Source organism: Homo sapiens, chromosome 5, assembly GCF_000001405.40.
Source record: "Homo sapiens chromosome 5, GRCh38.p14 Primary Assembly".
NCBI lineage: Eukaryota > Metazoa > Chordata > Mammalia > Primates > Hominidae > Homo > Homo sapiens.
The window spans coordinates 41,304,310-41,592,667 of record NC_000005.10 but is presented as its reverse complement, the minus strand read 5'-3'; the positions used below and the strand labels follow the sequence as shown (position 1 = coordinate 41,592,667).

Here is a 288,358-nt window from a genome sequence, read left to right as displayed (position 1 = left end):
ATTGGCCATTGCATCTGATCTCATGGCTTCAAATACCATCTATATACTGGCAACTGCCACATGTATATCTCTATCCCTGGCCTCTCCCAGGAACTCTAGAGTCTCATATTCAACTGTTCACTTGATTTTCATATGGATGCATAATACATGTTTCAAACATAATAATAAAACTCCCTTTTTTTGATTGCCTTCATCCCCTACCTCCAAACCTGCTTCTTATGCATTCTTCCCCATATAAATTAGTGACAACTAATCCTTCATCTGCTCAGATCAAAACTACTGAAGTCATGCTTGATTCCACTGCTTCTCTCTGATCACTGCAGAAGGGACATGAGGCATGGCAGATTTGTGGGAAGAAGAAGGAGGATAGGCATAGATAAAGGAGGAGCCAGTCTTATTTTAGAATATGTATAGGAAGCCTTAGAAAGTACATGTTAGGAAGAGACATTTGACAGTGAAGACTCATCACTAGATGTGCCTTTCAAGGAGAGTCCTGCAGTTCTGGACACTTGCTGCTCATGTCAGGTCTGTGGCTGAAGGAGAGAAGGGCATGATAAAAATTACATTCTAAAATGGGTAGCCTCCTCTAGGAATTGTTGGTTCAAGATGTTTGAGAGTCTGACTCTACGAATACCCTGGAATATTGGCAACTATGAGGCACACAGCGATGCCTGTTTTTGGTGACACTGAGAACAAAGCTGCTAATGATGGCTTCACCCACACTTTGCAATGCAAAACCCAACACCTGTGACTGTTCAGTCTTCTGTTATTGTGAAAGTAATTATACTATTCATGGAACACAATAATCTGCAATATTTCTCAGAGGAATAAAAAAATTTTACCTCTCTTGGTTTAATTTCCAGAGCAAAATTCAACATCTTTACTGCTTTACAGGAAAAACCAGACTAAAATAAAAAACACACTGACAACTAAGATGAGCAGAAGATGGCTATGGGTCTCATTAAATATATTTAGTTTTAATTTTCCTTCTCATTTGTCTTTTGTATAGATACAGTGTGTTTTAACAACTGGTATTTAATCTACTATAATTGTTCATTGTTCCATGCATAAAAAATTCTTTCATTTCCTATATACTGACAGTGCCCTTGCATGAATATGCTACAATTGATGGAGCAAAATTGGGTGTTCATTTGCCTTGATATTTACTATTAGGGCCCACTGAAATACAGGATGTGCCAAAGTTTACTTGAGTCTAATATAAATGTGACTATGGCTAAATATCAAGCAAACGAAGACAGGTGCAAAAATTCTTTGTTACTTATTATATCAAAAGCACTTAATACTTTACATATATTGTCTCATTAATCCTCAAAAATAACCTCAAGTATAAATTACTTGTTTCTATTTTGTAAATGAGGGCAATGAGTTTTGTGGAAGTTTCAATAATTTGTTTGAGGACACACAACTAATAAATGGTAGAGCCTAAAGTTTAAACCCATCTTTTCACTTTTCTTCAAAGCCCTTAGTTACTACACTGTGATGCTTCTCCTCCCACAAAAAGGAAAGAATAAAACAAAAAAAGTGTCATAAAGAATCATAAAGAAGGCTGAGTTGCCTTCCTTTTTAGGAGGCCTGGAGAACATCCAGGGTGAGGGTAGACAGATAGAGGAAGTCTGAGAAGACAAAGAGTTGAGACATCTGCGACTTTTACTTGAATGTTTGCAGGCTTGTGGCCACGGCCTTAATGAAAGTGAAAAAGAGAATATGCAAAGATGGAGGCATTTAAATGAAAACACATTCCCAGAATATTGCTCGGGACAAAGATGTTTTGCTATGGTCTTCATGGACAAGGTTGTTGTTCACTACCACTCCAGCAGACTCATCAGCAAGGTTAGTGGAAGAAAAAAGGCAACGATGTTTCAACAGGTCAACTTATAACAAGGACTAGAACCCAAGTGGATTTACAGCTAGGAAGAAGTGGGTTGGGTTGACTGACCACATAATAACCTAGGTATACTGAGTGGGATACATGTTTGTCCCAGTTTAATTAAGGATCTGATTGAAATAATTGGCTTTTAGATATTTTAAGTTTGCTTGGACTGAAATGAAAATTCCCAAAGTTTTGCCATTAATTAACATGGCAAAGTACTTTGAGATCATAGCTTCTCTCTGGCTTTTAAGATCAAAATTCTTCTTGCCTTATTATTGCCAAAAGAGTCCATTAGGTAAGGGAAAATAGCAAAAGTAATAGGAGGTCATTGCCATATTAATTGTGATTTTTCTGATAATTTGTTTAAAAAGAAATATAAGTAACTGGCAAAATAAAAAAAGAGTTTGTGTCTGTCTGCCTGGTGTAAATAATACATTATATTGTTTCTGTGGGTTGTGAATAAACAGTTCAGTACCTTTTCAGTATTAATGCTTAAGGAATTACATAAGAGTCCATAATGCCAAGTTGTAAAAGCTTAGACCAAAAAAAGCTATGTTTAAGTTTTATAATGATTAGGAATCATTCATTCAAAACCAAGACAAAGGCAGGCCTTGTCATCCTCACTGTCATTCTTGTGGAAGTGAAAATTGTTTCCTAAATTAAACAAAGTAGTTTATTTGCAGACACATGTTGAAACCACACATATACATAAGAAACAAATGTTTTAATGATGTTTCTTTCTTTTTGGAAGTTGGAAATTGTATTAGTTTAATATGGCTCATGTAACATATTATCAGAAAGTTGGTGTCTTCCAACCATGGAAATTTATTCTCTCACAGTTTTGAAATCAAGTTGTTGGCAGGGCCATGCTTTCTCCCAAGGCTCCAAGGGAGGATTCTTCCTTGCCCTTCTCCTACCTTCTGGTGGCTGCTGATAATTCTTGGTGTTCCTTGGCTTTTAGATGAAATCAGTCTCTGCCTTGACTGTCATATGGCCATCTCTTTATATGCCTCTGTCTTGTGTCTCAATTTCCATCCTGTCATGAGAATACTCGTCATTATATTAGGGCCCACCCTAATACAGTATGACCTCACCTTAACATGATTCATCTGCAGAGACCCTATTTCCAAAAAATGTCATATTCATAGGTACCAAAGATTATCACTTGATCATATGTTTTGGTGGACACAATTCAACCAGTACAGAAATTCAGTAGAAATATTATACTATTAGTTATTTACATAATTCTGTGGTCTAGATCCCAAAAGTATGACTCTGCTTTTTGTGTATTTCCATTCTCATCAGCTTTCTCTCTCAGGTACCCTGAAGCAAGTGTCCCCTCATCCTCTAGTTTTTACAAAGTAAAAAACAAAGAATCAGAGAAATCTTGGACCAAGAGCAGCATATTAGCATTTGGGGCCTAGAGTCTAGTCAAAAAAACAGAAATCTTAGCAGTTATTTTAACTGAGAGAATTTAAGGAATTGGGAGCTGAAAAGGCAAAAAAGAAGCATGGAGGTGACCCAGATCTAGTAAATGCTGGAGGAACAAAGGGAAGTGGTTGGAATAGGTACTTGGGAAAGGGGCTTAACAGAGTTGGGACTCAGACCCCTATTGGAGGTAACATGGGGCCATCAGTGCTGGTGTCTTTAAAGGGTACAATGAAGCTAGTTCTATGAGTGTGGAAAAATTGGAAGCCAGATCCACTGCCACTGCTCAGGTGAACTGCTTTGCTGTGGTGAACCTGGTGGGAGCAGTGTCCACTTAGCAAGGAACACATGTCTTTTCCTTCTGCCTACCCTCAGCATCCCTTTTTGTACCTTCTTTAGGGAGAGCTGAACTGGGAGACATCCAGCAAAGGGGAGACAATGGTTGGAAGAGTCCCAGACCCAGCATCGCAATGCAAATGTGGAAAGGTGGGTTTGAAGCTGAAAGATATATCTCAATAATCAGCAGATGCAAATTTACAGGGCCAGATTTTCAGATTGGAAAGATTAACTCACACTGAAAGCTGGTAGAAAGAGGGGAAATGGGGAAACTAATGAGAACTGGAGAGAAACACGCAGAGGAAGTGGGAAAGGCAAGAAAGACTGACTTTTCAGGAAGTATATTAGAATGGATAAAGTTTATTGATCACCAACATCAAATATTTTTAAACCCTAAACTGAGAGTTTTATGTTTATTTTCTATTTTTTATTTATTTTTATTTTTTAGAGACAGAGCCTTACTCTGTTGCCCACGCTGGAGTGCAGTGGAGTGATCATAGCGCACTGTAACCTCCAACTTCAGGAATTGAGAGTTTTGAACTTAAACACTTTAGACGGAGATGAGAACATGAAGGGAAAATCTCATCTTCTATTCAAGAAGGAAATAAACAGATCCAGGTGGAATTTCTTCCATGGCCTGGGAAGCTGCTGTGTATAAATTCCAGAAGCAGGGGACCACTACTATTAACTGTTATATGCTGATGTACTATGCACTGAGGGGAATACAAAACAAATAGCACATGTACAATCAATTGATGTGAAAATCAATGCATTAGGACTTCAGAGAACAAACAGACTGCACCCCATATTGCAGTGTTTCTCAACCTTTTTTTTTCTATCATTACCCCCCTAAGGAGCTTTCAGACTTTTTCCCCCTATTTATTCCCTCCTCCCATAAAACGTTGATACATTGCACATCTCTTTATACACTGGTCCTTTGGAGAGCCATGAAGCATTGCAATGTCTAAGTTTCCTCCCTCCCATGCCCTCCAAAAACAAATTTTTGCCCAAGTTAAAAATTCACACTAGCTTTCCTGCCATGTCCTGCGGCCAAGCGTTGGGGGAGCTGGGAAGCTGGTGTAGGGGTGTTACCCAGCAGCCCCTGTGGCGTCATGCGGGTCGGCTCCACGCATCACTGCTCTGGTCGCTGGTTGGCTGAGGTGAGATGATACTGGTTGCCCGCGGTGTGTGTGAGTGGAAGTCGACGTATACCCCTGCGTTGAAGATGGAGGGGCCTTTGTCCGTGTTCGGGGACCAAGACCGCAGCACTGGGGAGGTGGTCCGCTCCCAGAACGTTATGGCTTAAGCTTCAATTGCCAATACTGTGAAAAGTTCTCTTGGTCCAGTTGGCTTGGATAAAATGTTGGTGGATGATGTTGGTGATGTAACCATTACTAATGATGGTGCAGCCATTCTGAGGTTACCGGAGGTAGAACAATCCTGCAGCTGAAGTTCTTTGTGAGCTGGCTGACCTGCAAGACAAAGAAGTTGGAGATGGAACTACCTCAATGCGAAGCCCTGCGTTATATCCGTTAAAACTTAATTATCTACACAGATGAACTGGGAAGAGATTGCCTGATTAATTCCACTGAGACATGGATGTCTTCCAAAATCATTGGAATAAATGGTGATTTATTTGCTAATATAGTAGCAGATACTGTACTTGTTACTACATACACAGATATTAAGAGGCCAGCCTCGCTATCCAGCCAATTCTGTTAATATTCTGAAAGCCCATGCGAGAAGTCAGATAGAGAGTATGCTGATCAGTGGGTATGCACTCAGCTGTGTGGTGGGATCCCAGGGCATGCCCAAAATAATTGTTAATGCGGAAATTGCTTGACTTAACTCTAGCCTGTAAAAAAACAAAAATGAAGCTTTGCCATATTGTCTGGCTCTGTGTCCCCACCCAAATCTCATCTTGAATTGTAATCCAAATTGTAATTCCCATATGTTGGGGGAGGGACTCTATGCTGTTCTCATGATACTGAGTTCTGACAAGATCTGATGGTTTTATAAGGAGCTGTTCCCTTCTCCCTCTGCACTTCTCCTTTCTGCTGCCATGTGAAGGACATGTTTCCTTCCTCTTCGGCCAGGATTGTAAGTTCCTGAGACCTCCCAAGCCCTGTAAAACTGTGAGTCAATTAAACCTCTTTCCTTTACTAATTACCCAGTCTAGGCAGTTCTTTATAACAGTGTGAGAATGGACTAATATACTTGATGTACAGGTGGTCATTACAGACCCTGAAAAACTGGACCAAATTAGACAGAAAGAATCAGATATTATCAAGGAGAGAATTCCGAAGATCCTGGCAACTGATGCCAATATTATTCTAATAGCTGGTGGAATTGATGATATGTGTCAAAGTATTTTGTAGAGGTTGGGGCTATGGCAATTAGAAGAGCTTTAAAAAGGGACCTTAAATGCATTGCTGAAACTTCTGGAGGGACTGTTCTGTCAACCCTGGCCAATTTGAAGGGTGAAGAAACTTTTGAAACTGCAGTGTCGGGACAGGTGGAAGAAGTGGTACAGGAGAGAATTTGTGATGATGAGCTGATCTTAATCAAAACCAGTAAGGCTTGTGCATCTGCATCAATTATCTTACATGGGGCAAATGATTTCGTATGTGATGAGATGGAGCACTCTACATGATGCTCTTTGCATAGTGAAGAAAGTTTTGGAGTCAAAATCCATGATGCTAGTTGGGGATGCTGTAGAAGCAGCCTTTTCCATATACCCCGAAAACTGTGAAACCAGCATGGAGTCTCAGGAACAGCTTGCTATTGCAGAGTCTGCAAGACCTCTTCCTGTTATTCACTGACAGTTAATGCTGCCCAGAACTCCACAGATCTGGTTGCATAGTTTAAGGGCTTTTCATAATGAGGCTCAAGTTAACCCAGAAAGTAAAAATCTAAAATGAATTGGTCTTGATTTGAGAAATGGTAAACCTAGACACAACAAACAAGCAGGGGTGTTTGAACCAACCACAGTTAAAGTTAAGAGTTTGAAATTTGCAACAGAAGCTGCAGTTACCATTCTTCAAATTGATGATCTTATTAAATTATACCCAGAAAGTAAAGATGTTAAACATGGAGGGTATGAAGATGCTGCTCATAACTGGGGCCCTTGATGTTCTGAAGCCCTTGATAACTGATCTGATGTCTCTTTGATTTATAACAATGTTAGATGCAATTGTCTCGTACCTTGAATTGAGTATTATACATTAAAGTATAGCAAGCTGTCAAAGAAAATTTACACTATAGTGGTGCCTCACCCAGATTTTCTTCACTGGTTGTTCCCATGTCCCCTAGCTGCTCTGAGAACTATTCTAGGAGAATTCTGTAGAGGATTGCCTTAGGTAAAAGGAAACTATCTCAATTGAAGTGTTTATACCATAGGCTCCCACCAAAGCCAGTGGCCCATAACTCACTGATACTAGGGCATGAAAGATTGACCACCCCCCCTCAAGGAAGAAACAGTACTGTGATAAAATTCATATTCAACAGCTCCCTGTGGGATAAAGTAGAAGCTAATATCTAGGCAGGACCCATATTTGTTTACCTTTCCTCTCTTGTTCTGTCTTGCTTCCTTCCTTAACTCCTCTTCTGTAGAGAGCATACCCTCATTAAATTAGTTTTACAAGAATCTCAATCTTAGATGCTACACTTGAAAACCTGAGTTAAGACACACCCCTAGTAACTGGAGTCACTAGGAGGTTTCATGAAGAAACTTCATCACAGAGCTAAGTGAAAAGGAAGGAGTGAATGAATTATGTAGGCATCACAATGAGCAAAGATGTGGAAGGTTTTAGAGATGGTGAAAAGATTGGCTTGGCTAAAGCAGAACATTATTAGGGTAGCCTGAGGCTATTTCAGAGCTTGGCTATCCTATCTGTTGCAGGGAGGTTAGTAATCGAAGAGTTTTCTGAAGAAAGCAAAGCAGTTCAATTTGTTAACATCAGGGAATGACTTACTGCATTCCTGCCTGCTCACTTGACCATGGGAAGGTCAGGCAGACACACACATGGATAGTCCAAGGGTGATGAAGGGTATTGTAACAAAATTCAAATTGTGTGCTTCACCCAGGACACAAGAGTATAGAGAAAGAAGTGGCTGGTGTAATTAGTGATCATCCAGATCCTGAGTGATAAAGGAAGGTAAAGTAGAGATTTAACATAGAATTTGGAATTTGATGCCATTTATAATAATAATCTATATTACTGCATTAAAGCTGCTGCATTGTAGTGGAATTAGGTGAAAAGGGGATAGCTGTATAAGACAATCTTTTCAAGAATTCATCTTCAGAGAACTGACATTTCCAGAAGAGCTAGCCCAGAGTTTGTCAGATGCTCTTCTTTTGGACAAATGAGCTTCCTGATGAGTTTCATTCTGCTTTTTGAGACAGAAAAATCAAACTAGCTCACAGATTTAATAAAAGGCCAATGAGGGATCTTCACTGAGAATCTCTATGGATCCATTCATTTTGTGACTATACCTGAATATTTGTGAAATACTTGTTATGAACTATTATGAGCTAGACATTCTGCTGGGTGCTGGGCAGATAATGACACAGACTTGGCCTTCAGGAAGCCTACAGCCTGATGGACAGCTACGCACAATGATTTTTGATCTTTGAAAGGAAAGTGACAGAAGTTTGAGATCACTGCCCAGGTTCATGGTGCAGTTGGGAGAAGGGGGGAGTCAGGGTTCTAAAAGATCCTTGAGATAGTAATGTCTGCAGGTCATGTCAGAGATTTGGGTTATTAGCTAAAAGCAATAGAAAGACTGACCAGGGGAAAGTTATTGACAAGAGGAGGTCTGAGGTTTGTGAAGACCATTCTAGCAACAGAATGGAGAAATGTTTGGACAATGCTAATCTAATAGAATTTCTTCCTTCTTTCCTTTCAAAGGATCTCTTCATGTTTATATTTAAATCCTGGTCTCTTAGATTAATATTCAAAGACTCTTTGTGAACTGTCTCTGCCTCTCCTACCACTTTAGTCAGTCAGTGCACCTTCTATTACAGTTTACACATCTGGTTTCCAATCAGAATTATGTGCAGACATGTTACAGTGTTCAGATTCCCAAGTCCCATTCCCAGAGATTTTGTTCCATTACTTGCAGGTTTAACTTAAAAATTAACATTTTTAAACAGTACCCTAGGCTCAGTACCCTAGAGCAGTGCTGTCCAAACAGAACTTTCTGCGATGATGGAATTGCTCTATATCTTCACTGTCCAGTAAGGTGTCCATTAGCCACAGGTAACTATTGAGCAATTAAATATGGCTAGTGCAACTGAGAACCTTAATTTTTATTGTACTTTATTTAATGAATTTAAACTTAAATATCAACATGTGGCTGGTGAGTATCAAATTAGACAGTTGAAGTTTAGACTCCAGTCTCAGACGCTTCCTATGTGATAGCTGTACTCAACATGCAGTTTCCTGCCTTGGGATCTAGGCACATTATCCCCACTCCAGGAGCCAGCTCTCCCCTAATCACCACCCTCCTCCCTACATGATCCACTTCCATGGAACGTACAGGTTTCTCTTCCAAGAACCTCTCCTTGAGACCCTCAGGACCAGATTAGACACGCCTCCTCAGATATCATAAACTTATGCCTGTTGGTATCTCCAGCACCTTGAAGACTGCCTGAATACAGCACTCTCTGCACACGCTTTTATAAATAAATGAAAAAATAAAGAGGCAGACTCACTTAACTGGATCAGGCATGAGTAGATGTTGGTAATTAGCAGATAATGGTTTTTTGTACTGCAAATTTGCTATATAAAATTCCACAAAGCTGAGCTCCAGAGAATTAAACTGTTAATGATCTTTAGCTGCTAATAAGGTCAATGTCATGTCTCCAATTCCTTTGTGGATAAGTTAATTTTGTAATGTTTGAAGGAAACATGGTTTTGGGGTTAAACAAATTTCAGAGCCTGGATTAAAATACCTGCCCTGTCACTTATTAGCCATATCAGAGAAGATGTTAAGTTACATGAAATTTCCTTTTTTTTTTTTTTTTTTTTTTGAGACAGAGTCTCGCTTTGTTGTCCAGGCTGGAGTGCAGCATCACAGTCTTGGCTCACTGCAAACTTCGCAAGCCTCCAGGGTTCGAGAGATTCTCCCACCTCAGCCTCCTGAGTAGCTGAGATTACAGGGGCCCACCACCATGCCCGACTAATGTTTGTGTTTTCAGTAGAGATGGGGTTTCACCAGGTTGGCCAGGGTGGTCTCAAACTCCTGACCTCAGGTGATCCACCTGCCTCAGCCTCTCAAAGTGCTGGGATTACATGCATGAGCCATCGTGCCTGGCCAGGTTACATGAAACTACTTTTTTTTTTTTTTTTTTTTTTAGACAGAGTTTTGCTCTGTCACCCAGGCTGGAGTACAGTGGCATGATCTCGGCTCAATGCAACCTCCACCTCCCAGTTTCAAGCAATTCTCATGCCTCAGCCTCCCGAATAGCTGGGATTACAGGCGTGAGCCACCACATCCAGCTAATTTTTGTATTTTTAGTAGAGACAAGGTTTAACCATGCTGGCCAGGCTGGTCTCAAACTCCTGACCTCAGGTGATCTGCCAGCCTCGGCCTCCCAAAGTGCTGGGATTACAGGCATGAGCTACCGCGCCCGGCCCATGAAACTTTTTATACTTAGCTTCTTCATCTACAAAGTGGGTTAATCATAGTACCTATCTCCTAGTGTTGCTAATGAATTAATAGTTGCAAAGGGCTAAAGGGCTTGGATGATACTTGGCACACATTAAGGAACTAAGCATTTGTTAAATAAATTAAAAGCAAACTTACCTTTTAAAATATTTAATATCCCTAGGTAGGGATCATGTATCTTGATCAGAAGGGGAATTAGGAAAAAAAAGGTTGATGATAGACATCGTCAATATTCGGACCATCACTTCGAGGACCCCGTCAGTATGAAGGGGTGGGGTAGCATAATGAACATCATGACAGGCTCACGGTTAAAATAACTGTTCTAAAAGTCATACAGAAGCTGGAGAATATGAGAAATTGTTGAGAAGAACTTTTGGAAAGGAAAAACTGAAACAGCTGAGGTTTAAATGAAATCTGGTGTGATCTGAATGTAAAGGGCAATTTTCCTGAAAAATTCTTCATTTCAGATCTCTTATGATCTTTTCAATCTAGGCCTGAAGTGGATTTTGGAACATAATTTAAGCCTCTACCTCTCCTTTCCCAATGGACTGTTTTTCAGCATTTGTCGGTTTCTTGTCTATTTAAATTGTGACCCTTTTAAATAACACCCTGCTTTCTTTTCTGGGGAATTTTCTCTTTGCCCTCAAAGGCGTTTTTTTGTGGGGAGGAAGTCAGGGTGCCCTGCTTATCTTTAGGGAACAGACCTGGATCCAACATGCTCTTCAAACACTTTATCCTAGGACTTTGAATTTTGAAGGGAATGATACATGGACTGAATATATAACAGTTCAGCTGTTCATTACCTCTATATTTGAGCTCCATGGATAAGAAATTTCTGCAGTTTAAAACTCCAGGGTTTGCCCTGGTTCCTGACTTGGATCTCTGGACTCTGGCTTATTCTGAATTTAGCTAGTAAATATACCTCCAACCAATTCCATTTTCTGCATACATTAGCCAAAGTTAGTTTTTGGTGTAAAGTATCCAAACTGACATGACTTTATATTTACTTAAATCGTTATTTAATGAAATACAAAGAGAAATTTGAAATTTCCCCTCCAAACACTATGTTTTTTAATACTTTTTTGTTGATTACTAAGGTAGAAGAGAAAATTTCAAGGTTGCAATATTGGCACTTCTTGAGGTGAAGAGGAAAAGCTAGATGTTTAGGGGTATCAGGTAAGAAATAAGGATCTAATAAGGGAAATCGTGTCCAAAAGTCTGTCCCTAGATTAGGGATTAAGAAACTTTTCTGAAAGAGCCAGAGAGTTAATATTTCAGGCTTTTAGGATACGATGGTCTGAATATTTATGTTTGCCCAAATCCTTATGTTGAATTCTAAGCCCCTAGGTGATGGTATTAAGTAGAGCCTTTGGGAGGTGACTAGATTATGAAAGCTCTGCCCTCATGAATGGGATTAGTGCCCTTATTAAACAGGGTTCAGGGAGCTTGTTTGCCTCTTGCACCATGTGAGGACACAGCTAGAAGGCACCTTCTATGAAGAAGAGGCCCTCACAGACACTGAATCTGCTAGTATCTTGATGTTGGCCTTCACAGACTCCAGAACTGTGAGAAATAATGTTTATTGTTCATAAGTCTCACACAGTTTATAGTACTTTTGTTACAGCAGCCTGATTTGACTAAGACAGAGGGCCACACAGTATTTATCATGAGCCCTCAGCTCTGCTATTAGTACAAAAGCAGCTATAAACCACGTAAGCAAATAAACATGACTCTGTTTCAATAAAACTTTATAAATAGAGACAGCAGACAGAATTTGGTCCATAGGGCATAGTTTGCTGACAGCTGTCTTAGAGCTGTGCCTGGTATCTATTAGGCATTCAATAAACATTCATTCACCAGATGAATAAAGAAGGAATCAGTATATAGGTTTGGCACATTTTCTGTCTGATGGCTTCTATTTTCTCTGAGTATTGGCAGTGTGAGGTCAGCTATCAATAGTGAAATAGAGTTGGGGCTTTGAGATAATTGATGAAGTTCTAAAATAACTGCTGGTTTGGGATAATGTCTAATACCAGCATCAAATTTCTATACTTTGTTAGTAAGTTTACTGCAAGGAAAATAAAAGGAAATTAACATCCATTAAGAGCCTAATACAGTGTTTCTCAAAGCGTGTATGTTCTTTAAAACACTTGAATTAGTAGTACCTGAGGTGTTGAGGTTAATAGATGTGGATTCTCAGACCCCTCTCCAGATATTTTGAATCAGCACTTCTGAATGTAGTGATTTTTTTTTTAAATCAAGCTCTTAAACTGATTCTCTTACAAATTAGTGCTTGAGAACCACTGGCTTAGCTGGTATCAGGAACTTAAAATATATTATGTAATCTGCACAACAACTTTAAGAAATAAATATTAATCCCATTTTACAGATGGAGATACTAAAGCTTAAAGAAGCAAGGAGAATTGCCCAAAGTGATACAGATAGTAAACGAAAGTCTGAGATTTCGCACCCACATTTGTCTACATTAAAACTCACACTTCCCCACTATGCTATTCAGCCTCAAGCAGCACCAGCAGAAACAAAAATATGAATTAAATTCTAGTACATTACTCAATTGGTACCATTCATGAAGATGTCTAAAATACTAATGACGTTAAATCTGAAAATGAAAGATCTGAAGATGGACAATTTTGGATTGAGATTTAAGGAATGCTGTATAAGTTAAGGAGAAGCAGTCATATGCTACTGCTGAAGTCACCAGGACTGGGGAAGAATTTGGAATCAGGAGGAGCTTCTCTGAAATGTATATTTTTCTTTTCAGTGATCTTCCACAAAGGAGATATATTAAAGATACTTTTCAGAAGCCCTTGTTGGAATCAACATGATGCATGCTCTTTTGAATTTTTAAGTAGACAAATTTAAATTCACTCCTACTATGAATGAGATCCAAGTTGACTTCTATAGTCATATTGTATCTTGTTGGAATGTAACGTATATAGTCCTACCATATAGGCTGTTCAATTATTTAACAAAATTGTGTGTATGATAGAGACTATGTTTTGGTCAAAACAAGGTAACTTCCAATTATTTCTAACTGTGTACTACCAGCACTTTGAACTGGAACCTTAGTGCTAGTTCCTTGATACAGGTCATCCCTTGACCAGTGGGCCAGCTAGAAGTAGGATAAGCATAGTTATGATTATTCCTCCATCCAATGGAAAGCTCTAAGATAGTGGCTGGTGAGATCCTTGTCTTGTTTCCTGAGGGTAAAAGAAACTACTGTGTACTTATTCTTGGAAATGAGATTCCTCATGTCCTCCCACTGAATTGCCAACTTATGCGTATCTCAAGTTGTACAAGTTTGCTGCACAGATAATTTTATTCTAATCTTTAAAAGACTACTGTTTTTTGTTAAATGCTTGAAAATACAAGCTAACTATGAGAATTCAAATGCTGGCACATGCTCTGGAGTTCCAGCAGAATAGTGCTCTGTATTAACTCTGCAAGAAAAAGTGCCTATTCTGAACTTATTAAAAAGTATGTTCCTATCAAAAGTGTGAACTATATTGTCAACATTTCAGAAAGTTTAATAATATTTCTGACTATATGCAAATTTGTGTTTATGGGATACTCTTTTGAAGGTAACCTTCCTGTATGATGTGACTCAACTCTTCTAAAATGATTGACATATGGTAAATTGAACTTTAAATTCTCTTGTGTTATTGGATCAAAAGCACAATCAGCACTTTATAAACCCTACATGAATATTTTTCACCACAAATTTGAAAAATTAATAGCTTGGGTTTTACTTGACACCTCCTGCTCCCCATAAAACTGCTGGCAGTGGCTGTGTGCTTATTTAATACCAGTCTAGGCAAAGCTTAGATGGAAAAATTACATCTATTACAAAAAAATTGTCCATTATAATATGCTCGCAAATTATCATCTATACCAAGGCTCATCTACACCAAGGCTCAGCTCCTTTTAGAATGGAAAATTGAAAAGGGACTAGACAGCCAAAATTATAGTGTTTACAAAGGACAACTTTATGAGCCAGAAAGAAACTGCCCTAAATTCCTGCCAATGGCAGAAAAGAATGCCTTCCTCCACAACCCAGCCAAAAGGTTCCATCTGCCAGGTGATATTGCAGTACCAAGGAACAGATAATTCTATAGTCTGCCCTGATTCCCTCACTCGACAGGGAGTCTAATGTATAGAATGTAACAGGAGGAAAAGCTGAGCGCTTGAGTCCTGAATAAAACCTGCCTGTCCAACAACACTGTAGGGTCAATACCCTGCTAACAAATATCCTCTGAAAGAAGTAAGAAATCTCAAAGTTAACTTTCTTAAGGGAACACATAAAAGAGCTACCCAAGTTATAGGCAAGAAAGAAACCCTTGGCTGAAAACAAATCTTGAGACTCCTCTTGAACTTTTATCCTCAACAATACAGGTCCTGTCTGTCTTATGAACATCTGTATATAAGAACAGGATCATTCCATATATAAGAACAGGTGGCCCGTGCTAGGTAGGGGCCATGGGAAGAAGGGTGTTTTTGCACCCAGTTAGAAACAAAATGAGCCAGATGGTAACACGGACCTGAAAACAACAGACCTCAGTTAAGTAGGAAAAGGAATTAAGATAATTTTTAGCAGTGGGAAGTCAAGCTACGTAAAAAAGTAACAGAGTTAGCATGACTGGGTACCATGCTGTGGGAACTAGGGTTTAGGTCAGGACTCCAGATTCCAGGATAATTGTGGGAAGAGGAATAAATTTATCAGTCCCTGGGAGCCAAGATAGAGATTAAATGCAGAGGAATAACAAAATAATCTTTGTAAGAACAGAAAGAGTATCTTCTTTATTTTTGAGTCCCACCTTCCAGATCAGTGCCTGGCACATAGGGAGTGCAGTTAAACTACTAACCTTTTCATTTACTTTTTCTTGAATATTGGTTCTTTTTATCTCTGTGATGTTATCCTTTTCTGGTTTTACTTTACCTCTTTCGGCCATACCTTTTCAGCCTCTTTGAAAGGAGAGGGGGCCTTTTAGGATGTGGCTAGGCACTTGCCTGAATTAGGCACTAATCTGAATGAGACTACTACCCTTATAAAAGAGTCTCCAAAGGGCTCCCTTGCCCCTTCCACCATGTGAAGACATGGCAAGAAGGTGCCATCTATGAACCAGGTAGTGGACCCTCACTAGACTTCGAATATGGCGGCACCATGATCTTGGATTTCCCAGCTTCTAAAACTTTGAGAAATACATTTCAGTTGTTTATAAGCAACAGAGTTTGTGGTATTTCGTTATAGCAACAACAATGGACCAAGACAACCCTATGGCTATTTACAGAGATTTGTTGTGAAAGAAACATCAAAAATAAGCATTTGAGGACTGGACAAATGGGGTTGAGCTATTTTTTGCTGGTACTATAATAGAACAGTTATTTCCTGCAGGTAATTCTGTTTTGTCTGAATTGTGTTTGTTTACTTATATTGTATCCCAAGGGTAATAGCTGAGCTTAATTTGAGCTGTTAGCAGACTCACAAAGGAGGGCTCTGACCTGAACTAGAATAGAAATGAAGTTAAACATATTTTTTTTTTTGGCAAAAGTAGCTAAAGAAATGAGAAGTTATTTTAAAATAACTGTATGAAATGATGACAGGAAGGGAAACAGGTTAAAATATTCTCTTCTTAAAAGAAGGAAATAAAGAATTTTGAATGGATGGCCTAATTATATCATTTAAGAATATCTTTTTAACCAATAAAATAAAATGAACATATATTAATATAAGTCAATTAGGATTGAGACATTGCAAAAACTGGTTTTAAAAAACAAAGATATTGTAGTCTGCAACAGATTAGAATATTTCTATCTACTTTACTAGAAAATTTGCATATTGCATTGCTAAATTGATTTTCTAGAATATTCTTAACATTCTATTGACTAAAGCTTAAATATCTTCACTGGTAAAATGCCTGATTTTAGAAATCACCTATTAAATCTTAGAATTGTGATATGTTTACACATATTAAGACAAATACGTAGATCTTGCTTTGCTAACAGATTATTTTAAAACTAAAGTAACTTTTCTATTTCCTGTCTTCATTTTGATTCTAAATTCGGTAAGCAAATTTTATATTTGAGATGCGATAATTTTCTTTTCATGGAAGTATTTGTATCTTTACAGAAGATAAGGCACTGTAGTTAGATGTTTCTCATAAAAGCTGGCCTGGTGTTTGTTGAGCACTCCTATACTTATGACAAATTGAATTTCCAGAGAATGCACTCATTCATATTAGACCATGTGTTTGGGCTTAATGTTCAGAAAACATGAACATTACACTGAGACAGCAAGGGTTGTATAGATTTTACCAATTTTCCAATTTTTACTTGGAAAGCTTAGTTCAAATTGGCTAAAATGGGAAAACTGTCACATAAGGAAAAGTGGCGTTAACAATACCAGGAGCAATTTTAAAATGGACACAACAGTTCATTCCTAAGCCACATCTAGAAATCAGCTTATTAGAATGCAGATTGGACTAGAGAAAAATCATTGAAAACAGCAATACTCAGCAGATGAGAAACTCACAAATCACTCAGCCTGAAGGAGGCACAGGCTGAAAGGTAATTTGAAGTATTTGTTAGTAGGCTGGGTAGTGTGCACATCTCAAAAACAGCCTCATGAAAACAGGTGATGAGAGGCAGCAGGAAGGCAAAGAGTTTGAGCTGTGTGTGAGGAGGCTGCCTCTCTTCCAGGCTGTGAAGGGACAACAACCAGTGAGGTGTAACTGCTGTGATGCAAAGCCACTTCATGAGCCAGGCAAACAGAAACACCAGAAGCAGTCCCCAGGGGGCCAGGGTAGCATTTGCCCTGCTTTTGCCTGCATTCTTTATTTGGTTTGACAATGTAAAGGAGCATGATGGGTTGAATTGTGTCCCCCAACCCCTACATTCATGCCCAAACAGAACCTCCAAATGTGACCTTGTTTAGAACTAGGATCTTTGCAGCTGTAAGTAGTTAAGGATTTTGAGATAAAATTATCTTGGATTTAGGGTGGGTCCTAAATCCAATGACTGGCATTTTTGTGAGAAGAGGAGAGAACACACAGATACAGGGAAGAAAAAGTCCAAGTAAAGACAGAAGCAGAGGTTGATGTTATGCTGCACACACACCAAGGAATGCCAAGAGTCACTGGAAGCTGGAAGAAAGAAGGAAGGATTCTTCCTTAGAGCCTTCAGAGCAAACATCGCCCTGCTGATACCTCAATTTCAGATTCCTGATACTGGCCTCCAGAACTGGGAGAGGATATATTTCTGTGTTTTAGCCCACCGAATTTGTAGTACTTTGATATGACAGCTCTGGTAAACTGATCAAAAGAGCCAACAACCCTGTAAAACTGCCTGAGACAACCACAAGTCTGCATTAACCCACTGCATCTGACTACATAGAGGTGGGCTTGTTCAGATTGAAAACATCTCATTTGTTAGTAGAGAGAGACTAACAGCAGATAACACTGCATGGGTGGAGTGAACCTAGCCAAGTGAATATCTCATTATATGCACCCACATTTTAAAAAATTGCATGTATGTGGGGAGTGGTATATGGGAAAATATTAACATGAAAATTGTATATTAATTCTCTAGCTGATAACTGTCTCCCAGGAAATCTGGCATACAGGTAAATTGTGTCAAAGATTAATAAAATGTAAGCATATGTCTGGCTTCCTGAGTGTTGAGCGGGAAGATAAATCTGGCACTGAAGTGGGAGTATCACTGCAGCAAACCTGGTGCAGCAGGAGCAGTTCACAGCAGCTAAAGCCTCCCAAGTGAGTGCAGCTGATAGGTATTTAATAAATGTAAGTTCCCATCCTGATTCCTTTCCCATGTTGCTAAAATAAATCAATTCTACAGAATTATGTTGTATGTATGAAATACTTCTGAAGCATGGTTATATCTAAACAAATCAAGCCCGATCAGAAATTCTAATCTTTGTCTTTTTCTCTCAATTAAGAAGATCCAAATAGATATTTCATGGCAACTCTTTAAAAATCTCCTGTTTCTATTTCTCCCCACCCCTAAACTGAGAGTGTCTCATTCTTTGACTCCCCAAAAACATCGTAATCCATGCTATTCAGTCCCTATCTTAGTTCTAAGACAAACTCTTTTGTCTCTGTCATCTGTGACCCCATGACATGCTCTTGACACTTCAAGCCCCCTAGATGTAGTCAGGCCCCCAGGGAGTAGGGTGCTCCCTTTTGCACTGTTTTCTCAAGAGAGTACACATGAAGAGATTTTATCCTTTTTCTCCTTGATGAAGAAGGAAAGAAGCAGAAAATAATCAGGCAAAAGGTGTCAGGAAAGGACTGCAAACCTTCCCACATTAAATGCTTTTATTCAATTATATACAATCTGATAAAACTACATTTGACTTTCTTGAATAGCACATTTGTCTTCTCATCTCATCTCATCTCATTTAGAAGACTACTGATTCTTCATTTGCAACCTATTACCCAAAATTGCTTGGCGGAATATAGTAGGTGATATATGATGTAGTTGGGGAAACAAGACTAAGATGGAAAATCTTGCCTACAGGAGTTATCACTAAGAAACGTAAAGAGAAATGTTCCTACATTTCTCTTTGCCCTAACATATCATTGTTCTTGCTACAACTATTCGACTCCTGCTGATTTTTTAAGGCCACCTTTTATATTGTACCTCTACTGTGAACTCTTTTCTATCTTCCCCAGGGATAATCTCTTTGTTATTATGATACCATATGACTTATTACACAGTTTTCTTTTCTATTTTTTCTTTCCTCCCCTCCCTCCCTCCCTTCCTTCCTTCTTTCCTTCCTTCCTTCCTTCCATTTTCAGAGTCTCGCTCTGTTGTCCAGGCTAGAGTGCAGTGTTGCCATCTTGGCTGACTGCAACCTCTGCGTCCCAGGTTCAAATGATTCTTGTGCCTCAGCCTCCCAAGTAGCTGGAATTACAGATACATGTCACCACACCCAGCTAATTTTTGCATGTTTAGTAGAGACGGGGTTTCCCAATGTGGGCCAGGCTGGTCTTGAATTCCTGGCCTCAAGTGATCTGCCTGCCTTAGCTTCCCAAAGTGCTGGGATTATAGGCGTGAGCCATCAGGTCTGGCCATTACACAATTATTTCTGTGTTAATGATTTATAAATTGCTGATGTATCTATCTGTTGGCCCTTTTGGGCAAGGAATTTTATCCTGAGAGTCAAGCGTACTCCTAGGAAGTATTCTCTAAATAGGAAATATTTTTGAATATTTCTACATTTCAACTAAACTGAGGTTATCTATAGTTTTCCATGTACTTTCAACTAAGTATAATGAAGGCAATTGGGCCTCTCTAATTCCAGAAAAGATAATATCTTAACTCACTGGTTATAGGCTTTGTCTTTAGTGAGTTTTTACATGTGGTTTTTGATTAACTAGTATGATCGACGCAGTACATTTTGTGTGGCTGCTTAATTTCATAGTCCAAATGACCAGAACATCATCATGTTAGTAGGGATATTCTATTATCTGCCAGATGTAAATGAGTGGCTTCCCCTGAGGAGACAAGAAGAGCTTGGAGGGAGTAAAGAGATGGTGGAGATCACGCATTCAACAAGACCATGACAAATAACCTAAAATGTGGTTTCTGGAGAGGACTGTCAGCATCTGACTCCTTTACACTCAGGCCTCCACCTGCTTCCTCTGAAGGACTGCCCTCCACTAGGCTTAGCCCAATCATCTACGGACTAGAGCTTATCTTGGTTGGCTCTCTAAAGGTCTCTTTTACTCCAGAGGTTTATTTTGTGTAAGGTCCATGAATAAAATTGGCTAGGATATTTTGCCCTAGAAGGCTGTGAGGCACAGAAAGGTGAGACTGAAGAGGAGTGGTAAGAATTGAGAAACTCCTCTTTGTAAACATGACGGAGTGAAAAGATAAGCAAACTTCGAGACTGCAAAACCATCCACGGGACACAAAAGTAACTCTGAGAAGTGTGTAGAAAAGAGTCCTGCTTATTGCTGTCCCAAATATTGGTTTGCTGTTAAAATACACAAGGATGGACATGACTTAATATCTTCTTGGAAAACTTGTAAGTTTGCTTCAAACTGTATCTTTAACAAACACTTCCTAAGTTGATTGTCACTTGTATTAATTTGAGTGAAGGCTACCCATTGGTATGCAAAATTGAATGGTGCAGAGCATTGGCCTCAAAGGGACACATTCTGACTGTTGCCAGAGCAGTTGAGCTACAGGTGTGTTCCTTCACCTAAAATGATAACAATAAGTTGCTAAAATTTTGGTGTTCTCCAGGTGGCAGAATAAAAGTGCAGCTTCTATGTTATAGACATAATGATAACAGCAATTATTGTTTCTGTTAACAGCAGGAATCCCAGAAAGCTAAAAGAATTTTAAAAGTGAAATTTAGTGGATGCTGAAGTTGCTGGAAGAAATATTATGCATATTATCATTTGACTTCCCTTTAGTCTTCCTCTGGGAAAAGCAGAAGGGCAGAAATTTTAAGTCAAACATTTTTATCAACAACATTTATACAGAAAGTGCATCAAATGACTTCCCCCACCTTTCCCATGAATTAGGGTGAAACTGTTTGGGGCATTTTATCCCTTCAAAGAACCAGGCCCACTATTGTCTACTAAGAACCTTTGGAATTCACAGCTTTGCAGAAGAGATTAGCTTAAAAGAAAACATTAATATCTGGCTTTACAGAGACTTTCAGCTTTGCTTTAAGTCATGAGGTTTTGTTCCCCCCCACAAAACAATAAATAAACACAAAGGACAGAAAAGCAGATACTGAGAAGGTCAAATGCATCACTAAAGACAGAATATGTAAATATTCTTAGCCTAATGTGCATATTTCCTTTAGGATCCCCTGTTAGCTTGTGGAATAGCTGGTAGAGTTGACATTGAACAGGAGTTCTGGAGGTGATTAGTATCATGAGCATGGGATACAATGAGGCATATTGTGGAGCAAGCTATTCTAGTCCAGAAGAATTTCCTGATGGAATTATATGAAAAATCAGACCTGAATGATGAATTAATGTTGCAAGGAAGAGAATGAAATGTGTAAAGTACCTAGGCATAGAAACTGAAAGAATAGTTCTTTGGGCAGGATGTATAGAGTTAGAAATGTGAGAAAACTATTTTAGAGGTGCAAGTGGAACTTGAAGGGACTTTGAAGACATTTCCAGTGTTTTGGACTTTGTTGTATATATGGTAATAGAAAATGAGGGTTTTTCTTAGAGAAGCAATGATAACATTACACTTCTGCTGGAATGGAAAGATCATTCCAACTTAATAACTGATGCAAATGATAATATTAAGTGATGCTGTGATGATTTCATGTGTCGACCTGGATAGGCTAAGGTGTCTCATGGTTTGGTCAAACACCATCTAGATGTTGCTATGAAGATCTTTTATTTGTTGTTTTGTGTTTTTTTTTCAGGTGTATTAACATTTGAAATAGTAGAGTTTGAGTAAGGCAGATTATCCTTCATAATATGGGTAAGCATCATCCAATCAGTTGAATGTCTTAAGAGCAAAGACTGAGGTTTTCCAAAGAAGGAATTATCTTCAAGACTGCACCAGAGAAAACTCACCTTAGTTTAGAAAGATATAGATAGATACAATAAATCTATAATTTACTTTAAAATAGTACAAATAGGGGCAGGCAAGATGGTCAAATAGGAACAGCTCCAGTCTACAGCTCCCAGCGTGAGTGACGCAGAAGACGGGTGATTTCTGCATTTCCATCGGAGGTACCAGGTTCATCTCACTAGGGAGTGCCAGACAGTGGGTGCAGGACAGTGGGTGCAGTGCACCATGCGCGAGCCGAAGCAGGGTGAGGCATTGCCTCACTCAGGAAGCTCAAGGGGTCAGAGAGTTCCCTTTCCTAGTCAAAGAAAGGGCTGACAGATGGCACCTGGAAAATTGGGTCACTCCCACCCTAATACTGTGCTTTTCCAACGGACTTAAAAAACAGTGCACCAGGAGATTATATCCCACACCTGGCTCGGAGGGTCCTATGCCCATGGAGTCCCACTGATTGCTAGCACAGCAGTCTGAGATCAAACTGCAAGGTGGCAGCGAGGCTGGGGGAGGGGTGCCCACCATTGCCCAGGCTTGCTTAGGTAAACAAAGCAGCCAGGAAGCTCAAACTGGGTGGAGCCCACCACAGCTCAAGGAGGCCTGCCTGCTTCTGTAGGCTCCACCTCTGGGGGCAGGGCACAGACAAACAAAAAGACAGCAGTAACCTCAGCAGACTTAAATGTCCCTGTCTGACAGCTTTGAAGAGAGCAGTGGTTCTCCCAGCATGCAGCTGGAGATCTGAGAACACGCACACTGCCTCCTCAAGTGGGTCCCTGACCCCTGACCCCCAAGCAGCCTAACTGGGAGGCACCCCCCAGTAGGGGCAGACTGACATCTCACATGGCCAGGTACTCCTCTGAGACAAAACTTCCAGAGGAACGATCAGACAGCAGCATTCACGGTTCATGAAAATCTGCTGCTCTGCAGCCACCGCTGCTGATACCCAGGCAAACAGGATCTGGAGTGCACCTCTAGCAAACTCCAACAGACCTGCAGCTGAGGGTCCTGTCTGTTAGAAGGAAAGCTAACAAACAGAAAGGACATCCACACCAAAAACCCGTCTGTACATCACCATCATCAAAGACCAAAAGTAGATAAAACCACAAAGATTGGGAAAAAACGAGCAGAAAAACTGGAAACTCTAAAAAGCAGAGCTCCTCTCCTCCTCCAAAGGAATGCAGTTCCTCACCAGCAACAGAACAAAGCTGGACGGAGACTGACTTTGACAAGTTCAGAGAAGAAGTCTTCAGACAATCAAACTACTCTGAGCTACAGGAGGAAATTCAAACCAAAGGCAAAGAAGTTAAAAACTTTGAAAAAAATTTAGGTGAATGTATAACTAGAATAATCAATACAGAAAGTGCTTAAAGGAGCTGATGGAGCTGAAAGCCAAGGCTCGAGAACTACGTGAAGAATGCAGAAGCCTCAGGAGCCGGTGCGATCAACTGGAAGAAAGGGTATCAGTGATGGAAGATGAAATGAATGAAATGAAGTGAGAAGGGAAGTTTAGAGAAAAAAGAATAAAAATAAACAAACAAAGCCTCCAAGAAATATGGGACTATGTGAAAAGACCAAATCTACGTCTGATTGGTGTACCTGAGTGACGGGGAGAATGGAACCAAGTTTGAAAACACTCTGCAGGATATTATCCAGGAGAACTTCCCCAATCTAGCAAGGCAGGCCAACATTCAGATTCAGGAAATACAGAGAACGCCACAAAGATACTCCTCGAGAAGAGCAACTGCAAGACACATAATTGGCAGATTCACCAAAGTTGAAATGAAGGAAAAAATGTTAAGGGCAGCCAGAGAGAAAGGTAGAGTTACCCACAAAGGGAAGCCCATCAGACTAACAGCAGATCTCTCGGCAGAAACTCTACAAGCCAGAAGAGAGTGGGGGCAAATATTCAACATTCTTAAAGAAAATAATTTTCAACCCAGAATTTCATATCCAGGCAAACTAAGCTTCATAAGTGAAGGATAAATAAAATCCTTTGCATACAAGCAAATGCTGAGAGATTTTGTCACCACCAAGCCTGCCTTACAAGATCTCCTGAAGGAAGCATTAAACATGGAAAGGAACAACTGATACCAGCCACTGCAAAAACATGCCAAATTGCAAAGACCATAGATGGTAGGAAGAAACTGCATGAACTATCAAGCAAAATAACCAGCTAACATCATAATGACAGGATCAAATTCACACATAACAATATTAACCTTAAATGTAAATAGGATAAATGCTCCAATTAAAAGACACAGACTGGCAAATGGATAGAGTCAAGACCCATCAGTGTGCTGTATTCAGGAAACCCATCTCACGTGCAGAGACACACATAGGCTCAAAATAAAGGGATGGAGGAAGATCTACCAAGCAAATGGAAAACAAAAAAAGGCAGGGGTTGCAATCCTAGTCTCTGATAAAACAGACTTTAAACCAACAAACATCAAAAGAGACAAAGAAGGCCATTACATAATGCTAAAGGGATGAATTCAACAAGAAGAGCTAACTATCCAAAATATATATGCACCCAATACAGGAGCACCCAGATTCATAAAGCAAGTCCTTACAGACCTAAAAAGAGACTGAGACTTCTACACAATAATAATGGGTGACTTTAACACCCCACTGTCAACATTAGACAGATCAACGAGACAGAAAGTTAACAGTTAACAAGGATATCCAGGAATTGAACTGAGCTCTGCACCAAGTGGACCTAATAGACATCTACAGAACTTTCCACCCCAAATCAACGGAATATGCATTCCTCTCAGCACCACATCACACTTATTCCAAAACTGACCGCATAGTCGGAAGTAAAGCACTCCTTAGCAAATGTAAAAGATCAGAAATTATAACAAACTGTCTCTCAGACCACAGTGTAATCAAACTAGAACTCAGGATTAAGAAACTCACTCAAAACCTCTCAACTACATGGAAACTGAACAACCTGCTCCTGAATGACTACTGGTTACATAAGGAAATGAAGGCAGAAATAAAGATGTTCTTTGAAAGCAATAAGAACAAAGACACAACATACCAGAATCTCTGGGACACATTTAAAGTAGTGTGTAGAGGGAAACTTATAGCACTAAATGCCCACAAGAGAAAGCAGGAAAGATCCAAAATTGACACCCTAACATCACAATTAAAAGAACTAGAAAAGCAAGAGCAAACACATTCAAAAGCTAGCAGAAGACAAGAAATAACTAAAATCAGAGCAGAACTGAAGGAAATAAAGACACAAAAACCCTTAAAAAATTAACGAATCCAGGAGCTGGTTTTTTGAAAGGATCAACAAAATTGATAGACTGCTAGCCAGACTAATAAAGAAGAAAAGAGAGAAAAATCAAATAGACCCAATAAAAAATGATAAAGGGGATATCACCACTGATCCCACAGAAATACAAACTACCATCAGAGAATACTAAAAACACCTCTATGCAAATAAACTAGAAAATCTAGAAGAAATGGATAAATTCCTCGACACATACACTCTCCCAAGACTAAACCAGGAAGAAGTTGAATCTCTGAATAGACCAATAGCAGGATCTGAAATTGTGGAAATAATGAATAGCTTACCAACCAAAAAGAGTCCAGGACCAGATGGGCTCACAGCCGAATTCTACCAGAGGTACAAGGAGGAACTGGTACCATTCCTTCTGAAACTCTTCCAATCAATAGAAAAAGAGGGAATCCTCCCTAACTCATTTTATGAGACCAGCATCATCCTGATACCAAAGCCTGGCAGAGACATAACAAAAAAAGAGAATTTTAGACCAATATCCTTGATGAACATTGATGCAAAAATCCTCAATAAAATACTGGCAAACCGAATCCAGCAGCACATCAAAAAGCTTATCCACCATGACCAAGTGGGCTTCATCCCTGGGATGCAAGGCTGGTTCAATATACACAAATCAATAAATGTAATCCAGCATATAAACAGAACCAAAGACAAAAACCACATGATTATCTCAATAGATGCAGAAAAGACCGTGACAAAAGTCAACAACCCTTCATGCTAAAAACTCTGAATAAATTAGGTATTGATGGGACATATCTCAAAATAATAAGAGCTATCTATGACAAACCCACAGTCAATATCATACTGAATGGGCAAAAACTGGAAGCATTCCCTTTGAAAACTGGCACAAGACAGGGATGCCCTCACTCACCACTCCTATTCAACATAGTGTTGGAAGTTCTGGCCAGGGCATTTAGGCAGGAGAAGGAAATCAAGGGTATTCAATTAGGAAAAGAGGAAGTCAAATTGTCCCAGTTTGCAGATGACATGATTGTATGTCTAGAAAACCCCATTGTCTCAGCCCAAAATCTCCTTAAGCTGATAAGCAACTTCAGCAAAGTCTCAGGATACAAAATCAATGTACAAAAATCACAAGCATTCTTATACACCAATAACAGACAAACAGAGAGCCAAATCATGAGTGAACTCCCATTCACAATTGCTTCAAAGAGAATAAAATACCTAGGAATCCAACTTACAAGGGAAGTGAAGGACCTCTTCAAGGAGAACTACAAACCACTGCTCAATGAAATAAAAGAGGATACAAAGAAATGGAAGAATATTCCATGCTCATGGGTAGGAAGAATCAAGATCATGAAAATGGCCATACTGGCCAAGGTAATTTATAGATTTAATGCTATCCCCATCAAGCTACCAATGACTTTCTTCACAGAATTCGAAAAAACTACTTTAAAGTTCATATGGAACCAAAAAAGAGCCCTGATTGCCAGGTCAATCCTAAGCCAAAAGAACAAAGCTGGAGGCATCACACTACCTGACTTCAAACTATACTAAAAGGCTACAGTAACCAAAACAGCATGGTACTGGTACCAAAACATAGATATAGCTCAATGGAACAGAACAGAGCCCTCAGAAATAACGCTGCATATCTACAACTATCTGATCTTTGACAAATCTGAGAAAAACAAGCAATGGGGAAAGGATTCCCTATTTAATAAATGGTGCTGGGAAAACTGGCTAGCCATATGTAGAAAGCTGAAACTGGATCCCTTCCTTACAACTTATACAAAAATTAATTCAAGATGGATTAAAGACTTACATGTTAGACCTAAAACCATAAAAACCCTAGAAGAAAACCTAGGCATTACCATTCAGAACACAGGCATGGGCAAGGACTTCATGTCTAAAACACCAAAAGCAATGGCAACAAAAGACAAAATTGACAAATGGGATCTAGTTAAACTAAAGAGCTTCTGCACAGCAAAAGAAACTACCATCAGAGTGAACAGGCAACCTACAAAATGGGAGAAAATTTTTGCAACCTACTCATCTGACAAAGGGCTAGTATCCAGAATCTACAATGAACTCAAACAAATTTACAAGAAAAAAACAAACAACCCCATCAAAAAGTGGGCAAAGGACATGAACAGACACTTCTCAAAAGAAGACATTTATGCAGCCAAAAAACACATGAAAAAATGCTCACCATCACTGGCCATCAGAGAAATGCAAATCAAAAGCACAGTGAGATGCCATCTCACACCAGTTAGAATGGCAATTATGAAAAAGTCAGGAAACAACAGGTGCTGGAGAGGATGTGGAGAAATAGGAACACTTTTACACTGTTGGTGGGACTGTAAACTAGTTCAACCATTGCAGAAGTCAGTGTGGCAATTCCTCAGGGATCTAGAACTAGAAATACCATTTGACCCAGCCATCCCATTACTGTGTATATACCCAAAGGACTATAAATCATGCTGCTATAAAGACACATGCACACATATGTTTATTGCGGCACTATTCACAATAGTAAAGACTTGGAACCAACCCAAATGTCCAACAATGATAGACTGGATTAAGAAAATGTGGCACATATACACCATGGAATACTATGCAGCCATAAAAAATGATGAGTTCATGTCCTTTGTTGGGACATGGATGAAGCTGGAAACCATCATTCTCCATAAACTATCTCAAGGACAAAAAACCAAACACCTCATGTTCTCACTCATAGGTGGGAATTGAACAATGAGAACACATGGACACAGGAAGGGGAACATCACACTCTGGGGACTGTTGTGGGGTGGGGGGAGGGGTGAGGGATAGCCTTAGGAGATATACCTAATGCTAAATGATGAGTTAATGGGTGGAGCACACCAGCATGGCACATGTATACATATGTAACTAACCTGCACATTGTGCACATGTACCCTAAAACTTAAAGTATAATAATAATAAAATAAAAAAAAGAAAAAAAATAAGTAAAATAAAATTAAATAGTACACATAAAAATGTGAATATATACAAACGATGTATAAAAGGAGTAAAATGAAGCAAATATAATAAAATATTAACAACTGTGGAATAGAAGTGAAATGAGGCTGGGCAAGGTGGCTCACGCCTGTAATCCCAGCACTTTGGGAGGCTGATCATGAGTTGAAGAGGTCGAGATCATCCTGGCCAATATGGTAAAATCCCTTCTCTACTAAAAATACAAAAAAAAAAAATAGCTGTGCATGGTGGTGCACACCTGTAGTCCTAGCTACTCAGAGGCTGAGGCAGGAAAATCGCTTGAACCCGGGAGGCAGAGGTTGCAGTGAGCTGAGACTGTGCCACTGCACTCCAGCCTGGTGACAGAGTGAGACTCTGTCTCAAAAAAACAAACAAACAAAAAGAAGTGGAATGAATATGCATGTTCATCATTCATGGTTAAAGCTCTTTAAATATTTTCATAATGAAAAGTTGTTCATAGCAAGGAGAAATACTAAAGAGAGGAATTAAAAAAGGGTGGATGTCAGGCAGTCAGTTAGGTGGTTTTGGCAGTAGTTTAGCTAAGGCCTGGAGTATTCATGAAGGGAGTGTTGGAAGAGAGAGTCTGGTAAATTTAATCACTATTTAGGTAACAAAATGGGTTAACAGAATAGATTAAAGATGATTGTTTGGAATTGTGCCTGGAACATAGTAGATACTCAATTGTCTCAATGAATAGATGATTGACTTGGAGTTAACATGGGATTAAAGAAGAGAGAGAAGTAAGAATGCCTTCCATAAATTTTGATTGAACAACTGAGGGCATAATAAGACCATTAATTAAAATTTTTTAAAAAATGGGAAAAAAACAAGAAGCACTTTTTTTAATTATACTTTAAGTTTGGGTTTTAGGGTACATGTGCACAACGTGCGGGTTTGTTACATATATATACATGTACCATGTTGGTGTGCTGCACCCATTAACTTGTCATTTAACATTAGGTATATCTCCTAATGCTATCCCTCCCCCCTCCCCCCACCCCACAACATGCCCTAGTGTGTGATGTTCCCCTTCCTATGTTCATGTGTTCTCATTGTTCAATTCCCACCTATGAGTGAGAACATGCGGTGTTTGGTTTTTTGTCCTTGCAATAGTTTGCTGAGAATGATGGTTTCCAGCTTCATCCATGTTCCAACAGAGGACATGAACTCATCATTTTTTATGGCTGCATAGTATTCCATGGTGTATATGTGCCACATTTTCTTAATCCAGTCTATCATTGTTGGACATTTGTGTTGGTTCCAAGTCTTTGCTATTGGGAATAGTGCTGCAATAAACATACGTGTGCATGTGTCTTTACAGCAGCATGATTTCAGCTCAAGGAAAACAGTCCAGGACAAAGCCCAGAGGCACTCTAACACTTACTGTATGGGTAAAGTGGGGCAGCTAGCCAAGAAAACTGGGGACCAGTGACCAGTGAAGTTGCAGACAAAACAAGACAGAGTAGTGATAAGGAAATCAAGGGAGGAGTATTTTAAGAAGGAAGTAGGGGTCAACAGTGTCAAATGCTCTGGAGAGATCAAGCAAGATGGAACTGAAGAATGAATATAAAGCCCTGTAAGGCTTTGGCTGTTGGCCTGAGAGAACAATTTTGGAAGAGTAATAAGGGCAGACATGAAATAGGACTGGGCTGCAAAGCTGAGTGAGCAGTAAGAAATGAGAGAACGAGTGCAGCTAACTCCTTTGAGAATTTGGACTGTGAGAGGAAACAGACTAAGAATTGAAGGGAGGCATGGATAGAGGGAGAAATTCATTTTTAAAGGTGGGAGACATTTGAACATAAATAAATGCAAATTAGAAATAATAAGTTGTGAGGCAAAAATGCAGTTACAGAAGAGAGGGAATAATTGACAGTGCAAGTTCTCTAAGAAGACTGGAGATGTTGGGATCTAGGGCAGATGTGTGGAAGGCAGGCTTGGATAGGAGAGATGGCCCTTCTAGTGCTGCAGAGGAATGGAAGACAGCATGGATGCAGATACTTGCTTGTTGCATGAATTTTAGAGTATGCAAATGAGTGGGTATTTTGTCTGATGGCTTTTATCTTCTCTGAAAAGTAGGAGGCAAGGACATTTGCTGGCAATGTGAGAGGGGTGAAGGTTTATGGAGGACATACGAAGACTGAGACAAGAATTGAAGAAGGGAGATTGAGCTGATCAGAGGAAGAGCAAGATTTCTGGGCAGTGTTAAAGGTCTAGTGAGATGAGAGACCCCAAACCTTGAGTGAGATCACTATTTTATTCTTAAATGGCTTTATTCCAGTCGTCTGGATGAGGTTTAGGGACATCAGATGGTTGGACTCATTCAAGTTTGAAGTTTTCCCTGCAGTATATAAGGCATGGGAGTTTAGAACACTGGAAATATTGGCTAGTATGTTGGTCCTGAAATCTAACCCTAAAAGAAGAGGACTTGAAGATAACAGAAGGCTAATGGATAGTGAGAAAATAGGGGTAACTGGTGAACTGAGAAGTTGAATAATAAGTTGTAAATAGAGGGGCTGTGGCCAAAGACAGTGACCAGGCAAACATTTTCTTAACCATGTTGGGCTTCAAGTTTTTATTTGTAAAATGAGGGCATGGACTGAAAAACATTCCAATATTCTTTCTGGCTCTAACAATTTATATTTGTAAGTGTTTGGAGAAAGGCAGAGGACTTAGAGGATGGATCCTACTAGGCAGCAAGGGTGTAAAAAGGCCACAGGATACCATCAAGTTATAGGGTCAGAAATAACAGTCTTGGAGTGACTATTCCTGGGCTATCACCTTAGGAGGATGAAATGAATGAATCGACACCTGTGACAATCACTCTAAACCCTGAAGTGCTCCTTGGCACTATTCTCATCTGAGAAAGGACAGGAGGAAACCGAAATCAAATTTCATTTTGCTGTTTTACCTATGGCTGGCCTTGCAACTATTAGAGCTTTAGAGTCACAGTAAAGATTTGTTTTTAACTGGCAGCTGAACTTAAAATTCCTTTTAGGATTGCTTTTATATGCAATTTTAGTAAAAGGGCTTGACAGTCCTACACATCTTTTGGACTTCTATGATGACTGTGCCTGATATTAGAAGGTCTGAGAGAGTACACACTTAGAATAGGGACATAGTGAAAAGATGGACTAGGAACAAGGCGTGAAGGTGACTGGTGCAGTGGAAAGGAGAAAGTGGTGAAATTGCAAATGGTAGGTACTGATAATGGTTGTGACTCTTGTAGGGGCCCAAGAGTCCATTTTTATTAATGCTAATGTAGATTATAACAGTAATAATGACCACTTATTAAGGACATACTGTGTGCCAGGCACCATGCAAATTGTTCATTCTTCCATGTAATTCTCAAAACAATCCTATGTGATAATATCCTTATTCTTGTGTTTTTTCTAAAAAACTGTCATAAAATATACATAACATAATATATGCAATTTTATTCATTTTAAGTGGCATTCTTATGTACATTAACACTGTAGGATGATCTTCTATTTCCATATTTTTTCTTTATCTTCCCAAATGAAATTCTATGCCTATTAAACAATTACTACCTATTCTTCCTCCTCCCTATTATTCCTGTTTTAAAGATAAGGCAGCTAAGTCTTAGAGAATATAAAAACATTGTCTAAGGGCACAGAGCTGGTACGTGCCCTCAAGTTTGGGGTCTAGCCATGGCCTGGAAGTGCTTAATCTGCAGTGCATATGAATTTCTAGGCAGAATTTCCCATCAATGCCTTAAGCTCCTGGATTTGTTGAAGAAAGATTGGGCTGAGAGTGTAAGTAGATCTGAGATCAGAATACAAGAGTTTCTTTTAGAACAGTTAACACATTACTCTTATAGACCTGCCTAATGAGTTCACTATTTCACAGTCTTTCTTACTCACAATCAGTGCTTTGGGCCTTTATAATTATCTTTTACTTGCCAAGAATAGCCTTCGGATGACTACCAGGAAACTTTCTTGAATTTCCTTTCAGAATAGAAGAGCTAGCCATGGAATAGTCTAGTAAAGTATGTCACTTAACCCAGATCTATAAATTCCCCTAAAAATTAGTAATTTATTAAACAATAGTAGCCTGCCCATCATTTTTTTAATTGAACAGAAAATAAGAGTAACAAACAAGCTGGGAAACTGTAATGCTTTTCCTCATGATTTTATTTTGCTTTTCCTTTTTATGCCTCTTGATTTCCTTACTTTTAACTTCTTTCTGTAAAGTCAAGCTCACCTACAGACTGTACATACATCAGTTGGAAGCACATTTTAATGTGTTGCTTAGATACAGATGTTTGGAAATATAGGAGCACAATTTATACCTGATTCTGTTGCTAAGGAAACTGGGGAAACTTTGGGATTTTCCTTTGAGACTCATGACTACAAACTGGAAAAAAGCATTATTATGAGTTTTAGAATAACTATATGTAAGCTGTTATTTAATTTTATTTCTACACTGGCAAGTTAATTTTTATAAGCTTCTGTAGTCTTTTTCTGCCTGTGGTATAAATATTTCTATGTAAGCCTTTTATAGTAAGTTTGATCATGTTACATGGCATGTGGAGGTGGTCAGCATATTGAAATATAAACACGAGTCACTCTTGTGAAACATTTCATAAAACAGGCTATAAATAAAATTATTGGTGCTTTAAGGGATAACATTTGAAGGATTTTGGTTCTACAAACCTTTCTTTCACATCAGAGAATAGGATTTGCAGGAGAAATTCTTTGCTAATGTCAGTTCTACTGTAAAATTATCTCCAGGAAAAACAAACAAGAAGTTAATTTGCAGCATCTATTTCTTTTCTCCAGCTGCAAGAAAACATTATGACCATCTGAGAGGTTCCTTCAACCAAAACCCAGGCAGGTTGCCTTAATATTATTGAGGCTGACAGTGTGAGTCTGCCCAGTCTAGCTGACAGACCTTTTAACATGTATATATCTGTGTGTACTGGAACATAGCTATTCATGTAAATGAGAATGATCTCCTCTAGACAGTGTCTTTAAAAAAGCTCAGAGTTCTTTTCATAGCTTGTCGTCATCTAAAAATTGCCACAGCCTGACTGTAGGAAGTACTTTTTCTCTGTACACAGAGCCCAAACAGTGCTAAAAAGGGAAATGGAACATATGGTAATAAACTCTCTGAAGCTTTAAAGTCGGGTTGTAATAAACAACCAGGGTGAGAGAGGCACCGGTAACCATGAACTCTCCCTCTAGGGTCTCATTAGCAAGGCCAACTGTGCTGCAGTGGAGGAAAACAGTATCACATACTTGATGGAGATTGTAGCCATTCAAGGCAAACCCTAGATTTGTCTTTTACTGGAAGGAGCATGAATTGGATGGAAAGGAAACTTCAAAAAGGAGTTAGAAGAAAACCACTGCCTGAGTGGCCCCTTTACCAAAAGTGTCTTTGTTCATTTGGAAATAGTATTCACGAGCTTTTGAAAGTTTACTGTGGTCAAATGTTGCATGTGGAGCATGGACCATGATGGATCTGAAGACTTATTCTTTGGTTACTCCACATTCTGACCATATGGTGGTGGGAAGTCATTCTTTGCTTCAGCTTTCCCATAGGTGGAATAGGGATGAGAGTGTTGGACTCCGGGAGTGAGTGTACCTGGCCAGGGTATTATCTGGGATCTTCCAATGATCTCCCTAAGATCCTCCTTTACACAAGGGCACTGATTTGCAGACATATTTTCTACGAGGACGAGAAGACAAAAAGGTAATGCTATGGACACTGTCATGACAGTATTTCTGTATTTCATTTTAAATTTCAAAAGTCTTATGTACAAGTTGTTCTGAGGGGCTCATATATCTCCATATACTGAGTACAATCTACACCTCCTTTCCCTAACTTGATCTTTCTCCTCCTTCTACTCTTTATCATTTTCTAACTTATTGAAGACAAATTTTCAAAATTTTTGGTACTATCTACTAAAAATACCACATCAAAATAAGACATGAAAAAAGATTCAAGGTTGTATTAGTTTGGTGCAAAAGTAATTGCGGTTTTTGCTATTACTTTCAATGGCAAAACTTGGTTTTGCCAACTATTTTAGCCAAAGTAGCCTCCAGTTACCCATTCACTATCAAATATACATATCTATTTGTATCCAGGGTTTTGTTTGTTTTTTAACCTTTCAGTTCATAACTTCATCTTACCTCTTTATCAACTTAAGTGCCACTTCATTTTGCAACTTTCTTTTGATAATAATAATAATTATTAATCAGCAGTTATTTATTCTCTACCTCTTACACTCTATATACAGCATCATAATTAATTATCAAAACAAGGCTTTGGTTTATTTCTGGGCTTTCTATCCTGTTCCATTAGTTGAAATGTCTGTTTTTATGCCAGTACCATACTGTTTTGATTAGAATTGAAATCAGACAGTGTGAAATTAAAGAGTATAAACCGTCCAGCTTTATTCTTTCTGCTTAACATTACTTTGGTTATTGAGGTCTGTCTTTGTGGTTACATATATATTTAAGGATTTTTTTCTATTTCTGTGAAAAATGACATTACAATTTAGATTGGGATTGTATTGAATATGTAGATCACTTTGGTAGTTTCAACATTTTCTTCTAATCAATGAACATGGGATATATTTTCATTTATTTGTGTTTTCTTCAATTTTTTTCATGAATGTTTATAGTTTTCAGTATATAGGTCTTTCATCTCCTTGGTTAAATTTATACCTAAGTATTTTTGTTATTGATGCTATGGTAAATGAGATTTCCTATTTGGATACTTTATTATTAATATATAGAAATGCTACTAATTTTTGTTATGTTGATTGATTTTGTATCCTGTACATTTACTGAATTTGTTTATTAGTTCTAAAGGTCCTCTGGTTTATCAGTTCTAACAGTCCTCTGGTAGAGTCGTCAGGGTTTTCTTATATGTAAGATCATTAAAGGTCAAGTGATTTTTGAAAAAGGTGCCAAGAACACACAATGGGGAATGGATGGTCTCTTCAATAAGTGGTGTTGAAAAACTGGACATCCACATGCAGAATAATAAAATTGGATTCTTATCTCATGCCATATACAGAAATACAATTCAAAATTAATTAAAGACTTACATATAACACCTGAAACTGTAAAGCTACCAGAAGAAAGCGTAAGAGGACAGCTCCACAATGTTAGTCTGGACAAGGACATTTTCAATATGACTCCAAAAGCACAGGCAACAGAACAACAGTAGAAAAATGGCATGGCATCAAACTAAAAGCCTTCTGCACAGCAAAGGAAATGATTAACAAAATAAAGAGATAATCCACAGAATGGGAGAAAATATTTGCAAACCATACATCTGATAAATGGTTAATATTCAAAACAGATAATTCAAACAACTCAATAGTAAGAAAACAAATAACCCAATTAAAAAATGGGTAAAGAAACTGAACAGACATTTCTCAAAGGAAAGCATACAAATGGTATAGCAGGTACATGAAAAAAATGCTCAGCACCACCAATTATCAAAGCAATGCAGCAATAAGATCTGAACTCACACCTGTTAGTATGGCCTTTATCAAAAAGACAAAAGAAAAGTGTTGAGAAGAATGAAGAGAAAAGGGAACTATGGTACATTGTTAGTGGGAATGTAAATGAGTACAGCCATTATGGAAAACAGTACGCAGGTTTCTCCAAAAATTAAAAATCAAGTTGCCATATGATCCAGTAATCCTACTTGTGAATACATATCCATGGCAACTGAAATTAATATATTAAAAGGATATCTGCTCTTCCATGTCCATTGCAGCATCTATCAGTGATAAATGAATAAAGAAAATGTGGTACATATACACAATGTACTAAGCCTTTAAAAAGAAGAAATTCCTGTCATTTTGTAGACAACATTAATGACCTGGAAGACATTAGGCTAAGTGAAACAAACCAGGCACAGAAAGACAAATGCTGAATGATCTCACTCATGTGAAATATTAAAAAGTTGAATTCACAGAAGTAGAAAATAGAATAATGGTTACCAGAGGCTGGGAGGAGGGGCAATAGGGAGGGAGGGGATAGGGAGTGGCTGATCAAAGGATACAAAGTCTCAGATGGACAGGAAAAATAAGCTTTGGGAACTATTGCATGGCAGGATGACTATCGTGTAATAATGTATATTTTGAAACAATGAAAAGGCCAGGCACGGTGGCTCACGCCTGTAATCCCAGCACTTTGGGAGGCCGAGGCTGGCGGATCAGGAGGGCAGGAGATTGAGACCATCCTGGCTAACACAGTGAAAGCCCGTCTCTACTAAAAATACAAAAAATTAGCCGGGCGTGGTGGTGGGCCCCTGCAGTCCCAGCTACTCGGGAGGCTGAGGCAGGAGAATGGCGTGAACCCGGGAGGCGGAGCTTGCAGTGAGCCGAGATTGCACCACTGCTCCACTGCACTCCAGCCTGGGCGACAGAGCAAGACTCTGTCTCAAAAAAACAAACTAACAAACACAATGAAAAAAATAAATTTCAAATGTCTCACCATAAAAAATGATAGGTAAGCAAAGTGATAGATATGTTAACTGGCTTCATTGAATCATTACACAGTGTATACATATAGCAAAATATCAAATAGTATCCCATTAAATATATTCAATTTTAATGTTTCAATTAGAAATAATGTTAATTTAAGAAATCCAAGTCTTTGGTGTATTACTATCCTCATTTTATAAATAAAAAACTGAGGATCCCAGAAGCTTAGTTATTTGCTCTGAGACACAGAGTTAGTGAGTGACAGCTTGGATTCTAAATAGCTGCCTGACTGAAATTTGTGGCCATTCCATTATATCAGGTTACCTTTCTTTCAGAGCCTCTATAAAGATTTTAAGATCTTAAGAAGATTTGATAGCAATTTGCCTGGAGGCAGAAGACCACTGAAGCTTCTCGTACAGGTATAAGCTGATGCTCCAGTGTTATGGAGATATTAGCAATTATAATATTGGCAGCCAAATATTGAGTAGGGCACAAAAAAGTGGTTCAGAAATCAAGAGACTTCGATTCTACCCTTATCTCTGTGTAAGACCGTGAGCGAGTCATTAACCAGTTTGCTCTCCTATTTCTCTATAAAATGATCAGTGAACTTTTTACAGACTGACTCCATGACCAATTTAAAAGAGAAGGAAAAACCTTCTATTAAGCTGTGAAGTGGAAAAATTAACTAAGATCTGTATAATATTTTGCATTTTTTCAAAGTCACTTAAAGCTTCATAACTTCTCTTAACAACCCAGAAATGTATTCTAGAGGAGATGTTTATCCATACTGAATGACTTTCTTGTCTCCTTGGTATGAGAATGGAGATTGAATGGAGAGAAAAGGAGCAGAAGCCAGTGGTTGAAAATGCTTCAGGACTCCAACCTTGGTTCTAGATCATCATCCCGGGAAAGAAACAATGACAGTATGGAGGGAACCCTGCTAATCCACTGAAGTTTTTTTTTCTGGGGTCAGTGCTTGAATTTCAGCTTCACCTCACAGTCCTACACACATATACTTTTAGCCCTATTTCCTGGAAGAATGAGGAATGTGATCATCAGTGCTATGCATTCCCTGCAGAACAGTTAATCTTGCTGAAGAGTATGTGTTGGTAAACACATCTCCTTTTGTTGAGAAAGCTGCTGCTCCTTGAGCCCAGGCAAAGTTGGATAGAACACCCTACACTCAGTCCCAAACTAAGAACATGTCCCTCATCAGGTTTTTTCCAGGTGTTTCATGGGCCCTTCTCTGCCAGACACCATGGCAGTCTTCTGCCTTGGAATGGATGAAGGTGGGCTTTATACCATCACTCACTGTGAAACCAGACTTCCTCCCTCCTCTATGAGTACGTGGGCTTATCTGCTTCTGTCTTCTGGCTAGTTATCTTATCTATAGCTTCTTATTCTAATAAGGTATACATATAGCAATGGAAGAATGGCCTTCATTGCAGTAGGCCATCCTTGCATTGCTATAAAGGGATAACTGAGACTGGGTAATTTATAAACAAAGGAGGTTTAATTGGCTCATGCTTCTGCAGGCCATACAAGCATGGCACTGGCATCTGCTCAGCTTCTAAGGAGGCCTCTGGGAGCTTTTACTCATATCATAAGGTGAACCGGGAGCAGGCTTATCACAGGGCCAGAACAGAAGCAAAAGAGAGAGAGAATGGTAGGTGTCACACACTTTTGAATGACCAGATCTTGCATGAACTCACTCATCACCAAGGGGATGGTGCTAAGCCATTCATGAGAGTTCTTCCCCCCGATCCAAACAACTCCCAACAGGCCCCACCTCTAATTCTGGGGATTACAATTCAACGTCAGATTTGGTGGGGACATATATTCAGGATATATCATTCATGTTAGGTTTGTTAATTTGGTTTCTCACCCTTTGGGGTTCCTTTTAATATATAGTTCTACAAACTGCCAAACTATACAATAAATACCTTTTTATTAAATAAATGAATAGAAGCCAAATTTGCATCATGAGAAAATACTATAATTATTCATCCTTTCTACTGGAATATTTTCTCTTTTTAAATAAATTTTTATTTTTATAATTTTTTAACGGTACCAGACATTTAATAGCCACTCCCCCTGCATCCCCACATATTCTCTGTACTCTAAAAAAATCAACCATTTAAATTTTCTGCTGATTTTATTTTCCTTCCAACTTCTTTTTTAACTTTAATTTCAGGTCTAGGGGTACATGTGCAGGTTTATTATATACTAAACTTGTGTCACAGGTGTTCGTTGCACAGATTATTTTGTCACCTAGTACCTAATAGTTATTTTTTCTGATCCTTTCCCTCCTCCCACCCTCCACTTTCAGGTAGGCCCATCTGTGGTTCCCCTTTTTGTGTCCATGTGGTTCAAGGGTACATGTGCAGGTTTGTTATATAGTAAACTTGTGTCACAGGCATTCGTTGCACAGATTATTTTGTCACCTACTACCTAATAGTTATTTTTTCTGATCCTTTCCCTCCTCCCACCCTTCATCTTCAGGTAGGCCCATCTGTTATTCCCCTCTTTGTGTCCATGTGTTCTTATCATTTAGCTCCTACTTATAAGTGAGAACATGTGATATCTGGTTTTCTATTCCTGAATTAGTTTGCTAAGGATAATGGCCTCCAACTCCTTCCATGTCCTCACAAAGGGCATGATCTCATTCTTTTTTGTAACTGCATAGTATTCTATGGTACATATGTACCAGTTTCATTTTCCAGTCTGCCATTGATAGGCGTTTAGGTTGATTCCATTTGTTTGCTATTGTGAATAGTGTTTCAATGAACATACGTGTGCATATGTCTTTATGGTAGAATGATTTATATTCTTTTGGGTATATGCCCAGTAAAGGGATTACTGGCTCAAATGATACCTCTGTTTTTAGCTTTTTGAAGAATCATCACGTTGCTTTCCACAATGGTTGAACTAGCCACAAGCAGTGTATAAGCATTCCTTTTCCTTCACAACCTCGCCAGGATTTGTTTTATATATAGATATATAATATATACATATATTTACTTTATATATATATATATTTACTTTTTAATAATAGCGATTCTGAGTAGTGTGAGATGGTATCTCATTGTGATTTTGATTTGCATGTCTCTAATGATTAGTGGTATTGAGCTTTTCTTGTATGTATGTCTTCTTTTGAAAAGTGTCTATTCATGTCCTATGCCCACTTTTTAAAGAGACTGTTTTTATCTGTAAATTTAAGTTCCTTATAGATGCTAGATACTAAACCTTTGTCAGATATATAGTTTGCAAATATTTCCTCCCATTCTGTATGTTGTATGTTTCCTCTGTTGATAGTTTATTTTGCAATGCAGATGCTTTTTAGTTTAATTAGATCCCATTTATCAATTTTTGCTTTTGGTGTCCTCGGCATGAAATCTTTGCCTGTTCCTATGTCCAGAATGGTATTGCCTAGGTTGTCTTCCAGGGTTTTTATAGTTTTGGCTTTTATATTTAAGTCTCTAATCCATCTTGGGTTGACTTTTGTATATGATGTAAGAAAGGGGTCCAGTTTCAATCTTCTGCATATGGCTAGCCAATTATCCCAGCAACATTTATTGAATAGGAAGTCCTTTTCCCCTTGCTTGTTTCTGTCAGCTTTGTCGAAGATCAGATGGTTGTTGGTGTGCAGCCTTATTTGTGAGCTCTTTATTGTGTTGCATTGGCCTATGTTTCTATTTTTGTACAAGTATCATGCTGTTTTGGTTACTGTAGCCCTGTAGTATTGTTTGAAGTTGGGTAGCATGATGCCTCTAGCTTTGTTCTTTTTGCTTAGGATTGCATTGGCTGTTCAAGCTCTTTTTTGGTTCCATATGAATTTTACAATAGTTTATTTTAGTTCTGTGAAGAATGTCATTGGTAGTGTGATATAAATAGCATTGAATCTGTAAATTGCTTTGGGCAGTATGGTCATTTTAATGATATTGATTCTTCCTATCCAAGAACATGAAATGATTTTCTGTTTGTGTTATCTCTGATTTCTTTGAGCAGTGTTTTGTAATTCTGATTGTAAACATATTTCTCTTCCTGGGATAGCTCTATTCCTAGCTGTTTTATTCTTTTTGTGGCAACAGTGAATGGAATTGTATTCCTGATTTGGGTCTTGGCTTGGCTGTTGTTGGTGTATACAAATGCTAGTGATTTTTGCACATTGATTTTGTACACTGAGACTTCGCTGAAGTTGTTGATCAGCTGAAGAAGCTTTTGGGCCAAGACTCTGGGGTTTTCTACATATAGACTCATGTCATCATCCGGGCATGGCGGGTCATGCCTGTAATCTCAACATTTTGGGAGCCTGAGGCAGGTGGATCACCTGAGGTCAGGAGTTCAAGACCAGCCTGTCCAACATGGCAAAACCCCGTGTCTACTAAAAATACAAAAACTAGCAAGGTGTAGTGGCATGTGCCTGTAGTGCCAGTTACTCAGGGGGCTGAGGCAGGAGAATCACCTGAACCGGGAGGCAGAGGTTGCAGTGAGCCGAGATTGCATCACTGCACTCCAGTCTGGGCAATAGAGTGAGACTCCATCTGAAAAAAATTATATCATTGGCAAACAGTGATACTTTGACTTCTCTCTTCCTATTTGAATGCCCTTTGTTTCTTACTCTCACCACTATCCATGTTGCTGCAACTAGATGATGGGCATTTAGGTCAATTCCATGGCTTTGCTATTGTACATAGTGCTGTGATGAATGTATATGTGCATATGTTTTCATAGTAGAATAATTTATATTCCTTTGGATATATACTGATTAATGGGATTGTTGGGCTGAATGGTACTTCCGTTTTAAGTTCTTTAAGAAATCTCCAAACTGTTTTCCACAGTAGCTGACTAGTTTATATTCCCACCAGCAGTGTTTGAGCATTCTCTTTTTTTCTACAACCTCACCATCATCTGTTTGTTTGTTTTTTTGACTTTTTAATAATAGCCATTCTGACTGCATGAGATGGTATCTCATTGTGGTCTTGGTTTGCATTTCTCTAATGAATAGTGATGTTGAACTTTTTTTTTATATGCTTGTTGGCCACATGTATGTCTCCTCTTGAAAAGTGTCTGTCCATGTCCTTTGCCCATTTTTTAATAGGGTTGTTTGGTTTTTGCTCATTGATTTAAGTTTCTTATAAATTCTTGATATTAGACCTTTGTCAGATGCATAGCTTTCAAATTTTTTCTCCCATTTTTCAGGTTGTTTGTTTCCTCTTTTGATAGTTTATTTTGCTGTGCAGAAGGTCTTTAGTTTAACTAAGTACCATTTGTCAATTTTTATTTTTGTTACAATTGCCTTCAGCTTCTTTGTAATGAAATCTTTGCTAGTTCTTATGTACAGAACGGCATTACCTAGGTTGTCTTCCAGGGTTTTTATAGTTTTGGGCTTTATGTTTAAGTCTTCAATCCAACTTGAGTTGATTTTGTATATGGTGTAAGGAAGGAGTCCAGTTTTAATCTTCTGCATACATCCAGCCAGTTATCCCAGTAACATTTATTGAATATAGAGTCCCTTCCCCATTGCTTGTTTTTGTCAGATTTGTCAAAAATCAGATGGTTGTAGGTGTGCGACCTTATTTCAGGGTCCTCTATTTTGTTCCATTGATCTATGTGTTTGTTTGTGTAGCAGTACCATGCTGTTTTGGTTACTGTAGCTCTGTAGTATAGTTTGAAGTCAGGTCACATGATGCCTCCAGTTTTGTTCTTTTTGCTTAGGATTGCTTTAGCGATTCTGGCTCTTTTTTGGTTCCATATGAATTTTAAAATAGTTTTTTCTAGTTCTGTCAATAATGTCATTAGCAGTTTCATAGGAATAGCATTAAGTCTGTAAATTGCTTTGGGTAGTATGGCCATTTTATCAATACTGATTTTCCCTTATCCGTGTCCATGGAATTTTTTTTTTTAATTTTAATTTTAATTTTAATTTTTTATTATACTTTAAGTTTTAGGGTACGTGTGTACAACGTGCAGGTTAGTTACATATGTATACATGTGCCATGTTGCTGTGCTGCACCCATTAACTCGTCGTTTAACGTTAGGTACATCTCCTAATGCTATCCCTCCCCCCTCCCCCCACCCCACAACAGGCCCCGGTGTGTGATGTTCCCCTTCCTGTGACCATGTGTTCTCATTGTTCAGTTCCCACCTATGAGTGAGAACATGTGGTGTTTGGTTTTTTGTCCTTGCGACAGTTTGCTGAGAATGATGGTTTCCAGCTTCATCCATGTCCCTACAAAGGACATGAACTCATCGTTTTTTATGGCTGCATAGTATTCTGTGGTGTGTATGTGCCACATTTTCTTAATCTATGGAATGTTTTTAGAAACAAATTGCCTAGACTTTTGTTCAGGTTTCTGTTCACACAACAACATAGGGTAGTTTGGCAGTGCACCTGCCAAGATGAGATATGGAGTATGCATGTTTGTTCTCACTCATACAGACTCTTACAGTTAACTCTATACTGAACATCTCAATTTGTGTATACAAATAAAACATCTGAAACTTAGTATGTCCACTGATTTCTTGGTTTTCTCTCTAGTATCAGCTATTTCCATATTCTATATGTCTAGGTTATTGGCAACTGTCTTCTTTCATTTACTGTACCCAAAATCTTGTTTCATTGTTGACTCATCTGTTTTTTTTTCACACCCCACAACAAAAATCTGTCAACACGTTTCATCATCTGTACCTTCAAAAAATATCCAGAGGTGAGGTGCAGTGGATCTTGCCTATAATTCCAGAATTTTAGGAGGCCAAGCTGGGCAGATCGCTTGAAGCCAGGAGTTTGAGACTAGCCTGGGCAACAAAGTGAAACCCCTAGCTCTACAAAAAGTTAAATAAATAATTTAGCCAGGTGTGTTGGTCTTTGCCTGTAGTCCTAGCTACTCAGGAGGCTGAGATAGCAGGATCTCAGCCTGGGAGGTTGAGGTTGCAGTGAGCCATGATCTTGCCACTGTACTCCAGCCTGGGCAACAGAGCATGACCTTGTCTTTAAAAACTAAAAAAGAAAAATCGGACATGGACCACTAATCATTATATCAACTGTCAAACCACCATTATCTTTCATCAGGATTATTTCAATAGTCTTTTAAGCAGAATCCCTGCTTCCACCCTTCTCTCCTATATTCTAATTTCAATAGTTGCCAGAGAGGTCTTGTTAAGATGTAAGTGAGGTCATGTCATCCTCCGGTCAAAACCCTCCAAGGGCTTCCCATCTCACTTGGAATAAAAACTGAAGTCTCTACAATCTGGCTCTCTTGTTACTTCTCAGAACTTGTCTCCTAATATTTCACCCTTTTTTGCACTCTGGTTCAGCTATACCAGCTCATTTGCTGTTCTTTGAACACGTATGGTATATTCTATGAACCTTTGCGTCTACTCTTGTCCAACCATCCACTGGCTCCTTCATCTTCGGGTCTTCGTGCAAATGTATTATTTTCAGTCAGTCTTCTTTCAGCTACTCTATTTATACTACTTCTGACCTCCACCTCCTACCTACACACATATCCTCTTGAGTTTTCCTGCTTAATTTTTCTCATAGTGTGTGGTATAGGTAGAGTTGTGTCTCTCGAAAGGATATGTTAAAGTCTTAACCTGAGGTACTTGTGAAGGTGATCTTATTTGGAAATACAGGCTTTGTAGATTTAATCAAGTTAAGATTATGTTATTAGGGTGAGCCCTAATCCAATATGACTATGTCTTTGCAACAAGAGGGAAATACCAAGTGAAGATGGAGATACACAGAGAGAATATATGTGATGACAGAAGAAGAGATTGGAAAGATGCAGCTGCAAGCAAAAGACAGCCAGGAGTGAGGGTCACTGCCAGAAGCTATGAAGAAGCAAGAAAGAATTCTACTCAGAGCTCCAGAGAGAGCATAGATCTGCTGACAGCTTGATTTCAGACTTCTAATTTTTTATTGTTTTAAGCTACCCAGTTTGTGGTACTTTGTTATGGAGCCCTAGGAAACTAACACAGCATGTATCACTCCGAAACACTACACATTTTACTAATTTATTTTTGTTTGTTTATTGATTGTCTATCTCCCCAGTGTTGTAATGTAAGCTTCAAAAGGAGCACAAGAGTCCCGGCCCTTTGTGTCACACTGCCACGAACTCTACTGCGTTCTACTAATTGACTTCTGCCTAAAGATTGATTGGTCCTAATGCTTCATGGGTGAACCTGCAAATGAATGTCCTGATGATAAGAACTGAACTCAAGGCAAGAAGTGAAAAATTCCAACTATTTCCCTAGAAGAATGGAAGAGTAATTTTGGATTAGATAGAACCTTGGCAATTATAGACTTTGGTGCTACCACATAGTAAGTTGTCTATTTGGACTCCATCTAATGATGACCATGAGCCCAGACCAACTGGTGAAAGTACCAAGTAATTGTCTGTGAATTAGATAAAGAAAATACTAATGGATCAGTTAGATACAAAAGGAATACATATACCATTCATCTTTTGTACTTTCTCAAACCGTCAGTTTTAATAGCTTTTGATTTTTTCACAGTACTCAGTGTCTCAATAACACTATGCCTCAGAGGGAAATGTATTAATTCTGTAACACAATATTCTATGCACTATTGAATTCTGAAGCAAAACATGTTAGAAAAGCAATGTGAATTGTACAGAATAGTCTCTAGATTGCATAGCAGCACTTGGAATGATACTAAAATGAAATGTCCAACACTTAGGAGATATCCTTTATATTGTTCCTGGTCTGTAAATATAAATGGAAAATGTTAGGGGAAGAAAAAGTAGGAAAATGAGAACTCTTGGGGCAATACAGTCTATTGTGGTTGGAGGAATAGATATTGGTGTTAAACAGAACTGGACTTGAACTTTCGTTTCAAGACTTAGTAGCTGTGGATGGTCACTATCAGTTATATTTCCCAGGAACAATATCTACCTCAAAGTGTTACTGTGGGCTGTAGAGAAAACATACATGGAAAATAGCTCAGTGCTCAGCAAATGGTATCCATCATTGTTATGTCACACAATGAAATTTCTACCTATAAGTGAGACTTATTTTAATGTATTGTGAAAGAACAATATAATGAAAAAAAGACTCAGCTCACTGCTGTAGAGCTGCTCAGAACCTCCTTTCAGGAAATGATCTGAGTGTGTTTGTTGACAGTAACTGCTATTGTGGGAAAGAAATCATTCACAATCTTTCTTTTTCTTTTTTTTTTTTAATTTTTTTGAGATGGAGTCTCACTCTGTCACCCAGGCTGTAGTGCAGTGGTGCAATCTCGGCTCACTGCAACCTCTGCCTCCTGGGTTCACGCCATTCTCCTGCCTCAGCCTCTCGAGTAGCTGGGACTACAGGCATCCGCTACCACGCCCGGATAATTTTTTTTTTTTTTGATTTTTAGTAGAGACGGGGTTTCGCTGTGTTAGCCAGGATGGTCTCGATCTCCTGACCTCGTGATACACCTGCCTCAGCCTCCCAAAGTACTGGGATTACAGGCGTGAGCCACCATGCCCAGCCCATTCAGTCTTTCTGATTAACTACTGTATCACTTCTGATCATCATCCTTTTCATCTTACTTGACTATAAATATATAATTTAATGAGCCTTTCACTGAAATAGTTTCTTTGATAATGATATTTTCAAAGTGTTTTCCAGTCATTAATTAATTAGGCAGATCTGCCCATTTTTCTAGACTGTACCATTGAGAAACTTAGCTTGGGGGAAGAGGAAACTGTCCCTGATTTTCTAGCAAAGAAAGAGAGGCAGCCTCACAAATTTTAAAGCATCTTGAAGAGGAGGGAAAAGGTTATTCCAGGAGTTAAAAATTTTTACTGTTGCCTTGTTAATTTTATTTATTTGCAAGTTCTCTTGAAAAACTTTCACCAACTGCCTGAATGACCACAGTCTATGATATGACAATTAGTCCCTCTTGAAACTGTGGTTTCCCTATTTTAATTATTTTGCTTTTTAGACCTGATATCATACATTCTGATTCCCCTGCATTACCTTCATCTCTCTGATTTTATGCCATGGCAAAAGGTTACCTAGCTGAGCATTCAATTTTCCCTTTAACTAAGTAGGAATGGCTACTGGATAACTATACATTTAAAACTATCTGGCTAAGGGAAAATATCAACTTGTAAATGAACCAGGAACCTGATTGGATCTGAACTTTAGCTGGCAATGTGAACAGGGAGCTTGACTGTCAACAAATGAGGCATGTTTTAATTAAGATTTTTTGTTACATCTCAACAGCACACGACAAAAGTGTGGGTCTGGAGGTTGTACTTTAGGTGCTTAATAAGTCTTTCCTGCCATAGGTCTCTTACAAAATCTGACTTTTGCTGTTCCAGAAGACGATGAGAAACAAAATGTGCTGCCTTACTTTCCTTGCACAGTGGCTTAGAAACCAGATTATTTGATATTGCAGAAAAATTGTCACTCTTCAGAATATTTATTTTTGGAAGAAGAATGTGAAATCATTGCCATACCCTATGCAGGGAATCCACATCCCAAGAATGTGGCATGCTTCTCACTTTGTTTAAATCTCTACTCAAATGTTCCTTCCTTTGTGGCTTATGTCATAAATAACCTTGCCATTGCAAGATCATTTTTTTTATGTTTATTGTCTGTTTCCCCTACTGGAATGTGAATTTTATGAGAGCAAGGACTTGAGCTGGTTACTGCTCTATCCTTGGTCAATAGCTGTTGAATGAAAGTTGAATGGCTTTGAAGGAGATGGTAGAAAGGCAGAGTTAAAGGCAATGTAAAATAAGAAAATGTTTCCCATGAGCTAGTCTGAAGGTTATTAGGCCAGTTTCAAAAATTTTATGAAAACCTGACTCATCTTATAAGAGTCTAATTTATTTTAGTCAGGTGATGAGAAGGAGGAATAATCACTATCTACTCCTAAAAACCTATTGAACTTAGCCAATAGTTTAACTTCTCTGCCAGAATGACCTATCTTCTGTTCTTTGCATCATTTTTGCTCACCCCAGCCAGAAAAGAAAAGAGTCGAGATAGGTAAACATCACAGAAATGGGGAAGGATGCACACTGGGTATGTTGGGGCTGGCAGGGGCTGGGGATAAATGGCAGGTGTTGAAGCTTTCTATCTCCTCTTACTGTGGCTAACAACAGTAGCCTGATACATCAGCAAGTGAATTGCTCTCCTGTACTCCATGACTTCTACCCTCTATTCTCACTCCTATTCCTCCTCTACTTTTCTTCTTTAACAATATCTTCTTTTCTATCCTGCCTTCATGAATGGGACTGCAGATGACTCTGGGGAAAGTCAAAGTGTAAGGTTTGGAGCAAAGGGACAGATAAACTAACACATTATGTTCTTTTAGTTATGGGCTCAGCAGGTTCTGTGGTTGAGGGGTTAAGTATAAATTATTCTTTTTTTCCAGTTAATGTTAACAATAGACGTTTTAAGTGCATTTTTAGAGTGTATTTATACTCTTCTTTATGTGTCTGATTTCAATAAATTTATTGCTTACTGGTAGCTTTAGTGAAAAATATCAGATTATGATGATTATAATTTTGGTGATGATACTAATAGCTACCATTTTTGAACATGAATGTTCTAGGCACAGTACTAAGTGCAATATATGCATTATTTATTTTATATTCTCAATAGTAGAAGTACATGTTAGTATTGGCTGAATTTTACAGCTAAGGAAACTAAAATTTAAATTAAAGAATTTGCTTAAAATCATTAAGTAATAAAAAGCAGAGTTAGTGGTTCAAAATATGAAAACCTACCAAAGTAATACACCACATTAACAAAATAAAGAATTAAAGTAAATAATTATCTCGATGCAGAAAAGCATTTGAAAACATTCAACACCCTTCCATGATATTAAAAAAACCACTCAACAAACTAGGAATAGAAAAAAAAAACTTGTTTCTATAAAAAGAAACATAATAAAAGCCAAGTGTGAAAACCCCATCGCCAACATCATGGTCAATGGTGAAAGGCCGAAAACTTATCCTCTAAGATCAGGAACAGGGCAAGAACTTCCACTTTTATTATTTCTATTCAACATGGTACTGGATGTCTTGGCAAGAATGACTAGACAAGAAAAAGAAATAAAATGCATCCAACTGGAGGGAAAGGAAATTATCTGTGTTCACAGATGACACGATCTTATATGTAGAAGACCCTAAAGCATCCATGCATGCATGCATGCATGCAAAAAAAAAAAACTGTCAGAAGCAATTTAAAAGTTCAGTAAAGTTCCAAAATACAAAGTTAAGACACACAAGTCAGTTACACATCTGTACACTAACAATGAACAACTCAAAAAGGAAATTAAAAAACCAATTCCATTTATAATAACATCAAAAAATACTTTGAAGCAAAATTAACTCAGGAGACAAAAGTACAGCAAAACAATAAAATATTGTTGAAATAAAGTTAAATAACACACAAATAAATGAAAAGATATTTCATGTTTTTGTTTCAGAAAATTTATTATTGTTAAGATGTCTATACAACCCAAAGTGATCTATGGATTCAGTGCAACCCCTCTCAAAGTCCCAATGATGTTTTTTGTAGAAACAGAAAAAAAAATCCATTCTAACATTTGTATGGCTACGCAACAGAGACCACAGGGGAACTCCGTGTTTCTCCCAAGTCCTGGAGCTAATGGGCAGAGAGGTTGGGAGATAAAGATGTTTTCTTTTTTTCCCTCTTTTTAAATTTTAGATTCAGGGGATGCAGAATTCTTACAAGGGTATTTTGAGTAATGCTAAGCTTTGAGTTTCTAACGGTCGCATCATCCAGGTAGTGAGCATAATATCTGATAAGTAGTTTTTCCACCCTTGCCCCCGTCTTTCCCTCCTCTCTTGGAATCCCCAGTGTCTGTTGTTCTCATCTTTGTGTCTGTGTGTACTCAACGTTCAGCTCCCACTTATAAGTGCCACTTATAAGTGAGAACATGTGGTATTTGGTTTTCTGTTTCTACATTAATTCATTTAGAATAATGGCCTCCAGCTGTATTCATGTTGTTGCAAATGACATGATGTTTTTGTTTCTTATGGCTGCATAATATTCCATAGTGTATATGTATCACTTTCTTTATTCAATCCACCATTGACGGGTACCTGAGTTGATTCCATGTCTTTGTTATTGTGCATAGTGCTGCAATAAATGAATGCAGGTGTCTTTTTGGTAGAATAATTTATTTTCCTTTGGGTATATATGCAGTAATGAGATTGCTTGGTCAAATAGTAATTTTATCTTTACTTCTTCGAAAAATCTTCAAACTGCTTTGCACAGGGGCTGAGCTAATATGTATTTCCACCAACGGTGTATAACTGTTCCCTTTTCTCTGCAACCTCACCAATATTTGTTATTTTTTTACTTCCTAATAATAGCCATCCTGGCTGATATAAGACAGTATCTTATTGTGGTTTTGATTTGCATCTCTCTGATGATTAGCGATAAGCATTTTTTCCTATGATTTTGGTCACTTGTATGTCTTCTTTTGAGACATGTCTGTTCACAGAGGACACCCATTTTCAATCTGGGTTCATACAAAGTCAGTCATTGTTTGGTGACTTTGTTGTAGCAGCAGCTGCCACAGGCATATGTCTCCAGCTGGAGATTGGAGCACTTGACTTGGAGTGAGAAAGGGCTCCTACAGCCAGAATTGAGCAATAAGTGTGGAGTGTGCCATAGACATAGGCATTGGAATTGGGCTGTTTCCTGTCACTGAACTGGAGCAAGAGGAGAGTTGCTGAAGCTGTAATTTCTCCTGGGCAGTGTGATTTGCAACCAGGAGCAGCCTTATGGCATAGAACTGATCTGCATATGTCATTGCTGGGTGCCTCAGCTTGCTCCTTCAGTCAGTTAGGGTAGTGTTCCAAGGAGTGTTCCAGTTGCAAGGAGCAGGAGCAAGGCAGACCCCACTCTGGCTAGCCTGGATTGGGAGCAAGGGCCACACTTCCCTTCTCTTACAAGAACCAGATGCAATGGTGCCCCCTCCACTCACCACCTGGGCATATTTCCAGGCATTAGGTGCACTCACTGCCAGGAATAGGGGCCTGAACTGCCCTTCACTTCCGCTACAAAGACCCTGTTGCAATGGTGGTAACTCTGCTCTGCAGTGGCTACTCTGCTGTTCTCTGGGCAACGTACTTCCAGACATTTGGTGCAACTGCTTGTGTGGATGAGCAACTTGAGTCACCCCTCCCTTTCTGTGCAGAGATCTTGGTGCAGCAGTGCCCTGTCTGCTCCATGCCCAGGAATATTTCCAGGCATTTGGTGCATTCGTTTACCTAGATTAGGAGCCTAAGCTTCCTGTCCCCTCAGATGCAGAGATCTTGGTGTTGCCACTTGATGCCTAGTAGTATCTCCAGGCATTTGGAGCACCCACTCTTCTAGGTTAGGAATTGATGCTAGTCCTCCCTTCCAGCAGAGAACGTGCAACAGCAGAAGTTTCTCCACTTCATACCCCAGCACATCTCTGGGTGCTCGGCAACTGCCCCCAGTCTCCAACTTGGATCTCGTGCTTATGCTTGTCACTGGGGAAATGTAGGCATGGCTGCCCAGTGCACCCCTGTCCAGCTTGGTCCTCCCAGACTCCCTGTAGGTCTGAGCAGGTAGCTCAGATATTCCACAGGACATCTTACTGCCTGAGGAAACAGAGAGCTTCTCACAGTAAACAAAGATCAAGCATATACCCATCTGTATCAGATGCATCTGGCTTTTATCCATAAGCACTGTATACTGGCCTGGAGGTTGAACTGTGTAACCCAATAGAAAATCCACTGACATAAGTGCGTAGCACTAGGGAATGAGATAAACTTCCTGAGACCTCTGTCATGCTGGGCCCACAGGAGGCAGTGAGCCCACTCACATGCCCAGTATATCACTGCTACAACCAGCGTTTGGGAATGCCACCATACAAAGGCTATCTATAACCAAGGAATTTATAGAGTCTTGGCCACTGAAAACATCCAGAACCAAAGCCTAGGGACCATACATCATACACATTATAGTCACATCCCAAGTGGGAAAATCCCATCCAAATGAAAGTAATTTTTTTTTTTTTTTTACAAAAGGAGAGATGGCTTATCCAGATGAAAAAGAACCAGACAAACAATTCTAGAAGTATGAAAAAAAGTTACAACACCCCAAAAGGATCATACTAACTCTCCAGCAGTGGATTCTAACAAAATTGAAATCTTAAAAATATCAAATAAAGAATTAAAAATATTGATTTTAATGACGCTCAATGAGATCCAAGAGAAAGTTGAAAACAAATGTAAAGAAATCAGAAAAAAAATACACAATATAAAATAAGAGAGAGATTATTTTAAAAATTTAAACAGAACTTCCAGAAATGAAAAATTTAATAAAGGAATTATAAAATACAGTTGGAAGCTTCAACAATACACTTGACCAAGCAGAATAAATAATTTCAGAGCAGGAAGAAAGGTCTTTCAAATTAACCCAGTCAGATAAAAAAAAAATTTAATGAACAAAGCCTTTGAGAAATATGGGATTATGTAGTATCTAAACCTACGAGTTATACGTATTCCAGGGGGAGAAGAAGAAAAAGTAAAAAGTATGGAAAACTATTTGAGAGAGTAATTCAGGAAAACTTCCCTGGTCTTTCTAGAGATCTAGACATCCAGATACAAGAAGCTCAAAGAACTCCTAGGAGATACGTTGCAAATAGACACTGGAGACTCCAAAACACCCACTCCAATTTCTGTGGCTAGCAGAGCTGAAGTTTCACAAGTTAAATCTGCTGTTGCTCTCTCAAGTCTAAGAGTTTGAACAAGCTAGTTCCCTTTTCCTTTTCTATCTCATATTGACTCAGAACTTTGTAACTGCTGACAGATATACAGGAGGATGGGAAGAGGTTAGGAATGAAACACTACTTATTGTGTACAAGTACGATATTTGGATGATGGGCACGCTAAAAGCCCAGACTTCCAGACTTCACCACTATGCAAATATCTGTGGAACACAACTGCATTTGTACACATAAATCCATAAGTATAACAAATAAATAAACACGTGCAGCTGCACGTCAAAATTAATGTACTCTGTGCTTTACTGGAAGTATGTTTTGCTTCAATTAAAAAGTAAGAAAAACTAAATATTTGAATTTAGTGAAAGTAGTTTCAGTTAAAAGAATAATCAAACAGTATAAAATCATACAGATAAATCAACAAGTGGATGAACACAAATTCCAAATTTTCACTTCTCACGCAGGCATGCACAGACCACCAAATTGCAACATTGTGCTGAAACAGCAGGCAGCATGTACTGAAATCTGTGCAGAATTTAGATTCACTAGAGGTCAGCAAATCTCCTAGACAGCAAGCTTCAGTGGCAACAACCCTTCAGCTCTTGTCAAAGGCTCAGCTGATACCAGATAGGCATTAATATTTCAAAAAGAGAAGAGCGCCAGTAGCCTTAGGCAGCCCAGCTTAACTCTCTATAGTCCAGCAGCCTCTAGCAACCAGAAATGAGCTTTGGGAATTAATTTTTCCCTTTCCCCACCACTAGACCTCCAGAGAATGCTTCTGGCATGGACTAATACATGACATTTACCTTTTGTCCATTACCCACAAAAAAGCAGTTCTATTCTGTGTAGACCTTCTTTTTGATGGTGAGTTTTCAGGGCATGGTCAGTAGACCACCACTAGGTAATCTATTTAAGGACATTATACAACTATTTGCAATGCATTCTGATGAAAAATGTTGTTTAAAAATGGAAAAAGTATTTTGAACTGGATGTTTGGATTTTTTAACACATCATCAAGCTTTACTATAGAAAATGAATGAAATTACCAGCCAAGGAGCCCGGTCTAAACCACTGCTTTCTGTTGCTCTAGTCTTGCTCAGTGTAGATGCTGGCCCAGATTCTGAGCTGAACAAAGAACACAATCATAAACTTACAGTCTTTGATGTCATAAACTTTAATAACTAAAATAATAGCTCTGTTTGATGGTGGTCATCTCAAACTCTTATCACAAGTTGAAAAGGGAGACACATTAGTATTTCTGGTCACATATTGGCCTGTCAAAACCTCAGATTGCTTTCAAAAGCACGTCAATAAGTGATTTTTAGGAATGAGGCACTGTAAAGAATGATAGAGCATTCTAATTGTAGCTCTTAGCTCAGCAAACATTCATACTTACTAATGTATATTATATACGTATTGGACTTCTCAATGTCAACATGCTTCTGCATACATTGTCTCATTTGATTCTCAAAAATTTCCATAAAATAGGTACCATATTGGTTGGAGGTCCACTCAAGGTCACCCAGTAAGTGAAGGAGTTGGGACTAGAACCCAGATGTTTTAGTCACTATACTCCAATTTCTGTGGCTAGCGGGGCTGAAGTTTCATGAGTTAAATCTGCTGTTGCTCTCTCAAGTCTAAGAGTTTGAACAAGCTAGTGCCCTTTTCCTTTTCTATCTCATATCAGCTCAGAACTTTGTAACCGCTGACAGTTATACAGAAGGTGTTTATCACTCTATCCTATGAAGTAAGTTTTATAAGGAACATGGACTACATGGAGATCTTGTTATATTTTCCTAAATTATTAGACATTAGTGATCAAAATAGGGAGCTGGTTAAAAAAAAAAGTAAGCATAAACAAAGCTCCACATTTTGCTTTAGGATTAGAGAGTGTCAGAAAAACATTTATGAAATCATAGCTCCTGTCTCTAACACCTGGAAAGTGAGACCAATTTTTTTATAAGGTGTAAAATATAGAACCTAACTCTAAGAAGAAAATGAAATAGAAAAATTAAGTTCTTTGTAAGTTCATTCAGCATCTGAAGTGATTAATAATGGATATAATTCATGAACTATCACTATTTTTTGCCCTGTCTATGTTATTTGTTTCTGTTGTTTTATTAAGACATATAACACATACAGTTATATAACTACCAACAAAATTAATAAGTAGAACAGTCCCATTACTACTCCAAATTCTATACCACCCATGTTTTATGACTTTATACAATTATCTAAAATGTATTTACAAACCACAACATCCACACACATAGAAGTTAAGTTTGTATATGCCAAATATGTGTATATTTGGGCATTATTTATACTAAATTTACAGATTGGAAAATTGAGGTCAAGGGAGGTTGCAGTGGCTATGTCCCTCCCTCCCCCATGAATTCATATGTTGAACGTAATCTCCGATGTGATGGTATTAGGAGGTGGAGTGACTAAGTCATGAGTTGTCATGAATATGATGAGGGCCTTTATAAAAGAGGCCACAGATGGCCGGGTGTGGTGGTTCATGCCTGTAATTCCAGCACTTTAGGAGGCTGAGATGGGTGGATCATGAGGTCAGGAGATCAAGACAATCCTGGCTAACACAGTGAAAACCTGACTGTACTAACAATACAAAAAATTAGCCAAGCATGGTGGCGGGCACCTGTAGTACCAGCTACTTGGGAGGCTGAGGCAGGAGAATGGCATGAAACTGGGAGGCGGAGCTTGCAGTGAGCTGCAATCATGCCACTGCACTCCAGCCTGGGTGACAGAGCAAGACTCTGTCTCAAAAAAAAAAAAAAAAAAAAAAAGAGACCACAGAGAAGTCCTCTTTCTCTTCTGCTATGTTGTGAAGACACAGTGACAAGGCACCATCTATGAACCAGAAAGTAGGTCCTCACCACAATCTACCACACCATGATTTTGGACTTCCCAGCCTCCAGAACCATGAGAAATAAATATCTGTTTTCTCTAAATCACTCAGGCTATGGTATTTTGTTATAGCAGCCAACACGGACTGATACAGATGTAAATAATTTGTCTGAGTGGTAGAGCCATGGTTGAAAGCATGTCTAACTACTGAACTCTTATCACTACCCTGCTTATCCAGGGTATGCACGATTAAGATCTGGATATACAAATCTAAGGGCTATACTATTTTATGTAGATGGAGCTAAGAAATACCCTCAGTCAGGAAATTTATAGCACTAAATGCCCACAAGAGAAAGCAGGAAAGATCAAAAATTGACACCCTAACATCACAATTAAAAGAACTAGAGAAGCAAGAGCAAACACATTCAAAAGCTAGCAGAAGGCAAGAAATAACTAACTAAGATCAGAGCAGAACTGAAGGAAATAGAGACACAAAAACCCTTCAAAAAATCAATGAATCCAGGAGCTGGTTTTTTGAAAAGATCAACAAAATTGATAGGCCGCTGGCAAGACTAATAAAGAAGAAAAGAGAGAATAATCAAATAGACCCAATAAAAAATGACAAAGGGGATATCACCACTGATCCCACAGAAATACAAATTACCATCAGAGAATACTATAAACGCCTCTACACAAATAAACTAGAAAATCTAGAAGAAATGGATAAATTCCTCGACACATGCACTCTCCCAAGACTAAACCAGGAAGAAGTTGAATCTCTGAATAGACCAATAACAGGCTCTGAAATTGAGGCAATAATGAATAGCTTACCAACCAAAAAAAGTCCAGGACCAGATGGATTCACAGCCGAATTCTACCAGAGGTACAAAGAGGAGCTGGTACCATTCCTTCTGAAACTATTCCAATCAATAGAAAAAGAGGGAATACTCCCTAACTCATTTTATGAGGCCAGCATCATCCTGATACCAAAGCCTGGCAGAGACATAACAAAAAAAGAGAATTTTAGACCAATATCCTTGATGAACATTGATGCAAAAATCCTCAATAAAATACTGGCAAACCGAATCCAACAACACATCAAAAAGCTTATCCACCATGATCAAGTGGGCTTCATCCCTGGGATGCGAGGCTAGTTCAACATACGCAAATTAATAAACGTAATCCAGCATATAAACAGAACCAAAGACAAAAACCACATGATTATCTCAATAGATGCAGAAAAGGCCTTTGGCAAAATTCAACAACCCTTCATGCTAAAAACTCTCATTAAATTAGGTATTGATGGGACATATCTCAAAATAATAAGAGCTATCTATGACAAACCCACAGCCAATATCATACTGAATGGGCAAAAACTGGAAGCATTCCCTTTGAAAACTGGCACAAGACAGGGATGCCCTCTCTCACCACTCCTATTCAACATAGTGTTGTAAGCTCTGGCAAGGGCAATCAGGCAGTGGAAGGAAATAAACGGCATTCAATTAGGAAAAGAGTAAGTCAAATTGTCCCTGTTTGCAGATGACATGATTGTATATCTAGAAAGCCCCATCGTCTCAGCCCAAAATCTCCTTAAGCTGATAAGCAACTTCAGCAAAGTCTTAGGATACAAAATCAATGTACGAAAATCAGAAACATTCTTATACACCAATAACAGACAAACAGAGAGCCAAATCATGAGTGAACTCCCATTCACAATTGCTTCAAAGAGAATAAAATACCTAGGAATCCAACTTACAAGGGATGTGAAGGACCTCTTCAAGGAGAACTACAAACCACTGCTCAATGAAATAAAAGAGGATACACACAAATGGAAGAACATTCCATGCTCATGTGTAGGAAGAATCAATATCGTGAAAATGGCCTTACTGCTCAAGGTAATTTGTTGATTCAGTGCTATCCCCATCAAGCTATCAATCACTTTCTTCACAGAATTGGAAAAAACTACTTTAAAGTTCATATGGAACCTAAAAAGAGCCAGCATTGCCAAGTCAATCCTAAGCCAAAAGAACAAAGCTGGAGGCATCATGCTACCTGACTTCAAACTGTACTAAAAGGCTACAGTCACCAAAACAGCATGGTACTGGTACCAAAACAGAGATATAGACCAATGGCACAGAACAGAGCCCTCAGAAATAATGCCGCATATCTACAACCATCTGATATTTGACAAACCTGACAAAAACAAGCAATGGGGAAAGGATTCCCTATTTAATAAATGGTGCTGGGAAAACTGGCTAGCCATATGTAGAAAGCTGAAAGTGGATCCCTTCCTTGCACCTTATACAAAAATTAATTCAAGATGGATTAAAGACTTACATGTTAGACCCAAAACCATAAAAACCCTAGAAGAAAACCTAGGCAATACCATCCAGGCCATAGGCACGGGCAAGGACTTCATGATGAAAACACCAAAAGCAATGGCAACAAAAGCCAAAATTGACAAATGGGATCTAATTAAACTAAAGAGCTTCTGCACAGCAAAAGAAATCACCATCAGAGTGAACAGGCAACCTACAGAATGGGACAAAATTTTCGTAACCTACTCATCTGACAAAGGGCTAATATCCAGAATCTACAATGAACTCAAACAAATTTACAATAAAAAAACAACCACATCAAAAAGTGGGCAAAGGATATGAACAGACACTTCTCAAAAGAAGACATTTATGCAGCCAACAGACACATGAAAAAATGCTCACCATCACTGGCCATCACAGAAATGCAAATCAAAACCGCAATGAGATACCATCTCACACCAGTTAGAATAGTGATCATTAAAAAGTCAGGAAACAACAGGTGCTGGAGAGGATGTGGAGAAATAGGAACAGTTTTACACTGTTGGTGGGACTGTAAACTAGTTCAACCATTGTGGAAGTTGGTGTGGCGATTCCTCAGGGATCCAGAACTAGAAATACCACTTGACCGGGCCATCCCATTACTGGGTATATACCCAAAGGATTATAAATCATGCTGCTATAAAGACACATGCACACGTATGTTTATTGTGGCACTATTCACAATAGCAAAGACTTGGAACCAACACAAATGTCCAACAATGATAGACTGGATTAAGAAAATGTGGCACATATATACCATGGAATACTATGCAGCCATAAAAAATGATGAGTTCATGTCCTTTGTAGGGACAAGGATGAAGCTGGAAACCATCATTCTCAGCAAACTATCACAAGGACAAAAAACCAAACACCACATGTTCTCACTCATAGGTGGGAATTGAACAAAGAGAACACATGGACACATGAAGGGGAACATCACACACTGTGGACTGTTGTGGGGTGGGGGGAGGGGGTAGTATAGCATTAGGAGATATAACTAATGCTAAATGATGAGTTAATGGGTGCAGCCCACCAACATGGCACATGTATACATATGTAACAAACCTGCACATTGTGCACATGTACCCTAAAACTTAAATTATAATAATAATAATAAAAAGAAAATTAGAAAGACATAGAAAAGCATCAAAGTCAATAAAAACCACCTGGACTCCATAAAAAAAAAAAAAGTAGTACCCTCAGTCAGAAAAGTATAACCTGCTGGAGATAGACTACAACTCCCTGGTTATACAATAAAGGTTTTGGTCATCTTTTTTCTTTCACCACACAAATGCTTCTTCATCAATAATTTTTTACTTTTCCCAGTGTGAGTTTTCTCCTGTGTGAATACTGCTCTGATCTTACAGCAGACATTTGAATTGAATTTATAGAACTGTGCTGTACTTGTAGAAATGATTAATTCAACAGTTCTATGATTCTAGCTGCAATTTGACCATACAAGACGATTAGTTTTATCAATGGGCAAGCTATCCTGAATTGAAACCCCACAGAGGAAGAGGGGATGATTAATAAGACAAGTAAAAATTTGCTTCTCTTAGCATCATCCAACTGTGTATATAGCAAGCATCATTATATTTTAACATGCTGGGAACACTCATCTTGAATGAATGTTAGTCAATAAAATTTCCCTTTTAAAGGATTGCTACTGTGGGACCTGCTTTTGTTTCCCAAAACTGTAAAGACATGCTGAGAATTCAAAGAAAAGTATACTGTACAATAGTTAATAAAATGCTATAAAGTACTAAAGAAGTGCAGTCCCTTGTTTATTAAAAAATGCAGTACACTTTCCTGAAAATTTTACTTAATATCATGTGGGTATTTTTCTTCCTGGAAAATACTTAAATATTTTCATTAGATCCATCATTGACATGATAATAATAATTAAATAAAAATTATAGTTACCCATTGGATATTAAGAGAACAAGAAGATAGGGAAATTTATAATAAAAATAAAACTCAAAAGAATTCAAACTCATCTCATTTGCAATTATAGGACACATTTAAGTCACTAGGTTATTCAGCCTTGGGAGACCAGATGAGCTAATTTATAGGTATTTAATTAAACCTATATGGTGAAGTCTCCATTATAAAACTAGTTAAAAATACAAAAGGAGACCTAAATGAGTGTGGTAAAGCCCATTTTCTCTTAGACCACAAATGGTCCATATCAGATTTCAAAAATTGACATAATATTCAGGTAAAATGTTACTGAGAAATTTCAGTGGTGGGGTACATGAATGGAGAGGGAGAAAATAAAAAATGAAGCAAGAGTCCTTCCTTTTGTTTTATTTGTAGAGGGTTGACGGGGTGTGTTTGTGGTGTGGGAGCATCTCACTCTATGTCTTGCTTTCATTTTTTGGCTTTGCCTGAAAGTAGCATAAGACCCACAACAGGAAATGCCATATTCTTTAAAAGATGCAGACCACTGACAAATCAGTCAGCTCCTCAATTATATTTATCAATGCATGTTTTTTAACTTCTCTCACTTCCCTCACTTTCTACACAAGCACTTTTTTTCTCCAAATGTAAAGGCCATTACATGCCTTTTTCCCCCCTTTCCCTTTAAGAACTGACTCAATTCTGGAGTTCTCCCAAGAATCAGCCTGCATAGGCTACAGAACTCAGGAGATTATGAAAATGTTTGTGCTCTCTCAGTATCAAAGAACAATATTGTTGAGTTTAGAGGGGAGAACTTTTCTGGTAAATAATCTATTTAACTCAAACTTCTTAGAGAAAATAATAGGAATGTAAACGAAGATACTATTTATTTCACGATATTTACTGAGCATTTATGGGCAGAACACAATGTCTGTACAATTGGCTCTTGGCTTCATTCTCCCTGTCTTTACAGAGCAATGTGGAGAGTGCTCATTTTCTAAATTGTCTTGAGTTAAAGCTCTGGTGGCTAACAAAAGTATTAGGGAAACTGCCAGTAGAGTAAACATATTTTTAAAAGAATAATAAAAAGTTTATTTGCTATCAGAAGTATGAAATCCAACCCTATACCTATCTACTACAATACTCAAATCAGAGGTGAAGTGCAAGGAGACACCTCCAGGATTTAATAACCAGTTCTTTAAAAGTAAACTTCTTAGACTGGCATTTAATCAAGTCTCAATAAACATTCCTAGCCTCATATCCTTCTTCCTATGAAAATGAATAATGCTTCTCTGAGAAGAAGACTATGAAAATCAGAGATGCGGTATGCCTTTAGAGAAGAAAATCAGCTCTATTTAATAAGCAACTACTTCAAATTTTGTTTATCCAGGTGCAGTACAGTATATTCCAAAATATATATATTGACTGGGAAAAGTTAACCCCATTGGTTAGATTTATTAGGCCAATGTCAGTTGTCCAAAACCAGATCATGTTTTTTCATAATTCATTCTTTCTAGCATGAAGTCTCAACACTTACTTTTCTGACACTTGAAGTTCAAAAATAAGATGCCATAAGGAATTAAAAAGTCCATATCTAACAGGCACCTTAAGAATGATAGGTATTCAATACATTATCTCATAATAATATTTACTTGGAACATGCAGTAGGTCTAAGCTGCAATATTAAGACTAGCCAAAAGGCACTATTATCTAACACAAGTCATTCTCTACCATAAATTTTATTTAAGCTTATTGTTTTAGTTTATATAAAATGAATAAATTATATACCTCCAAACATATCTAGATAATTAGGAACATTTTTACTTATTATAAAAGTTTTCTAGACAGTATCACTAGTAATTCTCAAAAAACTGAAAAGCTTTGATTGATAAAAAGTGCCAGCCATCATATTTCATAAATGTAGAAAAAAATTATTGTGACTCTTGTTAAAATGATACATAAGATTATTTAAAACTATTGGAATAAAATACTGCACTGGGCTCAACTTTGAATACAGCTACACCAATGAGGATTTATAATCAAGGGATCAGTAGAATAAAAAATCACTAAGAGGTGACATCAAGGGTAGGGGGACTCTTGATAAATAGACTTAGCAGTAATCTAATCCTGACAAGAAGACACCCAATGTCTTCTTTGTCTTTACAATTGAGCTATAACTTTCATACTGTGATATATACAGCTCTTCAAAGTGCAGTTTGATAAGTTTTCACAAATGTATGTTACATTTTAATGATGATATAACTATCACCCAAATCAAGATACAGAACTAAAAACTTATCTCAGAAAAGTTTCTCAACTTTTTACAGTTAATCTTTCTCCAAGGTAATCATTTTTCTGAGTTTTGTGTCTTAAACTTATCTCAGTCCATCTAACTGAAACTTTGTGCCCTTTGACCAACACCCCCTCAGTTCTCCCCAAATCTCAATCTCCTGGTGACCATCATTCTGTTCTTTTCTTCTATGAGTTTGACATTTTTAGATCCCACATATAAGTGACATAATGTGGTATTTTTCTTTCTATGCCTGGCTTGTTTCACTTAACACAATGTCCTCCAGGTTTATTAATGTTGTTTCAAATGACAATATTTTCTTTGTTTTTAAAACTGGATATTATTTCATTGTGTATATGCTATATTTTCTTTATCTGTTCATCCACTGGTGGAGACTTATGTTAACACCATATCTTGGCTATTGTGAATAATGCTGAAATGAACATGGGAGTGCAGTTATCCCTTCAACATACTGATTTCATGTTCTTTGGATATACATCCAGTAGTGGAATTGCTGGATCATGTGGTAATTCTATTTTTAATTTTTTGAGGAAGCTTCATACTGTTTCCATAAAGGCTATACTAATTTACACTCCCACCAACAATGTGCAAGAGTTTCCTTTTGTCCATATCCTTGCCAACAGTTATCTTTTGTCTTTTTGAAAATAGCTCTTCTAATAGGTGTGAGGTGATAGCTTAGTGTTTCAATTTGCATTTATCTGATGATTAATGATGTAGAGCATTCTTTCATATACTTGTTGGCCATTTATGTATCTCTCCTTTTGAGAAATGTCTATTCAGGTCCTTTGCTCATTTTTAAAATCAGGTTATTTGTTTTCTTGCTATTGAGTTGTTTGACTTTCTAAACATATTTTGGATATTAATTGCCTGTCAGATGCATGGCTTACAACTATTTTCTCCCACTCTGTAGTTTGCCTCTTCACATTGTTGTTTCCTTTGCTGTACAGAAGTTTTTTAGTTTGATGCAATCCCATTCTCATGTTTTTGCTTTATTTGTTTGTGCTTTTTGGATCATATAGAAAACAAAATTACTGGTCAGATTGATCTCAAAAAGCTTCTTCTCCTATGCTTTTGTGAACCTAAAATATCTGAGAAAGTCTCAGTCAATTTAGAAAGTTTATTTTGCCAAGGTTAAGGATGTGCCTGTGACACAGCTTAAAGATGCCCTGATGACATGTGCCCAAGGTGGTTTGTATGCAGCTTGGTTTTATACATTTTAGGCAGACATAATACATCAATCAATACAGGTAAGATGTATTGTGTTGATGCAAAAGTAATTGTGGTTTTTGCAATTAAAATTAATTTTACTTGTTCTGTGTAAAATAATGTGACATACCACATTATGTCTCTTATATGTGGGATCTCAACAGACTTAGCAGTAACCTAAGTAATCAAAAGTAATGATAAAATTGCAATTACTTTTGCACCAACCTAATACATTAGTTCAATCTGGAAGAGTGAAACAACTTTGGGGGCACTTCTACGTAATAGGTAGATTTAAACATATTCTGACTGGCAATTGGTTGAGTTATTACCAGTAGAAAGGAATGTCTGGGTTAAGATAAGGGGATGTGAAGACCAAGGTTTTATTATGCAGGTGAAGCTTCCAGGTAGCAGGCTTTAGAGAAAATATATTGTAAATGTTTCTTATCAGACTTAAGGTCTCTGTTGATGCTAATGCTGGAGGGGCATAATAAGGCATGTCTGACCTCAGCTTCCATCATGGCCTGAACCAGTCTTTCAGGTTAAATTTTAGAGTGCACTGGTTGAGGAGGGAGTCCATTCAGATGGTTGCAGGGGGCCCTTTGAATTTTATTTTTGGTTTACACTTTCTTCTAGTAGTTTTAAAGTTTCAGGACTTACATTTAAGTCTTTAATTCATTTTGAGTTAATTTTTTGTGAGATATGAGATAAAAGTCCAATTTTATTCTTCTACAGGTAGATATCCAGTTTTCACATCAGTATTCATTGAAGAGACTTTCCCCATTGTGTGTTCTTGGCATATTTATCAAAGATTAATTACCCATAACATGGATTTATTTCTGGCCTTACATTATGTTCCATTTGTCTATATGTCTGTTTTTAAGCCAGTATCATGCTGTTTTGATTACTATGGCTTTGTAGTATATTTTGAAATCAGATAGTGTAATGCATTTAGCTTTGTTTTCTTGTTCTTTTGTTTTATTTTGCTCAAGACTGCTTTAACTATTCACTTTTATGATGTTTATTGTCAGATTTTACTTGGCTTGTTTCTTTACTTCATTAGTTAATTGCTGCTACATACAAACCTCAAAACTCAATAACTTAAAACAACTCCTTATTTAATTCACAAATAAATGGATCAGCAATTTGGTCTGAATTCGTTTGTGTGGTTCTTGTTTCTTTTGGGCTCACTCAAGTATTTGTGATTAACTGCTAAGTCTGCAGCTCCAGGATGGCCTTGGTTATGACATTTTATCTCTACTTTATATGGTTTCTCATCCTTCTATTATTGGAAAGAGGTCCTGATCCAGACCTCAAGAGAGGGTCTTGGATCTCATGCAAGAAATAATTCAGGATGAGTCTACAGAGTAAAGTGAAAGCAAGTTTATTAAGAAAGTAAAGAAGCAAAACAATGGCTACTCCATAGGCAGAGCAGTGGCATGGTCTGCTCGACTGAGTATACTTATAGTTACTTCTTGATTATATGCTAAACAAGATGTATTAGTCTGTTTTCATGCTGCTGATAAAGACATACCCGAGACTGGGTAATTTATAAAGAAAAAGAGATTTAAGGGACTCACAGTTCCCTATGGCTGGGGAGGCCTCACAATCACTGCAAAAGGCGAAAGGCATGTCTTGAATGGCAGCAGACAAGAGATAATGGGAACAAAGCAAAAGGAGTTTCCATTTATAAAACCATCAGATCTTATGAGACGTATTCACTACCATAAGAACAGTATGGTGTAAACTGCCCTCATGATTCAATTATCTCCCACCTGGTCCCTCCCACAACACATGGGAATTATGGGAGGTTCAATTCAAGATGAGATTTGGGTGGGGACACAGTCAAACCATATCACAAGGGGTGAATAATTCATGAGTTTTCTCAGAAAGGAGTGGGCAGTTCCCAGAACTGAGGGTTCCTCCCTTTTTAGGCCAAATAAAGTAACTTCCTGACATTGCTATGGCATTTGTAAACTGTCATGACACTCGTGGGAGTGTCTTTTAGCATGTGAATGCATTATAGTTAGCATATAATGAGCAGTGAGGACGACCAGAGATCACTTTCATCACCATCTTGGTTTTGGTAGGTTTTGGCTGGCTTCTTTACCGCAAACTGTTTTATCAGCAAGGTCTTTGTGGCCTGTATCTTGAGCCAACCTCTATCTCATCCTGTGACTAAGAATGCCTAACTTCCTGGGAATGCAGCCAAGCAGGTCTCAGTCTTATTTTACCCAGCCCCTATTTAAGATGGAATCACTCTGGTTTGAGTGCCTCTGACACGTCAGCAGACTATTTTGGGACTGCTCACATGGTGCCTGGATATGGTTCAGAGACAGAGTTGGGTATGTGAAGAATCTTGTCTGAGAACTGGGGCACGATTACTCCCACTGCATTCTATTGACAAAAGTCACATTCCAGTCCAGATTGAAGAAGTGGACAATTGGCCACCTCTTGATGGATGGTTAAAAAAAAATTGCAAAACGTGTGGATGTGAAAAAGAGTTATATGGTCATTTTTACTATTATCTTTATATAAAGGGGATAATATGGCATGTGCTCTTTTGTGTCTTCTGGCGTTTTTTTCTGCTAACATAAAATTTTTGAGGGTTATCCATATTGTTAAGTCAGAGTGATTTAAAACAACAGAAATGTATTATCTCATGGTTCTAGGGACTGGAAGTCTGAAATCAAGGTGTTGGCAAGGCCATGCTCTCTCCATCGGCTCTAGGAGAGAATACTTCCTGTCCTCTTCTAGCTTTGGTGTGAAGACTAAACTCTGACCTTTTTTTCTTAATCTTATCTTGCTCAAATTCCTTCTTAAGGGGTTTGGTGAGCACGCCCTACAAACCCTAAAGTCTCATCAGAGGAGTTTTATTTAACCCTGTATAACATGTCCTACTTTCGAACCTGACTTTGGCATAACATCACACAACAAATAAGCAACCCCAAATATATTTTATTGTCTTATCTTGAAATTGGCCTGCAAAGTCGTCTCTTGTGGGAAAAACCTACATTCTGTAGAGAATCCCCTTTTCTCTTTTTTTTTTTCACTTTCCAGATCCAGGAGATAATCAGCTAAGAGCCAGGTGCCCTTTTATGTCTGATAAGAAACATTTTATAACCTATTTTCCCTGAAGTCTACTATGTTAAGGCTTCCTCTGCACAATAAAACTTTGACCTCCACAATCCCTTATCCTAACCCAAACATTTCTTTTCTATTGATCTCAGGCCTTTATATAAACTCAACCAATTGTCAAACAAAAAATGTTGAAATTTACCTTAGCCTGAAAGCCACCTCCTCAAGTTGTCTTGCCTTTTTGAACCAAACCAAAGTACATCTTAAATGTATTTGGTTGATGTTTCATGTCTCCCCAAAATGTATAAAACCCGGCTCTTCCCTAACCACTTTGGGCACACGCTCTTAGGATCTCCTGATGGCTGTGTCACAGGCCATAGTCATTCATATTTAGCTTAGAGTAAATCTCTTCAAATATTTTACAGAGTTTGACTCTTCGTTGACAGGTGTTTGCCAGCAACCTTTGGCATTCTTTGGCTTGCAGGTGTATCATCACTCCAGTCATATGACTTTTCTCCCTGCGTGTCTTCACATCATCTTCACTCTGTGTGTTTCTTTGGACATATTTCCCTTTTAGGACAGCAGTCATATTGGATTAAAGTCTATCCTAATGACCTCGTTTCTACTTGATGACCTCTGTAGTGATCCTATTTCCACATAAAGTGACATTCTGAGTTACCCAGGGTTAGGATTTTAACATATCTTTTTGGAAGGCTATAATTTGACCCATAATGGAGCTACTATAAGTAAAGTTGTTACAAACATACTTGTATAATTCTCTTTGTGGTAATATACTGAATTATTTTGAGATATATACCCTGGAGTGAGTAATAGGTAAAGTGTATGTTTAACTTTATTGGAAGCTACCAAAGAGTTTTAAAGAGGTTGTATCATTTTACACATATATCAGAAATTCATGAGAGTTCCAATGATTCCACTTTCTTGCTAAGAATTGATACTGTTGGGGGCCGGGCCCAGTAGCTCACACCTATAATCCCAGCATTTTGGGAGCCCGAGGTGGCAGATCATGAGGTCAGGAGTTCAAGACCAGCCTGGCCAACATGGTGAAACCCTGTCTCTACTAAAAATACAAAAAATTATCCAGGCGTAGTGGTGGGTGCCTGTAATCCCAGCTCCTGGGGAAGCTGAGGCAGGAGAATCACTTGAAACCAGAAGGTGGAGGTTGCAGTGAGCTGAGATCGCACCACTCCACTCCAGCCTGGGCAACAAGAGCGGAACTCCACCTCAAAACAAACAACAAAAAAAGAATTGATATTGTCGTCTTTTGAATTATTGTCATTCTAGTAGGTATATACTGATATCTCATTTGGCTTTAATTTTCATTTCTATGATGACTAAGAATGATAAATACATTTTCATGTGTTTGTTGGCCATTCGTATATTTTCTTTTGTGATATGTCTGCTCATATCAGACATGGCAGAAGCCCATGCCTAAGAATGGCCTTTTTGGGGGCAAAGATGTTCTTTACTTCTCTACCTTCAAAATGTTATAATTCAGTGCTATGCTTCTATAAAAACTTACCACAAAAATAGTGGCTTAAAATAACAAAAGGAGGAGGTCGGAATTTCAAAACGGGTCTTATGAGACTAAAACCAAGGTATTGGCAGAACTGCATTTCCTCTGAAGGCCCTAGAAGGAAATCTATTTCTCTGCCTTTTCCAGCTTCTAGAGGCTTCCTGCATGTGCATGCCTTGGCTCATGCCCTTTCCTCCATCCCCAAAGCCAGTGGAATGGCACATTTACATCTCCCTCTCATTTTCCCTCCTTCCTTCTTTCCCTCTCTCCCTCCTGCTTCTTTTCGCTTCTGACCTCACATCTCTTTCTCTGACTCTGACTTTCCTGCCTTCCTCTTATAAGGACATTTATAATTCTATCGAGCCCATTCAAATAGTTTAGAATAGTCTCTCCATTTCAAGAGCCTTAACTTATTTAAATCTGCAAAGTCTCTTTTGCCATGTAAGGTAACATTTTCACAGGTTTCAAAGATTCAGATGTGGATACTGTTGGAGGTATCATTATTTTGTCTACCACACCTGCCAGTTACTAGGCTGTTCTTCCTTGGTGACAAATCCACTCTTCCATATCTCTGATCTGAGATAATGGAACTCTGCAAATTATACTTCTGTTTTGCCAGCTGGTTCTTTGTCAGGTTCTGCCAATAGGGGGCACTAAGAGATACTGGAAGGCAGGAAGTGGAAGGAGGGACTTCAATCTTTTTTGTTTAGGTTGATGGTTTTATTGGCATTGCCCTAGCAATTCTTTCTCACTGGCAGCAGCAGAGGGGAAAGATCCCAGCTATTTTTCTAAATTTCCAGAATGGTCACACTTCTAGAATGAGTCTCATCTCCCTAAGAGGTGCCCAAATAAGCTGGGCAATGTCAGTCTTTCAGAGATACTGCTCTTCAGAACCACTGCTCCAAGCATCTGGGTTCTGATAACCTCAAATTGTTGTCTTTGCTTCCTCAGCTCTAGAGATGACAGCAGGTTCTTGCAATGATTACTGTAGTGTTCATTTTTAGGTTTTCTTTTCAGTTCTCCAACATCTATTTAACAGTTTCCTTTTATTGGAATCTCTTGGTTGAAAATATCTAGTGTACTTTTGTTCTCCTGTTACATTTACACTACGATTAGTTATTCAACTCTCCCAATACGTGGAGACAAAACTAAAGAATCATAGCCCAAGAAGAAATAGGTGGTAGTAGCTGTGAGCAAGGAGAAATTTTATCAAGTCTAATTCTTTTTCAGGAAGCATCATGGCATAGAAAGACATGTCTATCTTCCCCAAAAAATCATTTCACAGGGCTACAGGGTCAAATTTTCTTTTTAATGTGGAGCAGCCAAATTCTAAAAGTCACTCATACTGGCTTTGATTATTTTAAAACTGAAAAATTATTTAGAGGAATGCAATACAGGATTATCACAAAGTTTAATCCAGCTAAAGTTAAAACTGTGCTGAAAACTTATTTAGATTGACTAAATTTAATTTAATATTTGTGGATTTTTTGAATATCAGTAATTTCATAGTCCATCTCAGTAAAGATCTTAATACAATTTCACACACACACACACACACACACACACACACACACACACACACACTGTATAGGGGGATGCAAAAGGGAAGAGATTTATAAATCAAATAGCTTTATAGCCTTCAAATAAGCTACAAAAGAAACTGTCCATTTGAATTTCTAGATGCATGCTATAGTGGAACAACACTCAAAATGTATGAACATTTATTACAGATTTGAACATCCTTTGGACTACACTCTTGCCAGTGACAAATGCATTCAACATAAAATAATAATGTTTCAATCATAGAAATGTGCTCTTAATCATATTTAATCCTGCTTTTTATACTCTAACCTTAATTAGTAACCCAGAACCCTTTCTAACCTACACACCCAGTCTTTGAGGAAGTTATTCATCAGATAGGAATAATGTTTGTCTAGGAGTGCACTTATCTTAATGGACTTAATATGATCATTTAAAAAATATTCAGATCCTCCTTCTCCTCTCCTCCTCTCCCCAACTTTCTACCCAACTTCAATTTGACCTATATAACTCTTTCAGGTCTTTGGGACCCTGGGAAGAGGTGATGTAGAGTAAATCTATCAAAAGCCATGGCAATCAAGCACATACACATTAAAACATAACACCTTGGAGGATGGGTGGGAGGAATTGGGGACAGAGCAATTCACACTGAAGGTTACCATATATCTGAAGTTTGGTTAAAATAAACAATGGCATTGTGAAGGGAAAAATGATTCACAAAAGGAAAAGGAAAAACTGAAGTATAGGAGTGTGGGGGCAGGGGAGAAGGGGGGTTATAGAAGGTAAATAACATTATTGTATTCCAATCTGAAGTTTGGTGTCAGTGATAAGTAACCCAAAGAAGTTCTGTTGTGTAGAAGCAGCTGGAGACCCACCACACTCTCTCCCTCCTGCTGCTTCCTGTGTTATTGTCAATTCATCTGCTGTAGCCTCCTTCTCAAACACAGAGCCTGGGAGTCAGTACAGAGCTCTTCTACACCCATAGAAGAGGTTAGTTTACTAATAACTTAATAAGGGCTTACGATGAGATATTTATGCTACTGTTTAATATTTTGACCAATCATAGAAATAGTCTTGGTCTGGATTATTGTGCAATATAAAAGACTTAGGATGTATGCTAGTTAGAAAAGAAAGAAAAAGAGAGAAGGGGGAAAATATTAATTTAGATTCGAAAAAAATAAAGATGAACTAGAGGTACACAAATCTTGTCCTTGAATTTTAAATCATTGAAGAATAATATCAAACATAGATATCTAGATTGGATTGAAGATCAGACAAGGAGCTAAAAATTAACAGCAAAACCCACCTGAAAACGAATTTCAGGTTTATCAATCATACTCATGATTCAAAACCATGGATGAACATCTAACTGGCAACCAGGGTGCTATGCCTGGACTCTTCCACACCCTTACCCCTTAATATCACAAGATAGTGAGCACAGGAGAAATGAAATTATTAGAAAAATATACTAAGAGATTGAAAAAAGACCTATGGTTGTAGAGGGAAAGTTTTGGCATATTTAGTACATTAGCAAAAGAAACATGTAGACCATGGCTACAGTTAACCAAATGAGAAATACATTTTGAGAGAATATCATTGAGACCTTTACATTTCTCAGACTCAATTGCAAGTTCGAGCCTGGAGATGGGGCCATGAGCACTGATAGGTTAATGCATCTTAATCCCCATGTGAGGATATAACAGAATCATATACATAATGCACTGCTCTGGTGCCTACAGCATATATTCAGGACACAGTAATTGTTACCTAATATTATTAGTTGGCCTGGCTTCCATCCTGTAGTTATTTTTTCAAATGGCAGCAAGTATGTGTCACTGAGTATGTCTGATTAATTTCTATTTTAGTTATTATGTCAGATGAAGATATATTTTAATACTATTTTTAAAATATTTAAGTTTATTTTTAATATGTTATTTTTCACCCTCTTTTGGGCTGCCATATGTCCCTGACAAAACAAAAATTACTACCTCAGATTGATTTCTATTAAAATAATATTTACTGCCAAAATATCTAAATGAAGAAGAAGAGAACCTCAGGCTTTACTTATGTAAGCAAAATATCTAAATAATTGAATGAATTACCCCCATTTTAATCTTGGTGTTTTCTTAGAAGTTAGCTGTAGGGAGTATCCATGCAACAGAAGGTTAAGGGAAGAGGGACAAACTAATTAGTGTTATCAAATAAGAGTCTTTAGAGTGAGATTTGGTATCTTGATTTAAATTAGTCAGTGAAATTTTCTGCAATAGTTATATTAGCTAAATAATTTACAAATTTCTATTTTACTTTTTGTTGTAAAGAACGGTCAAAAATGTTCATGATTAATTTCATAGTCATTCCATTTCACCCTTTATCACAATTTCCCTCTAATTATTCTTTCCTCTCCTTGACTTCCTTCTCCAGTCCATTGCTTCCAGCACAGATTATACAGGCTAATCTATATGCTAACATTAAAATAGTTAATACTTACCAGTGACAGACACTTGAAATGATTGGTTCTTGTTCTGAAACCATTGCATTACACTACTCATTAGTTGACCTGCTAATATTTGCTTTAAATGAAATCTGTCCACATAATTTAAAAACTGTTTATATTTTAATTTCTCCCATGATTATTAACTTAACATATGTCCTACTATCAAATCACTTCATTAAACATATTACATACTGAAATGCACTTCCTTCAAATTGACTTATGATTATTTCCAACAGCTATTTAATATATTTTATTTCACAATGGTTTTTGACTAGGCGCAGGTCTCCCAATCCCCTTTGTAGCCATTGTAATGAACTGCAGTCAACTCAGGCCCACTCTTTTTCTAATGCCGAATTTACCTAACCCTATGTCTCTTAGCCAAAAGCAACATCTCAGATTTTTCAATGCTTGTTAAAGAAGGCAAGAATAAGATGAAAAGCAATAATAGTAAATCTATTCTTTTTCAATATCAGTAATCAAAGTTAATGAGGTATAATAAGTAGTATCTTTGTTGAAAATTATATCCACAATTGTCATGTGTGAAGAATTTAAGTTTTATAATTACACAAAGTATATGATAATGCTGTGTTGTAATTTTTTTGCTATAATTTTTTTTTTTTTTGAGGCAGAGTCTCACTCTGTCACCCCGGCTGGAGTACAGTGGCGCAATCACGGCTCACTGCAGCCACTGCCTCCCGGGTTCAAGCGATTTTTCTGCCTCAGCCTCCCAAGTAGCAGGAATTACAAGTGCGTGCGACCACACCTGGCTAACTTTTGGGTTTTTCGTAGAGATGGAGTTTCACTATCTCAGGCTGGTCTTGAACTCCTGACTTCAGATGATCCACCCACCTCGGCCTCCCAAAGGGCTGGGATCACGGGCATGAGCCACCGCACCCGGACTATAAATTGTTTTAAAGAGAAAATCACTTCCCATTCTTAACCATAAGAACGGGATATTCTTCCTCTGTTGCTTAACAGCCTGCAGGTGGCCACATTACCTAACCATAAATTTGAGTATTGTATTTTCAAATTCCCATGCAAAATCAAGATTAGTCTTATGACCCTTTGTGTCTGCAAACCAGCATTATTCACTTTGAGAAGTATGCCATTTTTCAGTGCCCTATGTGGGCTTTCTACTAAACTCATTAATTTGGAGGATGAATGCTTACTAATTTTATGAAGGTATCTCTATAACTTCCTCATCCCACCATGATGTATATGCAGGGATTTCTTCTTGAGTTATATTTTTTCATCTGTCCTATTCTCTTCTACTATGCTTTATAAATTCGAATCATTCAGCCAGGGAAATAAGGCATTGTGCTATTTGCAGTTCTCCTTTTGGACCTTTCTGTCAGCTGTTGTATGATTTAAAATAAATTTTGGCCTTCACCTTATCTGGGCCCACAATTGTCTTTTCTGAAGCCGAGGAAGCTGCTCCTAAGCCATTTTGTATTCATAATTTGTTCTTATTTAATGTAGTATGAATTTTATAACACTTTCTGCAGTGTGTGTAAAGGCAAGTTTATTAACAAGCTCTTTATATAACCTTTCAAAGATACTTTGATTCCAAATATAGCATTTTAGCACTCAGTTGAAATGTTGTTATTATATAATTATTAGATAATGTATTCCTATTTCTTAGAAATATGCCATTTCTCTATAACAGTAAAAATGTCTTTATATATTTATAAGGAAATCTACAAACTTTTTAAATATTTTGTCAAATGCTATTTTCAAGCTAAATACAGTAATTAAGTAAAATTATATTATTGCCCATATGTAAAATATATATAGTATAGTGAACAAGATGAGGACTAGATCCATTTGTTTATTAGAGATGGATGTATTTTATTTTGCTTTTTTTTAAAAAAAAGGGACCAACATTGTGATAAAAATACACAAACTTCAATCATTTTAATATAAAAGGCTTTACATTATTTGGAATAAAGGCAATGATTACACTACACTGTAATTGCAGTGATGACATACATGGATACAGGGAAACTAATTATCTTTTTAACGATGTATGTCCATAGTGATTACACAACCGGAGTTTGTGGTTACTTTGAATTTAGGATGATCTATGTTCATGAAGCTTTAATTTCACTTTTCATAATTTCCCTACGATGCATTTATCTATGCATTTATCTAGATACGATTAAGTTAATAAAAAGAGAGGACTGGCTGGGCACAGTGGCTCACGCCTGTAATCCCAGCACTTTGGGAGGCCGAGGTGGGTGCATCACCTGAGGTCAGGAGTTTGGGACTAGCCTGGCCGACATGGTGAAACCCCGTCTTCCAGGAGGCAGAGGTTGCAATGGGCAGCAGATTTTTTTTTGTCTCCTGGGCGACAAAAAAAGAAAAAAAAAAAAAGGAGAGAACTTAAAGCTTAAAGCTTCACATTTATATTGTATCCAGGTGACTAATCTGTTAAGTCAGAAAAATTTAATCAGTTAATTCAGCCAATCATTGGTGATTTTTAAATCTGAATGGACTGTTTGTAAATACAATAGTTATTAATTTAATATATTGAAATATGGATGAAATGTTGTTATCATATATGGACTTTACTTCAAAATAATCCAGCTTGGAAGGGAAGTATGTGAAATAATTAAAATTGCCCATAAGCTGATAATTACTGAGACCAGTGAGGGAGATGTGGAGGTTTATTAACTATATTTTCTACTTTTTTGTTTGAACTTTTTCATCACAAAATGTTTTCAAAGACAGGGCCAAAAGGAAGATTTGGTTGTGAACCACAAAAAAGTTTGGTATTTATCACCATACTGATGTAGTTAAAGGCTTACAATACAAGCCAGGACAAACACATGCCAAGAGCAAATTATGAATCTGTTTGTATTCAGCACTAAAGTTGTGGACAGCTACTCAGTTTCTGTAGCTTATGACTTGTAAAATCCCTCAAATTTCTGTGTTTCCAAAAAATAAAAATAAAAAAAAGCAGGACCTGGGCATTTTATATTTTTTCTTATGTTTTTGAAAATATAAATAACTTTTTAAATACAACTTTTTTTTTCATGGGATGAAGAAAAAATTAAATGCATTCTGCTTTATTTTCCCCCATGCTGCTCTTATCCTTAAAATCTCTTTGATAGGAGTGATATGCCCAAATATTACAGTGTTGATTAATAAAATCAAGGTGCTATAAATTATGTGGAATTAACCTCTTCAATTTAATGGGATATGGTAACATTTCCTTAATGCTTGGTTACATTTGAGCCATTGAGCTCAAGTATGAAAAGAAATAGCTCCAATTTTTAAATTCTTTATAAGATGAAAACAAAAAGAAAAAATCATACTTATGGATTAGCAGTTACATAAAGCTGTAAAGAAGGGTTCAGTACTGAATGGAGGTGACTGTTCTTTAGAGTAAACCTTTATTAGGCAAAGCTGTAGTCTTAAATGTTGCTAAACTGACAGCCAGAAAAAATCAATAATTATAAAAAAATCAGTCTCTAATTATTCTTTTTCCAAGTGCTGAGATTGCTCTGAGTTCTCTGAACAGCAAGACATCTGTCCTGCCTCTCACACCATGTCCATATTTCTGACACACTCTTCCAGAGGCTGAACTGCAGTTCTAGGACTAGAGCTAGATGGAGAGCTCATTATCTAACTTTTCTTCTCAGAATCTCTTTCCCCAAGGTGCTAGAGTGTCCCACAGCATTACCTGTGTCTGTCAGACAGCCCTAGATATAGATGATTGCCTTTGGGGTTTGCAAGAAGAGGCTGGAAAGAAATGCAAATTGAATGAGTTACCCTGCAACAGGGATTGTCTTTGCTTCTGTGTAGCTGAGAGACTATTTGAGAATGACAGAAATATACAAAAAGTCTTGCAGGGCATACCTGTGGAAGAACAACAATCAGCTTGCACACACAGGAATATAATTTACTTTGTTGCATCAATTTGCTTTTGCTGTAAAATGTAAGTTAAAATGTCATTGATGGGAAGTACATGTCAAAGTTGCCAGTAGTGTCTATCATTGACAAAGGTCCACTAGACTAGGACTCTTGGAACCCCAGGTAAATTAGACCGGACTGTGTCCTTCTATTTATTTATGAGAAAGTGCAAAATAGTCCCTGGCATCTAGGAGCTCTCCTGGTACTATCAGCTAGGCCTTGGTGTCCACCTGTTGAACAAAAACATGCTCTGGATCATTAGCATCATACAGGTCCACTCTGTGACCTTGGTAAATCAAGAAAAGAAAAGAATATGAAGTCTTTGTAATCATGCCTGAAAATAAAATATTAATACTGTCTTACACCACAAAAATGACCCACTATTCTATTCTAATGAATGACTCCTATTTCTTTACCATTACAGATTTAGCCTTAGTCCAGTGTTTCTTCATTCTAGATAAGGTTTATCATGATACCTAATTATAGAATTACCTTCTCCTTACTTTTTGACACCATCCAAATCAGAATGAAGCTCCACTTTCTTAAACTCTCTTCCAAATCACCTAAGGCAAGCTCAAATATTTTAAGTTCTTTCTAACATCCTCTTTCTAAGGTGTCCCAGGTTCCCATGATGCACATTCTCACTCAGCGCAACAAGTGATAAGTTCAATTTGTTCAACTTGAGATGCGCTCTTGGTAGTCATCAGGTGGAGAATAAACTATTATTAAAACTAAGTGGTTACAATGGCTACTTTATAACTGATAAAAGAAATAGGGTAAATTTGCCCAACAGAGTCACTGGTCATTTTTTTTATTTTAGTGAAGTACACATAATATACAATTGACCATCTTAACCATTTTGGGTACAGTCCAGTGGCATTAAGAACATTCACATTGTTGTGCAACCACCACTATCTATCTCCAGAAACTTTTCAGGATCCCAAACTGAAACTCTGTACCTGTTAAACAAAAAGTCTTTGTTTCTCCCTGCCCCAGACCCTAATAACTGCTATTCTACTTTCTGCCTTTATGAACTTGATTATTTTGGGTATCTCATATAAGTGGAATTATAAGATATTTGTCCTTTTGTGTCTGGCTTATTTCACATAGCATAATGTCTTCAAGTTTTATCCATGTTGTGGCAGGTGTTAGAATTTCATTTCTTTTTAAGGCTGAATGATATCCCATTGTATGTATATACCACATTTTGTTTATCCATTCATCTGTCAATGAACATTTGTATTGTTTCCACCTTTTGGGAATTGTGAATAATGCTTCTAGAAGTATTGGTGTACAATGGTCCTAAGCTTTTGGCAGTGATGGGTAGAATAGTTCCAGGATTTTTTTTACTCTGCACATGAATTTAAAACAGTTTCCCTCTCCCTTCCCAGGCTACTCCCACCTCCACCAATCCCCAAGCTCTGAGAAATCAAACATTTTGTAGTAATGACCCCTGGAGATCTAGATGAGTTTATCATGTTATTTTCAGATTTCTTCCCTATTGTATTAGGGAAGATAGCAATAGAGTGGGAAAGATTAAGGGAAAGAGTGTAGAGAGACAAAACAATTCTAAACCAATTTTTATTTTAAAATGTATTTTCAAAACTAAGGTGTAAGTCTTTGGTGCTTTGCTACTTACCCAAGTGCTAAAAATAGGGATGCAAAATTTGGGTTTTGCCATTGAGATAAGAGATACAGCCAAGTCATTTATGTATTGAGCCATAAAGCTATCATTTGCCACTTTCTGCCTGGAGCATCAACTCAAAGAGTTCAGGGACTTGCTGCTCTATTTTTTCTCTCTGAGACAGACCACATTATAGACACTCAATAAATATTTATGAAATAAGTGAGTAAAATGAATGATTAGAATGAGCCCTTATTATGTCTTGGGCTCTGTGAAAGACATTAGAGAGTGTCAAATGACACCATCCCTGCCTACATAATGCTTTAAGACTAGCTAGGGAATGAGAGACACAATACTATAAACAAACCGCAATGAGTGTACAGAGATAAGAAAGATTACTTCTACTTATGGATAGTAAGGGAAATTGAAAAGAGGAGTTGGTTAGAATGGAAAGAATTTTGATAGATGAAAGCATGAAGTACATTTATTTCATGTGCATGAGCAAAGTCATGGTGGGAGCAAGAAGCATAAAAGTATAATTTTTAATCTTCCAGTCTGTTCAATAAACTTTAAATTCCTTACTTTATTAAGCTTCATAGCATCTTCCATTTCCCCACCTCCAGGAGAAAATAATCATTCTTTATCCTTCAGAAAAAGATACCAAGAAACGCACAGTAATTGACTGGGGAGACCTGGATTTGAATCACCGCATTCCATAGCTGGTGATTCCAGCCAATAGATTACATTCAGTGAGTGTAAATTAGCTTGTTTAGGGTTGACATATAAAAGGTAGACTAGGGGAGGACAAGAGGGATAAGACAGACAACTCTGCAGGGCTAAACTGGTGGTGGAAAGAGAGGGTCATCACTTTTTTTCTACTCTGAATTTAAGTACAAAAGTATTTTTGTCCTTAAAACACAGAAAAATTCTTTGGGTGGAATACCTACATAAAAGTTGTAGAGAATGGTAAAAAAAAATTTATTATTAATAGTTAATTTCACAAAGGTTCTTTATTGCCCTTTTGGACATGTTTTAAGTCTGACTCTGTAAGTGTTTGTTTTAGAACACTGTGTTTAAAAAAATAATTTGGCAGAATTGTTTTAGAAAAAGTTCCTCTTTTAAAATATTATTTGACAAAAATGTGTTCTAAAGTTTTCTGATCTATAAAAACCCTTGCTTTTCAGAACATAATTCAAAATCAATTCAGTGACAAAAATAAAATATATATCTCCAATGATTAAGAAAGATTATGAACTAATGGAAGAAAATACATAGCAAAGAGTTATGTATTTTTATGGGTGGAAGAGGATATGAAGTGAGAAAATGCTCCAGATGAGTATCCTTGTTCATCAGCTTTGTGTGTTATATGAATTTGATGGACAGCAGAGCATTACACAAACAACTTTTGGTGGTAGCACGAAGCCACTGCAATTGGTCATTTTTCTCTTTTCATTTATGCCTAAAAGCATTTGATTTTCAGAGGCAGGCTACTATTAATGCCGTAACTAAAAACCATTGGTATTTTCTCATCTGTTTTGTGGGGAAAAAAATGTTGGTCTATATCTTGAGCTGTCTGCATGAATTAAAAATTGAAAGTAGGCTGGGCGCGGTGGCTCACGCCTATAATCCCAGCACTTTGGGAGGCCAAGGCCGGCAGATCACGAGGTCAGGAGATCGAGACCATTCTGGCTAACATGGTGAAACCCCGTCTCTACTAAAAATACAAAAAAATTAGCCGGGCGTGTTGGCGGGCACCTGTAGTCCCAGCTACTCAGGAGGCTGAGGCAGGAGAATGACGTGAACCTAGGAGGCGGAGCTTGCAGTGAGTCAAGATCGCACCACTGCTCTCCAGCCTGGAAAAAAAAAAAAGAAAGTAAATATTACATGCCTCCTTTTGCTATTTTGAGCAGCTATATAAATAAGAAAGAATCATAAAAAAATAAAATTATAGAATAATAGAGTCAAAGGGGGCCATAGAGTTTGGCAGTAACTTCTAGTTAATTTGCAAGTGGGTGTGATGGTTTATTTTATATGTCAACTTGGCTAGGCTGTGATGCCCAATTGCTTGGTCAAACACTAGTGTAGATGTTGCTGTGAAGATGTTTGTCAATGTGATTAACATTTATAATCATTTAACTTTGAGTAAAGTGCATTACCTGTTATAATGTGGGTAGGCCTTATTAAATCAGTTGAAGGCCTTAAGAACAAAGACTAAAGCTATCTGAAGCAGCAGCAATTCTGCCTCAAAACTGCAGCATAGAAGTCCTTCCTGAGTTCCTGGCCTGCTGGCCTGCTCTGCAGATTTTGAACTCAAGACTGCAAGAACAATTCTTATCTCATGTTCCAGGCTTCCAGTTTGCCCTACATATATTGAACTTGCCAGCTCTCACAATCATATGAGACAATTTCTCTAAAATAAATCTCTTTCTCTCTATATATATACTACTGGTTCTGTTTCTCTGGAGAACCTTGATTAATCCAGTGACAAAATTAAAGCCCAGAGAAATTACATGATTGTCCCAATGTGTTTTAGTAAGTGGTAGCAGGGTTGGTGATAGAAAGATGGAGAAACTGGGTCATATAATTGCCCAAAATATTGATTATAAGGCTGGGAAAGAAATTCACAACTATCAACTTTCAGGCCTATCTTTTTTCATGGGTTGCATGTAGAAAATGATAATAACTTATATTAAACCAAGACATTTAAAATCCTGAAATGCAAATCAGATGAAACAGAGAAGGGACTGTTAGTTTGTTTTGCCAAAAGATAGTATGATTCTTTATAGAGGGGAACTTTCCTCACCAGTTAAGGTGGTTTCATTTTGTAAAAAATGCTTTGTAAATTTTTAGGGCCACATAAGCTCAATATACTTTAACAGGGCATGTTTCTAAAATGTGTCTTATTAAAAATGTACCCCAGATTCAATAATTATTTCATGCTTTTGAAAAAAATACTTCATAAGTATAGAAAAGACAAAGAGTGGTAAATACACATATCCTGTTATCTTAAACATGTATGCACTCTCTTCTGGAAGCTTCACCACAAATCTCTGAGTTCTTATTACCACTTTATAATGGAGAAAACTGGGGCTAGCAGAGACTAGAGGACTTGCCCAAACTACTCAGAGACAGAGCAGCTGACCACTAGATTTGAATTTTCCTCATTGCCTTGCAATCATGCCCTGAGACCACCAGCATTAGGTGGTGTTTGTAGGTTTCTTACAGAAGGGTGGTGTTTGTAGATCTCTTGACCAAGAGTCCTATAGTAAGCTAAACTATCATCCTAATTAAAAGGATATGTGGGTTCTATTGTACTAGCATGTATATTAAGATTTATTTGGGGAAAATTTTCAGTATATCTCTTCCTCATCACTAAAGATAACTGTACCATGTCCTCTTGAAGGTATGAATTTATTTTACAAGGGGCATGGAAAATTTGATAACCAAAATAAGGCGTTGCCTCTCCTCTATCTTTCCCATAGTGCTCCCCATTTGGGGGTGAATATTCTTAGGACTTAGCATCATTGTAGAAAATAAGGTAGGCTCTAGGTTTTTTCTTATTTTTTAATGCTATTTGGGATTAAATGGATTTACTAACCTTGAATAATTATTCTCATGTTTCATGGCTCTCTTTGTCTCCTATGTTGATTGTCATTTCCGCAATCTAATAGCATTTCCCATAGAAAAATAAAAATTTACACAACCCTGGCATGAAAGAACAGAGGTCTGTTTATTGCATTTCCATTTCCTGGGTTGCAAAAGCCCAGCACACTTTCAGTTCATCTCTTATAATTCCTATTCAGGCCACTGCTGCTCTCATTACATTTGTAAAACTTCATCTCTCTCCTTTTACTCATCTGAGAGCAGGTGGACCCAGACAGTTCTTTGGAGGCCCAGTGAGTGATTTCTCTTGAGAGAGGCACATCTTTCCAGTCTGCAAAGGAATGAAAATGCAGACAGTCACATAGATCACTTTGAATGGTGCCAAATACATTCCACCAAATGCTACTGGCAATAATTAGAGCATGTCACTGGGAGATGTGGCGATTTTCTTCCAGCATAAGGCTCCAGTCTTACCCTGAGTGCCATGAAACTGACAGGACAGAGGCAGTGTTCTCCATGGAAATAATGTAGACTTCTCATGATCTGAGAAAAGAAGGGGGAGTAGCATTTCTTGACTTTGAAATGTCTGGAGCAAGGTACCCAGGATTAAGTAGGAACCACCTAGAATTTACCATGCCCTTCACTGACTCATACTTACCAGCTATTTCACAAAGTAGGCAAAAGAGTGAATAAAGATAATCATTTTTTAATAAACAGGGTTGTGGTCTCTGGCTGAGGAAAGGTATAACCTGTTGTAGATTACAAAAAGGAAAGCTCTTTGATAAGGACGGAAAGCCCTGAAACCCAGCATGAGAAGTCTGTTCCTCAGGAGGCAATAACATCCCAAAGTCTGCTAGGATTTTAGGTTCAAGTGCAAGACTGTCTTTCATACAAACAGGACGAGAAAGTCACAGCAAAGGATCGAGCAAGCCATGGGCAAAGCAGTTGGAAAAAAATGAATAGAAAAGAAAAATAAGAAACCAGGGAAAGCTGCAGAATGGCGAGGAAAGGCAGAGACGCCTAGGAAGGATAAGACGGGAGGAGGGGGTTGGGGAGGGAGGGGAGAGCGGAGAGAGCTGAGCACGGACGTCAGGAACAAAAGCTCCAGCGGAGTCTGGCGGAGGCACTAAGGGAGCACGGGGTGTTTTGAATAATTATTAAAATTAGCATGTGTCTGCGCCATCCTGTGGGTGTGGCGCAGAGAGGAGTGTAAACTCTAGCGGGGCTAGAGCAAACATTGGATTAGCGGCAGCAGCCTGCCAGCCTGCCCGAGGAGTGCTGGGACCAGCGCGCTGCACGCCGACTGGCACGATGGCCTCGTCTCAGGGGAAAAACGAGCTGAAATTAGCCGACTGGATGGCAACTCTGCCGGAGAGCATGCACAGCATCCCCCTCACCAATTTAGCCATTCCAGGTAGGCGCGCAGGGGCTGCGGGCTAGGCGCTCGGCGCCCGCTCCACCTGCCCCGCCCTGCTTTATCTGCCACTAAGTGGTAACTTGCCACGATGCCCGCGGGAGGGAAACTCGTCTTCCAGGGTGGGTCTCAGGCCAGGCGAGCGCGTGCCGGGTAGCCTTGGGCTTCCTGGCGTTTTCCAAACCCCTAAGGACCGAGGCGCTAGAGTCAAGGTGACTGCTTTTCTCCTGGGCTTTTGAAGCAGGTTGTATGCGGAGGACTGGGGCAGAGGAGAAGCTGGGCTCCAGGATGGTGCCTCGTGACCCCCTCCTATGGTTTCTCCTGCAGATTTGGGGAAGTGGGAGAAATCTCTGGGTCTGCGGGGTGACCGTGTGTGAAGAACGCGAGCTAGTGTCAGGGGCTCGCCTTCGGTGCAAGGACCTGAGTCTATCCCTGGCATGGAATTGGGCGGATTTGATAGATTCTCGGCTACAGTCATTAATATTCGTCCCCAATCTCCTTTAAAAAGACAAAGCGCTTCCCGAAGAGTGATGAAAGTTCAGGGACCAGAGGCGGCGTGATAGCTGCCCTTGAAAAGGAGCCCAAGGGGGCGACGGGCAGAGGGCACCATTTCGTATCGGTTTGGACCCCGGGGGACCTGGCCGAGTGGCCGCTGTCTCGAGTCTGGTCCAAGTGCGTGTTGGCAACACACTTCGCCCAGGTCAAAAAAGCAAACCCTTGCGGACCGTATGTTTACTGCTCGGGACAGAAGCTGGGCAGGGGAACCTGCGTGACCTGAGCGGAGGGGTGGGATTAATAGGCAAATAGTACGGAAAAGGTGACTGAGAATGTGTCCAGACAGTCTAGAAGGAAAGAAGCGTGGACAAAGCGAGGAAGAGACCTGAGGGATCAAGAAGCTTCAGCTTGATGTGTGCGACTTGGACCAGAGACTGGGCAGGTTTCTAGGGTGGCAGCTCCTAACAACCCCCTAGATCAGGTATCCAGGAGTGAGGGTCGTTTCAGGACAGTTTACAACAATGACAGCTGGGACACGGCCATACTTTATTGTCAATTTGGCTATGCAGTTGGGCTGGGGGAGCACACACTTGATCTTTTCAGAGCTGGGCTGGAGGGCAAATTACTCATGAACAGTTCACTTCTGGCCCTGAGCTGAGCTGGGCTATTAAACTCAACGTTATGGTCTACCTCCTCTTGATCTGCCCCATCCAGCGCCCCCTCTCAGCTGTTGGAGGAAAACATAATAAAGAAAAAAACAACAAAAACAAAAACAAAAGAAGGGTTATTTTGAAAATCACTAGATGCTCCAACCAAGAGTGCTGCCATTGATCAGTCCCTCAAATCAATGGTTGTTAGTCAAGTGGATGTTTGGCAGCAATGGCAGGCACAGGCTACTACAAGTGCTATCCACAGAAGGGGCTGTCTCCTTTCGTCCTTCTTCAACAGATAGCTTGCTACCGGCCAGGAATCTCCAAGGAAAAGAACCAACCCCAGCTTCTCCATGCAGCACTTATTCTGCTACCTAGGCAAGCCTGGAGATTGCTCTTTTCAAGGAGACAGTAGAAAGCACAACTTTGGCATAACTCCATTCTCACTTCCACAGGCATTCCCATTCCTTTTCTTCCTTCATTTTTATTTGGATTTTAGACAGCTTCTTTCACATGGTTTCCCCTGAATGTTTTTATATGCATAGAAGGTAAGAAGGGCAATCACTGTGATGCAAACCTTCTGGCAGGTGACTCTCTAGAGCTACAGGATTAAAAGCCTATGTTTGTTTATCTAGTTCTGAGATGGTATGATATCTTTTTGAGTCTACCTTACATTTCTGTAATATTTCACTTTTCAAAGCCCTGTTATGTACACCAGCTCACAAAATCCTTCTAAAACCCCATGAAGCAGGGAGTGCTGGCACTATTACCTCCATGTCACAGATGAAAAAACTGAAGCTAAGTGAAGACAAATGACTTACTATTTATCCCTATCAGTTCAGGGATCTGACCCCTTACTTGGACCTTTGGGAAGATACCCTATGAATTTTGGAGGGAAAGGCTTTGTGATTTGTATCTGGATGATTCAGCAGCAACTGTGACTAACCAGGGTTAAGAAAAAAGGAACTAAGCATTAGTGGGAACACAGTAATTTTCCTTTCCTGCCCTGGGACAAAATAAAAACCTGAGGTGAGAGATTTTGGTATCTGGGTGATCTTAGAGTACAGACATAAAGATGATGACATTGGGCTTCCATGGGAATTTATATTGTTTTCCCAGCTCCTGTTGGTATTATACTCAAATGGATCTCCTGTAAAGCTTCCCCTTCTCACTCCAATACTTGTGAGAAAAAATAGACCAACATTTTTCATCAAATCTATACTCCTGAATACTCGCATGTTTCTGTAAATTTGTTTGGAAGATCCACATATATAAAAAACCAGGTTTAAAAACAGGTTTGGCACCTTTTTGCATTACTCAGCACTAAGAATTTTTGGAGGAAAAAAAGATATTCAAACTTTGATAGTCAGAGAAGACTAATTGGAGACTATTAAACACTAATGGAATAATTGCCTTAAAATCATGCTAATAGCTTCCTGGCTGCTACATGTTTACTTGGCCAGTTGCTACAGCTCAAATTAAGTAATTATCTCCATCATTTAAAACCACTCCTGGTGCACCACACAAGTGTTTCTGTTGAGGGAAACTGCTGCTCAGTCATCCTCAAAGCTTCAGGTTGTCTTAGGTAAAGCGGCTGGAAAATAAAGAGCTGCCTAATTATAAGGCTACCCAACTGGGGCAGCTGACCCAGATTGCCCAGAGTTACAGCAAAAAACAATGTGCAACTGTGTGATATTCCCCACCAGAGCACAGTTCCGGTGTCTTTAAATATTTCTCAAATCTCTGCAGTTTGAATGGTTTCAGAGTAATCTCGCAATAGCTGTTTGGCATTTAAATGGCTTCATGATATGATATTGACTGGGCTGAGGAATTAAGTTAGTAATTGGTATTAGTATTTCACTTTCAATTTATTTTTTAAAGAAATGACACAGCCAGAACACATTGACAGTTACTCCAATTTCAGCCTTGTTTATTATTTCCTTCTCTCTCTGATGGCCCTAAACTTAAGTTTTAATTCGTGCATATTTGTTGAATACTGGCATTTTGGATTATGAATGATACTGCCCTTCACTATAAGCAGGTGAGAGAGGATAAACAGAGATGAAAGCAGGAAGACAAAGTATAAAATTTAGGTAAAAGTGAGACTGATGAAAATTCAGTTTCTCTGAAACAGAGTTCTAACTCTGTAATCATGGTGGCTCCAGAACTATTGTAAAGAGATGCATCATGGGAACACATAAGGTGCTGGTAATCTGCATGTGTGACAGAGAGTCATTCTGTCCAAAATCTAAAAGATTGGGAAGGGTTTAGCCCATGGGAGGGGTCTGCTTTGCATTCTCTAATATGTAAAAATCTTTTTCATATAGTGTAGCAAACTGACCATGAAATAATAAAATATTGGCCACAATGTTGTGGGACTGGAAACTCAGAAAGAATCCATGTTTTCTTCAACAGGGAATTGTTGACTGTACTTTTTAGATAAGGAACACAGAAACGCTTTATAAATCAATGATTGTGCCTGTGAATTTTGTTCATTTCCTTTAGAAAATGCAAACACCAATGAAAAACAACAGGTTCACTAAGGGAAGCTAAGTGTTTAAACAGCTCTGAGTCTCTGTTCTTGTGTCTGACCTACTAGTTTTTAATTTCTTCCCCTAACAGTCATCCCTTTTTGTTGCTGCCTGTGTTCCTGGAGCCAACCATCTTCCTCCTCTTTGTAATTTCCTATTTCTATTTTACTTGGAAGGAGTCAATGTCTAGGATGTATCTGGGACTGGGTCTAATTGTGCAAATTTCTAAAGAACAAAACAAGAGCAGTTCTCACCTCCTACCCCATTTATTAGTGGATAGTGATACAGAAGTGAATCTTTCAAGACAGTAAAAAAGCAACAACATTGTTTAGGATGAATATCTCTCTTGTTCTGCCTCTCTAATTCTCAGTTTTGTTTTTGGTTTTGCGAACAAGGAAAAATTGAACAGTATCTGAAACATAATTTGTTCTACTAGGACTTTTCTTGATGAATCAAATCCTCGACTATTGTTATTCAATGTAAAGTGTTATATATGCTATTTTACCATTCACAAAGTGTCTTCCTATGCACACATATGCTTTTCCCACATTCTAACAATAATCTTCTAAGGCCTTGGGACTCAGAGTTGGTTCAGGGACCAACATCATCAGCATACATGTGGGCTTGGTAGAAATGCTGCATCTCAGACTCTGCACATCACACATCAGATCTATTTAATTACAATCTACATTTTAACACAATCCCTAGATGATTTATATACACATTTAAAGTTTGAGAAAACTGCTTTAGTGTATCTCTAAAGAGGGCTTTTATGTAAATGTCAGAGGCAAATTTAAATATACATTTTTTACTAGGCCCTTTCTATTGCACCATGCAGTCTATACATGTTTCCAATTTTATAATCAGGCTTAAAGCCAGAACACCATATTTGACTCAAAGCTAATTGCCCAAGTTAGGGACATTTCTGATAACTGACATTACAGGTCATCATGTACCTTGAGCAATAAATGTGACTTAATTGCTACTTAACTGTTCACATTAGGTCACTGTGATAAATGTAAAACCTTTCCCCTCATTTCCTTAAAGTCCTGCTGCTTCTTATTGGCCATCGATAGCACTTAAAATCAGCTCATCTGGTAATGCTAGTGATCTCTAATGCCAGTTTAGGAAACATCTCTATATTGGTTCTTTGTCCATTTAAGTCACTCTTTGTGGTGCACAGGACCAGCTCCTTCTGTTATAAGTTGCAGGTTGATTCATTTTATTTATAAGCTAGAACTTTGCAATATTGTTATCGAGCAAAAGTGGCATCATGAAATAATGCAAAATGTAGCATCAGAAAGCCATCAAAAGCATCAACATCAAAGGTAAACAGTAAATTGGTTTTCAATAGAAAATGACCTATCTTGTTTGTATTTGCAAGTCACATCTCATTTATTTGAAGCATAGCTTACATGGAGTACAAGCATATATAACAGTTTATAATCCACTAGATTGAATGTCAGTTGTTTGATACTATAATTGTTCTAAAATAGTTAAACTTCACACACACACACACATGCACACACACTCACACACAGCTCTCCAATTGCTTAAATGGATACCACAATGTTCATACGTTAAGGCCCATAAGCTTTACTCGTGTAAAAATTTATTATACCCTGACTTAGAGTTTATTTACTCATATTTAATTCCAACTCCACCCAATGAGAACAGAAAGAGCAAATTATAAAGAAGATGAAAACTGTTGAGTGCCATAAATCAGTAATGAAAATAGGGAATATTTATGAGGGAAGACTAACAAATGGAGATACACTGACACAAAACATAGTGTTCTCTACACTTTACCAGTCCAAAAGTAAAATCAGAGTCATAGCAACTGTCAGTTCTTCAACTCCTCCCAAATACCTCCTTAACGAACTTCCAAATAGTTCTAAAAATCTGGATGGATTCTTAAGTATGATCTATAAGCCAGTCATTTGGGCTGGATTGATAAACTAGTCCTCTGGGCTACAACATGGTATCTGCCATTTTCCTTCTTTCCTGTTTTGGGAAAGCTTTGGAGAGTTGTCACCTTTGCTCCTTTGACATATAGAGAAACTGTGCTTCCATAGTTTTATCCCCAAAATATCACTAGTATTACTAATAGCTCCTCCAGAGCTTATTCTGTGTCTGCAGAGGCCCAACATTGAGCATGTTAATGTCTAACAAGAGTCAAAGGCTCCCAGAGCTTGGTCACCCATTGTGGAAGCTGCTGATGCCAACATCTCCTATTGCTGACTCTGCCATCACTGCTGAAGCCCTGAGTGCTGGCACTGCCAAAACCAGGCATCTTTTTGCCTGGTTTATATTGATTATTTTGTTGTTGCTCCATTGCTCGGGGACTAAGGTATGATTTTATGTGGCTGGGCAGAGGAAAATATGTGGGACAAATTTTATCCTATACTCTGCATTATGCTCAATGTTAGCTCACTCTCTGCATCTGCACCTATGTGTTTGTATTGACTTCCTCTTAAAAAAACTTCTTTTTCAGGAATCTTCTTGATTTTTCCTATAAGTAAACTTCCAGTGGGTGCAATGTAATCATTCCTTTAGACAAATCTAGAGTGGAAACACAGCTAGGGTCTATATTTTTCCCACTGAGCAGGCTGGGATAATGTAAACAGAGCCAATTAATCCCATATCCCTAAAGTAATCCCTAAGGGCTCCATTGTATGAAAGCACATTAGTAGCTAATTGATGTGCTCTGACCCATCAAGAAAAGGTTAAATCAGTCACACACACACACACACACACACAAGTGCACACACACACACACACATTTTAATTCCTGTTGCTTAAAGGGGAAAGCTGTGTTTTCTGGAAAATTTAACTATTACCACCAGTGAGGATGCCTCTTGCCCAAAAATATTAGTTTTTGGAAACCAGAGAACATGCCACCATGATGAGCACTCAAGGAAGTCCTAGACGTAGTCATTGAAATTAATGTCCTCAAGAAGTTTATAGACTCCTCTCATGTCTTCTGGTTTGTATAGGGTTCAAATCAATCTTAGGAGAGTGGGGACCAAAAAATTGTCTATATCATATATTCCAGAAGGAAGGGAAAAGTGAGTGAAAAATTTAATCATGGTTCAGGTGGAATTTTGCTGCCAGAAGCTTTTTACAGCACCATATGTTTTTATTATGCTCTATTAAGACAGGAAGATAGGTCAGTAACAGAGGGGTAGGAGGAGATGGTTAAATATTCTTGCTAAGCAGCCAGGATTAGTCACCTCCGGAGGTCAGGTACTGAAACAGATGGCCCATGGATCTGTTAGATGCACTCTTGTTATGTTCCTATATTTCATTACAGATCCTGGAAGTGGACAGCTCTTACAACACTCTATCTTAAATGCGAGCTAATGTTATGTTTTACATAGAATTATTTCTGTGAGTTAATTTTTATGAAGCAGTCACATTTATCCATAATTATCATTATAAATGAAAATTTGGTTCCTTCATTCACTTGAAAAATTTTTATTTCATGAGGCAAAGTGGATTATGATAAATGGTCATATTAATTTCCTGCTATGCTTTCCTGGAACTCCCCTATGGCTTGTTAGCTAGTGGAGAGAAAGTGGACTGCACTTGCAGTCCTAGTGGGCAGATAGGACTTATCTTCAATGCATGTCTCAGGCTATACACCCATGCTGCCATTTAGAGGAGGAAGAAGAGTAGGAGGAAGATAACCATAGCTGCCTTAGAGGGAAGTTAGCCCTAAACACACACCTATGTGACCCGTCCTGGCCCTTTCTCAAGAAAAGAAAGGTTGTCAGGGGATGTAAAGCTCCTGCCATGAATGCTGCTAGAGAAGAAGGCTGCAGAATGTGAAGTTTTGTTTAGTCTTCATCACCCTTTCATGTCCTCATTTCTCTGCTGATAAAGCCAAATTTCTTGGTCCAGCATGAGATTCACACCTTTGGAGATGATCTTAATGTTCTCGTCTCACTTTTTCTGTCCTACGTACCTGGAAAACCCCAATTCAGTTAAACTCAACTTTCTAACTATTCAGATCCCAGAAAACTTCAATGGATGAACATTGTTGGAGAGAAATTACGCGGTTTGGGTGACTGGACTCACTGGAAATTTCTGACCATAAATTTTAAATGGGTGTTCAATACAGGCAGAGAGACTTACTACACTTCCTTAGTAAATTCATTTCTTGTTCTCTAAGATGAGAATTTTTTACCTCTTCTTGATTCTCAAATCAACACCTTCTTCCTACTTCATCTGTACTGATTACATCACATCTTATTTTATATTAAAGAAAGGGCTCCATTGTATTAAAGCACATTAACAGTTAATTGATGTGCTCTGACCCATCAAGAAAAGGTTAAATCACACACACCGCACACATACACATACACACAGACACATAATTTTATCCTATTAATTACTCTTTCCCACCTCACCTAAACTGATTACTTCACCTCTGATTTTATATTTAAAAACTTGATGCAAACAGACAAGATCTTCCTCAGTTTCCCACCATTGAACCCACAATGCATCTATTTCTTATACTTTGGATTTCCTTTAAATAAGAGGAAGATCTAGACCTGCTCATACATAAGCTAAGTTTTTCCACTTGTGTTCTGGATCCCATCCACTCAAATCTGTTCAAAGCTTACTTTTGAATTTATCCACTCTCTCTTTCCTGTGTCATCAGTTTTCTCCACCTCTATGGGATCATTCCAGTCAGCACACAAATATATGTAATAATGCTCCTTGCAAAAAAAAATTTGTTACCACACCTGCCTCTCAATCAGTAAACTATTTCTCTTATTCTTGTAAAAATATCTTCCCTACCTTCAGGTTGTTATATCTCTTTCTCTTCCTAGTCCATACTAATCTCATTTCCCCATCACTTCCCTAAAATTGTTCTTATCAAGGTAGCCAATGATCTGTATTTTGCCAAAGGTAATGGTTAATTCTCTATCATCTTATTTGACATTTCAGCAACATTGATGTGGTTCGCCACACCTCTCTTCGTGAAACATGTTCTTCCTTTGGCTTCTTAGCACACCTTATTTTTTTTATTGTGGTAAAAACTATGACATCCATAACGTGAAATTTACTATCTTAAAATTTTAAGTATATAATACAGTGTTGCTACCTGTAAGTACAATATTGCACAGCAGACCTCTAGAACTTTTTCATCTTGCATGACTAAAACTTGATACCTGTTGAATAGAAACTTCCCTTTTCCCCCTCTTTCCCAGCCTCTGGCAACCAGCATTCCACTCTCTGCTTCAGTGAGTTTGACTATTAGATACCTCATCTAAGTGGAATCATGCAGTATTTGTCCTTTTGTGACTGGTTTATTTCAGTTCGCATAATGTCTTCAAGGTTTACCCATGTGGTAGCATATGACAGGATTTTCTTCTTTTTATGACTGAATAATAGTACATTTGTATGTATATACCATATTTATTAATCCATTCATCCATTGATATACATTTTGATTGTGAACGATACTGAAGCTTATTGCAATGAGAATAGAGATCTCGATTCAAGATCTCAATTTCATTTCTTTTGGATAAATACCCCAAAGTGGGACTGTTGGATCATGTGGTAGTTCTATCTTTAAAATTTCGACGTAATTCCATTCTGTTCTCCATAGAGGCTGCACAATTTTACACTTCCACCAACAGTGTACAAGAATTGCAATTTCTATACATCCTTGCTAACACATTATTTTATATATTTTTGATAGTAACCATCCTAACAGGTATTAGGTGATATCTTACCGTGGTTTTGATTTTCATTTCCCTGGTGATTAGTGATTTTGAGCACTCTTTCATACCTCTTAGCTATTTCATGTCTTCTTTAGAGAAATGTCTATACTTGTTCTTTGTATAGTTTTAATAAGGTTATTTAGTTTTTGCTATCGAGTTGTAGGAATTCCTTATATATTTTTGGAAATTAACCCCTTATCATATATATGATTTGCAAGTATTTTCTCCTATTTCATTCTGTTGATTATTTCTTTTCCTGCAGAGAGGCTTTTTAGTTAGATGTAGTTCCACTTGTTTATTTTTGCTTTTGGTGCCTGTGGCTTTGATTTCATATCCAAAAACTCATTGCCAAACCCAACTTCATAAAGCTTTCCCCCTACATTTTCTTCCAGGAGTTTTACAGTTTCAGGTCTTAGGTTTAAGTTGCGTGTTTGTGTGTGTGTGTGTGCATATAATATATATGTTTAGGGGATAAATGTGCATAGATTGCATAATAGTCAAGTCAGGCTTTTAGGGTATCTGTCACTCAAATAATATACATTGTACCCATTAATTTCTCATTATCTCTCCCTTTTTATCCCCTCACCCTTCTGAGTATCCATTGTCTATTATTCCACTCGCTACATTCGTATGTACATGTATTTTAGCATCCACTTATGAGTGAGCACATGCAATATTTGTCTTTCTGTGTCTGGCTTGTTTCACTTACGATAATGTGACCTCTACTTCCATTCATGTTGCTGCAAAAGAAGCGACCTTATTATTTTTTGTGGCTGAATATTATAGTATTCTATTGTGTATACATGCCACATTTTCTTTATCCAATCATCTATTGTTGGGCACTAAGTTTGATTCCATATCTTTGCTATTATGAATAGTGCGGAGATAAACATATGAGTGCAGGTGTTTTTTTGATGTATTGAATTCTTTTCATTTGGGTAGATGACCAGTATGGGATTGCTGGATCAAATGGAAGTTCTATTTTTAGTTCTTTGAGAAATAGCCATACTATTTCCCATAGAGGCTGTACTAATTTACATACATATGTCATAAGATAAGGACTCAAAATCATTATTTCTCATGTGGATATCTAGTTTCCCAACATCTTTATCAAAGAGACTATCCTTTCCCCATTGTGTATTCTTAGTATTTTGTCAAAGATAAGTTAATGGTATATGTGAGGTTTTATTTCTGGTCTCTATTCTGTTTTATTGGTCTATATGTTGGTCTTTATGCCAGAACTATACTGTTTTGATTACTGTGCTTTGTAGTATGTTTTCATATCAGAAGGTGTGAGGCCTCCAGCTTTGTTTTTCTTTCTCAAAATTATGAGGGTTTTTGGAGTCCTATGTGGTTCCGTATAAATTTAGGATTATTTTTTCTCTTTCTGTGAAAGGCCAGCAGGTTTTGATAAAGATTGCATTGAATCTATAGATTCCTTTGGGGAGTGGTAACATTTGAGCAATATTAAGTCTTCCAGTCCATGAACGTATGATGACTTTTCATTTGTTTGCGTGTTCTTTAATTTCTTTCTGCAACGTTTTGCAATTTTCAGTGAAATCTTTTGTCTCCTTTGTTAAGTTTATTCCAAAGTATTTTGTTCCTTTTGATAATATTGTAAGTGGGATTGTTTTCTTAATTTTCTTTTCAGACTGCTCATTTTTAGTGTATAAAAACACAACTGATTTTTAATGTTGATTTTGTATTCTGCAATGTACTAGATTTGCTTAATTCTAACAAATTTATTTATTTATTGGAATCTAGTTTTTTACATATAAAATGTTATCTACAGAGATAATTTTGCTACTTCCTTTTCTATTTAGATACATTTTCTTTCTTTTTTGTTTTTTCTAACCTAACTGCTCTCACTAGGGTGTATAGTATTATGTTAAATACAAGCAGTAAGAATGGCCATCCTTGCCTTCTTCCTGGTCTTAGAGGGAAAGCCTTAAACTTTCACTATTGAGTATGACTATGGGCTTGTCATATGTGGCTTTTATTGTGTCAAGGTATATTTCTCTTATATCTAATTTGTTGAGCGTTTTTTATCATGAAAAGATGTTGAATTTTATCAAATGCTTCTCCTGCATCTATTGATATGATCATGTTATTTTTATCCTTCATTCTGTTTACATGGTATATCACATTAATTGATTTTTATATGTTGAATCATCTTTACCTCCAATGGATAAATCCCACTTAATCGTGGTGTATGATTCTTCTAATGTGCTGTTGAACTCGGTTTGCTAGTATTTTATTGAGGATTTATTCATTTATGTTTATTAGGGATATTGGTCTATAGTGTTCTCTCCTTGTAGTGTCTTTGTCTGCCTTTGGTATCAGTGTAATGCTGATCTCACAGAATGAATTTGGAAGTGTACACTTCTCTTCAGTTTTTTTGGAAGAGTGTGAGAAGAATTGGCATTAATTCTAATAGAATTCACCTTTAAACCATCTGGTTCTGGGCTTTTCTTTGTTGAGAGATTTTAGCAACTGAATCAATCTCCTTACTATTATAGGGTTGTTCACATTTTCTATTTCCTCATGATTCAGTCTCAACAGGTTGTATGTTTCTAAGAATTTATTCATTTCCTCTGGTTTATCCCATTTTTTTGGTATATAATTGTTTATAGTAGCATCTTATAATCCTTTATGTGGAATTAGTTGTAATGTCTTCTCTTTCAATTTTGATTTTGTTTATTTGAGTGTTCTCTCTTTCTTTCTTTAGCTAAATGTCACTTATGTTTATCTTTTCAAAAAATTCCTAGGGTTGTTGATTTTTTCTATTGCTGTTTCTATTCTCTATTTTATTTATTTCTGCTCTAATCTTTATGATTTCCTTAATTCTACTAAATTTTGTCTTAGATTGCCATTCTTTTTCTAATTCCTTGAGGTATAGAATTAGGTTAAGGTTTTTATCTTTTTTAATATAGGCATTTATTACTGTAAATCTCTCGGTACTGCTTTTGCTGCATTTCATACGTTTTGGAATGTTGTGTTTTCATCTCATCTTTTTTGTCTCAAGATAATTTTTTAAAATTCCCTTTTGATTTCTTGTTTGACCAATTGGTTGTTAAAGGATGCATTGTTTAATTTCCACACATTTGTGAGTTTTCCAGCTTTCCTTCTGATATTGATTTCTAGTTGTGGTTGAAGAAGATACTTGAAGAAGATACTTGAAGGATACTTGGTATAATTTCAATACTCTTAAATTTGTTAAGATTTGTTTTGGGGCCTATCGTGTGATCAACCTTGGAGAACATTCCATGTGTGCTTGAGAAGAATGTGTATTCTGCTGTTGTTAAATGAAATGTTCTGTATATGTTTGTTAGGTTCATTTTGTCTAAACTGTAGTTGAAGTCCAATTCCTTCATGATTTTCTGTCTGGATGATTAATCCAGTATTAAATGTGGGATATTAAATTTTTTCCTATTACTGTATGTTGCCTATCTCTTCCTTCAGTTCTGTCACTGCTTTATATATTTGGGTGTTCTGATATTGGGTGTGCATATATTTATAATTGCTTTATCTTCCTGGTTGACTTGACTCATCCAATTATATCATCATATAATGCCCTTCTTTGTCTCTTGCAGCAATATTTGACTTAAAATCTATTTTGTCTGATATAAATATGGCCATTCCATTCTCTTTTGGTTACCATTTGCCTGGAATATATTTTTCTATTCACTTTCAGCCTATGTATGTTCTCAAGTCTAAAGCAAGTCTTGTAGACAGCACATATGTCTTATGAATTGTTATTCTTGCTATTTAATTACATTTTTAAAAAATTGTATAGTAAAAGACTTACTATTGCTGTCTTGTTAGTTATGTTTTTCTTATTGTCTTTTGACTTTTTCATACCTTTTTTTCACCATTGTTATCTTTATTTGGGTTTATTGATTTATTTTTGTAGTAATACTCTGATTTTTTTTTCTTCTTTTCTTGTATCTTCTGTAGATTTTTTCTTCGTGGCTACCATTAGTTTTACATGAAATATCTTACAACACATTATTTAAATTAAAAAATAACTTAAATCACATACAAAAACCCCTACTTCTCCCTCCACATACTTTATGTTACCAATGTCATAAGTTATATTTTTCATATTTTCTATCCTTTAATATATTTTTCTAGCTATAAGTTATTTTTAACATTCTTGTCTTTTAACTCTTATACCTGAATTGAAAATGATTTACATATCATTATAGTATTATAGTATTCTGTATTTATCTCTATATTTATCTTTACCATTAAGTTACATAGTTACCTACGCTTTTACATTATTATTTAACATATTTTCATTTCAACTTAATGGAATCCCTTTAGCATTTCTTGTAAGGTAGGTCTAATGGTGATAAACTTTCTAGGCTTTTTTTTTTTTTTTTGGTCTGGGAAAAGCTTTACCTTTCCTTTATGTTTAAAAGACAGTTTTGTCAGATATTGTGCTCTCGGTTGGTTGTTATTATTCTACTTCCTTCTGTCTCACAATTTTTCTGCTGAGAAATCTACTTATAGTCTGGAATTTTCCTTGTATGTGACTAGTCACTTTTCTCCTGTTATTTTAAAAATTCCTTCTTTGTCTTTGATTTTGGCAATTTTATTATAATTTGTCTTGGTATTGACTTATTTGAGTTCCTCAGATTTGGGCTTCTTGAATCTGAAAGCCTATTTCTTTCCTCATATTTGGGAAGTTTTGGCCATTATTCCTTTAAATAAGCTTTCTTTCCCCTTTGTTTCTCATTTCTCCTCTTTAAAATTTCATAATGTGTATATTGGTCTGCTTAATTATTTTCCATAAATCCTTAAGGATTTCTTCTGTTTTATTCTTTTTTCTTTTTGTTCCTCTGACTGGATAATTTCGAATGATCTATCCTCAAGTTAGCAATATTTTTCTGCTTGATCAAGTCTGCTCTTGAATATCTCCAGTGGATTTTTTCAGTTCAGTTATTGCATTCTTCAGCTCCAAAATTTCTGTTATTTTAAAATATTTTCTGTTTGATGAAGTTTTTATTTTTTGTATATATTGTTGTCCTGAACTAATGACAACTTTATGATGGTTATTTTTAATTATTTGTCAGGTAATTCACATATCTCTGTTTCTTTGAGGTTGGTTTCTAGAAACTTATTTTATTCCTTTGACTTGATTATTTTCTCATTTATTCATATTTCTTGTACCTTTGTGTTGGTATTTATGCACTTGAAAAAAATCCACCTCTCATAATCTTTATAAACTGGATTTGTAAAGGGAAAGGCATTCATCAATCAGCCCAACTAGGGATTCTGGAAGACTCTCAAACCTTCTCTGTGATGTGTCTTCTCTAGGCCTGTGCATATAGATTTCTAATTAGAAAGATTTATTAGATTTTTTCAGGAGCTTTTAATGAATGATGCCTGACTGATGCCTGACTGCTGTACTGTGAGTCCTCTGAAGAAGCAGCACACCACCTGCTATTTTATATTCTCAGAGCTTCCCAGGCATCTAGAATATGCCAGGTCCTATCAGTCCCCAAAGCCAGGATATTCAGAAACTAACCCCTTGGGTATCCCATCAAAAAGCAAGAAATTGGATGCATACTTTACTTTTCCCTTTCCTTCCTGAGGGAGAGGCTGCTGAACTGTGTCGGCTTCTGTCAGCTTACCTCAGGCCCTCTGGAGGGGCAGCAAGTTGCCCAAAAATTTTGTTTTCAGTGACCACCAGACATTTAGAATACTCTGGGTCTCATTAGCTCTCTTCTACAGGTGAGACAAAAGCCAGTCCCTTAGGCAGGCTTCTCCAAAAGTCAGAATGTTGGACGTGCAGTCTAGTCTCCTCTTTCTCTCCCTACGGAGAATCTGGGAGCTCAAAGTTTCTTCCCAATTGCATGACTCTGCTGGAAGGAGGGACTCTGGTGAGAGGATGCCAAAAATCTGCCTTCTGGCTTTGATGTGGCACATTTCTTGCTCATCTGGAGTGCAGGATTTATCATAGAGGAAATTAATCCATGTATTGTTGAATCAGTGTCTCCATGACAGAAAGGAGAGTCTGGAGCATCCTATTCTGCCATCTTGCTGACATTACTCCTAACCACACTTACCTTGTTTTTCTTCCTTCACTTCCTTCACTACATGCTTCCGTAAGGTTATCTTTGTGAGCTGTAGCCTCTTTTATTGCCATCTAAGGAAATCTTAGATTACCTTGGGCTCAGACCTTGACTCCTTTTTTCTATTGTTACATTTTTACCTTAGGTGAAAATATGTAATCCAATCACTTGAAATAACATCAGTATGCTAATGACTGCCAAGTTTAAATCATTAGCCCAGACCTCTTTGCTGGACTCTATCCTCATATATCCCACTACCTTCCCATCATATGCATTTGAATTTCCTATAGAAATCTTAAACTTAACATGACCCAAATAGTGCTATTAATATCATCATCCATTGCCAAATGTGCTCCTCCTCAAGCTTTCCCCATCTAAGTATTTTGGATCATTACCTATTAGTTTCCCAAGCCCAAAATCTAGGAGTGATTCTTCATTTTTATTTTTTACTTAAATCCTAAAACCACTCAAGGAATAAATTCTGTGGAATATTTCTCTAAAATGTATCTACAATCCTTCCACTTTTCTCTGCTGCCACTATTACAGTCCTAATGTGGCCACTGCCATCTCCCATATGAATATTTCTACTGTTCTTCAAACCAGTTTTCCTGCCCTCATTTTTGACCCTCAATACAGAGTATCTTTCAGAAGTGTAAGTTAGGTACATAATTTGCTTATATAAAACCCTCCACACCTGCAGTCCCAGCTACTTAGGAGGCTGAGGCAGAATGATTGCTTGAGCCCAGTTCAAGGCTCCAGTGAGCTCTGATCACACCACTGCACTTCAGCCTGGGCATTAGAGCAAGACCCTGTCTTAACAATAAATAAGTAAAAAATAAAACCCGGGAGGGAGCCAAGATGGCTGAATAGGAACAGCTCTGGTCTACAGCTCCCAGCGTGAGCAACGCAGAACACGGGTGATTTCTGCATTTCCATCTGAGGTACGAGGTTCATCTCACTAGGGAGTGCCAGACAGTGGGCGCAGGACAGTGGGTGCAGCGCACTGTGCGCGAGCCGAAGCAGGGCGAGGCATTGTCTGACTCAGGAAGTGCAAGGGGTCAGGGAGTTCCCTTTCCTAGTCAAAGAAAGGGGTGACAGACGGCACCTGGAAAATCGGGTCACTCCCACCCCAATACTGCGCTTTTCCGACGGGCTTAAAAAACGGCGCACCAGGAGATTATACCCGGCACCTGGCTCGGAGGGTCCTAAATGCCCACGGAGTCTCGCTGATTGCTAGCACAGCAGTCTGAGATCAAACTGCAAGGCGGCAGCTAGGCTGGGGGAGGGGTGCCCACCATTGCCCAGGCTTGCTTAGATAAACAAAGCAGCCAGAAAGCTCGAACTGGGTGGAGCCCACCACAGCTCAAGGAGGCCTGCCTGCCTCTGCAGGCTCCACCTCTGGGGGCAAGGCACAGACAAACAAAAAGACAGCAGTAACCTCTGCAGACTTAAATGTCCCTGTCTGACAGCTTTGAAGAGAGCAGTGGTTCTCCCAGTATGCAGCTGGAGATCTGAGAACGGGCAGACTGCCTCCTCAAGTGGGTCCCTGACCCCTGACCCCTGAGCAGCCTAACTGGGAGGCACCCCCCAGTAGGGGCAGACTGACACCTCACACGGCCAGGTACTCCTCTGAGACAAAACTCCCAGAGGAACGATCAGACAGCAGCATTCGCGGTTCATGAAAATCTGCTGTTCTGCAGCCACCCCTGCTGGTACCCAGGCAAACAGGGTCTGGAGTGGACCTCCAGCAAACTCCAACAGACCTGCAGCTGAGGGTTCTGTCTGTTAGAAGGAAAACTAACAAACAGAAAGGACATCCACACCAAAAACCCATCTGTACATCACCATCATCAAAGACCAAAAGTAGATAAAACCACAAAGATGGGGAAAAAAACAGAGTAGAAAAACTGGAAACTCTAAAAAGCAGAGCGCCTCTCCTCCTCCAAAGGAACGCAGTTCCTCACCAGCAATGGAACAAAGCTGGAGGGAGAATGACTTTGACGAGTTGAGAGAAGAAGGCTTCAGATGATCAAACTACTCTGAGCTACAGGAGGAAATTCAAACCAAAGGCAAAGAAGTTGAAAACTTTGGAAAAAGTTTAGAAGAATGTAAACTAGAATAACCAATACAGAGAAGTGCTTAAAGGAGCTGATGGGGCTGAAAGCCAAGGCTCGAGAACTACGTGAAGAATGCAGAAGGCTCAGGAGCTGATGCGGTCAACTGGAAGAAAGGGTATCAGTGACGGAAGATGAATGAAATGAAGCGAGAAGGGAAGTTTAGAGAAAAAAAGAATAAAAAGAAACGAACAAAGCCTCCAAGAAATATGGGACTATGTGAAAAGATCAAATCTACGTCTGATTGGTGTACCTGAAAGTGACGGGGAGAATGGAAACAAATTGGAAAACACTCTGCAGGATATTATCCAGGAGAACTTCCCCAATCTAGCAAGGCAGGCCAACATTCAGATTCAGGAAATACAGAGAACGCCACAAAGATACTCCTCAAGAAGAGCAACTCCAAGACACATAATTGTCAGATTCACCAAAGTTGAAATGAAGGAAAAAATGTTAAGGGCAGCCAGAGAGAAAGGTCGGGTTACCCACAAAGGGAAGCCCATCAGACTAACAGCGGATCTCTCGGCAGAAACTCTACAAGCCAGAAGAGAGTGGGGGCCAATATTCAACATTCTTAAAGAAAATAATTTTCAACCCAGAATTTCATATCCAGCCAAACTAAGCTTCATAAGTGAAGGAGAAATAAAATACTTTACAGACAAGCAAATGCTGAGAGATTTTGTCACCACCAGGACTGCCCTAAAAGAGCTCCTGAAGGAAGCACTAAACATGGAAAGGAACAACCAGTACCAGCCACTGCAAAATCATGCCAAATTGTAAAGACCATCGAGGCTAGGAAGAAAGTGCATCAACTAATGAGCAAAATAACCAGCTAACATCATAATGACAGGATCAAATTCATACATAACAATATTAACTTTAAATGTAAATGGACTAAATACTCCAATTAAAAGACACAGACTGGCAAATGCGATAAAGAGTCAAGACCCATCAGTGTGCTGTATTCAGGAAACCCATCTCATGTGCAGAGACACACATAGGCTCAAAATAAAAGGATGAAGGAAGATCTACCAAGCAAATGGAAAACAAAAAAAGGCAGGGGTTGCAATCCTAGTCTCTGATAAAACAGACTTTAAACCAACAAAGATCAAAAGAGACAAAGAAGGACATTACATAATGCTAAAGGGATGAATTCAACAAGAAGAGCTAACTATCCTAAATATATATGCACCCAACACAGGAGCACCCAGATTCATAAAGTAAGTCCTTACAGACCTACAAAGAGACTTAGACTCCCACACAATAATAATGGGAGACTTTAACACCCCACTGTCGACGTTAGACAGATCAACCAGACAGAAAGTTAACAAGGATACCCAGGAATTGAACTCAGCTCTGCACCAAGTGGACCTAATAGACATCTACAGAACTCTCCACCTCAAATCAACAGAATATACATTCTTTTCAGCACCACACCACACCTATTCCAAAATTGACCATATAGTTGGAAGTAAAGCTCTCCTCAGCAAATGTAAAAGATCAGAAATTATAACAAACTATCTCTCAGACCACAGTGCAATCAAACTATAACTCAGGATTAAGAAACTCACTCAAACCACTCAACTACATGGAAACTGAACAACCTGCTCCTGAATGACTACTGGGTACATAAGGAAATGAAGGCAGAAAGAAAGATATTCTTTGAAACCAATGAGAACAAAGACACAACATGCCACAATCTCTGGGACACATTCAAAGCAGTGTGTAGAGGGAAATTTATAGCACTAAATGCCCACAAGAGAAAGCAGGAAAGATCCAAAATTGACAACCTAACATCACAATTAAAAGAACTAGAAAAGCAAGAGCAAACACATTCAAAAGCTAGCAGAAGGCAAGAAATAACTAAAATCAGAGCAGAACTGAAGGAAATAGAGACACAAAAAACCCTTCAAAAAATTAATGAATCCAGGAGCTGGTTTCTTGAAAGGATCAACAAAATTGATAGACTTCTAGCAAGACTAATAAAGAAGAAAAGAGAGAAGAATCAAATAGATGCAGTAAAAAATGACAAAGGGGATATCACCACCGATCCCACAGAAATACAAACTACCATCAGAGAATACTACAATCACCTCTATGCAAATAAACTAGAAAATCTAGAAGAAATGGATAAATTCCTCGACACATACACCCTCCCAAGACTAAACAAGGAAGAAGTTGAATCTCTGAATAGACCAATAACAGGATCTGAAATTGTGGCAATAATCAATAGCTTACCAACAAAAATAGTCCAGGACCAGATGGATTCACAGCCAAATTCTACCAGAGGTACAAGGAGGAACTGGTACCATTCCTTCTGAAACTATTCCAAACAATAGAAAAAGAGGGAATCCTCCCTAACTCATTTTATGAGGCCAGCATCATCCTGATACCAAAGCCTGGCAGAGACACAACCAAAAAAGAGAATTTTAGACCAATATCCTTGATGAACATTGAAGCAAAAATCCTCAATAAAATACTGGCAAACTGAATCCAGCAGCATGTCAAAAAGCTTATCCACCATGATCAAGTGGGCTTCATCCCTGGGATGCAAGGCTGGTTCAATATACACAAATCAATAAATGTAATCCAGCATATAAACAGAACCAAAGACAAAAACCACGTGATTATCTCAATAGATGCAGAAAAGGCCTTTGACAAAATTCAACAACACTTCATGCTAAAAACTCTCAATAAATTAGGTATTGATGGGACATATCTCAAGATAATAAGAGCTATCTATGACAAACCCACAGCCAATATCATACTGAATGGGCAAAAACTGGAAGCATTCCCTTTGAAAACTGGCACAAGACAGGGATGCCCTCTCTCACCGCTCCTATTCAACATAGTGTTGGAAGTTCTGGCCAGGGCAATTAGGCAGGAGAAGGAAATCAAGGGTATTCAATTAGGAAAAGAGGAAGTCAAATTGTCCCTGTTTGCAGACGACATGATTGTATATCTAGAAAACCCCACTGTCTCAGCCCAAAATCTCCTTAAGCTGATAAGCAACTTCAGCAAAGTCTCAGGATACAAAATCAATGTACAAAAATCACAAGCATTCTTATACACCAATAACAGACAAACAGAGAGCCAAATCATGAGTGAACTCCCATTCACACACAATTGCTTCAAAGAGAATAAAATACCTAGGAATCCAACTTACAAGGGATGTGAAGGACCTCTTCAAGGAGAACTACAAACCACTGCTCAAGGAAATAAAAGAGGATACAAACAAATGGAAGAACATTCCATGCTCATGGGTAGGAAGAATCAATATTGTGAAAATTGCCATACTGCCCAAGGTAATTTACAGATTCAAGGCCATCCCCATCAAGCTACCAATGCCTTTCATCACAGAATTGGAAAAAACTACTTTAAAGTTCATATGGAACCAAAAAAGAGCCCGCATCGCCAAGTCAATCCTAAGCCAAAAGAACAAAGCTGGAGGCATCACACTACCTGACTTCAAGCTATACTACAAGGCTACAGTAACCAAAACAGCATGGTACTGGTACCAAAACAGAGATATAGATCAATGGAACAGAACAGAGCCCTCAGAAATAATGCCGCTTATCTACAGCTATCTGATCTTTGACAAACCTGAGAAAAACAAGCAATGGGGAAAGGATTCCCTATTTAATAAATGGTGCTGGGAAAACTGGCTAGCCATATGTAGAAAGCTGAAACTGGATCCCTTCCTTACACCTTATACAAAAATCAATTCAAGGTGGGTTAAAGACTTAAACGTTAGACCTAAAACCATAAAAACCCTAGAAGAAAACCTAGACATTACCATTCAGGACATAGGCATGGGCAAGGACTTCATGTCTAAAACACCAAAAGCAATGGCAACAAAAGACAAAATTGACAAATGGGATCTAATTCAACTAAAGAGCTTCTGCACAGCAAAAGAAACTACCATCAGAGTGAACAGGCAACCTACAAAATGGGAGAAAATTTTCACAACCTACTCATCTGACAAAGGGCTAATATCCAGAATCTACAATGAACTCAAACAAATTTACAAGAAAAAAACAAACAACCCCATCAAAAAGTGGGCAAAGGACATGAACAGACACTTCTCAAAAGAAGACATTTATGCAGCCAAAAACCACATGAAAAAATGCTCACCATCACTGGCCATCAGAGAAATGCAAATCAAAACCACAATGAGATACCAGCTCACACCAGTTAGAATGGCAATCATTAAAAAGTCAGGAAACAACAGGTGCTGGAGAGGATGTGGAGAAATAGGAATACTTTTACACTGTTGGTGGGACTGTAAACTAGTTCAACCCTTGTGGAAGTCAGTGTGGCGATTCCTCAGGGATCTAGAGCTAGAAATACCATTTGACCCAGCCATCCCATTACTGGGTATATACCCAAAGGACTATAAATCATGCTGCTATAAAGACACATGCACACGTATGTTTATTGCAGCACTATTCACAATAGCAAAGACTTGGAACCAACCCAAATGTCCAACAATGATAGACTGGATTAAGAAAATGTGGCACATATACACCATGGAATACTATGCAGCCATAAAAAATGATGAGTTCATGTCCTTTGTAGGGACATGGATGAAATTGGAAATCATCATTCTCAGTAAACTATCGCAAGAACAAAAAACCAAACAAACACCGCATATTCTCACTCATAGGTGGGAATTGAACAATGAGAACACATGGACACAGGAAGGGGAACATCACACTCTGGGGACTGTTGTGGCGTGGGGGGAGGGGGGAGGGGGGAGGGATAGCTTTAGGAGATATACCTAATGCTAAATGACGAGTTAATGGGTGCAGTACACCAGCATGCCACATGTATACATATGTAACTAACCTGCACATTGTGCACATGTACCCTAAAACTTGAAGTATAATAATAATAAAATTAAAAAATAAAATAAAATAAATAAAACCCTCCATTGTAACTTACTAAACTTATTGGTTCTTGTCTATTTTTCTGACCTCAACTCCTTTCACCTTTTCCTTTCTCACTAATCCAATCCATTCTTTCTTGCCCTCATACCCTCCAGGCTTCTTGTCTTAAAAATTTCGTTGGCATCTTCCTCCAGATCATCACTAGGCTTCCTTCTTTTCCTCCTCTAGTCTCCGGTGTGACACCTCCTGAGGAGACATTCCCTGACCATGCTAGCTAATTTAGTCTACTCCATTTTTATCATTTTTCTAACAATTACTTTGTCTTATTCATAGTGCTTATACATTATCTAGTGCTTATGAATAACTACTTTATTTGTTTATATGTTTTTATTTCTCAAATGAGTAGAATATAAGCTCTTCAAATTCAGGACCTTGTCTGGATCTTTTCTGGTTCCCTGGCCTATAGTCAATGTCCAATTAATATTTGTTGCCTATCAAATGACAAAATAAGCATAGAAAGACTCTGCCCTTGCACAAAGGCTTCTGCTCTGTTGATCTAAGAGAAAGAGAACCCAAAAAGAGTAGTCAAGTGAGCTCCTTTTTTTCAAAATCTTTCAAGAAGCCCACACTGAAACAAGTTAATTCAAGCCAAGGAATGATCTTGTTACATTTCAATAAAGACTATCCTGGCCTTCAATATTTTTTGAATGAGGCACATGATAATTGAATAAAATAAAATAAGATTTTGTTTCAAGGAACAATTTTTAGCCATTATGGCACTACAAGTGCAATCACATTTCTTATTTCTATATTTATATACTTAATGATTACTAATCATAATAAAGGCTTTGAAGAAATTTTAGATTGGACCGTGCCTTCAGAAAAAAAAGTATGTTATTTTTAACACTGCTTTGGTTTTTAAATTCGCATTCTAATTATCTGTAAGTTGGTAATTCAAGTAGGATCAGGTGTTACATCTGTAAAACGGTTGGGGGATTCATGCCATGGTCAGTCTTGGTTTAAACTGTGGCTCTGCTACTTACAATAGCTCCAGGGGAATCACTAAATACCCTCTGAGGTGCTATTTTCTCAGCTCTAAAATTGAGATGAGTACAGTATTAACCTCATATTCTTTGTTGTCAGAATTCAAGAGGATAATATACATAGTATGTGTATCACAGAGTTAGTAGTCAATAAACGTAGCTCTTTCGACCATTACATCATATCTAACTAACCTCATTTACTTTGCTAACAGGGTCTCTGGTAGGGACTGCCTTTTTCTCTGCCTCTCTAAGCTCCTTTGTTTCTTGTCTCACCTCAGTTGAAGACTCTCAAATTTTCTGTCTTTCCATTTGAGGCTCAGCTCTGCTTAGCCTCCAGAAGCAGTCCAACCATAGACTGTGAAGATGGAGAGTAAAGAAAGCTATTTTAAAAGTTAACTTATTGTGTCTAGCACTGAACTTCTCTGATGCAGCTGGACATAGAAAAATGGACTGTTGTGGGAGGGGCAGACATGAGGTACCCAGAGAGAGTGATAGAATCTTCCCATTGGTGGAGATGTTAGCCAGACAGACATAGTGACACGTGATTGGGAGAATATCCTTATCCAGGGGGGACGATGACCACCAAGAGTTTTTCCCCAGCAGAGGAAACAGAGTCTAATATATATTGACAGAGATAATAGGAAATCCAAAAGCAGATTTCCCAGAAACACAGGGAAGATTCACCCAGATTGGACTTCATTGTATGATATCTACTCACCCAAGTCTAAGCTTTGGACAAGCTTGTATCACCAGACTTTTCTCTCTAGGCTTAAGTTCTTCAGCCCTGGATTGTACTCATATCCTAGAATGAGAAGGGTTCCATGGAATTCTTCCTGCCCAGGCTCCTGATGCCTCATACTAACTGAGCTATCTCTCACTGTGGAGAAAACTTCCCGTTGTTACAAGGCTGATTGTAACCTCTTGTAACTTGATTGTAACTTGAAGATTAATTGGACCTATTCTGATGAGCTTCAACAAGACTCATACTAAAAAAAATTTGGAACATCAAAAAATGAACTATGTAAGAGCAGGTCAGTAGAAACCTGACTTAACTATGGTTTGTGAGAAAAAGACCTAGGGCAAGTAACCAACTGGTGATAACTGACTGTAAGTCAGTAGTGTGACATGGCAGCGAAAATGTGTAATGCATACCGGGCTGCATAACCAGATATAGTTTGTAGAGTAAGCAGTGTGATAGTCCTGCTGATTCTATTCCAGGAAGAGCCTATCTGCAGCATGGTGCTTTGTTCTGGCGTTCAAATTTCCACAAAAACTCAGGAAAGCTTCAGTGTGTTTTAGAGAGGGGGCTGGGACTGAAGGATTGGGATTGTGCAGGAGGACACTACCAGGTCATAACTCTGAAGGTTCTGGAAGCCACCGCAAATGGAATATAGCCTTCTTTCTTCAAATACATGAAGGAGGGGGTCTCTGGAGTTCTAAATTAAAGCAACCAAAGAATACAATTTAGAAGGTTGAAGGTTTTGGCAAACTGAAAGTAAGGAAAGAAACTTTCATCAGTGTGATTTTTTAAGTAGTAAACTCATCCTCTTTGGTAGAAGTGTATAAAGAGAGGCTTATGGCTATCTTCCAAACATCTGCATTGACACAGGATTTGAGCCCAATGACCATTAAGACATTTTTTCACTCTAAGATACTGTGTGATTTTGGGTGTGTTACTTGGCCTCTTTGAATGTCTTTTTTATTACCTAAAAATGGAAGTAGAATAGTGTCCGTCTTCATAAGATTATGTGTGAATGAAATGAAATAATTGGTGTGAAACATTTAGGACAATGCTTAACACCTACTAAGTTCTCAATGAATGAGTTATGAGTTAATCTAGCAAATTCTTGACCAACTGAATAAATAAAATCTCACCTATCCCTGTTTATACCTTACTATCCTCTGTCAATAACATGGTTCTGGTCTTCACTTTCATTTCTTATAAAGTTTTATTTATTTATTATTTAATTGCCTACAAGGATTTAGCAGTTTCTTAGCAGGTGGGACATGAAACTGAAAATTGAATACAGCAGGAACAAATCTCAATTTAGCACCTGAATGTTATTTCCAAGGCTATTGGATTAAGAACAATATTTTAACATGACAGTAGATGGAATTTATTTTTCTCATATGTCAATGTAATTATAGAGACTTCTGCAATAGAAGATGTGCAGACTGCAGGCTATGATCATTCCGTTACCTATACACAGGTTGGGATTACCTGGGCAGTTTCTGAAGTCAAGATGCTAAAATGACCCTCAGGACAGAGTTCTTAAAATTTTATGAGCAATATGTTTCTCCCAAAAGCAATCTTACCATTTAGATATTTTATATTAATGAACAATTCATCTAAGGGCCATTTAAGCAATGTAATAGGGCATACAGTAATATTTGGCAACAGTATTTGCTTACTAAATGTTGATCAAATAAACGATTTGGAAAAAGAAAAAGCTGCTGGACTTCAAAGCCTAGAAATGCAAGGATAAACACTTTGCAAAAAGTTGCTCAAAACTAAAGGTGTGTGACTAATGCATACAGTAACTTAAACATGGCTTACCTATTTTGGTCCAAATTGTTCAATGAATATGTGCAAAAATATTTTAGAATACAGTTAGTGTGTGTGTGTGTGTGTGTGTGTGTGCATGTTCCAGGATCTTAAGTCACAGACTTTATGAGTACAAGAATTTACTTAACCAAGTCAATCTGCTTAAGTTTTGAAAATCATACATATAGCTGCGGCCCCCTATACCCCTAATGTTTATATTAAAATGGGTATTAGATTTTTGGGGTCATAACTGGCAGTCTTGATTCCTAAAGTGGAGCAAGTCACTTAATGCCTTTTTGCTTCCATTTTCTTACATATTAGAAGGTGAGATCAATAATTGCCTCCTCAAAATGAGAGGAATTCTACATTAATGCATTTGGAGCCTTTAAAAATATGTATGAGAATACCAAGATCAGTAAAATTAGGCCATTTAATTTTGTGTGTGTTAGTGGTGTTGACAGTATTTTGGATAGGGGAGGGCCAAAAATGGCAATTCAAAATCTAAATAGAAAAAGAATGTGAATTGCTACTTCTAAAATATTTCATCTGATTCAGCAATTCCTTTTAAGACTGAAATATTGTCATATTTTTTAAACATTTGTTTTTTAATAGTTGTAAATATACATAATGTAAAATTTACCATTTTAATCATTTTTAAGTGTGCAGGTCAGTGGCATTATGTACATTCACATTGTTGTACAGCCATCACTGTCATTCATCCACAGAACATTTTTCATCTTGCAAAACTGAAATTCTGTACTCATTAAGCTTAAGCAATAATATTTAAAAATTACTTTAAAAATAATTTTTATTTCACTTATAAAGCACTTTATGTATTACGAAGATATAGCATATATTTTATCTTATTTTTACAGCGACAACCTTTTAAGATGGGGTCTCAAGGCTCAGAAACATTCAATAACTTGCTAAATCTCACCCTTCTGGTTAATTGGAGAACCAGAACTTGAACTTAGGTCATTTCGCATCCGGTCCAATATTCTTTCCTGCTTAATCTCATAGGTAATGCAAAACTCACTCATTCTCTGTTTCACCTGATCTCTCAAGTAACTGGGATTTTTTTAAATTTTGTTAATCTACTGTAAACTTTGTGCTTCCTTTGCAAGTTCTCCTTTAATCCTAAGTATTTGGGATTTGTATTTTGTTCTGATGAGATTAAGATCATGTCAGGTTCACTTTAATTGACATCCTTAAAGCTTTAAGTGATGTAGGTAGAAACTGATCTTAAAATGAACTTGTCCAATGAATGAACCTTGAGAATATTACGCTAAGTGAAATAAACCAGTCACAAAAAACAAATACTGTATGATTCCACTTATATAAGATATCTCAAATAGTTACATTTGAAGAAATAGAAACTAGAATGGCCGTTGCCAGTGCTAGGGTGGAGGGGAAATGGGAGTTGTTTAATTTGTAGAGTTTCAGTTTTACAAGATGAAAAAGTTCTGGTGATTGCTCATACACAATGTGATATTATTAACACTACTGAATGGTACACTTAAAAATTGTTAAGATGGTAAATGTGAGGTATTTTTTAAACCTAAATTAAAGAAAACAAGAAAAGAAATAGCCTAGTCAGATTTTTAAAAATGTTTTTTGACATAAACACCTTTTGCCCTGTAGTTTTCTGCAGTGTTCCTAATTTTCTGAGGCTCTAACAGCAAGAAAGGGCATCCTCTTTAACTTTGCTTCCAGCTACATGGCCAATAAGTTTGTTTGCTCCTCTTGTTATTTCATTCATGGTTTCACTGATTAAAGGTGGCCAAATCACATTACTTTCTTAGGTCTCTCCTTCTTTAGTGTGATATCAGACTAATGTATTATACTTCGTGCTCTTAAGTATCCTGCTGATAAGGGTTAATGGAATAATATATGGGAAGCTTTCAAATTCTTTATATTGAAACTCTCTTCCTAGATTTGTAAGTACGTTACGAGTCACGTGGCCCAGACACGTGACTACAAAGCCCTACAAAGACAATTTCTCTTCATGGATAGGGTCGGTAGCACCATAATGCAACTTGGATTTGGGACTCATTCATCCAGAAATTACACACTAAACAGTGAGTGTGTTCCAGGTTATGCTGGGAGCTGGAAATGGAGATAAACAAGCTAGATTAGGCATTTCCATTCTAATGTTAGGAAGGAGACTGTAAACAACTGCAGAGAAAAAGACCCATTGAAAGAATTCACCTAAGCCAAAAGAAGCATATCTTTTTTTACTGACATATCTGAGTTCTAGGTTAAAAAAAAAAGTTATCTTGAAGAACTTCACTTTTCATTTTCACATCAAAATTTAGAAAATGGGCATAATAACTGATAGCCCATCATACGTCCTTACACTGTAAATGCTGTTACTTAGGTCCTTATTCTTGTGGCTTGGGCTCTGAATATCTAATTAAAGAGTGAAAAATTCAGTCTTTGATTTTGGTAGGGGCAAATACTCAGATGAAGGCCTGACCTAATTCACGTTTCACAGGGCCTAAGCCCTGCTGTCCATGCCAGGAGGTGGGAGAAGGGAAGGAGGCTGTGGCTAAGGGGCTCATCCCAGAGGGCAAAGCAGTGCCCCAGAAGCTTCTCTCCCTTCTTTTGACCTTGCTCCAGACACAGCTCAGTTCCTTTCACAGTTTTCTTTCAGGTGTGGTGGCAGTTACTTGAATCATATCATACTTGTTATTTACTTGCACCTTCCATTTCAGACCCTGACTGGGATAATTTCAGAAGACAGCATCTCTGCTTTTGACTGGCTTTTTTCAGAAGCTGTTGGAGAGTACTTGCTGAGTTTTAGGGTCCCCCTGCACCTTAGGATCCTAAAGGAAGTTGTTTCAGAGGTGATGAAAAGATAATTGTTGGTTTTGCTCCATATGTGTGATTCCAAAAGTGTTATCTGACTCATCTCAAGTATGCTGGGTAGCTCTTATGCAGGCAGAAGTCCAGTTCTGGGAGATCTAGCTTATGTATTATAGCATTATGTTCATAGGAAGAGATCACAGTAATTGTGACCATTTGTTAAAGGCTGCTGTCTGAAAGTCACTTACATGTATTAACTCTAATACTTATAACAACTCTGTATAGTCAATATCATTCCCATTTTACAGATATACAAATGGAGAGACTAAATATTCAGGAAGTATTAGGTGAGGCAGACAGAGAGAGAGCTGTTGGATTTCCATGTCCAAGCTTTTTTTCCCTTCCTTTCTTTTTTTTTTTTTTTTTTTTTTTTTACAAATTAGGTCTTCATTATTTCTTCAGGACTCTCTCCATTGACAATTATAAATTTGGTAGGTATTTTTCTGACTAACTCATTAAGTGCATACTAATTTGACCCCTTTCAGAAACAGTGTTAGTATACTTTAATGCTTCAACTGATATTTCCACTATGCTATAACTTTGTTTGTTTGTTTATTTATTTATTTTGAGATGGAGTCTTGCTCTGTCATGCAGGCTGGAGTGCAGTGGTGTGATCTCAGCTCACTTCAACCTCCACCTCCCGGGTTCAAGCCTCAGCCTCCTGAGTAGCTGGGACTACAGGTGCCCGCCACCACACCTGGCTAATTTTTGTATTTTTAGTAGAGACGGGGTTTCACCGTGTTGGCCAGGCTGGTCTTGAAATCCTGACCTCAGGTGATCCACCTGCCTTGGCCTCCCAAAGTGCTAGGATTACAGGAGTGAGCCACTGCTCCTGGCCCACTATGCTATACTTTTAACAATGGACCTAGACATTGTCTTAAATCCTTAAACAAGTAAAGGAGCAAACTAAACAGTACTGAATTTCCACAAGAGTGAGATTAAAAAAAAAAAGTTTTCTTAATGCCTTAAACCCTGAATTGTGTTTTTTCTCTGTACCCAACCCCTGGCTGCAAAATGTCATCATACCAATTTTTATTAGAAGAGAAAAAAAGCAAATGTTATAAATGAAAAAAAAAAAAAAAACAACTTTGTTACAGCTACAAGAGCTGCACAAGTACCCAAGTGGAGCTTTAAATCCTGATGTTATACTCAAAAGGACATTGCTGTGTCCTGGAGCTCAGAGAGCCTCTCAATGGGTGACTCATTGGTCCTTGACCCTAGGAGATGGCATTTTGATTTTGATTGCTTTTTTATCAAGAGTTTAGAACCTTTCTCAGTATATTGCTTTCAGGGCATTTTTCTTGGCTAATATTTGGGCAAAAATCATTTTTATTCCTATTGAAAGGAAGGTTTTCACCAAAATTCAGAACAGAAAAGCTTCAGCTCGTATCCCTCTAAAACAGTTTGGTTTCATTATAATATCAACTGATAATCATAACAAATGCATTTTCCCAAACTTTGAGACAATGCTTTAATAGAAAATTAAATGAAAGAAATAAATTCTACTAGATTCTTTTCTCCATTAAAAATGTAACAAATGTAACCAACATTTAATAATTAGTTTCTATATTCTAGGTGATGTATTAGTTGTTTTGACAAGTATTGGCAAATACTTATATGTAATGAACCTATAGGGTTCTTTTCTAAAATATAGAATTTGCCTCTTTGAGGTAATACCGTGATTAATTTCAATGATTTCAAATAAATGTTTTTAAAGTCTATGCCTACTCTCTCTCTCTCTCTCTCTTTCTCTCTCTCTCTCTCCCTCTCAGCAGAGTACTAAGGACCAATACAATTTAATCAATTTTATAATGCAAAATTATTATTAGCATATTGAACTGTATATCACAAAGAGATATTTTGAAGACGCTTTTGGTATGTGCACAGCTGTTTATGACTATACTCACTAAACTATACATCTATGTTTTTAAGCTTTTGTGTTTGAGTGTTACAGTTTTTTTTATCAAGGTAAAATATACACAACATAAAATTTACCATTTTAAACGATTTTAGGCATACAATTCTGTGGCATTAAGTACATTCACATTATTATGCAAACATCACCACTCTCTATCTCAAGAATTTTTTCATCTTCCTCAACTAAAACTCTATACCAATCAAACACTAACTCCTCCTCATTCTTCCCTCTCCTAGACCCTGGCAACCATCACTCTACTTTCTGGCTCTATAAATTTGATTACTCTAGGCACCTCATATAAATTGAATCATGTAATATTTGTTTTTTGTGACTGGCTTATTTCACTTTGCATGGGTCTGGAGCTTTCATTTATACTGTATCATGTATCAGAATTTTCTTATTTTTTAAGACTGAATAATATAGTATTATATGAATATACCACATTTTGTTTACCCATTCTTCTGTCAATGAACATTTGGTGATATGATTTGGCTCTGTGTCCTCACCCAAATCTTATCTCAAATTGTAATCCCCACGTGTTAGGGGAGGGGCCTTGTCAGATGTGATTGAATCATGGGGGCAGACTTCCCCCTTGCTGTTCTCATGATAGTGAGTTCTCACGAGATCTGTTTGTTTCAAAGTGTGTAGCACTTTGCCCTTTATTCCCTTTCTGCTGCTCTGCCATGTGAAGAAGGTGCTTGCTTCCCCTTCGCCCTTCTGCCACTATTGTAAGTTTCCTGAGGTCTCCCCAACCATGCTTCCTGTACAGCCTGTGTAACTGTGAGTCAATTAAATCTCTTTTCTTCATAAATTACCCAGTCTCCAGTAGTTCTTCATAGCAGTAAGATAATAGACTAATACACACCTCTTTACACTTTGCTGTTTGTTTTCCATTAGCTGAAGAGTGATTTAGCTAAGTTGATTGTAATCATTCTTAAAACAGAAGTAAATAGTCTCTGAGTGAGGCTTTGAGAAACGTTTAAGTAAAGTACATCAGCTTTAGTAAATACATTTTATGACATGTTTTAATCACTGAAAGGCCTTCCTATTTCATATACTTTCAACTTATTAATGATGTTTTAGATAATTAATATTATAGGAGTGATGGCTTCTAGAAAAGTGACACAGTTATTTAAATTAAGATTTTAAAATCTAGATGTTAACTCTGTATGATTATATGTTCTGGTAAGGGACCAAATATTTGATGATATCCATAGTAAAACCTTTTAGCTTTAAACTCATGAATTATTATTACTTATGGTTGCTTATTTAGTATCTATGTCAAGCCCTTTGTTGCTCAGCTAACAAATCCTCTGAGAATTGAGGAATTGAGACCAAGCTAAAGATCAACTCTCTAACAACCCAGCGCTTTGGTAACAGATACCATCATCTTTAAACCAACATTGCATCTTAAAAGGCAAAGTGTTAAGTCACTGCAGTGTCATCTCTGAAACAGAAAAACATGGCCAGCCTATCATGAGATGAGGGTGGAATAGTAGTTAGCCATTGCTATACTTTGTCAGGCATTTTCTATGTCCCTAAGCCATGCAACCCACTCCCACCCTACTCCTAGACAGTATATGTCTGTCACTAATTCTTAAAATCTCTACTCCTGGCAGAGTCTTGAGTGACTTTGTAATTTTCCCAGCTATTTTTATTGGGCCATTCTGACCTGGATCATTTGAGGGAGGAAAGAGAGGCTGCAAAAGAGATGAAGGCTTTTAATGAGGCTCTTTTCACTGAAGTCTTTACAAATTAGGTCAGTTGCAATCTGATGAAAGCAGGGTATAGTCGGGAGTGGATAAGTAGGAAATTGCACTGAGATATAGGACAGCCTCTTCAGAATGACTTCTAATGCCCAGATGAGGTTTTTTTTTTAATTTTTTTTTGGAAGCAAACTGCAATGTTAAGAAATCCAGAGTTTGGAAGTGACTATGGTGTAAGGGGGCTGGAGATTAGAATCATGGGAGGGACATCTTGATCCTGGGTACCAGTTCAGACCAAGGAGCTGTGAAAATATGCACCTGATTCTTTGATGTACTCTTTAAATGGAACCCAGGCAAATGTCACAGGCCTATTTGCAACAAGGATGCTGGCACACAGAGAAGGTAAGAAATTGGCCCAAATTTTTTGAACCAGGAGCGACAGGTATGGGGATAGGATCTAAGTCTTCTGATTCCAGAATCCTGATTACTTTCTTTTGTACCATGCTAATAAACTTGTTTTTGTTTTTAAATGTTTATTGACAATCTACAATAAACTCTATACTAGAAGATAAAAGTAAATACTGGGTATTATAGAAACTACAATGACTACTAGTAGTAAGTACCATTTCTATACTGTTAGGGTAACATATTATTCCCATTTTTCAGATAGGAGAACTGAGGCCCAGAGAAAAGAAGTAAATTTTCTCCTAGTTCAGAGGGCCAGAAACATATAACATGGGCTCCAGATTTTAGGAGATTAAGGGAATTTTTTCAGGATCACAGGGCTAGAAAAACAATTTATATTTACATATTTTATGTATAAATATACAGTTGCAGCAGGAAATGGGAAGAACATTGTCATTGACAGAAAAACATGACTATCTATGGAAACTACATTTTGTAAACATCTCAAAGGCAGTGGAAGATTAAGGTGTTAAGCACCATGTCTCTCCAGAATCATTCTTGACGCCTATAAAAGCCTTGAAGCCTTGATGGAAACACTAGGACCTCCCTAACCTTTCTGTACTTCAGTTTTCTTTTCTGTAAAATGTGGATAATGAAAGTAATTGCTCTTTGTGTTGGTGTCCTCAAGACCAACCTCAGGTTCAACAGTTTGCTAGGGGGACTCACAGGACTCAGCATATGGTCACATTCACAGCTAAGATTTAACTACAGTGAAAGAATACAAAGAAAAATCAGGGGGAAAAAAGCACATGAACAAAGTCTGGGAGAAGACAGGTGCAAGCTTCCAAGAGTCCTTTCCCAGTGGAGTCACATAGAACATGTTTAATCCTCTCAGCAACAAATGGAGACAACATGTATAAGATGTTGCCAACCAGAAAAGCTCATTAGATTCTCAGCACCCAGTTTTTATTAGGGACTGATGAGGGAGGCATACTCTACCTGGCATGTATCAAATTCTAGACACCTAGATGGTTAAGAAGATATTCATCATAAACCATATTATTTGTCTAAATAGTTGAGGCACATTGAGGCATTCTTATTAATTCTGGGAATGGTGAGGACATGCCTGAAATTCAAGTTTTTAGATGCCAGCCAAAGGTAAACCTTGTAATAAAGCCTTTCTAAGGATAGCAATCAGGCCTGCTATGTAAACTTTTTTCTGCCCACTCTCCCAAAGTGGTGAGAATCAAATGAGATAATGTACAGACTGTTCCCAACTTACAATGGTTCAGCTTAGGATGGTTCAACTTATGATTTCTCTATTTTATGATGATGTGAAAGTGATATGCATTCAGTACTTGCCTGGATTTATGATGGGGTTATGTACAGATATTATTCATGTGTAATCTGAAGCCCTTTAGTAATAATATGAGCCTGTTATAAGTTAAGCAGCTGACCAATTGTTACCTCCTCCTCCTTGCTCTTGCTACCCAATAAATACAAAGGGCTATGAAAGCTCAGGGGCTGCCTTTGCTCACTAGAAGCAGAGAACTCTCTTTTCCTTCCCCTGGACCCTTCCTTTAAAACAGTTTCTTTTGTCTTAAGTTTTCATTTCTATGTTCATCCCTTCATTCAGTCTCATAATGATGGTCTCAAGTAGTAACAGCAGTAACTGCTGTAATGATGGTCTCAAGTAGTAACAGAAGTAACTCTTGTAATGACAGTCTCAAGTAGTAACTGTCGTAGTGATGGTCTCAAATAGTACTTGTGGCAGACAGCCACAGGTGGCGCCTGAACAGGGACAAACAGGGACATCAGGGACAAACAGAGACCTGAAGAGACCTGAAGGGACCTGAAGAGGCCTACAGGGATAAACAGAGATAAGTAGGGATAAATAGAAATAAGTAGAGATAAATAGAGATAGAGACAAATAGAGATAGGTAGGGAAAGACAGGGATTTGCAGGAATTCACAGGAACTAACAGGGACCATACGGACAGATAGGGATAGATAAAGACTAGCAGAGACTAGCAAAGACTAGTAGAGACTAGCAGAAGCCAGCAGAAACTTGCAGGGACAGACAGGGACAGATAGGGTCCTATAGGGACTTGAACGAGGAAGGTTTGCTGGAACAGAAAAAACTAAAATCAACCAGATGAATGACAAACCCCGTTACAAGTCTGCTGGCAGCAACATAAGTTCAGTGCTCTAAAAAGGTACTGGTCAGTGCCCTAGAGATACAAAGAAGGGGAAGTTTTTGAATCAGGGTAACATGGGGAATAATTTTGTTATTTCTTTTCTCTTTTTTGTTTGGAGTTTGGTACATACCATCTTTTTGTTACTATTTCAGGGTTTGAGGGAATTTTTTGCCCCACCTACAGCACCTTTGGAGGGTGGTGAACAGGAAAGGGAGGATGAAAATTGGCTTGTACTGTCTTCTTCTGTGGCTGCAGAAATGCTAGCTTTGACTTTGGCTCTAGCTTTTGAGAATGCAAATGCGGATTGCAGAACACCTGGAAGCACAGGATTAGATCTCCCAGTCAGAGAACGGGTTGCGTTAGTTGGAGGAGACACACTCACTAAGATTTCCACTGGTATTTGGGGACCTTTGCCAACAGGATACATGGGATTAATTCTGGGTAAAAGTCAATTTACAGGGAATTACTGTAGTCCCAGGAGTTGTTGATTTTGATTGTGAAGGAGAAATTCAGGTAGTAGTGGTAATGTCACAAGATCTTTGGGTTTTTGAACTGGGAAAATATGTTGCTCAACTGTTGCTTATTCCTTGTAAATTGCACCCTTCTTCATGAAAGGAGAAGTGAGAGAATCAGGGATTTGGAAGTACAACTAGGAGAGAGATTTATCTGTCACAACCCATGGCGTTTAGTGGACCCACCTGTACCGTACAAATTGAAGGCTGCACATTTTTCAATTGCCTTTCTCAATTAATTCAAAAACAAAAAGGGAGAAATGTTAGAGGCTGAAAGAATGAGGGTCATGATCAATTCAGTATACCATTGGAAGCTATCTGAGTAAACAGCAAACTGTTTCTCATAAATGCAGAATGTTGGCAAACTGACAAACTGTGTCTGCCACCCAGTAGGAATGCAGAGGGCAGTCACACCCCAAGCACAGTGTTTCTTGTGATTAGGTACATCTGAAGCCTGTTAGTAATAATATGAACCTGTTATCAATTAAGAAGCCTACCAGTTACCTCCTCCTCCCTGCCCTTTCTACCCAATAAATACAAAGGGCTGTGGAAGCTCAGGGGCTGCCTTTGCTCACTAGAAGCAGGGAGCTCTCTTCTTCCCCTGGACCCTTCCTTTAAAACAGTTTCCTTTGTCTTAAGTTTTCATTTCTACCTTCATCCCTTTGTTCAGTCTCGTAACGATGGTCTCAAGTAGTAACAGTAGTAACGGTTGTAATGATGGTCTCAAGTAGTAACTGTTGTAGTGACTGTCCCAAGCCACAATTCTCATGGGTTTCCTGAGGGTTTGTAGATTAGTTTGAAATTTAAAAAGAGGAAGGGGCCTCTCATAAATTTACATGGAAGGATGGGGATGGGGGAGGGGAACCCAAGTCATTGTGTAATGGTAATTAATGGGGTTACCTCTGTGGGCTGCTTCACTATGTGCCCTTCTCTGTACTGAGGACGCTTGAAAATGAATGGTTCTATCCATAAAAACTAATGGCGGCTGGGTGTGGTGGCTCACGCCTGTGATCCCAACACTTTGGGAGGCCGAGGCCAGCAGATCACGAGGTCAGGAGATCAAGACCATCCTGGCCAACATGGTGAAACCCCGTATCTATTAAAAATACAAAAAAAAAATTAGCGGGGCGTGGTGGTGAGCGCCTCTAGTCCCAGCTAGTCCCAGGTACTCGGGAGGCTGAGGCAGGAGAATGGCGTGAACCTGGGAGGCGGAGCCTGCGCTCCAGCCTGGGCAACAGAGAAAGACTCGTCTCAAAAAATAATAATAATTATTATTAATTAATTAATTAATTAAAAAAGTAATGGCAAAACTGCAATTACTTTTGCACTAACCTAATACTACCAGTTTACTTATTGCATTTCTCAGAATTGGCACCAAGAAAGGATATACATGTGCTATCACTTTGTATGAGGGAGAAAGTCATTACTTTGTTTTGTGCTATAGAAATCTTAGCACAAAAGTGATTGCAAATTGATTCATTAAAGGCCCAAGATGTTAGAATTTCTCCTTTATTATTTTGAAATACTGTTAATCCTCAATTATCTGCCTATGGATTTTCCACTTGGTGGCTAATTTAGATGCTAATTTTTAATACCAGGCAAGGTCTCCCTAACCACCAAGAATATTTCTTTACTTGCAGATTTTTTTAGGCAATAAAAGTGCTCTAGAAAGTAGAACACTTAAATCTCTTCATAAAATATATAAAATGTTAAGAATATAGATAGGAGAGGCTTATAATTTTATTTATTATTTTGGATTAGCCACAAACTTGATGTGGTTGTTTGAATCAACCATGAGTTTTTTCTAAATCATGTGTTCTCTAGAAAAAGCAAAAAAAAATTGTTCCTTATATGAGGTAAAACAGTTATCTTTTTTACATTGGAGCTATAACTTAAGATTTATATTAGTACCTACAATGATCTGTCTTTCTTTCGTTGGTCAACTAATGAATCCCCTGAGTATTGAGCAATTTAGGCCAACCTAAAGATCCAGCACGTTGCTAACAAATACCATCACCTTCAAACCATCATTGCTTCTTAAAAAGCAGATCCTTAAGGTACTTCAATGTCATCTCTGAAATAGAACAACATGACAAGCCTATTCTGAGATGAGATGTTATTTTATTATGTAGAGATGATGGTATAGATTGTTCAATTATTTTTTAAGTGCCTACTTTAATTATTCAAGGACTTTAAAAGAAATCCACTTGGATGAAAATTTAATAATAATAGCCATTTCCAATGCTATCACATACAATTTAACACAGTTTATCTTCTTCTTTGTCCCCTTAAAATCTCTTGCTGGGTTTTGTAGCCAGGAAATCTAAAGTCATGAGAAAAACAGTATAGTTAGAGAATGAAGAAAATAGATGTTTTTCCCAATTCTTAGGCCATACTCTCCAAATGGTCCAGAAACCAGTCAAGGCAGATCAGATGTAGCCATTGTTACTTGAAGAGTTAACTGCCTGTTTCTAAAATTTAAGGGATGGCAGAAGCATCACAGTCTAACAAATTAAGACATACATGCTTCAACAAAGAATCTTGTCATAGGCCTAAGTATATCATTCCATTTGTAGCTTTAAATTGTGAACTCATTACATTTGTCAATTAACATTTTAGGTAGGAAATATATCCAGATTTAAATTATGTGGCATTTTTCTGGAATTGAGCCAGGTGCTTGGAGTCTTGGTTGTCAAAGTAGGAGAGAAGAAGAGAAGAAAAGAAAGAAAAAGGAAGAAAGGGAGGGAGGAAGGGAGGGAGGGAGGGAGAAAGGGAAGGGAAGGGAAGGGAAGGGAGGGGAGGGGAAGGGAGGGGAAGGGAAGGGAAGGGAAGGGAAGGGAAGGGAGGGGAGGGGAAGGGAGGGGAAGGGAAGGGAAGGGAAGGGAGGGGAGGGGAGGGGAGGGGAGGGGAGGGGAGGGGACGGGAGGGGAGGGGAAGGGAAGGGAAGGGAAGGGAAGGTCTTGAAAAGATGTTGTAGTTATTATTTTTGTTTGGTTAATCATTTAGCCTTTATATGTAAGATGACAGTAGTTTACCAACCAGAGTTACAGTGTTCTAATATCCTGTGTTTTTCTGTGTACTTACTATTACAGTGAGTTTTGTACCTTCAGATGATTTCTTATTGCTCATTAACATCCTTTCCTTCTAATTGGAGTAGTCCTCTTTCACATTTCTTGCAGGACAGGAGCACTTTAGCCTGAATTGGCAAGACTTGCCAGAAATCAAGTTCTGACCACTGGGATGGGCGATTCTCCTCTGGCTAGGACTGGTTTAAATACTCCTTCTGTGGGTGGGCATCAGCTGAGGGAAACCGAGTTTTGCTTTCTGCTGTGACAGGGCTGCAGTGCATTCAGTGCAATGTCTCACAGTTGTTGCACTCTCTTTATCACTAGTGCATGGGTTTTCTCTCTGCAGCACCAACCCAGATGCTGCTGGGGATGAAGGAAAGGTGGCATTGGCAATTCAAGACTATCAGTGCCTCTTTCAACAATATGATGTTAAAACCAGTTACTGTGATGGCTCACCTGATTTTTGGTTCTTATGAAGGTGCTTTGTTTGTGTAGATAGTTGTTAAATTGGTGTCCTTGCAGAGGGTACTATCAGTGGAGCCTTCTATTATTCCATCTTGTTCTACCCCTCTCCCCTCTTCATAATTTTTTATACACTGACCCCTGCCCTGCTCCTTGACTATAAGTCATCAGTTATCTATGATAAATTTAGAATTGAGCCAAGTTCTATACTGAGGTCTCTTTTCCCCAGTTGCAATAGTTCCTGAGTAAAATTTGTTTTCATCACTTTAACTACTATTCATTTCTGGCTTGCTTTGATAGGGTGCACTTGGGAATGCAGTTTATTAACTCTTGGGACTCACTGCCGGCAGATCAGGTGGCAAATGTATCTGCTTACTAAGGTAGACATCTCCCCAGTTGTTTGGTGGAAGGTATTTTTTTCTTTTTCTTTTCTTTTTTCTCAGGAGTTCTTTGGACTACCCAGAAAATAATATTCTAGTCTTTTTCCTGTTTAGCTTCTAGCATTAAAGGAACTCAGCCAATAGAAGAGTAGACATTTTTACTAGGAACTCAGCCAATAGAAGAGCAGACATTTTTACTGTTTAGTGGCATTTGTCCACCTTCAATTTCCATGGTATGCCTGCCCCTTCTGGATCAACTTCTCTGTAGGAAAACCTTAGTTCTCCTTTCAGTTTTAGGGGGAAAAATTCCTGCCCAGTTGTATGGGCTGGAGGAAGAGCCATGTGGATCTAACTGATCTGAATCATAGACTGATGCTCTACTAATTTCCACCTTGTCTCCTCATTGCATCTTCCATGATACTTGGTGCTTCTAAACCTTATGTTTTTTTCAGATTTCTGTCTGAAATGATTGTCTTTCTTTTCATCAGTATTCTCCTTTCCAGACCCTTCTGGAGAGCAGTAGAACAGCTTCTACTGCTCTTCTAAGTCATTTACCATTCATTTGTTCATCTACTCTTTATGTTTCAGATATTCATTGATGTATCTTTGTCTTCTTTCAAAATATCATAATTCTTATGGTTTTTTAACTGCCACCCCCCTTTGTTTGGGAAGGAGATAGAGATAAACATGCATATTTAATCTGCTGTGTTTTCTAAGTTTATTCCACACTGTGTGTTTTTATATAATGCCTTAGCTGGCAAAATCACTGGACAGAGCTGCTGGTCTGGATCACACTTCAGAGGCTTTTGTTGAGTTCTTTCTAAACTAGCTCTTATCAGCCCAATATCACTTTTGACCCCACTGTTCTCATTCTCCATCTCACTCACGAGAGGCAAGGTGTTTAAAACCATACATGACAAATGTGTGGATAACCTTTATTGGTACCTAAGAACTTTAATTTGGGTGAAAGAATATGCTAGGTGAATTTATTGCTCACACCATTTAAAAAGTAAAGAAAACACCACTAGCATGTTATAATACAGAAAGAATGCCTGCCTACCACAATGGTATATAAGCATAACACACATATAAATACACTTTAGTTTTTTCCCATTTATTATTTAATTGATGGCATTTTTTAAAAAACTAATTACTTCTAAGGATCATAAAACTACTACAAACAATTATAGATCAATAGATTGGATAACTAGAGGAAGTAGATATATTCCTAGACACAATACAACTTACTAAGACTGAATCATGAAAAATAGAAAATCTGAACAGACCAATAACAAATAAGGGATTGAAACACTTGAGAGAAAAAAAAAAAGCAGCTCACAACCAGATGGATTCATGGTTGAATTCTACCAAACATTTAAAGAAGAACTAATATTAAATGTTTTGAAGCTCTTCCAGAAAACTCGTGGAGGAAATATTTCCAAACTCATTTTAGATAGCATGACCCGAGACCAAAGCTAGACTACAAGAAAAGAAAATTATAGGCCAATATCCTTGATAAATGTAGAAACAAAAATCCTCAACAAAATATTATCAAACCAAATTTAAAAATACATTAAAAGAATGATTCATCATGATCATATTGTGTTTATTTCTAAGAAGCAAAAATGGTTCAATATATGCATATCAATAAATGTGATATACCACATTAACAAAGTTAGAGATAACTATCCTATGATCATCTCAGTAGATGCAGAAAAAACATTTGATAAAATTTAACAACTATTCATGATAAAACCTCTCAGCAGATTAGCTATAAAGGGAATGCACCTCAACACCGTTAGGCCATATATAACAAACCTGTAGCTGACATCATTCCCAATGGTGAAAATTTGAAAGCTTTTCCTCGAAGATCAGAGACAAGATAATGATACTCTCTTCAACACTTCTTTTCAACTTAGTACTGGAAGTCCTAGCCAGAAGAATTAGGCAAAAGAAAGAAATAAAAGTCATACTCATAGCAATAGAGGAAGTGAAATTGTCTCTATATTTTATATGTAAGATTACATAACCTTACATATAAAAAATCCTAAAGACTCTATCACAAAACTGTTAGAACTGGTAAATGAAATCAGTAAAGTTACAGGACATAGAATCAACATAGAAAACTAAATAGCATTTCTATATACTAATAACAGACTATCTGAAAGAAAAATAAAATAATCCCATTTACAATAGCAACAAAAAATTTAAATACTTAGTTGTAAATTTAACCAAGGAGGTAAATGACCTGAATGCTGAAAACTATAAAACATTGATGAAAGTAATTGAAAAAGACAAAGATAAATGAAGAGATCTCCTGTGTTCATGAACTAGAAGAATTAATTTTGTGAAAATAGTCATACCACCAAAAGCAATCTACAGATGCAAAGAAATTCTCATCAAAGTTTCCATGTGATTTTTCATAGAAATGGAGAAATGTCCTTAAATTTGCATGGAACCACAAAAAAACCCATATAGCCAAACCAATCTTAAGCAAAAAGAACAAAGCTGGGCCAGGTACAGTGGCTCATGCCTGTAATCTCAGCACTTTGGGAGGCCAAGGTGGGTGAATCACCTGAGGTCAGGAATTTGAGACTAACCTAGCCAACATAGTAAAACCCTGTCTCTACTAAAAATACAAAAATCAGCTGGGCCAGGTGGCAGGTGCCTGTTATCCCAGCTACTCAGGAGGCTGAGGCAGGAGAATTGCTTCAACCCAGGAGGCAGAGGTTGTAGTGAACCAAGATCATGCAATTGCACTCCAGCCTGGGTGACAAGTAAAACTCTGTCAAAAAAAAAAAAAAAAAAAAAAAAAAAAAGAATAAAGCTGGTAGTATCACACTCCTGATTTCAAAACATATTATAAAGTCATTGTAATCAAAACATCATGTTGCCTGCATAAAAACAGAGACATCAACCCATGGAACACAATAGAAAACCAAGGTCCTAACCCATGCATTTACAGTCAACTGATTTTTGGCAAAGCTGCCAAGAACACACAATGGGAACAGGACTATTTCTTCAATTAATGGTGTCGGGAAAACTGAATATCCACATCTAGAAGAATACAATTAGACTCTAATCTTATACTACATACAAAAATCAATCAAAATGGATTAAAGACTTACATATAAAACCTGAAACTGTAAAGCTACCAGAAGAAAACATAGGAGAAAATATTCATGACATTGATTTAAGCAATGCTTTTTTCTTTTTAAATATGACCCCAAAAGCATAGGCAACAAAAGCAAAGATATACAAATGGGATTGCATCAAACTAACAAGCTTCTGCACAGCAGAGGAAACAAATAACAAAGTGAAGTGATGACCCACAGAATGGGAGAAAATACTTGCAAATCATAAATCTGTTAAGAGGTTAATATCCAAAAAAATAAGAAACTCAAACAACTCAATAGCAAGAAAACAAATAACCACTTTAAAAAATGGACAAAGGACTTGAACACACATTTCTCAAAAGAAATCATATGAATGGCCAACAGGAATATGAGAAAATGCTCATCATCACTAATCATTCAGGAAATTCAACTTAAACCTCATTGACATATCACGTCACACCTATTAGAATGGCTTTAACAAAAATGATGAAAGTTAAGTGTTGGAGAGGATGTGGAAAACAGGGAATTTTTAAACATTGTTGGTGGAAATGTAAATTAGTGTAGCCATTATGGAAAATTGTATGGAGGTTACTCAAAAAGCTAAAATTCCAATTATCATACAATCCAGTAGTCTATTTTTATATGTGTATTCAAAGAAACTGAAACCAACATGTCAAAGGAATGTCTGCACTCCTATGTTCATTGCAGCACCATTCACAATAGCGAAGATATAGAATCAACCTAAGTGTCTATCAATGTATGAATAGATAAAGAAAATGTGGTATATATATGCATTAGAATACTATTTAGCCTTAAAAAAGAGAAGATTTCTGTCACTCGTGACAGTATGGATGGATCTTGAGGATATAATGCTAAGTGAAACAAGCCAAACATAGAAAGACAAATACCACATGGTCTCACTTATATGAGGAATCTAATAAAGTTGAATTCATAGAAGTTAGAGGGTAGAACTATGATTACCAGAGGCTGAGGGAGGCAGGGAGTTGGTGGGGAGGAGTGAGGGAATGGGAGTTGTTGATCAAAGGGACAAAATTTTAGATAGACAAGAAAAATAGATTTTGAGATCTATTGCAAGCAGAGTTACTGTAGACAATAATGTATTACATATTTCAGAATGACTAAGAATAAATCTCAAATGTCTCACCGTAGAAATGATAGCTAAGTGAGATGATGGATATGTTGATTAGCTTGACTTAATTATGCCACATTGTATACATATATAAAAACATCACATTGTATCTCATAAGTAAATACAATTATGATTTTTCAATAAAATAATAATTTTTTAAATAAACTAAGAAAAGAAAAACATTTCTCCTGTTTTATGAATATGTAATACTCACATTTTTATAGTACATATGATTTTTCTCCCTACATTGCTAACTAGATTCAATTATTAACTTTATAAGCATTTTAATGTACTTTTTCTGTTCAGGGCTCAATTTTCTTACATATTTGAAAAATTGTTTTAATTAAATCTTTAAAAACAATTTTTAACCCTTAAAGTCTGTTTTTATTAAGCAGTTGTATTTTAAGGTAAAGATTAAATAAAATTTTTAATCTATTTGGAGACTACAACACTTCAGGAGATTGGAAAAGAGAGCATAAAAGAAAGCAATACTTTTTTCCACTGTTGGTTAATGAGATCTAGGGGAAAATGATAAACGAAATGTGTTTCTCTTTGTGTTTGCAAAGGATAAAGTGAGAAAAGGTAAAAATGACGTAATTAGATAGTTTCTTTTCTTAGCTAAGATCTTGTTTTGTGAGTTAAGAAAATTGGGGCTTAAAAACTCATTTAATTTCATAGCAGATTATATTCTGAAATTGAACTGAGGGGAAAGGTCTTTTGAGGTTAGTAAGAAGCATCAATAAGGGAGCTGAGACAGCAGCTTTTACTTCAGACTATTTCAAAAGTCAAGAGCAGAGCTAAGAATAGATGTTCATAATGGCCAATCCAGTTTTCAGACCGCAGACACATGCTCCCTGGCCCCCATGCCTGCTTAGAGCATCATCTTAGAATATGCAGTAGTTGGAGATCTCTAAAGAGACTCTGAGTCACTTCACTACTCAACCTCAAGTTCTTTTATTCCCTTGGTTCATTATTAGACTGATAGCAAAGCTGAGACAAGAACCAAGGAAAGGCTTCTGATTCAAGAGAATGCATTGAACATTGAGCACATGCTGAATTATCTTCCATCTGCTTTAAATTCATGAAAAAGACTGGGCACATACTTATAATAATTAACACACAATTATTGTTAAATCCTAAGAAAGAGAAATCTCTGGAGAATACAAGTAGAAATGCAAAAAAAAAAAAAAAAAAAAAAAAAAAAAAAAAGACAAGAACTAGTGGGGAAAGTAGGAACTGAAGATTAGAGACATAGAGTGATATTCCTAAGCTGAATTTCCCTACAGTGCTACATAGCCAATGCTGAGGCCTCCATGAAACTACTGTGGATTTACACAGATGTCTTTACATGCAAGAAACCCAGAATAACTGCGAAGGCCAAAATAATGAAAAACATGTCATACGTTTAGCAAGCTTAGGAATCCAACTCCCCAAAATATGGATAATTAAACAATCAGAAACAATTTTACAATAAATGCTTTTAATAATTTTTAAAAGAAAGAATGGAATGAGAACACCCCCAAAAAATGTACAGTTGATAACAAAATAAGAACAAGGGATGATGAAACAAGAAGCAGATATTTTGAAAATGACCACTACATTTTTTAGAATTTAATAAAGTAGTTATTGAAATAAAAACATAATATACATTGAATAGAAGATCAGAAACAGCTGAAGAAGGAATGATGAAATGGAAGAACACAACACAAAGATATAGAAATGAAAACTATGAAAGAGGAGATTTGGAAGATAGATTCAGAAAGTCCAGCACGCATATGCTATGAATTCAGAAAGGAGAAAATACAGAGAATGGTATATAACAGTATTTAATGAGATAATGGATGAGAATTCACCATGAAGAAGACATAAGTCTTCAGATTAGAAACACCTCTACTGAGTAAGGTAAACAATAACCAGGAAAAACAGAAACAGCTTTTGAAAGTGAAGAAAACTTTACCATAGATATTTTTTCAATTTTTTTATTATACTTTAAGTTCTGGGATACATGTGCAGAATATGCAGGTTTGTTACATAGGTATACATGTGCCATGGTGGTTTGCCACACCCATCAACCCATCATCTACATTAGGTATTTCTCCTAATGCCCATATTAATTTTATCTTATTATCTGATCTCTATTTTCAGCATATGCATTCTACCGTTCTCAGTGCACAAGGCAATAGTGCATGTAAGTACATTTTTGTCTACCGATAGCGGTGCACAGTCAAAAGAGTTTGGAACTCACTGATGTTTATTTCTTAGGAATATAATCTTTGAAGAGCTTAACTAAGTAGGTAATTGAGATCAACCAAAATTGGGAGAACTCAATAAATGGCTCCTCATCTGTCCTGAGGCTATAGATTACAGAGCTCTTCAGATTAAAGCAGACTAGTAAATGAACAGTCAGGGCAGACTGAGGGATTCCATCACACTAAATGATTGAATAAGGATAATTTTATAATCAGTAGTGGGTATGAGGTTGGAGTGGTCTGTGAGTGGCAATTAGATAAATTAGACAGTACAATTATGGTAGCTAAGGTAGTCAGCAAAAAACTGACAGAAAGTGTCTAGTAATGCCTGTAGCATAATTGTTAATATAATATTTACATTAAAAAGTGCTGTTATGATTTTGTTGAGCTCCCAAGGATGTAGGAGACCAAATTCCCTTTGAGAGGATAAGTTTTCAAAGAGGAAAGGTAGCCCTGAAAGTGATGCTATGATTGGCAGAAAAGAAGGAAACAAGGAAGGTAAAGGCCATTCGTAGTGAATTCCAATGCATGACACAAAGAAGCTTAAAAAAAATAGTGCCGCAGCAATATGAGGACAACTGCCACAGTGAGAACTCCTAGCCCTTATATTATGGTAATTTAGTGCTGGGGAAGATGTGGAGCCTCTGACCCAACTCTGCAAGGTCTGGGAAGATCCCTAAGAAGTTGTAAACATGAATTAGTAATGGAAAGAAAATAATCAAAGACCAGAAATATGAATCTCTTACATGAGAAACAGTTATATTCTTTTTAAAGTGGTGTTATGGATTGAACGTTTGTGTCCCCCCAAAATTTATATGTTGAAATCCCAACACTCAATGTGATGGTAGTAAAAGATGAAGCCTTTGGAAGGTAATTAGGTCATGAGTGTGGGACCCTCACAAATGGGATTAGTGTTCTTATAATAGAGACCCCAGAGAGCTCCCTTGCCCACTTTCAGCCACGTAAGGATACAACAAGATGGTCATGTGTAACCCAGAATACGGCTCTCAGCAGAACCCAGTCATGCTGGCACCCTCAGACTTCCTGCCTTCAGAACTGTGAGAGATAAATTTTTATTGTCTAGAAGGTACCAAGTCTGTGGTACTTTGTTATAGTAGCCAGAACTGATGAATACAGGTGGAATCAATGGTTAGGTGAGATTACCCTGTTGTATACAATTGATTATAAAAGATACAGTCACTTTACTCAAAGAATAATTTGCTCAGAGTCCTACATAATGCTATTTCTAGTTTCTTACTTTTCATTCATTTTCCTACTCAAATCAGTCTAGCTGGTGCCCTCCCACTGTCAGTCCTGCATCTGCTATTTCCATTTTCTTACTTTTCATTAATTCTTCTACTCAAATCAGTCTAGCTGGTGCCCTCTCATTCTACTAAAAATGTTCTTTCTAAGTCACTGATAATTCTAGGTTGGCCAAGACAAAGAAAATGGGCAGTTTTAATTCTCATCTCAGCATCATTTTTCAAAGTTGGGCCCATTCTTTTTCTTTTTCTTTTTTTTTTCTTTTTGAGACAGAGTTTCATTCTTTTGCCCAGGCTGGAGTGAAATGATGCGATCTCAGCTCACTGCAACCTCTGCCCCCCAGGTTCAAGTGATTCTCCTGCCTCAGGCTTCCGAGTAGCTGGGATTATAGCCATTATTTTTCTTTAAGAAGACACTTTATTCTACAGGCTTCTGCTACATGGAACTCTCATGGATGTTTCTCCTAGCTCTTGAGCCACTCTTCTTCTATCAGATTTCAAAATGTTAGAGTTAGGCTTTATCCTGGGCCCTCTACTCACTTTAGATGAGGTAATTACTCCTATAGTATTGAAAAATACTTATATGAAAATAAGTCCCAAGTGTATATTTCCAGCCAAGATTAATTATCTCAGTTCCAGGACTACCCAAATGCCAACATACCATCTCCATTGGATTGTCTCACAGGTGTTGCAAATACGTTTAAACTTCTGTTGGTACCCATTTCCCTTGCTGCAGCAGAATCTGACCTTTCGTTAGCTCACTAGTTCTGTTCTCTTGGCAATCTGATAAGTGTAAAATGTTAGCTATGTTTTTAGGCTGAATTGCTTGTGATAAAATGACCCTGGATTTCTAAACTGAATCTGGACTAGGAGCAACCCTATATGCAACTATATGATGTGGCATAGTTTTAGGCTTTCCTGAATATGGCAACTCTTGTAACTATGTATGTTTCTTACAGAGGTATGACATCTGCTGCCTAGATTAAACGCCTTTCTAAAACCTAGCCTGAGTGCACGTGTGAGCTTCCGGCTCTTTCAGGCTACTGGGAGAGGTTTTCATACAGTTATTTCTTCAGGACTGTGGGTAGAACCAAGGTGTCAATTACAGGGCACATGCTTGTTGAGTAGATTTGATACCTAAATTAAAATTGAGTCTCTTAATGGAAACATAGGAATATAGGACTAAATTATCACAACTCAATTTCTAATGTGTTTTCCCTGGGATGGGAGTGAGGGGGCTGAGGTGTCAACGCAGAGTCTGATTGAGTTCTGACCGTGATACTGCTTTGGTCTGCTGCTACGATTTGGGAGCAGAATAAGCTGCTTCATTTGCTCACATTCAAGTAGCTGTGGTGACTCCTTATATGGTGTTACCACCCCTTTCTCTCTCTTGATTTTCTTCTCACCTAATCATTTGAAAGATGATCAGACACCTCTGAAATACTGTAAAAACAAGGCTAAATGTAGAAATATCAGTGCAGGTTAACAAGTGAGGCAGTGATGACAAATGCTCCTGTAACCCAGCATTTTAGAAAGAAGGAAACCACCATGGTTTTGTAGCACACTTTATGGAGGAGAGAAAAATAAAATTCCAAGTGTACATGAAACAGATTGCAGTGACTCAGTGGAGAATTGTTGCTTCAAAAAATCATATTACACTTTCTCCCCTTTTATAGGTTTTTAAGGTAGGAGGGATAATTTTCTGATCTTTAGTAGGATACCAAAAAAAGAAAGAAAGAAAAAATGTTTCAGTCATGCTTTACATTGTTCCTGTAGAAATTTTTTTAAACTTAGGATTCTCTTCCTTTTATTTCCAGTGCATATTACACTGATGTACCCCTGTTGATTTTCTCTGCTGTGTCAGTTTATAGATTACATAGAAAAACCTGTTCCAATTCTTAGAAATAATTTTTTAGTTTATTTACCAATAAACCAATGTAATACCAAAATGTATTATATGTTTTGATTATTTATTCTATTTTCCACATGTAGTCCAGATAACTTTTGGGTCCTATCAGAAAATAATAAATTGTTGCAAGACAAAGATTCAACACTACTGAGAATATTCTGAATGTATTGTTGATTTCTAAAATATAAAAATGTAATCTTATACCAAATTTGTTATAATTTATAACAAGTTATAGCTTCAGAGACATGAAACACTTAGGCAACAATAGTAATAAGAAAAAAAATTCACAATTCCCAAACAATGAAAGAATAGTTCCAATAATTTTGCACATTCGTAAGCAAGAATTTTAAAATACTTACAGAATGTAAACTGTAAGCCACTTGGTGAAAATATGTGAAATCTAAGTATCAAAGATTTCAAGTAAAATTGCATTTTATAAATTCATAATGACGTTGTAAAAAGGGCAATGAATCTTGCAATTCTTGTAGAATAATGAGTGCTCACTAGATAAAGTTATTTGTGTGCAAACACACTTAATTTCCTGCTCACCAAGGGTACAATAGCACAAAAGTAGATGTCATACATAAACTGCTTGGTGTCTTTCAGTATGCCAGGTACTCTGCTATAAATGTTGATGAGCTGTGATAAACTCTGGAATTTTCACACTGGTATTTGACAGCCCTCACTCTAAAGTTTCTCTGACTTTAAAAAATATAGATATGATAATGCCCATATACTTACAGAAGATGAGGAACACATTTGTATTAACTGCACACATCCAAATTAGACCGTACATCTAAGCACCTCTGTTTATACATGCTGTGAATTATGTACAGTTCAACAGGATCAAAGGTAAAGGATATTAAAATTCAGCCAACACCATTGAGAATTAACAGCATAGTCACCAATATGATAGACACTGGAGTGCTAGGAATGAACATTTCCTGCCTCTGAAAGGTTTGCAACACAAATGGGAACACTAGCATCCATAAAATCATATCCCAGAGGAGACTGGGAACCATTATGTTATATTCTATATACGCATATCTTTGTGTGGAAAACATAGGTTTAAAAGGTCTCCTAAATTGTAGTTCCTTTTCTCTCTGCAAGGCATAGCTGTGCCCTTTGTTACACATGATCTTAATCTGTGGTTGTTTCTTGGTGCTTTATCTTGAACGCTAGTATTAGCTCCTTGCAGGATTTATCTTTATCTAATAATTTCTCCTTTCCCTCTCCTTAGCCCAATGACAAGCACAGAATAGATGCTCAGTAAATCCTTATCGCTTGCTTGATTGTACACTTAATGGCAGCAATCCTTAAGTTGGGTACAAAAGAAAGTTTGCAAGAAGTGATATAAATCTGACAAGTAGATTGACAGTGTTGACTGAAGATGTTGGCAGAGAAATAACTTAATGGTTGATTGAGAAGTTGTTGCAGGGATGTGTCTCTGATGGAACTGAGTGGAATGTGTTAGGAAGAAGTAAGAGACAATGCTGGCTATCTAGTTGGCAGTTCTGAGGCCAGAGCTATGAAATTTTATTAATATTCTGTGTGTGTTATTTTAGGAATATTAATTTGGTATTGATATCCTAAAGGGACTTGAGCAGTGTGATGCTAGTTTGACATGTCACATGAATGTACAAATCTTTAAAAATTAGCAAGATTAGGCTGGACCCATAATGAAGTATTTATTCATTGTGGCATTATATTTGGTCCCAGGTTGTCTTGATTGATTTTTCACCTCCATTTATAGCAATGAAATCTAATTGAAGGGCTTTTAAGCAGGCCACTCTGCCACATTGATTTGGATGATTTTTTAAAATAACATTTCTGAAATCCTGGAGACTATTTTTTTCCTTTTGTCTAGCCTGAATGACATTTATATTAGGAAGAATCAAAATATGAACCCCACCTAACCTGTTCAAACATGAAAATGTCTAAAAATATGTTTGTCATTTGTCTTCTCAAACCTTAAATGTAGATGAAGACACTCAGAAAGAGAAGGGATTCTTTGATCGATAACTCTACTATTTTTCTATTTAGACCCTTGAAAGAGTACTTGGCATTGAAGGAAAATATTTTTCTTAGAAAAACAGACAAGAGAGAAAAAGAAAATCAAGCAATATTCTATAGGAATGTCTAAATAAAACATGCTTTTCATAAGGAAATAAGTTATAGGAATAGATACTCTAAGAAAAATAAATGTATCTCTTAATTTAAAAATGTACAGCTAAAATGTAGCGTAGATTGCATATGTTTACAGAATATCACTCAATATTTCTGTGTAAATTATTTTACAGGGTCTCACAAGGACTTTTCCCTTTCAAATGTGTATGTAGCACCTGAAATAAATGTAATTTACTTAAACAGATGCCTTTTAGTGTTTTTCTTCTGAACTCTTATTTTTCATTTCAGCTCATTTCTTCTGCTTTAGTTTTCTGTGACCTCAAGGTGCTAAGAAAAGCATTCAGATTTCCATGGGATTTTAGCATTAGTGTCAAATGACCTGACCCTTTGCCCTGGCCACTCACTTTAAATCCGCTGTTTTGTTCACCACTTGGTCCCAACACTTAACACAGTTCCTGGCACAGGGTGACAATTCAATGAACATTTATTGAATGAAAATAATTTAACTTTTTAATTTTGGCCCCAACTTTCCTTGTCATTGACACACTTTTGCTTATCAAGGTAAACGAATGGCTTTTTATATCTCCTATTCAGCCTGGTCACATTTCTCCATCCCTTCTATCTCTCAGAATTACATTTTCACTAATTCTGGTTTTATTTTCCAGTTTTCTGTTTCTCTGTCTAATCTTTCACTTTTACTAGAGATTCTTGGGCTGTTCAGTATGTTTTTTATTCCTTCTATATTCTGTTCTTTAATTATGGAATCCCTAAAGCTTCAGGTATTTGAGTCATACATGAATCTGTTTTCTAAAGTATTACACTGACCACCTTCAACCCTCTTCCATCTAGCTCATTTTTATCACTATTGACATTAGCAGGCGTGGGATGAGGGAGTAGGGAAAACACATGCAGGTTAAACACTGTTCCAGTAACAACTCCTATTTAGTTTCTCCCTTTTAAATCATTGTTCTGTCTCAAGCAACCATAATGATGGTTGATTCTCCCCTAAGTTAAACTTGGTGCTTCTATTTTTTTCTTTGTCCCCATGTCTACAGTTTTCCCTCACATCCAGTAACACGCAGCCCTGTATTTCTGTGCTCTATGACTGTTTTCTTTCTTAGAACTCCAGGACATCATTTTTGTGGAGAGTGAGCTGAAACACAATGGTGTACAGAGGATAGGGAAGGCCCAGTCTTTCCGCATTTTCTCAGTGCTCATCTTTCTCCATTGACCTGTTCTAACGGGTGACCTGTTATGGTATGAGTTTTCATGTACCTCATCAGCTTTAAGAACCCTAGTCCCATGGGAAAGTTTCAAAACAAAGCAGGTGAAAGGGGTTTATGTGAAATATGTTAAGGGGCACCATTCTGAATATAGTCCCACTTCTCTGAGAGCAAAGGTCACTTGAATATAGACAGCTTAAGTACAGATGTCCTCCCAGTATTGTATCTGAGGCGCTGGTCACAGGTACATGTCCCTCAGCAGTGGGCTATGCATCTACATGCAGGTTATGCTGGGGAAGGGTGTACTCCTGGGTTCCAATCATCTGAGAGGAGATTTGGAACTCCCATGACCTGGAGTCTGTTTCTTTCAGTGACATGCCATCTCTAAGGTACAAGAACTTCATGTTGATAGCTAACTATATCTACCACAGTCACTTAAAAATGTATAAATAGCTCCCTTTATTATTAGTAGGCTACTATCATGGTTGTACTTACTTTTGTTATCATTTAAAAATAAAACAGAGGGTTCTCAGATACATGTTCATGCAAATCGCTTTCCAGTGGCTGTCTGATATGAGGCCAAGTGTGGACACCAGGCGACATGGATGTCAACAGCTCCTTAAGTTCATTATCCAACAGAATTTCAAGGGTTTAGAGTGGCTTGAATTATTTTTCAGACTTATAAAGTAGCAAAAACATTTTCAAGATTTATTTTTGCAGAAAGCTCTTATGCCCCATTGACTCATATGGGTTGGGTATGTATGTTTTCCTGTTAGTGCTAATGTATTCTCATAAAACCCCAACCCTTTTTAAAAAGAGTAAGAAGACAGTAGGGAAATGATCTTTCTTAATGGTCTTGGTCCATTTGGGCTGCTGTAACAAACTACAATAAACTGAGTGGCTTTTAAACAACAGAAATTTATTTCTCACAGTTTGGGGGGCTGAGAAATCTTAGATCAAGGTGCTGGCAGATTTGGTGTTTGGTGAGAGGGTGAGAGGCTGCTTCCTGTTTGATAGATGGCTGTCTTTTTGCTATGTCCTCATATGGTGGAAGGGACAAGGGATCTCTCTAGGATTTCCTTTCTAAGGGCACTTACCTTATTCATAAGAGCTCCACCTTCAGGACCTAATCATCTTCCAAAGGCCCAACCTCCAAATACCCTCACATTAGGGAACAGATTTCAACATATGAATTTGGAGTGTCAGGGGGGACACAAACATCTACTTTCCAGCATTAATAAAATGGGTAAGTCTAGAGATTAAGAACTTGTTTTTCTTTTTTTTTCAACATAAATGTATATTTTATTTTTCATTTATCCTTATAAATATTTTTCTATCCTGAATTTATCTCTTTTAGAAAAAAGTTAGCCATTGTACATACATATTTTATACTTAGCAGAACACAGAATGTTTTGTAACAATAGGTTTTAAAGAAGTATGATGGATATTTATGTTTTTATTTGCTAAGTGATTGTACAAAGATTACAAACAGGATTCAGATAATTTCCACAGAACTAGTCAGAATCCAAGATGCCAGGAGAGTTCCAGAATTCTTGAGGGTAATAAACAACTTCCGTTATCTATCTACATGAATAAATCACACACTTCAGATCTCTGTTTAAAGGTCACTTTCATTATGATGCTTACTCTGACTATCTCATTTAAAATTGAACCGCTCTCCCTCCTCATTACCAGTTCCCTTTATCACACCCTACATAGCTTAGTGAGTGCATAGTAGAATTTTGACCCCTATTTTTTTTTACTCCAGACTCCATCTATCACTGTACCATACTACCAGCAGTAGTAACACCTTGTATTTTAAATGATTCTATTCTTTGCGACAATCTTACATGCATTGTTTTTAACACAATGGTGATATGGGACAATAACTGTGTTTCTTGTTCTCTCAAGACCTGCATTATCATACTTGAAAATGTGGTAGGAGAACTGCAGCTTCCTGAAATTTCCTCTTGGGCTTATTACAGGATTGATAATGATCCTAAAGCCTTTTCAGAATACACTAAAACAAATATCCTTGAACTATATGCAGTTCTTTAAGGACAGGCAGTGTACCTTTTCAGAATGCATGCATTGGCTCTCACATGGTAGGATTGCCCTTTCATGTTTAGTTTTATTTTCTGAAGGCATGTTTCTGCACTTCACTTTATATGGCTTACACCTAACTTTATACTTCCCATTTTCTCATTCCATCAGAGTTTATGTACTCCCTTTCTCTTCAGTTTCTGGGTTCTTTAGTGCTGTTCAGCCATTGCCTGTGAGCTTAAGGCTTACCCCTTTGCTCTGGCTGCCTCCTAGCCTGCTATCTGACCCCATCATCCCTCTGAGACAGCATGAGCATTCTTTTGTGTCATTTAAACTTGTCAATCATATTTAAACTGAGAAAATGATGGTTTCAGCTGCTGAAACTGGAAATAGGGAGAGTCAGGTTAACGGAAGAATAAATAAATGAAAGTCCTCAATTATCCTCAGTTATGAGTTTCCTAGAACTGCTGTAACAAATTACCATGAGCTACATGCCTCAAAACAACAGAAATGTATGCTTTCATATTTCCGGAAGCCTGAAGTCTAAAATCAAGTTGCTGGCAGGATTGGTGATATGGTTAGGCTTTGTGTCCCCACCTAAATCTCATCTTAAATTGTAATCACCATGATCCTCATGTACCAAGGGAGAGACCAGGTGGAGGTGGTTGAATCATGGGAGTGGTTTCCCCCATGCTGTTCTGGTGATAGTGAGTGAGTTCTCATGTGGTCTCATGGTTTTATAAGGGGCTTTTCCCTTTGCTCAGCTTTTCTCCTTCCTGCTGCCTTGTGAAGAAGGTGCCTTGTTTCCCCTTCGCCTTCCACTATGATTGTAAGTTTCCTAAGGCCACTCCAGCCATGCTGAAATGTGAGTCAATTAAACTTCTTTTCTTATTAATTACCCAGTCTATGAAGGCAGGTCTTCATAGCAGTATGAAAACAGACTAATACAATTGGTTTCTTTTGTAAACTTGGAGAGAGAATATGTCTCATTTGTCTCTTAAGTTCCGGTGGTTGTCAGCAATTTTTGGTGTTCCTTGGCTTGTGGATACATAACTCTAGTCTCTGCTTCCATCACTACATGACCTGCTTCAATCTGTGTGTGTTTCTCTGTCTTCTCATGGCTTCCTTAGAAGGATAGGCATGGTCCGAATGTTTGCATCCCCCCAAAAGTTCACGTTAAAACTCATCACCAGGGTGAAAGTATTAGAAGGTGGGGCCTTTGGAAGGTAATTAGGTCATTAGGGCTCTGTCCACAAGAATGGGATTAGCACTCTTATAAAAGAGACTCCAGGGAGTTAGCTAGCACCTGCCATCTTGTGAGGACACAGCTGGAGGTGCCATCTGTGAACCAGAAAGTAGGCCCTCACCAAATACCAAATCTGCCAGCACTTAGATCTTAGGCAACCCAGCCTCAAGAACTATGAAAAATAAATTCCTGTTGTTTAAAAGCTACCTGGTTTATGGTATTTTGTTATAGTAGCCTGAATGAACTAAGACAGGACACCAGTCATTGGATCTAGGGCCCATTCCACTACAGTGTGACTGTATCTAAGCTAATTATATCTGCAAAGACCCTATTTCCAAATAAGGATAACATTCTGAGGTTGTGAATGGACATTAATATTTGGGAGGACTTTATTTAACTCAGTATACATTGTGATCTATTTCTAACTTTCAAAGGAGTTCTGGTGTTTTGAGGTGTTCTTGTGTGACTTAATAGATTCCTGGGAGGTCTAAATCCATGCCAAAAAAAGGTATTTTTCTCTTGTTGATGAATATAAATTCTGCAGAGTTGGATGTTTGGAAAATTGAAATATAGAAGCCTAAAAGTCATGGCCATTATTTTGGAGAGTCTAAAAAGGACACATAGTTGAACCATGGCCCTCAAGAACACCAGGGACTGAGTGACTCTGGGCAAATCACTGGCTATACCATTCTGGGGAAAAGTGACAGGGACAAAACTTTCCAGTGCATGAATTTATTATCCTGACCAAGCATTGGAGTCTAAGTTTGCACAACCCTAGGCAGAGAAAGCTTATAAATTCCATTGAGGAAATATATTTTGTACTTACCACATGCTAGATGCCGTGCTGGCCTCTCTATAAAACATAAGTAACTATTTTATTTCTCAAAACAACTTTGTAAAACACTTATTTTAGTCCAATTTTACCGATGAGGTAAAGATATTAAGAAAGGTGAATAACTTGACCACGATAAATGTTTATATAGTGAGTCATTGAGCCAGGATTTGAACTCACATCTGCCTATTCTTGTATCATAAAACAGAAGCAAAACAAAGTGGAGAAACTTCAGGTGAGTGGCTGAATGAAGGCCTATGAAAGAATAAAGATATTGAGGAAACCAATTGCCATGCGGTCATTAAAAAAAAAAAAAGACAGAGAATGGGTACAGAGCATAGTAGCAAAACATACAGCCAATAGTTTGTGACATTGGAATCATCTCTTTGGCATAAGAATATGATAGGCTTTCTGGCAGAAAATGGAATGGCATATATGTGGCATCTAAAAATGTCAAAGTCATGGAAGGAGAAGAATAGAATGGTGATTACCAGGGCCTGGGAGATTGGGTGGGATTGGGGATTGTTGGACAAAGGATACAAAATTTTGGTTAAACGAGGAATAATCTCAAGAGATCTATTGTACAACATGGTGACTATAGTTAATTACAGTGTGTTGTATACTTGAAAAGTGCTGAGGGTAGATTTTAAATATTCTCATTACAAATGAATGACAAATATGTGAAATATGAATATGTTAATTAGGTTATTTATCTATTCCACAATGTATACATATTTTAAAACATCACATTGTACCTCACAAATATACACAATTTTTATTTGTAAATTAAAAATAAAACGAAGAAAAACAAGAAAGAAAGATAATGGAATGTGGTACCGTTTTTGAGACTAGAGTTAGCTATGGGAGCCTCAGAAGTGTGTTCTTTTAAATGGAAATGCTTTCAAATTTCTGATACTAGCTGAGCTTGCCAGCATTGCACAAAAAAATCATTAACCATTGTTCAAGTAAATATGTCTCTGCCCACACTGACCTTGAAGTAGATTATACAGAAATGCTCATGGGTGCAGAGGGGCAACTTGAGTGTATTGTAGCCCTGCCTTTGCATCTGCTTTTGTGATTTTTCATTTGGAGGTCATATTTGACAGAATTTTTACACTTTTGTTGTTTGTTTTGTTTTGTTTGGAGTCTAAGGTATGCCTACTTAACAGCACGCACATAGGTCTCTGGTACCAAGTTGCACCTGCTCTGAGGGATCATTGACTGTTCATTTTAGGGGCTTCCCTGGATGAAAGCCTTATAGTCTCTGCTTATAAAGTTTAGATCACTTCAAACATTCCTTTTGAAACATTCCTTCAAAATTTGTGAAAATCTAACTAGTATTCCTTTATGTATACAGATTTTTCTTGAATCAGTTCCCCTTTGCCATTCCTTAGTATTCAGTAAGGTTCTGCACATTTGAAATCCTGATGGTATAGGACTAAGGAGAATGAAAAGAAGATGGTCTGATCCAAACTTATACAAGCAATTTAAGAGCAGACAACATCAGCTAAATTTGAAAGGTGAGGATAGCAAAGAAGGAGCAAATTTGGGAGACAGAATCAGGGCTGTTCAGTCTGCTTTCACCATGAAGCTCCTCCTTCTGGCACCAATACCTTGGGGTCCTTGATTTTATTTCAGTAAGGAAAGCAATCCCTTGAGCAGAAAACAAGACTTAGCTGAAAGTATGGCAATCAAGATACCTGTTTCTCAACATGCACACAAAATTCCCCTCATTTGAGAATTGGGTAAATATTACACTCCAAGGGTCAAGTAGGCCTTGGGAAGCCTCCAATCCAACAAGAAGATGATATTTTCTCTTACTGCTCAGTGAATCAGCTGATTATATTGTTTAAAGAAAATTGCTCTCTGAAGGCTAGCAAAAAAGTGACAAATGTGAAGAAAGGAAGAACCTCATGGAGAGCTAGTTCTTAGGGTCCAGTTTCCCTTCAATGTCTTTCAGTAGGTGAGTTCATCATGTTCTTTGCTGAGACCAAGGATTAGGGGTGGACATCCAACATAAAAAAAAAAAAGAGAGAGGAAAGATCTCAGATCTACCAGACAAAATAATCACTCTATTTCTCTTTGGGGCTGCTTTTAAATATTCTTGAAAAGTCAATGCTTTTCCTCTCTGCATATACATTTAGGCATAACACTTTTGTTACCACAGTCATCTATACCCATCTTTTCTGCTAGAGTGTTGCCTTGTTGACATCAGCAACAGCTTTGTGTTCACTTTTGCAATCAGAGGCACTTAAATGTCTATCGAGTTGAATTGTAAATAGAATCCCATCTCCCTCCTCAAGCAGAGATCTTTTAAAATATTCCTCAAATACCATCTTATGACAAATATTCCAAACATTCCTGGTAGCAGGAAATTCACTGGCTTATAAAACATTCTACTTTTGTACTTCAGGAGTCAAAAAAGAAAAGACAAATTTACTTGTCCATTTCTGCTTTTGACTAAGATGTCTCAGGTTACGTTGAGGTGTATGAAGCCCTTGAACCTTTGGTATTTTTTGAAGAGTCCACTCTAGAGTAAAAATTGTTCAATATGTACCAAAAGAACATTGTTTTCCCAGAATCCATTTATTTCCTCTGACACATACACCAGGGGAAACTGCTCCTGGCTTGGAGAACTCCTCCAAACCAGAGATGAAGATACAGCATGACACTCCAGTGTCTTCTCAGTTAGGCATAGAGATAGCAGGAAGCTCAACCTCCAACTTTGATAATCAGCCTCCTATTCCTCTTCCTCCTTTTTTTCTGCTTCCATTATTCCCATTATCTGTGCTGCAATCCATCTCCTTCTTTTCCCCTTTCCTACTTCTCTTTTGTCCATCTCTGCGTATAGAATCCCTTGAATGTAGAGGAGAGAATGGGGTTGTGTGACCCCTCACTATATACATCATGGAGAAGGACCTGCAGGTGGTATCTGAGGCAGCCCGGGGACTTAGGAGACCTGCATTTAGAAAATGTGTCACTGATAAGAAACTTCCACAGACAGTCTTAACAAGTAAAGTGTTCTTGGGAAGATGAGAGTGAAATTGGAAAAGAGTAAGCTTGCCTCTTTCTTTACTACTAGAGAGACCTAAATTCAGGTGTACTTGGAGGAAACTTTCAAGCTGCTTCTATCAGCATTGTAAGTTTTGTAAAGTATTTGTAAACTGTAAGCAGCTCTGACAGCCACATTTCCCAGGCACTACTGGGAAACTTCATCCTTAAACTATTGATGAATAGAACATTAAATTTTAATTCTCTGTCAATTGAAACTTGCTAATTAAAATCCATGTCCTTTATCTTGGAGACCTTTGAAAAACAGAGCAGAGAAGCTTGTTTAGAGATAAAATAACTATCACCTGGCTGGAAGCTTTTGTGTCTAAGATGCTGTGAATGTTAGTTTCCTATCAATTCAGACTTGCAAGAAAATCAGCAGGTTTTCCACTCTTCTTGTATCAGTCTTTATACAGCACCCTCCCAGTTCTGTTCTTCCTTCTTACTTTCACCAGGCTCCTCATGATCTTGTTTCTGGTGAAATCAAGCCAAAACCAAGGGCAGCTTTGAAGATAGAACAAGGAATAGAGCTTCATAGGACAGAATCACTTTTTCTTTCAGTTTGTTTCCAGTGTGTAGATGTATTTACTGTATTGCTGTTCTCTTGTGTACTACTCCAGAGAAAGCCATTGATGTCTTCTTTAGCATTAAAATTATAATGGTATTCAGTATACCTCCCCATCTACCTGTTAGGGGAGGTAATAGGTGGTGTCTTCAATATTTATGCTTTAAGATATAGCAGACACTATTAGTGTACTGCTTATATGCCCTTCCTCGCCCCCCATTCCTATGCCCACCAATGGCTTTTTAATGCAAGGTCCTGTGGTTGGAGAGTAAGGGCAGAAAAGGGCCTTAACCAGTAACAGGAAATTGGTAGATGAATATCCCAGTCTCCTCAATCTCCAGGTGAGATAACTCTGAGGCACTCCTATAGTATGTCCTAGGTATTCCCAGTAGGATGGAACCCCACTTCTCACAATGTTATTCTGCTTATCAGTGTACTTTACACTGGCTTTTTCCCTTCCCTATCTCACTGCCCACCTCCTCTATGGTCCTTTTATGATCACCTTTCAAATAAACTACTTGCACTAAAATCTTAGTCTCATAGTCTGCTTTTGGGCAATAAAAATTAAGCTACACACAGAGAGAATGCATTTCAATTTTTGAATGTGAAAATCTATGGTGTCACCGAAAATGGTAGAAAAGTCTGTATAGTTTAGAAAATTAGAAAGTTATTATGAAATTTGACCACTGACTATGCTCTAAGCTATACTTTACAATTTCAGCTTTACATTCTCAGCAAAATCAATCTTGTTTAGTCATTCATTAAAATTTTTTTCTGAGCTTTGGTATAAAATGCATTAATGCAAATTGCTATGAGGATATCAGTGAGTGTAATATCTTTTTCTATTTGAAAGAATATTAGATTGTACTTTTGAGGAGAATGAGAACATTCATTACAAAGTTAAATGATAATAGATAAAATAATATACAGAAATGCCAAGGAGTAAATGGTGAAATGTAATGTGAAAATAGAGACTATATATATCGTAGGAGTCCAGTGAAGTCATGGATATAGAAAGTTTTCTGGAAAAATCATGGGCAAGGAACCATAGTGTGGGTACAGAAAGTTTTGCAGGTGCAGAAAGGGAAAGGTGTGCATGTTTAGCATTTGGGTCTGACTGAAATGGAAGATTCTTTTAGGGGAGAAGAGAAGTTAAAAATGTGTATGTACATGTATTGGACCAAGGTTAAGAAGATTATAAATGTCATACTAAGAAGTTTGGGAAGTGAGTATTATCTTTCTTTGTTGTTGGGTTTTAAACACAGTAATAGCATTCATTTATTTCACTCATCCATTCATTAACTATACTGAGCTTCTCCTCTATTTAAAGGCATACATTAGATTTTGTTACTTGGTGAAAAAAGAGGTAGGGAAAGAAGAAAAGGATGACTCAAAACTTGTATGATTGAGAAGTTAGGAAAGTTAGAAAGGAGAATTGAGTTGTTCCGTTTTAGATAAATTATGTATTTATTTATTTGCTAACTTTTCCAAAAAGAGTTAAGGCAGGCTACATGCAACCAGTATGCTAGTTCTATATGATTTTACAATACAAGAGGTATTTTGTAAGATTTATTTTGCTCTCTAATTCTATCAATTTTCTTAGTTACTTTTGGAAAACCTAATTGGCACCAATTTCCGAGGCATTTTTCAGATGATTGCCATATTGGCTAGATGCCAGTTTGGGATGTGGGAAGAAAGATGGCTTCAGCCCAAGTAAATCTGCCTTGAGCTTGGCCTCAGACATCTCCTATTCAAGAGCAGGTGGCTTTTTCATCCTTCTCAGCATGCTGAAGTCAACTGGGTTTCTGGTTTGTATCAACTCTGCAGGATCCAGGAATGATGGGAGAGGTGGGGTTCAGGTCCCAGTCAAGAGCATCTTGTCAGATGCATTGATTTCACAACACCTTCTATGTCTGTTTTGGTCCTAGAGATCAGGGAAAAATTATAGCCTATGTCTTAACTCTTTATGGTGTTTAAGAGCTGTTATGAGGCTTTCAGTTACAGCTGCACCAGAGCCTGAGAATAGGCTTCTCTCTTTCCTCCTTCTTTGTCCCCCATAATTTTGGTCTATGAATGATTGGTGGCATTTGTACTGTTATATTGCATGTCAGCCAACAATAGCCAGAATGCTTCTAAATCTGAATTTAATTTATTCACAGCACAGCATGTAACCAGATGATGATGGCAAGTTAATGGCCTTTGCCTTAATGAGATAACTGTTTGCCTCCCAGGTTTGAAGGTTTACGCTAGTTTTATTTGTCAGCCTTACCTAAGCAGATACAGGAAGAAATTGTAACTTTATGCCAACATATTATCCATTCTATTTGCAGAGAGGGATAGCTGTAATGGCTTCCTCCTCCTGCTCTGTTCTTTGGGCCATTTTAAGGCCTCCGTCCCAATCTTGGCAATTAAATGCAATATCCTCTGGGGCTCACACATGTGATTTAGATGAAGAGGCTATTCAAGGTGCCTGTACTCCATGGAGTCACATCTGAATTCCAATATGCTGTTATCAAACAGGGCCTGTGAGTGTACTGGTTCTGTCTCTCTGAACAAATCTCTCTCTCTCACCCTTCTGCCTCTTTTCCCTCCTTCCTTCTCTCTTTTAATCCCACATGATTTGATATTGAAAATAACATGAAAACCTAACATTTTCCAAAGAGAAATTGACAAGATGCTTGGTCTCAGCTCCTTAAATATCTTGGCCTTGTCTTTTTTTCTCTCAAATTATTTTTTTCATTTCATTTCAATTACCACTGAGTCTTTTACCCTGGCTAACAACCACCTCTTTCCTATCTGCCTTTCTGTTAACTTATTAATGCTTAGCAATGAGTAAAAAAGGGCAACAACTCTATTAACATGACCAAATTGATCATAATCAGACATGAATCAGGAACTGGATAAGAGTTTTACAAGCACTAAAGGTTAATAGAACCATTCTCCAACCTATTTTCCAAGCCAACCTTCATGACGCTTTCTGACCTCCACCCCCAGAAATACAGCTATTAGAGAAGAGCTTTTGGCATGGGTGGAATGTAGGTGGATGTTATTTCTGAACATTAATAGCCTTTGCAGCTATTGAACAATTATTACAGCATCCCAATAGGTAGCCCCAGCTAGGTTCAGTATAAAGCAATTATATAGTTAATTTAGCATTTGTCTAGAAGACGGGTATCTAAATTAAAAAGCTTGTTCAGTTGAAACTAGCACTTATGGCCACAGTGCAGATGTGATATGTCTCCCCAAAGCATCAACTCTATCCCAACGTTCATAGAAATAAAAATTGTTATCCGGGTGCACTGCCATACACCCCTGGGCTTCAAACACCCAGCAGAAAAAACTGTTCTATGACAGCTGAGCCTGGGTTCCAGGCTCACCACATGACTGAATGGCTCTGTTTGCATCTTCCCTTCTCCTTGAGTATCAGTTCCTTGTCTCCAAAGATGGGCATGATTTATTTCTTAGAGTTGTTTTGAAGACAATGTGAAATATAGACATGAAAATGAAAAAAAAAAAAAGAAACTAGCACTTATTCATTCCATGGGGATTTTTACATAGGCTACATTTGCCAGTATGAAACACCCATGTGAAGCTCTTTTTTGGAATTGACTAGTTGAGTCAGATCACAGCCCAATCAGTTTTAGAATGAACAGCCAGCTGGATTGAAGCCATGCTTTCCATTACTGGTTAATGGCTTTGGTATGAATGTGATTGGCCAATCCATTCTCCAAAGCCAAGGGTAGTTTAAAACAGCCTCTGGATGAAAATTCCCTGGTAGGAAGGAGCCAAGCAACAATACTCCTTATCTGCCCCTGCCCCACCAAACCCCAACCCTCACTATTCTCTCGTTGTTCTTTTTTTTTTTTTTTTTTTTTTTTTGAGAAGGAGTCTGGCTCCGTCGCCCAGACTGGAGTGCTGTGGCGCACTGCAAGCTCCGCCTCCCGGGTTCACGTCATTCTCCTGCCTCAGCCTCCCAAGAAGCTGGGACTACAGGCGCCCGCCACTACGCCCAGCTAATTTTTTTGTATTTTTAGTAGACACGGGGTTTCACCATGTTAGCCAGGATAGTCTCGATCCCCTGACCTCGTGATTCGTCCGCCTCGGCCTCCCAAAGTGCTGGGATTACAGGCGTGAGCCACCGCGCCCGGCCTCGTTGTTCTTTTTTTAATTTAAATACTTACTGTTAACTTTTTGTTACTTTTTAATTAATTACTTATCATGATTATTTAAGAAAACATAGGGACGATGTTTTGTGACCTTGGGCTGGGCAAATATTTTTTTAAATAAGACCTCAAAAGCACAGGCAACAGAAGCAAAAATAGGCAAATGTAACTACTTCGAAATTCCTGATTGTTCTGAATTGTAATTTTACCTTGTTCCCTCTTTCTCAAATATACTTTCTCTTGCATCTTACTTTTTGGAGACCTTATTTCATTGTTCTCTTCCTCAAAGAAAATTCTGATAATCCATTTCAGAGAGGGAGTTGTGGAAGTCTTATATCACTGATTTTCAAGCCTCTCTTCCTAGTGAGGAGAATTGGTGGCATAGTTGCCATATTTCCATAGGAGACTCATAGATGAGACAAATTCTTTACCTTCTGAATGCCCCACTTTTTGAAATACTGTCATGCTTTTGAGAATGATACTCGTTTTATTTGACTCACTGAGTAAAAGGTGGTACAATAAGTACATCCTAATCAGCATAATTTCTGATTTTGAAGCCAGGAAGATCTGACTTATGTGCCCTTCCTTAATGAGAGAACCTGAGCACTGGACATAACAAATTGGTACTTGAAAATACTCTGTCACCAGGAATGATTCTCCACAATCCAATAAACCAGACTTGTTATGAATTCAGTTGGCAGGATCCTTAAAGTCACAAATCAAAATTGACTTTCTCCCTTGTTGACTGTGCTCAGCACTATAATATTAAAAAACAAGTTTCTCTTCAGGGCCATGGACTCTGATTCTCATCAATAGAGAATTATTTTTTCTGGAGCTGTGTTCAGAGAAAGCATGTCATATTTACACTTTGTGAATAGCTGTATATGTTGACAAAAGAGCATCTAATAAGCTCTTACTTTTACTTCAAGAATATAAACCAACTATTTCCCTTCCTTACGTTTTAAAGTAGAATACCCCCAAAATATTCTAATAATTTATTGTCAACATGAACACTCATACTAATAGAAAACTATTATACAGAACTTACTATATGCTACCATAATCGAAAGGCCTACCAGGTGCTAACAAAATAACTTAGGCACGGCTTTGCTATGAGTAATTTTCTTGTGTCTCTGCTTGCACAATTAGTGGGATTCAGCCTATGGTACCCATTTAAAGTGGGATTGGCCATTTGACAATGCATTTCTATTAACATCATTATCTGTAATTATGAAACTGCTGCTTAAAATGTGTCATCTTTTATTAATTCATGTATTATTAGCTTTCCAGCATGTATTGCAGCTTAACTGGCATTACAGGACCTGAATCATTTGTTTAAGTGGTGGGGACAAAATAAGAATTGGGATTATATTTCAGCAGGAGGAATTTAAATCAATTACAGATAAGTAGGTTGTTCTTGGCAGACAAAGTTGATGTTACTGCCCAGGTAGAAGATGTTGGCTGATGCTAGCTGAGGAGCACTGAATGAGCCCCTCTAGCCCAACCCAAAAATGTGACTCTATGTGTTTATTCTGGTACTTGAAGTGCTATCATTATAATTTACTCCCTTTGATTCTAACTTTGCCATCCTCAGACAGAATTGATGATAATATTAACCCTCCTAAGAAAGCTTGAGGAATCTTGGGGACAAGTGTCAACAAACCCTAATCTGTGGGAGACACCCAGGGTAAGACTAGGTAACATCATATTTAAAATACTAGACAAACAATAGAATGACTATTCTGTGAGAAATATGATTGTCACCACTGCTCACCCCTAATAAAGGCCACCAATTATAGGGTGAAATTTAATTAAAGATACTGGCCTAGAGGTGAGAAAAAAAACACCTGAGAAGAAAGTATATCCACAGATTGATTTGTACTTCACTAATTTTCCCATTTAAAAGAATACTATTTTAACTATGAGAAAAGCAGAGTCCAACATTTACCATCAAAATAGCTCAGGGAAAGTATCTACATAGAGCAGGATTAAAAGAAAAACTAAAAGGTACAAAACAGTATATACAGAATCTCAGACCAATTTGCTATTTTAAGTAAAATTACAGGCTGTCCTGGTGCTTATACTTAGGTATGGTCTGTCTGTACTTCACCCAGCCTGCCCTGAAATGCTTGTCAAAAAGGATAATCATTTTATTTTATCAACACATCCCAAGTTTCCTTAAAGGAAAGACTCAGTTCAGATTCTCTCCCTCAGACTGCTAACCACCTCTGCGTTCCTGCAAAAGGTCAGCACAGTCTCTCCTTCTTTTCACCCTCCATGCTCTGTCTCTCCTAATAATAATCATAGTAATAACAATATAATGGATGCTTACCAGGTCTCAGGTTTTGTAATGACTGATTACATGTTATATGTATATAGACAATAATAACATGTTATTTCATTTATATCAACTAATATATATACAGTCATGTGTTGCTTAACGATGAGGAGATGTTCTGAGAAATACATTGTTAGGCAATTTCATTATGGTGTAAACATCATGGAGTGTACTAACCTAGATGGTATGCCCACTACGCACCTAGGCTATATGGTATGGCATACATTGCACCGACCCTACAAACCTGTACTGAGTGCTTCAAGTATTGAATGCTGTAGGCAGTTGTAACACAATGGTAAGTCTTTGGGTATCTAAACATAGTAAAGGTACAGTAAAAATATGGTATTATAATCTCATGTGACCATTGTGGTATGTGCAGTCTGTTGTTGATGGAATCGTTGTTGTGTAGTGCATGACTATTGGGTATATATGAATTATATACATATATAATTATATATATTATAATTATACAGCCTCTGGATATGTATAATTATATATTATTATTATATATGTATACAATAATACATATATATGGACAAATGTTAATTTGTGAAAATCCCTGCATCTCCTCCTTCTCCTTCTCTTCATATATTATAAGGAGAACTCTGTCTTTCCTGTCTTTATTTTTGTCACCTGGGTAAGTTGGAGTAAAGTCAAGGGAAGGACAGAAATAAACCATAACAAGTTGGTTGAGTCACACTGGAAAATATGGATAGAGGAAGAAGAACAAGGAAGACAAGAGTAATGCAATCAGATTTGATTTGAAGTGTTTGGGTGAGGGAAGGGATTAAGGGCTAGCTAATGAGACAGAAAAAGAAAACTTTACGGACTTTCCCCTGTGTGGTAAATGAAACTTTCCTTAGACATTGTTCTACCATCACAACACAATTTTTAACCTTGCTTAGTTTGCTTACTTTTGGATGTTGGAAAAGTTACTTCTCAATGTAAGTCTGCTAAAGTAAATCATAAAACACCTCAATAATGTCTTGTGATTTACACATTCATTATTTCATTTAATCCTTGTAATACTCCTCTGAGGTTGTCTTTTATTTTTCTCCCACTTTACAGGTAACAAAACTGTGGCTTAGAAATGTGGTGTTTGGGGCAGGTTAGCAGTACTCTGGTCTTAACATATGTTTATTATTACTTTAATGTGTATGATACATAAACTGTTGGGATACATTAACATTTCAGAAAATGTTAGTGAACTTCTTTGGCACTGAAAACTGTCCAGTGAATTTGGAAGATTGTGGAATATTGTTAACTAAGTCACATGTGCATACTTTGTGTTTTTGCCTCCTTGTCAGATCAACACCTTCTGAGTTGTTTATTCATTGTTACATACAGATTTAGAAGGAGAATTCACTATTATCATGGCATAGAGAGGGCTTACTCTTTTTAATAAAAATTACCTTCTTCCCATATATGGGATGATTTAAATTGCAACATAATCATCTCAATAAGAGTCTAGAATCTTTTGCTGATCTCCATGTTCTTCAATGGACGTCAACAATTAGGTTGACATAGTGGAGAATCTAAAATGGTCTGATACTGAAAATCTAAATTTTGCTTTTACAAACAGAGTTTTTAAAGAGAAGAATTTAATCCCAACAATTGAGACCTCTACAAAACTTAAACTTCATAAAGAGTTAAAATTTTTTCTGATGTTTAGAGATGATCAAAACAAGCATTTGTATCCCATGTGTGGAGACAACCTGGGTCTCCACATTTATCATAGATCATATTGTTATTTTCATTCTATAGGCAGGGGACATGAAATACACAGAGTTGGGATAATCCCTTTATGTTCACTTGGCAGAATTGAGTTTATCCCCAAGACGTTGTCTACTTTTCCTACAGGTCACATGTAAGACATGCAGTGACAAAAGAATCAAAAAGCTACCTTAAAAGTGCATAGTGAGGTCCAACATATAGAAATCTACATAATGAAGTGGTGGCTCGTGTGGGCAAATGCAGATGTTCTGGAGCAGTCTCTTGGATGCACCTTGTACTCCCTCCTGGAGGGAGGTTTCTTCAGGAGACTGTTTAGAGAAGCTTTCCCAGGTGAGAAACTAATTTTGGCCATAAAATGAGAAATTAGCTTTCCATTAGAATGAGGAGAGGAGTAAAAATCTGAGCAGAACGAACGTATTCCCAATGCATTTCTTCTTTTCCATGCAAAATGATCTTGAAAACTGTGGTGGAGAGGATGTCTTGTCTCTGTTAGAGTCGCATCTCAGTTAGTATTGACATTGCATGAGTGCGTCTTCTAAAGAAATTCTTTTCTGCATCTCTTGGCTGGTGTATCCTTTTTGCCAGGTATCCACTTCCTTTTCATTACAAGTCTTCTTAAGACTGTATTTTCAGGTTTGCTGTCTTTTCAGGTTGCTGTCTTTTCAGGTACCGAAAGCCCAGTTGAACTATCTTAAAGAAAAATGAAATGAATGAATGAATAGGCAAATGAACAGGATTTGGTGGCAAGATGTTGGAGAGTAGTTTATAAGGTTAGAGGAAGGACTGCAAGAACCAGAAAACTGATTCTGTGGGCCTGAAGTCCACTCTGTCTGTTTTTGTCTGCATTATACACTAACTTTCCGAGACTCCTAGGTAGCTCATTCTGATAGCCTGATCTCATGGTTCTAAAAGTTCAAGAGAACATCCTTTCTGCCTTAGGTTAAAGTCACAACTGCACTTGTTGAAATAAACAAAATGGCCACAAGGTAAGGTATTCTTTGGTCCAGCTTGGGTCTTTTCATTCACCTGTGGGTTGGTTGGAGAAAGAAATAACACGGTTATCGTGAGGTATAACAGGTTTCTAAAATGAAAAGAGTGATGTTATCAGAAAAGGGTCCAAATCAGAATCATAATAGCTAACACCCATAGAGTACTTATTATATGCCACACACTCCTCTATGTACATATATACATAGACTTATAGAATCAGTAAGACAACTCTATAAGATAGATATTATTTTCTCTATTTTATGGATTCAAAAACTGAGCCATTAGAGATTATGTATTTTGCTGGGCCTGGCGGCTCACACCTGTAATCCCAGCACTTTGGGAGGCCAAGGCAGGTGGATCATCTGAGGTCAGGAGTTCAAGACCAGCCTGGCCAACATGGTGAAACCCCGTCTCTACTAAAAATACAAAAATTAGCCAGGCATGGAGGCAGGCACCTGTAATCCCAACTACTCGGGAGGCTGAGGCAGGAGAATCATTTGAACCCGGGAGGCAGAGGTTGCAGTGAGCCAAGATCGTGCCACTGCACTCCAGCCTGGGTGACACAGTGAGACTCTGACTAAAAAAAAAAAAAAAAAAAAAAAAAAAAAAAAAAAATTGAGAGATTATGTAATTTGCTCAGAACTGTATAGCTAATAAGTAACGGAGCTAAGATCTGACGGAGCTAAGATCTGAACCCATGTGGTCTGGCTCCTGAATCTAGGGACTTATTCACTATACTCAACTACTCTATAAATGGCCATCATACAAGTCAGGCCCATGTTCCACCTGTGTGCGAATCCTTCCTCTTCTATCATTGTCCCAACTGACTTCTTTCCATTTCTAAAACTCACAGTCACTGACATCTAATTTAACACATTACTATTATTTTTCCCTTTTTATTCTGCAGATTCCACCTGCCCAATTAGCCTGAGAAAATACATGAAAAGAGACAGTTGAATATAGTTCATTTGTGTCCCTGGAGAATCTAGTACTTGATAAGTGACCAATAATCAAGTCAACAGAATCTTGAGATATTGAATGTTTTAGATATTAGGTTTTAATATATGGGGGACTATCAGTTTTGGAGTCAGTTTCATTGCATATAACAGGAAAATATCCAAATAGTAGTAACTTAAACAAGATGAATTTTTTCTCTCACCTGAAAGACATTTGGAAGAGGTTAGTCCAGAGCTGAAATGGTATATGATGTCTTCAGGAACCCAGGCTCCTATCTTTGGGCTTTGCAACTCTTAGAACTTGGAGACTATTCTCAAGGCCACCTCTTGGTTCAATATGACACCCGCATTCCAGACAACAGGGAGGAGAAAGGGTACTCCTCAATGGAGAAAAAAAAAACATTTAAAAAGACTTCCTGAAAATCCCAAATAATACATAATACTTTGGCTTACATCTCATTGGATGGAACTTTTAAAATGGCTACTTCTGGATGCATTGGGAAATGCAGTCTTTCATTTAGCACATTAATATGCCCTCCTAAAAGTCAAGGTTCTAGTACTAAGTTGGAAGGAGAAAAATAAATGTTGGATAGGCAAGTAGTAGGCTTTGCCACAGAGAGTAATGAAAATAATCTCTCTCAGTTTCTTCTTAGAAACCTTCTATTTTTTTATGGACAAATTTTCCATTCATGACCCATGCAGGAAATTAAAATGTGCTTTGGATGGTTCAGAGGAGGCGCAGGATACCTGGAGGACAGCTTGGTCTCCCTTCAATGGAAATATCAGGAATATCAGGAAGTGTCCGTGAGCTCCACCGTAAACTACGACAGTGTTTGTTTGTTTTCACTTGCTTAGATTGCTAAAGACCGGGGCTCTCCTACATTAAAACAAACAACAGGTCTTGAAATTCACCTTGATAAATGTATTTTTATAGTCATAGGAAAAAATACATGTAAAGCTCTGCTTTCTTTAACTCTTTTCCACAGAGAGAAACGTTTGGCTGTTCGCTTAGCTTTTTTATGCTCTGACTTTAGTCAATATAGATAGTTTGTAAAGTTTTTTTTTTTTTTTTCCTAATGACAGGGTAAGGACTAAATAATAAGCTCCAAAGGACTAGCTATTCTTGGATATTTCTAGAAGAGAGACTTTCACATGTTAGTGTTGTAGAAAAAAGTGGGTTCTTGTCACATGACAAGGAAAATTTAGGCACACAGACATATTGTAGGGTGATTAGGGCAGGGTTTATTGGGTGAAAAGGGAAAAAGGAAAGAGGAACTCTCAGCAAAGGGAGAGAGAGTCTTGCTAACAGGCTCCCGTCTTACAGATTGAAGCCCAGGACACCACACAGGAACTGAAGAAGCCAGGCTTCTCCTCTCTGCAAATGGGGCAAACTTCCCCTGGTTCCACCCCATTCTCCCAGCGTGCAGGTGGGCATTATTCAGAGAGAACTAGTCGGGGAAAGGGCAGGCTTCATCCAGGGCCAGCAGTCCGGTTTTTCAGACTTCAGGCTATTTTAGGCTTGAAAGTGGGGTTTCGCAGGGGACCCTTGTCTGTCTCCTGTCTCTATCATTAGCATGTTATTCTTATTGCCTTTTCATCATTAACTAAGGAAAATTGATTAAAGTGCTAAAATAAGAAGCACAATACTTTTTCACTTAAAAGTGAGCAATTTAATTTTCTTCTCACATAAGTCTGTCGGGGCTGTTCTAAGTTGGTGGCAGTTTTTCTCTACTTAGGCATTCAGGGATTCAGTAACAATTTCGCTAGTGGTCACCTTTCCAAACAACTTAAGGCAGAACAAACCAAAGCCCAGGGATAGGAATTTTTTCCCAAGTAAGTGAGGAAGAAATTGCAGGCATTACTTTTGTCATATTCCAATGATAAGCATTACACATGGCTCCAAGAGGGGCTGGGGAATGTACTATAGTCCATGTCCAGGAAGAAGGAAACCTGGATTTTGGTCAATAGCTAGCAGTATTTATCACATGTTGATGGACAGTAGTTAGCCTCCCTTTTTCCAGCCTCTGCACCTTATAATCCAATTTCTTCCCATACCAAAGAGATCTGTAGAAAAACTTAATTAGGTGATACCACTCTTTCAATCCAACCTCTCCAGTGGCTGCCCCAATGCTTGAATATCAAGTCCAAACTTTTTGCCAGTACGTACCAGACATGGTATCTATCTGACCTACGACTCTTCTTCAAACTCCTGTCTTTATTCTTGCACCAATGGGGTTCTGCCACACTGGCTTATTTGTATTTCTTGAACTTGCCAAGCTCCTTCCTACTTTAAAGTTTGTGAATTTGCTGTGTAATGGGTCTAGAAGAAAGAAAACTGAGATCCATTGCTCCTTCCTTTTCATCATTCTATTTGCTCCTCAAACATCACCTCTGCAAGAAGGTCTTCCCTCACCTCTTCCCACAATCACAAGTCACTATCACAGGGCTGCATTATTATAGTCTTTGTAAATACTTAATAGTTCCTGAAATTGCTGTATTTTATGCATTCACTTTCAGTGTTTACTTGCTAAATGTCTATCACCACGTATTTGAATGAAAGATCATTGTGGCCAGAGCTTCATCATTTTTCTCAAATCCATAGCCCTTTCCAGTGGGCCTGAAGTCTCAGTATTCCATCTCTCTGTTGTTTCATGTATGATGTCTTGTCACTGTGTTTAGATTGTAAGCTCCCCAAAGACAGGTGTGATGTCTTCTGATTTACTCATATCTTTACATTCCAACTAGGATAATTTTATTAAATAAAAGATAAGAGGAAATAAGTACAGAGTCTTTAATGTGAGAATGGGCATGGGAGCTAACATTTCAATCACAAGTTCAGATTTTACATTGGTCTCCTCTCTAACCCCATGAGATTCTGTGACAGTCTTGTTCAGGTGAAGCTTAAGTAAAAGAGCTTTTAGAAAGAATGAAGGGGGTACTTTCATTTAAGTATATATGTTTTCCTTGACTATATTAAGTATCTAAAAGTATAGAATACATGAAATTAAATAACTGAACTTTAGTTGAATTCTATAGATAAATTATTTTGGCTTTCAATACTTTTAAATTTTCTTTGGAAAAACCTATTCTGAAGTAGGTTTATATCTTTTGTCCAGTAGCCCATAGATGTATGAAGTAGTTTTTGATTTCTTCAAGCTCTGGATTTGGCCCTTTACACACTGTTGTTGTGCACCTGCTAAGTGCTTAGTAGGTGGTGGTTTTGTTGCATTGAAAGACTTCAGGGCCACTTACCATGGTGGGAAGTATCGGAGGGCTGCAATAGTTGGAATTTCTTAGTAGAATGCCTGCTAATGCCATTACAAAGAGGTGCCTAATAAGAACTTTTCAAGTGACTCAGCAATAGCAACAGCTAACATTTACTGAACATATTAAGTAGCAAACTCTGAACTAGTCTTGTGGGTATAATATAACTATTTTCAACAGTATCTGCCTGGAGATCAGGCAACCAAGGCTTAGAGACATTAAGTAACTTGCAAATAATCACACAGCTAGTAAGAGGTGAATCCAGGATGTAAACCTAACTATGTGTTAGATTTCATTCTCTTAAGCAATGCTAACTTGCTTTGTATCAATACATATTTATAGGGATGGCATTCAGTGATACATAGCTTTAAAACTGCTATACTAGATAATTGCTAAGATACTTTTAAGGGTTGACATTTATGAGTTGAACCACATGTAATATTCAACTCTGCATCAGACATTTAGTCAGAATGGATGCCTAACCCATCCAAATGTGGGTGGCCAGTATATCTCACCTGGTGTGTGCTTCTTAAATATCAGCCCAATTCCAACTTCTCTTTCAATATTTGTCCCTTCTCAGAGGATACACTAATAACCTCTTACCCCCAACCAATGTGTTAGGGTTGAGTGGTATCCTCAGGGCAGGCCAGGCTGGCAGGTGCAGAGGCACTATTCAGTAGGTGGTATAGAGTGACTTCAAGGGCTATGAGGCCACAGAGGTTTCTATCTCAAATGATGCTGAATGGTGGGCCCTGTTTCTTTACGGGAGAAGGAGAAACTCCATTCTTTGCTAAACTCTGAAGAAGAAGCTTAACATCTTTAGTCTCCACAAATCTTATTTTCTAAACATTATCTAGTGTTTCAAAACTTACTTTGCAACAGAACCATTATTTTTACCAAGGAATGCCTATTAGGTTTCCTCAGAATTAGTGTTTTGGGAAGTTCTATCAAATCCACCATGGCTTCTCCACCTGTTTTCCACTACCCCCATTCTTACCTATGAGGAAATTCAGAGTCAGAGAGGCCAGCAGACTTTTCCAAGATTGCTCAGGGCAAGAGCTGGGACTCAAACTCAAAACCTTTCCCATCTAGCCCAGTGCACTGTGCACCACATGCCTCTGCCCACACCCCACAGCTGCCAGTGTCCATGTGGGTGGTGCTCCGTGAACCTCAGCTATCACACAATGCAGCCAGACACTAATCTTAGGTTTCAAGGGCAGGTTGACTTTTTTTTGCATACTCTGAGTTATCTAAGTATGTTTATCAGAAGATTACTTACAGAGCCAAAAGGGGAAAACAAATTTCCTCCACATGGGATTAGTAGTTATACAAATTGTGGTAGAACCATACAGTGGCCTCCACCATCTTCATAAAAATGATGACAGAGTTGTACATTTTTTGAATTGGAGAAATGCCCAGGGCATATTGAACAAGTGGTAAAAGCAGGTTACAAAATAGTATTCTCACTACGATACCATTTAAAATCCTTTGTGCCTTTGTACACATAGATGCACATGTGTATGCAAAGAAAAATAGCTAAAATTCTATATGCTGAAATACTGATACTTGCTTTGAATGGTGACACTATATGTAATTTTAAAATTTTCTTCATGTTGCTTTTATACTACTGAAAATTTTTATGAGCGTGTGCTAGCATTAAAATTAAGGAGAACAAAAATTATATCCCTTTCCTTTCTGTCAATTCCAACCCTATCTCCTTTCTCCTGGTCCTCCACAATTTGTGCCTCCACAGTAATGCCAGCTCCAGGCACAAGCATAGCAGCCCTGTGAAAACAATCCCTCCCACCCCTACTCTCACCAGGCTCACTTGCACCCAAGTCTTATTCATGTGTTTCCCACTTTTCTACACAATGCCTGTCCCTTCCTTTCCAACATATTATCTCCATCCATCAAAATTCCTTCCATCTTTCAAGAACCCATTCCAAGCTTCCCCCTTTATAATTTATACCCCTAATGCTATTGAAATAATTCCACTGATTGTGCTCTTATTCTGCTTATACAAGATTTCATATTACAGGGTTGGATTCAGGGCTCCTATACCAATTGTGCCCTACAAAAAAGGCAAGTACCTGGGGGTGTGAGTACAGACTGAAATCCAGGCCTCAATCTAGTCACCAAGTGGAGCTCCATGAACCTCCCTAGCTAGGTCAGATCTTTCTGGTATTAGCCATTCTCCCAGTTGCAATTGTACATTTTTAATGCTCATCTCCTCGCTTTCCAATGCAGTGAGAGAACAGGTTTGCTTTTGTTCACATCACATCCCCAGCACCTAGTACAGTATCTAGCACTCAGTATTCATTGAATGAATTAATAAATGAATGAGAGGTCAAGTGACTTGGCCAAAATCACACGCAGAAGTCAAACCCAGGGTGCTTTGTGATACAGCAACTTGCGTAGCAGCCAACAGGGCAAACTAGGATAAACAAAGATATATAGAAAAGCCACAAGGATCCACAGTTATTGGCAAATAGCCCCCAGGATCTTTGTCAGCAGCTGTGTGGGCATTTCCTGCTTTTCCCCTGAACAGTGGGTTAGAAGTGAATGGCTCCTGCTGCTGAATGTGTTTGCAATGCCTGGGCCATCCCTGCTGAAAGTCTCCATCCCATTGGCTCCCATCAGGTGATATTACGTCACAGCTATACAAGTAACCTGTGCTTTTTCCCTTCCCACCTGTAGGCTTTTGATGGAACAAGATTAGAGGAGGGGGAAAAATCATATCACTTCAAGGGAGAGGAGTCATTTTATGTTTTTGTTTCTGTGCGTTTAAAGAATCAATTCACAAGGTTTTAATGGATTACTTGATACGGCAGCAGTTTTCTCTCCCTCCTGTGAGGGCGCTGTTTAGATCAGCTGAGATGAGCAAGGCTGCATCCATGCACTTTAATCATTCTTAGAATGAGCATTTTATTTCCTGATTTCTACTGTCATTTTTGTGAGTCAGTAATAGAAGAAACACTTTGGCACCAAGGGCTCAGGTCTCATTTCTCCTGTGCCTGAGCAAACATGGAAAAATCTATACAATTGCTCTCAGAGGTTACTGAGAAATTAATCTGGCTGCTTCCATCTTGGGATGGTGGAAAGGGGTGTTTAGGCAATGATTGAGGGGAATACTTTACAATAGGGAGGTTTAGGGGAGCCAATATCCATCTGTTCATGGCTTTTATTCTTCAGCACTCCTTAGGTACCTGGTGAATAGAAAAAAAAGGGGCAAGAGGGAAAGTCATAAATATCATTTAATGAACACTGATTGCATTTCACATTATGAGCACTAGGAACTTATTATCATAAAATCCTCAAACAGGAGATGAGGTTAGTGTCATTATTTTCACTTAGAGTGTAGGCTTTGAGGCTCAGAGAGTCTAAGACTTGCCCAAGGCTACCCAGTTGGTAAGTAGCAGTCCAAATTCTCATCCTGGTCTGACTCCAGCAGATGAGTAGCCACAAAGGCAAGAAAGGCAGCTTGTGCCCTGAATGCTACTTCTGAGCTCCTCTGCCATGTGGTGGAGAAAGCTGGCCTCTGCACCGGCTAATTGAACAGAGCTCCAGGTGTGCAGCATTCTGACCTCACCTGCTCGCTGTTCCAGGACCTTGAAATTAAGGTCAAGTTCTTCGTGACATAAGAAACTGGTTCTGGGCCAAAAGAAAACAGCAGACAAGACAGACTGAGATGTGGACAGAGTGTATAGGCCCTTTTTGTCCTTTCCCAGGAAAAGAAAAGGTCCATCAGTCTATTCAACCTGTAAATAGGTCAGTTCAACGAACATATCCAGAAAACCTGTCAAGAATGGCTATTTATTTGAGGCAAAAGATTGGTTGACCTCACTTTTTTCTTTTATCTGTTAGTTGCATTATTAAATAAACAGAATGTTCTTGCTCCTATTTATTTACTCAGCAAATATCTCTTACACATTGATTGGCATGTTCCTCTGGGTGCTCAGGCATTACAACATGGTGCCCTTCCTCTTGGAAGCTGGCTCTCTTATGTGCTTTTCTCTGGCAGGTTGTACTTTGGAAAAGACAGTTTTAACATAACTTTTAGGGAAGACATTAAAAGAATAACATGCAGTTTATCACTAAACGTTTTAAGACCCTATCAAATAAGGAATGAACAACCTCAATGCAGTACATCTTCTCCATCCCCCCATCCACTTTCATCCCCTTCTTACTTTCCTTTATCTGCTGAATAAACCCATGCTGGACAGCAGAAAAACAGTGATAGCCAAAGAAATACAGGGTTTTTAAAGCTTCGATAAACTTACCTGAATTTCACAAATAGTGCATTTAGAAAGAAGCTCGATTAGCACAAGTATGATAATTGCAATTTGTGCATTAAGCTTATTTTGAATTACGTAGTAGGGAGAGGGAGGACAGTAATATTATTCAAGATGGGAGGCTTCTTTAAGTCGTAATTTATCCTGGATTGTAAAGTCTATTTAAACAATTTCCCAGTATCTGAGGGCAAGAAACCAGAAAAAGCTGGGTCCCTTGTCGTGGACATTAGAGAGTTGGAAAAAGGCTCTCTTGTCTCCAAGATGGAAGGCCTCTCACCTCTGCTTGGTCTTCTGTCTCCTCCATTCTTCTCATTCCCTAACTAGCTTCTCCTGCGTGGTCCTCTTGCTCAAGGTCCCACATGGCTGCCTGGGGCTCTTGTAGGTCCAGCAAACCTCATGGGCCTAGCACCTATCATGGACAAGTTGCAGGAGAATGGCTTGAAATTGGAGGTAATCACACCACCATTTCCCCTCCTACATTTCTAAAAATAAAGTGTGATTTGAATTCTGAAATTAACTGTGTCTCACTTTAAAAACTTGTCTTGATTAGAGATTTATGAGTAATGGCTCAGCAAGACAGCCAGGTCAATGAGACCTCCCTCTGTGGGATTTAATGTAAAATACTCCACATTTAATCTGAAAACAATCAAATAAAACAGATAATTGGACTTGTTATGCTACTTTTATTTTTGAATGAAGAACAAAAAGGTGATATATATACATAAGCAAACAGCTATATAATGTAATATCTAGTGAGTATTTTCCCTCCCAATTCATGCTGATAATTTCTAGAACCTGTCCGTGAAGTGATCCACTTTGGCATGAAAATGTAGGATAAATTCATCATGAAAGTGATTGTGTTGTATGAATAAATCTGTAACCTAACACAAAAGTCATCAGTAAGTAATACATAAGAATGTGTAAGTCAAAATATCAAAAATTTTGTATACTTAGTGTGTCTTTTAACTTTGCAAACCCTTAGCATAACCTCTAATGTATATTCAGAGGAGTGTAAATTAAAAGCAAAGTCTCATTCCTATTCAAAACAGAGAATAGGCCAGTGGTTCTATCTATAACCACTTTTTAATTAAACAAAATTTTAAGCGATAATCCAAAATCTAGTGCTTGGAATTTAGAAACATCGACAGTTAGAGATAAAATCCCTCTATGGAAGGAGACTGATGAGGTCAGCCCAGAAAATTGGCATGGATCCTCTCTAACTCTGACGTTCTGTGCATCTGCTAGGTGATTTGTGCTCATTGTATAATAAGTTTCTCAGTAAAGAATTCCTTTCTCACATGTTTCCAAGACAATTTTGTCAAATACCCCATTAGAGGATGACCAATTGGTCAGCTCAAAGCTGGGAAAGAATACTTTTCCAAATTAGTTTGGTTAAGCAGCAGATGGAAACATTTTGATGGGCTGTGGCTACAGAAGTTTCAGGAATCAAATTCTCCTGTTTTTCCTTGTGACTTTTCTATTTTCTTTATAATTGGCAATAACTTTTAAAGAATAATATTTATAATGTAAAAGTTTTATTTCCCCCAAAAGCTTTCGAATAATTTATATCCTCAAATTATGCCAGCGCTAATTACTACTCTGACCCCTGGAAGGGATTCAGAAGAGAAACTAGGGAATGACACTAAATAATAAGTTCCCTGGGCATGAGTGCTTACACTGGGTCACAGAATTCCCTTCCAGGTTTTTTAAGTTGATTCTGGACAGATGAAGGCCCAAGTAGAGAGGCAAGCGAAACTCCAACCATGCTTGTGAAGCATTTTGTATCTTTCCTAAATATTCTCGGCCTCATTAAGCCCTGATCTCAGAAGAAGATGTGGAAATTTTTGTTCCTTCAAGCTACACCTATTTTCAATAAATTGAATTAGTGCTGTTTCATATTTAACCCTGGAAAACTACAGACAGGTCAATTCTTTATGATTTTACTATTTTGGCTTTATAATCTAACCCTATCAGGGTTCCAAGCAACTATTCAATTCCCCTTTTCTTGAACTCATTCCTCTCTCATGGAAAGCAAATTAATAAAATGTATGTATTTACTATATTTACATACAGTTATATAGCATTTTCTATATACTAGGAACTGTTAGAAGTGCTTTACAAATAAAACTCATTCAATTAATAACTACCCTGTGGGATAGGTGCTATTATTGTTACTATGATGGAGTTGACGCAACTAAAGCACAGAGAGGTTAAGCAACTTGTTCAAGCTTGCACATCTAGCAAGCAGCAAAGTAGGGTTCAAACTCAATTTGCCCTTTTGTTTTAGATCATTGGGAGATGCCTTGGTAACTTGGCATTAGGCTTCATCTTTGGCATTTGCTTTGCTCTGCTATATAAATAGGTGTTTCCAGGGGCATCAAGGTTGGTTAGAAGCTGAATATTTTTCTAAAAATATAATATTTTAATTGGTGCTAAATAAGAACACTAAACATAAGTTAAAACTATACCTTATCTGACTCTTCAAATGACCTATAGATTTTAAATTAGTTTGGGTGTGAATAGATGTTATCCCTTATAAAACTGTCTCAGATCTGAATTCCTACCTTCGTCATTCCTTTTTCTCTTTTTCCATCCTCCCTCCTTATCATATTTCTATATTTCTTTCTTTTTCTCTTTCAAGAGCATTTACTTCCTAAAGCATAGCATCCATTTCCAATAAACCAACTGTGCCTTTTTATTTGAAATCATATTAATACATATCCACATTCAAGATGATTTTGAACATGAATTCAGTGACGTAGAAATCCCAGTCCTATAAGACACAAATCCATAAGGTTTTCCTTAATTTGGCCTATAGTCCTGTTTAATCAATCTTTGCAACTCAATTGGATCAAGTACATTGCTAAGGTAATACAACATAACATTATTAATGTCTCTCTCTCTCTCTCCTCCGCCTTCTCTCCCTCCCTCCCCTGATTCCCCTCATAGCAGAGAATCTCCTGATACTGAATGTGCCCTTCCCCCATCCCCAGTAGCAGTGTTGTCTTTGTCCTATTCTGTTGAGTTTTCAGTCTCATCCATTTCTGACTTTATTGGAAGATCACTTTGTCCTTTGTAAGCAAACATTGGAATGAAACTGATCATGGAGCCATTGACTTCTCTTGGTGGTATAAATTTTCACTAAGTAACATCTCATTTTTGTTTTAGTGATTGACAATATGCTTAACCTGAGAGGATGGGTGATTTCTCCTTTGAGAGTTTAGTACTCCCAAAGTTTGGCTTCTTGGATACATCCTGGGCAGTATAAATATTGCGAAAACTTCCAGGAAGCAACACGTCTTCAAAATAGATGCCGTGTCTTCCAGTTCCTCCAAGTCAGTCCGTAGTCTGACTATTCCAGTATCTGGAAATAATCTGGACTCAGGGAGTCTTTGAAATAGTCTATGGTTAAAACTGGCAGTTATTTTACCTCATCCCATTTATTTTACTGTGAAACTATTTTGTTAAACCACCTTTCCTCAGCATCTATTTGTTTTTTAACAGTGCATGAAGCGTCTCTAAAACATTTTCTCTGTGTGGAAAAATGCACTAAATGTTAATGAGGTGGAAATAGGGAAGATGAAGGGACTGATTTTAAAAGTTGAAAAAGGTTTTGAAAAATTTTAAGTTGGAGACTCCTGTGGTAAAACACTATTAGTGTGCTAGGGCTGCCATAACAAAATAACAAAAATGGAGTGGCTTTAAAACAGAAATTTATTTCCTCACAATTCTGGAAGCTACAAGTCCAAGATCAAGGGGTTGGCTGGTTTTGTTTCTTCTGAGGCTTCTCTTCTTGGTTTGCAGACCTCTCTGTGTCCTCACGTGATCTTTTCTCTGTGTACATACGCCCCTGGTGTCTCTTTTTGTGTCCAAATTTCCTCTTCTTATAATGACAGATTGGATTAGGGCCCACCCTAAAAAAAACAAAAACAAAAACAAAAAAACTCATTTTAACTTAATCACCTCTTTAAAGACCCTATTCTGAGGTACTGGGGGTTAGGGCTTCAACATATGAATTTGAGGGGGAATACAATTCAGTACATAATAAATACCAAGGGATACTGGTTGAAATAATATTTTTAATACATGTCTGAGCTTATAAGAAAGATAAAGAAATTCCTGTGTGCTAGAGGCAGAAAGGGATCTGAATGCCAGAGGAACTGGCTTTCATTTATGCCATGATAGTTGGGGTACAAGGTGTGGGGAGAGAGACAAAGTTTAGGTTTTAATGCCTTCCCAGGGCGACAGCACAAGTTGAGGGACTCAAAGAAGTCCCAAAGAAAGTGGGAAATGGGAACTGAGATCCCTCACTAGAGATGGGAAATTTACAGGGTGGCTCCCCTAAGAGGGACTAAATGTATTCACCTGTTTTGGTAGAAATGCAAGGTGTTTGTTTCTGTTCTGATTTTGATTACATTAAAAAATATGTTTCCCATGTGCCTTTGATGGTGTTGGGGCTCAAATTTATTCTTGCTAGTGGTGCTTCAATTGTAGGCTGAGAAATCACCATAAGAGTTGTTCCCATGTGAATGATACTTGTGGAGTGAATGGAAGAAGGAAATGTCACACTGTTTGGAAGCGACAGTTCAACCACCCAGAGTCTGGCAGAAAAGGAAGTCAAGATTTCCTTAAAAGCAATGCTTACTTAAAATGACCTCCCAGCAAAAAGTTCCAGAACATATGTGGAAACTATGTTCTGTGAATATTAGGCAGCAGACTGATAAGTCTGCTGGAACATTAGCAACCACAAAACTTGAATTAATAGATAAAACATCTAATACAGACATTCACATAAGTGTACATAAAATTATTAAGGAGAGTAAAATAATGTTTAGAAGCCAAAGGAAAGAGTAAAGTGTCACTTGAAAGGATAAAGAAAATACTAAAAATATTTTTTGAAACTTCTATATATGCAAGTCTTCACTGAATTTAAAATACAGTGGACTGGGTAAATAGCAGATTAGACACAGTTGAAGGAATTTAATGAACTAGAAAACAGAGCTGAGAAAACTAACCAGACTCTAACTCTGAGGGAAAGGGATGGAATACAAACTAGAGGATAAGAGTCATGAGTAGAGCTAATAGGATTTGCAAGAAAGAAACAGAAGATAGGGAGTGGGAAATATTGAAAGAAATCATGTCTGAAAATTTTCCAGATTTAATTAGAAACATGAATTGTCATATTGAATAACTCCCATGGACACTGAGAAGGAAAACAAAAAATTTATCCACATGGAAACATTGTAGTGTAATTGCAAATCAGCAAAGGGAAAAGTCTTAATAGCAACAAGAAAGGAGAGATTGATAATTTATAAAGAATAAAATCAATTAGCAGAATTCTCAAAATCATTAGTGATCAGAAAAGAGTAAAATATACCTGTGAAATACTGATACCAATAATAGTCATTCTAGAATTCTCTATTTAGATAGATTATTATTAAATGAGCACAAAATATAGACATTTTCAGAAAAAATAAAAACTGAGAGAACTGATCACTCAGCAATCCTCCTCAAATAAACTACCTTAAAAAGAAGAAAACTAAGAAGGAATGGGATGCAAGAAGTAATGGTAAGCAAATGAATTAATAAATATGTATGTAAATCTAAATGAATATGAACTGTAAAGCTTGATAATTCATTTGGGCAGAGAATTAAAAGCAAAGTAGAAATAAAATTCTAGACAGTAATAACATGGCAGTGGAAAGGGATAATTATTTTAATCATATCATTATGTTTTTCAAGAAAAGGGTAAAAACATTATATTTAGACTGTCAAACTAAGTAGCTTTGTTAACATATGAAGGATAAAGACTAAAAATAGAACTAGAATGTATACCTTCCCAAGCCACTAGAAGTAAAAAAGAGAAATAAAGCAGGCATGATTAATACAGAAGTAGGCAGAAAAGAATAAAATAAGAAAGAAAAACATATGGCAATTGGAAAGCATAAATGAGATGGTAAGAATAAATTCAAATTCATTGATATAATTAATATAAACAAATTAAAATACAATTAAGAAACAACTCTATTAAAATAAATGAGCCAAAGGCCTTAACCCACCCCTCACCAAAGAAACTATACAGATGAAAAATAAGCATATGAAAAGATGCTCCACATCATAAGTCAGAAAAATGTAAACTAAAACAACAATGAGATACCACTACATACCTATTAGAATGACCCAAATCCAGAACACTGACAATACCAAATATTGAAGATGTGGAGCAACAGGAGCTCTCATTCATTGCTCGTGGGAATGTAAAATGGAACAGCCACTTTGAAAGACAGCTGGGCAGTTTCTCCCAAAACTAAGCATACTCTTATCATACAATCCAGCAATCACATTCCTCGGCATTTACCCAAAGATATTGAAAACTTATGTCTACATGAAAACCTGCACATGGATGTTTATAGCAGCTTTATTCATAGTTGTCCAAACTTGGAAGCAACAAAGTAAACTGTGGTACATCCAGACAATAAAATATTATTCAGTGCTAAAATGAAATGAGCTATCAAGCTATGAAAACACATCGAAGAAACTTAGATGCATATTACTAAGGGAAAGAAGCCAGTACAAAAAGCCTCCATACTTTTTAATTCCAACTATGTGACATTCTAAAAACGACAAAATTATGAAAACAGTAAAAAGATCAGTGTTGGCCAGGGGTTAGAAAGGAGAAACGGATGAATAGACAGAGCACAGAGGATTTTTAGGGCAGTAAAACTACTCTGTATGATACTATAGTGGTAGATAAATGTCATTATACATTTGTCCAAACCCATAGAATGTATAATACAAAGAGAAAATGCTAATGTGAACTATGGACTTTGGGTGATAATAAGGTGTCAATACAGGTTCATCACTTGTAACAAATGTGCCACTCTGGTGGGGATATTGATAATGGGAAAGAGTGTGCATGTACTGGGGAAGCAGGTATATGGGAAATCTGTGCACCTTATGCTTAATTTTCCTGGAAACTTAAAACTGTTCTGAAAGTCTATTCCAGAAAGAAAAAAAAAAGACAAGAGACAGATTCACTTTTATATTATATGAGACACACTGGAGTCATGAAAACACAAAAAGGTTGAAAGTAAAGGGAGGGAAAGATATACTAAGTAAATACTAACAGAAATTTGGTGTGGTTATATTAATATCACACAAACTGTGATGCAAAAAGCATTATAACAAGAGAAAGATGATTACTATACAATGATTAAAAGAAAGATTTACCAAGTATTTAATAGCTCTAAGAACTCCAAAGCTGCATACAACCACCAAAATAGCCCCAAAATATATAAAGTAAAAGCTTATTGCATTTTAATAACTAAATCCACAATTTTAGTTGAGAACTATTTCTACCTTAATTCTCATATTGTGTGCTAGATCATAAAGTTAGAAAATTAGTAAGGGTATGTATGATTTGACAAGACAATAAACAAGCTTGATGATAATATAGAATACAAAATCCTGCTTCCCCAAATCAAGACACTCATTTTTCTCAAAACACTTGAAGCATATTTAAATATTGATTGCATGTTATGTCACATAGCAAATCTCAACAAATACTAAGTAACACATATTATACACAACAAATTCCTTATTTATAATGTGAAAAAATAGAATAAATAAAATACAGAAAAATAAAAATGAAGGAAGTCAAAAATTGCAATATTTCTTGCATCAAAGAAAAAGTAATGGACAGCAAAAGTAGATATCAAAACATGTGTGATGAAACTAAACTGGTTCTTAGAGTGAAATTCACAACCTATTTTTTTTTTGAAATGGAGTTTTGCTCTTGTTGCCCAGGCTGGAGTGCAGTGGCACGATCTTGGCTCACCACAACCTCCGCCTCCCAGGTTCAAGCAATTCTCCTGCCCCAGCCTCCCGAGTAGCTGGGATTACAGGCATGCACCACCACACCCGGCTAATTTTGTATTTTTAGTAGAGACGGGGTTTATCCATGTTGAGGCTGGTCTCGAACTCCTGACCTCAGGTGATCTGCCCGCCTCGGCCTCTCAAAGTGCTGGGATTACAGGCGTGAGCCACCGCGCCCAGCCAGAAATTCACAACCTTTTATGTATATATTAGAAAAGAAAAATATATAAAGTAATAATATAATCATCTAACCCAAAAGTTAGAAAAATAAAAAGGAAATTAAACCCATATATTGGCTATTGTGAATAGTTGCTGGGGGCTGGGGGAAGGGGAATGGAGAGATGTTGGTCAAAGGGTAGAAAGTTTGAATTTTGCAAGACAAATAATTTCTGGAGATCTAATGTATAGCAGTGTGACTATAGTTAACATACTATATTGTATATTTGAAAAGTGCTTGAAGAGTTGGTCTTAAGTATTCTCACAAAACACATACAAAAGAAAGATAATGGTAACTATGTGAGGTGATGGGTATTTTAATTAGTTTGTGATTATTTCACAATGTATCAAAACATCAAGTTGTACACCTTAAATATATACAGTTTTTATTTTTCAAATATATCTCAACAAAGGTAGGGAAAGATCAAAACTCAATAAAGGAGAAAAAAAATGATGAGAGCAAAAATGGATCCAGGCTGGTCTCGAACTCCTGACCTCAGGTGATCCGTCCGCCTCGGCCTCCCAAAGTGCTGGGATTACAGGCGTGATCCACCACGCCCGGCCAGAAATTCACAACCTTTTATGTATATATTAGAAAAGAAAAATATATAAAGTAATAATATAATCATCTGATACAAATCAAATCAGAAAATATGGAGTCAACAAAATTAAAATCTATTTCTTCTAATAAAATAGACTAATCTGTGGAAAAATTGATGAAAAAAGGAGAATATAAAAATAATCATTCTAGAAATGAAGGCCATAACTATTGATGCAGCAGAATTTTATGAGAATTCCATGAACTACTTTGTGCCAATATACTTGAAAAACTTAATATTTTTAAAAAATAGAACTTAACTGAAAATGACTCAACTAGAAGCAGAAAATTCAAAAGCCTTATAATAATTAAGCATAAAAAAACTTTATTCTAACCACAAAACACAGCATTTAGACCAAAGTATATTTCCAGCATAATCTACCAAACCATCAAAGAACATATAACCCATTTTTCATATAAACTGTTCTGGGAGAAGATAAAAATAAAATAATAAATCAAAGTCAGATAGGGCTTCTGCGAAGAATGCAAGAATAGTTTAAAATTAGAATATCTATTAATGTTACCATATTAACAGATAAAAAAAGAAAAAATAATTTGATCACCTCACAAATATAGAAAAGGCATTTGATAATATTCAACACCCATTCATAATTTTTTTTAAAAAATTAATACTTTTTAGAAAATTAAGAATAGAAGAGAGATTCCTTAAGCTGATAAAGTATATCTATCAACTACCTAACCTAGTATTCTATTTCACAATGAAAAGGACTCTCTAAATTCACAAAGAAGGCAAAGATGCCTGTTTTTATTACTGCTATTTAGCACTGGGTTGGAGGACCAGCTAGTACAGTATCAAAAAAAGCAAAAGAAAAACACACATACTGGAAAAAAATGCCACTTTTATAGCAAACGAAGTAAAAGATACCTGGAAATAAATCTGACAAAAGGAGCATAGGAACTTTTTAGATAAATGTGTAAAACTTTATTGAAGACTCTTTAAAAGAAGATCTGAGGAAATGAAGAGAAATATAATGTTGGAAGGTGGGAGGAGTCAATATCATAAAGATGACAATTGTCTCGCAATTTTTCTATCAATTAATGCAATCCTAACAAATTTTTCAATTTTTTAATATATCTGATTAATATAGTCTAAAATTCAAATGAAAGAATGAAACTCCAAGATTGGCCAAGGCAATTTGGACTAAGGTAGTAAAAAGGAAGGATGAGACCCATCCTACCCAGATATGAAAAGATGGTGGTTGATAAATTTCCCAAGGCTACAGAGCCTTGTAAAAGTCAAAGGTAAGATTAAACCCTGGTTCATATTGCTGCCAAGTCCACATTCTTACCTCCACATTATGCTCCTCAAGGAGATTTCAGTCATGTTTTGAAGCCATTTCCAGGACTGATAAAACGGAGAAGGCGTATGTGAAAAAACAGTCAGGGATAAGGAAGTTATTTATAGGAAAGAGCAAGCTGATTAATTTGGCTGTAGGTGAGTAATAATTCAGAAATATGGAGTTCCAATAGCCCTTTACAATAATATATACTTTCTATTGTCTATAAAGACTAAGAATAAAGATAAAAATACAGTAAGTGTGTTTAAATTAATACATATGTAAGTAACTCTTAAAGGTAGGTTGATATCTTCCTATGCATTAGCAATATATATATATATATGGAAATACCTAGGTTGTTTATATTTCTGAGTGATATCGAGAATTATAGTAAATATATGAAGAAAAGCATGTTGTTACATAATGCTTGTTTTATTAACGGGTAACCAGGACTTGGAATCTCACTGCTTTGTCACCTAAAAAAAGTTTTTTAGCACACCTGAGTTGACTTATGTTTGAATATTCTTTCAAATCAGCTGAAATTAAAATGTGCGTATATTTAAGCTTTCCATTCATCTAAATTCTACCAAAGAGCTTTTTTGTTTGTTTGTTTGTTTTGTTTTGTTTTTTTGAGAAGGAGTCTCGCTCTTTCGCCCAGGCCTGACTGCAGTAGCGCAATCTCGGCTCACTGCAAGCTTCGCCTCTCGGGTTCACGCCATTCTCCTGCCTCAGCCTCCCGAGTAGCTGGGACTACAGGCCCCCGCCACCGCGCCCGGTTAATTTTTTGTATTTTTAGTAGAGACGGGGTTTCACCGTGTTAGCCAGGATGGTCTCAATATCCTGACCTTGTGATCAGCCCGCCTCGGCCTCCCAAAGTGCTGGGATTACAGGCGTGAGCCACCGCGCCCAGCTCCAAAGAGTATTTTTTAAGGATCTGCTAAACATCTAACGGAATAATACTCTATAGGCTATTATAAGAAATATAATTCATGGACCCTACCTACCCTCAAATTACTTATATATTAGAGCAATATGGTCCAGAAGACAATTAAAAAAGAATTAGGGATTGAATAATGTATAGTTGACAATAAATTTTATAAAACTGTTGCACAAACAGAAATATGACTCAGTGAGAATTTAATACACTCTGTTTTGATGTTTGGATATTATGCCTAATATTATCCTAAAATATGCCTAACATTTTATATTAGGCATATCTTTCCATTTTTATGTTACCAGAAAATAACTTCTTTAGGGCTTGAGAGATCAGATATTATCACTGGAATGATGTTCCCTTTACCTTAGGAGAGTAAAAGGATATCAGGGATCTACTTGTGGGTAAGATTCCACTGAAAGAATGCAGGAAATGCAGGGGAAAAGTATCCCTGAGTATTAATAAATAGTAGCATTTTATTATCTGTAGCCTCACATAATGGAGTTATATGGTCACATGATTGCAGAGAGAAGCTGCCCAGAATTAGCGTAGTGACGGCAACCAAGAACTTGCAGACAATGCAAAGGTGATGTGACAAAGTTAGGGTTGGAGGAAAGACTAAAAATGCTGACACAACGCCATTTTGTATCTGTGTTTCATGTCCTGGCTTATTGTATACAATTATCCTGCCATGCAAAGATAAATTCTCTCTGCAAGCATTGGAGGTGCCAGTCACTTGTCACTGAGAAGCAGAAGAAATTAAGACTGCTAAGCATGGCAGATTTGGCAGAAGCCCAGTCTGAGAGATGTAACATGTTTTCTAGCTAAGAGGGGAAGGGGTTTGGAGGTAGACCCTGACAGTTTGATTCCTTTGCATCTTTCATGTCACTGTTACATTCCTAAAAGAAAACGTGATTATTATAATCTTGTTTTATGCAGCATCTAAAGTTGGTTGTTTTGGAGGGATGAGGAACACTGAATTTATGCCACTAGAGATCATGGGTTTTTGCCTAGCTTGGACTAGGATTTCTATAATAACTGTGACTCTAAAAAATGTGCATTTCTGGGCTGAGGAAAAGTTAAACGAGCACAATATATTCATCTCAAATAAGACCAATTTAATGACATGTATCAGTTTTCTTCTATTCCCTTTTGTTTTACTCTCTAGTTAATATATATTTAGGAGTTCTTTCTTGTTCTGTGGGTGGGATATAGACGTAAAAGTAGTCCATTTAAAAGCTCATAGATGAGATACTTGATATAGGTGCAATCATTGTCTTTATTTATAATTTATACCCTGTAAACTTTTTGAAAAGGTTGGAAGCATATTATAGCAACAACACATTTGACAGAGAATAATTAAAATTTAAAAATAAAAATAGATGAGTAATTATGGGAAATGGGAAAAAGGAAAGACTATGTACCTCTAACATGGAATTATTTAGCTACTAAAGGTGCTTACTGTGAAATCTCAGAGAAATAATTTTCTAACAATAATCATAATCATAATAATTAATTATTTGGCACTTAAGCACAGTGCTAAGTGTTTTCCATGTATTACCTCATTTAATCATCACAACAACCTATTGAGTGAGGTTGGTCTATGGTCTTTTCCCTATTTTACAGCTAAACAAACTCAGGCACAAATAGATTAAAAAATTTAATCTGTTGTCACATAACTAAGAAGTAGTGGGACTGGGGCAATCTAATTCTAGAATACATGTCATTTTCTCCAGTATGGCCATTGGTGTGAAATGATTCAGTGAACAATAGAATTATATCATTCTAAGAAATAAGATTTTGCTTGGCTATCTCTGGGGGAAAAACCTCAGTATTTTTTTTAATTGCTTCATGGTTAACATGGAGCAGAAATACTATCTACTGTTTTCCCAAAAACTTCAACCATGTCTTGGCATCATGAAGATGTGACTGACTTGCTATATGATATGTTGTTTTCTATTGGAAAAACACTATCATATCCTAGGAAATCTCTGAAATGTTCCCCTAGCACTTTGATTTGAATACTCCAGGAAATTATTCCAAAGAAAGAACGTCTTGTATAGTATTTTTTTGTGAGGTCCTTTTTATTATCACGAAGCCTTGGAATTCCTGATGATAGGAAGCTTTGATTTGAGGAAGATTTGTGGCTACAAAATCTTGAGCCGAACTGGGAAGGGAAGGATTCTCTTGCTGCTGGCTACATCTTCCTATTTTCTCTCTGGAAATTCTGTTAGAAGGCATTTTTCCTTAACATTATTACCTTTCTTCCCCCACCCCCTGCCTCTGCCAAATTTTCAACTTTCATGTTTCTAACATATACCAAGTGAGAAGAGGGAACTAATAATAACATAAAGTAAAACCTACTGTCTACAATCGAGGGCTGTGGCCTCAGTCACTCCTCCAAGATAGTGGAATGCAGAGCACCCAGCTGCCTGCTGCTCAGCCTTGGCCTCTCTCTGACTCCTACTGCTTTCCATTTACAAGGTGCCTTTTGTGATGAACAATGTAACCTTCTGAGGTGGAACAGATCATAATTTCATTGTAAATCATAGGAAATGACAAAATATTTGGGAGTCACACTCTTCTCCAAAATGATGACTGATTCAGTGTCATTGCTGGAATAACAAACAATTAGGATAGTTTATGAGTGAAAGTTTTTTCAGTTGGTATCTGGGATGGAAGGCAGTGTGGGGAGGCAGTGTGGCAGGAAGAAGAGAGGGAAGCAAGAACCTATACTACTCCGCTTAATGTGGTTTGATTCATAAACTGGAAGACTTGCAACTGAATTACATACCATTCAGTTTTAACTTTGCCTTAGTATCTAGGATATTGCCATACAAATGTTAAATATTAAATAAAGTGTACCAAAAAAATTAATATGACATGTGTTTTTTAGTCTTCAGTTTCTAGATTTGTAAAAGACCTTACAGCTGTTTCTACTTCTTATCCCTCTGCTTTCACATAAGGCTGTGTGTCACCAGAATTTCTTACCCAAGTACTCACAGTAGCTGCATATGGAGAGCAGACCCCAGGGTGTGTGGGTCTGTGTGTTATTTAAAGTAGCTTGCTACAAGGAAGAAAAAAGTCTTTGAAGCCTCATGTTTTATCTTAAAAACAAAAGAGAATTTTGACCTCCTCTTATTAATGCACTTGTGTGTGTGTGTTTTAAATGAAAATAATTTCTTCCTCTTTCAAATATTAGATAAAATTTATATTCTAAAAATATATGCCACACACACTGCATTGGCTTCTAGATCACTGCACTGCCACATACCTATATATTGCAGTTTGAAAACCATATCCTAAGCCATCCTGGACAATTTTTTTCCCCTAACAAAGAGGCAATTACATGTTTTGTTGGATTATTTGATAGAATTTGATTTCAGAAAACTTAATATGACATTTGAATTCTTAAAACTAACATATAGATAATTCCATACTGTTAGTAGGTAGTGAAATAAGATAACACATGAGGATATTCTATTTTCTTTGGCCCATGTATCCAAATCTCCAACAACCTGCTCAGTCAGCTTGGCCAGTCCAACATAGACACCCCCTCAGGCCCACAGTGGGCACGTTTCTCTGGCTGCCCTCCTGGGATATCCTTGGTCATTTTGCCCAGGTATCCCTGGTTCCTTGGGAAAGTCCTACCCTCCAGGTTTGCTCAGCGCAGCCCTATACCATGGCTTAACAGCTTTGTGATGGCAGCACTCTCCTAATCATCAGGGAAAAGGTCAGTAAACTCATTTGCAATAATTAGCTGTTAATCAGAGAGTAGTTAATATCAATGTGTTATTCTGTTCCAGGATTTTCTTTCCTCCCTTGAGATTTCTCCAAGGATTTCCCAGAGTCCTGATTGTCCTGCTTCTACTGATTCTTCAGTAACAGGGTCTATCTTCTTGCCTTGCTGGGTAGAAGAAGCAGCAAGAAAATACTTTTTCCCAGCCTTCTCTAACCTCTCTTGGTCATTAGTCAAGTTTCATCTGCTTCTGGCTCCTAGTTCCTGGAATGAAAAGGAGGAGGCTGACCCAAAAATCAGCTGGGGCTCCTGAGAAGACACTCACCATCACCTTATCCACCCAATGGCAATGGCAAAACTCTCTTTGTAATGTAGACTTCAGCAATGGAACCTTCCTCCAGGATAGTAGCCAAAGTGAGGGGTGGAAATAGGTCTCCCTTCCTGGGACCCTTAGGCAGCCCTCAATGGGTAATAGTAATAAGTGTCATGTAGGGAGCCCTATGATTTACAAAGTGCTATTTCAGTGTTTCACTTGATTATCGTAATAGCTCAGCAAGGGATATGTAAGAGGAATAATAGACATGTTAGTGTTGGCCACAGATTTGAGAAGAAAAGAGAAACATCTACTAGATCAACCTTAAATGTCCCCACCATTGTTCTTGTCTTGGTCCATGAATGCCAGTGTTTTCAGTCTGATGATTGGTCTGGGGAAGAATCTTTTGTTCATATTGGATTAATTGGTATCTCATTCCTGGTTGCAAACTTTTCACCGTCCCAAAAGGTGAATTCCTCATCTTTTGTACTCTGGGGCTCTGCTACAGTGGAGGTGTAGAAAAGCTGCCTTCAATCCCACTCTTGCCTTCTGAAGTTCAGTTTCACATCTAACTGGGGCATAGGCAAAAGGATATGATGGTTCTTGAATGTTCTCAACCTGCCACATCTGTAACTCTCAAATTCTGAAAACTAACATGTCTCTTTTAACCAGCCCAGCTCTATCTTTGGCTCTGGTCCTACACATCACACAGTGTCCAGCCTGCCATATGCTGGGCTGTGTCACTGTTTAGCAAAAGAGGATGCTGAGTGGGTCTGGTTGCTTGGAACATTTACTCACTTGGCCCTGGGCACTACACTGGTTTCCCATCTGCTTCTGAGTACAGTTCCGGGATCTGATTCCAATTCTGAAAGTAGGAGATGGTCTGAGACCCACCCTCACTGGGCCCTGACTCAACATTAGGTACACAGACCTTCCTTCTGGTTTGGCAGCTTTCAGTCAGTTAAACTTAGCTCAATTCATTAAGCATTTTTTGAGCAATGTGAGTTATGTCCTGGTTGAAAGTAAAGTTGGAGTTAGGAAACCTCTATTCCAGCCAAAGCTAAATGTCCTAGATACTGTCGCTTTTTCCTTCTAGATCTCCTCACCCTCCTTCATCTTGCCCTTGGCTCCAGAAGGGTAACTATTATAGGATTTATCAATGGGCTTCTTTGTTCTCAAGGTTACAGTTGGGTTTGACCAATGGAAGTACCCAGAGTGGATATGGAAAAGTGATGTCAGGTTATTTATTCCTCCTAATCTCCCTCTTTGAGCTTGTTTGGGGATGGCTGAGTTTCCTTACTGAAGATCCTTTTTCCTCTCAAGGCATCTTCATTATAGCCCTCTCCTTCCAGTTTCTGGTAACACTCCTGATTCTTATCAGTTAAGAGTGGCCACAGTTACCTGTTACTAGCCTTGAGGCACTACATTATAATATGTAGTTTCCCTACATCCTATCCACACAGTTCCATTATAAACTCTCCTTGAATTATCCTAATTGGGTTGTGTCATGTTTTAACACTTTGACAGATACACTGTGTGATTTGGGGCAAATCACTTTATAGGGGCAAATTACCTCAAATGTAGTATAAGAAGTTTCAAGCAGATAATAATATCCCTTCCTATTCTAAATTTTCTTGGCAATGTAGGGACTGCAAAATAAATCTCTTTTTTGGGGGAACTTTGAGTCACATTGAAGATATAACCTATTTACCTACTAAATGCAGAATGGAACTAAGTATCTAAGTGATTAGGATGCATAATAAGTGCTCTAAGAATTCAGAAATGGGCAACGTCATTGTGAACTAAATAGTCAGAGGAAACATATGGATCTGTCAATAAATTTCACCCCAACACAAGAGAGTCATTTCTTAGTGGATTTTCTAATCTAGATCCAGGATGACTATTGTATTCAAAGATGTACCAAAGTGGATGGCCTGTTTTGGAGCTATTCCAAAGAGCACACAGAGTATTTGCCAGTCTGGGACAAGGTTTCCTGAAAATGACTTACCCTTGAGACTGAGCTCAGCCACATCCCACAGTAAAATACAAAACTTCTGGGAGGTCTTGAAACACTCTTTTTAAAAAGTACAGAAAGAGCAGGGGATTCGGTGTTGAGAGGCTGGAATTCTAATCTCACCTGTCATTTAATTAGCTATACCTTGAATTTTTTAATCTAAAAATAATCTATGTCTTTGGTTTTACAATAGCATCCCCTTTTCCATAGGGGATACATTCCAAGATCCCCAGTGGATGCTTGAAATTATGAATAGTACCAAACCCTACATATAGTATGTTTTTTCCTATACCTACATCCCTGTGATAAAGTTTAATTTATAAATGAGACACAATAAGAAATTAACAACTAATAATAAAATGGAACAATTATAACAATATACCAGCATCATTATTCATGAGCTTTCAGGCCATTATCGCATAAAATAAGAGTTATTTAAACACAAGCCCAGTGACACCTTGACAGTTGATCTGATAACTGAGATGGTTTCTAAATGACTAAGGAGTGGGTAGTGTAGACTGTGTGAATACACTGGACAAAGGGATGACTCATGTCCCTGGCAGGACAGCAGGAGATTTCATCATGCTACTCAGAATGGTGCACAATTTAAAACTTATAAGTTGTTTATTTCTGGAATTTTCCATTTAACATTTTTGGGCTGTGATTGAGCATGGGTAACTGAAATTGCGGAAGGCAAAACTGCAAATAAGGGTTAAGTACTGTATTTGTAACAGGCTACTTATGCTTTTTTATTTGATTCAGAGATATTAGAGACACACAAATATAATAATCACCCTCCTATTCATCATACAGGTAAAGAAATAAAATATTCGCAGTACAATTAAAGACCACAGTAGAAGTGTCTTTCTTAATTAGTTACTTCTCTTTTTCCATCAAAAATAATGCCTACTCCACCAGCCTGACCAACATGGAGAAACCCTGTCTCTACTAAAAATGCAAAATTAGCCGAGCATGGTGGTGCATACCTATAATCCCAGCTACTGGTGAGGCGGAGGTTGCGGTGAGCCGAGATCGCGCCATTGCACTCCAGCCTGGGCAACAAGAGCGAAACTCCATCTCAAAAAAATAATAATAAATAATTAAAAAAAAAAAATGCCTACTCCCTCTCTTCCCCCATCCCAATCAAGAGCTAAGGCCAAGACAGACAAGTTGCTTTGAAAACTTCTTTTGGGGTATGGAAGCCTCAGTTTCACTGGGCTATAGTATAGTACAGCATGTGGGTCTTAGCTTTATGTGAATACTGCTTGGTTAGGCCCAGACCTTTCTACTGTGTATCTAAAAAAACTCAAAAGTCCTAGATTTTTGTATCAGTAAATATCATCAGAACCTCCAAGGCTTCAGGTCTGGCTTACCCACCTGGATTCTGTCTGCTCCTTGGTTTGGTTTTGACCCTTGAAAATTGCCCTTATGTTCTTACCAGCTCAGCGGTGCATTTTAAAAAATAAATATTTGAAAAACATATTTGTATCTTATGGGAGAATTTTTTTTTAAACTCTAGTTTGTCATATTTTAAGGTGCAGAATATAGGTGATTTTTATTGTACTGAGAATCAAAGCCTACTCACACTGGGAGATTAAAAGCCCTTCTTTCACCTCATAAGTGTGATGACCATTGCCTAAACTAGTAATAATAATAGAAACACTTTTATGACCAAGAAGCTAATCCAGTTAACCCATATCTCCTGTAATTCAAGCACATTGACTGTTAGAAACAAATAATGGAAAAGTGGAATAACAGTCTCTTTGGCAGGATTGGCCAGAAGTTTTCATTTAAAGTTCCTAAAGGCAAGGACCATTTTTTTGAAAACATTCACAAATTTATTGGGTTTGAGTTTATTGGGGCCAGAAGTAGTCATATTTATTTTTACATCTATCATAGTGTTTAGCAAATTTCCTGTTGCATTGCAGGTGTTCAATGCATGTTTGCTCATTTGATTTGAAATGACTCTTCCAAGTTCAGTGCAGAAACAAAATGGTTCTAATATTTCTTCTTGATTTGCCTGGTCTGACACTGCAATTGAGCCAGCTCGCAGCCATCCTTTCTTTGTGTTGTACAAAATTTATGACTTTCATGATCTAATCTTGGCATCATTCACTTGCAAAGTATTTGTTTGGTTTGTAGAAAAATAAGTAACTTGTAAGTAGGCAATTTAAAAAAAAATTATTTGCAATCTTCTGTGAACTGGTGGTAACTCTCAAGTTAAACATATAATTCTAGTAAGTGTAATACAATAAATGGCAGAGTTTATTATTATTCTTTGTTTTGTTTTGATCTCAACTTAGGATCATTAGAAAATTACTGGTTGTCATGTCGTTACTTCTTTTTTCCTTAAGAGACCAAACATGAGTAGGAATATAGAATGCAAATTTGACCACAATTTAAATCCAGTCTAAACAATTCCTACCAGAAGACAGTACAAATAGTTGAATTAAAGAAAGGCTTTACAGTTTTCCTTAAGAAGTAAAGCACTGTTAGAGATGTGTTTGTGTCTGTGTATACTCTAAATTGTATGTCACCAAGTCCAGACAATATCAAGTCCTTTTAGCATTAGGGGGTTCTTTGAGGTAAGATCTTGAGTGACTACAGATAAGAAGTAGAGGCTGACACAATAAAAGATAATGTAATAAAGATGTGAGACATTAAGGCTGAAACAAGAAATGCCTGTTTTCTGAGGCGGAGGGGTGCAGACTGAAAACAGTATGTGATTAGAAGGTCATTATCAAGGGCGAGTGGCAAAGGAGCACATTGCCACTGTAATTTCCCACTAACAGCTCTCATGTCCTTGACTTCTTTTAAGTTAGGTACACAACTCTGAGAAAAGACAGGAAGAAATAATGAAGTAAAGGTAAAGAAAGGGTGTAAGTCACCTCCTAATAAATGAGACTACTGAATTTCTGAGAATTTATTATAAAAGATATAGGAAGAGTTTCATTTCGGTATAATTAATAAAAGAGATAACTCGAAACACATACTTATAAAGGAATTGTTAAAGTATTTATTAGCATATACGGCACAATGCAATCATTTAAACAATGTTTGAAGACTATGTAATACTACGGAAAAACATTGATGTTGTAACCCAATGCATTTGGTATATATTTTTTTCCTAAAGAGACCAAACATGAGTAAGAATATAGAGTATAAATTTGACCACGATTTGAATCCAGTCTAAACAGTTCCTATCAGAAGACAATATAAACAGTTCAGTGTATTAAAAAGGCCTAAAAAAATTCCTTAAGAAGTAAAACAATTGTTAGAAATGTGATTGTGTCTGTGTGTGCTCTAAATGGTGCAGCTATACATACATACAGATAGATAGATATGGATATATATGGATACATATATATATATGGATACATATATATGGATACATATATATGGAGATATATATATGGATACATATATATGGAGATATATATATGGATACATATATATGGAGATATATATATGGATACATATATATGGAGATATATATATGGATATCAATATGGACATATATATATCCATGATCAATACTCTATATGACCAAAACTATTATAAAAATATTATAAATTATAAATTATAAAATTATAAAATATAAAATTATAAAAATATTATTTGGAGTAAGGAGTTTGGGAATGTTTGCATGCCATGTAAGATTTATAAGACCAAATATCATGTAGCATGAAGGTGATACTATTCAGAATCATCTTATGATGGGCTCAACTTGGTACCTACATTCTAGTTTTTAGAAACCAGTTTGTTTGTTTGTGCCAGTTTTATAAACATTTCTTATTATCCCAGCTCTGCTGTGAGATTGGAGAGCAAAAGGAAATATATTCTCTACATATCCAGATCTCAAATCCCAAGGCTAGAGGAAGAGAAAGGGAGACTGGAAGGAAGAGCAAAGAAATAATCCCCAACCCTCAAACACTCCCTTGATAAAGAAAAGATCCAGCTATTGGCAAGAAGTGGTGTTTGGTGAGGGCATCATAGAATCAAAGGCTGGTATTTCAAGGAGATGTTATTTCTGTAGCACAAACATGATTAAGGGTAATGTTGTGTTATTTCAGATTTTCTTTATTCATAAAAGGAAAAGAAATAGTGCCAGACATACAAGAACAAAGGTAAATAGGCTTCAGAGGCCTTCTTGGTTCTCAAATCTAAGAGAATTTAATAATTAGACTGTTTATTTGCCAGGTTTTGTATTTGTTTTCTTCTTAGAGGGAAAACACAATCGAGTCATTGTCTTTCAGAATAGTTGGTTTTAGTGATATGGACTTGTTTTTATCTAATCTGCCCTCCCCCATTTGCCCAGGCTATGTGTTCTGTCTTCCCACATAAGAGCTGCTCCTGTGGTTACATATACTCAAGACTGCCCCAAACTGCAGGGTCTGCCACCACCAGGAGGCTCCAGTGGAGAAATCGGGGGAGAAGGTGGCATAAAAAAGATATCAACGTCTTATACAATTAGCTGCTACAGAGGAATAGGGAAGATGTGGCTGACTGTGTGGCAACCACATTTCCTTTCCCAACTTTCTTTTCTTATGCTGCACGTTACCTCTATATGGCACTGACTTTTGTTTGCTTCTCTTTCAACCGCTGCTGTTGATGCTCAGTTTTAGGTCCTTGTCACAAGGATAAAACTGCTGGGAAAAAAGGTGGCCATAAAGTGAGGTGCCCTACACTTGAGCCTCCTTCAGATGGCCTGGGTAGAAGGACAGCTGTCAGTGCTGAGCCTGGATATCAGAACATACAGTAATAGTAAGAATCTGAAACGGCACATGTGTAAGGAGCAGAGCCTTCCAGAATTGGCAGGGCTTGGCATTGCGACATCCGGTACAGGAAATTCACGGTCCAGGGAATCATAAAAGGAGCTGGGGGGCGGGGGACGGGCACAGCGGCTCACACCTGTAATCCCAGCACTTTGGGAGGTTGAAGTGGGCAGATCACGAGGTCAGGAGATCAAGACCATACCGGCCAACATGGTGAAACCCCATCTCTACTAAAAATACAAAAAAAAAATTAGCCAGGCGTGGGGGCGCACGCCTGTAGTCCCAGCTACTCAGGAGGCTGAGGCAGGAGAATTGCTTGAACCCAGGAGGCGGAGGCTGCAGTGAGCCGAGATCACGCCACTGTACTCCAGCCTGGGCAACAGAGTGAGACTCCGTCTCAAAAAAAAAAAAAAAAGATAAATAAAAGGAGGGGGGCTTTAGAAGACATTAATCTATCTAAAGTACCCCAGAGGCTGTGGCAGTATTTTCTTTGAGTTAGTTCTGAGAGCTTATGACAACCATGTTGTTTGTAATCTCTCAGTATAATTCTTATTAATTCTTTCATTCATTCATTCATTTGGTGAAAACCTACTCTGTGCCAGGCACTTAGTTCTCAGTGTTAATAATGTAGAAATTGTAATTCATGGTGATAATAAAAGTTAATACTTCTTGAATATTGTCTGCATAATTTGTGTTTACTGCTTATCACTTATTTTATAATCTTTATAAGTAGTGATATCAGTCCTATTTATAGATGAGGATGTTGAGGTTTAGTGAAATGAAAATATATTATTTCATGCAACAAATATTTAGGGAACATCTTTCATGTACTAGTGGCAGTGCCTTTTGTTGAGGGCACAATAGCGAACAAGACAGATTCTATACTAATTCTCATGGAATTTAAATGCTAGTGGGGAGAGATAGACAACAAGCAAATATGCAACTAAATAAAATGAAACTTGAAGCTAGTGATAAACTCTATGAAGAAAATATCACTAGATCATGTGATACAGACTAACAGGCAGCAGGGGAGGGTTGGATGAGTTAGATACTTTAGATACGAGGTTTATTTAAGAAGATGACATTTAAACTGAGACTTGAATGAAAAGGTGCTAGCCATGCACACAATGAGGGGCAGAGTATCGCAGGCAGTGGGATTACCAAGTGCAGGGGCTAAGCTGAAATGAGCTTAGTATATTTGATAAGCTCAAAAAAGCCTGCTGTGGCTGGAGCCCAGCCAGCAAAGGGAGAGTGATCCATTTTGTGACCTTAGCACCCTGGGCTTAAGGCTGCTCAAGGCTCCCGATAATCCAGTTTCTCCAGCTTCATAGGTCATCTTTGGGGGCAGTGAATAGGAAAAGAACTAGACAGTTTCCTGTACAAAACAGATTTTTTAATGTTTTCTTGTAAATAAAGCATATCTTTCCCTTAGGTCAAGACTGTCTTGTCCTCCTTGGGCTGTTCAGGCTCTTGGAGGCTAAGGCAAAATAATGACACAAGCAACTGGGTTCACTTCTGGTTCTCTCCCAAGTTGTTTGCCAACAGACATGTCCTTTTTGGATTCTTCTCTGTGTTCTGCTAAAATAGCCAAGGCAATAGTGTTAATAAAATCTGCTCTTTTTCTTCCTCATCTTTGCCACATCTCTGTTATGGACACTTTCCTCCCCCATCTTTCTTATTATTTAGTCATCCTTGATTCATCCTTCTCCCTGACTCACTACATTTGGAAGGGTGATCGTTACAAATGTAGAAATATATACATTTGAAAATGCAGCTTGGTGGCCTCAAGGGTAAGAGGAATTAGGCTTACTTATGCGACACCGTATTCTTATGGCCACAGACTTGTGTTTGACTTCTTAATAAAGATGTGCGGATTGACTTCCAGAGTTCTTCTTATGAGTATTAATAACTAAATAACCTCAGACAGTTTATTAAAATAAAATTAATCACAAAACTTATTAATAAATGTTCTGTCAACCTTTTTGTTTTAAAAAAAAGTTTAGTTCAGATTTTTTTATATGTGACAGGAAAGTATTCAACCAACAACACAGGTGTTGTGACATCTCCCAAAACTTAGAATGTCCTCATATAATCACAACTCAGATCAGATAAGCAGAAGTATGTGTGTCAACATGTATGTGTGTTTGTGTATATGCATATGTGTGTATGTGTCAGAAAAGAGACTGAGAGTGGAAGCACAGGAAACTCAGGGCTCAGGAAAGAAGGCAATGTAATGAGTAGTTGATGAGCAAGAAGATGTCTGTATTACCTTAATACCTCACATTCAAAGTGTGGGCCTTGAAAGAGCAGCATTGGTAATACCTGGGTCTCTTATAATTCTTTTTCTGGAAGCCCTGCTGATAATCTTTAAAAATAAATTCATATGAGAAAGAGACTTAATAGTTTCACCATGGATGGCAATGGGAGCAAGCTCTTTTTTTCTGCCTCTTGATCTGAATAATCTGAATATTGATGCTGTTAAATGATTCGTTGTCAGCTCATCTACTGGTTTAAAGAAATGACCCAGCAAGTTGATTAAAATTGTGATGAATACTGAACTTCTCTACTCCTCAGAGTCATCAGTAAAATAGGACTTCTCAAATTTAGCATCTTGAATATTGGATCAAAAGACTTAAATAAGGAAACCAACTTTCTTTACATGAGCTCACTGTAAGATGTACTGAGGAGGAGGCTTTACACAATATGAAAGATACAGATTTGCCCAAAGAGAAATCACAGCATGACTATCTTGATGCTTTCTTTAGAAAAGGATTAAACTTAGTGTTCCGTGAGCTATTTTGGGTTTAATATTAAAAAATGTATTTCCTATTCATTTATTATGTCAAGTGAAATACACATATTAAGTTACAGGTCTGTGGTTTTCAATGATCTGTTCAATTCTAGAAGTCTTGTAGATTGTGATACATATTGTGTGTTGTCTTTAATGACATAAAATCTCTTGGATTGTTCATAAAGACTCAATCACGAGCTGGAAGATTGAGGCAAAATTATGTGCCAGGAAAAAGAAGTGATCCTTTCTGCTCAATGGCTGGTCTTTGTCTCCAAAAGTCCAAATAACTGATAAGTTTAATCAACACAGTAAGCAAAAATTAAGATTAATTGTTAGCTGTCAGGTAAGAATCAAATGAGTAAATTTTGAAATTTTTTTTTCTTGTCATGTTGATCATCATGTATTCACAATTTGAACTATCTTCCAAATCAAGTAGAAGTATTTTGAGATTTAATATTATTTTCATAATCTGTGTATTTTATCTCCTCAGTTACATACCAAGAGTAGATTTCATTTTTTCTAAGTACTATCAGGAATGAACCACTGCCTATCCAGTTACATAGAGGACCATGTACTGAAGTCAATAGTCCCACATAACATCAGCCAGATTTGAAACCTCTCAAGGCCAGAGTCCACACAAAGGGCCATGCTTAGGGATTTGATATAAGGCAACAGGGAATGGTGCTAGCTTAGAACTCTTAAGACAGTGGTATGAAAAAAATACTGGCAGGCAGGCAGACTCAGCAGATGACCAGGCTCCAGCTACCAGTCTAGCATTTAGTGACAGGGTGGTAGAGGGCTATAAAAGCAAATAGTTCCTTTAGGCGAGTTGAATGCTAAATACATTACCAAGTCAAAAGTCTTGTTAATGAAAATGAGACAAAAAGCAAAAGGAACTTTTTAACAAATGCCAATGTATTGGGCTGGAAAATAATTATATATCTTTTACCTAAGATTAAATCCATTCTAGAGGCTGAGGCAGGGTAATGACCATAGAGGAGGGTTGAATGATCGCAGCTGAGATGAAGGGAAAGCTACAGAGGATTGAATCAAAGCAGTACCTGAAAGCTATTTCAGTGGCCCCCACAGGAAGCCAGACCACTGTCAATGGAATGGAAGAGAACAAAACAGATCTGAGAGAGGATTTGGAGAGAGAGGATTTATGCCTCTACACAGTATTTACCATGACACAGTACAACTTCAAGACTGATTGAGTGTAAGGTTTGAAGGGCAAGCAAGAGTTGAAGATTAACCCAAGGATGAGATAGAAGGATGATGAGATAAGGAAATGTAACAGTGGACAAACAAGAAGGAGCAGATTTAAAGGGGAAGATACTAAAGTCTGTTTGGGACATGTAAGCTTATAGTAACCATGGAACAATAAAATTTAGTTGTCAGATAGGCACACAGGGGCTCTAAAATGCAGGTCAAATTAGATGGTATCAATATTTGATGCATCTATATAAAGGCAAAAGAGACTAAAGAAATGGATGATATCACCCAAGGAAAAAGTATGAAGCAAGTTGAGGTCTGCAATACAGCTTTGGGTGAAGGGAAATGAAGGTGTTAACCTTCATTTGGGAGTTGGAAGGACAGGAGGCAGTAAAGGACAATCACAGAAAGAGAAGAAAATCTAGGAAAGATCCATGTCTCAAAAACCAAAGGAGGAAAATATTTCGAGAAGGAAGCATAGCTGTATCAAATGTTCCAGAAAGGCTGTGCAGGATTCACGTATTTGCTTATTTAATAGAATAAACTTATGTCTACCAAGCTTTGTGCTGAGACTTAAGAATGAAGTCAAGACAGTGACCGGTCAATTTTATTTAGTAGTCATCAATGGCATTTTGCTGGGGTTTTATATGAGTTGCAACAGTGATAACCTTATTACAGTGGGTTAAAGATGGAACCAAAGTTGGGGAAGAGAGAGGCAGATTAAGTAGACTAATCTGAGAATTTGAATGGAAATGGTAAACAAAACAAAACAAAACAAAACAAACAAATAAAAAATTGGACCAATGATTGCCTAATTGGTAAAAAATGTTATTAGTGGATGTAGTTCTCTCACTTTTGAAGCATATCTCATGTGAACAATGGACCCATTGACTTGAATCAAATATTTTTATATTAATACAGCTAGATGCAGCAGTGGGAACAGGGAATTATAAGGCATAGGTTCTTTTTTCTCTTTTAGGGAAGCTTATAATCTAGCTTAAAATCAAGTGTGTGTACATGAGAGACTGCAGGTATACAGCAAGATATAAAGACAGAAAAACAATTTAGTGAACATAACAAGTGTTCGTAATAACATCCAACAATAATTATTACTTGATAGGAGGAGGGGTAGACGATATGAATGTGAATTCAGGAGAAAGACAACTATGGGTAAAAGGCTTTGGTACAAAGGAGGAAATACATGTTGGTTACAGAAGAGACTAAGATAAAAACTTTCATATGGCAAGACAAAAGGGTAAGCTTCACTCCAGAATTCCATCTCTTCCCATGGGAAGTAGAAATATTGCCACTTGCCTTTCTTCTATCCTAGAAAAAGACCTCAAACAACAAAGCTACCCTTATATATCTTCATCCAGCAGCCTCTTTTTGGTTCATAGGTGGAAGGTATGTTTGCTTCCCAACAACCATAGTGTTGGTCCTATTATCATAAAAGGTATGGAGGTATTATATATGTAGAAAGCCTATTGCCAGAAAGCATTGAGCCAAAGAACAGAAATAGAACAGGCAAGGACAAGAAAACATGATGTACTAACACATAGTGTTGTCAAAAGCAAGCTCAGTGCTCTGCCAAAACAAGGAGAGAAGCAGTTCTTATCTTAACTGAGTCAAAGCCTGAATTCCAAGGTCAGGATATGGATACTGGAATTGAACATTCACAGCATGTCAAACCTCAGCACACTGGGGCCTTCTTGGTCTGAAGGGTCACAGATGAAATTGACTTGATACATTTTCTTTGATGTTTATTAAACCTATAATTTTGTAGAATTTGAAATGGGATTATGGCTAAACTGAGAGACCAACCGGAAGTTCATTCCAAAAACTTCTATAAATAATACTGGAAAGATATTAAATGGAGAAAGATTCATACTTACTATATATCATATACAAGTTTTATTAATATAGCAGAATATAAATCTTTAGACACTGCTCAAAGCAATAAAGGATGAAGCAGTTTTTATTGTTCCATATTTATAAAATCTTAGACAGATGGTAGTAAATATTCTTATTTTTTACTAATATTTACAAACCTAAATTCTGCAACTTAAATCATTTCCTTCCTTGCCCTTCTTCCTTATGTGCTTGCATAGCTATCCTAATGTGCATTTGTGTAGGTGATTTTTTTTTTAATTCTCAGGTGAATAGATGTTTGTGCCGAGTTATACCATAAGAAAATAAAATAAGGAATTGTAAGTATTATAGTACTTTTATAGGACTTTCATTAACATGGTTCCACATGGTTCCACTTGTTCCTTATAAGAGTCCTGCAAAGTAGGTGTGAAAGGTATTTTAATTAACCAAATTAGAAAACTGGAGCTAGAAGGTTTGATGATCCTCGAGTATTAAACAGTGAGTTACTGACTGACTGTAAATTTGAGCCTATTTTTCCAAAAATTCTTTCAATGATGCTTTCAGTGCACTCCATTGCTTAATGTATTTTAATCTAAAGGCCAATTTATATGAGTCATTTGCTTGGAAGAGCCAACTTGGAAGTTAATGCATTTTGATACCTGACTCTATGCACCACTTTTCTTTATTGAGCAACCATATATTGTCTTTGATTTTTAAAAAGAAAAGTTAAATTATCAAGATGTTTTATTTAGGCTTATAGAATAGCTATTTATACCCAAAGGACTATAAATCATGCTGCTATAAAGACACATGCACACGTATGTTTATTGCGGCACTATTCACAATAGCAAAGACTTGGAACCAACCCAAATGTCCAACAATGATAGACTGGATTAAGAAAATGTGGCACATATACACCATGGAATACTATGCAGCCATAAAAAATGATGAGTTCATATCCTTTGTAGGGACATGGATGAAATTGGAAACCATCATTCTCAGTAAACTATCGCAAGAACAAAAAACCAAACACCGCATATTCTCACTCATAGGTGGGAATTGAACAATGAGATCACATGGACACAGGAAGGGGAATATCACACTCTGGGGACTGTGGTGGGGTCGGGGGAGTGGGGAGGGATAGCATTGGGAGATATACCTAATGCTAGATGACACATTAGTGGGTGCAGCGCACCAGCATGGCACATGTATACATATGTAACTAACCTGCACAATGTGCACATGTACCCTAAAACTTAGAGTATAATAAAAAAAAAAAAAAACAACAAATAAGTCAATCTGGGTAAATGGCATATGGGTATTCTTAGTGTTATTTTGTACTTTTCTGTATGCTTACAATTATTTCCAAATAATTAAAAGCCTTTAAATAGAAAAAAAAAAAAAGAGTTCCTCTTTTCTAATCTTGTTTTTAGTTTTAAAAGAACCCCTAAAGTGATATTGAAAATTCTTATAGAAATGCATTTTATATCATATCCACAAAGTAAACCTTTTTAGTAAAGCCAAAGGTAGAGAGTCTAGCTACTAGGCCGAAGGTTGGCATAAGATAGAATTCTGAGAATGATTCAACTAACCCAAAGAAGGAAGAAAAAGAGAAAAACAGGAATGCAGGACAGATGCGACAAAGTAAATATAAATGGTGTATTTACCTAACCATAGCAGTGAATACTTAGATGTTAATGGATTACAATTGAATTCAAAAGCAGACATTGTCAGACTGGATATAAAACTAAGTGCCAACAAGTTGTTTTCTACAAGAAACTCATTTTATATCTAAACACAAATAAGTTAAAAGTAAAAATACAAAAATGATATGATATTAAATATTAATATCCAGGACAAGGGCTACTACTAATGATAAAAAGAAACTTTTCATATTAAAGAGATTAACATATTAAAAGACACAACAATTATAGTACTTATAAACAATAAGAGAGCTTCAAAATATATAAAGCAAAAAGTGATGGAACAGAGAATAAAGAATAAATTCACAATTTTGTTAGACATTTTAAAATTCCTTTCTCAATAATTAATAAAACAGATAGAAAATTAATAGAGATATGGAAGACTTGCACATTATCAACCAGGTTAACCTAATTAACATTTACATAGTACTTTGTGCAATAACAGTAGAATAAAATTATTTTAAAGCACACATGAAAAATTTACCAAATAAAATAAAATAAATATCAATAAATTTGTAAGAATTAAAATTATTGAGAGCATGTTCTCTGACAAAAATGAAGTAAATTTAAAAGAATAACAAAAAGCTGCCTAAGAAATCTATAAATATTTGGAAAATAACACATTTATAAATTACTTAGAGGTTAAAGAATAAATCAGAGGGAAAATTATAAAATAATTTTAATTGAATGAAAATGAAAATATAACACTGTAGAATTTCTGAGATGTAGCTAAAGCAGTACTTAGAGAAAAAGCTATCATTAAATGTTTATTTTAGAAAAGAATAAGGTATAAAAATTAGTGATCTAAATTTCAGCCTTAAAAAGCTAAAAAAAAGGAACAAATTAAACCAAAAGCAATTTGAAATAAGAAAATTATATATGAAAAGTAGACATCAATAAGGAAAATACATAGCAGAAAAAACAATGACACAAAAACTGGTTCTTAGGAAATGTCAATAAAATTTAGCATCTCTACTTGCATTCATCAAGAAAATGAAAGAAAGAAAAATATTAACCAACATCAGGAATGAAGGAGGGGCATCACCAGATCCTACAGGCATTAAAAGTGTAATAAGAATATTATGAACAACTTTGTACCAATAAACTCTACAGCTCAGAAAGTAAATGTACAGATTTTTTTGAAAGGCAACTATTACCAAAAGTTAGTTAAGTAAATAGCCTCATTTTAATTTAGAAATTGAATTTATGGTTTAAAAGATTCTCACAAAAGAACTCCAAGACTAGATGGCTTCAACAGTTTATTTAATTCAAAATTTAAGAGGAAAATAATGCATGTCTTACACAAACTCTTTTAGAAAATCAAGAGTCTCGTTATAATAGAATGAGAAAACCAGAAAGCAAGATCACTGGGAGCCATCTGAAAGGCTGCCTATCATAATAGTTAAGACAGTGTGGTGCTGGCATATAGAGAAATCGGGAAACTAATTAGATATTCCAGAGCTAGGCCCATACACATATGGTCAATTAATTTCAGCAAATATGCCAAGGTAATTTAGTGGAAGAAAAGACAGTTTTTTCAACAAGTAGTGTTTGAACAACTGGATGTTCTTTTAACTTTTGACTCTTATATCGTGTCATCCATAGTAACTAACTCAAAATGGTTTGTGGACCCAGATATAAATGCCAAAACTATAAAACTTCCAGAAGAAAACATTTTTAAACTTTTGCAACTTTGGGATAGGCAAATACTTTTTAGAGCACCAAAAGAGGAAACCAAAGAATAAAAAACAAATGCATTGAATTTCATAAAAAATAAAACTTTTGCTGTTTAAAAGACAACATTAAGTACATGGAAGAAAGTCACACACTGAAAGAAACAAAATACTTGTTTCCAGAAGAGCTCTCAGAACTAAATAATTAGAAGCTAACCAAGTTTTAAAATGAGTTAAAGACTGGAATGAACACTTCAAAAAAAAGTGTCAAATAAGCACACTATATTCTTTTTTATTTTTTTTTTAGCTTTTTAAAATTTTCATGTGTACATAATAGGTATGTAGATTTATGGGGTACATGAGATGTTTTGATACACACATGCAATGTGAAATAAGCACAACATAGAGAATGAGGTATCCTTCCCCTCGAACAGTTATCCTTTGAGTTACAAACAATCCAATTATATTCTTTAAGTTATTTTAAAATGGACCATTAAGTTATTATTTGACTATAGTCAACCTATTGTGCTATCAAATAGTGGGTCTTACTCATTCTTTAACTAGTTTTTTTGTACCCATTAACCATCTCCACCTCCTCTGAAGCCCCTCATTATTCTTCCCAGCTTCTGGTAACCATCTTCTACTCTCTATCTCTGTGAGTTCAATTGTGTTGATTTTTAGATCTCATATACAAGTAAGAACATGCAGTGTTTGTCTTTCTGTGCCCAGCTTATTTCATGCAACATAATAATCTCCAATTTAATCTATGTAGTTGCAAATGACTGGATCTTATTCTTCTATGTGGCTGAATAGTACTCCATTCTGTATATGTACCATATTTTCTTTATCCATTCATCTGTTGATGGACACATAGGTTGCTTCCAAATCTTAGGTATTGTAAACAGTGCTGCAACAAACATAGGAATTCAGCTAACTCTTCAGTATACTGATTTTCTTTTTTTGGGTATATACCCAGCAGTGGGATGGCTAGATCATATGGTAGCTCTATTTCTAGGTTTTTGAGGAACCTCCAAACTGTTCTCCATAGTGGTTGCACTAATTTACATTCCCACCAACAGTGTGTAAGCGTTTCCTTTTCTCCACATTCTCTCCAGCATATATTATTGGCTCTCTTTGTATATAAGCCATTTTAACTGGAGTGAGATGATATTTCATTGTAGTTTTGATTTGCATTTCTCTGATAATCAATGATATTGTGCATCTGTTCACATGCCTGTTTGTCTTTGTATGCCTTCTTTTGAGAAGTGTCTATTCAGCTCTTTTGTCCATTTTTAATTGGATTATTAGCTTTATTCCTATACAGCTGTTTGAGCTCCTTATATATTCTGGTTATCAATCTCTTATCAGGGGAGTAGCTTGCAAATATTTGTTCCCATTCTGTATCTCTTCAGTTTGTTGATTGCTGTTTTTGCTGTGCAGAATCTTTTTAATTTGATGCGATCCCATATGTCCATGTTTGCTTTGGTTGCTTGTGCTTCTTGGGTATTGATCAAGAAATGTTTGCCCACACCATGGTCCTGGAAAGTTTCTCCAACGTTTTCTTGTAGTAGTCTCATAGTTTTAGGTCTTAGATTTAAGTCTTTAATACAATTTTGATTTTTTTTTGTATATGGTAATAGACAGGGTCTAGTTTCATTTTTCTGCATATGGATAGCCAGTTTTCCCAGAACTATTTATGGAAGATACTATCTTTTCCCCAGTGTATGCTCATGGCACCTTTATCTAAACTGAGTTTAATGTGGGAGTGTGGAGTTGTTTCTGGGTTCTCTATTTTGTTCTATTGGTCTATGTGTCTGTTTTTATGTCAGTACCATGCTGTTTTGGTTACTGTAGCTTTGTAGTATAATTTAAAGTCAGGTATTGTGATTCCTTCAGTTTTGTAATTTTTGCTTGAGATTGCTTTGGCTATTCTAGGTCTTTTGTGGTTCCATATACATTTTAGGATTGTTTTTTCTATTTCTGTGAAGAATGTCATTAGTATTTTGATAGGGATCACATTTAATCTGTAGATTGCTTTTGGTAATATGGGTATTTTCACAATAGTGATTCTTCCAATCAATGAGCATGGAATATATTTCCATTTTTTAGTGTCCTCTTCAATTTCTTTCATCAGTTTATAGTTTTCCTTATAGAGATCTTTCACTTCTTTGGTTAAGCTAATTCCTAGGTATTTAATTTTATGTGTGGCTATTGTAAATGGGATTACTTTATTTCTTTTCCCATTGTTCACTGTTGGCATGTAGAAATGCTACTTTTTTTTTGTATGTTGATTTTATATCCTGCAACTTTACTAAATTTGTTTATAAGTTCTAATAGTTGTTCTCTGAAGCCTAGATTTTTGAAATATTAGTTTATATCATCTGTGGACAAGGATAATTTGGCTTCCTTTTCAATTTGGATGCTCTTTAAGTCTTTCTCTTGTCTGATTGCTCTAGCTAGGGCTTCCAGTAGTATGTTGAATAACAGAGGTGAGAGCAGGCATCCTTGTTGTGTTCTAGATTTTAGAGTTTTTCTCCGTTCAGTATAATACTAGCTGTGGGTCTGTCATATATGGCTATTATGTTGAGGTAGATTCCTTCTATCCCCAGTTTTTGGGGATTTTTATCATAAAGAGATGTTGGATATTATGTTTTTTTCAGCATCAATTGAAATGATCATATAGTTTTTATTCTTCATTCTGTTGATATGACGTACCATGTTGGTTGATTTGCATATGTTGAACTATACTTCATCTCAGGGATAAATCCCTCTTGGTCATTATGTTAGTCTTTTCTCACATTGCTATAGAGAACTACTTGAGACTGGGTAACTTATAAAGAAAAGAAATTTAATTGACTCACAGTTCCACAGGCTGTACAGGAAGCATGGCTTGGAGGCCTCAGGAAACTTACAATCATTGCAGAAGGTGAAGGGAAAGCAAGCAGATTTTACCATGGCAGAGCATGGGAGAGGAAACAGGAAAGTTCTACACACCTTCAAACAACCAGATCTCATGAGGACTCACTCACTATCACAAAAACAGCCAGGGGGAAATCCATCCCCATGATTTAATATCTCCCACCAGGTCTCTTCCCCATCACTGGGGGTTACATTTCAACATAAGATTTGGATGGGGACACAAAACCAAACCATATTATACTGCTTCTGATCCCTCTCAAATCTCATGTTCTTCTCACATTTCAAAACACAGACGTGCCTTCCTAACAGTCCTCCAATGTTTTAACTCATTCCAGCATTAACTCAAAAGTCCAAGTCCAAAGTCACATCTGAGACAAGGTAAATCCCTTCCATCAATGATCCTGTAATATGAAAAACAAGTCAGTTACTTCCAAGATGCAATAGGCATTGGATAAATCCTCCCATTCCAAAAGGGAGAAATTGACCAAAACAAAGGGGTTACAGGACCCATGCAAGTCAAAAACCCAGCAGGGTAGACATTATATCTTAAAGCTCTGAAATAATCCCCGTTGACTCTATGTGTCACATTCAGGCCGCACTGATGCAAAGGATGGGCTCCCAAGGCATTGGTAGTTCCACATCTGTGACTCTGCAGAGTACAGCCCCCATGGCTGCTTTCACAAGCTGGTATTGAGTGACTGTGGCTTTTCCAGGCACACATTGCAAGCTATCAGTGGATCTACCATTCTGGGGGCTGGAGGATTGTGTCTCTCTTCTCACAGCTCCACTAGGCAGTGCCCCAGTGGGGACTCTGTGTCGTGGCTCCAACCCCACATTTCCTCTCTGCACTGCCCTCATACAGATTATCCTGTACTAGGAGAGCTCTACCCCTGCAGAAGACTTCTGCCTGTACATCCAAGTGTTTTCATACATCCTCTGAAATCTAGGCAGAGGCTTCCAAACCTCAACTCTCGCCTCCTGTGCACCTGAAGGCCCTAAACCATGTGGAAGCCACCAAGGCTTGGGGCTTGCACCCTCTGAAGAAATGTCCCAAGCTGTACCTAGGCCCCTTGTAACCATGGCTAGAGCTGGGGCAGCTGGAATGCAGTGCTCCAGGTCCCAATACTACACAGAGCAGCAAGGCCCTGTGCCTGGCCCAGGAAACCATGCTTCCCTCACAGGCCTCCAGGCCTGTGATAGGAGGGGCTGCCACAAAGGTCTCTGAAATGCCCTAGCAATATTTTCCCCATTGCCTTGGCTATTAGCATTTGGCTCTTCTTATGCAAATTTCTGCAGCCTTGAATTCTTCCCCAAAAAATGGGTTTTCCTTTTCTACTGCATGGTAGGGCTGCAAATTTTCCAAACTTTTATGATCTGCATTCCTTTTAAATGTAAGTTCTAGTTTCAGGTCACTTCTTTGTCTATGCAAATGATTGTAGGCTTTTAGAAGCAGCAAGGCCACATCTGGAGTGCTTTGCTGCTTAGAAATTTCTTCAGCCAGATATTTTAAATCGTCTTTCTCAAGTTCAAAGTTCCACAGATCTCTAGAGCAGGAGCACAAATGCTTCCAGTCGTCTCTTTGCTGAAGCATAGCAAGTGCGAGCTTTGCTCCAGTTTTCAATAAGTTCCTCATCTCCATCTGAGACCACCTCAGCTTTGACTTCACTGTCCATATCACTATCAGCATTTTGATCACAACCATTCAACACATCTCTAGAAAGTTCCAAACTTTCTCTCATTTTCCTGTCTTCTTCTGATGCCTCCAAACTGTTCTAAACTCAGCCCATTACCCAGTTCTAAGGTGGCTTCCACATTTTCAGGTATCTTTATAGCAATGCCCTACTTCTCTGGTACTAATTTTCTGTATTAGTCCATTCTCACATTGCTATAAAAAACTACCTGAGACTGGGTAATTTATGAAGAAAAGAGGTTTAATTGACTCACAGTTCCACATGCTGTAAATGAAGCATGGCTGAGAGGCCTCAGGAAACTTACAATCATTGTGGAGGGTGAAGGGGAATCAAGCATGTCTTACCATGGTGGAGCAGGAGAAAGAGAGAGAGAGAGAGAAGGGGGAAGTGCTACACACTTTTAAACAACCAGATCCGTTGAGAACTTGCACACTACCATGAGAACAGCAAGGGGGAAATCTACCACCATAATCTAATCACCTCCCACCAAGTTCCTCCCCTAACATTGGGAATTAAAATTTGTCATAAGATTTGGGTGGGGACACAGCCAAACCATTTCAGTCACGGTGAATGATCTTTCTAATCTATTGTTGAATTCAGTCTCCTAGTATTTTGCTGAGGATTTTTGCATCAATATTCATCAGAGATATTGGCCTGTACTTGTGTTTTTTGTTTTGTTTTGTGGTTTTTTTTTTTTCTTTGATGGGCCTTTGTCTGATTTTAGTATCAGGGTATGCTGGCCTCATAGAATGAGTTTGGAAATTTTCCCTCCTTCTCTATTTTTAGAATAGTTTGAATCAGATTGGTATTTGTTATTCTTTAAATATTTGGTAGAATTCAGCAGTGAAACCATCAGGTCCCAAGCTTTTCTTTAGTGGGAGACATTTTATTACAGCTTCAATCTCATTACTTGTTACTGGTCTGTTCAGGTTTTGGATTTCTTTTGGTTCAGTCTTGCTAGGTTGAATGTATCTAGGAATTTGTCCACTTCATCTATATTTTCCAATTTATTGGCATATAGTTGCTCATAGTAGCTGCTAATGAGCCTTTGAATTTCTGCAGTATCAATTATAATGTTTCCTTTGTTATTTCTAATTTTATTTAGATAGTCTCTCCTTTTTTCATTGTTGGCTAAAGGTTTTTCAATTTTGTTTAACTTTTCAAAAATCAACTTTTTGTTTCATTGATATTTTGTATTGTTTTTTCATTTCAATTTCATTTATTTCTGCTCCGATATTTATTATTTCTTCTACTAATTATGGGTTTTGTTTTTTCATACTTTTCTAGTTCTTTAAGATTATTAGATTATTCATTTGAAGTTTTTCCTTGTTTTGATGTAGGCACTTATAGCTATAAATTTCCATCTTAGTACTAATTTTGCTGTATCCCATAGGTTTTGGTATATTGTGTTTCCATTATCATTTGTTTCAACAAATTTTTCAATTTCCTTTCTAACCTGTTCATTGATACACTTATCATTCAGAAGCATATTCTTAAATTTCTGTGTATTTGTATAGTTTCCCAAATTCATCTTGTTGTTAAAATTGAGTTTTATTCCAATGTGGTCAGAGAAGATGCTTGATATTATTTAAATTGTTTTGAACATTTTAAGATTTGTTTCATGACCTAATATATGATATATTCTTGATAATATATCCATGTGCTGAGGAAAAGAACATGTATTCTGCAGCTCATGGATAAAATTTTCTGTAAATATTAGATCCATTTGGTCTATGATGCAGATGAAGTCCAACAAGTTTCCTTGTTGATTTTCTGTCTGGAAGATCTGTCCAATGCTGAAAGTGTGGTGTTAAAGTCTTCAGCTATTACTGTATTGGGGCCTATATCTTTCTTTAGCTCTGATAATATTACCTGCTTATATCTAGGTTATCCACTGTTGGGTGCATATATAGTTAAAATTGTTATATACTTTATATACTCTTGTGAAATTAATACTTTTATCATTATATAGTGACCTTCTTTGTCTCTTCTTTTAGTTTTTGTCTTGAAGTCCATTTTGTCTAATATAAGTATAGCTATTCCTGTTCTTTTTTTTGTTTCCATTGGCATGGAATATCTTTCTCCATCCCTGTATTTTCAGTCTGTGTGGACTTTATGGGTAAAGTGTGTTTCTTGTAGGCAACAGATCAACAGATCTTGTTTTTCCATTCATTTAACCAATCTGTCTGTTGACTGCAGAATTTACTCTATTTACATTCAATGTTATTATTGATTAGTAAGAACTTACTACTGCCATTTTATTATTTGCTTTCTGATTGTTTTATGGTCTTCTTTACTTTCCTTTTTCTTTCTGTCTTCCTGTAGTGAAGGTGATTTTTTTCTGATGATATGTTTTAGTTTATCTTGCTTTTTACTTTTTATGTATTCATTGTATTTATTTTTTATGTATTCATTTTTCTGGTTTCAGGTTACCATGAGGCTTACCAATGCTATCTTATAAACATTATTTTAACCTGATAACAACTTAATACAATTTACATAAACAAACAAGCAGAAAGAAAACTAATAAAAACTCTATTTTAACTTTGTCTCCCTGCTTTTTAACTTTTTGTTGTTTCTATTTATATTTTATTATACTGTCTATGTCTTGAAACATTGTTGTAGTTATTATTTTTCATTGGTTCATCATTTAGTTTTTTTACTTAGGATAAGAGTAGTTTACACACCACAGTGACAGTTTTATAATATTCTGTGTTTTTCTGCCATGTTTACTATTACGAGTGAGGTGTTTTTGTTTTTTTTCTTTTTTTGATGGATTCTCACTCTGTCACCCAGACTGGAGTGTAGTGGTGCGATCTCGGCTCACTGCAAGCTCTGCCTCCTGGGTTCACACCATCCTTCTGCCTCAGCATCCTAAGTAGCTGGGACTACAGGTGTCCACCACCATGCCCGGCTAATTTTTTTTTCTTTTTTTGTATTTTTAGTAGAGACGGGGTTTCACCATGTTAGCCAGGATGGTCTCGATCTCCTGACCTTGTGATCCACCCACCTCAGCCTCCCAAAGTGCTGGGATTACAGGCATGAGCCACCGTGCCCAGCCACCAGTGAGTTTTGTACCTTCAGGTGATGATTTATTGCTCATTAATGTCCTTTTCTTTCTGTTTGAAGGACTTTTTAATATTTCTTCTAGGGTGGGTCTGGCGTGAATTAAATTTCACCTTTTGTTTGTTTGGGAAAGTCTCCATTTCTGCTTCATGTTTGAAGGATATATTTTGCCAGATATACTATTCTAGGGTAAAAGCTTTTCTCTTCAGCACTTTAAATATGTTATGCCACTTTCTCCTGGCCCATGAAGTTTCCACTAAAAAGTCTGCTGCCAGACATATTGGAGCTGCATTTCATGTTATTTATTTTTTTTCTTGGTACTTTTAGGATCCCTTCTTCATCCATGAGCTTTGGAAACTGATGACTAAATGCCTTGAGGTAGTCCTCTTTGGGTTAAGTCTGCTTAGTTTTTTATAACCGTCTTGTATTTGGATGTTGATATCTTTCTCTAAGTTTGGAAAGTTCTCTGTTATTTTCCCTTTGAATCAACTTTCTACCCCTATGACTTTTTCCACTTTCTCTTCAAGGTCAACAAATCTTAGATTTGCCCTTTTGGTGCTATTTTCTAGATTCTGTCTAAGTGCTTCATTGTTTTTATTCTTATTTTTCTCCTCTGGCTGTACACTTTCAAGTAGCTTGTCTTCAAACTCACTAGTTATTTATTCTGCTTGATTAATTCTTTTATTAAAGGATCCCGATGCATTCTTTAGTATACCAGTTGCATTTTTCAGCTTCAGAATTTCAGCTGGATTCTTTTTAATTATTTCAATGTCTTTGTTGAATTTATCTGATAGAATTCTGAATTTCGTCTCTGTGTTATCTCAAATTTATTTGAGTTTCCTCAACACAGCTATTTTGAATTTTCTATCTGAAAGGCCACATATCTCTGTTTCTCCAGGATTAGTCCCTGGTGCCTCATTTAGTTAATTTGGTGAGGTCAAGTTTTCCTGGATGATGTTGATGCTAGCAGATATTTTTTAGAGTCTAAGCATTAAGCAGTTAGGTATTTATTGTAGTCTTCACTATCTGGGCTTATTTGTAGCTATCTTTTTTGGGAAGGTTTTCCAGATACTCGAAAGGACTTGGGTATTGTGATCTAAGTGGTATCTGCTTTAGGGAGCACCCCAAGCCTAGTAACACTGTGATTCCTGCAGACTTGTAGAGGCATCACCTTTATTGTCTTGGTTCAGATCCAGGATAATTCTCTGGATTACCAGGCAGAGACTCTTGTTCTCTTCTCTTACTTTATCCCAAATATACAGAGTCTCTCTCTCTCTTTCTCTCTCTCTCTCCCTCTCTCTCTGTTCTGAGCCACCTAAAGCTGGGGGTGAAGTGACAGAATCACCCCTGTGGCAACCACAATTATGACTGTGCTAGGTCAGACCTGAAGTCAGAAAAGCACTGGCTGTAACCACTCCTTGGCTATGTTCACTCAATGCCCTGGGGCTGTACAATCAGCAGGTGGCAAAGCTAGCCAGGCTTGTGTCCTTCCCTTCAGAGCAGACAGGTACCCCAGGCCTTGGGTAGGTCCAGAAGTGCTGTCCAAGAGTCAGAGACTAGAATCAAAAACCTTATAGGTCTACCTTCTGTTTTACTGTGTTGCAGCTGAGCCGGCACTCAAACTACAAAATGCAGTCCTTGCCACTCTTCCCTCTCTTTCCAAAGGCAGAGGAACCTCATCCATAGCCACCACCACCACCCCAGGCCACGAGGAGTACTGCCACACTATTGCTGGTGTTCCCTTAAGGCCTATGTTCCCTTAAGTCAGCTTGTGGTAGATGCTGCCTGGCCTGGGACTCACCCTTCAGGGAAATGGTCTCCCGTTTGATCCAGGGCATGTCCATAAATGCTGTTCAAGAGTCAAGTCCTGAAATCGAGGACCCCAAGAACCCACTTGGTGCTCTACCCCACTGTGGCTCTGCTGGCACCTAAGGTGCAAGACAAAATCCCCTTTGCTTTTCTCAAGAGTAAGGAATTTTGCCCAGTAGCCACCACAGGTGGTAATGTGCTGAGACTCACCTGAAGCCAGCAAGTCTTAGAGGCTCACCCAAAGCCCTTGATGTAGTACCCGGATATCACTGCTGTTTACTTGGGGCCCAAGGACTCTTCATTTAGCAGGTGATGAATGCCGGCAGAACTACATCTCTTTCTTCAAGGCAGCAGGTTCCCTTCTGGCCCAGGTGTGTCTAGAAATGTCATCTGGGAGCTAGAGCTGAAATGGGGACCTCATGACTCTGACTGGTGTCCTATCCTGCTGTGGCTGAGTTGGTATCCAAGATGAAAGACAAACTCCTCTCAACTCTTCCCTTTCCTCAAGACAAAGGAAGGGGTCTCTTTTGGAGCCTCAAGCTGTGCAGCCTGAGGTTAGGGGAGGGGTGATAACAGTACTCTTTTTGCTTCCTTGGATGATGTTTCTGTGTATCATGTTCCACCTCAGTCCACTGTCCCTGGGCTGAATTCAGCTATAGGACTTGCCTGAATTGCAGTCCTTATGGTCTAGACTGCCTTTTAAGTTTACTTGGAGGCTCAGAGTGCTGTAGCCCTCAGTTGTGAGGTTTGCAGGCAGTCAAGTTTGGACCACTGGGATCTGCAATTCTCCCTCTGGCTAGGGCTATTTTAAATGCTCCCTTAGGAAGCGAGCATCAGCTGATTTTTGTCCAATTTTCATTTCTGCTGTAACAGGACAACATGGAGTTCAATGCCTCACAATTGCTGTGTTCTTCCTCCCCCAGTACCCAGAGTTATTCTCTGTACCAGGCCACTGCCGCCAGGGTAGGGAAGAGTGGCGTCAGCCATTCAGCACTGCTTTTTCTATCTCTTCAGAGCCTCTCTCAGCAATATGAAGTTAAAACCCAGTGCTATGAGTGGTCATCTGATTTTTGTTCCTTATGAAGGTGTTTTTGTTTTTTTTTCTGTGTAGATAGTTATTAACTACTTGGTGTCCTTGCACGGAGGACGATTGGTGGAGCCTTCTATTCCACCCTCTTGCTCTTGCTCTGCCTGTCTCTCAGAAAGATTCTTAACATCTTTATTTGTCAGATATTAGAAAATTAAAACCACTATGAGATACCAGTGTACAACCACTCAAATGACTAATACTAAAAAGACTGACATTACCAAGCATTGGTACCATGTGGAGTAACTGGAACTCTGATATATTGCTTGAGGAAATATAAAATGAGACAATCTTTTTGAGAAATTTGTCAATTTCTTAAAAGGTAAAACAAATACCATTTACCCTAGCAATTCTACTCCTTGGAGTTATGCAATAATAATGAAAGAGAAATGTTTCCAGAAAAAATATTCAGCAATGAACAGTTTTGTTCAGAATTGTCAGCAATGGAAACCACCCAAATGCTCAAAAACAAATGAATGGTTAAATTAATTGTGATGTATGCAAATGATGGAATACTGTTGGAATATGATTTAGCAATAAAAAGAAAAAAAACTACTGATACATACAACAATATAGGATGAATCTCAAAATATATCATCTAAGGAAAAGAAGCCAGACTGAAGAAAGTACATATTGTATATTTCTTTTATATGGAATTATAGAGAAGTCAAAACTAACTTAGAGTGATATATAGCAGATTAGTGGTTGCCTGGATCTTGGGGTGGATAGGAGGAATTTGCTACAAAGGGTCACAAGGGATGACCTTTGTGGTGGAAATGTGCTGTATCTTGATTGTGGTGGCAATTGCTTGGATGCATACATTTTTCAAACTCACAGAATTGTATACTTAAAATGAATACATTTTACTGTCTGTACATTATTCCTCAATAATAATTTAAAAAGGAACATGTCAATGTAAAAAATTCTAGTTAACTGAAAGTTACCATATAAAATATATATGATGTGTATATTTTTAGAAATTTAGAAAATTTAAAAGAAACACAAATTCATCACAAAAATTATACTGACCATGGTTTCCTTTTCTATGGGAGATCTTCTTTCACTTCCTGAAGTTTCTGATGGTCACTGTTACCAACATCAACAGCAGATATGGTGTTGACTGACAGAATCCCCATATGCATGACTATTTTGAGTACTGAAAGTACACGGGAGCCTTTAGCTACAGTTGGTTATCTTTGCCTATATGCACAGAGGCTCTTCTCATGTTGGGATATTTGACTTCTGTTGCAAAGAACACAGTACAGCTTATCTTGTCCTTTGTAAGTTAACATCTGTTGCTCAAAAATTCAGCTATGTCTTCTTATGCATCTGTGTTGGTATCTGGAGGAAGGAGGTATTCTGCTTAATTACTCTCACACTGCTAAATCTTACTTCCCAGTAGGGATTTGGAAAGCAAGGAAGTAGTAAAGACTGGTATTCATTTTGTGGTCTTTTCTGATGCCAGTATCTTGTAACATGGGGAGAAGCACTGAGGGCTGAAGTTTTTCAGTACGTTTTATTTCACAGAGATGCTCTATATCTCAAATCACCAGCACATCAATAGGCTTTAACTGGTTTCTCTGTCTCCAGTATTTTCTGATCCAAGTCATTTTTACTTAGTTCCTCCAGTCTAATCATTCCAGTGGACTAAATCAGAGGCCTTCCTATCAATTAAAAAAAAATCAAGCAAGTAACTGTGATAGAAGTATATTTATCCATAAATTTTATGAGTGTGCTTGTATATATGTATAAATATTATAAATACATTTATATATAAATTATACAAGCATTACTATACTAATGAAATATAAAATATATGTTTTTTTAAAACATATTTCCTACTGTAGTGTTATTATTCTATTATGAACTGGTATTACAAAACATGGTACATACATAGGGTGAAGTTCATAGTTAATAGTAAAAGTGAATCCACATATCAGGTAGTCTTCTTGGTAATTTAATATTATTTTGGTTGTCTTTCTATTAGCTAAAATTATAATACAGTAATATGACTAATGAAAAGCTCATAATAAAAGTATAGGTGTCAGTTTTAGTTTTCTTATTTACTTAATTGAATTATCTTTAGTCTGGTCCTTTTTTATGAAAAAGAAAAAAACTTCTAAAACCACATGTCTATTTTGGGAGTGCTTGGATAATTAAACTCTGCAAGTCTAAAGTCTACTTAACCAGCCAGTATATTACAGCAAACTGCAATGCAGCACAATCTGATCAAATGAATGAGGGTACCATTCAGGGCAGTGGAATTCTCACTGTTTTTAAAAATATCTTGAGTACTGAATATGGTATCTGGCTATCCTGGAGGTGACAGTGGCAGTACAATGTTATTAATGCTTAATTTTTATTATTTTAAGATAAATATATAAATAAAAATAGAAGTGCACATGTTTTCCTTCCACATCCAGATCAATTGCCTTTACTTCCACTGCCTAATTGTAAGTGCCTTGAACACAGCTGATGCTCAGTAAATGTCTGTTGAAAGAATGAAGGAATGCTATTTGGTATAAGGTTTTATTTGTTTGTCTCTATGCCTAACTTCCCTAATTAAATTATAAGACTCTTGAGGGCAAGGATTGTATGTATTTTTTTTTTTAGTTTCCAACTAGTCCACAGCAAGAAACTAAGGCAAAATTAGCCAGATGAAAATGGTCCCATTATGTACCCTGTTTAGTGTGGCTCCCAAGAGCCATTTATCATTTAACCCAAAAAGCAAGGCTACTTTTGCATTTAGTCTAGTTCTTTAAAAATTATTTGCATAAGCCCATTGATATTAATAATCAATGATCAAACATTTTCTCCTCTCTACCCCATGCTACACAATAGTGCCTAAAAAATCATTACCAAAATGTATTATAATTATTTATCTATGTGCATCACATATTAAGCTGTAAATTTATGAGGATGAGAACAATGCTTGTCTTATACTTAGCATAATAACAGCACTTATAGCAGGTGCTTGATAAATGTTTTACTGAATGAGAAATTCATTAGTTTAAAAATAAGAACATTTCTTTCCATCAGGTTGGTAGACCATTTTACTTGAAGAAAACATTTACAAAATAGAACTAGTAGTACATATAATTTTTTACACAGAGAGACTAACTTACTTCCAGTTACTGGGGGCCTTTAATCAGAATGATGTAATTGCCTCAAGTCATTCATATCCCTTTACACATAAAGTCTAAAAAATTACAGAATACTTGCAATAATTTTCTCAACTATACTGTAATACTCGTATGACACTACATATAGAGATGATCTTAAGTAGTGTCCAAATGTATTAGTTTTCTATTGTTGCATTAAAATTACCACAAATATAGTGGCTTAAACAATACAAATTTTCTCACAGCTTCTGTAAATAAGGACGATGGATATGAATTAGCTGGATCCTCTGCTCAGGATCATGCTAGAATCAGAAATCAGAGTGCTGACCAAGACTGCGATCTCTTTTGAGGCTAAGGTTCCTTTTGCAAGCTTGCTGGTTGTTCACAGAACGTGGTTTCTTGAGTTGTAGGAGCTCAGACCTCAGCTCCTAGAGGCTACTTAGTCACTATATTTTGAGGAAAACCTTTTCCCTTTCATCTTGGGTCCAGTGATTGGTGGCCTGCAAACTAACTGTCAATGGACAGATTAACAGATGAAAACACAAGGTTTATTTATACATGCATGATATGCAGATGGAGTGCTCAGTGAGGAGTAACTCCCTGAATAACCAGAAATAAAGGCTCATATACTAAACTTAACAAAAAGTTAAGATTTTAATTGGAAAAGTATGGAATGGTCTACTGGGCTTTATGATGCTTATGGACAGCTACATTTGCACTTCCTGGTGATAAGGATCAGTCTTTTTTTCAATCAGAAGGGGAGGCAATGGCAACTATATTTTCAGGAGGGTCTGCTTAAGTTTGAATAATATTTTTTCTGTTGCTGCTGATTGTTCAGATGCTGTCAGTTTAAATTGATGTTTATACCACTTTAGTGAGCTATTAATGACTTCCATTGCCGTATGGCCTTCTCTACAACACTGCATTTTGCTCTGTTGCTGCTTGTTGTCTCTTTTAAGAGCTTGTCTGCTCAAGTCAGGCCCACTCAGGATAATCTCTCTTTAATTAACTAAGAGCCAACTGATTAGGGACCTTAATTACATATTTTTAAAAGTCTCATTTCTATATAATGTGACATAGTCACAAGAAAAATATGAAACTCAAGCGGAGGGATTATATAGGTCTTGTCACCAGAAGGATGTTTTGGGGGCAATCTTCCTACCATACCAAATGACAGAATGAGAAGTTAAGTCCAGTACTACTGGAAATCATAAAATATAGAAATGATTACACACATTCTACACAGATAAGGTAATAAAATTGATGCTATGTGCCATTTGGTTAGGCCAGATGATATCTCAGATCATCCATAACAGCATGTGGAAAAAAGAAAGTCCATTTGTGAATTCAAGAATATTTTTTAAACCATCTTTAAAATTTTTCTCATACCTGATACAGTTTTCAAGCATAGAAACATGCATATAACATAACCATAGTTAATTTCTCTTCTTTGAAATTCCAACTCCTCCCTTTAGCCAGTTGGGTCTATTGGCCACAAGTCCCTTCATTAACTACAAAGAGATGCTATGGCCTGTATTAGTTAACTATTGCTGTATAACCAATTACCCCTGAATTTAGTGGCGTAAAACAACACAGAGTTTCTGTGTACGTCTATGAATCAGGAAGCTAAGCATTACTTAACTGGGTTCCCTGCTTCGGTCTCTCTCACAGGGCTGCAATCAAGATCTCACTCATGCAGGATTATTTCCAAGCTTACTCATTGGCTGTTAACAGGATTCAGTTCCTTCAGAGCTGTTAGTCTAAAGACCTCTGCTCCCAGCTGGTTTTGGTCAAGGGCCACTACAACCTCTGTGTCACATGGGCCTCTCCAACATGGCAGTTCACTCATCAAAGCAAGGAAAAAAGTAACAAGACAGAAGTTATAACCTTTTGTAACCTAATCTCAGAAGCGGCATCCCATCATGTTTGTCCTATGTAATTCATTAGAAGCAGGTCATAGGTTCAGCCCACACTCACAGAGAGGGGTATGAATGCAGGAGGGCAAGGATTGTTAGGTGCCATCTTAGAAGTGTGCTTCCCACAGTGCCTGAATGAGGGTACAATTTATCACACTGAGGAGAAACAAATTAAAGTGCTTATTTCCAAGAAATGAAATAAATAGTTGCTCTGATTACATTTATTTATTCAGAGCCAAAGCAACCAAGCTTGATGGGACTGGGTTTATAATGGGAGTGGTTAGCCCTTGTCTGAGGAGAGAGGGCAAATGGAAACTAAAGATGAGAAACTAAACTCAACATCAGAGGAGTAACATTAAGTACCAGGTCCAAGATATGAGTTTGAGACTGTGGATGAGAGAAGAATAAAAGGTCAGAAGCCCAAGAATACCAAGTCAATGTAGAAGCAAAATATCAGACCAGATATAGCCGAAAAGTTCAAGATCAAAGAGGACTCCTGGCTTTAAAGACACGAGGTTAGGCTTTTCCTCTCAATTATTGAATGGTTATGAAGTCCTGTTGTATTTTTGCTTTACATTCAAACAAATAGAAAACTTACTAGTTCAGTGAAAATGTTGAAATTGGGAAGTACTATTCCAAATAAAATTAAAAGTCATCAAAATATTCATTTTTTAGCCAACACTATATTATATATTTCTTACAAAATGCATAGATACTGTTTTGTATCTATTGGTTTTATTTTCTTGTCTAATAATATTTACAGTGTGAAGCACCATTTTATACGAGGTGCTGTGGCTACACCTCAGAGTCATGTGGCTCAAAACACATACTGGTGAAGCCACCATTGGTTTCTCCTTCTGCCTATTTTTATTTTTAACATTCCCTTATTTTGACCTTAAGAAGCTACTTTCCATGAAGATCAAGAAATCATGTGCTCTAGCAAGTATAATATCCTTTCACAGTGTTTTCAAAAGTGGTGATTTCCTTGCCTTTAAAATTTTATTTTTACAATTTTTTTACTTGCCACATAACCATGTGATAGAAAGGTGAAACTAAAGCCATATTGAAAACAGAGAACCACTCATTTCTAGTAAAAGAAATCTAGTTATACTTAATTCCCTTTTTGCCTGCCTCCAAGTATAATTTCTACTAGATTACAGAAGTAACCAATTACTTTCATCTACCTTTCCCTTCATGTGCCTGGAAACTAACTTTTTAAACTCTTATTTTGAGAGTTTAAATTTATTTTTAAATAAGTGTATTTATTACCTCTCCTAATCTTAGATCATTTAATCATAATTCTTCTTAAACTTTCTTTCATTTCTATCTGTAGACACACTTCTTTGTATATATTGAGTTTTAGCATCATTTGTTTAGCTTTCACTTCAATTAGCAGTCAAATGAATAGCAACTAATAAATCAGTATGCAGCAATTTAAATGCTTATTAAAATTTGCCAATCAGAACCTAACTCCCAGCTTTGCTTATTCAGAAAGGACTGACATTTTCTTGCCACACCATCTACTAAAGATAAGGCATGCAGTTTCAGATTAAATTAAACATGGCATTTCTGTATATTTGGGTTATCTTTTATAGTTTTTGAAAAAGGAAATCATTCTGAGAACTTATCTAAATTTTAAAGGTTATGATTTTCAGGGTATCAAAATATTTTACAAATTATTTTCTTTAACAACTTACCACAGTGTCTGAAATTTAGGCACTTGTGATTCTTATGGGCTGTTAAAGCTGGATAGAGAGATACATGGATATATATACATAAATGTAGAAATATACATAGATATGGAATATAGACGTAGGTATATATTGCATCACTGAAAAAAATGCTTCAAATAGCTTATAAGACCAAGGCTTTGAAGTGTTGTATGGATAAACTTAAGGTTTCTGTGTGTGTTTGTGTGTATTTATATGTATGTGAGTTTTGGGTTGGGGAGTGAAAGAACTAGGAAAAGATATGCCTCAAGGAAGGGAAATCAGGAATGGGGCAACAAAGTGCACTCAGAGGAAGCCTGAGTATCAGATAGGGAATGATGGTACTAGGACAAGGTCATGAAACAGGAAAGGGTGTCAGAATTTAAAGCATATCTACCCTCTAATGTATGAAATTTTTAGAATATGTTAATTTAATTTTAGCTCTTCAGTGGGTTATGCCTAAGAATAAAAGGAGGCTTTAAGAAATAAAATGCAACCTTGACATAACTTTTCTTTATTGGGTCCTAATAAAGAGTTTCAAATGGCACTCTCTATTTGTGACAAATCACACACATGTTCATTGCTACATTTCTGGAGTCTTGAAATTTGCAACTGCCAAAAATAATCAAATAAATAGTCCTTTTTCTTCCTAGGAAGAAATTCTTCTAAATTTAGAAGCCAATTCCCAAAAGAGTTTATGCTGTTGAGAGAAAATTTGTGAAGAAAAGAGTCTATTAGTTAATTTTTAAATGCTGTCAATTTTTAAATGCTGTTAATTTTTAAATGCTGTTGACTTGCAAGAACAGTTCATCATTTATTCAATATGTGAAAAGTACTTGACCTCATCTAAGTTTACAATTGCCCAAACACAAGGTCAGGAATGAAGTTAAATATGTCAGCATGGTACTGCCTTCTTGTCTTATTTCTCCTTTCCCCTATCACTTTGACCTCTTGTGCCTTCCGAAGTGAATGAGGTAACACTTCATATGCTGATTGCCTGTGAAAAGGGCATCTTTATTCATTGAGACAATCCTTCTAGGCTTAAAATCAACCCAAAATCAAGGAAAAGGGTAAGACTGCAAAGTATTTGGGTATTGGTGAGTCTTCATAGATATCGCTTTATGAATGATCACTTAAGTCACCCATAAGGAAAGCCAATTCTAGTGAGTGTATTACATTCTTGGTTCACAGAATAGATGATTATTTAAATTTTAAATTTAATTATAAGGAAATCTTCTTATTGTTTAATAACCAATTTGATCTATTGAAGTGTTCTGTGTCTTATGTCAATTTATATAAAGGACCCTCCTAAGGCATAAAAAATAACTAGTATTACATTTCTTAGTATTTTCTGTGGCTCATTTGAGGGAGAGGTATGGATATTGCAAGAGGGAAAGAAGGTGGGAAGGGCAAAGACGTGGAAATTAACCACACTATGCCTTGTTATTCTCCTAGGGTCTCATGATTCCTTCAGCTTCTACATTGATGAAGCCTCTCCAGTAGGTCCTGAGCAGCCAGAAACTGTCCAGAATTTTGTCTCTGTGTTTGGAACTGTGGCCAAAAAGCTCATGCGGAAATGGTTAGCCACTCAGACAATGAATTTTACTGGCCAGCTAGGAGCTGGAATTCGTTATTTTGATCTTCGAATTTCCACCAAGCCCAGAGACCCCGACAATGAACTCTATTTTGCTCATGGTTTGTTCAGTGCCAAAGTCAATGAAGGCCTTGAGGAGATCAATGCATTCCTCACAGATCACCATAAGGAGGTAGTGTTCTTGGACTTCAACCACTTTTATGGGATGCAGAAATATCACCATGAAAAACTGGTCCAAATGCTGAAAGACATCTATGGAAATAAAATGTGCCCAGCGATTTTTGCCCAGGAAGTTAGTTTAAAGTACCTGTGGGAGAAGGACTATCAAGTGCTGGTCTTCTACCATAGTCCAGTGGCTCTGGAAGTGCCCTTTCTCTGGCCTGGGCAGATGATGCCAGCACCCTGGGCCAACACCACAGACCCCGAGAAACTGATCCAGTTTCTTCAAGCATCCATCACTGAGAGAAGAAAGAAGGGATCGTTTTTTATATCTCAGGTGGTGCTGACCCCCAAAGCTAGCACTGTGGTCAAAGGGGTGGCAAGTGGCCTCAGAGAAACAATCACAGAAAGGTAAGTGTCTTTAAAATGTCAGGGGGAAACCTCAAATAATTTAACTTGAATTTATAGAGCTCATAAGTGATGAAGCTGAAATTATACCTATGTATATTAGGTCCCTGGGGCTGCAATAGCAAAGTACCACTAATTGGGTTTCTTAAAAGAATAAAAATATATTATCTCACAGTTCTGAAACCTAGAAGTCTGAAATCAATGTCAGCAGGGTTGGTTCCTTCTGAGGACTCTAAAAAAGAATCTGTTTCATGCCTCTCTCCTAGGTTCTGGTGGTGGCTGGGAAGCCTGAGTGTTACTTGGCTTATACATGCATCACTCCAGTCTCTGTCTCCTTTTTCTCATGCCATTTTCTCATGTGTCTCTGTGTTTTCCTTTGCTTATAAGGATACCAGTCATATTGAATTAGGGCCTGCTCTAATAACCTCATCTCAATTACCTCTGCAAGGAACCAATTTCCAAATAATGTCACACTCACATGTAGCAGGGGTTAGGACTTTAACGTGTATTTTTGTGGACCACAGATCAACCCATAACACCATGTATTTTGACTCCATGTCTAGTTGTCTTTTCATAGCACCCTTTTTCACATTTGTGTAGTGCTTTATAGATTGCAATATCCTTTCTCTACCATTTGCAGAGTCTTTTAATATCCCTAATTCCATTTGAAATGCATAACAACACTGAGAAGTAGATATTGTCTTACAGATTTAAAAAATGAGGTTCAAAAAAGTGATATATTTTTCTTAAGACCCCTTCAACAGTGAATGATAACACAGATACTCAAACTCTATTCTTAAACTATATCCTATGCCTTTTATACTACATACGCAGCCTTATAAGGAATGGTTACCCTGAGAAAGTGGTCACTTCATTGGTCAAGCCCAGCCAAACATGTAGGATGTTCATTACCTGTGAGGTATAATTTGAGCAATCACAGTTTTTCCTGCGAGTGTGACACAACATACTGAATTGTACATATTATTTATTCTTTTGAGTTAAAATATTAAACAATGCAAACATCATCTGAAGAAAGAACACAAATCCTTATCAGATCTCTTATTTTTATCTTTCACTGACATTTCGAATTATGCTAAAGAGACACAGCATGAATGTTTTGCTTGGACCCAAGGTCTTTGTGGAAAAAGACAAAAGATGAAGAGAAAAGATTAGGCAGTGAAAATAGTATGTGTGACCTTGTGGCATAGCATATAGGATGGGGAATGAAAGGAGATAAAGCTTGGAGTGGTGTAAGAATACATTTTCCAGAAATCTTTTAACCAGGCTACAGAGAACCTCATCCTGTGAGCAATGGGGAGCTAGATAATAAACTTTAAAAGTAGCATGACTTGACATGATCTGTGTTTTATGTAATAATTGACGCAGCCTGGAGGATTGATGGAATGGAGAGAGCGAGCAGTTAATAGGTGCTTAGAACTGTTTCAGCAAGGTAATGCAAGCTACACTGGGGAAGCGAAAAAACACAGAAGGGGATAATACGCAAGCAATGAAAATTAAAATGATTCAGTGACTAGTTGGCTATGTGATATGAATGGGAGAAAAGAGTTCAGGATAAGCAGGACAGGTAATGGAAGCATTCACAGAGTCAGGAAACAAAGACACAGGGACTTGGGAGGAAGTGGGGAAGGTACCATCAGGGTCATGCTGAATTTAAAGCATGAGTAAGGCATTCAGGTAGATGTGGCTAATTGATCATTACAAATATAGGCCAACTCATTTGGGGGTTGTTGGCATTTCTCGATGGTGAAAACTCCAAGTCATTGGAGTGGAAATGTTCCTCCACATAAAATCATAACTTTCTTCTGTTACTCAGAATGGTCCATTAGCCGGGACTGCTCTGTTCCTTAAAATTTAAATAACATTACCAACCATTCATTGTATACTCTATGAAAGTGCATGACTTTCTCTATGATTTCTGCTAATGTCTACATTTCTTATATTTGTATGGTAGGTCCCTTTCTACTACTGGATTATATCATTTTATGGCTTAATTATCCCACGCAGTCTGTCCATGTCCCATTCTGAGACATGAAACTTGCTTCATGTTCATTTCCACAATGTTTTTTAGATTTTACTGAAGATCTGAAGAGGCCAGGAATGGCTTATAATCACAATAATGTACATAATTTAAAACCAAATTTTAGACTTGTCTTTAATTACAAATCTTCTGCCCTAGGATAACAGCCCCTGACAACATCTATAACACTGTACACCTCAGCCTCATATCCTCTGACTGAATCTTCTCCTTTACCATTTTTCACTTCTTTTCTTTCATTACCCTTCAATTGCCTTTGAGACCCAACGTTCTAGATGATTGTGTAACTAGATTAACATTTCTAGATGATTTTGCCTAACTAGTCACCTCTCTCCAGCTTCCTAAGCCTAAATTCAGCTAGTTCCAACAAATTATTCATCAAAACAAGAGGGCTTTTTGCTTTATAGCACCATTTTCTACAAACGTTATTTTTTCTGGTAATTAACAATTTACCCCCTTTCTCACAAACTTAGAAAGTGAGGGAGTTGTGTACATATAAAAATGTGTTATTTTTAACTGTATCCCACAGAGTCCCCAGATTTTGAAGAATCTCTGATGGGTCACTAGAGGTGGGGAAAAGGCAGCAGGAGCCTGGCAGGGAACTGACTCCAACTCCCTCTATTCTCTCCACACCTTGAATGAAAGAAGCTTCATTTTTAACTTTTACATTTTGGGCATGATGCAAGTCTTCCTATGACCTCTTCCAGCTTCCAGCATAGTTCTATGCTTAGCAAAACACTTGCTTGTATTAAATGCTTGCTTTGCATTTTAGCCAAGAACTTTACCCTCATTTTACCTGTGTAGAGATCATCCTTTGAAGAAGCCAAGAAGAAGAATTTACTCAAGGATAAATGATTTTCATTTTTTTCCTCTTATGGCATTTGATGTAATTTAGAAGTTTTCAAGTCATAGTTAAACTGCTTTTTGGTTACTCATGCTCTAGTACCCTACTACTAAAGTAGGATTTGTGGGTAAAAAAATCAAATCAGTTAGGAAAGTGCTGAACATTATATTCTACACAACTCTCCCAAAGGATTCACAGTGTACTTTAGCATGTAAAATGCCTAAGGAATATTTTAGTGATGAATCCTATTTAAATTTAACTAATACAATGTTTTCCAAGCACTTAAATTTTGTTCAGATAACACTTATTAACAGCACATGGAATTAATTTTTAAAAACTGCTCTCAGCCCTTTAATTCAGAACTTCCTACTTGCCTCTAGCTTATGTATCTGGAATAGTAGAGTTGTATCATTGACAAGAAAAAGGAGAAGAAAAAGAAATTTTAAAAGTAGGAATGAAGACTCCATATAGAGAACTAATTCTTTCCTCTATAGGATTATGAAAATTACTTACAAATAATTTGCCAGTATATCTGAACCTTGTCATTATAGATGTGCTGGCACTCTCCAGTGGAGTTTAGCCTCAGAAGTACTAGAAAGACTTCCTTTTTAACCATTTGCAAAGCTGTATTCTGAATGTTATATTAATGTGAAGCTCAGTTTTTTGTTTTGGTTTGGTTTGGTTATTGGACATACTCCAGCCTTCTGCATGGAGCCTATAGGAAAAGCTTATTGTCAGCTCTGGGGTCATGCCTTGCAAAAGCAATTTATTAATACTTATCACTTATTCAGTGAAGGAGCACTTGACTCCCCAGAACTTGTTGGCTTTCTCTTCTTACCAAGTGATGAAGCCTATGAAGTGAACTGATTCTGACATTGTCCTCGCTTTTGTGCAAAAGCCATTCATTCATAAAGTCCTGTGATGGCACCAAAAGGTGTAGTAAGTTCTTCTGTGCCATGAAAGGAAAGTTACCAGGCAATTATAAGACTGCTCTGGGCCTTACATATTTTCATCTGCACAGTTTGGAGTTTGAGCTAGATTACCTCCAAGATCCATTTGAGTTGTAAATCCTACAGTTCCAAGATCCTCCATTTGACTAGCTAGTTTCTCTACAATTTTTAAAATCATGCCTAATATTTGGATTAACAAAACTCTGAGCACATGCATTTAGAAAACAGCGTTTGAAGTTGTGGGTGGCTTTCAGGGAAACTAAATCTAGCCTGGATTTAGGTACCGTAGCTTTCGATCTGGCCAATGGTTCTAAATACTGCAGATTCGTTTTCTACATTGTAGCAATGCCAAAAGACACAGATTTTTATTTCTTAAAGACCTATTTTTAATTTCTTTTTCAAACACCAGTTTTTGCACCTCACCCCCATGCAATTCACACATTCTTAAAAAGAAGGTGTGCAACTTGAGTAAAGTCCTTTCCTAATTTGCGGAAGTTTATTAACTTACAGGTTTTTCTTAATTTAAAAAATGCAGTCATACTACCTATCAGAATTTTTAAGCAGCAATGCATCTTTGCAAGTAAAGTGATGCTGAGTTAAATTAGACCATATTTGTACAGGCCAACAGTTTAGGTAATGATTAATATAACAATAATAATAATAATAACTGTTATTATTAGGGGTTCACTATCTGTTAGATCCTTTACTGTGTTATATTCATGATTAGGTTCAATATTTATAAAACCTCCAAGTGGAGGTACTATTGCCATCCTATCTTAACAATAAAGGGACTGAGCCTTAGAAGTGTTAAGCAACCTAGCTGGATAGCACAGTTAAGAAAAGGTGGATTCAGAATTTAAATCCAAACTCTATCTATCCGTTTATTCACAAAAGCAAACATTTAAATGCCTAATCTGTTCTAGACACTGTAGTTCAAGTGACTGATCTCAGATATGGAGTCTTATAACCATTACATCATGCTATCTCCCTGCTATTTGTGAGACTCCAAAGAAGTGACTGCAACTTTGTTTTCATCTTATTAAATGACAATATCTAGATCAAATTTGGCAGTACATTCAGGTAGACCGAGTTCAATTTAATCCTTATCTGTTAAACAGCTCCTATGAGTACGGCTCTGCATTAAGTGCTGTGAGGCATATTAAAATTGGTATTTGCCATTGTTCCCATCAAGCATCAAGTGGGTTTGAAAAGACAAGAACATGCAATACCTAAATACAAATTGGAGAGAAACAGGAGAATTAAAGATCAAGGTCTATGGTAACTTAGAGGAGAGAGATATCTGGAAAGATTTTGGCTGGCTTTGACAAAAAGCACTGGGATAGGCAGAGATGGATAGGGGTAGCTTCTCAGGATGAGGAAATAGCAAGAGCAAAGCATGGAGGTAGGAAATCTTGAGGACAAGAGAAATCAGGGTTGGTTACAGAAACAGAGTGATGTGCAAAGGAACATGGGGGATGAGTCGAGGAAAAAGTGAAGGGGGAAATTATGGTTAGCTGAATTAGGCATATATTAGGAAGATATTGAGGAGGGCAAATCAGAACTGGACTTCAGAGGATGAAACCCACCTAATTATGTAGGTTGAGTAAGGAAGGAAGAGACTGAAGAAGAAGCCACCAGTTTAAAGGGGGAAACAGAGTGGCATGCCAGCAAGTGTTTAGAAAGAAAGAGATAAAAATTGCTGACATGGTTTGACTTCAGCCCTACTGACAGTGCTGCCCCCTTGGAATACCATTTACAGTATCATTTTATATGGATGACATCCCTTGGAGTTGGATGATGGGCAGCCCTGGCCACTTAGTCTCATCATCACAGTGATCATCTTGAGTGTAAGGTAGAATTTTCAGGATGTGGTTGTGAGTATACACTAATATTACCCAGCTGGGCAAAGGAAGACAACTGTAGTTGTTGAGCCCACATTATGTGCCAGGCACTGTGCTAAGAGCGCTACATGATTTGTGTCCATTTAAGGCCTTGCATCCTTACAAATTAGGTATTATTAAATCCATTAGAGGTGGAAATTGAGGCTGAGAGATGTCTAATACCTTACTTTAAAATCCCATATTAAAGTCATTCCTTAATTAATAAGCTAGGATTATTACATGGGTTTGTTTGACTCTAAGTCCCATGCTTATTGTTGCAGATTAGGTAAAATTAATATTGCTTAGCACTGGCTGCATTTAATACATTCTCTGTCATCTTGGAAGGCAGAGTCAGGTCTAGGGGTTTAGGAAAGTAAATTATGCTGGTGACAGAGTGGGCAAAGCTAAGAGAAGAGAAGGTTTGAAGTGTGTGGCTTTGCCTCAAGAAAGCAAACCCTGGTAGGATGTTAGCATGGAACCCCCTAAGGAAGCATTGACATAGAACATGAAGGGAGTTAGAGATGACTGGGCTTAATCCTTCTTGCCTTGTGCCTATTGCTCATTTCACCATTTTTTATTAAATAAGGAAGTTGAGGCCAAGAGGAATGCTAATTGATTGCCCAAGGACATAGAGCTGACTGGAAGCAGAGAAAGGATTAAAATTCAGGACTCCTGGCTCCCAGTCAAAAGAAGAGACACCCCAGAGAGGGATAAGGCCAGAGGATAAACAGAAAACCTAGGGGTGAAGGGGGCAGAGCATACCAGGCTGCACATACTAACATGGAAGGGCTTTCAGTCTGCACTGCACTCAACACTGCATGGTGCCCTGGGGCCTTGCCTGGATAGGATAGCGGGTAAAGCCAAAGGTCTAGGCCACAGATTTTGTGCTGGGCCTACTTTCTCTGGGCTCTCTCTCTCTTTCTCTTTCTCTCTCTCTTTCTTCCTCTCTTTATCTCTCTCTGCATCATGAACCCAACGGACTCTTTTTTTTCTCTCCAATGGGGACACACTCCAGCTCACAACCCTCCTACTGCCCAATTTGCCGTTTCCTTGCCTGTACCCGGAAGGGATGGGTCTAGTCTCTTGGAAGTTTTTCAGCTGCAGTGCCAGTCATTTTAGCAGTTTGGAGAGCCAGGAAAAGCCTCACTTAGAGGTTGAGACTCAGAATGGTTCAAAGTCAGCTGTTCAAATGGCTTAAAGTCAGACACAAGACAGTACCCATCTCCATAAAGAGAAGCTTTCCAGCCCCACCCTTCCACCCTAGGCCATGTCCCAAGACAGGTCAGCACAGCAGCAGAGCAGAGCAGCTGACAATGGATATTTGGAATATTCTATTCAACAGAGAGGGAAAGCGATCTCCTCAAGCTACATATCCCTGAGGAGAAAGAACAACAAGGAGACTATGGAAAGCCAGTGTTCCAATAATCATTATTTACAAAAAGCTTTCACCATAAGATTCATTTCTTCGATCTGTCTCTCTCTCTCTGTCACTCCCTGTCTCTATAGATATGTATGCATACAGATACATATATGTACGTGTGTCTGTGTATGTCTGTTTGTATGTATTGTACGTGGCTTCATTCGTACAAGTGTTATTCCTAATTTGCAATTTAAGAAACTGAAGGTCAGAATGGCTAAATAATTTATTCGGATGATGTTATAAGCCAGTGCCGGGACCAATTCAGAATCTTTTTGAAACACTAGAAAGGGGATTCTGGCTTGTAAATCAAAAGGAAGCTCCAGAAAGCAACCCTTTCCCAGCCTAGGACTTGGCAAACTGGAATGCTCTTATGGAAATTTTGTTAAAATGTAAGTTCCTGGATGCCACTTTCAGAGATTCTGATTTAATAGTCTGTGGCTCAAAGTGTTTCATTCTTAACAGACTCAAGTGAGCCCCACTTCAAGTAGCACTGCTCATACTCACAAACAAGCTGCACCTTAATCATCCCTACTGACAAAATAACCTGGTTTTAGTTAACCTAAAGAACATAAACCCCAATATTTATTGGTGCCCTCCTCCCTAGGCTCAGTTAGTTCTTCCTTAAATCTAAGCTACAGCTCCTCTACCCACAGGGCCTGCCAGATTCAAGTTCATATTTGCTTGCTGTATCACTCAGGTAGAACTACCTATCAATGATTTCCAAAAAGTAGCACTCAGCTTTTGGCATCTTCTGTCTTGTGTTACTTAGTTTGACCCTAGGATTATTGCACTAATAAGCATAAACAATTTCTCACCTTTGGTGAGAAATTATTTGTTACCCTGGGCTAAAAAGCACATTCTCATGTAAGAAGACTTAATAATTTCTAGACTCAGTGTCTCCCACCAAAGCCAATTAACATTATGGCACTGCATCCCAACTTCCTCCCCAGTGCTAATTTCAAACAAGATGAGAAAGCAGAAGAAGAAGAAGAAGAGGAAAAGGGGGAGGAGGAGTTTCAACTGAAGAATTATGAGGTTCATAAATTCAGAGAGGAGAGAGCTTTATTTCTTACAAAGGATTGCGGCCTGCGGGCTGGCCGTTCCATGGGCTGGGAAATGTAGCCTCCAGTAGAAACTGAGAAAGGCACTTTAAGGAAAGGAATGGTGAGACAAAAATTTAGGCTGAATGGGTTAGCTAAGTATACATATTCAACAGTTTACAGAAGAATCTATGAATATTCACAAAATGGGACGTTTGCATTTATAAATAAGTAAACATGCACATTTCATAAGTCCCATGTTCACTTCTGGGTGGAGACTTAACATTTAAATGCATTAAAATTAGGTCCTATGTGTCAAAAAGTGAAACAGAAGACACAGAGACATGTTATGTGTAGCCTCTGTAAACTGACCAGAACCAGTCTACGATTTGCTGTCTCTGTTGAGGAAGAAATGCTGGTCAGTTGTGTTGAAACCACAAAAAAGTGGGGAAGTTGGATGGATTGATTTCCATTTAACTCTTGGGAAAGAAAGTCTTTTAGTGGCAGTTAGTGAAGAAGGGGGTATAACGAGGCATGTCCAATCTCACATCCCATCATGGCCAAAAACTCATTTGTTTTTGTTTTTTTGTTTTGTTTTGTTTTGAGACAGCCTGTCACCCAGGCTGGAGTACAGTGGCATGATCTTGGCTCACTGCAACCTCCGCCTCCCAGGTTCAATTGATTCTTCCACCTCAGCCTCCCAAGTAGCTGAGATTACAGGTGTATGCCACCATGCCTGGCTGATTTTTGTATTTTTTGTAGAGAAGGAGTTTCACCATGTTAGCCAGGCTGGTCTCAATTTTCTGACCTCAAGTGATCCTCCTGCCTCAGCCTCCCAAAATGCTGTGATTACAGGTATGAGCCACCATGCATGGCCAAGAACTCAGTTTTTAAGGTTTCTCTGGGGTCCTTTTGGTCAAGAAGGGGGTACACTCAGTTGGTGGCGGGGCTCAAGATTTAATTTTTATTTCTCAGAAGGAAGAAGATTCTGTACCAGCTTACAGTTGTGAGACTGTATGACAGAGGAGGGAGTTCATCCTATGTCCTCCGGGGTATGGCAAGAGGAAGCGTTGTCTGTAATTCTCCATTTTAACAACTTTTGACCCCAAAACTTTTGAAATAAGAGTGCACATAAAAACTCTCTTTCTCCTTCATTCTGCTGATGTTGTAAGATTAAAGAAGATTAAAATACATTTAAATACAGGCAAGCAATTTTCACAGTTTTAGAGAGGTTAAAGACTAAAGAAGTTTCCAAGTTGTTGAGAAGTCAGATATCTATTCAGTGCCTGGTGTGTGTGTGTGTGTGTGTGTGTGTGTGTGTGTGTGTGTGTGTGTGTGTGAGAGAGAGAGAGAGAGAGAGAATGAATACATATACTTTTCTGAAAAACTGTGGCATAGGATGGAGACTCTCCCACTCTAGTAAACCTCTCTGGATCTCAGTTTTCTTCTATGGAATTGCTGGGCAGATTGAATTTAATTTCTAAAAGAAACTAGCTTAAAATATAACTAGTATGTATAGCTAGCACTCACAAAAAAAAGTTGAAAGGAGGTAGGTCGATGGGGGTAGAGAGAATAAGGATGGAGTATCTAGGCAGCAGGGATATTTACTCAGTCAAGTAGTGACACAATAATTTGTGTAGTTTAGTCAGCAACTGAGGGAAAAGGGAGATTCGTTTGGAATTTCAAATGAACCATATCATGAGATATCAGTAGATGAATGAGTAAAAGGTGTCTGATTCAAGAAGTAAAATGGACCAGATGTGGAAATCTCAGTTCACATTCCAAGGTCATGAGAAGGAGGCCTGCAGGCCAGATCTTCCCTTCTGCTCTATGCAGGCAGGGCTCCTGAGTGGGGCACAAGTCCATTCAGCTGAAAAGCTCCAAGAGAAGAGACATAAATATTTTGTGATTGTCCTTTAGCCAAAGATCCCCAGGCACAAACATGTAGTTGAACGTGCAGGATTTATTATCTGTTGCAGCAAGGGAGAACATACCATGGGGTTCATACATGAGACATCCCAGTAAGAGGATGCTAGAAGGGACTTACAAGATTGGGCTTAGGTTGGGTGACTTGAGGAAGGGTCTAAGGAAGCAGGGGTTTGCTGTAGATCAGATGCTGTCAGAAAGCAAGGACAAGTCTATATTTGGATATTTCAACAAGCCTAATCCATAGGGCTAGAGCAAAGTCAAACTGTAATTGGTAAAGGAGTCTCAGTCACTCATTTTAGTCAAGAGAGGTGGTGACCTTATCTGAAGTCGGTATTGTGGGAGATTGCTTATGTCCAACAGGAGAATAACATGGCCTGGTTGTGAGTGTCTGGTGAGCTCTCAGTTGTCAGGGGCTGCTTTTTCTTTCCCCGTTTTTCAATAAAATGTCAAAAGAGGAATATCACTTATTGCCATTTGGCTTAAAAGCCTCTAGTATAAATTAGTCTGTCCATGTGCTTTTTCTTTGTTCTTTTTCTCATTAAAACAGTCGAGGCTGTTTCTATGCAAAAGCCCAGACCATTTTGATAATGAGGCAAATCAAAGAGTTGATAATATCCTAGCTGAGGGATTGGCTACTGAAAATGCAAACTCTTCAAATTAGGCTATATTTTCAGTCAACTTGACTTTCTTTCTCTGTGATCTTAAATTTCTCCCTCTACCCTTGGAAAACTGTTGAAATTTCCCAGATGATGGAGAGAAGGGGTCCAGGGCAGGAAAAAAATAGAAGAACATAGTTCTTTGTAAAGGGAATTGCTGATTTTTTAAGATTTGAGAACATTCCATTTGTCTTCCCGAGGTTTCACAATTCATTCAGGGCACAAGGAAGCAGGAGATGGGATGCAGACTGTCACATTTTCAACAAATTGGTTTGTTGTCCTCTTTCACAGAGGGAGGCATATTTTTTCTTGGGCTTGTTTGCATGGGTGCCCCTGAGGGCTTGCGATCCAGATGTTTGTGTTGAGTGTACTTGATAGACACAGTTTTCAGAGACTGACCTACTGATAAACAAGGGTGACTCTGACAAGTATAAATGGCTAGTCGAGTGAGGTGATATAAGCCAAATCCTCTCCCCCAAAAAAGATAAAAGGGCAAGGAGTTGCTGTAAGCGTGTCCTACCTAACCAAATTTAATAGAAATATTAAATAACTAACTAACATCACTCTAGGCAATGAGATATCAGCTTTTAACTTACCACATTTGGTTGATAAAATGATGTTTTCTATAATATTTTCAGTGTAACAACAGCAATAAAAAAGTTAAAACTATAAAATTTTCTCAGAATACCTGACCTTGGAGGATTTTACAGAAAATACTGCATGCATCAATTGCAGGCACTAATATTTGGCTTTGTTGATTACAGCACAGATCTTCTGGCTCTTGCTCTGTATGTCTGGGATTGTAGCCTATTGCTAATTAACTTATTTTAAAGTATTAACAATAATTAGACAAGAATGGCTAGAGACTTGATTGTCATAATTCATTTTTTTGCAGAAATCACAATTGTATCTTGAACTTTTCCTTTAAAATATTCTTTCCTTCCACCCCCTCATCACTTATTTCCCTGTAGCCTCAGCTGTTAAGAGCAAAAAAGCTTACAAGTTGTTTCTGGGGCTGTGACATCCTATCTGGAGGAAGCGGTATGTGGCAGTGAGACTGTAATGTGTGATTTCATTAGTGAATGCTAAAAGCACAGACTGCCCTTTGGAAATGGATGTGATATGTGGCCAATATAAAACAGACCAAATTCACTGTGTTGTCTGCTACTTGTCTGAATACCGAACAGAAAAGTTGTTGCCTATATAATTTAGCTCAGGTTCAAAAATTAACCAGTCAAAAAATAAATAAGATAACTCTATCAAAAGCTATTAGTTGGCTGGTCATGGTGGCTCACACTTGTAATCCCAGCACTTTGGGAGGCCGAGCTGGGTGAATCACTTGAGGTCAGGAGTTTGAGACCAGCATGGCCAACATGGTGAAACCCCTGTCTACGAAACTAAAAAAATTAGCTGGACATGGTGGTGGCCACCTGTAATCCCACCTACTCAAGAGGCTGAGGCAGCAGAATCACTTGAACCCAGGAGGCCGGGGTTGCAGTGGACCCTGATGGAGCCTCTGTACTCCAGCCTGGGTGACAGAGCAAGACCCTGTCTAAGAAAAAACAACCAACCAAAAAAAGACAATGAAAAACAAAAGCTATTAATTAATGGGCATATTTCAGTTTTTGTGGTTCATTTTCAAGAGTTTAATTCAGGTTGCCTGTTTTTCAAAATAAAGCTAGCTTATAATGAATAGATTGTAGGAAAATTTGATCAAGTGTGTAGTTTAGTTTCACTAAATTCAATCTGTTAACAGACAGCATATGTTGATTGAGAAGAGTCATGATGGACTATTGTTAAGTATCCTGAAAACTTAGTTTTTTCTTGTCTCACTTTCACATTGGCTGGTTAGGGGTTACGTGGTTATTTAATAAATTTGACTCTACTGCCGTTCACAAGCAGAGCAAGTGCCACAGACATTTCTACATGGTCTTCCATGACATAAGGAGAATTCCACACCCTTGCAGCACACACAACTTATTGCCACTGTATACATATACTTCAACACATCACTCATGTGTCCACAGACCAACAAGACCCCAAACACAATATGGCTGAGAACTCTTACAAGTAATAAAGATGGAGAGGCTTTTCAATATCGTAAACCATGAGCAACGACATTTCCATGTCTCCTGATGCGGGTTGTTTATAGAAAGGCTGTTTCAATGGTCCACCATTTTCTACTCCAGTTAGCAAAGGGTGGTCAGCTGTAGATTGAAAATGTTTATGTGAAAAAGAACTAAAGACAAAAAGCACATGATTATCTCAATAGCTGCAGAAAAGGCTTTTGATAAAATTCAACATCCCTTCATGATAAAAGCTCTCAATAAATTAGGTATTGAAGGAATCTACCTCAAAATAATAAGAGCCATATAGGACAAATCCACAGCCAACATCATACTGAATGGGCAAAAGCTGGAAGCATTTGCCTTGAAATCCAGCACAAGACAAGGATGCCCTCTCTCACCACTCCTATTCAACATAGTATTTGAAAGTTCTGGCCAGAGCAACCAGGCAAGAGAAAGAAATAAAGCGTATACGAATAGGAAGAGAGAAAGTCAAACTATCTTTGTTTGTGGATGGCATAATCCTATATCTAGAAAGCCCCATTGTCTCAGCCCAAAAGCTTCTTAAGCTGACAAGCAACTTCACCAGAGTCTCAGGATACAAAATTAATGTGCAAAAATTGCTAGCATTCCTATAAACCAACAACAGGCAAGTAGCTCATAGTGAATTTGGCTCTATGCCAAATTATGAATGAACCAAATATAGAGCCAAATTATGACTGAACCAAATATAGAACCAAATTATGAATGAACTACCATTCATAATTGCCATAAAAAGAATAAAATACCTAGGAATACAGCTAACAAGATAAGTGAAGGACCTCTTCAAGGAGAACTAAAAACCACTGCTCAAAGAAATCAATGATGACACAAACAAATGGAAAAACATTCCATGCTCATGGATATAAAGAATCAAAATTGTGAAAATGGCCATACTGCCCAAAGCAATTTATAGATTCAAAGTTATTCCCATTCCCAAAAACAGACACATAGAAAAATGGAACAGAATAGAGAACCCAGAAATAAGACTGCACACCTACAACCATCTGATTTTTGACAAACCTGACAAAAATGAGCAATGAGAAAAGGATTCCCTATTTAATAAATGGTGCTGGGAGAACTGGCTAGCTCTATACAGAAAATTGAAACTACACCCCTTCTTTACGCCATATACAAAAATCAACTAAAGATGGATTAAAGACTTAAATGTAAAACCCAAAACTATAAAAACCCTAAAAGAAAACCTAAGCAATACCATTCAGGATATAGGCACAGCAAAGATTTCATGATGAAGATGCAAAAATCAGTTGCAACAGAAGCCAAAATTGACAAATAGGATCTAATTAAACTAAAGAGCTTCTGCACAGCAAAAGAAACTATCAGCAGAGTAAACAGGCAACCTCTAGAATGGGAGAAAAGTTTTGCAATCTATCCTTCTGACAAAGGTCTAATATCCAGTATCTACAAGGAACTTAAACAAATTTACAAGAAAAAAACAACCCCATTAAAAAGCTGGCAAAGGACATGATGAACAGACACTTCTCAAAAGAAGACGTTATTATGGCCAACAAACATTTGAAAAAAAAGCTCAACATCACTGATCATTAGATAAATGCAAATCAAAACCACAATGAGATACCATCTCATGCCAGTCAGAATGGCGATTATTACAAAGTCAAGAAACAATAGACACGGGCGAGGCTGTGGAGAAATAGGAACACCTTTACACTGTTGGTGGGAATGTAAATTAGTTCAACCATTGTGGAAGACAATGTGTCAATTCTTCAAAGACCTAAAACCAGAAATACCATTTGACCCAGCAATCTCATTACTGGGTACATACCCAAAAGAATATAAATCATTCTATTATAAAGATCCATGCATGTGTATGTTCATTGCAGCACTACTCACAATAGCAAAGACATGGAATCAACCCAAATGCCCATCAATGATAGACTAAGTTTTAAAAATGTGGTATATATGCATCATAGAATACTATGTGGTCATAAAAAGGAGGAGATCATGTCTTTTGCAGGGACATGGATAAAACTGGGAGCCATTATCCTCAGCAAATAAACGCATGGACAGAAAAGCAAACACTGCATGTTCTCACTTATAAGTGGGAGAGGAAAAATGAGAACACATGGACACAGGGAGAGGAATGACACACACTGGGGCACGGGAGAGTGCATCAGGATAAATAGCTAATGCTTGCTGGGCTTAATACCTAGTGATGGATTGATCTGTGCATCAAACCACCATGCACACATTTACCTATGTAACAAATCTGCACATCCTCCACATGGAGCCCTGAACTTAAAAGTTCGGAATCAAAAGAAAAAGAATATGTTGATGTGTGCTTGGGCATATATGTGTTTGTGCATGTGTGTGTGGATGCATGTTGTGTGTTGAAATAGTTTGAAAATAAGTATTAACATAGTCTTCTCTTTACACCTGTAAGCATACATTGCTTTCTTCCTGCTTATTAAGGAAAGAAGAGTTTCACATGCAGTGTGATCTTATCTCCCAATTGAAGATATAAATGATGGTCTCCTGAAAGTGCTCAGATACCCCATGTGGTACTTTTTCACCTAAGTTCATGATTGTCCTAGGAGACATGCATTTACATTCTTTTAGCTTGCTCTGAACCTCATGTTTTCCTTTAGTGCTTTTCTTGAAGGATTTCTTTGGCATTGTAGTTTCAAAAGTTGTATTTTGTTTCCAACATTGTGTGGCTTATCTCTGTGATATTTGGGGGGCTTTTGTATAGCTATGACTCTTCTTAAAAATTGAGGTGGGGCGCATGTTCTCACTCAGGTGGGAATTGAACAATGAGAATACTTGGACACAGGGTGGGGAACATCACACACCAGGGCCTGTCGTGGGGCTGGGAGAGTGGGGAGGGATAGCATTAGGAGATATGCCTAATATAAATGACGAGTTAACGGGTGCAGCACACCAACATGGCACATGTATACATATGTAACAAACCTGCACGTTGTGCACAAGTACCCTAGAACTTAAAGTATAATAAAATAAATAAATAAATAAATAAATAAATAAATAAATAAATAAATGGTGACCTATTGAGAACAAGGACAAAGAATAGCTTCAAAACTCTATTTTACAAAAAGGGTTCCGCTTGAGATATTTCAAGTGAGTAGATGTAACTTAGGAAAAGTGAATGAAACATTAAAATGAAGCAGATACAATACTAAAAAAAATTGAGGTGGGGAAGAAAGTAATATAATCCGCTTGATACTAGGATGGTATTTATGGTATGACTTTAGAGAATCCTAATTTCTTTGAAGTAGACCAAAATAGTGTTTCCCAGTGTCCCAGCACTCTTCAGGTTACCCAGGGATAGAAACAAGAATCCATCCATTTATTGAGTTGGCCAGTCACTTAGGCAACAAGAACATAGAATGTGCTGTGGGCTTAGAGTGGGGACTGGAGAGGCAGTCCTTCAGTTACAGGACAATCTCCTTGGAGTGTGAGATTTTTATAAAAGGCAAACCTAGAGAATGGCATGAGACATTGCTTGCAACTGTGTACTAAAATTATCTGTAGTTGACATATGCCATAGGGATTCCAAGGAAAGAAAGATGGCAAAAGTGACTTCTTCAGCATCTTAGGACAGAAATATTCTGACCTTTTCTGAACTTTACCTTTCATTGCGACATGGCAATTTATGCCCATATATCAGGTGCACGTCTATTTTCTCTACTCAAATATGATATTCTCTTGTGATTGTCTAAATCACTGACCACCAAAAAACGGTAAAAAAGAAAAATTTCTATGGTGAAAAATTGTGCTTGGATTTGAAAACATTTCCACACAATAAGATATTAGACTAGGCTAACAAGTGAGAGTTCCCTGGAGGCTTGAAAGATCCAGCCACAGATTTACAACACTTTGTGTGCCTATTGGTGTTAGGAGCAGATGTACATAAGAGAGAAAAGTGAAAGCATTATGTGAAAGGTCTGTATTTTGACAATAAAATTTAGCAAGTTCCCTGAGAAAATTTGCTAAATGCATGTTACGTATTTTATTTTTAAAATTCAAGGTGGAAAAATATGCTTTGAGATTTGACATTCTGTCCTGCACAGTTTACATGCCAAGATACATTCCTTGATTATCAAAAGTACACATCAAATGAAGTAGATTCCCTCCCTTATTGAAGTAACCTGACAAAAAAGGGAGCCACTGCTGGGACTTCTGAAAGACAGCTGAGGAGCAACCTTCTAACAAGTGTGGTTGGCCTTTGCACTGCTTTTTCTCTTTTCCTTCTCAATTTTGTAATGAGAAAGGACAATTTTATAGCAACTTGGCAAAATGATAGTGCAGGAAGTCCCAGATGTTCTTGCCCCAGCTGTCTCTGAGATCTAATAATATAGAGTGGGAATAGCACATCTCCCTAAAGAGCACACACATTTTAAGTTGCTTTAATTTTCTTGCCAATTAGGCTTTTAAGATGCCAAACCCATCTCCAGGCAACCTTTGTGACAATTTCGTATCCTTTGGTGAAGGAATCTAAGGCAAATAGGATTTTCTGCTGGCAAAATAGCATGGAAAAAAATTTTACTCTTTGATTACCAAAGAAAAATACATGCACTCACTTTTGCTTATGGAAACATGAGGACACAGGGGTCTTAACACTGATTGTAGTGAAGGATCCTGAAGAGACTGAGGGTGAGAATTCTTATCCTTGAACAGGGTTTCTCAGCCTCGGCAATATAGACATTTTAAGCAAGGTAATTCGTTGCGGGAAGCTGTCTTGTGCATAGTAGGATGTTTGGCAGCATCCATGGCCTCTACCCACTGGATTCCAGTAGCACCTTCCCCTGAGTTATGACTGAAAAAAATGTCTCCAGTTATTGCCAAATGCCCTCCCCCCATGCCCACCCCTGGAGGAGGATACAGAGTTGACCCTGGCTGGAAACTGGTGGACTAGAGCTGCCACTGCACAAAAAATCTTGTGACAGTCATTTACTTTTGCAGATGCTCTATTTCTTTACACATTAAACAGATGATACCAACTGTCCAGGGATTAGAGAAGCATAAAATACTTAGAAATATGGCATGTTTTTCATTTAAACAAATATGACAAAGCTTACACATTTTTAGTGTCTACTGACACCTGCATATTAGTCACCTTGGGAATTTACTCATTTATCCAAGTGATACTGAAGCAATTTTAAGAATAATTTTAGTCAGGGATAAGTCCTTCTCCTTTCAGGATAAATTGCTTTTTGAAACAAGCTAGGCTCATTCAAGTTTAGCAGATAAGGTAAGTGAGCAAAGCTAATGAAGGCTCTTTGGAGTCAAAATCTAGGTGAAACAATAATGAGATGGATTTTTCTTTCCTCATGAACAGATACTAAAGTCAATTTCAATAAAGGAGTCTTAAAAAGATTCGGAGTCATTCTGTCATTGATGGGATAAGTGAACAGTCATCTCCATGGGTAATAATTCTGAATGACAGCTCATCTTCAGCTTATAAGTATTGGGATGTCAGTTAAAAAAAATTCCACTACTTTAGAGTCATCTGTCATAGAATAAGATAAGAGAAAATATCCTGAATTCTTGGAGAAAGTCTTTTTAAAAAAATATATTATTATCTGTATTACTTGGATCAAGCAGTAGATATTTACAGAACATTTACTGAGTGTATGCTAGTGACTGTACTTTAAAATGATTAGGACATAGCCCCTTATCCTCAACATGGTTACCCTGCAGTGGGAGAGACAAATTAATAAACGGTTTATTTCCACATCATGTGGTAACTTCTAAGATAAGTCAAAATCAGTTATTTACCTGGTTTTTCAACCCAGCGCTGCCATGTACCGACTAACTCTGTAAGCCAGGAGAAGTCATTTAATTTCATCTGCTTTCAGTTTCCTTATCTGAAAAGGCAGTTGTCCCCTCTTCTAGCATCATTATGCTGATTCTGTGGTAACAATGACAGTTTCTATGGACATATGTACTATAATATGTTGTAAAAAAAAATCTGATCATATGATGTCTAAATACTAAACACTAGTTTCATTTGAATTATTACCGAAACAGGAAGAGATGCCAAAGTAGACATTCATGAACACTAACTGTTGAGAGAGATTCGACTTGTTACTGGTAGTTGATTATTAAAGAATGACCCTAAACCAAGTGAATTGCCCTTATTTCTTCTTCCTGGACTACGCAGCACTATAATAAACTACATGGTTGGTTGATCAGGAGTTGCTGTATCCCAGTAAAATAGCAAGCAGTAAAAAGCGAAATAAAATGTCTACATTTAAAACTTAACTCATAAATCTTTTGTAATTTAAATTATTGTGTTATTTTAAACAACAGGAGTGACATCCACAAACCTAAGGTGAAGTTTGTTTAACTTTCAAGGTGTCGGTTTCTGATTTTAACATTCTCAATTGTAAAATGAAGAGATTGGAATTAGAACTAATATTTTTTGCATGACTATAATAGACATATTATTTATGTTCTTATTTCAGTCCTCCTAACAACTAAATGATGCAGATATTTTTATTTCTATTTTACCTATGGAAGAAATGAGCCTTAGCCAAATAAACCAACTCACCTAGCCTTGCACAGCATCTGTGGCAGAGCTAGGATTCAAACATGTGTCAGTCTGATTTCAAAGTCTCTGTTGCTTTTTTTCACCCCCTACACATCACTCCATTTTTTGAGTTGTCTCTGATGAAGATCTGAAATTATATAATTCTTTTCACAGTGACTCAAAAAAGTAATATGAAAGTATCACACATTTTCTAACTACAAAATGAAAAAGAAGAAAATGTTTGTCTACTTCCAAATTCAGGGACAAACAAAAGTCCTGTCAGATGAGTAGCTTTTTACACGTAAAAATGGCTTCCAAAGAGTGTCACTGATTCTTGCCCAGAATATTTCTAAATCCCCAAAGCTTCAGGGATAGAGCAAAAACCAATCCAAATTTCAGGTTATCTCTCTTGGTCAATGTACTAACTGACAGGCTAACATGAAAGTAAGCGTGGTGGTCTAGTTGGTGGCCTGCCCAAAGAGCCACTTTCTATATCTCTAGTTTTGTTTTTAACTCTCATCTGTGAGAGCTTTGATGATTCAAGAGTTTGTATATTAAAATTGTGATAATTAGTTCAATATTCAAGCAGTCAATGAAGTAAAATATTTATTGTAACTGTACTACTTCTGTATCATGTAGACTTTTTATTTTAATGTGGTAAATAAAACAATAGATTAACTGACAGCTCTGAGATGTGGCTTCTAGAAGAGTGTGACAAAGCAGGCTATCCATTCATTTATTCATCCTTTTATTTATCTTTTATTTGGAGAATGAGTGAGGTAGGTTTCTATTGTTCATTCCATTTGGCACTTTGTTCATGTTTTTTGTGGGGTTTAAGTAGCCCAAAGTGGATATTAGGGATTGAAAGATGGCAGATACAAGGCAAGGCTAGCTTGCAGCTCCTGCAGGGATGAATGGAGCAACATGTGGAGACTCACATCATGAACTTTTGCTTCAAGAACTACTGCAGGGACATTCCAGGAAAGCTGAGACAATCCACAGACTATATGAAGAAACTGGATCACTACTGCAGGCTCCCTGAGACACCAAAAAACTGCGGGTCTGCCTGCTTTCTCAGCAGGGAAGCTCATGGTATGGGGCAAATTCTCAGCCCTGGGCATTGGCTGCCTGGAAATAAACTCAGTGCTGCTGTGGGGGCACAGTGAGAGTGAGACTAGCCTTTAGGACTGCTGGCTGCATGGGAGTGGGGTGAGGCCTGTGACTGCCAGCTTTCCCCCACTTCCCTGGTGACCTGTATGACTCAGAAGAGGCAGCCGTAACCCCTGGGAACATAACCTCATTGGCCTGAGATCCACACCCCCATCCCCCACAGCAGCCACAGCAAGCCCCACCCATGGAGAGTCTGAGCTCAGACATATCTATCCCTGCCCCCACTTGGTAGTCTTTCTCTACCTGCCCTGGTAGCAGAAGACAAAAATCATAACCTCTTAGGAGCTCTATAGCCCTTCCCATGGCCTGAGAAACCTGAATACTTAACCAGGTATCCCCAAGGTGAGTTTGCAAACTCCTTATATTACCACAGCTGATGTGCTCATGAAAGCCCTACCTCCTGGCGGGAGGCCAACCAACACAAAACCAATGCATTAAACAAAAATACAACCCAGGACCCTCACAGAGTCCACTTCACTCCCCTGCTACCTCCACCAGAGCAGGTGCTGGTATCCATGGCTGAAAGACCTGAAGATGGATCACATCACAAGACTCTTTGCAGACACTCGCCAGTACCAGCTGGGAGCCTGGTAGCTCCACTGGGTGGCTAGACCCAGAAGAGGAAAAACAATCACTGCATTTTGGCTCTCAGGAAGCCCCATTCTTAGGGGAAGAGGAAGAACACCACATCAAGGGAGCACTCCGTGGGATAAAAGAATCTGAACAGCAGCCCTTGAGTCCCAAGTCTTCCCTCTGACATAGTCTTCCCAAATGAGAAGGAACCAGAAAAACAATTCTGGTAATATGACAAAACGAGGTTCTTTAACACCTCCAAAAGATCACACCAGCTCACCAACAATGGATCCAAACCAAGATGAAATCTCTTAATTGCCAGAAAAAATAATTCAGAAGGTTGATTATTAAGCTAATCAAGGAGGCACTAGAGAAAGGTGAAGTCCAACTTAAATCAAAAAATTTTTGATTCATCATATCCTGATACAGGATATGAAAGGAAAAATATTCAGTGAAATAGAAAGCATAAATAAAAAACAATCACAATTTCTGAAAATCAAGGACACACTTAGAGAAATGCAAAATGTACTAGAAAGTCTCAGCAATAGAATCAAACTAGCAGAAGAAAGAATTTCAGAGCTCGAAGACAAGGATTTCAAATTAACCCAGTCCATCAAACACAAATAAAAAAGAATTTTTTAAAAAAATGAACAAAGGCTCCGAGAAGTTTGTGACTGTGTTAAACATCCAAACCTAAGAATAATTGGTATTCCTGAGTAAGAAGAAAAATCTAAAAGTTTGGAAAACATATTTGAGGAAATAATTGAGGAAAACTTTCCCAGTTTTGCTAGAGATCTAGAAATCCAAATACAAGAAGCTCAAAGAACAACTGGGAAATTCATCACAAAGAGATTATCACCTAGGCACATAGTCATCAGGTTATTTAAAGTCATTGAACTGGAGAAACAAGAACCCAGCGTAAGAAAAGAAATAACCAAGATCAGAGCAGAACTAAATGAAATTGAAACAAAAAATACAAAAGATAAATAAAACAAAAAGCTGATTCTTTGAAAAGATAAATGAAATTGATAGACCATTGGCAAAATTAACCAAGAAAAGAAGAGAGAAAATCCAAATAAGTTCAATTAGAAATGAAATGGGAGATATTGCAACTGATACCACAGAAATACAAAAGATTATTTAAGGTTACTATGAACAAGGTGTACATAGTATGCACATCGACTAGAAAACCTAGAGGAGATGGATAAGCTCCCAGAAATATACAACCCTCCCAGATTAAACCAGGAAGATATAGAAACTCTGAACAGACCAATAACAAACAGCAAGGTTGAAATGGTAATGAAAAATTGCCAATAAAAAAAAGTCCAGGACCAGATACATTCACAGCTGAATTCTCTCAGACATTCAAAGAAAAATTGGTACCAATCCTATTGACACTACTCCAAAAGATAGAGAAAGAGGGAATCCTCCCTAAATCATTCTGTGAAACCAGTAACACCCTAATACCAAAACCAGGGAAGGACATAACAAAAAAAGAAAACTACATACCAAATCCCTGATGAACATAGATGCGGAAATCCTCAACAAAATACTAGCAAACCGAATCCAACAGCATATCAAAAAGATAATCTACCATGATCAAGTGGGTTTCATACCAGGATGCAGGGATGGTTTAACATATGCAAGTCAATAAATGTGATACGCCACATAAAAAGAATTAAAAAGAAAAAAATCACATGATCATCTCAATAGAGGCAGAAAAAGCATTTTACAAAATCCAGCATCCCTTATGATTGAAACCCTCAGCAAAAATGGCATACAAGGGATATACCTTAGTGTAATAAAAGCCATGTGTGACAAACCCATAGCCAACATAAGATTAAACAGGGAAAAGTTGAAAGCACTCCCCCTGAGAACTGGAACAAGACAAGGATGCCCATTCTCACCACTTCCATTCAGCGTAGTACTGAAAGTCCTAGCCAGAGCAATCAGACAAGAGAAAGAAATAAAGGACATCCAAATCAATAAAAAGGAAGTCAAACTGCCACTGGAATACTACTCAGCCATAAAAAGGAAAGAAATAATGGCATCCGTACCAGCCTGGATGGAATTGGAAATTATTATTCAAAGTGAAGTAACCCAGGAATGGAAAACCAAACATCATATGTTCTCACTTATAAGTGGGAGCTAAGCTATGAGGATGCAAAGGCATAAGAATGATACATTGGACTTTGAGGACTTGGGGGAAAGAGCGGGAGTGGGGGTGAGGAATAAAAGACTACATATTGGATGCAGGGTACACTGCTCAGGCGACGGGTGCACTAAAATCTCAGAAACTACGATAAAACTTATTCATGCAACCAAACACAACCTGTTCCCCAAAAACCTACTGAAATATAAAAGAAATAAAAAAAATAAGTAGCCCAAAGCATTCACTCTGGACACAGAGCTGGGCTTGTCCTGACTACCACTTGCCATTGTGTGATCTTAGGCAAGTTCCATAAACCCTCTGAACCTCAGTTCCTCCTCTGTAAAATTAAAATAAAATTCAACCTATCTCAAGACTACCGTGAAGCATAAAGTAACAATCATACAAGGTTTTTAGCTCTCTGTCTGGTACATAGCGAGTGATCAATAAATGTTAGCTTTCATTAACAATATATTTTTGTAAGGATATTCAATGGTGCTCTGCTAAATTAACAGAGTAAATAATCTTCTTTGAGAAGCTTATTCCCTAGGAATTGATTTTATCATTGAGAATAATTAGGTTTACTTTAAATAGAACCCTATTGTAATACAGATTATGATGATTCGGAGTTTTCAATAGATGTGGGCACATATAACAATTTTGTACACTAATTGTCAGATGCTATATGGCCATTGCAACAAATATCTTGGGGTTTTGTTTTTCTCTAACACTAATATTATAGCTTTTTATTATACATATCATTATTTTTATTTGGCTATAATTATTTTTAGAACTAAGCTTACATCTATTGTAGCGATTCTGTAATCAGAATTATCAGTGAGACATTACAATATAGACTTGCTCAAGCTTGTGTAAATTCTGCAGTGGGCCTGGATCCCAGTGTTATTTTAGTGTCACGTCAAGTTTGAGAAGCACTGGTTGACTGCCTGGTCAGCTCTTTGAAAATAGGGAGCACTATTCAATTCTGTAGCCCCTAAAATTGTTCTAAAGCTGTTAAGCATTTTCTGAGTAGTTTTGGAGGTCAGATATCATAGAATATAATAAAAGAGAAATTAAGTTGCATATTCCAAACAGAAACTGAGTCTTACATGATCTAAGAAGTGAGAACTAATATCCAACAAATTTATAATTGGCCAATGCCACCTTAAATTATGGCAATAACAATTTTTTAATTGATAACAACTTTTTAAAAATTCAATATACAGTATTTTTGACAGCTATATTGCTTTATACCAAGGTACAAATATAAGCCACAATTAACGAATAGTGTATATACCCACCCTTCAGGGAGCCATTGAAAGGTCAGGCTAGCTGGTTACTGTTGACAAGGCACTGTTCTGAGAAAGACATGTTTTGTTGCCATTAATCACATTTCTTTTATTTAAATACATCAAGTGACCCAGCAGATTCTGTTGCAAGTAAGCATATGCCCATCTCAGAGTTAGGTCAAGCGTGTCTGCTTACACATGGTTGTTATCATAAAACTGAATATGGTTCATTAAGTTGCATCTAGGATCTCTATCACCCTTGGTGACCATTTGGTGTGACCGGGATAATTGTGCAGCTAATTCTAGCAGCTAACAGTGGGCCCCTGGGATGTGTGAGTTCTTCACACCCCCATGGAGCCCTTCCTGTTTGCCCTGTAGCTTGTGATAACAACATGCAGCCCTCCAGGAGGGATGACCCAGTGAGACTTTCCTACTTCAGCCTCTCAGCAAAAAGATGAAAGGGAAAATACGTGTTTTATCTTTGGGGGGTCACTTCACCAGGAAGTTTTGTTAAGAGCTCATAGCATGTGTTTCAGTAAATATTAATGGCAAAAAGGTTTGTTCAGATATGATATTCTGTAACTTGAGTGATAGATAAACTGGATTAAAATAAGGGGCCGTTTTCATTTTTAAAAACAGGGATCCACATATTTTGGGAATTGTTGATATCCCCAATAATAAGAGGCTTAACATTTGCATTAATCAAGGAACAGTTAAAAGGAATAACCTAAAAGTCAATTAATAATAACAGCATCTGACAATTTATGATGCCTACACTCCTAGATCTCCACATATGAAATGATTTGCCCAGTGTCACCTTATTAATTTTTACCCAGAACCAAATTATCCTGTAACCATCCCCAGTTTTTTCTTCACCGATACAAAGCCAACTCTTGGTAACAGTTATCATTGTAGTTCATTTCTCAGGCACATGAACATGTTCATGGTTTTGTTTGTTTGTTTGTTTTTGAGACAGAGTTTCGCTCTTGTCTCCCAGGCTCGAGTGCAGTGGCGCAATCTCAGCTCACTGCAACCTCCGCCTCCTGGGTTCAAGCAATTATCTGGCCTCAGCCTCCCAAGTAGCTGGGAGTACAGGCGCCTGCCACCACGCCTGGCTAATTTTTTGCATTTTTAGTAGAAACAGGGTTTTGCCATGTTAGGCAGGCTGGTCTCGAACTCCTGACCTCAGGCGATCCACACACCTCAGCCTCCCAATGATCATGGGTTTTTTTTAGAGAAGTTATTGGGTAACAAAGATAAATGGCCTGGTGGTATAAAAAATCATTTCATATAAGTTAAAGTTTAAGCCAAAGGAGGCCATTTGATGCCCAAAGGAAAAAAATATATACTCATGGGAAACTCATCTTTGATGGTGGTGAGCAGAAGTTATTTTCTTCTTCTCCTAATATCATCTTCATCTGTCCCAAACTTTAGCCTGACCAGCACTCCCCTGTGCCCACTCTTCATGGAATCACAAGTATGTTACATGCAACCCACTCTCGTGACTAGGGCAGCATGCATGGATAGAAGACATCATTTGGTGAATGAAGGCAATGCAAAGATGTTCATTTCCTTTAAACATATAAAGTCTGTGTCAAAGCAGTTACAAAAAAATCCCTAAGCATAGTCTTCCAGCTCCCCTAGCTGATATTGAGGTCCTCTCCAGGAGTAGCAGGGAAAGGGCTTGGATGGAGCATAAGTGGACATTGACAACTGATGGCTGACTGAGTTCATGAAAAGGGTGTGGCTTCAGGTTGAAACAGGAGCATAGGGGTTGGATTATGATATTATGGTTCTTACTTCAGACAAGTACTTATTGCCTAGAAAGATAATTATGCAAGCTGCAGTGTTCTGGAATGCATTATCTCTATTCTAGTTGGAAAAGTGTTGTTCTAAACACTTTGTAGTTCTTTGTAGCTCTGTCCATTTTATGATCTCCAAAGACAGAAGAATCATTCACATTCCATAATCCATCAGATTAGGAGATATGTTATGTAAAACTCCACGGGTATTTTCTGTCTGTCATATAATCAAGAGACTACCTATTTCTACACTCTTGGTAGACTAAGGCCTGGTATCAGTCTAGTGTTAAGGAAGGAGCAGGATGGTGGCACAGTGAGGTTTGTCTTGGAGTAAAGAGGAACAACTGGAGAAAGGGAAGCTTGATGTGTGTCTATATTCAGATGGAAGATTTTTCTTTAGTCATAGAAAACTACATGTTTTCTGTGGAGGTAAGACAGCATACCATTTGGGGAAACTTCAAGTGGCTTTGTGTGCTGTAATGTGGCATTTGGAATTAGTGCAAAAGATTAATCTAGAGAAAGAATAATGGTTCATATTATAAGGGGCCTTCCTTGGATTTCATGCTAAGAAATTTGAGGGTTTTCCTGAGAAGAGTGAAGACAAATTAAAGGATTTGAAGAATTTTATGCAGGGAACTAACATGATCAGATTTGGATTTAGACAAATCACTCTATCTACAGTTTAAAAAAATGAGTTTGAGTGAGACAATATTACAGGTAGGGAAACCAAAGAGGAGTTATCACACCAACATCCCCAAAGGAGCACGGGCTTCTATTTTTGCTACCCAGGATCTAGGTACATGATATAGTCAGTACATGTGTGTCATTGAATGAGGCTGTGGCAAGTAATTTAGATACCATATGACTATGGGCTAAACTGAGGTGTGGTCATAGGAATTGAAAAAAATGGACAGAGATTTAAAATATGTTAGTGAGGTAGAATCTAAAGGAGTTGAACAATTGGCTTGTTTTAGGGAAAGGGGAGGAAATGAGGAGTCAAAGAAAAAAAAGAGAGAAGCTTCTGGCTTAGGTCACTTCTGATGCCATTCACTGAAGTCAGAAACATTGGGCATAGAGCAAGTTGAGGGAGGGATGATGACCATTTGCTTCAAATATGAAGACTCTGAGAGGTTTGTAGGACATTCAGGTCCTGCTGATCATAAGTCTGCTTGGATAGAAGAGCCTGGTTCTCTAGCATCCAGAGAGAAGTCCGGGCTGCAAAAGTAGTTTGGGAGGTTGTAAATATCTAGCTGGGAATTAAAGCTATAGGAATATCATTGAGAGATAATTAGAATCCATAAAGGATTGGCTGGAACTCTGATAATCATCACATTTTAGGCTTGGGCAGAAGAAAAGTGGTTGCAAAAAAGCTGTGGGGCTACCAAAAGTTGGAAGAAAATAGAAAAAAGTCTAGAGGAAGTATGGATTCTCAGAAACCAGTGGAAGGTATTTCATGAAAAATGGGCACATATTCTAGGCACCAAAGATATAAAGATAAAAGAAACAGTTCTTATCTAGAGAAGTTCAAATTCTGGTGAGGCAGCTATCTGTAGTTCAGTAGAAAATTCAGAGTCATTGATACCCACAGTAGAGAAATAAGTTACTACTGGAGCCCAGAGAAAACGTGTCTCTACCACACCACCAACTCCTAAGTCTCCAACTAGAACAAACTCAGAAGAAAAGAATCCTGAACTATTGCTTCCCCAGTGAGTGATTTCATCACACAACGTAACTCCATATTTTACCTAATAATTCATTTATTATCTTTCTCCCTTCAATAAAAGCGAAGCTACACAAAGGCATGGATTTTTTTCTCTTTTGCTCACTCTTGTGTCTCCAGAGCCTAGAACAATTCCTGGCATATAGTAGATGCTCAATAAATATTTGTTGAATGAATAAAAATATCAAGCCTACATACATACAAGGTGTTTACTGACCTCAGACCATATCCCAGGAAATCCTACTTATATAAAACTCCTGATATGAATTTATTTTCTTGTGTTTTGCTTTTTCTCTTAAAAGCTGAGTGTGTAGGCAGGGCACGGTAGCCCACGCCTGTAATCCCAGCACGTTGGGAGGCCGAGGCGGGCAGATCATGAGGTCAGGAGATTGAGACCATCCTGGCAAACACAGTGAAACCCTGTCTCTACTGAAAAAAAAAAAAATACAGAAAATTAGCCGAGCATGGTGGCGGGCGCCTGTAATCCCAGCTACTCGGGAGGCTGAGTCAGGAGAATGGCATGAACCCGGGAGGTGGAGCTTGCAGTGAGCGGAGATCGCGCCACTGCACTCCAGCCTGGGCAACAGAGCGAGACTCTGTCTCAAAAAAAAAAAAAAAAAGCTGAGTGTGCAACATGTTGGTTTTGACTGAACATTCCAGTAGTTAAACCAAAAGTTCACTGTGCCATGAGGATTATTCAAACCTCTAGCAAACCTTCTTAGCCATGATAGGCACTGGCTTTAAATCATATGAGAAAGTCGTCATATTTTCTTGCTCTTTAAGATTTTTCACTAAGGAGATTGTCCTTCAAATAAGTCAAACCCTGGGAAGTATTCTACAATCAGTGATGACACAATGGGCCTTTCTTGTAATTAACTCCACTCTTTAGAACTCTCCTAGAAAATTACCTCAAACTTAAAAAAAAATTACTCAGCTACAAAGAGAATGATTTGTTAAAAAACCATTTGTCTCCCTGAACAAAGAATTTTTCAGCTGTTAAGAATTCTTCAGATGTGTATTTGTTTTATACTTGGATAACTAAGACAACTAGGTCTTAAAAATTTTAGATTCTACTAGTGCAGAATGCTTAATAGAGAAAGGTGGTTTATGTAATGGATTGCTACCTTTTATTCTAATCAAGTACATTCAGAAAAATAGGCAGAGATGTAAGACTAGGCTAATTATCATAAATTTATTTTCTGCGAACCTGCTTTTGCCAAAATTTGTTAGATGTTGCTAATTGATTTTACAATAAATAAGATACTGTCCCTGCCCTCATGAACCCAGGGATTTCCAGAAAAACCTCACAAAGAAAGTGATTTTTGATCTGAGAATTAAAGCAAGTAGAAATTTGCCAGGTGAACCTGGGGAAAAAGAGAACTCTTGAGGCAGAAAGAATACTATATGCAAGTCGGAGGAAGAATGAAATAGGCAAGGATGTTCATGGGCAAGATGCACAAAGTGTTTAATGGGTCTTAAACTAAACTCATATGGGGGAGGGCCGGATGAAGTGACAAGAAGTTTAAGAAAAGTCAGATGATGGTGTCTTCTGCATGCTGAGACTTTCTATTGATAAAGGAAACACAGTTCTTTATTTTATAATTTCAAATATGTGGGTGATAGGCCACATCACCAATAAGGTCTGGCCTTGTTAGCTTGCATAAGTTAATACTACAGTAAATAAATTAAGTAAAAATGACATAGTTTTGAAATGCAATAGTCACCATGAAATTTAATATTCACCTTGCCAGAACATTGCAATTATTTTGCTCCTTTATTCAAATATTTTAATGGCATATTTCCCACATATTTCAAAACAGAAAAATGAAGAGTAGAAGTTGAGTGATATTAATTAATTGAAAAATAATATAAGCTAGACTTAGCATTTAAACTGAGATCTGTTTGGTTCTTAAAGTGCAATAGGCATTATCTATCTATGATAGGCAATAGTACTATCATTAATATTTCTTATTCATTGAATCAATGATAAGCAATCTTCTACCCTGGCACCAGTGAGAACCATAACATTTGAGAACTGGAAGCGATCTTAATCACTCTTCTTATAGAAACTTCATTTTAAATATATGAAAACTGAAGACCACAAGCCAAGGTGCAATTTAGTAGAGTTGGACCTAAAATCCAGGCCCTTGGGCTTTCAGTTCAGCGGTTTTTTTCTACTAGGTGTCTTCTTTTATGACTGAGATAATCCATTTGAACTGCCCTTGTTCTGCCACAAGCCCACAGTAGGGAGTGAGGTGAGAGCCTCATATCCCTTACAGGCCTCGAAGCCTACCATGTGCTCAGCCCCTGTGCCAGGTCTGGGAATACAATGATGGATGAAAGGAACCCTGCTAGCCTAAAGCTCACACTCCAATGGGAAGAGACATTCGTGTGATATACTAATAAAGTCACACTGATGTGAAATGTCAAGAGGTGGGGAATGGGGAGTGAGAAAGGTGTGTGGCATGATGAAAGCACATGTCAGAGGGACCTAGTGAGCTAGGATATCTTCTACCCTGATTGTTTGTTTTCTTAAATATCTAAGAAATCCAAAAATTAGAACAAGTTTGCCTCAAAAAAAAGGTATCTGCTCTGAGGATTTGTGGTTTCTTTGATAGTTTATAAAACATAATTTATAGTTTATAAAGCATAATTTAATACTTTATAAAACATAATTTAATACTTTCTCCAGTCCTTGCCACAAACAATAGTATAAAGTATGGTTTGGTGACTTCTGTCAACTATAAGACCAGAAATCTTTTTTTTAGAGCTTTTTACTCAAGCTGAAGACAAAGCCATAAAGTTGTACAAAATAAGCTTATGTTACCAGTCCCAGATTCTACAAACAGGAAACAAAAAACAAAGACATAAAACGGAATTTAACATATAAGAGATTTTGCTTATGCAATATACTTATTACACTTTAAGAGGTAACTTCCTGGGAAAAATAATTTTGTTTATAATTACTGTACTTCATAAAGCTCTTTGGAACTTTTGCCATACTCTATTTTCTAGGTGGACACTCGGGAAATTTTTCTTGACCTTGTCTTGGGAAAGAATTGCACCTGATTATGCTGATTCACGTTATATGCTCAGAATACCCTATTGTATTTTTTTAAGCATGATGTAAGAATGATGTAATCTGTACCTAATTACCCAATTATTCCATACCTTGAAGGAGTCTTTCAATGGAATGCATCTATACTCTAAGAAGAAAGAATTCCATGAAAATTCATAGTATACTCTTCCTATGGGAATAGAACCTAATATCCTAAGATTGTTTCCCTTACTCTTAGAGCTTCAGATGGAGAAAAAGGAAAAAGAATGGAGAAACAGGGCAAGTAAAGAAAAAGAATCAGAGAGAAGATGAAGAGTATAGTAGACATGGGGTCAGGTAGTGGGAACTGTAGCAAATAGAACTCTGAGGACCTCTATGCTGTAGATTTAGCTTAAATCAAATATGCCTCATTCGTTTTCAATGAGAAAACAGAGGACGGAATTTAAAAAATGAAACAACTGAGCTATGAAAGAATAGAAGTGGGAGGAGAGCCTAAACTGGGCTTAAAAACGTGAGAGAGGGAGCTGTGTGCATATTATGGTCTCTTGTGATGCAGGAGACAGTGAAAATTTCTGGCACAGGAGGTGTGAGAGAGGTCTTTATCAACTTCACCCATTGCGGAGTCATCCACAGATATTAGCCCAGCTGAGCAAGTAGGGCACCACAGTGAATAGCTGGCTACAATTTTCTGCAACAAAATGTTGCAAAGCACTACCAAAAAAAAAAAAAATCCAATCCTGCATGTTTACTAGGACATTCCAGAACTTTCCTTTGGGAATTTATGGGTACAGCAGTTAGGGAAGTAAGCAGAGTATCCACAGTGCTAAAGGACAAGTAAGGGGCTAGTGCTCTGTAACTACAGGATAATTTAAAGACCTGTGATGCATGCAATTGTGTTGTAATGATCACTGGCTTGCTTAGTGCATTTGTGAGTCTTTAAATCTCCTCAAGTGCGGAGCAAAAAATTCTAGGATTTTGAAGTGTTATTTAAACCTCCAAAGTACAAGAACCTCTGCTTTAAACTCTTGGACCATTTCATGAGGGGAAAGTGTGGAATGCTTTTGTCAGTTCTTCATCTTCAACTCCACATCCTGCATGAAGTGGGATGTGCTCTAGTTGCTTCAGTTTAAAGGAATGTTGATTTCTCAGTGATAATGTCCTTTTAACACAACTTGTGGCAGAATTTAATACAAGGAAAAGTTTAAAGAACTCCATCCCTTTTCCCAATAGGAGCATTTAACCATCTCCAAATTTGAAAGAAGTTATTCTTCTGAAAGTAGCAGTCCTCCATAGGAGCTGTTTGATGATCATGATGAAACTTTTTATCCTGACATAAAATTTTGAACTTCTGATAGCTTCTTTGATCCTAAAGCCATGCTTAGCATCCTAACAACCTCTAATAAGTGCAGCCATCCTTTTAAGAAATAAATCTTGCTTTGGAAACAAAAGACCCAACCTAAGAATAATTTTCTGACCATTTAAACAACTACTAGATAGAGCTAGGGGTCTTCACATTGCATGTGCAGAACTTGTAACACATGGATATGTGGACTCTTTCTAATCCTTTGCACTGTCAGTATCTGTAGATGGATATTGTCAATAAATCATAGAAAAGATGAGTAAATCACATTAAAATCATCCAGAAATTTTGAATCGCAGGTTTTAGATCCAACTACTGGAAAACCAGAGCAAGTACATGGATGTGTGGTTATTATTTGACCTTTTTAGACCCTACTATTTTTCACTTCTTTTGGCAAATTTTCCAGAGCTCAGTCCTGTATTTCCATGCTTTTTCTGAAGGAAATGGCTTATTTTCATTCCCAGGAGGTTTAAAAGTCTTCCTTCTCCTTTGCCAAGCAGTCATGGTATCAGCTGCAGGTCTTGCTCTTCCCCAGTGCCTCTGTACTTAATAAGTCTGCATTACGGAGGCTGCCAAGCACCAAACATATTCAATATCACACCTGGCCCGATGGTCTTGCAATCTAAAACAAACAAACAAACAAACAAACAAACAAAAAAACTCAGTAATTTTCTGTATTTGTAAGTGGTCATCTTATATGATGGTGATGGGATTTCTGTAGGAAAAACATCTATTTTCAAAGTTGGAAGACCTTTATTATTATATTTGCACAAGCTTCCTTGTCTTGTTAATTAACTAGTTAAGCTAGAGTGCTACCTATTGACATTGGAAAATATTACCAGGAATGTTTTTTTCTGGTTTCCCTCACTGATTCAAAATCCTACTCTCATGACATCTGACATTAGATACAAAGACAACAACAACAACAAAAATGACTTTCTGACAAGAATTCTCAGCTGTACCATGATTACTTCTTTTCATCCTCCTACCTTTGCGCAATTACTAACTCATCTATATTTTAAGATAATGGTACATTAGGGTCCATTTAGAACGTCTATTAGATCATAATGTCACACAAGCAATGATGTCCTTGTTTTGAAAATAGCATCCAGAGCAGCTACTCCTCTAACTCATTTAGTAAACGGGGCTAATACTATTAACCTACCTCAAAGTGTGAGAAGCATTTTACAATAAGGAATTCCATGATATGTTAACTAATAACTTGGAAAAAGTATTTGTTTCTCCAAATATCCACTGGAGCTGCCAGAGAACATCTCTAAAAAATCTCCACTGAACTATTTTTACTTAGTGTTTTGGAGAACAATTGCTCACCATCCCAAAGAGTGTAATGCCTATGACAGAGACTGATTCAGCTGCTAACAAGAGAGGTATAGAATAAAAGAGAAAGAGTAAGAAGCCCAGCTAAATTTTATTTTTTATTGCCCAGTTACCTGGTTTTGGATTATATATGTTTTTCCTCTCTCAGTCTTTCCTGCACCTCTTTGGTGATTCTTTGAATAATAGCGCCTCCAGTTGATCTGGTGTTAAGAGTAGGGAAAGACTGAGACAATTATAACTCAGGACAAAGGTGTTAGAGAGAAAATAGTAAAACTGAAGACCAGGGTGAGTTCACATTCATCTTCCATGTCTTCCTTTAATAGCTGCCATAATAAAAAACAACTATAGGTTGGTAACTAGTATCTACAGATGTTGTGCTTGCACAGACACAGCTACACCAAGCTCCCTGCCTTTTTGACTCCAAAATTAAGTGAGAAAGATTGGCAGAGCAATACACTGTTACAATGTAGAATGGTGTCTATAAGGTGTTGAGGTGCTGTGAGATTTCAGAGGAGAGATAAATTACTTTCCTTGGAGTGAGAGATTGCTAAAGATCTATGAATCTGATCTAATAAATGTCCAGAGTAAACCAAATCTACTAAGTGACAAGCCTTGCCATTAGTGAACCAGAAATCATTTTAATAGGTAAAGAATTTTTTTCTAATTTTTTCTAACTTTACTGTGCTGAGGCATCTCTTTGACATTTTAATTTGGAAAATCCTAAAATATCAATTTATTAAAACAAGATACCACGACTTTGAATGGCTAAAATCCAAAACACTGACAATACCAAATGTCCCACCAAATATGGAGCAACAGAAACTCTTATTCATTCCTGTTGGGAATGCAAAATGGAACAGCTATTTTGGAAGTCAGTTTTGCAGTTTTTTACAAAGCTAAACTTAGTCTTACCATATGATCCAGTAATAGCAACCTTAGGTACTTACCAAAATGAATTGCAAACTTATATCCATACAAAAACCTGCACGTGGATGTTGATAACAGCTTTATTCACAATTGCCAAAACTTAGAAGGAACGAAGATGAAGCAAACAAGATGTACTTCGGTAGTTGAATGGATAAACAAACTGTTAAATCTATACAATGGAACATTATTCCGTGATAAAAATAAATGAGCCACAAGAGGGCAGGAAGGAAGCTTAAATGCACATTGATAAGTGAAAAAGACATTCTGAAAAGACGGCATAGCATGTAAGTTCAACCATATGACATTCTGTAAAAGGCAAGTTTATAGAGATAGTTGGAGAGTGGTGATGGTTGTATAATACAACAATGTGAATGTACCTAATCCCTCTGAACTTTACACTTACAAATATTTAAAATGGTAAATTTTATATGTTAAATTAATAAATATATTAATATATATTTTACCACAACATACACATTCAAAATTATAGAGACAGTAAAGGCGAAAGATCAGTTGTAAGGTTTTGGTTTAGGGGAGGGTGGGTGAACAGGTAGACAGCACAGAGCATTTCTAGTGCAGTGAAACTGTGGTACTGTAATGGTAGATAGAGGACATCATGCATTTGTCAAAACCCATAGAACTGTGCAACACAGAGTGAACCCTAATGTAAACTCTAAACTTCAGTTAATAATACTATATTACAACTAGTTTATCAATTCTAACAAATATACTCCACTAATGCAAGATGTTAATAATAGGAGAAACTAGCTAGGTGTTGGTGAGTAAGGGTTGTATATGAGCACTCTCTGTACTTTCTGGGTAAGTTTTCTGTAAACTAGAAACTGCTCTAGGCTGGGCATGGTGGCTCACGCCTGTAATCCCAGCACTTCGGGAGGCCGAGGCGGGCGGATCACCTGAGGTCAGGAGTTCGAGACCAGCCACGCCAACATGGTGAAACCTCCTCTCTGCTAAAAATACAAAAAATTAGCCAGGCGTGGTGGTGGGTGCCTGTAGTCCCAGCTACTTGGGAGGCTGAGGCAGGAGAATCACTTGAACCCAGTAGGTGGAGATTGCAGTGAGCCAAGATAGTGCCACTGCACTCCAGCCCAGGCGACAGAGTGAGACTCCGTCTCAAAAAGAAAAAATAAAAAAAAGAAAAGAAAAAAGAAAAAAAGAAAAGAAACTGCTCTAATAAATATTCATTTGGATAAAGGCAAATAAGTATGTAGCAAAAATTAAATATGGAGTTAACCATGAGTTAAATGAGTTAAAGTTGGGATCTGTAAAGTTAGAGGCTTTAGTGACCTGAATGTGTGTGTGTGTGTGTGTGTGTGTGTGTGTGTGTGTACACATATGTATGTATAAATTTGGAGTAAAGGATGAAACATGGTAAATAATTGGACACTTACCAAGATATTTGACTGTTTGCATAAGCTATTTTTTTCTATTCACTACTAGCCTGAGCTGAATGACAGGCTGTGTTCAGAAAACAATGTTATCTTATGAATATTCTCATTCTCTAGGCTTTCTTATCATCATATTGCTATTCCAGTTATTGCCTTAGTGCATCAGAGTAGATAACGTTAGATAAACCAGACCCAGAATAATATGAAGAAGGATAACCTCTGGACAGGATTTTAGCATAATGGGTTCCAATTTCATCTTTGCCACTGAGTGAAAACAAGCAGGGGCAAGCCACTCACCCTCTCTCATGATTTGTTTCCACATCTATCCAATAAGAGGGTTAGACTAGATCTCTGAATTCCATTTTTGCTCTCAAGTTATTTTGTCTTGTCTGGTTAGATTTAGCCAAAGACATCATTTGGAAAAATCTCAAGGAAAGCCCAAGTCTGCAGAGATCATATTATTTGGACACAAATCTAATGTTGCCTTGCTTCATCAATTACTATTTGGACTTTTGGAAAGAAAATACTCAAATCAATATCCTGACTATTTTGACTGTGTCCAAGTCTCCCTATTATATGCTGTAATAGAATCATTTTGTTTATAGAACCAGTTTGTAATTATGCTTTTATTTTTGTGATTACTTGCTAACATCTGCACACACCCACCTACCTCTAGATTATGAGTTGTATGAAGGAAGGGAATGATTTGATTTTATTCACCATTAACTCCTCAGTGCTTAGTGCCCAGAGTAGGTGGGCAATACATATATATTGAATGAATGATTCTTTATATTAGTTTAATGAAACATAAATATAATTTTTAATTATATGAAGTAAAAGAGAATTTAGATTTTTTGATACATGGCTTGCTCTGAATTAGGATATTTTTTTCTAAATGGTTGTAGGTTTGAAATAAAAATTTTCCAACAGGAACTTAATATTGTAATTTTTAGTAATTCATATAATTTCTTGTCCATAAATGATCTTCTGTTAACTGATGTCAGTCATAGATATCAGCCGCATTTTTATATTTCTTATCTAAAACAATTTCTAGGCAAACAAATGAATTAAAATTATAAGAGCAAAATAATGGGAACTGTTATGAATATAAAACTTATAACAAAAATAACTTTCCTTAAGTGACAAATGAAAATGGATTTCTCATTCTAGATTCAAATATTTCTTTAATTGACGAGTTGATCATTTGGATTTCAGATTTTCATTTTGCTGTGGAAAATAACTGAAAAATGTGAAAAGTTCTACCTTTTATTTGAATAAGAGCTGAATAAATCTGAAACCTTAATTATTGAGTCTACTCTTTCTAAAAATAAGTCGCATTTCTGGATGGATGACTTGGCACTTAATCTTCTGGCCAAATATGTCAACAAAATATTGGACAAACTATCTTTTGTCTTCTTCTATTCTGTGTTCATGGAGTGATTCTAAATGCTAGCTTAATGCCTGCTCTTTATGACCAATGTATTATTCATGTTTTAGAAGTCCATCTGAAATCGTTCCTTTAAAACATGCCCATTAATTCAGAACATCAATTTAGAAAGATTACTTTTTCAGTTCAAGATAATGTTTTATGGTTAATGGAGAATCATAGATGCCATTTAAAAGTTAGAGCAAATACAAGAACGTAAGAAAAAAAAGCAATACAGTTGTTACTTATTTGAAGTTGAAATGGAAGCCTGAGGTGTGAAGAATTTTCTTATCAGACAAACAAATCATCCAATTGTGCTTAAGCAAGTAAATAACACAATTCATGAAAATGTTGGCCTTGTGTATAGCAAACATAATGCTTGGGCTTTAGGAAAAAAATGTTTTAATATGACTGTGACTTGACATTAAACCACGTTTTCATTAAGATCAGAAAAAATGTCAGAATTCTCCTCTAGCTGAAGATATTCTCTGTTTTCTTCAGGTTTAAGTATATTGGATTTTCATTGTAACTACAAACGTTCTCAGTCTAGACACTGTTATGATTTTAAATTATTTCAATCCAAAGTTCAAGATGTAGACACAAACTAAGTTTGTGATTTTAGTAGTAGTACCTGTGAAACCACCTGTTGGGGTTAGAAATTTTGACTGACTTCAGAACTGAATAGACCATTTATTTTAGCCAAAATAAGTCACTTACTTTGCATATAAGCAAACAATTTTCCTTTTGCCTACTAGTAATTCATTTTCAATATATTCACCAAATATATGGATGATTTCTTTGCCTTTGGATTGATTTTTTTTCTGTTTATGTAAAAGAGATTTTTGAAGCAAAACAACTAGTTTTCAAGTAAACATAAAAACTTCAGATTGCATACAAAGGTTATTCCACTTGAAGGAAAAAATCATAATTTTAATATCTTTCATTCAATTTTCTATTATAATTATGGTGAATAAAGTGGTCCTCATGTACTCATTTACTTAGAAGCCCAAAATGGGTAAGGAGCCAGAACAGGAAAAGGTGGAGCTACCTAGGTTTAGCTCTAAGGATCCTATGCTTGTGCGAAGTTGCAGCAAGTTTGATAGCACAGTTTTGTTGATGATAATGAGTTAATTATCACTAAACTTTTACATTTTTCTAATGAAAAGAAAATCTGTACCCACTGCATTCAAACAATTAGATTTTTGAAGCTGCTGATTTGTTAGTTTTGAGAACTGTAGACTTCTAGGACCCATCCATTATTCTTGCTTTTGTCTAGAAATCATCCTTCTTAGATACAAGGCCTATCCCCACCACAAAAAAGGAGGCATCATTGTTTATATTTTTCAAATTGTGAAGCAAGCATTTTCAGCTTATTAAAATAGCTAAGTATGTTATAAATTCTTATAGTTTTTAACTTTTGGAATGAATTAGCTCCTCCTTTTCTACTAATATTTTATGCTGCATTTGGAGATTTTGCTTCTGTTTTGAAATTTCTCCTACAAAAGTTCTATTGACTCAATATATTGATATACTAAACCTAGATAAAGAATGAGATAGTGAAGTGGTAATAAAATACCCACATTAAATTTACAAAGCTTTCTGTACATTTTATTTCAGTTTTGGAAGGTACTCAGCTGCACAATTTTGTATGTCCAAGAAGATATCATTTGTGAACCTTCATTTTAATCATCAAACTGCCTTTTGGCCTCAACTGCTTTGAGGCCCACACTTTCTCTTCCATTATTAACAAGTTTGGGAAACAGAGTCAATAAAATCTAATTATTGACAGATGGTGAAATCAGTACTATTTCCTGAATATATATTCAGGTTTTCTAGATTAAACTAGAAAGTTTAGTCTCTCCTTTCACATACTTTTCTAGGCTCGCTCTTCAACACCTAAAACAGCACCTCTGTTGCCTAACACAGTGCCTGGCAGGCAGTAACCATTTGGCATAACTGGATTGAACAAAAACTATTACATCATTAGAGGGATTCCAAAGTAGGATACTCTGAGCTGATAATATCTTGATCAATTAAAGGATATATGGATACCCTATAGGCCACAGTATCCTCAAAATCACATCTGCATACTCCTGTGCTCATTTCCAAAAGTAACAAATCCTTTCCCAGTTACCCATATTTATCCCTAAATAGAAAGATGAGTAGGCAGGAGCTCACTAGATCACAGCCGTATGATCCAGTCTCATTTTCTACAACTATTGGAACAAAGCCTTCTTGTAGATGGTGGAAATTTCTTACTGTGGACTCATATCTTGAGAGGTAAAGCATGGCTAAGAATGTGCTCCTTTGTAATCCAGGTGAGTTGTTTGGCACCTAAGCAGTATGATGGCATCACAATTTATAAGCTATGGGTACACAATAACTAGATGACAACTTTCATTTTAGATTCAAGTTATTTGAGATTAGCAACACGGGGAGATTCCAAGAGATGTAAAAATAAGTGATAAGAACTTTTTTTTTTCTACCATGGCCTTGCCTATTTATCCACCACCCACCCTTTATGGCCTTTTATAAGGTAGAGGAATGATTCATAGCTACAAGAGGTAATATTGCAAACAGGTAAACCTTATAAACCCAATGGTAACCCAATCCATTTACAAGTGAAAAGTTCAGCTGAGGAACAGGACTATTTCCAATTTACATAATCCAAAATCATTAATTTATTTGGAACAACTTAAATTTGTAGGGCACTTTGAAATTTGCATGGCACTTTGAAATTTGCATGAGTATTCATAGTCGTGATTATATCTAAGCTTCCTAGTAATCATGAGGTAGAATGATGTATTTTCATGCTGCATGTTGCACAGAAAGGATCAGCGATTTGTAGACGTGATTTAGGTGGAGTCACAGTCTTGGTTTCAAGAATGACTTCGCAGAGTCAGCTAGGAAGCTGTCCACTCTGGACATTAGCATGGCAGTGTAGACATGCGATATTGATGGTGCTCTCTTCCATACATACTCCATTAGTGATACAGCCCAGTTTAGACTCAAGTATTTGTAATTCTTCAGTCAACTATATATGGTATTATTTGGTTTTTCACTGAATTCCACTAGATATACTGGTTTAATGTAGCTAAGAAAATAAATCAACATTATAAACTTTTGTCATTAGAAATAGAGCAACTTTCAAAACTGGTAAGTATTTTGTCAGCAACATTTTTTACATTTATTTAGAATACCTTACTTTGGTGGGATATTAACAAATATTTGTACTTTTTTAATACCAAAACTTTTTCATCTCCTAAAATGTAACTCAATGCCAGGAGTAAGACCTATTATAAAATACATTCTATTATTAGTAGCTAAAAGGTCACACAATTAAAAATATTTTCAAATAACTTCCACTTAATGACTTCCAGTGGGACATGAGTTCCCAATAAAATTAGCAACAAAATTCTTTAGGTTCTTTCCTGCCGACTGCAACTTTAAGTTAGAAAGTATTTATTCATTCTTTCACTTGAAAATAGCACTATCCCTCTAAACAGTTCTGCCTGAGAGACTTTAACTGCTTTGGAGAAGACTCTTTCCTTGCCTTGGCCTGTCCCTGGGGTCAGTGTTGGTAAAGGTGATGAGCAACGGATGCACGCAGTCATCAGAGACCATGGCCATCTCTAGTGTCATTGTCTAGCTCACCACCAACTCCCCTTGCTGGGTGTCTTCCAAATTTGAACCCCAGCTGTGGAAAGAAAAATTTCCAGTGTGGAGTGGTGAAGAATAATGGGATTTTTCAAATGGTTCTTCTGGTCTAGGGCAGAGAAACTGAGAACGCATGGCATTCCATTTATTTTTACAACTTTTAGTTAATTGATGAAACTAATATATTTTGTTGCCTCTAGGATAATTTTGATATTTCAGTACATTAGCTATTTAATTAGTCATTTCACAGTATCATGTTACCTGTTTTTAGGGACACTACGTGCAGTGAGTTGCAAAATTCAGTGTAGAAAAATGCTCTGATAAAAAGAGACTGGTGAATGCTGGTTACCTCATTCCCTGAATAAAACTGCTCCTGATTATCTAAAAGAGGCACTGCTGAGAGAAGGACCCAGGAGAGCAGCATCTATACAAAGGCATGCAGTTAATGCAATTGTAGGTGTGAATCTATATAACTTTAGAGGTTAACTGAGATTCCAGAAACACATACACAAACAGAGAGCCATTTATCTGAATTTTCAACACCTCGCCATGTTTCTGACTGAAGGCTCCTCTGGCCCTCTCTATGGCGAGTGTCTTTCCTTTTGTTCCATCTAGAATAAATCCTGTAAGTAACTTTTAAAGACCTATCCCTGCAAATCTCCCTTGAAATAACCCAGCACTGGATATGATCTATTATGAGGAAGCATTTTAATTCATCTTTTTAAGGTCATTTTTATAGCATTATAGATTAATATGAAGGAAGATTTAAGATAAAAAGTATAGCAAGGGTTCTTTTAGGATGACATTTTCAAATGCTTCCCTAGAATACAACCATACCAAGTTGTTAATAATGCTTCTCTTCCATATGACATATTCTATGATGTCTATTAGAATCAATAGCTAGTGAATCAATGACTTACTTAAAGCTAAAGTGAGCACAAGCCCTGAGGAAGGGCAACACTACTGTCATTTTGTCACCCTGGAAACCCTGCTTCTGTATTTGATAAGTACAGACTCAGTCAGTCAGGCAGATAATTTACATGACCAACTATTCACATACGTCAGTGATTCCAATTTTTGAAAAAAAAAAATAGTATGATTTCTCTGTATCCATTGACATATTCACTCTAAAGCCAGCCAGAAGAGACTTACTCAGATGGCTATTATCCCCTGGCAGCACCATTGATACTACCAGCTGGAGCTACCTCCTAGAATATCCAAATTTTCGTGTTTCTCCTCTGCTCCCATTCCTTAGTTTCTGACCACTATCTACCCTTGGATCACTCTTGAGGACTTTTCTTGCAGTTCTGGTGGGATCTCAGCTCCTGCATGCTTTATATCTTCTTTGGAAGCAGAGAGGAGATTCTCTGAGCTAAAGAGGGAGAAGAATATATATGCTAGCAAACTACTGTTGACTCTTCCAGAGATAGAGCAGCTTCCTCCCTACCCCTTCCTCTAATACTGCCTAATACCTGCCACTCACTGCAGAAGAAGCCATGAAGGAATTCCAGGAAAAAGATGATCATGAAATTACTGGGAAACATTAACGAAAAAATAGCCAAAATAATCTTTGGCCATAATAAAAGAACCAGAATGAGGGCGGAAATACTCTGTTACACTTCACACCCAAGTGAGAACATTGCATTATTTTCCGGTTACCCCTTTTAGAGGAAGTATAGACAAAGTGGAGCACACAGAAAAGAGTGACAAAGACAATAAGAGGGCTCCAAGCTGAAAAATCTAAGGAAAGTAAATGGGGGTATTTAAGAAGAATAAGGGAAGATACAGATGGTGTGGTTATGTGAATATCAATTATTTTCAAATATTTAAAGGAATATCACGTTGAAGAGGAATAGACTTGTTTTACATTAACCTAAGTAGATCTAGTGGGTGGTCAGAAAGAAACTTGTAATAGTAGGAGGGAGGCTATGAGAATTCCAAGCCCCTAAAACATATGTTAGAGTTGAGCCCCTGGAAAAGGATGCTCAAGTTGAGCCCCTTGAAAAGAAACTGCAATATTTTCAACAGTGTTCTGTAGAACACCAAGTCCACTAGATGTCATTGGTGATTTGTGTGTGTGTGCACATGCATGCACGCATGTTAGTAGGGGCGGTAGTAGCAGGGCTATTCTCAGGTCAAATAAATTTGTTTCCCAACTTAAAAAAAGGGAAATAAATCCTTAACTTCAGGACATTTCAATGTTCTTAATATGATAATGGTCTCCATATGCTATTATGTGTATTGTGAACATCAAAGAGGCTTCAACATTCCCTACACTTATGTGGCCAAGAAAACCTTTTGTTTTAGGCACATCTTTAATCTCTCATGAAGCATTGTTCCATGGAATTTAATTCAGGAAACATTTTTTGTAGAGAATATGACTACTTTATAATGTCTTAAAGACATTTTCAGACCCGATATTCTCTGAGACTTTTCTAAACATGGCAAGGAGGAAATATACAAGGAAGAGGGAGAATGTATTACAAATTAAGACACATATGTGGCACCTCTATGGCTTGACAATATTTATTGTACATTATTAAGTTCCTAGGAATTTGCTTAAAAATGTTAACATGGTCAAACAATTTAGAAAAGTGTCAGGTAATATGATTTCCCAAAGATATAATGAAGAGATGACATCATGGGAAATACTCTTCTAACTCAGACTAATTGACTTAAAATTTCTCTCCCTGATGGTACTGTTAAAAGATTCTGACTTCATAAGGTCACTGTCAGGAGGAAATTATAGAATTAACAACTTAATGAATATTATTTTCTTACAGAACAGATGACATATTTCTCTATCCTTTGCACCTGCAGTTGTCACTGATTAAAGGGGAAAAAAACAAAGAAATCACCTCTGATAATTATGCATGATTGCAAGTGTCCAAAGACACATTGACATATTAGCACCTGGGATGTTATGGTCAAATTAAATTCCACTTATATTCATTCCTTCTGCCTGTTAGCATTTTCTCTAAAGAAAGTGAAATTTCTGAATTTGGCTTTTAAAAAACAAAATCAAACTCAAATTTGGATGCTATAATCACTCTTATCTTGGAAAGGATGCACTGGGGACATGAAGCTGAACAGAGTACTGTACACAAAAAGTCCTGATGATGTAATCAATATCCTCCAGCTTCTGCTGGGCAGTTTGGACTGGAAAAGTCTCCCATTAAGTGCCCATGACAAATGTTTTCTGAGAGGTAGCTTTAGATTTTCTGAGCCTTTTATATATTATTCATAGCTTCATGGTATCCAGAGAGAAATCCTGGCTGAGGTTAAGACTCTGTGGTCACTGACAATAAGTCATTTAGTTCTGGTGGCCTTTCACCTTTGCCAGAGGAAGTAGAGGTACCCACGTGGGTATGTACGGTACACTGCCTAAGCATAAATGCAATTTCTTTTGGTTGACCACCACAAAACACACTTAAAGCAGCTGAAAACCTACCCTGGTGGCATTTTGGAAATGAAAATGTAGTTGTAATTTTTCTCCCTTATTAAGTTTGTCAGAGGCCACTCGTAATTCTTACTCTGGCTAAAGGACAAATTTTATGATCGCAGAATTTCCTGCCATCTAGATTACACTTGTAGGTTGGGTTTCCCAGAAAGCAGACTCTAAGACACCAAGATTTGTGTGCAGAAGGTTTACTCTCGAATTCTCTTGGGATCAACACCTATGGGAGAGTACAGGAAACAGAACTATGTAGAGGAAGAAATTGGACTGTGATGCAGTCAGAACAAAGGCCTCAGCCAAGACTGCAGGAGCTGTGGGGGATCTTCAGATTTCTCCTCCCACCCCTCCCCAGACATCAATCATTGCATGCAAGTTATTCCAAAGAGCATGTGTGGCATTGAGTGAGGTGGCTTTCTTTTGCCGAGGGCAATTCTCAGACAGAAACTTAGTTGGGAATTGACAGCCAACAACACTTTCAGAAGCTAGAAGAATGAGCACTCTCCATCTGGAAGGGAAGCTCTGGGAGGCTCATCACAAGCATTCACTACATACCTGAATGAATAGAGTTCAGTCACCTGCCTTGAAGTCACTCAGAACTAGAAAAAATGAAAGTAACTACATGTATTTACTGTCTATGTTCTAAGCACTTGAAGCATTAACACTAATAATGGAGTAACAATTAACCTGCATTGAGTTCTTATCTCTTGGGTATTTTACGAAATTTTATATGCTTTATTTCATTTAATTTACTATTCACTTTTATTATTCTCTTACATAAGTGACTTACCCAGGATTTGAATTCAGACACTCTGCTCCAAAGTCTTCACTCTTATCCTCTATGCCATACCACCTATCTATAATGTATTGTTTCATTTTATTGTTACAAAAACACTATGAAGTAGTACCATTATTATTGTCATTATACAACGAGGAAGATGAGAATTGGGGAAGTTAAATAACCTTCCAAAGGCCACATGTTATTATAACTCAAATATGACTCTGTCTGATTCCAAAGCTCTTGATCTTCCTGAATCGATTGGAGGGAGTCCATTAAAAGTCGATAAATACTCACTTACTTATGAGTCCTTGGGGAGTAGTTTTTATTTAGCCTCATGAATTTGTGAGAGTCCACGGAACATTTCCTTTAGAATTGGAATGTGTGCCAATAAAGAGACAAACAGCTAGTTCATGAAGCCAAAGGAGGCTTTATGGACATCTCCTTTTCCTATGTTTCCATGCAAGGCTATTCAGAGCAATTCAGCAATTTCTGTCTGTAGGATTTCAAGTAATTCTGGAACTAGTCCCATAGTCAAGTCAGGGACCATATCTGATTCATCCCTGTATCCACCCCAACAAATGCCACATGATGGGTACTCAATAAACACTTGTTGACAGTATGAGCAAATGTATGAATGCCATGGAGACCAGCAGTTTCCAGGATCTCACCATCAAGGACCTATTTCCCTATTTCTCTCCACAAAGCCCTTCTCTTCTTAATAAATGCATATTTTTAAAGTAATACTTTATTTTCCCATTGCTAAAATTAAAGACACACAGAATACGCTAGAACTTCCAATCAGCAGTAGGTAGTCAATACTAAACCTGGATTAATAAAACGATCCTGCCAACAGTGAAGTAGCATTTTTGTTAACTCATGTGACTATGGATTAAGGGTAATTGATTTGTGTTGTGGGTTTCAACATTACTGCCTCTAATAGTACTAGATCCAGAACTCTTAAGTGGATCTAACTACTGAGAGCCAAAGGATAAACCTAGATAGTCCTTGAGATATTTGCTCCAAGCAAAATCAGAAATGTAAAACTTCCTTTCATCACAGCTCTTTCTTATCAAATGGAAATTTTTCCAAAGAAGGGAAAGGAAGGACAGTGCTAGCGATAGAAACTGTCTGCTTTGAGGAAGGTAAATTGCTTTTGAGCTTTGAGTACCCAAATTCCCCGTGCATTTGCACTGAGTGAGGGGCTACTTGTGCCGAGGAAGAAACTGTGAAGTGAGAACATGTGATCCCACACAGAAGAGTTCTGCCCTTGAAAGAAAACCCATTGTCTGTTTCCTGGCAATCGAAATCTTATTAACATACAGAAGGGTCTCTTTGTTTAAAAATTGCAAAGCTTTCTTTATTCTTTCATTCCCCTGGAAAACTAGAAGACAAAATAGTCCCTGCACGCCAGGAGGCCCCCATCAAGGGCTGGCTGTGCTCACATTCTGTCTCCTGGCAGGGTTTGTGACTCATTTTGAAACCCTGACTTGGAGCAAACGATGAGCCTGAGGACAGAGTGCATTTTATGAACTCTTAAACACCATTTTTTCTTGTAGTTTATATGAACTTATTTTAATTGAAAATGGATTTTTAATGGTTTTCCTTGCCACAACAAAAATAAGGGCTGCTGTTGCCATTATCAAAGGAAACGGATGGCATATTTTGCTTTGATTTGTCTGCATTACTTTTTGTTAAACAAAACAAAAGCTAAACTAAACTAACAACCTTCTTGGCATGTAAATAAGATGAGATATGTCCCATGTACTTCTGAGGGCTTGGAATTTTCCACTTGGAAAACTGAAAACATCCAGTGTCGTTAGGATGAGGGTGAGGCTTGGTCAGTTCCTGTGCCCAATATTTTTGGTGCAACAGCAGCTCTTCTATGCAAATCCTGCATCTCCCAAAATATGACTGTACCCAAGGCTGTGGCTGAGTAGTTTTGAATGACCCTGGAGTACATTTGAGTAATAGTATCAAAGATATTGTCACCTGGGTATGTGTTGGCAGTGAGGTGGTGTGGCATGACTGTGATCCTTGTAGTAACCCCAAAGTATTATCATTGCTAATCTTACAAATGGAGAAAATTGAGACTCAGAAGGTTTGCATAATTTATGTAAGATTATAAATAAAGTACATTACTCTACTCTAGTCAGGACCAAAACTCAAATTTTTAACATCAATTCAGTTGATGTGATTGTTTTTGTTTGTTGGTTTTAAAAATAAATCTCTCAGCAAAGGCTGTGCTTGTTTCTGATCACCATTGTGTCCTCAGCACACAGAATAATATTTAGCAAATAAGGGTTGCTTTATAAATATTTGTCAAACGGATGTCTTTATCAAGCTATAAATGGGGTTTGAATTTGATTTGGGCAGAGAATCTGGGAAAGTCAAGGTGAGGGGATTTTTTTCCTTTTGCAGCAACAAGGGGAAAATTCAGATTAATGTTTTCTTTAGCTGTGCCTTTAATTACTTTCTGTTTTACACCTAAATAGTTATAATAAATTAGTTCTGAAAATACATAATGAAGGACATAGTAAGACTTAGGAGGACTTTAGCCCTATTCAGGAAATCCCAGGTCACCTAAAAGCTCAAGACTTGCTTGCTAGAGTATTGTTTTTCAGATAATTCATATGACTTAATTATTTCTCTGAGTGTAATTTTAGGGGAAAAATATTTTTTAAATGAACTGTTTTCATCAGACATAAATCAGATATGCTGCTTCCTACACAGAGATGAATTTAGCAAAAACCATAAGCCTTGTGTTTACAGATGCTATGATTTATGACACACATTTGTCTACCTGAGGTTATTTTGAACCCCTCACCATTGTTTTAACCTATAGATGCAAAGACCCTGCCTTTTACCACTGAATGCTTCAGTGTATGAAATACTAACCTTCTGGGCAAGAGTTTCTTTTCATGTTGTCATTCTCTTCTTTACATTTTCAAGTGAAATTTCTAAACTTTCAAAAATGACAAGACTGACAAGAAAACACATTTGAAAATCTGTCACAGTTGACTTTAATTAGTTGGTCTGTGGGGGCTCAGTTGCTCAAAGGAAGAAAGATCCATGATCATTATTTTAAACTTTGCAGATCAATGAAGCCTTCATTTCTTAGGCTGGGTTGGGACGGGCAGTCACAAGCCATTGACGTTTTTGTTTGTTTGTTTGTTTGTTTGTTTTTGTCTTTTATTTTATATTATTTTATTATTATTATACTTTAAGTTCTAGGGTACATGTGCACAATGTGCAGGTTAGTTACAAATGTATACATGTGCCATGCTGGTGTGCTGCACCCGTTAACTCGTCATTTAGCATTAGGTATATCTCCTAAAGCTATCCCTCCCTCTTCCTCCCACCCCACAACAGTCCCCAGAGTGTGATGTTCCCCTTCCTGTGTCCATGTGTTCACACTGTTCAGTTCCCACCTATGAGTGAGAATATGCGGTGCTTGGTTTTTTGTTCTTGCGATAGTTTACTGAGAATGATGATTTCCAATTTCATCCATGTCCCTACAAAGGACATGAACTCATCATTTTTTATGGCTGTATAGTATTCCATGGCGTATATGTGCCACATTTTCTTAATCCAGTCTATCATTGTTGGACATTTGGGTTGGTTCCAAGTCTTTGCTATTGTGAATAGTGCCGCAATAAACATATGTGTGCATGTGTCTTTATAGCAGCATGATTTATAGTCCTTTGGGTATATACTCAGTAATGGGATGGCTGGGTCAAATGGTATTTCTAGTTCTAGATCCCTGAGGAATCACCACACTGACTTTCACAAGGGGTGAACTAGTTTACAGTCCCACCAACAGTGTAAAAGTGTTCCTATTTCTCCACATCCTCTCCAGCACCTGTTGTTTCCTGACTTTTTAATGATTGCCATTCTAGCTGGTGTGAGATGGTATCTCATTGTGGTTTTGATTTGCATTTCTCTGATGGCCAGTGATGGTGAGCATTTTTTCATGTGTTTTTTGGCTGCATAAATGTCTTCTTTTGAGAAGTATCTGTTCATGTCCTTTGCCCACTTTTTGATGGGGTTGTTTGTTTTTTTCTTGTAAATTTGTTGGAGTTCATTGTAGATTCTGGTTATTAGCCCTTTGTCAGATGAGTAGGTTGTGAAAATTTTCTCCCATTTTGTAGGTTGCCTGTTCACTCTGATGGTAGTTTCTTTTGCTGTGCAGAAGCTCTTTAGTTGAATTAGATCCCATTTGTCAATTTTGGCTTTTGTTGCCATTGCTTTTCGTGTTTTAGACATGAAGTCCTTGCTCATGCCTATGTCCTGAATGGTAATGTCTAGGTTTTCTTCTAGGGTTTTTAAGGTTTTAGGTCTAACGTTTAAGTCTTTAATCCATCTTGAATTAATTTTTGTATCAGGTGTAAGGAAGGGATCCAGTTTCAGCTTTCTACATATGGCTAGCCAGTTTTCCCAGCATCATTTATTAAATAGGGAATCCTTTCCCCATTGCTTTTTTTTCTCAGGTTTGTCAAAGATCAGATAGTTGTAGATATGTGGCATTATTTCTGAGGACTCTGTTCTGTTCCATTGGTCTATATCTCTGTTTTGGTACCAGTACCATGCTGTTTTGGTTACTGTAGCCTTGTAGTATAGTTTGAAGTCAGGTAGCGTGATGCCTCCAGCTTTGTTCTTTTGGCTTAGGATTGACTTGGGGATGCGGGCTCTTTTTTGGTTCCATATGAACTTTAAAGTAGTTTTTCCCAATTCTGTGAAGAAAGTCATTGGTAGCTTGATGGGGATGGCCTTGAATCTACAAATTACCTTGGGCAGTATGGCCATTTTCACGATATTGACTCTCCTTACCCATAAGCATGGAATATTCTTCCATTTCTTTGTATCCTCTTTTATTTCCTTGAGCAGTGGTTTGTAGTTCTCCTTGAAGAGGTCCTTCACTTCCCTTGTAAGTTGGATTCCTAGGTATTTTATTCTCTTTGAAGCAATTGTGAATGGGAGTTCACTCATGATTTGGCTCTCTGTTTGTTATTGGTGTATAAGAATGCTTGTGATTTTTGTACATTGATTTTGTATCCTGAGACTTTGCTGAAGTTGCTTATCAGCTTAAGGAGATTTTGGGCTGAGACAATGGGGTTTTCTAGATATACAATCATGTCATCTGCAAACAGGGACAATTTGGCTTCCTCTTTTCCTAATCGAATACCCTTGATTTCCTTCTCCTGCCTAATTGCCCTGGCCAGAACTTCCAACACTATGTTGAATAGGAGTGGTGAGAGAGGGCATCCCTGTCTTGTGCCAGTTTTCAAAGGGAATGCTTCCAGTTTTTGCCCATTCAGTATGATATTGGCTGTGGCTTTGTCATAGATAGCTCTTATTATTTTGAGATACATCCCATCAATACCTAATTTATTGAGAGTTTTTAGCATGAAGGGTTGTTGAATTTTGTCAAAGGTCTTTTCTGCATCTATTGAGATAATCATGTGGTTTTTGTCTTTGGCTCTGTTTATATGCTGGATTACATTTATTGATTTGCATATATTGAACCAGCCTTGCATCCCAGGGATGAAGCCCACTTCATCATGGTGGATAAGCTTTTTGATGTGCTGCTGGATTCGGTTTGCCAGTATTTTATTGAGGATTTTTGCATCAATGTTCATCAAGGATATTGGTCTAAAATTGTCTTTTTTGGTTGTGTTTCGGCCCAGCTTTGGTATCAGGATGATGCTGGCCTCATAAAATGAGTTAGGGAGGATTCCTTTTTTTCTATTGATTGGAATAGTTTCAGAAGGAATGGTACCAGTTCCTCCTTGTACCTCTGGTAGAATTCGGCTGTGAATCCATCTGGTCCTGGACTCTTTTTGGTTGGTAAGCTATTGATTATTGCCACAATTTCAGATCCTGTTATTGTTCTATTCAGAGATTCAACCTCTTCCTGGTTTAGTCTTGGGAGGGCGTATGTGTCGAGGAATTTATCCATTTCTTCTTGATTTTCTAGTTTATTTGCGTAGAGGTGTTTGTAGTGTTCTCTGATGGTAGTTTGTATTTCTGTGGGATCGGTGTTGATATCCCCTTTATCATTTTTTATTGCGTCTATTTGATTCTTCTCTCTTTTTTTCTTTATTAGTCTTGCTAGCGGTCTATCATTGACATTTTTATAATAATCTTTATCCCCCAGTGCATCAGAGAGTTCTGTAAAAATTAATGAATTGATTTTGGAAATTTATTTCATTCAATAAAAGATACACTTCATTGAAAATTAAATGCATTCAAAACAAATTCATTAAAAGACACAAATTTTTTATTATCCACAATTGTTCGCCCATAACTGTAAAATATAAGTTTAGAGGTGTTAGAGAAGTAGCATATATGAAATACAATTGTTATAAAGGTATTATATATACACAAATACATATACTTAAAAAAGAATTTGACATGGATTTATAATACATTTCTAATAAACTTAATTCTAATTAATAAAATGATAATCAACTATAATTATAATTAATAATTAATATATAATAAAATAGATTAAATACATCTGATTATATAAAAAAATTAATTCTAATAAACTTTACTCTTATAAAGATGATGATGATGATTACTGCTTTCATTATCATTAGCACAGAACCTCCTGACACTATATGTACAACACAAGGAAAGGCACCTTTCAAATTGACTGGTCAATTTGAAAATTTGTAAAAGTTAAAATTCTTCAAGTCAATATTTTTTGTAAAAAATTACTTTTATTCAGCAAAAAAGCAGTGAGTCCACAAACTAAAATCTGTGGCAGTAGCCACATGAGGAATACTGAGTAGCATTTTTATGAATTATGTTACTGCATATACTTCTGTTCTAAAAGTAAACTTTGTTTCTAAACAAAAAGCCTGTTCATTTATTCAGCAAATATTTACTGAGTCCTTAGCCTGTGCCATGCACTGTGCTAAGCACCCAGGCTACAACAGTAGGAAAACAGCCCTCAAAGAGCTTACAGTCTAGTTGGGGAGACAGACATTGATCAAACGCATAAATACGATTACAATTCTGACTAGTGTTTCGAAGAAGTGACATTTAAACTTTCACCTGAAAGATGAAAGTACGTTACTCTAGTCAGGACCAGAACTGAAATTTCTCTTTTAACACCAAGTGACGGGGCAGGGAAGATAAAGCATCTTTGGAAAAACAAAACAAAACAAATAAGAACAACAACAACAACAAACCAGAAGTTTCCCTGGGGAAAATTAGGCTGGTCAAGATGAGCAAGACTGATAACGGGGCTAGCATTCACTGATGGGAAGAATGACAAGAGATGAAACTGAAGAAACCTCTAGTGGCCATTGTTCAGGGCCCTGTAGGCCAGTTAAGCATTTTTACCTTTGTTCTAAAAGCACTGAGAGGTAATTGAAACATTCTAAGCAGGAGATTGACATGAAATAACAAGTCAAGGTCAGCACATTGCAGGTTACTGAACTCAATAGTATGACCTGCAAAAGAACTCCTCAGCATTTCCAACTCTTAAATCTTTTTCTTTAAATCTTTTTAAAACCAGTTCTTAATGTCAGCATATGAGAAGACGACCTCTGGTTCTCACATCTCTTCATTCTTGTGGCTTCTTTGAAGGAGGGAGGTTTTCTGATTCCTGTAGGCTTCCCTGTTTCTCTTCTAAGAATCCTGTAATCAGTTTGAAGATGCCTTTCCACAGAAGAGCTTCACATTCCAGAGGGGCTTTGAGACCTCACATGCCAAATTTGGGACCTGCTGTTGTACCAACTTACTTTAGATGCTGCAGTGGGAAAAGGATACTCGGACATGTGCCACAATTACGTGCCCAGGAAACAAAGCCATTCCAAGAATACTTCCCCAAATGCCTCATCACCAGTCTTGTATGACAGCACCAGGACGTTATTATCCCCCTCTTTTCTGTCTTTGGAATTGTGAAAGTTGGAAAGAAATCCTGCAGACTCATTTTTATATCACAACTGTATTATGCCCAGGTGTTAATCCCCAGCTCTCAGAATCCCCTACTGAAGCAGTGAATTGACAGGCTGTCACTCAGTGATTATTGAATGTGACACCACTACAGAGAGACAAGCACTCTTCTCATCATTCTACATGTACTAACTAATTTAATCCTCATTATTATGCCCACTTTATAGATGGTAAAACTGAGGCTTAGAGTGATGACCAACTTGCTCATAATAAATGGAGCTTAAACCTGAATAGAAACAGTCTTGCTCTAGAACTGACAGTAGTGCTATGAAATTTTTTTTTTAATTTCATTTATCTTGAAATGATTCTCCTGGTAGTCACTGAGGTCTTGCAAGCCATCAGAGTCTAATCCACACTATAAATCCAGCATCTGCCAAGCACAGTGGCTCAGGCCTGTAATCCCAGCGCTTTGGGAGGCTGAAGCAGGAGGATCGCTTGAGTCCGGGAGTTCGAGGTTACAGTGAGCTATGACTATGCCACTGCACTGCAGCATGGGTGATAGAGTGAGACACTGTCTCTAAAAAAGAAAAAATCCAACATCTAATGAAAAGAAAGATTAAAGAATGGTGGGGGACATTTTTAACATCACAGTAACTATATAATCACATCCTTCTATACTAAAGTAGACCATTCTATAAATAGATGTTAAAATGTTAATATACAAATTCAAAGGGAATTTAATTATCTCTTCAGATTACATAACTCACTTAGAAATATTTTCCTTCATGATACTTGTGGATAATATTAAAATTTCCACTAGTAACATCTTGGCTATAAAGAAAGGTAGGGGTAATATGAATGAATTAAAGCTTTTTTAGACTCTCACAGCAATCTGAGAAGTTTCAAAGGAAGACAGTGAGCTCTTTATTTATAGGTGAAGAAAATACAAGTTTGAATGTCTCAGGAGCCTTTGGATGGAATTAATATCAAATTCTTTGCAGGAGAAAATTTTTTAAAAATTTCTTTAATTGGACAAACCTTTATTTGCATATAAAGTCAAGCTTAGACTCCACAGCATGTCAAAGGAAGTCCTTAACGACCTGGCCAAACACCTTTTCTGCTTCTTCTCAACTGCAGTCAATTCCCCCACACCTCCAGGGCCCCTGCTCTCTAGTCCCCATGTCCCCTCTAGTTGCATCATCTCTTTCATGCCCACATGCTTTTGCATGTGCTGTTCCCTTTTCTTATGATACCTTCCTTCACCTTCTTTGGAACCCCTTTCTCTTTATCTTAAGAGGGCCTAGGCATGACCAAGTTCAAATAGCCCCTGTTTTGTGAAATGGTCCTTAAATTCCTCCTTAGTTTCTCCCAAGTAAAATGAATGATTTTATCTACTGTGCTCCCATAGAATCCTATGCCCACTTCTATTGTACCATATCATATTGTCATGGTGGGTTTACGTCTATTTTGCTTCTTAAACTTTGAGCCACCTGAGCCCAGGAAATTGGAGTTCAATGAATGTGTTGTTTTCCCTTTGGATCCTAGGGAGTGGTAGGTACAGGGGATGTATTAATGAATACAATATGATATTTTAATGGGCAGGTACTGGTAAAAATTGGCATGGAAATGGATAATCAATGTTATGTGCTATGTACACTCACAGAACTATGCTTAAGAGGCATAAAACATAAAGAAAAAGGATCTTCACTCAGATTTGGATGGGAGGGGTTGAGATAATGCCCAGGCCAAATCTTAAATGGTAGGGAGCAATTGGCCAAGAAGGGTATTGGAAGAAGACAGGCCTGAAAAAAATACATAAGCATGAAACTGCAGAGCATGTTTTGGGGAAAATACAAGCATTTCAGTATCACTGGAGAACAAATGAACAGGAAGTAGCAATAAATGAGGTTGAGGAGGAGATGGTAGCTGATATGGGGAGATAGGAAAAACTCATACACACTGCTGAAGAGTTGGGTATATCTTGCAGGTGAGAGATGAATTTGTAGTTGTTCATGAAGAGGAATAATAATGCTCAAATTAATTTGAGAAACATTGTCCTGACTGTGGTGTAGATAACACACACAAAAAAGGAACATAGGCACAAGACTGTGGCAACATCTCTCCAGGAGAGATGAGGAAAGTCTAAACTCTGAAATGGCCCTAGGAAGTTACAGGTAGCACCACTGATGCACAATACATCTTTGTTAGATGAATGCATGGATGGATGAATGGAGGGATAGAAAGATAGGTGACTTAAATAAAGTTTAACCAGTTTTTCTTTGCTGTGATCCAAATGTTTGTGTCTCTCCAAATTCATATGTTGAAATCCTAACCTTCAAGATGATGGCATTAAGAAGTGAGGACTTTGGGAGGCGATTAGGTTGTGAGGGCAGAGTCCCCATGAATGAGATTAGTACCCTTGTTAAAGAGGCACAAGGGATCTTGTTTTCCCTTCCACCATGTGAAGACACAATGAGAAAACTCCATTTATGAATCAAGAAAGGAGCCCTCACCAAACACCAAATCTACTAGCACATTGATCTTGGACTTCTAAGTCTCCAAAACTTTGAGAAATACATTTCTGTTGTTTATATACTACCCAGGTTATGGTATTTTGTTATAGCAGCCCCAAACAGACTAAGACAGTCTTATACCATAAAAATTGTTACATTGGTGGCATTTTATTACCACCAGAGTCATCTTTCAGTTCATTCTTATTACCTGTCCAACACCAAGTATAACCAGCAATGTCCTAATTAGCTGTACATCATACATTATCAATGGCAAAAAAACAAAAATTAGTTCTTCAGACACCAAACAAAAAATGTTTTCTTTTCACATGTAAAGCACAGATATATAAACAGTTATACAATATATCTGTAGTATTAAAATTTCATGGAGGAGGAGGACAAATAGGAAAACAATATTCAAAAAAGCTCCTTGGGAGGTAATAATGATAAAAGATTAAGAAATGCTATCCTAAATAATTGTTGTAACTTCAGTAGCATTTGCTAGTTTTAATCCAGTACAGTGAGTCTTTTTGTTTAACATAATTCTACTTGAGACTGTCTGAGTATTTGAGATTTAACTTGGCATTATTGCTTGTTTTGTCTCTGGTATCATATTGACTTTAGGAACGTATGCCTGAACAGAAAATAGAAATATTCCCATGACTCAGAGGAATGATATTTTAAATGTAATATTCATATTTCATCTAAGGACTACAAGTTATTTTGAAACAATGTTTCATCAATTCTCAAAGCAATCTATTTTATGGGGAAACAAAAAAGAACACTCTTGTGTTCTCCTAACCTCTCCGTGGGGATAACAATTAGTTGTTCTAAATTCAGGCCTAGAAATTTTAACTTCTGAGTAACAGACGGCATCTAAGGAGCTGTTTCTGTGATAATCAAGGTTCTGAGACGTGAATATGGTTGCTCAGGAACCTCCCATGACGTAGTACCCAAGGGATCTGGTGAACAAGCTACTCAGTTAAGGCCAACACAGAATCAATACTGGCCTCAGCATCACACTTATCTACTCCGCCTCTCACCTCTCAAGGTGAATGAGTCTGTTGAAAAATCATTCTTCCCAGGAAATACACTGGTTGTGATACTATTTCCAAAGAGCATTGGTCTTCTCATATATGCAAAGGTGATGCGACAGGCACAGCAGAGCCACTTCATCTGTTCTAGCAAGGCCAGAAGAGAAAGTTGTGGGTTCAACCAGAGTGGCTACACACATACTGTCACAGTATCTGTCGTTCTAATGAACTTGAATACACTCATGTCTGTATATTCAGACATGGGATCCAGATTGTCCATTTTAAGATAGAATTATCTTCTAAAACTATTGCTGTGGGGACCAAATGTCTCCACCTGCTGCTCTATTTCCTAAAGGCATTGGGCCATTTAGGTCAACATTATGCTCTTTTAGAAACAACTGAGTCCTCCTCTATCTGGGTCTGACAGGAAAATGTATATGCTGAAATTATGGATCAGGATTTTTAAGGTACTAGCCGGGGATTAGTGTAGCTCAAGGTCATTGACCCAGTGTTGTCTGAACGGGCTGAATTTCTTTAGACTGGATATACTTTCTGAGATCTGGGGAAATGCACATTTATCACACTCCCTGCTTAAATCTCACTCAGCTCTTCTTAGTTTCCAAAAGGAGCATGGCTTCCTTCTTTTCTTGATTTTCATGACACTATATGCTCCTGATTTTCCTCCTACTTCTGCATCTACTTCTGATTGCCTTCTATGGAATCCATTTTCCTGCCCATCCCTTAAATGCTTCTGATTTTTTCTCTTTTCTTCCTCCTCCTCAAAATCTAAGTGATCTTATCCACGTTCACAGCTCCAACTATTCTCTGTTTGTGATGACTTCTGAGCAGCTCTCTGTCCTGCATATAAGACCTGTACTTACCTGCCACTTGAGATCTCAACTCATGTGTTCCAAAGTCACCTCAAAATCAACATATATCAGACTGAACTTATCATGCTTGCTGGAAAGGCTTCGCTCCTGTCTTTCCAAGATGAGTGAATGATGTCCACGTGCCAGAATACTTCTAGAAATCTAGGCATAATTCATGGTCCCTTTCTTCCTCTCCTTCTACATCCAGTTTCATATCAGATGTCATTTTAGATGACATCTAGATTTCAGGTGTCTTTCATATATATATACACTGCTGCTACTGCAATTCAAGCAACCACTATCTCTGGTCTGGATTACTTCAGCAGCATCTAATTGTGATTTCTGCCCCTAGTGTTGCTCTCTCCCATCACTTGTCTACACTGAAGTCAAACTAATCTCTAAATCACTAATCTAATCATAGTATTCCCCTAGCTAACAGTTTTCAGTTGCTATGTATTTCTTTTCTTTTTCTTTTTCATTTTTGTGGGTATATAGTAGGTGTATATATTTATGGGTACATTAGATGTATTGATAAAGGCATGCAATGTGAAATAAGCTTACTGTGAAGAATGGGGTATCCCTTCCCTCAAGCATTTGCCCATTGAGTTGCAAACAATCCAATTACACTTTTTAAGTTATTTTAAAATGTATAGTTATTATTGACTCTAATCAGTCTGTTGTGCTATCAAATAGATCTCATTTCTTCTTTCTAACTTTTTTTTATACTTTTTAACCACCCCACCTCATCCATAGCTCTCCCACTATGCTTCCTAGCCTCTGGTAACCATCCTTCTCTCTGTGTCCATGAGTTCAATGTTTTGATTTTTAGATCTCATAAATAAGTGACAACGTGTGATATTTGTCTTTCTGTACCTGGCTTATTTCACTTAACATAATGATCTCCAGTTCCATGCATGTCGTTGCAAATGACTGAATCTTATTCCTTTCTATGGCTGTATAGTACTCCATTGTGTATATGTACCACATTTTCTTTTTTCTTTTCTTTTTTTTTTTTTTAGACAGAGTCTTGTTCTGTCACCAGGCTGAAGTGCAGTGGTGCGAACTTGACTCACTGCAACCTCCTCCTCCTGGGTTCAAGCAATTCCCCTGACTCAGCCTCCTGAGTAGCTGGGACTACAGGTGCACATCACAACACCCAACTAATTTTTGTATTTTAGTAGAGACGGAGTTTCACCATGTTGGCCAGGATGGCCTCGATCTCCTGACCTCAAGATCTGCCCACCTCAGCCTCCCAAAGTGCTAGAATTACAGGCGTGGGCCACCACGCCCAGCCACATTTTCTTTATCCAGTCATCTGTTGATGAACATTTAGGTTGCTTCCAAATCTTAGGTATTACACACAGTGCTGCAACAAACATAGGAGTGCAGATATCTCTTCAATATACTGATTTTCTATCTTTTGTGTATATACCCAGCAGTGGGATTGCTGGATCACTTGGTAGCTCGATTTTCAGTTTTTTGAAGAACCTCCAAACTGTTCTCCATAGTGGTTGTACTAATGTACATTCCCACCAACAGTATACAAGGGTTCCCTTTTCTCCATGTCCCCTCCAGCATTTGTTATTGCCTGTTTCTGGATATAAACCATTTTAACTTGGATGACATGATTTGCATCTCTCTGATAATCAATGATGTTGAGCATATGTTCATATGTCTGTTTGCCATTTGTATGTCTTCTTTTGAGAAATGTCTGTTCAAATCTTTTGCCCATCTTTTAATTAATTAGCTTTTTTTCCTATAAAGTTGTTCAAGTTCCTTATATATCCTGGTTATTAATCTCATGTCAGATGGGTAGTTTGAAGATATTTTCTCCCATTCTGTGGGTTGTCTCTTCACTTTGTTGATTGTATCCTTCACTGTGCAGAAGCCTTTTAATTTGATGTGATCCCATTTGTCCATGTTTGGTTTGGTTGCCTGTGCTTATGGGGTATTGCTCAAGAAATTTTTGCCCAGACCAATGTCCTGGAGATTTTCCCCAAAGTTTTCTTATAGTAGTTTCATAGTTTGAGGTCTTAGGTTTAAGTCTTTAATCCATTTTGATCTGATTTTTGTATATGGTGAGAGGTGAGAGATAGTGGCCAAGTTTTATTCTTTTGCATCTGGATATCCAATTTTCCCAGCACCATTACTGAAGATACTGTCTTTTCCCCAGTGTGTGTTTGTGGCACCTTTGTCAAAAGTGAGTTGACCGTAAATGTGTGAATTTGCTTCTGTATTTATTATTTTCTCTTGGTCTATGTGTCTGTTTTTATGCCAGTGCCATGCTGTGTTAGTTAGTATTTCTCTGCAGGATAATTTAAAGTAATGTGATTCTTCCAGTTTTGTTCTTTTTGGTTTGGATAACTTTGGCTATGCTGGGTCTTTTGTGTTTCCACATAAATTTTAGGTTTGCTTTTTCTATTTCTATGAAGAATATCATTAGTATTTTGACAGTAGATTGCATTAAATCTGTAGACTGCTTTGAGTAGTATGGACACTTTAACAGTATTGATTCTTTCAATCTATAAACATGGTATACTTTTGCATTTTTTTGGTGTCTTCTTTCATCAGTGTTTTATAGATTTCATTATAGAGCTCTTTCACTTTTTTTGGTTTATTCCTAGGTACTTAATTTTATGTGTGGCTATTGTAAATGGGATTGCTTCTTTTATTCTTTTTCACATTGTTCACTGTTGGCATACAGAAATGCTACTGATTTTTGTATGTTGACTTTGTATACTGCAAATTTATTGAATTTGCTTATCACTTCTGTTTTCTTACAGAGTCTTTATGTTTTTCCAAATATAAGATCATATCATCTGCAAACAAGGGACATTTGACTTTCTTTTCAATTTGGAAGCATTTTGTGTCTTTCTCTGGTCTGATTGGTCTAGCTAGAAATTCCAGTACTATTTTGAATAACAGCAGTGACACTGGGCATCCTTGTCATGTGCCAGCTCTTAGAGGAAAAGCTTCTACTTTTTCCTCATTCAGTATGATACTAGCTGTGGGTCTGTTGTATATGGTTTTTATTATGTTTAGATATGTTCATTCTATTTCCAGTTTTTTAAAAGATTTTTTATAATGAAGGGATGTTGACTTCTATCAAATGCTTTTTCAGCATCAATTGAGATGATCATATGGTTTTCATTCTTCTTTCTGTTGATGTGATGTATCACATTAATTGATATGTGGCCGGGCGCAGTGGCTCACGCCTGTAATCCCAGCACTTTGGGAGGCCGAGGCGGACGGATCACGAGGTCAGGAGATCGAGACCATCCTGGCTAACACAGTGAAAACCTGTCTCTACTAAAAATACAAAAAATTAGCCAGGCATGGTGGCGGGTGCCTGTAATCCCAGCTACTCTGGAGGCTGAGGCAGGAGAATGGTGTGAACCCGGGAGGTGGAGCTTGCAGTGAGCCAAGATCGCGCCACTGCACTCCAGTCTGGGCGACAGAGCGAGACTCCGTCTCAAAAAATTAAAAAATTAAAAAACCAAAACATTAATTGATTTGCATATGTTGAACCACCCTTGCATCCCAGGGATGAATCCCAATTGGTCATGATGAATGGTCTTTCTAATGTATTCCTGAATTAAGTTTGCTAGTGTTTTGTTAAGAATTTTTACATCAATATTCATCAGCAATATTGGCTTATAGTTGTTGTTTTTTCTTTTTTTTGTTTTTAGGTGTGTCTTTGGTTTTGTTATCAGGGTAATACTGGCCTCATAGAGTGAGTTTGGAAATATTCCCTCCTCCTCTATTTTTCAAAATAATTAGAGTAGGATTGCTATTAGTTTTTCTTTAAATGTTTGGTAGAATTATTAGGCAGTGACGCCATCAGGTCTCGGGGTTTTCTTTACTGGGAGACTTTTTATTATGGCTTTGATCTCATTACTTGTTATTGGTCTGTTCAGGTTTTGAATTTTTTTCCTAGTTCAATCTTGGTAGGTTGTATGTGTCTAGGAATTTGTTCATTTCTTGTAGGTTTTCCTATTTATTGGCATGTAGTTGCTCATAGTAGCCACTAATGAACTTTTGAATTTCTGCAGTGTCAGTTGTAATGTCTCTTTTCCATTTCTGATTTTATTTATTTATTTGGATCTTCTTTTGTTTTCTTAGTATGGCTAAAGGTTTGTCCATTGTGCTTAACTTTTCAACAAATGACATTTTTGTTTTATTGATCTTTTGTATTTTTTTCATTTCAATTGCATTTATTACCACTCTGATCTTTATTATTTCTTTTCTTCTACTAATTTGGGGTTTGGTTTTTTCTTGGTTTTCTAGTTTTTTAAGATGCATCATTAGATTGTTTATTTGAAGTTTTTTCTCTTTTGGGACACAGGCACTTGTAGCTATAAACTTCCTTCTTAGTACTGCTTTTGCTGTATCCCATAGGTTTTGGTGTGTTGTGTTTCCATTATTATTTGTTTCAAGAAACTTTTCAATTTCCTTCTTAATGTCTTCATTGACCCACTGGTCATTCAGGAGCGTACTGTTTAATTTCCATGTAGTTGTAGAACTCCCAAAATTCCTCTCATCATTAATTTCTAGTTATATCCCATTGTGGTCAGAGAAGATGTTTGATATTACTTAGATTGTTTTGAATGTTTTAAGATGTTTTGTGACCTAAAATATGGTCTATCCTTGAGAATGATCCATGCGCTGAGGAAAAAAATGTGTATCCTGAAGCTCTTGGATGAAATGTTCTGTAAATGTCTATTAGATCCATTTGGTCTATACTGCAGATTAAGTCTGATGTTTCTTGATTTTCTGTCTGGAAGATCTGTTCAGTACTGAAAGTAGGGTGTTGAGGTCTCTGGCTATTATTGTTTTAGGGCCTATTTCTCTCTTTAGCTCTAAAAATACTTATTATATGTATCTGGGTCCTCCAGTGTTGACTGCATATATATTTACAATTGCTATATCCTCTTGCTGAATTGAAACCTTTATCATGGCACAGTGACATTATTTGTCTCATCTTACAGTTTTTGTTTTGAAATTTATTTTGTCTGATATAAGTATAGCAACTCCTGCTTTTTTTGTTCATTTGTTTGTTTGCTTGTTTCCAGTGGTGTGGAATCTTTTTCCAACCCTTTATTTTCGGTCTATGTGTGTCTTTACAGGTGATGTGTGTTTCTTGTAGGCAATAGATCATTGGGTCTTGTTTTCTCATCCACTAAGCCAGGCTATGTCTTTTGATTGGAGAGTTTAGTCCATTTACATTCAATGTTGTTATTGATAAGTAAGGACTTACTCCTTGCATTTTGTTATGTGTCTTCTGGTTGTGTTGTGGTCTTCTCTTCCTTTTTTCTTTCCTTCCTGTCTTCCTCTAGTGAAGTTGACTTTACCTGGTGATAGGATTTAGTTATTGCTTCTTATTTTTTGTGTATCCATTGCATGTTTTTGGTTTTAGGTTACCAGGAAGTGTGCAAATACCATCTTATAAGTCATTATTTTAACTTGATAACAACTTTACATTATTTGCATAAGTAAACAAACAAAAAGTAAACTAATAAAAATACGCCTTAACTTCATCCCCCCACTTTTAAACATTTTGTTGTTTCTACTTATATTTTATTGTACTGACTGTGCCTTGAAATTTTGTTGTAGTTTTTATTTTTGATTGGTTCATTGTTTAGTCTTTCTACTAAGGATAAGAGTAGTTTACATACCACAGTGGCAGTGTTATAATATTCTTTGTTTTTCTGTGTACTTACCATTACCAGTAAGTTTTGTACCTTCTACTGATTATTTATTGCTCATTAATGTCCTTTTCTTTTTGATTGAAGTACTCCCTTTAACATTTCTTGTGGGGCGGGTCTGGGATTGATGAAATCCCTCAGCTTTTGTTTATCTGGGAAAGTCTATTTCTCCTTCATGTTTGAAGGATATTTTTGCCAGACATCCCACTCTAGGGTAAAAGTTTTTTTTCCTTCTGCACCTTGAATATGTCATGTCATGCTCTCCTGGCCTTCTTGTGTTTGGATATTAATATCTTTCTCTAAGTTTGGGAAGTTCTCTGTTATTATTTCTTTGAATAAACATCCTACCCTTGTCTTTCTTTTCTACTTATTTAAGGCCAATAACTCTTAGATTTGTCTTTTCAGCCTATTTTCTGCATCCTGTAGGCATGCTTCATTGTTTTTTATTATTTTTTCTTTTGTCTCCTCTGTATATTTTCAAATATCCTGTCTTCAAGGTCACTGTTTCTTCTGCTTGATCCATTCTGCCATTAAATGACTCTGATGCATTCTTTAGTATACCAATTACATTTTTCAGCTCCAGAAAATTTCTGCTTGACTCTTTTTAATTATTTTAATATCTTCATTGAATTTATCTGATAGAATTCTGAATTCCTTCTCTGTGTTGTCTTGAACCTATTTGAGTTTCCTTAACACAGCTACTTTGAGTTCTTTGTCTGAAAGGTCACATATCTCTGTTTCTCCAGGATTGGTCCCTGGTGCCTTATTTAGTTCATATGGTGAGGTCACCTTTCCCCAGATGGTGTTGATGCTAGTTAGATATTCTTCAATGTCTGGACATTGAAGAGTTAGGCATTTATTCTAGTCTTTGCTGTCTGAGCTTATTTGTAGCCATCCTTCTCAGGGAGGCCTTCTGGAAATTTGAAAAGACTAAGGTATTGTGATCTAAACTGTATCTGCTTTAGGGGGCACCCCAAGACCAGTAATGCTGTGATTCCTGATGACTTGTAGAGGTACCACCTTGATGGCCTTGGTCCAGATATGGGAGAATTCTCTAAGTTACCAGGCAGAGATTTGTTCTCTTTCCTTACTTTCTTCCAAACATACAGAGTCTCCCACTCCATTTTGAACCACCTAAACCTGCAGATGGAATGACACAAGCACCTCTGTGGCCACCACTACTATGACTGTGCTGTGCTGGGTCACACCTGAAGCCAGCAAAGTACTGGGTCTCATGCAGGGCCTGCTGTAACCAGTCCCTGGCTATTGTGTATGGTTTCTCAAGGCCCTGGGGCTGAACAATCAGCAGGTGGCAAAGCCAGCCACGTCTGTATCCTTCCTTTCAGGATGGCAAGGTCCCCCAAGCCCTGGGTGGGTCCAGAAGTGCCATCTGGAGTCAGGGAGTAGAGCCAAAAACCTTAGAAATTTATCTGGTATCCAATTACATTGCAGCTGAACTGGCACTAAAAACACAAGACACAGTCCTTACCAGTCTTCCCTGTCCTTTCCAAAGGTACAGGAGCCTCACCCTATAGCCACCACCACCCTAGCCATGATGAGTACTTCCAGACTACCACTGATGTTCCCTTAAGGTCCAAGATCTCTTAAGTCTGCTTCTGGTGGATGCTGCCTAGCCTGGGACTCACCCTTCAGGGCAGTGGGCTCCCTCTGACCCTGGGCAGGTCCAGAAATGCCATCCAACAGTGAAGTCCTGGAATCGGGGACTCTAAGAGTCTGCTTGGTGCTCTAGCAACCATGGCAGTGTTGGTACCAAAGGTGCAAGACAAAGTCCCCTTTACTTTTCTCTCTGCTTTTCTCAACAAGAAGAAGTTTTGTCCCACAGCCACCATAGCTAGTAATATGCTGAGTCTTACTTGCAAGCAAGCCTCAGAGGTTCACCCAAGACCCAAGATGTAGTACCTGGATATCTCTGCTGGTTATCTGGGGCCAAGGGCTCTTCAGTTAGCAGGTGATGAATGCTGGTAGGTCTACATCCTTTTCTTCAAGGCAGCAGGTTCCCTTCTGGCCCAGGGTGTGTCTAGAAATGTCATCTGGGAGCTAGGGCCTGGAACGGGGACCTCATGACTCTGACTGGTGCCCTATCCTGCTGTGGCTGAGCTGGTATCCAAGAGGCAAGACAAAGTCCTCACCATTCTTCCCCCTCTTCTCCCAAGTGGAAGAAGGGGGTCTCTTTTGAAACCACAAGCTGTGCAGCCTGGGTTTAGGGGAGAGGTGATGCCAGCACTCCCTTGGTTACCTAAGCTGATGTCTCAGTATGGAGTTGCCTAAGAGTTGCAGTTCTTATGACCTAGACTGCCTTTCAAATTTACTTGGAGACACAGAACACTATAGCCCTCTGTGGTGAGATTTGCAGGCACTCAAGTTCTGACTGCTGGGATCTGTGATTCCCTCTCTGGCTAGGCCTGGTTTAAATATTCCCTGTGTGACTGGGCGTCCGCTGAGTTAGGTCCGGTTTTCATTTCTGCTCTAGCAGGACAGCACTGAGTTTAATGCCTCACAATTACTGTATTCTCCCTTGCCCAGAGCCCAGAGATGCTCTCCACAACAGGCCATTGCTGGTGGAGGTTGAGAGGGAGGGTGTCAGTGATTCAGGACTGCTTTTTCTATTTCTTCTGTGGCATTTTCCGCGATATAAAGTTAAATCCAGGTACTAAAGGTACTCATCTGATTTTTAGTTCTTATAAAGGTGTTTTTTGCTGTGTAAATAGTTGTTAACTTGGTATCCTTGCAGGAAGGACGATGACCTTGCAGGGGTATGCGGAGCCTTCTGTTCCACCATCTTGCTCAGCCTCCCAATTCAGTTGTTATATATTTCTCAAGGCCCTCTATTGTCTGGGTTTTTTTTTTTCTCTTTAACATCTTTCAAAACTACCTTACCTTTTTTATACAACTTCTTCTAGGTTTTTAAACTCTCCTCCCCTTCTTCCCTTTTCTCTCCCTCTCCCTCTCCATTTCATCCAGGAATTTAATGTTCACATGTATTTCCCTCAAACTTTCTTTATTAATACACTATCATGTCTCTGGCCTGTTCATTTATCCTTTTGTCATGGAAACTTCCCTTCCTGCCCTGACCAAGTTATAGTAGTTCTCATTCCAATATGCTGTCAGAAGATGCTGGACATCATCATTAACATCACCTGTATCTGTCTGCCTGGATCCATTGCTCCTAAGCACACACCATGATTCTGTCAGCAAATGAAAAAATGGTATTTCCTCTGCCTGAAAGTGCATTGCATCATCCTCCATCTACCATTCTCACCTTTATCCAGCTAAATCTTCCTAATCCTTCAATATTTATTTTAGCAAGCATTCTTCTGAAAGGTTTTCAGAAGACTTTCCTTGATTTTCCAGGCTATGCTAAGTGACTCTCCACTATGATCTCATGGTGATGAATGAGCTCTTATAGTGAAAGTCAAATCACACCACTCCTCTGCTCAAGATAATTCAAAGGCCCCCTATTTTACTCAGAGTGAACATCAAAACTTTTATAATGGCCTAATGTGCCCTACAGAATCTGCCCCCTTTTCCTCAGTATCCTCATTTTTTTTACTACTCTCTTCTTTTCTCTAAGCTTAAGCATGCTACCCCATTAGTGCCATGGCAATAGCTGGGATGCTTTCCCTAGATAGCCACATGACTAACTCCCTTGTCTCCTTCAAACCTTTGCACAAATGTCCCTTTATCACTGAGGCCTATTAAGCCACCCTATTTTAAAATGCAATCTGCATCTCTCCTCCCTACCTGCAGATTCCTAATCTTCTTTTCTTTGCTCCATTTTTATAGCACTTATTCCCTTCTATCAAACTACATATTTTTATGACTATTGTTTATTGTCTGTTTCTCCTTATGAGAATGTAAGCTCCACAGGGAAAGATATTTTTATCTGTTTTGTTCACTTGAATCCTCCAGGTGCCTACACTGATGACTGGAACTTAATAGGTGCCCAGTAAATGTGTTTGAAGGAATGAGCCCTGATTATATTGTGCTACAATTTCTTCCTTGTCTGCCTACCCACCACCAAACTGTGTACTTTCTGAAGGCAGGGGATTTTACTATTATGTCTATTTACAATATCTTAGCACATTTCCTCATAATAGTGGGTTCATAATAAATGTTTGCTAAGTGCATGTATTCATCTCTGACCTCCCCAATCCGTAGTTTTGCAGGGTTTGTGATGACACCATGTTAAATCAGAATACAAATGCAAAAATGTTGTTTTCTTAGTAGGGAAGCATCATTATAAACTATCACAGTATCTGGGATCTGCCGAGATGAGAACTCCAATACGGATCAATATAGTGAATATTTCTCCTGCAGAGTTTCTTCAAAGGTTAAAAAATCCCCAGAGTCCATTTGGCCTTTTCCCCTTCCTGTACCTATACGTGAAACATTTATTTTAATAAGCTAGAAACTAAAGGGAAGACTGAGAATTGTAGAGCTTGAAAAATAGTATCTTGCCTTCTGTGACTTTTCTTTTTGTTTCCTTTCTCAGAGCTCTTCCTGCCATGATGCAGTGGGTCCGCACGCAGAAGCCAGGAGAGAGTGGCATCAATATTGTCACTGCCGATTTTGTAGAACTTGGTGACTTTATCAGCACTGTCATAAAGCTCAACTATGTCTTTGATGAAGGAGAAGCCAACACTTGATAGCACTACTTGGAGTTTCCATGAATAAGATGGAGAAAGCTCATTGTATTAGGGCATACTATCTGTAAACACTCTGATCTTCCTATTCCACTGAGTCTCTGAAGGGAATAGGGCTGGTAGTGGGTGGGAAAAGGGGAAAAACTGTTTCTTCAGTGATTACAATCATACTCTTCATTACTATAAATATTTCATTTCCCATTTGATGAGCAAAATCTACTTCTAGTGTTAGGAATAAAAAAAAAAGACCAGTAACTTTGTTTTTCAAAATTAGTCTTTGTAACATAGAATTCATGAGTGTTTACTTGATTAGGTTCTCTATTTCCAGCCTATGACTCCTACGCTGTCTATACCCTGCAACCTTTCTGCTCCCTCTCTTGCTCGCTCTTTTTAATCAGATGCTGTATGGGAATCAAAACAATTGAATGCCCAACATTTTGTGTATTACATTGTTGTCTTAAAACTTACTAGTTTTGTGGGACTTGTTATAATGCTCTATAGTCATCCACAGTTGGGCAATCATAGCTAATTTTTGGTCATAGAAAATCTGCATCAAATCAGTTTCCATGCATCAGTAATATTGAAGGTCATAATCAGTGATTTTTGTTATATGAAAATAATAGTGTTTCACAGTATTTCTATTTAAGGCAGCTATAAATATAGGAGAAAAATGTTTTTGGAGAGCTGTGAATGCCAATTTCAGAGGGAAAAATGGTTGAGGGGTGAAAGAGATGTATGGCATTTTAATTTGGCAATCTCTTAAATAATATTGCCCTGCAAGTACCCAGTAAATGGTAAGGTACAAGTGTGTTAAAATTGAAAACTCTGAAAATAACTCTTTAAAAAGCCCTCTTAATGATGCTCTTGATGAAAGAAAAAGACAGAAGGAAGGAAGGAAGGAAGGAAGGAAGGAAGGAAGGAAGGAAGGAAGGAAAGGAAGAAAGGAAGGGAGGGAGGAAGGGAGGGAAGAAGGGAGGGAAGGACAGAAGGAAGGACGGGAGGAAGGAAGGAAGGGAGGAAGGAAGGAAGGAAGAGAGGGAGGGAGGGAGGAAGAGAGGGAGGGAGGGAGGAAGAGAGGAAGGAAGAAGAAAAAGACTGCAAGCTTTCCTGCCAATTTGGGATTTTCAAATATTTAATTCTAAATTCCAGATTTTAAGGAAGATTTTTCAAGAAACTGCAAGTTTTTGACTTGAAGGAAAGAAAGAGGAAGGCTGGTAGAAGCAGTTAGAGCAATGTGTTTGAAATTATGTCCATGAAATCACAGGGATCTCTGAAATATCTTTAGGAAACTTGAAATTTATGAGGTCTGAATGGACTTGTTTAAAATTGGCTCTGACTCCTCACTTCTGAGTTTCATCCTATCCGAGGGATGAGATTAAGGCAGAGGCAAAAGTTTCACACAAAGTTTCTGCAACCTAACGTTTAATAGTCCGGGTCTACAGGGAAGAACAATGACACAGCTTGAGCGTTACTTCCTCCTTCGTGTCATTGTGATATTTGACAACTCTAAAAAATAAAAAAAAAAAACTTAGAGCACAATAATCCTTGCCTATGTACTTCACAGGAATATTGTGAGGTGTTTATAAAATTATAAAATTTGATGAAATTCTTACAATTATTAATTATTTTATTTTCATGTTTAGAAATAATCACACCCCAATAGTTTCCTAGGATAATACAGTCCATGCAAAGTAGGGTCATAGAGAAATAAAAGCATGCCCTCAGCTTTTAATGAACTTAAATGTAGCACATATGGCTTAATCTCTTAGACTTAGATAAGGGAGTTCAATTCAAAACCATATATGTCAAGACCACAAATAATCAAGAGTTGATTTCAAGATTATAAATACTCATGATCAGAAAATAGTACTTATTAGCAATTAAAGGGAGGAAAAGAAATTGTTTATACTGAAGAGAATGTTTATGAGGAGTGTGTATGTACCTGTGGTATACCAAATAGCATACATGTACACACAAAAATGTGTGTATACATTTGGGTTGTGTGTATACATCTTGCCATATACAATATACAAACATATGCCCATTCCTGTGATAGCATACAAATTCAAACATACAGAAACACACACAGATATGGACACAGTACAATTCTTCTTTTCAAATGAAGACATTGATAATATTAAATAATTTAATTTTAAGACTGAAACCCTTAATATTGTGTGAAAAAGAGTAATAAAACCTTTGAAAGTAGAGTAGATGATCACATCAAAGTATTTTTGTAAAAGAATTCTAGTGTAGGACTTAATTATTTTTAAAATATATTTCTTCTCTTCTTTCCATTTTCCCTTCCCTTGTAGTTTTATTATCTTTCTGTCTTTTACACCTGCTCTTTATGTGAAAATGTATATGAATCCTTTTAAAATGATTAGGATTATTGAAATGTATGTCCCGTAAATTTGGTTTTTGGGCAGACTTTCTCTCTAACTGGCTATTCATTCATCCTTCAGGAGGATCTTAGCCAAGAATATTTGCAATGACACATGAATTTAATTTTATAAATATAATGGAAAACAGATTTTTCATCATATCATGAATAAAATATAGAGGTAACTATGTTGTATTTTCTTGAACCTAGATACTTTCTCATAGTGTTTGCTTAGAATTAACTTTGTCCTATTTGTCAACTGGGTTCTGGAAAAAAACAAACATGATGAAGCTTTTGAATAATTGTGCAGTTTTTTAACTAGGGAAAGCTTTGTACTGCTGCTAATGATATGCACCCAGAAACCTTGTTAGACAAAAGGCAGTTTCAAGCCAATGCTATGGTTTCCATGTGGACATACAGTGCCTATGTAGCAGGCACTTAGAGTAAATGGACTTGCCTTAATTTATAAAGGAGGGAAGAGGTAGAAGGGAACCATGGGTCCTCCAGCTAGAGGGGGAGTTTACTAAAAGGGAGTCCTTGGAAAGGGGAATGGAGAGAAGGTGCCTTTGACTGTCTTCTATCCATTAGTTCTGCCCTGGAGCACACTGGGGAAGCAGGCTGCGGGCCTTCCAAAAGTAAAAAATGGTGATATGCAATCGAAGCTTATCCTTAGCCTATGCACATTTGTCTCAGCTGGGCATTGTCTTTTCAGAGAGCTTGTAGCACAAGGGCTACACATGGGCGCCAAGATGGTGGTAGATACACCTTGGTGCACTTTTTGTTTTACTTGTTTCTTAAGACTATTTCACAAGTCCTGTGAGGCAAAAAAACAAAACAAAACAAAACAACCAAACAAATACAATCTAACTTTTACCCAATCTACAGCAGGAAATCAAAGGAGTGGGTGGAATGAGAGAAAATATGCAAAGAGATCATTTTTAAGTTTGATTTCCTGTCTGTAATTTTCAAGGACTAATATAGCAAATTTTTCTTCTGCCATTATCATTTATGTCTCCCTATTTACCACACAATAATGTAAATGCAGAGAATGAGGAGGCATCTTTTAAAAGCCTTAGGATATTCTATATGATGACCTCAATATTGACTTTCAGCCATACTGGGAAAACTTACTTTTCATGGAGTGCCACCTAACAGTGAATGTATTAGAGTATAAAATGTTTGCCATGTATACACCTGTATGTGCACATACACACATTACACACACACACAGAATGCACATTTCACACACATATACTTATTATTCAAGTTGAAACTGCACTCTAATCAATCTGAGTCTATTGCTGTTTCAACTCTTAAAATCAATATCTCCTACATTAGTAGATATAAACATAATTCAAATATTTAAATATTTAAGAGGAGAAAAGTAACTAGAAAACCAATGAAAAGTGAGGCCATCAGAAATAGAAAATGCCTGGCACGAACAGTCTATCTAAATTCTCAATTTCACTTCAAATTAGAGAATCCATAATGGACTAGAATATAAATTACAAACACATACACACATCTTCACTTAAAGTTGTTTTAAGTTCTTTGAAGTTCTGACATGTTTTTAGCCAGGGTTATTTGTTCAGGTTCTTCCTTGTTAGGATTCCAGACTGGAAAGTTGGAAGTCTCAGGAAATGCATGTTTCCATGAGTTTTTTAGTTTCACAGTTTTACAGATCCAACGACACAATCTTTTAATCTTTGGTCACTCAACCAAACAGGAGTTCCGTAGGCAGAGTGCTCACTTTGAATTGCTAATAGAAAATAATGCACAGTGTCCTCAGGATATGCTAAACAAGGTTTTTAAGAGCATTTTATTTTACAGCACTTTAGTCTTTTCAGCTAGATTTCAGTGACACTATGGTGTAAATGCTATATCTGCCATAACTTATTGGTGGCTCCTGTGTTACATACAGTTTTAAATAATGCTCTAAATTGTTTGTTTTCCCAATGATAATGATAAAGTGTTCTGTAGAATTTGTAAAACATGTCAATTGAATCTGTTGAAAATTGTGTAATTGTTATTTCAATTGTGATACTATTTTGTAGGTAATAGTTTTAAACGTATATTTGTATGAGTCAAAAGTATGTGCTTGTATGTGGTATGTGTGTGTAAGTATATAATATCTTATCAAAAATCAAACTTATCCTAAAGAAAAAGGGCACATTGTGACCAGCCTTAATTTATTAACACTTTTTTGTTGTTTTTGCAATTTGGATTTAAAATTGAAACAGAAATTAAGTTTTTGTTAAAAATGGTGTCTTTTAATTTTGTGAGGAATGGGCTTTAGAACCTATCTGAGTTCCCACAAGCAAACTGTCCACCTTGTGAGGTACCCCATTGCTTTTCGTAATAATCAAACATCAATTCATATATTAACTTCATTTTCATACAGACTAATTTGTTTTCATCAACAATAGAACCAGTACACCTTTAAAGTTGACCTTCCCAACATGGCACCCATTTTTCTTTAATGATAAATTTTCCATGAAAAATTGTTTCTCCAAACCATTACTTTTTAAAATTCAATCTTCCCAAGTAAGATGAACTGCCTTGGTGTTAGGAGAGCTTTTAAAGGCCCATCCATACTAGGTGGTTCCAACATGGTTCTCTTCTCGAGAAAACAAGCATGCAACCCACACACTTTTCTGGTCTGCCCCACGTGTAGAATTAGTCTAGCAATAGAAAACTCATGACTGACAAGGATCTACACATGTGGTCATGCTTGAAGCAAAAATTCTGTGACCTTCTTTGGGCTTGGATCTGATTACAGAATATTAATTAACTTTCTTATTTCCTTTCTTTCTCCATCCTTAGTTATTCCTTTTCAATATTTAGAGTTGCCAGGTAAAATACAGGATATCCAGTGAAATTTAAATTTCAGATAAACAGTATTTCTTTAGCATATTTCTCATATATTTAATCAGACATACTTTCACTTTAAAAAAAGTTTATCTGAAATTCAAATGTAACTGGGTATGTCCTATATATTTTTTCCTAAATCTCACAATTCTATCCACACTGCCTTTCTATCTTTTTCAGCTGGGCTATCTATAAGGGGCGAGATCTACCTCCCTCCATACCCTTGTGTTCAGACACCTTATGAATATCTGCAGTCATAATGTCCTTCAAGAAAGAAAACATTGGTCAGCTCTAGGTCCTGCAAATGCTTTTTGAAGGACGAACTCAAATACAGATGGGATAATCAAGTAAATATCTTCATAGGATCAATGCCACCATGTTCAACACTTCCCTTTGCCAGCCTGTTGTGAGGTCCAAGTTTCCCCATTAATCCCTTATATAGCATTTCCCAGTAACTGGGACAACCAAAAACACACCGACATATTAGAAATGCTCCTGAAAAGTGGCAACACCGCCTAACTCAGTACCAGGACCTCTTTTAAATTCAATTTCTTTTTTCTTTCAGAGAGATAACAAACGAATTCATTATTTCCCCCATTCACATCTTACCACAAATTATTTTTATCAGGTTAAAACTGGTCATCTACGGAATTGTAGAAAGGTGACATAGGAACTGTCTTCACTGCTGGAAGAATAAAAGAGTCTGAGGTATAGACACTGCCCTGGTGACACCTTCTCAGAACATTGTTGGGGGACAGGGGAGGCAGGCGCAAGTAGGGGATAGAATCTGACCCTGACATGCAGCTATCACCTGGCAGAGAGACTCGTCAAAGCAAATTATAACGACCAGTACTATTTTTTTTTGGAATTGAAAACCCAAGAAGCCCTAAAATAAGAACAGTGAGATCAAAGGCTGGTTTCTAAAACAATGCAGAAAATAGAACCATGTTGGAATTCCTAAATTCTAGCTTTCAAATACTACTGTTTCCAACAGTGAATCCTTGACAGAGACTGAATGCAGATGGAATTTTGAAACATTTTCAGTAGCTACCTCCTCTCCTGAAATTCCTATAAGTGGCAGAGGAAAATCCAAATCCTTTAATATAACATGTCCATCTCATGACTCCTGCTTACACACATTTGTGTTGATTTGCTTCATTTCTGGAGGATGGGAATTTGCAGAGCTGGTGACATTTCCTTCATTAGACACCAGAAATTCACCAGAGAGAGACAGATCTGTGCCTTCTCTTTTTAGGATCTGGTTATTGATACTTTAATAAATGTGGTGTAAAGAAAATCCATGGCTACAGTCTGTATAGAAAATGTGAATTTTTTAAATAAGATTGTGTTCTTAATGTAAAAAATAAAAGTTTATTTGTATTCAGTGAAATGCCTAATAAAGTCCTGGTACCAATTATCTTTATTTTTTATTTTAATATTTATCAGTGCTTCATTATAAGCTCAAAAATGGATCTCTTAAATAGGGCATGACTCAGAGCATCAAAAAATGTAATTCTTTTTTAACAATATGAATCATCATATTAGGGTTTCCACCATAAAAATATATATGTATACTATCTACCAATAAAGTCAGTGCTGTGAGTCCTTCAATTATATAAAAGTTAGGTATCTGATGTCCAATACACTTCACTTCTGATATTATGAAGAAGGCCCATATCAATGTAGCAGTATTATAGTAACATAGCATATTAATATAAAACACAATTTCTTTTCTTTCTTTTTTTTTTTTTTTTTTTTTTTGTTAAAAGCTTCGGGTGAAGGAAATCTATCTACTTTTATTGAGCCTGCATGGTACCTAATACATGAGACATTATTTCAGAAGTGGAATTGCCTTTGTATTTCACCAAGTAAACCCTACCTGCTGGGTTTAAATCATGCTTAAAACAAAATTTAAGCATTGTAATATTATTATAAAAATAGTCAAGCAAATAAATATGGTCCAAGATTATCTTTGGGGCTGAGCATGGACATAAATCCTCCCAAAGACTCTACTAAATCCCCCCAAAGATTCATGACACTAGAGGATTTCTATTTATAAAGCTGTAATGATTGCTGCATTCAAGAAGTAGTGTATGTCTGCAAATAATAATCCACATAACTATATCTGTGTGTCTTTAACATAATATTGCTATAGCTTCATCAGAGCTCTTATTCATTTATTTTGTCATTCAGCAAACATTTGCCTACTTTGTGGCAGCTTCCCCGCTAAGCACTATAAAACATTTCTAAAAAGTTTCCTAGGAAAATGGACAAAGTACACCTTTGGTAGTCTCTCACTTGAGCTAACAAGTGGCACTATTTTGTCTCCAAGCAAAGCATTCATTCTCAATGACATTTTCAAAGTAATATCCCCAGATAATAAAATGGTTTGAGCACAGTTATTCCTGAAAGCCTGAGAAGAAAGGGACAACTTCTAAAATAAGTATAATTGGAAATAGGTTGGTCATGACCACAGGCAATGAAGAGTAGACTCTTGTTCTCTCCCTGACACAAACTTTGCCACTACGTACAGGGCACTGTGTGCAAGCTGGTGGCCACTTCCTATCTGTAGCGTTAAAACAGAAAAAGCAGAGCTCTATCCCTTTTCCTTTCTCCCCTCACCTCCAGACTTCAGAAGAAACTGCCTTTGCTCCACAGGAGAGGCTGATAGCACCACTGAGATGTTAACTAGTAGACTTCTGCATCTCAGGTAAGCTGACCCCATAAATAAAAGAGGTATCTCCTCCATATAAAGTAAAAATAATGGTGCTTCCTACATCAAAGGGGTAAAAACATCATCTGGAATTGAAGGAGATAATTCTTTTCAGGTGGAAAAAAATACTGTAGGACAATAAGAGGTTTCATCATTGGCTCTCGACATGTGGTTCAATGTATGTTCTTAGCGATAAGCCATAATAATGGCTGCACTGGAATTAAGTAGCAAGAAGTAAATCTAAATGTGATGGGCATTGATACCATACTCACTCTTCAGTCCTGTGGATAGAACTATTCCTGGAAACATCTGGATCTGTGAAGCAAAGGTGAACCACATTAAACTCTAACAAGTGGGCCTTAGTGCCACAGTGACAGGGAGAGGAAGGTGTTTGAGAACACCAATGCTGGCAGCTCCCGAAGCACCTCTTGGCAGAACCCTTATACTCTATTCGCACTTACTTCTTCACAGGAATATGTAAGCTTGACCTCCTGGGGTTTTACTGAGAAACAAGAGAAAATCTTTTGCCTCAACACAACTACCCAGTTGTTATTAAATTGTGTTCTTTCACTTTAGAAAAAAAAAATGTGCCTGTAGACTGGTTTCTACATTGTATGGGGATAAGGCAGAACATTTTAATTTAGAACCAATAATCCTTTTCTCTTAGGACTATAAGAATATTAGCCTTTGATTTAAGCATTGAAGGTAAAATATTCTTGTATTCCTAGCGCGTAGCAGGTATTAAAACATGTTTGGAAACAATGAAATCAAAGTGCAGCTGATTGTGACCCAATCAAACTGTGGACAGTTGCTTGATAAGGGCCACATACATGCTAAATATTGATAGGTGGTAATGAGGGCTCAAAAAACCATAAGGCAGTATCCCTACCTGTTGTATTCCTTGGAGAAATACTGAGAAAGTCAGGAGAATTTAGGGGAAAATACACTGCATGGTGTTCTCTATAAGAGTAAAAGACCCTGTCTCTTAGGCTCTAAAGTCAACTCTCAATCTTGTTGAAGAATATTCAACCATGGGAATTTGGCTTGTCTATTCTAAAAAGAGTGAAAAAGAGTTGGGAAGGAGGTTACATTTTGAGCTTCAACAAAATGTCCTGTTAAATTTTCCCAAAATCCCTATTAAATTTTTTATTCGCTCATAGATAGATATGGGGTTGCATAAACTGTTAACTAAAATTCCACAGATTCTTGCTCCCACAGAAGACCGCTGCTCACATACCCTTTTGGAAGACTACCTCTTACCCCATGCTTTTCTGAGTGCCCAGAAGATACTAGGTAGTTGCAAAAATAATTTCCGTTTTTGCCATTATTTCCTGTTTGATTCATAT

The 288,358-nt window shown here is 37.5% G+C and overlaps 1 protein-coding gene, 1 long non-coding RNA gene and 1 pseudogene across 3 annotated transcripts, besides 3 other annotated features; 2 read left to right on the top strand and 1 right to left on the bottom strand.

The window, feature by feature from the left end:
* TCP1P2 (t-complex 1 pseudogene 2) lies at positions 4,750-6,901 on the top strand (annotated as a pseudogene).
* Positions 4,839-4,972: a silencer, noted in NCBI's record as "fragment chr5:41587798-41587931 (GRCh37/hg19 assembly coordinates)". NCBI's record gives its function as "represses an EF-1alpha promoter that drives an FKBP-Casp9 reporter gene in an ReSE screen in HepG2 liver carcinoma cells and K562 erythroleukemia cells {active_cell/tissue: HepG2 | K562}" and the evidence as "EXISTENCE:reporter gene assay evidence [ECO:0000049][PMID:32094911]".
* Positions 81,713-82,541: an enhancer, noted in NCBI's record as "H3K4me1 hESC enhancer chr5:41510229-41511057 (GRCh37/hg19 assembly coordinates)". NCBI's record gives its function as "activates a minimal SCP1, AML or CMV promoter by ChIP-STARR-seq in naive H9 embryonic stem cells {active_cell/tissue: H9 hESC(naive)}" and the evidence as "EXISTENCE:reporter gene assay evidence [ECO:0000049][PMID:30033119]".
* On the top strand, positions 82,067-285,716 carry PLCXD3 (phosphatidylinositol specific phospholipase C X domain containing 3). 2 transcript variants are annotated; one of them, NM_001005473.3, is made up of 3 exons: positions 82,067-82,244; positions 210,134-210,842; positions 278,898-285,716. In NM_001005473.3, exons 1-3 carry the CDS (start codon positions 82,142-82,144, stop codon positions 279,049-279,051), a joined length of 966 nt encoding a protein of 321 aa, NP_001005473.1. In that variant the 5' UTR covers positions 82,067-82,141; the 3' UTR covers positions 279,052-285,716. The 2 variants fall into 2 exon arrangements, with proteins under 2 accessions (NP_001005473.1, XP_016864927.1); XM_017009438.3 differs by lacking the exon at positions 82,067-82,244 and adding an exon at positions 209,526-209,748.
* LOC105374740 (uncharacterized) lies at positions 183,483-203,048 on the bottom strand. Its single transcript, XR_925950.3, has 2 exons — positions 202,961-203,048; positions 183,483-183,689 (listed from the first exon to the last, which is right to left on the bottom strand). It is a non-coding gene; the product is annotated as an uncharacterized LOC105374740 (long non-coding RNA).
* Positions 257,845-257,894: a silencer, noted in NCBI's record as "silent region_15985". NCBI's record gives its function as "represses an Ori minimal core promoter by ATAC-STARR-seq in GM12878 lymphoblastoid cells {active_cell/tissue: GM12878}" and the evidence as "EXISTENCE:reporter gene assay evidence [ECO:0000049][PMID:35858748]".
* Positions 285,717-288,358: the final 2,642 nt, after the last annotated feature.

Excerpts from the sequence above, each read along its gene's own strand:
- PLCXD3 (NM_001005473.3), top strand. The coding sequence starts at position 82,142 with ATGGCCTCGTCTCAGGGGAAAAACGAGCTGAAATTAGCCGACTGGATG. Across the intron at positions 82,245-210,133 it reads CACCAATTTAGCCATTCCAG|GGTCTCATGATTCCTTCAGC; the intron begins GTAGGCGCGCAG and ends TTATTCTCCTAG. Across the intron at positions 210,843-278,897 it reads AGAGAAACAATCACAGAAAG|AGCTCTTCCTGCCATGATGC; the intron begins GTAAGTGTCTTT and ends TTCCTTTCTCAG.